We start from the raw sequence: 225,921 nt of genomic DNA, 5'->3' as shown, positions 1-225,921 counted from the left end.
TCCAGTAGGTGTGCTCAAGCAGGAGCACTGGAAGCTCCCTAGAAGGAGGGGGGGCGGGGCGCAACAGTGCCCAAACCAGGGCTCCATCCCTGCTCCGCCTTTTCCCCAAAGACCCTGCCTCCCGCTTGCTCCACTCCACCTCCTCCCCTCATCACTTGCCCTTAAAGTATGTTAAAAAGTGGGAAAGCATAGCCCTCCCACTTTTAATAATGATGAGGCAATGGTCCCCTAATCCCCCCTGTTCCAGCATCCCTGGCTCAGAGGCCATCTACCGGATCAGGCACCACTGAAAAATCTGACTGGAGAAGGTGGTGTTACCATCTACATTATAGCCTTTTGTCCACAGGTTAGAGCACTCATCTGGGACGTGGCAAAAGTGACTGAGAGGGAGAAAGGATTTGAACAGAGGTCGTCTACCTACCAGGAAAGTGTGCTAGCCACTAGGCTATGGGATAGTCTGATGTGGGGAATCCCATCTGTCTCTCTTGTTGAACCTGTTCAATTGTGGATCTATAACTAAAAAGTGGTTGGAACAGGGGCACTGGACCTGGGGTCTCTCAGGTGGGTGCTCCAACCACTGGACTGCAGAATCATCCCCATTCTCTCTCTCTGGCCCTCTGACTATTTAAGTATTTATCTACAGCAGAAGAGCCAGCAGTTTAGACATTTCCCCACCTAATGTGCTGGCTTTTGTGGATCGCATTCTTAGGTGCTTTTCTTCCCCCCATTTTTTGTACAGGGACCCTAGGATCACAGTCCTGTTCTTGTGATTTGTCTAGGTGTCCAGAAGTTAGGCGCTGTGATGCTCAGTGTTGCAATGCTTAATTCCCTTCATGGATCCCACCCAAACTTCCGATTTTGGTTAAAAGAGCACCAGTTTAACTCTTCCAAATGTGATGCTTAATTAAAAATCATCAGTGATACTATCAATGAGACACACTAACTAAATATCCTCAGTGAGATTGTTCCATGTTATCTACTGTGCCCTAATGATGGCATTATTCTGGCAGGACATATTTTTTTGTTGGAAAAATAATAATTGTTAGTATATAAAGGATATTGAATGACTGCATCTCTCCTTAATTAAAGAAAAGGCTTGCCCCTTGACAGTATTAACAAAACTATCTCTGAAATCAAACACTACAGAGCCACTAACATGCTGATTAAACTATTTATAGTTCTACTAAAACCCCCTTCAATCTTTGTTTCTAAAATCAGTGCTAAATATCTGAATGCATAAACACAGTGATGCTTAACTGTTTCGTTGCCCCGAGGATGTAATGTAAGCTCAGTTAATTTGCATCTGTGTGATACTATGAATGAGCGTTCTGTGAAGGTTAATGACACTGCATGGTCCCTCATGGCAGGACCAAATACTGTCTAGACCATCCCTGATAGACATTTATCTAACCTAGTCTTAAATATCTCCAGAGGTTTACGCACCTTTCAATTAATTTACTTGCCAGGAAGAATTTTAAACATATTATTCACTTGATCCAAATTTAAATTTAGATTTTTGTTCTCTGGTTATCTACATTAACATCATCTTTGGCTCTTTGAAACAATCATATCAAATCCAAGCCCTGTGAAAGAGTAAGAGACTGGAATGCTGTGTAGTGTAGAATTTAGGATCATACTAGACTCTGAGAAGAAAGTTAGGTAATAAAGGTAATAATTGGAGATATACCAATCTCCTAGAACTGGAAGGAACCTCGAAAGGTCATCGAGTCCAGCCCCCTGCCTTCACTAGCAGGACCAATTTTTGCCCCAGATCCCTAAGTGTTTCTCTACAAGAAACACTTACATCCCCTGTGTATCACATCAATATACCTTTGGGAAGTAATGTTCTAGCATGGAGAGTGGACAAGATGCAGCTTGGTCACAAACAGAATATTGTGCTATACACACTGACATTGGATACTGATGGGTTCAAAACGACCCATTGGGCCTTTTTGGTAAAATCACATTTAAATGTTCCATGTCACCGTTACCAGGCTAAACTGACCCTTCCTGGCCTCTTCAAGTACACTCTCATCTTGGGCCATCACCTCTCTCAGAGTGCAATTAAATTATGTGATTCTCTCTCTCTCTCTCAGTCCAGGTCCTGGGTTGCAGTCCCCTGTGTGTACCAACTGTGATTACCTGAGCAGGTCTAACCTGGGGTCAGTACGTGCAGTTCTGTTCCCTCTGTGAGCTGTGACAGTGGTACCCTGTCACCCAAAGACAGCGTTCTTAAAGCAAAGTATTATTTAAAACAAAAGCACATCAGATAAAAGAAGATCTTAAAACTTTCCTTCCCTGACAGAGAATTTACCTTCCTCCCCCATAGAATTATTATATATCAGTATTAGATTATCTGTGTGGTGGACATGGAGCTTCTATGTAATAATCTCATTTTATATGTTGATAGCAAACAATTTGAGCATCTCGTGTTAAATTAGCAAAATGGTAACAAGCAAGAGAAGGCTCTTGAGGGGATGGAGGTTTGAGTGAAGGCTGGTGTTTCTCACTGAGGTTCTGGATGTGCTGGGAGAACATTGTTCCACAGTCTGTGCTTTGGACTCACATCTGTAGTGAAGGCTAGTGGGGAAGTATGGGCCTTTCCTATTGGAAATTGTCCATATTTCCAGTAAAGGTGTGCTGAGCCTGGGAATGACTTACTCAAGTAATCACTTGGCACTGTCTGGCTAGCTCTCAACCAGCATCTAATTTTCCATTTTTTGGTTAATTAACACTAACTTCTCTCTTCATCACTACCGCTAATTATACCTGCCACACAGCAGGGTCTGTGGCTAATAGTAAGGATAATAAAGAGAAAGTAACACTCTGCAGCACAATTTAACGTACTTTTAAAGGAGCTCATGCCATATGGAGATGGTATGAAGTAAAACAACAACAAAACTGGAATACAGGAGATCTGGGTTCCGTGTCAGATTCTGCCACTGGCTTGCTGTGTGACCTTGGGCAAGTCACTTACCTTCCTGTACATCAGTTTCCCCATGTGTAAAATATGGAAAATAAAACTAACTCCCTGCAAAGCACTTTATAGTACCTTTCACTAAAAGAGCTCATAAGTGCAAAAAACTACATTTCAGGGACTCAGCCCAACATCCCAGATCCCAGTAGCCACCAAGCTTTGATGCAAGATAAGAATTTTGCAATTTGCACCCATTTGTAATATTTTTACAAGACCACCTACAGTACTAGGTATTAAATTTAGTGGATGATGGGAAAAGTATGTGAAAGATTATTTTTAAACTTTGGTGAGAAAAACAGTAGAAAATTGAAAATATTGCTAAAATATGTTAAAAATCTGATGTCTGATTACATGATATTTTTGATTAAACAAAGATTTATCAAGTTCTATAATATTAAGTTCCTCAATATCTGCTACTAGGCAAAAATATCTTTGACATTTACATCATACTAAGATCTGGGACCTTGTCTTTTTAATAAGTCCCTTAAACTTCTTTAAACTTAAGCCAAAACATCCCCCGACCCCGCCACCCCGATAAAAACAAAACAAGAAAGGAACAAGCTGCAGGTATAAAAAGAGAATGCAGGCAGAAGTCCAGCAACAAAGTGGGGGCTACCCAGTTTATTGTACCCAATGCAGCATGTATGATTACCTGCCCTATAGGCAGGTGGCGTATGTGTGCATTTGGTGCAAGGAGCTCCTGGCCCTCAGAGAACGTGTATGGGCTTTGGAGACCAGGGTGGCTTAGCTGGATGAGCTAAGGGAGACAGAGAAGTACATAGATGAGATTTTCTGGGACACAGTAGAATGGTCCCACCCCTTGTCTGACAGCCTCTGTGCTGTTGAGGAGAATTAAAGTCTCAGGGAAGGAAAACATCCAACTGGAGCAGAGGGAAACCATCCCATAGTTGAGACCCTCCTTCCAGATGATGTTGCGGTATCCTCTCACACTGAGGATACCTCTCTGGGTATCTCTTCCAGTTATTAGGAAGAGACAGGTATTAGGTGATTCAATCATTAGAAACATAGATAGGTGGAGAGTCCTGTGGCACCTTATAGACTAACAGATGTTTTGGAGCATGAGCTTTCATGGGTGAATACCCACTTCGTCGGATGCATGCATCCAACGAAGTGGGTATTCACCCACGAAAGCTCATGCTCCAAAACGTCTGTTAGTCTATAAGGTGCCACAGGACTCTTTGCTGCTTTTACAGATCCAGACTAACACGGCTACCCCTCTGATACATAGATAGGTGGGTTTGCGATGACCAGGAGAACTGCATGATGACTTGCCTGCTTGGTGCGAAGGTTGCAGATCTCTCGAGACATCTAGATAGACTTATGTGTAGTGCTGCGGAGGAACTGGGGGTCGTGGTATATGTAGGTACCAATGACATAGGGAAGATAGAAGAGAGGTCCTGGAGGCCAAATTTAGGCTGCTAGGTAAGAGATTGAAGTCCAGGACCTCCATGGTAGCATTGTCTGAAATGCTTCCAGTTCCATGTGCAGGGCCAGTTAGACAGGCAGAACTGCAGTCTCAATGCATGGATGAGACGATGGTGTAGGGAGGAGGGATTTAGATTTATTAGAAACTGGGGAAATTTTTGGGCAAGGGGGAGCCTATACAGAAAGGATGGGCTCCACCTAAACCAAAATGGAACCAGACTGCTGGCACTTAAAATTAAAAAGATCGTAGAGCAGTTTTTAAACTAAGGTCTGGGGGAAAGCTGACAGATGTCGAGGAGCACGTGGTTCCTTAGGGGAGGATCTGCTTATGGAGATTCTCTATATCCTAGTAAGGAGGAGAGAATGGAAGATAATAAAATACAGGTAGGATCTGATGAGAAACAGTCAAACGAAAAGAAGGCTCATTCAATTACATTGTGTAATGGGAGACTGCTAAAAAGTGACACATTTTTAAAGTGCTTATATACCAATGCTAGAAGTCTAAATAATAAGATAGGTGAATTAGAGTGCCTCGTATTAAATGAGGATATTGATATAATAGGCATCACAGAAACTTGGTGGACTGAGGATAATCAATGGGACGCAGTAATACCAGGGTACAAAATATATCGGAAGGACAGAACAGGTCGTGCTGGTGCGGGAGTAGCACTATATGTGAAAGAAAGCGTAGAATCAAATGAAGTAAAAATCTTAAATGAAGCAAATTGTGCAACAGAATCTCTATGAACAGTAATTCCATGCTCGAATAATAAGAATATAGCAGTAGGAATACATTACCGACCACCTGACCAGGATGGTGATAGTGACTGTGAAATGCTCAGGGAGATTATAGAGGCTATTAAAAAAAATCAGTAATAATGGGGAATTTCAACTATCCCCATATTGACTGGGTACATATCACCTCAGGACGGGATGCAGAGATAAAGTTTCTTGACACCTTAAATGACTGCTTCTTGGAGCAGCTAATCCTGGAACCCACAAGAGGAGAGGCAGTTCTTGATTTAGTCCTAAGTGGAGCACAGGATCAGGTCCAAGAGGTGAATATAGCTGGACCACTTGGTAATAGTGACTATAATATAATTAAATTTAACATCCCTGTGGTGGGGAAAACACCACAGCAGCCCAACACTGTAGCATTTAATTTCAGAAAGGGGAGCTACACAAAAATGAGGAGGTTAGTTAAACAGAAATTAAAAGGTACAGTACCAAAAGTAAAATCCCTGCAAGCTGCATGGAAACTTTTAAAAGACACCATAATAGAGGCTCAACTTAAATGTATACACAAATTAAAAAACATAGTAAGAGAACCAAAAAAGAGCCACCGTGGCTAAACAACCAAGTAAGAGAAGCAGTGAGAGGCAAAGAGGCATCCTTTAAAAGGTGGAAGTTAAATCCTAGTGAGGAAAATAGAAAAGAGCATAAACTCTGGCAAATGAAGTGTAAAAATACAGTTAGGAAGGCCAAAAAAGAATTTGAAGAACAGCTAGCCAAAGACTCAAAAAGTAATACCAACAACATCAGAAGCAGGAAGCCTACTAACAACCAGTGTGGCCATTGGACAATTGAGGCGGAGAAACTAAATGAATTCTTTGCGTAGGTCTTCACGGTTGAGGATGTGAGGGAGATTCCCAAACCTGAGCCATTCTTTCTAGATGACAAATCTGAGGAACTGTCCAAGATTGAGGTGTCATTAGAGGAGGTTTTGGAACAAACTGATAAACTAAACAGTAATAAGTCACCAGAACCAGATGGTATTCACCCAAGAGTTCTGAAGGAACTCAAATGTGAAATTGCAGGACTACTAAATCAGCTTCTGTATGAAATGACTGAAGGATAGCTAATGTGATGCCAATTTTTAAAAAGGGCTCCAGCAGTGACCCCAGCAATTCCAGGCCAGTAAGCCTGACTTCAGTACCGGGCAAACTGAAACTATAGTAAAGAACAAAATTGTCAGACACAGATGAACATAATTTGTTGGGGATGAGTCAACATGTTTTTGTAAAGTGAAATAATGCCTCACCAATCTACTAGAATTCTTTGAAGGGGTCAACAAGCATGTGGACAAGGGGATCCAGTGGATATAGTATATTTAGATTGTCAGAAAGCCTTTGACAAGGTACCCCACCAAAGGTTCTTAAGCAAAGTAAGTAGTCATGAGATAAGAAGGAAGATCCTCTCATGGATTGATAACATTAAAAGATAGGAAACAAAGGGTAGGAATAAATGGTCAGTTTTCAGAATGGAGAGAGAGAAATAGTGTTGTCCCCCAGGGGTCTGTACTGGCCCAGTCCTATTCAACATATTCATAAATGATCTGGAAAAAGGGGTAAACAGGTGGCAAAATTTGAAGATGATACCAAACTACTCAAGATCGCAGTCTGCCCGGGACTTAACTAAGAGCTACAAAAGGATCTCTCAAAACTGGGTGTCTGGGCAACAAAATGGCAGATGAAATTCAATGTTGATAAATGCAAAGTAATGCACATTGGAACACATAATACCAACTATACATATAAAATGATGGAGTCTAAATTAGCTGTTACCACTCAAGAACGAGATCATAGAATTATAGAATCATAGAATATCAGGGTTGGAAGGGACCTCAGGAGGTCATCTAGTCCAACCCCCTGCTCAAAGCAGGACCAATTCGCAACTAAATCATCCCAGCAAGGGCTTTGTCAAGCCTGACCTTAAAAACCTCTAAGGAAGGAGATTCCACAACCTCCCTTGCTCCCTAGGTAACCCATTCCAGTGCTTCATCACTCTCTGAGTGAAAAAGTTTTTCCTAATATCCAACCTATCCTCCTCCACTGCAACTTGAGACCATTACTCCTTGTTCTGTCATCAGGTACCACTGATCTTGGAGTCATTGTGGATAATTCTCTGAAAACATCCACTCAGTGTGTAGTGGCAGTCAAAAAAAGTGAACAGAATGTTGGGAATCATTAAGAAAGGGATAGATAATAAGACAGAACATATTACATTGCCTCTATATAAATCCATGGTACGTCCACATCTTGAATACTGCATGCAGATGTGGTTGCCCCATCTCAAAAAAAGATATATTGGAATTGGAAAAGGTTCAGAAAAGGGCAACAAAAATTATTAGGGGTATAGAACAGCTTCTGTATGAGGAGAGATTAATAAGACTGGGACTTTTCATCTTGGAAAAGAGATGACTAAGGGGGGATATGATTGAAGTGTAAAATCATGACTGGTGTGGAGAAAGTAAATAAGGAAGTGTTATTTACCCCTTCTCATAACATAAGAACTAGGGGTCACCAAATGAAATTAATAGGCAGCAGGTTTAAAACAAACAAAAGGAAGTATTTTTTCACACAATGCACAGTCAACCTGTGGAACTCCTTGCCAGAGGATGTTGTGAAGGCCTAGACTATAACAGGGTTCAAAAAAGAGCTAGATACATTCACGGAGGATAGGTCCATCAATGGCTATTAGCCAGGATGGGCAGGGATGGTGTCCGTAGCCTGTGTTTGCCAGAAGCTGGGAATGGGAGACAAGGAATGGATCACTTGATTACCTGTTCATTCCCTCTGAGGCATCTGGCACTGGCCACTGTCGGAAAACACGATACTGGGCTAGATGGACCTTTGATCTGACCCAGTATGGCCATTCTTATGTTCTTAGAACACTTTTAGTGCAATATGAATAATACATAATAAAATGCAGTATGTAAGCATTGTAGTAATATGTCACTGAGCTGCTATTTCAATAAAATACCTGTTATTCCTCCTTCACTGAAAAGGAAAAGCCATCTCTCTTTCTCCGAGTTAATAATGTCTATTATGCATCCAAATTCTAATGCTTTCACCATTTTAAATTATAATTCATCACTATAATAATTGCTGGATATTGCTTGGTTTAGCTCTTTGTTTTTATCTTTTCCTTCACAATTATCTTTCCAAAAGTTATTCTGATAGAGAGCTTTTCAACATGTTACATCTTTAAACCATGCTGAAGTTGCAGAACTGCATCTCACACACAGACCCTCAATTTTTCGTTGCTGGATAGTGAAGGATTTAATAACTTGTTGAGAAAAGAGCAACAAGTTGTACAGTAGAACCACAGAGTTATGAACACCTATGAACTGACCAGTCAACCACATACCTCATTTGGAACCGGAAGTACACAATTAGGCAGCAGCAGAGACAAAAAAAAAAAAAAGAAAAAGAAAAGAAAAAGGAAAAAGAAAGCAAGTACAGTACAGAACTATGTCAAATGTAAACTACTACAAAAAGGGAAAGCAGCATTTTTCTTCTGCAAAGTAAAGTTTCAAAGCTGCATTAAGTCAATGTTCAGTTGTAAACCTTTGAAAGAATGACCATAATGTTTTGTTCAGAGTTCAGAACATTTCAGAGTTACAAACAATCTCAATACCAGAAGTTTTCCTAATTCTGAGGTTCTACTGTAGTTAGACCTGAAAGAGGTGCCCTTTTCTGGCACAATGGAGTAACGTCACTGTTAGTTGTATATTTGTATTATATTGTGAGTCTAATCAGGCACAGGCTCCCTTGGTGCTGTACAAACACATAATATGCCCTGAAAGAATGACATCAAAGAGATTTATACTGAAAACATATATGCACGTGCATAACTTCACACTTTGAGATCTCCTGAAGAACAAACTTCAAGAGCTAGGTATTATTACTCATGTGAGCAATCCATGGACTTCAGTGGTACTACTGGTGCAATTAAAGTTAGGCACCTGTGGTTACCTGTTTCCAGGATCAGGACATAATTTAAGACAAGAAGCAAGAGATGAGCATGACAAACAATAGGAGGGAACAGAAGAACCACAGATCAAATTGTAACACTGACCAGACGTGCACAGGGTGATGGTCCCGAATCATTAAAAGTTGTTGCATGCACAGCCTGAGCCGGCCCTCTACCTAGCCATTATAGGCTGACCACCCCCCGCATTCTAGGAGAGGCCAGTAACACCTAACCTACGGGCCTCTGCAGCCACAGGCTTCTTCTGCCTGCCACTTCTGGACGCCAGGTGTACAAAGGCCGGTTATTAGGGAAGGACCCGTCCCTTTCCCTGGCTGCCCTTCTCCCCAAGCCAAGGCCTGACGCGCCCCCGGGCAGAGCGCGCTCAGAGCACAGAGGTTTTCACGCCTCCCTTCCCCCGCCGCATCCAGCACCGCGCAGACCGCCCACTGAGCCGCGCAAGCCCTGCCTGAGCCACTGCGCCGGCCAAACGCCGCGCTCAGCACAGTGCGCAGAGAAAAGCGCGCGCCGCCTCCCCTAGAGGAGCGGAGCTGCTGCCCGGGGACGCTCGCGGGTGGCGCCCAGACACGGTGGAGACAGGCGCCCTGGCAGTGCCTGGGACAGCTCATCCGTCCCCTCGGGGCCTCGGGGGGGGGGGTGCTCCTGCCTCCTTCCGAGGGGTCTTCCCGCTCCGGCCCCCCTGGCGCTGCCCACAGAGGCGGGGGAGCGCGGGATCGGCAGTTGCTGCTCTCCGCCGGCTGCAGCGCTGTGTGCCGCCGGGGGTGGGGGCTGCCAGGCGCGCTGGGGAGGAAGGCGGCGGCTGGCGGAGGCGCCGCTGAAGCCGGCTGCACTTGGCGGAGAGCGGGAGGGCACCAAGGCGGAGACCGAGCGAGGCACCGCGCCGCCAGGCTCCCCCAGACGCGGACCCGGCTGCTGCCCGGGCGGGCGCCGCGCGCAAACGGGGGCTGCCTGCCCTGGCTCCGGGCAGGGGGCGGGGCCGTGACTCCCCGAGGAGAAGAGAGCGGCCGCCGGCCGGCAAGGGAGACGGAGGGACCGTCGGAGCCGCATCCTCTGCCTTCTGCGGCTGCCACAGGAGCAGGCGGTCCCGTGTGACACGAGCTACCCTCCGGAGAGGACTGTCAGCACCGCCCCGGCCTGGCACCCCCCACTGCAGGGCTGACCCTCTAACGCGGGGGGAGGATTAGCCCCCCCCCCCCAGCAGATGGAGCTCCCGAGGGGCCCGGCCCAGGGATCAGCTCGGACCCGGGATGTTAACCCCTCGGGCTGGCGAGCTCTACCTTGACTCCGCGTGGTCCGTGCGAGGCGTCGCTCCGCGTTAGCGCCTCGGTTACTACCCAGCCGTGTTAGCCACCAGTTTGATTTGAGCTGACGAAGTTTCCAAACCCGGCGTTGACAGGGAGCGAAAGCCGATGGGGACTTTCCCTGGGCAGGGAGATACCCCAGGTCTCCAGCTTCAGTATTCGAGCTGAACCGAATTGATAATTGTAGGCTCCACTCCACTTTCTTCGGCGCAAGCCCCGTCCTGAGGGCCCCAGGCTCGGCTGGGCTCTTTCCCCACTGTTCACACTGTGACCTGCACTGTGCAAGGATTGAGGCTCTGGGGACCGTTTGGTGACTATGGAGGGGGCTGCTCTGATCTCTCCACTGCATTTTAACGTCGAGGGGGGACTCCTGCGCGGCTGCATGCTCGGGAAGTTCCCGCGGCCGCTCTGAAGGCGCAGACATGCCGGGAAAGGTCAGGGACAGGATGGCTCTGACTTGTGTGAGGGAAAGGAGGGAGGTCTCGCTTTGGGGGCACGGAGAGATGAGTTCGCACGTGTGCACCTGAGCGCTCCGGAGACAGCCGCGTCGCATGGAGTTCGGTCCCTCTCACCCCTCGTGGCAAGCTGGAGTTGCGTTGTTGGGGTCCCTTAGCTAAGTGGAGGCGTGTGGGGCGGAGGGAGGAAAGGATCCGAAACTTGACGAGAAGAGCAGAGCGGGCTGTGTCGGGCGCCCCGGAGCACGGGTTGTTTGCCCGAGGACGGAAAGTCACTTTCTGAGCCAGGAGACCCAAGTGGGCGTCTTGAGAAATGGCCCGGAGCGCCCGAGGATGAGCCCCAGCTCCCAGAGCCGTCGGAAGGGCGGGAAAGTGGCGATAAAGATTCACGAAGCGCTGCACGCCTCTGTCATCCAAGTGCCCTGGAGAGGCCGCCCGGATCCGCCGGCAGAGATGCGGGGTGGCCATGGATCGCGCTGCTCACGGCCCCTGGCAGCCCTGGCCCCGGGAGTATAACCCAGGACGCAGCTACGCTTGTGGGAGTTTGGGGGAGCTGCGGTCGGGTGCAAACGTCGTGCCGGGCTCCAGCAGCCCCCTCGGCCTGGTCCCCCGGGGCGGAGAATGGCGTGGCGCGGCTGCTGCTGCTCCAGCCTGGGTCACCTGAACGAGGATAACGCCCGCTTCCTGCTGCTGGCCGCGCTCATCATCCTGTACATGCTGTGCGGGGCCGCTGTGTTCTCGGCCATCGAGCTGCCCACCGAGAGGGAAGCCAAGGAGAAGTGGGAGGAGAGGTTCGTGAACTTCAGCCAGAGGCACAACCTGAGCCGGGCAGAGCTGCAAGACTTTCTCCGGGAGTACCAAGAGGCCAGTGTGGCCGGGATCCGGGTCGATGACATCAGACCCCGATGGGATTTTACCGGGGCCTTTTATTTTGTGGGGACTGTGGTTTCAACAATAGGTAAGTCTAAGGGGCAAGAATGTCCCTGGCGATCACAGTGAATCCCTACTAGTGTGACCCATGACAATGGAAGGGGAGAGAGATAACTAATGTAGGCATCAGGGGGTGATTCAATCTCCAGGAGCAGCAAATAGGATGATCTCATCTACCTCTATCTTATTCCCCTGAAAAGTCTGCTTTATCCCACTCCCACAAGATTACACAGCAAACCAGAGGAAAGGGGGACCCCAGTCATACAGAATGAAACCTTAATTACACAATTTCCTAGTTGAGGAGACATGAGAAAATATCCCCAAACATATTGAGTACAAGTCCCCTCTTCCTTTTTTAAATCCCCTTAAACACCCCAATTGCCTGTTGTGGTTGCTTAAAACACATTTCACTGTAGTAGAGAACAAATGATCACACCTTTCTCCTCATTCATTCAGGGACACTGTCAAGTGAAAAATCACATTTGTAAAACAAAAAGCAAATATCCCTATGTGTATTGACATCAGGCACCTCACATCTTTGAATGGGAAGCAGGCTTTACAATCTCATTGATTTTTCATCATTCATGCTGACTTCTTGGTTTTGGCATTTTACTCAACTGGGGCAGTGAAAGTAGTCAACTTAGTTTCATTTGAGGTCACCCAGTTCTGTAATGACAAACCTGTAGAGGAACATTTACATCTAAACCAAAAGCTTTGTCTTCACTGATGTTTCTTGATTTTTAGGTTTTGTAAATCTTGTTATAACAAAACCTAAATTGAGGTTTTGTTTGATTTTTTTAAGGCCGGGAGGGACCATTGTCACCATCTAGTCTTACCTCCTGTATAACATATCCCATATAACACACTTTACAGTATCCCATTAACTGTAGAATATAGTATGTGTAATTGGCTTTACAAATGTTGACTCTTAAATCATGCAAATCCTTTGCTTTCTGTAAGACGATCAACAAGTCAGTGTGTCCTGTACATCTTGTTTTGTCCCTAGACTTTTCAGGGTTGGAGAAGCAGAAGAAAAGCCTGTAGGGGGATATGACTACTGAACAGAAATCACAGGGGGGCTGATGGTGTTGGACTTAGAGGGACAGTAAGTTTACATATAACACATGAAGGCAAGCAACTGAATATTGACAAAATGTGCACGTGCTTATATACAAATGCTAGAAGTTTAAATACGAACATGGGTGAAGTAGAGTGTCTGGCATTAAATGAGGATATTTATATAACAGGCATTGCGGAAACTTGGTAGAATGAGGATAATCAATGCGACATGGTAACACCAGGTAGGATGACCAGATGTCCCAATTTCATAGGGACAATCCCAATATTTGGGTCTTTTTCTTATATATTACCCCACCCCCTCCCCCCTAGTCCTGATTTTTCACACTTACTCTCTAGTCACTCTAACACCAGGATACAATATATACAGGAATGACAGAGTAGGTTGTGCTGTAGGGGAGTGGCATTCTGTGTGAAAGAAAGCATAAAGTCAAATACAGTAAAAATCTTAAATGAATCAAACTATACCATAGAAGCTCTAGGGATAGAATAATGCTGGCATAATAAGAGTATAGCAGTAAGAATATACTATCGACCATCTGACCAGGGTGGTGACAGTGAAATGCGCAGGGAAATTAGAGAGGCTGCAAAAGCAGAAAACGCAATAATAATGGGAGATTTCAACTATCTCCATATTGACTGGGTACATATCACCTCAGGACGGGATGCAGAGATAAAGTTTCTTGTCACCATTAATGATTGCATCTTGGAGCAGCTAATCCTGGAACCCACAAGGGGAGAGGCAAGTCTTGATTTAGTCTGAAGTGAAGCACTGTATCTGGTCCAAGAGGTGAATATAGCTGAGCCACTCATTAACAGCAACCATAATGTAATTAAATTTAACATCCCTGTAGGGGGGAAAATGCCAAAGAAATTCACCACAGTAGCATTTAACTTAAAAAAGAGGACAACATAAAAATGTGGCAGCTAGTTAAACAGAAGTTAAAAGGAACAATTACAAGAGTGAAATGCCTGCATATGCCATGGAGACTATTTAAAAACACCATAATAGAGGGTCAATGTAAAGGTATACCGCCAAATGAAAAACAAAACAGTAAGCAGACCAAAATATGTCACCATGGCTAAACAACAGAGTAAAAGAGGCGGTTAGATGCAAAAAGGCATCCTTTAAAAAATTAGAAGTGAGATTCTAGTGAGAAAAGTAGAAAAGAGCATAAACTCTGGCAAATCAATTGTAAAAGTATGATAAGGCAGGTCAGGAAAGAATTTGAAGAACTACTACCTAAGAACACACAAATTAACAACAATTTTTTTTAACTACATCAGAAGCTGGAAGCCTGCCAATCAGTGAGTGGGGCCACTGGAGAATCAAGGTGCTAAAGGAGCACTCAAGGAAGACAAGTATCAGAGGGGTAGCCGTGTTAGTCTGGATCTGTAAAAGCAGCAAAGAGTCTGGATCTGTAAAAGCAGCAAAGAGGAAGACAAGGCCATTGTGGAGAAAGCTAAATTAATTTCTTGCACCAGGCTTCACTGCAGAGGATGTGGGGGAGATCCCCACACCCAAATCATTCCTTTTAGGTGACAAATCTGAGGAGCTGTCCCAGATTAAGGCAGCAATAGAGGAGGTTTTTGGAACAAATTGACAAATTAAACATGAATAAGTCACCAGGATCAGATGGTATTCACCCAAGCATTCTGAAGGAACTCAGATATGAAATTGCAGAACCACTAACTGTGGTATGTAACCTATCACTTAAATCAGCTTCTGTACTAGATTACTGGAGGATAGCTAATGTAATGCCTATTTTTAAAAAAAGCTCCAGAAGCAATCCTGGCAATTACAGACAAGTAAACCTAACTTCAGTACCAGGCAAACTGACTGAAACTAGTAAAGAATGGAATTATCAGACATAGATAAACACAATATATTGGGAAAGAATCAATATGGCTTTTGTAAAGGGAAATCATACCTCACCAGTCTCCAAGAATTCTTTGAGGAGTCAACAAGCATGTGGACAAGGGTGATCCAGTGGATATAATGTATTTGGACTTTCAGAAAGCCTTTGACAAGCACCCTCACCAAAGGCTGTTAAGCAAAGCGAGCAGTCATGGGATAAGAGGGAAGATCCACATATGGATCAGTAACTAATTAAAAGATAGGAAACAAATAGTAGGAATAAATGGTCAGCTTTCACAATGGAGAGAGGTAAATAGCGAGGTTCCCTCAAAGATCTGTATTGAGGTTTGTGCTGTTCAACATATTTATAAATCTTCTGGGGTGAACAGTGAGGTGGCAAAATTTGCAGACAGTACAAAATGACTCAAGATAGTTAAGTCCAAAGCTGACTGCAAAGAGTTTCAAAGGGATCTCACAAAAGTAGGAGAGTGGGCAACAAAATGGCAGATGAAATCATATTGATAAGTGCAAAGTAATGCACACTGGAAAACATCATCCCAACTATACACACAAAGTGATGGGAGTCTAAATTAGCTGTTACCACTCAAGAAAAAGATCTTAGAGTCATCTTGGATAGTTCTCTGAAAACAGCTGCTCAATGTGCAGAAGCAGTCAAAAAAGCGAACAGAATATTGGGAATCATTAAGAAAGGGATAGATAATAAAACAGAAGATATCATAATGCTGCTATATAAATTTATGGTACTGCCACACCTTGAATACTGCATGCAGTTCTGGTCACCCCATCTCAAAAAAGATATATTAGAATTGGAAAAGGTGCAGAGAAGGGCAAGAAAAATGATTAGGGGTATGGAACAGCTTCCATATGGGGAGAGATTAAAAAGAATGGGACTGTTCATCTTGGAAAAGAGACAACTAAGACAATATGATAGAGAGATGACTGAGGGGGGATATGATAGAGGTCTATAAAATCATGAATGATATGGGAAAGTGAATAGGGAGGTGTTATTTACTCCTTCACATAACACAAGATATAAGGGTCACCAGATGAAATTAATAGGCAGGAGGTTTAAAACAAACAAAAGGAAGTACTTCTTCACACACTGCACAGTCAACCTGTGGAACTCATTGCCATAGGATGTTGTGAAGGTCAAAAGTATAACTGGGTTCAAAACAGAATTAGATAAGTTCATGAAGGATAGGTCCATTAAGGACTATTATGCAAGATGGTCTGGGACCTAACCCCATGCTCTAGATGTCCCTAAAGCACCAACTGCCAGAAGCATCTGGCACTGACCACTTTCAGATACAGGTTACTGGACGTGATGGACCATTGGTCTGACCCAGTATGACCATTCTCATGTTTTCAAGTGCTGAAAAGAAGTCCCTAAGGGGTCTAGGGGTGCCAGGAAGAAGGCTTGATTGGGATTGCTTCAGACAGCCAAAAGCTCTAGAGAAATTGAGCTTGCTTTAGTGAGATAAGAAATGCAACAAATGAACACTGTCTTGTGTTCATTTAACTTGTGAAAAATGGGAACACAAAATTTTTCTAAAAGGGTCTCCAGATGAAATTGGTTTCACTTTGTTTTCAGCGTGATCCATTTATTGAGGAGTGATTAATTACATACAGGAATTCTTCATGGAACTCTTCTTTAATACTTTCCCCATATAAAGCAGCTTTGAGCTGCCCTGCTATGTGATGAATGCTTGAGACCTTCAAGGGGTTGTGCTAAGCCTTTTCTAAAGTTAGTTGAGTCTCTTAATTAACTCTTAAGATAAAGTATCAGAGGGGTAGCCGTGTTAGTCTGGTTCTGTAGAAGCAGCAAAGAATCCTGTGGCACCTTATAGACCAACAGACGTTTTGTAGCATGAGCTTTCGTGGGTGAATACCCACTTCTTCGGATGCAAGTAGGAAAAACTACTTGCATCCGAAGAAGTGGGTATTCACCCACGAAAGCTCATGCTGCAAAACGTCTGTTAGTCTATAAGGTGCCACAGGATTCTTTGCTGCTTCTTAAGATAAACTTTGGGTAAGATGGACATCATATTTATTTTTGTTCCCTGTTATTTTATAGCATGTAGATTTGGGTGTTTCATGTTCTTTGAACTTGAATCAATGGGATTTAAGAACATACTTAAAGTTAAACATATGCTTAAGTGCTTTGCGGAATTGGATCCTTATAGCAGAATACAATACTGTGATACCTGTTTGTAAAAGTTGTTATGGCGTTTGTTTTTCAGTTTTCTCAATCCTTCCATGTTACCATTCTTTGTATGGGAGAAACCTGGCAACTTGAAATGAACCCTTTCTTGCTGTCCATTCATCTTCCTTAGCAATGCTTGTCTCTGTTGTGGCTACCTTCTTCACTCCTTTTCCTAATAAGTTGGACTGCTTTCCAAATTCCCATAAAATTTGATCTCTTCAATAGAAACGTGGACCAGCTGTTTCTGCTTGCAAGCTGTTTTTCAGGAATAGACTTCTTTATGACCTATTCCTATTAACAGCACCTCCTCACGCAGTATTATGTACCCATGTAGGAAGCTATTGAGTTAGCAGGAAAACAGCCCTAATAAAATGTGGATTTATTTCTCGCGTGAACTTACAATTTGGTATATTGTTCTTACTCTTTTTTGAGCTGGTCCTACCAAACTTCCTTTGCTATAGTACTAGGGCAACATCAAGTAAATGAATTCCCCGCCCCTAAATGAAGCAAACCCAAACACTTCACTATATGACTTACGCATTGCTGAAATAATGCTACCCATGGAGTCAGCTGCCTCAAGGTACCGTGTCTGAAAAGATACACTGCCAGGTATTTTTGGCTTTGAGAGATAGGAGGAAAAGTCTCACAATACTTAGAAAAGTTTTAATAGGAAACAATGCAGAAAATCTTTTTAATGAAAACATTCAGCTACTGTGTCCATAACCTAGGAATGAGAACTAGAAAGTGAAACTGACCAACCTCCTTCCACTGCCCAAGCTGAATCAAGTGTAAAAATAAACAGGCCACAATGAGTGAAAAATAAATTAATTTATTATTTTTTCAGTTTAATCATTTAGAGCCAGATTCTGAAAAGTACTGAGCATCCTCAGTGACCACTGAAGTAAATGGAAGTTCAGCTTTCTCAGCAACTCATAGGATTTGGGCTCTTGTGATGCATTTAGCAACTATTAGGGCCCCATCCACTGCCATCTGAAACCAATAGAGAGACTCATATTGATTCAATGTGCACTAGATCAAGCCTTTATTTTTTAACCGTATGTTGTTTTTATCTAGACAGTGTCTCCTTATCTTATGTAAATATGCTCTCTCTCTCTCTGGCTAATGTTGCCTGACAGAGTCAAAGGGACATGTTTTCTTTATTTCTTTTAATTTAAAATGTGCCCATCAGAGCCAATGTCATGATCTTGATGAAGAGAAGGAAGCAACTTATCAAGCTAGCATAACAGACATAGAGCTAGCCTCCCATGTCTGTGTGCACTATGTATGATGGCAACAGGGGGAAGACTTGTGTAATTGTATTCAGAAAAGCCCAGGATCTTTTCCTGAGAAATTATTGAAATTCTGCATCATTCCTGTATGCAAGCAGCTGCAGTACACTGTGTTGTGGAGGATGTGAAACCCAAATAGAGGAGTGGAAAAGAGATTTGGCAACAACATACATGATCCAAAGCTCTTGTGAGTAATGTTTCCTTCTCTGGAGGGTGTGTTTCATAATCAAATGAGAGAGCCACTGGCAATCACATCAGCCTGTGGCACAGGAGGGAGTGCAAGGAGCCAAAGCACCTATAGAAGGCAGCCAGCAGGTGCCACTGACAAGGAAACATTATTGTTCACTAAGGGAGAAATCTGTATCAAGCAAAATAGAGATGGAAAATAGTCATATGGAACAATGCTGCAACAGGGTCTATCCAAGAAACAAGGAGGAAGTGCTGATTAATGCCAGAGAAAGGGCCCATTTCCCCTCTCACTCATGCCCAGGTAAAATCAACAGTAATTATTGAATGGAGTTACACCAGTGCAAAACCTTCATAAGCGAGGGGAGATTCATGCCCAGAAAGATAGCTGCCCTTTGCAGCAGAACTAAGCAGAGGGCTTGGGGGAGCTGTACCCAGAACAAGGGGTTGGTCTTGAAGGGATGTTCCCTGGGCAGAGTTAAGACTCACTGGCAGGGAGGCCTGGGTGAGTGGAACACTGCTGGGAGTTCTCTCATGGGAGACCTGACTTGGGGCCCCTGGAGAAGAGTTGCAGGAAAGAAGCGAATCTGGGAGCTCTCAGGTAAATGGCCTGGAGAGTGGAGCCCTGGAACAAGGTCAGAAGGAGTCGGGGAACAGACTGGAGGTGGACTCTTGAGAGGGTGAATGGGAAATGTTGTCCTGGGAGCGGGTATGGAAAACTGCTGGGAACCCGATCTACTTCAGGGTTTTCAGGAGATTGGTTTTATTACAAGGATTCTGTGGACATGTACAAGAATAAATTATGCCTTGAGGTGGGCTTTTGAATTGGACACTGTGAGAGACTAGGGCCCAGATCCATAAAGGGACTCAGTGTCACAATGCTGCATATCATGGTGCTTAATTTTTAGGTGCCTAGAAAATAACAGGAACATCACTGTGATCCACAAAGCTGAGTTAGGCATCTAGGCTCCCTACACAATAAATGGGGAGAGATAGTTGCCTTAGAATGTGATCCACAAAAGCCAGCATGCTAGGCAGGGAGCTGCCTACGCAGGCCAATGGGAGCTGCTGACACGAAGGGTGTGTGCTAAGTCTTGCCTCTCTCTCAGAGACAGGCACTAAGTCAGGGTGCAGATAGATGCCTAGCTCTGTTTAGTGATCCACGAACAGGAACCAGCCACCTGGAGTCAGGCAGCTTAGGAACGTAAGGGATTTCTTGGAGAATGAGTTAGGTGCTGACTTGCTTCACACAAAACAGCCAGAGGAGGTGGAGGTGGTGGTGGTGATGGTGCCCACCTTATAACTGTTAGCCCAATGGTTGAAGGGCTCGCCTGAGAGGTGGGAGACTCAGGTTCAAATTCTTTCTCCCTCTCTGGCAAAAAGGGGGTAATTGAACATGGATCCCCACATCCCAAGTGAGTGTTCTACCCACTGTGCTAAAAGGTATAAAATGGGTAGTACCACTGTCTCCTACCGTAGTGGCCAGTTTTTCAATCTGGTATGTGGCCTCTGAGCATGTCTATTGGATCAGGCCCCGCCCGTGAGATAGGGGCTTCATCAGAAGACAGGTGTCTAGACTCCCAGAGGGAAGCAGCAGTGTGCATGCTCAAAGGCAGAAGTTATAGGCATTTAGGGAATTTTTACCATGAAAATTTAGGCTCTCTGGGAGTTTAGGTTGACTACAGGATTGGGTGGGAATTTTGTGGATTACAGTGAAGCTTAAAACTGGGCCTTAGGCACCTAAACCCAGAACATAGGCATTGGAGTCTGAGATTTAGGTGCCTAAGTACCTTTGTGGACCCCACCTGATGTTCCTTTCATGGACAAAAGAAAGGGGAAACTGAGGCAAGTACACTTGTTGTACAGTGGCCTGCTGCAGGAGAGCGCTCTGAGGAGGGGCTGCCTTTGACAATCACCCACTGGACTCCAATTTACCATGAAGGCAAAGAACTCAACAGGACAATGGATTTACCTCACTGGAGCTGGTGGTTTCTCATTCATTGCTTTGTTTAGTTACTAGATATTTTTCTAATTTTAGGTCCCCTGTGTTCTTTCTCAGTCATTCATAGAATCATAGAATGTTAGGGTTGGAAGAGACCTCAGGAGGTCATCTAGTCCAGTCCTCTGCTCCAAGCAGGACCAACACCAACTAAATCATCCCAGCCAGGGCTTTGTCAAGCCGGGCCTTAAAAACCTCTAAAGATGGAGATTGCACCACCTTCGTAGGTAACCCATTCTAGTGCTTCACCACCCTCCTAGTGAAATAGTGTTTCCAAATATCCAACCTAGACCTCCCCCACTGCAACTTGAGACCATTGCTTCTTGTTCTGTCAAGAAAGATGCACCTCTACACAGCAGAGCAGGATACTGGTTAGAGCAGTACACTGGGAGTCTGACTCCTGGCATCTGTTCCCAGTTCTGTCACTGACTCTAAGTTTAGCCAAGTCACTTAATCCATCTCAGTCTCAGTTCATCCATCTATGTAGTATTTTCCTGTCCCATGGGATAGTAAGATCATTTAATGAGTGTAATATGCTTTGAGGTCCTCGTCTCCTATAAAAGTGCTTATTATTCTCATAGTGCAATCCCAGCTCCTTTGTGCAGCCCATAATGAGAAAGTGCCTTTTGTTGACATCCCATACTAGACAATAGAGGCCCAAAATAACATATCAAGGCTATCACCTTTGTCTTATAACGGATATTTTTCTGTAGGTTAAGTGTCAGATGTATAGCTTTAGCTTCAAGGAATTCTAGTGGAGGTGGATTCCTCGCAGTTTCTGTGATGTCTCCTAGTTTATGTTGGCCTGAACAGGAGGAGTGCTGAGGCTGTTCCCTGCCCACAGATCCCCTATGTGTCATTATGTGCCATTACCTTAGGGTATGTCTACACTACGGGATTATTCCAATTTTACAGAAACTGGTTTTTTAAAACAGATTGTATAAAGTCGAGTGCACGCGGCCGCACTAAGCACAGTAATTCGGCGGTGTGCATCCATGTACCGAGGCTAGCGTCGATTTCCGGAGCGTTGCACTGTGGGTAGCTATCCCATAGTTATCCCATAGTTCCCGCAGTCTCCCCCGCCCATTGGAATTCTGGGTTGAGATCCCAGTGCCTGATGGGGCAAAAAACATTGTCGCTGGTGCTTCTGGGTACAGCCTCACCCCTCCCTCCGTGAAAGCAGCAGCAGACAACTGTTTCGCGCCTTTTTTCCTGGGTGAACTGTGCAGACGCCATACTATGGCAAGCATGGACCCTGCTGAGCTCAAGACAGCAATCATGGACGTTGTAAACACCTCGCGCATTATCGTGCAGTCTATGCTGAACCGGGACCTGCAAAGCCAGGCGAGGAGGAGGCGGCTATCGCAGAGCAGCAACGAGAGTGATGAGGATATGGACACAGAATTCTCTCAAACCGCGGGCCCCGGCGCGTTGGAGATCCTGCTGGTAATGGGGCAGGTTCTAGCCATGAAACGCCGATTTTGGGCCCGGGAAACAAGCACAGACTGGTGGGACCACATAGCGTTGCAGGTGTGGGACGATTCCCAGTGGCTGCGAAACTTTCGCATGCGTAAGGGCACTTTCATGGAACTTTCTGACTTGCTTTCCCCTGCCCTGAAATGCCAGAATACCAAGATGAGAGCAGCCCTCACGGTTGAGATGCAAGTGGCAATAGCCCTCTGGAAGCTTGCAACGCCAGACAGCTACCGGTCAGTCGGGAATCAATTTGGAGTGGGAAAATCTACTGTGGGGGCTGCTGTGATGCAAGTAGCCAAAGCAATCACTGAGCTTCTGCTACGAAAGGTTGTGACTCTGGGAAATGTGCAGGCCATAGTGGATGGCTTTGCTGCAATGGGATTCCCTAACTGTGGTGAGGCGATAGGTGGAACCCATATCCCTATCTTGGCTCCGGAGCACCAGGGCACCCAGTACATAAACCACAAGGGGTACTTTTCAATGGTGCTGCAAGCACTGGTGGATCACAAGGGATGTTTCACTAACATCCATGTGGGATGGCCGGGAAGGGTTCATGACGCTCACATCTTCAGGAACACTACTCTGTTTAAACGGCTGCAGCAAGGGAATTACTTCCCAGACCAGAAAATAACAGTTGGGGATGTTGAAATGCCTGTAGTTATCCTGGGGGACCCAGCCTACCCCTTGATGCCATGGCTCATGAAGCCATACACAGGCAGCCTGGACAGTAGTCAGGAGCTGTTCAACTACAGGCTGAGCAAGTGCAGAATGGTGGTAGAATGTGCATTTGACCATTTAAAGGCGCGCTGGCGCACATTACTGACTCGATCAGACCTCAGCCAAACCAATGTCCCTATTGTTATTGCTGCTTGCTGTGTGCTCCACAATCTCTGTGAGAGTAAGGGGGAGACCTTTATGGCGGGGTGGGAGGCTGAGGCAAAACACCTGGCCGCTGATTACGTGCAGCCAGATATCAGGGTGATTAGAAGAGCACACCAGGAAGCGGTGCATTAGAGAAGCTTTGAAAACCAGTTTCATCACTGGCCAGGGTACAGTGTGACTGTTGTGTTTGTTTCTCCTTGATGAAACCCACCACCCCTTGATTGACTCATTCCCTGTAAGCCACCCCCCCTTCAAACACAGCTTGCTTTCTAAAGAAATGAAGTCACTCTCGTTTAAAAATCATGTATTCTTTATTAATTAATTATAAAAAGAGGGAGAGAACTGACAAGGTAGCCCAGGTGGAGTTTGGGACGAGGATAGGAGGGAAGGAAAAGGCCACTAAAAAAATTTCATAATAATGACAGCCTTTTGCTTGGGCTGTCCACTGGGGTGGAGTGGGCGGGTGCACGGAGCCTCCCCCCACGCGTTCTTACTTGTCTGGTGGGTGAGGAGGCTAAGGAACATGGTGAGGGAGGAGGGTGATTATATAGGGGCTGCAGCGGCACTCTAAGATCCTGCTGCCGTTCCTGAAGCTCCACCATACGCCGGAGCATCCCGCCACAACTGATCTTCCTGCCGCCACCTCTCATCTCGAGCATCTCTCCTCTCATCTCGAGCGTCTCTCCTCTCACGTTCATCTCTCCTGTCCTCACATTCGTCCCTGCTGTCCTCACGGTCACTGGCTTCTTTCCTGTACTTTGATACCATGTCCTTCCACTCATTCAGATGAGCTCTTTCATTGCGGGTCACTTCCATGATTTCCGAGAACATTTCGTCTCGCGTCTTTTTTTTCCGCTGCCTTCTCTGAGATAGCCTTCGGGACAGAGTAAGGAGGCTTGAAAAATTTGCAGCTGCATGAGGGAGGGAAAAAAGGGAGAGAAGTATTTAAAAAGATACATTTTACAGAACAATGGTTATACTCTTTCATGGTGAACAACACTATTCACCTTACATAGCACATGTGATTTCACTACAAGGTCGCATTTTGCATCTTAATATTGAGTGCCTGCGGCTCTGGTGTTAGAGATCTCACAGATGCAGGTCCGGGCAGCAGAATTCGGCTTGCATGCGGCCATGGTAAGCCATTGTCTTTCGTCTTCTGCAGCCTTCATATATCCAGCGCCCTCCTTTCCCAAATAGCAAGCAAAGCCCGTTGAGTGCTGCTTCTTTCCTGTTAACGTGCAGCAGCAGAAACCACCCCCCCATCCAATTCTCTGGGATGATCGCTTTACCCCTCCCCACACCGCGTGGCTGGTATCATGGAAGATCCCTGCTAGCCAAACGCGAAAAAGCTCAGCGCCAATCACCACCCCCCCTCTTCCCCCTGCTTGGCTACCTGCAAGGAAGGATTTCTTTTAAGCCACAGGCAAACAGCCCAGTAGGAATGGCAATCTCTGTCTCCTTAATTAAATTCCTGAATTTCAACCAGGTTACCATGAACTATATCACTCTCCTGAGGATAACACAGCGAGATAAAGAACGGATGTTGCTTGAATGCCAGCAAACACTGGGACCATACACAGCTAGGCTTTGTCACGCAATGATACCAGATTACTTGCTACATGCATGGCGTGGTCAAGTGTCCTACCATGGAGGACGGAATAAGGCTGCCCTGCCCAGAAACCTTCGGCAAAGGCTTTTGGAGTACCTCCAGGAGAGCTTCATGGAGATGTCCCTGGAGGATTTCCGCTCCATCCCCAGACATGTTAAAAGACTTTTCCAGTAACTGTACTGGCCGCAAATGCATCCCAAGTCCTCAGGGCAAATTAATCATTAAAAATGCTTGCTTTTAAACCATGTTTTATATTTACAAAGGTACACTCACCAGAGGTCCCTCCCATGGCTTCATTGTCTGGGATAGTGGCTTGGGAGGGTAATTCCGTCAGGGTGAGAAAAAGCTCCTGGCTGTTGAGGATAATGGAGTGCTGTGTGCTCTCTGCAAGCTCGTCCTCCTCTTCCTCCTCCTCATCTTCCCCGTCCGCAGAATCCTCGGGCATGGCTAAGATTACCCCCACCTCGGAATCCACGGACAGGGGTGGGGTAGTGGTGGCGGACCCCCCTAGAATTGCATGCAGCTCAGCATAGAAGCGGCATGTTTTCGGCCCTGCCCCGGACCTTCCGTTTGCTTCTTTGGTTTTCTGGTAGGCTTGTCTGAGCTCCTTAACTTTCACACGGCACTGTACTGAGTCCCTGGTGTGGCCTCTCTGCATCATGGCCTTGGAAATTTTTTCAAATGTTTTTTCATTTCGTCTTTTGGAACAGAGTTCTGTTAGCACGGAATCCTCTCCCCATACAGCGATCAGATCCAGTACCTCCCGTGCAGTCCATGCTGGAGCTCTTTTTCGATTCTCCGGAGACTGCATTGTTACCTGTGCTGATGAGCTCTGCGTGGTCACCTGTGCTGGTGAGCGCTCCACGCTGGCCAAACAGGAAATGAAATTCAAAAGTTCGCGGGGCTTTTCCTGTCTACCTGGCCAGTGCATCCGAGTTCAGATGGCTTTCCAGAGCGGTCACAATGGTGCACTGTGGGATACCGCCCGGAGGCCAATACCGTTGAATTGCGGCCACCCTAACCCTAATCCGACATGGCAATACCGATTTGAGCGCTAGGAGTACAGAAATCGGTTTTAAGAGCCCTTTATATCGATATAAAGGGCTTCGTTGTGTGGACGGGTGCAGGGTTAAATTGGTTTAACGCTGCTAAATTCGGTATAAACGCGTAGTGTAGACAAGGCCTTAGAATCAGAGAAAATGTAGGTCCAACCCCCTACTCTGAGGCAGGACCAAATAAACCTAGACCATCCAGCTGTTTGTCCAGACTGTTCTTAAAAACCTCAAGTGACAGGGATTCCATAACCTCAGCTGGATGCCTATTCCAGAGCTTAACTACCCTTATAGTTAGAAAGTATTTCCTAATATCTAACCTAAATTTCCCTTGCTGAAGATTAAGCCCATTATTTCTTGTCCTGCCTTCAGTGGACACAGAGAACAATTGATCACCACCCTCTTTGTAACAGCCCTTAACATATTTGAAAACTGTTATAAAGCCTCCCCTTAGTCTTCTTTTCTCAAGACTAAACACACCCAGTTTTTTAAACTTTTCCTCATAGTCGGGTTTTCTAAACCTTTTATGATTTTTGTTGCTCTCCTCTGGACTCTCTCCAATTTATCCACAGCTTTGCTAAAGTGTGGCATCCAGAATGGGACACAGTACCCCAGCTGAGGCATCACCAGTGCCAAGTAGAGTAGAACAGTTACCTCCTGTATCTTATATACAACACTCCTGTTAAAACACCCCAGAATGATATTAGCCTTTTTTTGCACCTGCATCACACTGTTGACTCATATTCAATTTGTGATCCAGTATGACCCTTGATCTTTTTCAGCAATACTACCACCTAGCCAGTTATTGCCGATTTTATAGTTATGCATTTGATTTTTCCTTCCTAAGTGTATACTTTGCACTTTTCTTTATTGAATTTCACCTTATTTCAGACCAATTCTCCATTTGTCAAGATTATTTTGAATTCTAATCCTGTCCTCCAAAGTACTAGCAACCCCTCAAAGTTTGCTGTCATCTGCAAATTTTATAAGCATACTGTCCACTCCATTATTCAAATAATTCATGAATATATTGAATAGTACCGGACCCGGGAATGACCCCTGTGGTATCCTACTAGATATTTCCTCCCAGTTTAACAGTGAACATTGAAAACTATTTCTTGAGTATGGTCTCTCAACCAGTTGTGCACCCACCTTGTAGTAATTTCATCTAGACAACATTTCTCTAGTTTGAAAATGTCAAATGTCAAAAGTCTTACTAAAATTGAGATATATCATATCTACTGCTTCCCACCTGTCCACTAAGCTAGTAACCCTGCTGAAGAAGGAAATTCAGTTGATTTGGCATGATTTGCTCTTGACTAATTCATGGTGGCTATTCCTTATAACCCTGGTATCCTCTGGGTGCTTACAAATTGATTGCTTAATAGTTTGTTCTAGTATCTTTCCAGGTTTCGAAGTTAGGGTGACTTGTCTTTAATTCCCCAGGCAGCCATTCCTTTTATTTGTTTTGAATCTCCCATACAATGCACTCTGTGATTTGTCTGACCTATTCCCTTGTTCAGGAAATTGAATGTACTGTGCATAGTACCTGTCCCTTGGCACACTTTTCAAATGATTAATTTTTGCAATGGCTGCAAATTACTGGAGGTGTTCAGAGATATCACTTTTTCTGCAGAAAATAGAAGAATCCTGACAAATAGAAATAGCAGAGAAGAGACATCAGAAACATGATAGGAGTAATTAACATTGCATGCATCAGACACTATAGTCAGTTGAGAAACAATGGGTATGTATATGTGAAAAGAGTGGAGTCTAAGAAATGTCTTTGGGTAAGTGAACAATATTGATTAAGGAGCTGAAATTTACAATGAAACATTCTGCCAGGAGAACCTTTCACGAACATAAGAACCAAGAAAGCCCAAAACTATTACACTAAGTAGAAGCCTACTTACTGATAGACAACATGATGGCCTTAATGTAGTTAGTAGAACAGTACAGCTTGTTCAAGAAATGCAGTAATTACATTTATAGAACCACTAAGAGGATGTTAATTAAGAAAACACCTTCTTCAGCAGATGTCTTAAAGACCCTCCCCCCGCCCATAAGAGAGAGTAATGGCAAGGCCTGCACAATGCCAATAAGAGAAAGTAGATGTTAAATAAAGAGGCTGGAATTAGAGGTAGGGAAAGTCAAGGAGGGTGGCATGATGTGCAAACAATTGGCAGAGTGAAAAAGAAGAAAACATCCTCTTTCTGCTTTCTTTCAAACACTGTTAGAATTAAAAATCACAAAGTACTTGCTGGTGTGTCAGTAAAGTACAGTGTCCTGCCTATGTCTTTTATTATGTTTTTTAAAAGTGAATTTAATGCTGCTGAACTAACAGCCCTGGAGATTTAAGTTCTGTATTTGCAGAGCACAGACAGTGGAATGGTTTCCTACCAGTGTGCCTTAGCCCTATTTCTAGGACTGAAGGTAATTCACTTTCCACAGCCATACTTGGCCTCTCTGCTGAGACTGCCAACAAATGTACCAATTGGGAAGTGGACATTTGTCTAGCAACTGGACTGACATCACCAGTTTATGTCCCAGAGGCCACCAAATAGCCATCAAAATGGTTACCTCTCAACCACTACCAGCCCGGACCAGAGTTGAAGCAAAGAAGGTCTGTAACCCAATACCAATCCCCTGAGCAACCCTCCACCCCTTTTCTCTCTCTTAGGCCATGTCTACCCTTACTGGTAGATTGACACTGCTGCGATCGATGCAGCGGTGTTGTTTTAGTGGGTCTGGTGAATACCCGCTAAATCGATCGCAGAGCGCTCTCTGGTCGACTCCAGTACTTCACTTCCCCAAGAAGAGTAAGGGAATTCAGTGGGAGAGGATCTCCCGTTGACCCAGCACAGTGTAGACACCATGGTAAGTTGACCTAAGCTACGTCTACTTCAGTTACGTTATTCACATAACTGAAGTAGCGTAACTTAGGTCGACTTGCCCCGGTAGTATAGACAGTCACTTTTATGAAGGGATCAGAAGCCACTTTAAAGTGCCATTTTCTGCATTTTTCCATGTACGATCTCCTCTTTTTGTCATCACTGCTGGTACTGCCATGGCCTTGGCTTGACTTTGTCCTACCTGTGCTTCATCCTCATACCTGCATGGGTCTACAGCAAAAGCAAAGTATACGCTGGCTGCATCCTTAGTGTGACATTTTGTTTCTGACAGCCCCAGGGCTATCACGTGCCTCCTTGCTTGGTGGCACCAATTTCAGCATGCCCCAGGCAGTAAGGATTATGTCTGTGAGGCAAATGGCAGACAGCTCCCAAACTTTGAGGGGCTTATTTGCTTGAGCTGCCTGTCAGAGAGTTCACTGCATTCTCTTGCTGAAATGCTTTTAGGTCACAGGGCATATCTACATAACTCAAAGCTGCACTGTGACAAATGTAGAGAGGAACAAATGATCTGTCATAAAACTGCAGTGGCAACAGGGCAGTGTTAGAAACAGAACAAGGCAAGAATGTTCAAGCGAAGCCACACACATAATATAATGTGAGTACGAAATGAGTTAACGCAGGAGGCTCTTTCCAGTTTCATCTATGATAAAGATCCCATGCAGCATGCGAATGGGGGGCATAGGCACAGGGAGGGGCCAAGGGAGTAAAAGTTACCCCAATGGGATGAGCCACCTGCCTTGTTTGCAAAAATAGGGTCGGGGGCACAAGGGCTTCCACGCGTAGGAGGAAGCGTTCAGACAAGAAAAATGAAGAAGCCTTGAGCTGGTTGTGATTTACAGTTAGGGAAAACAACAGCTGCACTCACACATCAGGAAATTGACATCTTCAGGGCAGACTAGCCCAGGATGCTGAATACATCTTGGCTTTTCTTTTAAAAGGCCTCTAATTTTGGGCTAGGGACAATTTTAAGTTGGGCCCAGACAGATAAAAATAAAGCCCATTCACTGTACAGGTGAAGAGACCATTAGGTAAATCTGCAGATCTGGTTTGGGGCTGCTGGTGAGATATGCACCGGCAAAGAAGCATGTCCACTGTGACCTGTGCTTGTAGCATTCTGGGCTGTGACCCAGCCAGTCTGTTCCTGACACCCTTCTCTATGAGACCGGGACCATCATCTTGGTGATATGTCCATCTAGCCACTATAAGCGTAGTATTGGCACTGTCTCACACTGAAGCACAGCATAATATGATTTCACAGTCACCACAGGCATATACTTTCTTCTGTCTCCACACATAGGTGTGAGAGGCCTCACCTGGCCAGACGTCAAATGTCATAGAACTGTAGGGTTAGAAGGGACTGCAAGGGTCATCTAGTCAACCCCCCTGCCAGGATGCAGGATGCGTTGTGCCTCTTATCAGCTGTCACAACATAGCTTCCCCAACTGAATGATACTTCCCACACTGGCCATATACAAACAAGCCATACTGCTATAATTAAAAGGGACATAATCACAATTTGCTTGGCAGGATTCAGCAGGAGAAATAATCAGGTATAAGTCAACCATAATATTGTACTAGGAAGCAAACAATAATCAATACTCTTCTTAGAAAAATAAAATCACAATGCAAAAGGTAAAAAAACCAGATATCTTACAACCTTTTCCTCCCCTCCCAAAAATGGTGTCTCCCTCAAATAAAAGAAAGCCAGAGTGGCTTCTGCTTATACAGAGTCAGATGCTATGTTGGTAATTCAATTTCTAGATAATCCACCTTCACGGTAAATTCATTCTTTTTTTACTCTTGACTCCCTTTTATTCTTCAATGTGTCATTGAGAGAGGTGGCTGTTTATTCTAGCCACAGTCTCACTTTTTTAATAATCAGAAATGCAATTTATGTCTTTCTGAATTTGTTTCATGCCGTTAAGTCATTGCAGTATCCATATTTATGTTATGATTATTTTCAGTCCCTGTTTTTTTCCAGACCTATCAATGAGTTTTCTTAAAGTTTATATAGGAAGATACTATAGGGATGTTAAAGGATTGTGTGAAAATTAATGTGGCACCTAATAGAATCATACAGTATCTTTTATTGTCTACATAGTGTACACAAAAATAAATGCATTATCATTACTCTGTAGTATCCTAACTCATATAATCTTAAAAAAAAAAAAAAGGTAGGGGGCACAAATATCCTTGCTCGCCCAGGGTGCTAAAATGTCTACTTACAACTCTGCTAAATGAGATAAGCTACAGGCAATAGAATCCTAGCCAACAGTTCTATCTGTGTAAGCCCAGATCTTCACAGGTATTTAAACTCCAAACTTCCAGTGAAATCAATGAGAGTTAGGTGCCAAAGTATCTTTGAGGACCTGGGCCCTATTGCCTAACAGCTAAGGAAAACAATTGTATCTCTCTCTTCCTCCTATTGATTGCTCTTATGAATAGGTATGTGAGCAGGTGAAGTTCCTGCATATATGCATAGTACAAACTTACCCCCTTCCTAGGGTTTGGTTTTATTGATAACTCAAAAAAACTCATAACCTCAGTCTAAGTTTTCTGCCCAAGCTTGGCTGCTTCTAGGGCAGGGGTGGGCAAACCACAATCCGCAGGCTGGATCTGGCCCATCAGGGCTTTGGATCCGGCCCGTGGGATTGCCAGCCCTGTGCTGCTCCCAGAAGTGGCCGGCACCACATCCCTGCAGCCCCTGGGGTGGGGGCAGAGGGCTCCATGCACTGCCCTTGCCTGCAGGCACTGCTCCCCACAGCTCCCATTGGCCAGGAATGGGGAACTGCAGCCAATGGGAGCTTCAGGGGAGGTACCCACAGGCAAGGGCAGTGCACGGAGCCCTCTGCCCCCCCCCTCCTAGGGGCCACAGGGACGTGGTGCTGGCTTCTTCTGGGAGCAGTGCGGGGCCAGGGCAGGCAGGGAGCCTGTCTTAGCCCTGCTGTGTGCTACTGCCACTCTGGAGCTGCTCCAGGTAAGCGGCGCCAGGCCGGAGCCCGCACCCCAACCCCTCCTGCACCCCACACCCCAACTCCCTGCTGCACCCCAATTCCCTGCCCTGAGCCCCCGCCACACCCTAATCCCCTGCCCTGAGCCCTCTCCTGCACCCCAACCCTCTACCCTGAGCCCCTGTCGCACCCCAATCTCCTACCCTGAGCCCACTCCTGCACCCTCCTGCACCCCAACCCCCTGCCCTGAGCCCCCTCCTGCACTCCGCAGCCCCTGCTGCACTCCAACCCCCTGCACCCTGCTGCACCCCAACCCCCTGCCCTGAGCCCCCACACACACTCTGCACCCCTCCCACACCCCAACCCCCTGCCCCAGCCCTACATGGCCCTGTATGTGATTTCCCCACCTAGATGTGGCCCTCAGGCCAAAATGTTTGCCCACCCCTGTTCTAGGGCTTTGTTGCAGGACTTCCGCTGTCCAGCCTCTGATTCCTCATATCCCAAAAAGACACTCCAAACCCTCTTACATCCTAATTGAATTTAATGAGATCTGTCAGCAGTCTGCATCCTTACAGGGGTTCTAGCATTTGAGGTAAGAGTGGCTCCATACAGGAAGTTGGCATTCCTATTCAGGGTCTCAGAAACTGCCATCCTGATACTTTTCAGCATAATTACAGGAGGCCAAATTGGGCCCTGAGGAGCTTTGGTACAAGGTGAGAGGTGCCTACACAGGATAGATAGATAAATTACTTCTGCAGTTTCAATTAGATACTATGTTCTTATTCACTTCCTGACCTAAACTGCTGTGTTGACTGTAGCTGTGCACTGTTATACACCTGCCAGGTTCCACCCCTGAGGTGTCTGAATTTAATTGGTTGGTGAAGTAATATCTATTTATGCCTGGTAGGGGCATGGTAAGCCTTAATATTTATCCTATACTTTGAGATCCTTGAATAGAAGGCACTTGTAAAAAGGTAAAATATATTACAGAACATCCTTGACTATCTGAACTTGAATTATCAGAAACTTCCTGTTCATTACACTGAAATTCCCTTGGTAATCCATTATTAACACTTATTTGATGTGCCCCATGATGCTGTGGATGGCAGAATCAGGCATTTGGCAGAATGTAATGGAATTTGGTGAGGACACTCTGGTTAAATCCCACATATTAAGAAAAGCCAGAAAGGGATCTGTAATGACCACACACAGTTTTATATTTTGTTTGAATCCAGAAAACAATTATGAAGCAGGGTTTATGGAGTGAGTGAAGGGGCACCTCTGAACAGCCTGTCCTAGCAAAAATCTCCAAATCTTCAGCGCTCCTGAGAAGAGGCATTTCTCATGGCACTTACGGAAAAAAAAATTCTTGCCTAGCTGAGTTTGGGTACAATGGAGTACCCTGTGTGTACTAGCCAGTGCTATCCACTGAAGGGATTATTACTGAAGGGAGTACAGCCCTGTATCTTCACAAATGCCCAGGACAGAGAGACAATTCTGGCTGCAGCACTAGTATTTGCAAGAATTGGAACTTCTGATCTGGTGAAAGGCCTCACTGGTACAGGGCCAGGTTCTGGGCAAACAGCTATTTTGGGGCCAGGCTCAGGGCTCCTCAGCCAGGGATTTATCAGGATCCTCCCAGTTCTTTCCTGGCTTGAGAAAATTTACATAGTTGGTCTTTTAATCTCTTATCACAGGGCATGCTAATTTATTGACTAGTCATCTACTGGGACAGGGCTTTACATCTCCATATATACACTGCAGGTAAATTGTCCCCTCCAGGTTGATTGTCTCACTCGCTAGGGTGGCTTGCATCACTGGCTACACACCAAGTCTACAAGCCCCAGTATCTCCTTCTCTTGTACCCATACCAGGACCATCAACTTGCAGAGAGTCCTCCTGTGGTTCCTTTTTTCTGCCACCCAACCCTGTGCATATTCACATTTCATCCATAGGCATCCTTCCATTCCTCATGTGCCCCTGTTACCCACAGGACTAGCAGGTTAACAATCTTTACCCCTTGGGCTCCTTCCTGGTGTGGAGCAGATTTCAATTATGAGTGGGACCTGTATCTGAGGTCAAAGGCTTCAGCTTGGTTGTTTGTGTCACTAGGCAGGTATCCAGGTGATACTTCATCCAAGCTCAACACTGTGTCTCACCACAGTCTTCCCCTCTCCATGTGGGTAGCTCAGGTTGCTGAGTAGAGTTTGTACACATTTTCTGTTGTGCCTGGGGTTTCACGTCTGCTAGTGGGCAATCGGCTCTGCTGGTGGTCTTAGGTGGCGATGGGCAGTGGCCATGCAGATCTCATCTCTAGCAAACAATGGTTGAGAGAAACTTCTCCATGCATCATGTCCAACAATGACTTGGGGCATTGCTGGAGCACCCACTCTTGGCCTCTTTCTTGAAAAATGGATACAAATTGCTCCATTAGGACCAACTCTGCAACTTGGGCCCCAAAGTGCTCCTCTGGGTGAAGCCACCACCTGGAATGCTCTTTTTATCATTGCACCACCACCCAAAGATGTGCCCCCTTGGGGTTCAGGTTGGCTCTAAAGTGCTGCCAATGTGTCTCTTTTCTAATATCCAGGTAATGTAAAATAGTAGCCTTCACCCAACTGTAGTCTCTATCCCAGTGTTTTCCAAACTGTGGGTTGTGACCCCATTTGCAGAAGGGGTCATGGCGATCCCTAATGTGTGGAGGATGTTATTTTGCTCTTCAAAATGGCATCTTCTATGCTGTCTGGGGTCCTAGCAGGAAATACTTCATTAAAATGGGGTCATGCTGGTAAAAAGTTTGGGACCCCCTGCTCTAGCCTGCCCTGGATCAAGGTTGTGGTAAGCCAAGTGTGCCTGTCCTATCAGTTGTGGAGCTAATACTATTGCACAATGCTCCGGAAGCCATTGAGAGGCCAGCGCTACACTCTCAAAGGGATGAGGAACGTCTCCAGATTGTTATAAGGGCCCATCTTAATTAACTTCACCAGCTCCAGTGGCAGAGCTCCCTGTTGTGGACTGGGCCCTGAGGGGCCTTCCTGTGCAGGGGCAGGTGGTTTTAACAGTAGCAAAAAGTCCCTCTGGAATTCTTGCTGCTAGAGCACAAGCTCCTTCAGCAGCTGCTGCTGCACTGCTTGGACCTGCTGCTGGGCCATCCGCTGCTTCAACATCTGCTGCTGGAATTAAAGTTGCTGGTTGGCCTCCACCATCCACCTGCACCAGCGCTCAGCAGCCATCTAAGCTGAAGCCCCCTCTCAAAGGTGCTGGTGCAGAGCCTGGTTTCTGTCTGGGCTTCCTGCCTGCATTCTCCACCAGCTGTAGTTGGCCAGCCCTTAGCCTGGGCTCAGCCGTAGTCTTGCTGAGTCTATTGCCCCTAAGTCCTCTGCAGAAGCCCAACTCCTGGACAATCTCAATGATCCAGGCAAGAATTCAGCTCATTCCCAGGATCTTTTCAGAATCCAATTACAATTCACTTGCCTGTAGTCGCTGGAGGTGCTCCCCAGGTCCTGTCACAGGTTGCCAGCAAGAAGCAGTCCTCTTGGACCTTGTGCTGGTATCAAACTCACAGTGTCAGTGTCGGTGTTTGGCCCTAGCCAAAGAGGAGGGTAGGGGGAAAGGCTAGCCATTGCCTTGGGCTAGGCTTACTGAGCTCACTAGCTATCCCTAGCAGCCTCTGTGCTCTTGGACAAACTTCCTCCCCTTCCTATCACTTGTTTCACCTTTTTAAGCTCCTGTTCTCCACATGAAGCATGTTCTGCAGCTGCATCTAATTGGTGCTGCCTGAGTGCAGCGACACTTGCTAGTCTTTCTACCTGGAGATGGGAGCATGTCATCCCAAGCAGAAAAGACAAAATTATGAGGATCCCTGGAAGGAAAGAGCAGAAGATTTGCCATGATCACTATCATATTTCATGTGGCATTTCACTTAGTTAGGACCTCCGGGCTGTACTGTGTGTTGGATTTGCCATTCGTATGAAGATGTTGATTTTCCTGCAGTAATACAATACATGTTGGAATGATTTACTCGCTATTATTTCCTACAGAAATTAGCCATATCATTAGCTAGACACAATAACACACATTAAAACATAAAATTACACAGAACTACTGGGTTGCATGAAGATTATTGTAGCTTCCTCTGACAGCAACTCATAGGCGCTGGCAGACACTAATGGAAGCAAGGTTCAACAACCCTCCAATGAAAAAAATGTGTTGCGATCCAACCCTTTTTCTTAAAGAGAAAAGTGTCGTCTGGTGAGTAGAGCAGTGGACCAGACATCAGAAAATCTGAGTTATCTTCCAAGCTCTACCACTGACTTGCTCTGTGTCCTTGGGCAGCTTACTTAGGCAACAATTTTCCAAAAATTGTGCGCCTTCATTTGTTGGTGCCCAAACTCAGACACAGAGGGTCTGGTTTTCAAAGATCTGTCCTGGTGAAATTTGGGCACGGGGTGTTTGAAGATGGGCACCCAGAAAGACACAACCAAAGTTAGAAGAAGGAAGGGATAGCTCAGTGGTTTGAGTATTAGCCTACTAAACCCACAGTTGTGAGTTCAATCCTTGAGGGGGCCATTTAGGGCAAAAATCAGTATTTGGTCCTGCTAGTGAAGGCAGGGGGCTGGACTTAATGACCTTTCAAGGTCCCTTCCAGTTCTAGGAGATTAGTATATCTCCAATTATTTCTTTCTTATTTCACTACTGGAAATTTTGACCTCAGCCTTTTTGTGCCATCTTTCCCCATCAGCAAAATGACGTTAATACTCACTTTGTGTAAGCACTTTGAAATCTGTGGATGAAAAGGGCTATACAAGTGTTATATATTCATTACCGTGCATCAGTGTAGGACAGACTTTGGACACTCATAGTGGTAGCATTTTGTTCTCCGTTAATTTTTATTTGTTGATTTAGCATGGAGATTGGTCCAAATTACCCTGGGAACTCCATGGCTTTTTTCTTCTGTTTTAAATACTGTACAGTATAGTACAAAGGCATTTTATTGTCAGGATGAAGCAGAATATGACACGTGGTTATACTATCTTGTTAAGTATACATCTCAAGTAAAATAGAATTGATCATGCACTGAGAAGCATGTAATTAGGGCAGTGAAAGGAGATATAGCAATAATATCTCAGATGCTGCTGGAGAGTGAAAACCAGGTAGAAAAAGAGTCATCAGAAAGCTACTATATATAATAAAAGGAAGTTTACCTTGAATAACATGCTTCTTTGAGGAGCTGAGCATTTTGCTGGAGGTTCCTAATTTGACAACTGTTTGGTTTTAAAGCTTTATGATAGTATTACATATACACCTCTACCCTGATATAACGCTGTCCTTGGGAGCAAAAAAATCTTATTGCGTTATAAGTGAAACCGCGTTATATTGAACTCACTTTGATCCGCCAGAGCACGCAGCCCCGCCCCCTGGTGCGCTGCTGTACCGCATTGTATCCAGGGCCGGCTCCAGGCACCAGCATTCCAAGCTGGTGCCTGGGGCGGCAATTTGCAAGGGGCGGCAGTCCCTGTTGTTTTGCCCCCAAGCAGCGCGCCGAATTGCTGCTGCGGGCGGGGGGCGGGTAGTCCGTGTGCCCTTAGGGCGGCAGGCGCGTTTCCGCGGTGGTGGCAATTCGGCGGCAGCTTCTATATTTAGCTGTCCGAGGCGGAAACGTGCCTGCTGCCCTAAGGGCACACGGACTGCCCCCGCTGTCCACGGCAGCAATTCGGTGCGCTGCTTGGGGTGGCGAAAACTGTAGAACTGGCCCTGGTTGTATCTAAATTCATGTTATATCGGGTCATGTTATATCAGGGTAGAGATGTACTAGTAAATCTCCTGGGTCGTGTTTTGTAAGTGAAGTTGTAAGAAATAACAGACTTCACTGAGAATGGGGTGACAGAAACTTTTTTTGTCACTCAGATACCATGGAGTCACTTGGATTACCACTATTATTTATTTGTATTACAGTAGTACCTAGAGGCCTCAAAAAAGATCAGAACTCCATTGTGGTAGGTTGATTTACAAACACATAGCAAGGGAGAGTCGCTTCCTCAAACAAGACAGAAAAAGCGTTGGAGAAAAGTATTATTATCCCCATTTTACAAATGAAGAACTTAGGCCTAGAGAGTAAGTCACAAATTTGTAAATTTATTTAGGTGTTGCTCCGCTCATTGTTGCAAGGGCTAAGGCTGGATTTGTAAAGGTATCTAGGCACCTAAAGATGCATATTTCAGAGTAGCAACCATGTTAGTCTGTATCTGCAAAAAGAACAGGAGTACTTGTGGCACCTTAGAGACTAACAAATACTAACAAATCAGAACTTCAGCTTTTGTGGGCACTTATCATCATATCTCAGGTTTTCTAGCACCCTCACCAGCTGAAACTGCTTTATAGCTTGGTTCTTAGTGGTTTGTGGCCAGGGGCAGCTCTAGACATTTCGCCTCCCCAAGCACGGCGTCATGCCGCGGCTCCGGTGGACCTCCCGCAGGCGTGCCTGCGGACGGTCCGCTGGTCCCGCAGCTTCGGTGGAGCCACGGGACCAGCAGACCCTCCGCAGACATGCCGCTGAAGGCACTCTGCCTGCCGCCCTCCTGGTGACCGGCAGAGTGCCCCCCGCGGCATGCTGCCCCAAGCACGCGCTTGGCGTGCTGGGGCCTGGAGCCGCCCCTGTTTGTGGTGGAACTTGTCTGTCTGTCCCACGGGAGTTGGCCAGAAGTATTTTGGGCAGTTTTAGCCCATCAACACATCCAGCCAAGCCATTTTGTGTCCACTCGCTCCCAGCGGCTAGAGCCATCAACATGGATCCTGACCTGGTGGAAAAACTTCTGCACCTCATGCTGTCAGTCCTATTTTAGGAATCAGGCAGAGCATCTGCGAGACGCTAGTGGACATTTTGGTAGCAGTTTTTGAACCGCACAGACACCTTTTGAAGGAGGATATTGACATGCCAAATGCGACCCAGCTGATGCTGCTCATGCCTGTTGCCTTAGCTGCAGTTTCCCGCTATGTAGACTGGCGCTTCCGGAGCAAGGCACGAAATGGTGGGATCTCATCATCATGTGGACCTGGGTTGACCAGCAGTGAGTCCAGAACTTTCACATTAGGAAGAAAACATTCCTGGAGATTTGTGACCAGCTTGCCTCTATCCTTCAGCACCAGGATACCCACATGAGGGCAGACATGCCAGTCCAGAAGTGGGTCACTATAGCCATCTGGGAACTGGCTACCCTGGACTGCTAGAGGTCTGTGGCTAACCAATTTGGAGTTGGAAAATCAACTGCAGGGGTTGTTGTGGCAGAGGGGTGAGGCAATCAGTACTGCGATGTATCTAAAGGTGGTAGACTTACAACTGTTCTTGAAATAATTGCAGGCTTTGAGAGAATGAGCTTTCCAGACTGTGCCAGGGCCATTGATGGGACACGTGCTTGTAGTTTGCTCTGAACAAGGAGCACATGAGTACCATAAACTGCAAATGGTACTACTCCATCATTATGCAGGCCTTGGTTGACCACAGGGGCAGATTCATGGACACTAACATAGAATGCGCTGGCAGGGTGCATGATGCCAGAGCATTCTAGAGATAAGGACTTTATCTTCATGGATAAGCAAGGACATTATTCCCCCCAAATGACATTGTTATAAAAAGAATCACTGTCCTCTCTGTTAGGGGACACCATCCTTGTAGTGAGGTGGAGTGGCCTCCCACAGAGCCAGAGGGGGAGGGACCACTCTGTGGGCAGAGCCAGGCAGTGCTCGCCCCTCCCACTGGAAGTCAGAGGACGGAACAGGAAGTATAAACGGCGGGTCCTGGAGCACAGTTGAGCTGCAGCCGCCGAAGGAGCCAGATGCCTCCTGCCCACTCCTGAACTGGAGACTTCAGCGGACCCCTGTGAAGCTAAGGACTGGCCAGAGGTGCTGGAGCCACCCGCTGATCAAGCCACGGCGGAGTTGCTGGGACTACCACAGGCCTTCTGTCCCAATGAACTAGAGGACCCCAGCGGATCCAGGTACACCCCGAGGGAAGGAGAGGAAGTGGCCCAGGGCAGCCTACCCTAGTCTGGCTGCATTGCTGCCAGAGACCCGGTCAACGTGTTGCAGCTGGAATCCGCACTGATCCAGTGGCAGACTAGTCTGCCACTGTTAGGGCCCTGGGCTGGGACACAGTGGAGTTGTGTGGGCCTGTGTCCATCAACCCCCTGCCACCTCACCCCTGGGGTGGCAGCCCCCCCTCTTTAGGCCTAGAAGCCTGTGTTCGCCGGCCGTCTGCTGGAGCTAGGAAGCCTGACCCTCTTGTTGCTTGGCCCTGAACGCAGGCCTGAGCCACTGACTCTTTGCTATCCCTGTCCTGACTAAGGGCTTGGGGCTAGTGACTGTTTGTTTGCTACTCAACCCTGAGTACAGGCCCAAGCCCCAGACTCCTCACTGCCCCACCCTGACTGTTTGCTCCTCTGCCCTGATTGCGGGCTAGAGACCCAAACTGACTACTCCTCTGCCCAGGCGGTCAGCCAGACCCACAGGCTGTGTGCTGACCAGCTAATTCCCTAACTGTGGGGGACACCCAACGACGTAGTGAGTTGGAGTGGCCTCCCCTGGACCCAGAGCGGGAGGGACCACTGCTAACCCACTACAGTCCTGCTGCCATAGCTTATGAAACTGAACCCTGATTTCAGAGGACCTGGCACAAGAAGGTTCAGCTGCCCGCTCAGTAGCTGTAGGATGGTGGTAGGATGTGCATTTGACAAATTGAAATCCCATTGGTGCTGCCATCAAAACCATTTGGATGTCAGTGTCGTCACTGTGGTCTGCATTACTGTGGCCTGCTGTGCTCAGCACAATGTCTGCAAGAACAAAGGGTATCCTTGTCACCAGGCATGGACTCAGGATGCTGCTGGATATCTGAACTGGTACACACAGCCAGATAGTGCACCTGTCATGACTGGTGCTGGATCCACACACAATGAAAATCATGGATGCTTTATGCACCCGTACAATGGGTTTGCACATGACCATGCATGAGAGGGAATGAAATGGTATTTGAGTTTGTGCTATGTAAGGACATGGGGCAACTGGGATTTTTTTTTAAATATGTTGGTGTTATGAATTTTGTAAACACTTTTATGAAACGGAGGACATGTTTTATGGATTTTATCAATACCGGCCATGTTCTGCAAGTCAGAGTTTATGGATTATTGTGATGACAGTCTGTTAATTTTTATTATGACATTTATTGAGAATGGGCATGCGATGACATTCCTTATAGTCGGTGCCACTTTTAATGTTACATATAATTAAACTTGATATTGTAGCCAGGTGTGCAAATTTAAACCCTTTATTTTACACAGGTATTTAAAGAAGCAGAAAAGCAGACCAGCTGTCATCAAAATGTACAACAGAATAGCCAAACTCAGGGCCAAAACTGAAAGGTGAATATTCCTAAATGCCCTGTCCAACTATTCCTGGGTATTGCCTGTCCCTCTGTTTTCCGTGGCCTTTCTGGTACGTTTTAGATGTACGGGCCGCAATTAGACTGGAGTGGATGAATGCACAGGGTACAATTGTTCATTCCAAGTGCTATTGTTCATTGCCTGTAACATGCTCCAGTCAGCCTCTGAATTGTCCAAAGGCTGCATAGTTTACAGGACTCAGCAGCATGGAGGGGTCTCAGGGCATGGGGCTGGAGCAGGAGCTGAAGGTGTCATGGGCGTCTGCATCTGGTAACCATGAGTGCAAGTAATTGCTCCAACAGCTCCTGCTGTGTTCTGTCTTTCTCCCTCAACCTATGGTCATGCTCCATCATTCTGTTTGCCAGTTTTCCTCACCCTGTGCAGCCTCTGTCTTTCTTTCCACCCTTTTTGCATCTTTATCCTTTTTGATACTCCATTTGGTTCCTCTGGAACTCTATCTCCTGATTCCTTTTATGTAGAATCTCTCCCATCAGCTCATCTTGGACTCTCTTTTCTTGCAGTCCTCTCCTTGGTCCCCCAGGCTCCTGGTGTCATGTGCTTGTCCTACGGAGGTGGAAGGGCCTTGAAAGGAAAAAGAAAGAGCACATTATTGTCTGGCCATGATATCAAAGGGACTGCTTTAAATCCTGGTCAAAAGATAATATTTATTAGTCAATGGGCTTCATTTTATTCACACAAAAAACACTGGCCGCTTTAGACATCCTTTGGAGCAGCACTGAAAGCCATCACACATCCTAGTAAGGAAGGACTGGTAAACACAGGCCCAGGGGATTGTGGGATAGAGTTGGCAGACTCTCCAGACCTGAGTCTGGTGATCTAGACTTGAGCTATATCCACGCTACAAAATGCTTGGGCTCTGACCTGTATTACAGTGGGACTAGAGCTCTGATCATCACCCTAGCAAGGTCTGTGGGCCTGAGTCCAGAGGGATTTCTGGCCTGAGACAGACTGATTTCTGTGTGGATGGAAGGTAGGCTTGGGTTTACACCTAAGTCAGAGCTTGGGCTTCGTGTGCTGTGTAGGCATAGCCATCTACAGGTAAGTCCCACTTTCCAAAGTTACTTGGGCAGTTATAATGGGATTTTCAAAAGCACCTAACTCCTAACCTTGGGGACTTTTGAAAATCCCACTATAAATGCTTATCATTTTTTAAAATGGGACTTAATTGTCCGTCAGAGATCCAGATTTTTAAAGGTATTTAGGTGCCCAAGTGACTTGCCCAGAGTCACAGAGGCATAGTTTGTGACACAGTCAGGAATCCAAAATCTCTTGAGTTCCAGCCCAGTGCCTTAACCACAAAACCATCCTTCCTGTCCTCACAATACTGGGTACAGTATAAGAACCTAAACAGAATGGAAAATGACAGCAAGACGTTTGTGAAACTTATCAGGTATGCAGATTAGCAAGAATCTGCTGTAGTCTTTTTAGGTTCCGCAGACTTTAACCTCACTTAGGTATTATGGGGACATATATAACATTTCCATAAATTTATATTACCGTGGTTATTGTAGGAACATTATGTTAGATTAGTAAAGAGCTGTGCTGCAATCTTAGATTAATTGTTTAAATCAATGGCATTCAACATACAGTGTTTGCAAAAATGCAACCTGAGAGCAAATGCAATTTACTAATGACCGAGTCACATTGCAATGCATTTGCCCACTGCACTATAAACAATGTTTAGAGGAAGGGACACTGTCAAGATTCCTAATAATTCCTGCTTTGCGAATGAAGAAAAATCCCCCAGATTCAAAAACATCTAACTTTTTTTAAATCTACCACTCCATGAGGAACTGAAATCCCTATACAATCTCCATTCATTTTGTAGAACAGACCAAAACACCATGTTGTGTACTCCCCCTATTAGGAAAAAACAGTTACCTAACAAGCAATGTACCTACATCAATTAGTAATGCAATAAAAAGGTCTTTGGGCAAGACAAGGGCACTCAGATATTGTGGTGATGAGGCCTATGCAATAGTTAAACAGACATGTTCTCCCATTTATAAGTGTCTGTGAGGTTCAGAAGAAAATTAAAGAGTTATTATTTTACTGAGGGTGGTCAATTGGTGGAAAGGGCTTCCAGATCAGTTGGTGGAGTCAGAATTATTGTATTTAAGTAAAACTTGGATGACTATATGGAATTTAATAAGTTATAGGGGAATTAGTCAGTTTTATGGCTGAATGTAGCTGACCATCCTTCCTAGGGGTTCTAGAAGGCATTTTTCTCTGATCATTCTTCTAGCCTGGTGGTGGGTTTGGCGGGAGAAAAAAGTGTTTTGTAGAAGTGGGTCTTTTCCCTCCTCTGGCTCAAAAAATGCACTTTTAAAAACGGTTTTTAAAAGGTTAAAGAAAAATGTTTAGGAACATTTTGAAAAAGTTAAAAAAATACCCTTTTAAATGGCATTGGGGAGAGGTGGCAGAGTTGTCACAGACCACCCCAGACAAGGTCTGCTCCTGGTTCTACATGAATTTATAGCTATGGATTAGACCCCATGGGTTTAAAACATTTACAGTTTGTTTCTGAACATGTTCAAAGGTTTTGTTGGCAATGATCTCCTTGTAAAGGGGCTATTGTCATCTACCTAAAGCTACCTCCAAGGAGTGGCCACAGAATTATGCTGTGGAAGTTAGCTCTCCAGAAGGTTAAAGCAAAGTGCTCGAGTCTGTAAACAGAGCATCCAAAACCTTAAACTCTACCACTCAGAAAGGACTCCTTTCAAAGGACAAAGCTTAGTATAGGAAGGAACTTATTTTAGATGCTTATAGTGAAGCTTGTGGAATGCACTGACTGCTGTGGGATAGGAGGTGCTGTCAGTTCAAGGATGTTTCTGGTACAGATTGGTTTACTCCAGAGCTACCCTAACCACTTGCTCAAAGCTGCCCTCCCCTGGCATAATTATACCTAGGGGGAGGGATAGCTCAGTGGTTCGAGGCATCAACCTACTAACCCCAGGGTTATGAATTCAATCCTTGAGGGGGGCTACTTAGGAATCTGGGGCAAAATCAGTACTTGGTCCTGCTAGTGAAGGCAGGGAGCTGGACTCGATAACCTTTTGGGGTCCCTTCCAGTTCTATGAGATAGGTATATCTCTCTATATATACCCTGTAATGAATCCGCCTTCCACCCAAAGAGATGTGCTGGTTCTCCAATACCATGGTGACAGGCTTGTTAAAAACACCAAGAGAAAGAGATGCAATTTGTCAAGAAGGAGTGAATCTGGTCCATTGGCTAAAGAGAGAGAGCAGATGCTTCTTCAGAGATGTGATGCCCTGGGACCGAGCAACACACTTCACAGGCTAATTGTGACTCATCTCTGAATCTTTGCTTAGTGCATTGTGACCTGAAAACTAGATACCAGGACTGTCCTTGTATTGTCTAATTCTAAGGCATCCATCAGTTGCCACCTGGGGCGGCTCTAGGATTTGCGCCGCCCCAAGCAGGGCGGCATGCCGCGGGGGGCGCTCTGGCGGTCGCTGGTCCCGCGGCTACGCTGGACCTCCCGCAGACGTGCCTGCGGAGGGTCCGCTGGTCCCGCGGCTCCGGTGGACCTCCCTCAGGCACGCCTGCGGATGCTCCACCGGAGCCGCGGGACCAGCGGACCCTCCGCAGGCATGCCTGCGGGAGGTCCGCCGGAGCCGCCTGCAGCCCTCCCGCAGGACGCCGCCCCAAGCGCACGCTTGGCGGGCTGGGGTCTGGAGCCGGCCCTGGTTGCCATGCCCCAGGCATGCTGCCATCTAAGCTGGAGGTTAATGCCACATAATGGAATATACAGTAATACGGCTGTTTTCTGGCTGGAGTTGGTAACATATACGGTACCAAGTTTCCCTATTTCCTGGAGGGAAAATCACTTTTCTAATTGAAAGCAAAAGCCTAATCCGTGCTGAGAATATTAGACGTGCCAGGAAGTGCGAAGAGTTGGACAGAGAAAAGAAAAGCAGTAATTTAATAAAATTGCTTTCTGGTTATAGGAGTAATTGTAATTTGTCCAGTGGATCAGTGTTATTGGCTTAGAGTGTCTTGGTACATGAAATAATAAGACTGTCCTGGAAAAAAAAAGACTATACAAGAGAGGCTATTCTGGCAAATTGCAAAATTATAATCAATTGTTATTTTGATGGGTCTTATACCTGGTCTCACTTATGTTTAAATTGGCAAAGAAGGATATTTGGGATAATTGCCAAATATCTTGTAACATAAAATCAAAGATTTGTGGGCATAGGAGTTGCCAAGTGTAGTGTGTTTTCTATTGCATAGGAGAAATGTGTTAGGATTTCAGTATAGCACTGATAGCCATCTGAGAGTTCACTGTTCTCACTATTGAAAATGTGAGCAATTGCAACTATATCATAAATTTAATTAACTACATTATAAATGTTGTTTTTGTTCAATGCCCTATTTATAGGGTATCTTAATTGAATTATACAAAACTGATATAGGCAAGAAACAAAATACTTATAATAAAGGCCATAGTAAGCAGATATGTAACGTTATTCTCCTGAATAATCCCATTGTGGGACTACTGACATGCTTAATGCTAACCATGTTTTAAGTGATTGCAGCATCAAGGGCTAATATTGTATTTTTATTTTAAAAAAATGTTTCTCAGTGACATGAAATCTTTTTCCTTCCAAACAAAATTCCTTGAGTGTTAACCGTAAAAAAATATCTAGACTTTCAATACATTAACAAATTTAGTTTCAATGGTTATATCTACACAGGCCAACATTTTCAAAAAGCTTAAAGTTAGGCTCCTAAACCCATATTTAGCCACCTAAGGCTGGGATTTTCAAGAGTACCTCAGTGACTTAGGAGTCTATGATACATTGCTCGAAGACTGGGTGGTCTAGCAGTTGGTGCACCTGACCTCCAGCCCCTGGTCTCTTGTTAGAGGGGTGGTAGAGGTGCCTGGTTCCTGACTCCAGGCCAGGAGTGTTTAGGCCTCCAACTGCATTTGGGCTTTTGCCCTTAAGGGCAGCATGGTAGGGGGACACAGGCCCTTCCTCTCCACTGGGTCCCTGCCCAGAGCCCTGTGGGAAGTAACATCTGCAGGGTCCTCCCTGTGGAGAGTCTAAGTCAGCCACTCTGGGCTACTTCCTACCTATGTGTTCCTTCAGTGTGGGACATGCCCCCTATAGTCCAAACAATCAACAGCTTAATAGGAAATGATACAGCTGCACATCACCCCGAAAAGCAGCTCACCACAGCCAACCCTATTGGAGAGCACATCATTTAAGCCAGTGGATAAACTGGCAGACATGGGAGCCTGACTGCAGATGATGCAGAAGTCTCAGTACCAAGGTGGAACAGATGGACGATGAGAAGAAGCACTGAAAGGAGCCAAGCTAAACCAAAACATTGAGAAAGAAGTCTCTTAACTTCAAAGATAGATATTTCAGCTCGTGCCTGCTTGTTTTGGAGAGGAAATGCTCTGCTACTACAGAGACCAATGGGAATGTACTGACATAGAAATACAGAAACAGGAGACAAAGAAACCCTCTCCTTGAGCAGAACAATAGAGGAAATAGAGAATGTCAAGCATACCTTGGAGCAGCAGGATACCAAGCTGGAAAGGGAGCTGGAAACTGAGGCCTGGTCTACACTCAGGGGCGGCTCTAGGTTTTGCACCGCCCCAAGCAGGACGGCACGCCGCGGTAGGCGCTCTGGCGGTCGCCGGTCCCGCGGCTCCGGTGGACCTCCCGCAGGCACGCCTGCGGATGCTCCACCGGAGCCGCGGGACCAGCGGACCCTCCGCAGGCATGCCTGCGGGAGGTCCACCGGAGCCACCTGCTGCCCTCCCGCAGGACACCGCCCCAAGCGCACGCTTGGCGCACTGGGGTCTGGAGCCGGCCCTGTCTACACTAAAAAGTTAGGTCGAAGGAAGCCACCTTAAGTCGACCTGTTAATGTATGTGTCTACACTACCGGGTCCTCTACGCTGACCTAAGTCATCTCTAATGTCAACTTCTTAATCCACCTCTGTGAGAGGCATAGTGCTTAATTCGATTTTCATGGATTGACTGTGAGGTAGTGCAGATGCAGTGTTGTATAGTTTGACTTAATTGGCCTTCAGGTGGTGACCGCTCTGGAGATCATTCTCAACTCTGCTGCACTGCAGCCAGGTACACAGGAAACAGACCCTCCCCTGCTAAAGTCCTGGGAATTTGTATTTTCCCATTTCCTGTTTGATACACATTGGGAGCGTGCCAGCTTGAGCACAGCTGATCACGGAGATTACACGCCCCAAACATGCTCCAGCCTGGTCTGCACAGGAGATGGTGGATCTCATTGCTATGTGGGGAGAAGAGTCTGTGCAGGCAGAGCTCTAATCCAGTAGAAAAATGCTGACATCTATGCAAAGATTGCTCGTGGAATGGGGGAGAAGGGCTATATGAGGGACACACAGCAGTGCCGTGTGAAAATAAAAGAACTTTGCCAAGTGTACCAGAAGGCAAGAGTGGTGAACAGTCATTCTGGTGTTGAACCTCACACATGCTGGTTCTACAATGAGCTGCATGTGCTTCTTGGGGGAGACCCTACCAACACCTCCACAAGCAATGTGGACATCTCACAGGTGTGTGAGTCTAGGGACAACAAGGAAGAGAGGCTAAAGTGGATCCATTCTCCCTGAAAGTCATAGAATATCAGGGTTGGAAGGGACCTCAGGAGGTCATCTAATCCAACTCCCTGCTCAAAGTAGGACCAATCCCCAGACATATTTTTGTCTGAGATCCCTAAATGGCCCCCTTAAGGATTGAACTCACAACCCTGGGTTTAGCAGGCCAATGCTCAAACCACTGAGCTATCCCTCCTCCCTGGTCATAGGACATCACAGTGGCTAACTGTGATGCCGGGGAAGGCACCTCTGGTGAGTATACAGTTACAATCAAAGTCCACTTAAACTTTAGCAAGCACACACATTTGGTGGTATTGCATGTTTACAGTGAAGAAAAAGCTAGGGGCTGCAGTTCTCTGCTCACAAGAGGCCGCTCCAGCTACACAGAGGGTGGCCCCCAGAAAAGACTGTTTAAGTGGACTGGGATAGCCCGGGAATCCTCCATGGATATCTCTAGGAAACTTTCATGGAGGTACTCTGCAATCCTTTGCAGAAGGTTTCTGGGCAGGGCAGTCTTATTTCTTCCACCTGGTAGGACACTTTCCCACGCAACTCCTGAATTAATTCTGCTGGCATCATTGCGGTACACAGCATAGCATCATAAGGACTGGATCTATACCCAGACACTTGCAGCATCGCCTTTCTTTCCGCCTGTTACCCTCAGGAGATTGATATCACATAGGGTTGCCTAGGGGAAACAGGAGAAGTTCTCATTAAAAGTGCCCTTACAAGATAAAAAAGTGCATGTAGACCCACCCCACCACCTTCCCATATTCCGGATCGACAAACCACGCAGCCGCTAATGTGCCTTTTCTGTGCTTGGTATGGATTGGCAGGAAATTTAAAGTGGCTGATAGGGGACTGGGGTCCCACATGAGAGATTCTGCAATTTGGGAGTGAAAACATTCCCCCCCACACACACACACCCTGTTCATAAACAGCTTCCCGTGGTGCTATGGGGAAGGGCCATTGTTCGACTAGCTACCTCTGCTCCTGACATGAGCCTGCCATAAACTTCATTAAAAGTGCGGTCTTGGGCAGGGGTGGGAGATTGGCTTTACAGGGATAGTGATACAAGCCAGGTGAAGGTTTGGGAAAGCACAATGCAGACAAGCAGCTCACATTACTGTTACTCATTATTGAAATGACTTTTCAAAGCCTCGCAGATACGCAATGCCCCTTGCTGTGCTCTTCTTATTGCCCTGGTGTCTGGCTGCTCAAAAATGGCTGCCACATGATCTGTCTTAACAGCCCACTCCTGTGGAAAATTTTCCCCCTTTTTTCACAGATATTATGGAGCATACAACAGGCAGCTATACCTATGGGGATGTTCTCTTCACTAAGGTCCAACTTTGTTAGTAAACTTCTCCAGCATCCTTTCAAATGACCGAAGGCACATTCAAACTTGCTCTGAACTTGCTGAGCCTATAGTTGAACCATTCCTTACTGCTGTCCAGATGGCTGGTGTATGATTTCATGAGCCATGGGACCAAGGGGTGGGCTGTGTCCCCCAGGATAACTATAGGCATCTCAACGTCATCAGTGTTAATTTTGTCGTCTGGAAAGAAAGTCCCAGATTGCAGCTTTTTGAACAGACCCGAGTTCCTAAAGATGCGCGCGTCATGAACCTTTCCCAACCATCCTACACTGATGTCAGTGAAACGCCCCCTGTGATCCACCAGCACTTGCAACACCATTGAAAAGTATCTGTTTCGGTTTATGTACTCTTTGGCAAGGTGGTCTGGTGCCAAGATGAGGATGTGCATGCCATCTATCGCCCCACCACAATTAGGAAACCCCATCATGGCAAAACCATCCACTATGTCCTGCACCTTCCCAGACTCACTACCCTTCATAGCAAAAGTTGATTAATGGCCTTGCACACTTGGAGCCCAGCAGCTCCAACAGTTGATTTACCTAATCCAAATGGACCCCCATTGACCAGTAACTGTCTGGCATTGCAAGCTTCCAAGTAACAATCACCACTCGCTTCTCCACTGTCAGAGCAGCTCTTATTTTTGTGTTGCTGAACTGCAGGGCGGGGGAAAGCTCTGCACAAAGTTCCTGGAAGGTGGCCTTCTGCATTTGAAAGTTCTGCAGCCACAGCTCATCATCCCATACCCACAAAACGATGCGGTCCCACCAGTCAGTGCTTGTTTCATGGGACCAGAAATGGTGCTCAATAGAGTGCAGCTGCTCTGTGACTGCCAGCAGCAATTCTGAATTGTTTTTTTTCAATGGCTTGCAGCAGGGCTGCTTGCAGGACATCGCTGTGTTCTGCGTGGCAGATCCTACTTTGGCTATGGTAATACTGCAGGAGAAGGTGCGAGGTGTTTGAGATGCTCACAGACTAGCCTGCCAGGCACTGAGTCACTGTGTGGACCCTGCTACTGTGCACCAAAAGCTCCACAGTGTGTTTTAGGATTAAATGTGTTACTGAAGTTATTAGTATTATAAATTTTACATAGAAATAATAATGTTTCCGTTTTTAAGGGTCTGATTTTGATCCCATTGAAGACAGTTGCAAAATTACCAGGATTTCTTCCTTATTGATTTCTTTGGAACCCAGGAAATAAGTGCAGAGTAGGGTTGCCAGTTTCTGGAGGTTTCACCACGTGACATAATCTTTAATTAAAGCTTAATCTTTAATTCCTGGACTCTCCCGGACAATCCTGGAGGGTTGGCAATCCTAGGGGAGTGGTAAGAGAACATCTCAATTATAGCTTGGATATGTTGTTCTTTATGCAGTGAGAGCAGGATTCTTGTTTTGCAAATGATCTTTTCATTCAAAGAAATATTCCTTTTGCAGTGTTTTCCCTGCCACTTTCTCAGAGATGAGAGTTATCTCCTGTTTAGTGAGCACTCGAGATAGTGAGTTAACAGGATCACTGTTTACTGCAGAAACTTTGGGTTAGTTCAGGGTCGGTTTAAAGGAATATTTTATAACATACTTCATATTGATCACTAAGTGTTTAGATGCAGTCATAGACAGGCAAATATAGAATACTATTTTCTGAATAAAAGCTCTTATTTACTCCTAAAAGGACATGTTAAGTCTTGAAAAATCTGTTAAACGGAAGTGCTACTAGAAATCTCCATGCTTAATTTGTAATTTTAATGGGACTGTTTGGAGCTAGATGGCGCACATTGTACATCGCCCACATGTAGAGCTGCCCAAGCCCAGAGGGAACATTGGTATGACTATGAATATCCAGAAAACAGATTTGTTGAAGAATTTTTACACAGTCGTTTTTCAGAATAGAGCAGCACTTTAAAATCATTGAACCCAAATGATGCGCTCACCCCTGGGAATCCACACAGACAAAATATCATTATGTATCAATCATTATTACTATTTTATTCATTTGTTATTTCTAAAGCTTTTTCTCAAGTGTTCTGGGCTCAGTTGTGAGGCATCTAACAAGACCGTGTAAGATGGCAGAAAACACCTGCTTACTCCCCTGCATAGGCTATCAGTGCAGGGCATGCATAGAAGGGAGAGCAAAACCCAGTTGCCAATCCGCCTCCCCAAAGCAGGGCGGTGTGGAATGGACAGGCAGAGGTGGGGTAGTAGGTAGCCAACACAGCTGGGCTAGCATGGATGGGAAAAATAAGCTGCACCAGGAAAGGGGCTGGCACAGTGTATATCCGCCATGGAGCAAGTAAGAAGCAGAGAGCACATTTTGATTGTGAATCACAATTCGGTTCTTGCTCAGCCCTAGGAGCAGCACAGCTATGCAGTTCCTTTCTCAGACTGAATTGCAAGTTATTAATTCCAGCTTCTTTGCTTGAGTAGCACTGAACATTATCCATGCTACCTTCTCTTTATCCCTCATTAAAAGAGGATCCAGATGTTACAGAGACACAGGTCTAATTGAAGAGCACATGCAATTTGATTACACTAGACATCACCTTTCAAACAGCAGAGTTGTGCTCCATAAACTCTGCCTTCACATTCTGTCTCTGACTGTAATGAGTCAAGAAGTGGTTCACTTCATATACATGGCAGTGATTACAGTGCACTGACGCTGCTTTTTGCAACATCTCGGTCCTTCATTAGCGACTTACAGCTAAAGACTTCTTTAATAACTGACAAAGCTGTATTTCCTGGAGAGAGAAAAGCTTTAATGTAATTAAAGGCTCTTTTCAGTGCTGCTGAACATCCATTTATTGCATACACAGTGTGCCTGTTTCACTTTTCAGGACATCAGTGTGAAGAGTATGATCCCTTACAGAGGAAATAGACTAGGATGCGGTTGACCTTTTCTGTTACTCTGAGCCAAGATTTAAAATATTGCCAGATAGGGCAGGTAGCAAACATCTTGTTGGTGCCCCAAACCCCCGGGCTGGAAGTAAAATAATCACACAAGCCCTTCCAATTCACCCAACTCCTCTACACTGCGTAGATCACCGTCACTGAGCTCAACAAACAGGCAAAGCTTCATGTACATGCATGGGCAGAATAGGGTTGACAGGCCGGTTGAAAAGGGATCCTTGTGGCTCTGGTCAGTATTGCTGACTGGCACGCTAAAGGTCCAGTCGGAAGCGTAGCGGGGCTAAGGCAGGCTCCCTGCCTGTCCTGGCTTCGCACGGATCCTGGAAGCAGCGAGCATGTCAGGCTCTTAGGCACAAGAGCGGCCATGGGGGCTGCATGTGCTGCCCCCACCCTGAGTTCCGGCTCCGCAGCTCCCATTGGCCATGGTGCCTGGCCAATGGGAGCTGCGGGGAAGGTGCCTGTGGTCGAGGGCAGAGAGTGGAGTCCCCTAGCCACCCCTGAACCCCTGCACCTAGGAGCCAGACATGCCGGCTGCTTCCAGGAGGTACCTGAGATAAGCGCTGCCCAGAGCCTGCACCCCAAACTGCATCTCATACCCCAAACCCCTACCTCACATTGGAACCCCCTTCTGCATTGTAACTTCATCCTGGAGCCTGCTGCCTCACCCCCTCCTGCACCCCAACCCCCTGCCTCAGCCCTGAGCCCCCTCCTGCACCCAAACTCCCTCCCGGAGCCTGCACCCCCTGCCGCATTCCCTGCCGGAGCCCGCACCTACTCCCACATCCCAACCCCCAGCCCTGAGCCCCCTTCCACACTCCAAACCCCTCGGCCCCAGGCTGGAGCCCCCTCCTGCACCTGAAACCCCTCATCCCCGGCCCCACCCCAAAGCCCACACCCTCTCCCGCACCCCAACCCCTGACCAGAGCTCCCTCCTTCACCCTGAACCCTAATTTGTGGCCCCACCCCAGAGCCCACACCCCAACCCCCTGGTGAAAGTGCATGAGGATTGGGGAGAGTGAGCAATGGAGGGAGGGGGGAATGGAATGAACCAGAGGCAAGGTGGGTCCTCAGAAAAAGCGTGGGGCAGGGCCTCAGGGGTAGGACCACGGCAGGGTGCAAGGCAAGGGTGTTCAGTTTTGTGCGATTATAAAGTTGGCAACCCTAGGGCAGAAGGAGGCCCTGTCATGTGACAATACTAATGAATCACAGAGGAAGTCACTTTCTTCTAACAAGTAACTTTATTAGAATAAGGAAAACAGTATTAGTCTATCACTGCTCTGTCTTTGCTTCACCGTGGAACTTCTGTCTAAAACTTTCTCCGGCCCCACTCCTGTCTGGCATGATTTTGCATAGTTAAAGAAACAGTACACATTTCTTCACAGACTCAATCTATAACTATCTAGATCCAGATCCCAACTTTTCCAAAGTTGGGGGTATTTGGATCTGGGATTTGTGTATTCTGGGGATATGTATACTAGAAACCAGTTTGATACACTGGGCTATGTTCGCTCCAGTGGCAGAATGTTCTTCAGGTTGGTCTCATTGGACTGGGGTGGTGGAGCCCATAGCCACACAGCCCCAAAAGTGTGGTGGGTCAGCAGGGGTGGAGTATTGGGGTGCTGTATTGCAGTTGTAAGCTATCATTTTCTGAGTAGGGGCATTCTTCTTGTTCTGCTTGTAGGCTAGGGGGCTCTCTGTAGTGAAGCATATATGGGAGCAGCAGTAGAATGTAATGAGCCTGTTGAAGTAGGGCGGGGTGAGTTATTCCTCTCTTCCTTCGAGAGCAGCCTGTTTTTCCTCTCTGTGTGTGTTTGGGTTCTTCTGTGTAATCATTCTGAGTTTTCAGAAATAAAGTAGTGTTACATTGCAACCTTCCAGCAAGAATATTTGTTTTTATCTGACTTCTCTGGGTGTATGCTCTGAACGTAACAGGTGGGACCATTGCACCAAGCATCAGGGATTCAGCATACCTTCAGGGTATCCTCTCTCAAAGGGACTGTTGTGCATTTCTAGCCAGAATTCAAAGCTGGCCTTCAATGGGACCCCTGGGTGTCATACTGCTGCCAGCAGTCCCCCAGGAGATAACTCTGTGGGCAGAACTATTCCTGCTGTGGGTGCCTGGGGTATAACTGGCCCCAACCTTGTTCTCACTGGGGTGAATCAAATGATCCATTCCTTATTTGCTGCTGCGACTGCTGCTGGCTAGAATCCTAAAATATGTTTTTTCCTCTCTTTATTTCTTCCTTTCAGCAGTGCGCTCTATGAGCAACACCTTAAATTGACAACTGATCATTTTTTCTGTGCCAGAGAAAATGTTGCACAAGAAGGAAGTAATAGGCAGTAGCCCAGATCCAGCATGAAAATGAACTAATCTGACATGTGCAAAGACTTCAGCTCAGCTTCTGATGTGTTTTTTCCTGTTAGACCTGTGAGATGCAGCAGGCTCACAGGTAGAATTGCCCATCTTACAGATTAAGGATGGAGCTTTAGCAAAGGCTGTCAACCTGTGAGGCATAAACCTCAGCAGCTGTCGAAATAATAAGGATGATGCTAGAAAGAAACACCAGGGTAATGGGAAAGGCAGTTTAGAGCTGTTGGAGATGGGTGGGTATCAGAACCTGACCACCACATTGGGGGAAAGAGAAAAGAGCAAGAAGTTTGGATCAGAATCTGAACTTCCCCAAAGTTTGCGAGGATTTGGATTTTCGGTTTTGTGTCAGTCTCATTACTAATCTTCGTCAATAATCCGAAATGAACTTGAAACCTACGACTTTGCAATGTTCAGCACTAATTGAGCAGGCTGTCCTCTGCCTACTATTGACATCTGAAATGTCAGCAGTAGGTAAAAATAGCTGCAGGGTAAAGAAATAATTATGGAAGAACATAAACTTACTGGAAGAATCAAAACTAATCCACAGCTTTTTCAGGTGAAGCAGGGGAAAGACGTGTTTGATTGTGCTGAACTATTAAAATAACATCAGCCCCAAGGTGGAGCAGATCATGTGCTAGTTTTTCTTTTGTCTTAAGTGGACTCTGATGTCCAACTACAGCACCTAAATTGCTTTGGTTGTTGTCTTATATATTAACTGGAAGGGTGTTCTTGAATTATATAACTTGGAAAACTGAATGTTTGCACATTAAGGGATTGATGCAACACCAGGTTTACGAGGTGTAAGATGCCTTCAGTAAAGCAGTATATAAAATCATCTATCTACTGTACAATCCTTGGCTATTGTAGGATTGTCCTATATATAGGAGTGTAAGATTTGTCTTACTGGCTCAGAGTATTGGTCTATCAAGCCCACTACCCCATCTTGGCACTTGCTAATGTCTGTTACATCAAAGGGAGACTAAAACCTTGAAGGCTTTTTCTGCAAAACTCTATTCATTTTGTTGACCCATCCTCCCATGCTCCTCCACCTATTTGTCTATTTTGTTGCCCTGTCTGTGGAAGGGCTCTCTTTGTTTGTCTGCACAGTAATTAAGGGGACCCTGATCTTTGATTGCAGTTTCTACCCACTATCATAGTAGTGATAATGCATAAGCCAGTTATACAATTGTGGATATTGAGAGGGCAAAGCTCTTCCTGACCCTGGTAGAAGATCACTTTTCTGACTAGAAGAATCAGGTTTGATCATTAGTATCTCAGCTTCCATAATTTACAAGGTGTCATTGATTATAAAATCATCCATCTCTTAGTGGTGGGCTTATGTCTGTGGAATATATGTGACGGCCCCAGGCCTTGCTCTGAGTTCTGCAGGGTAGAATTGTTTATCAAACAGATGTTCTACTCTAGCAATAACAGAAATAGAAACTAGAGATGGGCCCAAACCAAATCCCCTGATCTGAACAATCGTGAACTTTGGTAATATTCCAGATCAGAGCTTTGCAGCTCAGTCACATTTCTGATAGAAAATATTCCAAGCACTAAAACGGAGAATCAGTAAACTGTTTAAAGATCTTGTAACGAGGTGGCTTGCCCTGGGGCTGAACAGCCTGGGGCTAAAAGCCAGCCTCAATGACAAGATAAGCCTTGCCTGAGAGGAATCAGGTAATTCAAATATAAAAGGTGGTGGGGGTTAGGGGAACTGCCAGGAGCAGGAGGCCTGGCAGTAAGCTAGGGAAGCCCAGTAAACAGAAGGAGACTGGGTGGAGCTGGAATTGACTAAATAGTTTCTGTTTTGTGACAATGTACTCTGTTCAGGGGCGGCTCCAGGCCGCAGCATGCCAAGTGCGTGCTTGGGGAGGCAAGCCGCGGGGGGCACTCTGCCGGCGCCGCAAGGGCGGCAGGCAGGCTGCCTCTGGCGGTTTGCCTGCGGAGGGTCTGCTGGTCCCGCGGCTTCGGTGGGACCAGTAGACCCTCCGCAGGCAAACCGCCGGAGGCAGCCTGCCTGCCGTGCTTGGGGCGGCAAAATCCCTAGAACCGCCTCTGACTCTGTTGCCAGTCTGCTGAAGAGTGAATTAAAGAACTTGGGGCTGGAAACTGAGTGAGTTCTGGAAGGACCCCTGCTGAAGCGGGAATAGAGGTGGGTCGTGGCCATGGTACTACAGACCTGCTGAGGTCTTGGGGGAGTCCTGCTACTTAGAGACAACTTGTATGTGAGATATTTTCTCTATTTCTGTTTCCTTGTTTGTGTTTTTGGTTTTTTTGCTATAGATTTTCTGATTTTTAAATAATCACCAAATCCAATATATGGCAATAAAAAGAGAGAGAAACATCAGAGAGAAAAAATCAAGGCTTTTCTCTTGTCAAGCAACAATTATGGGATTTGAGACTCAGTTATTCTATCCTGTGAAATTAAGCTAGGGTAGTGAGGCAGTATTTCACTAGAATGCAGAGACAACAAATGTCTTCTTCAACAGAGGTTGTCAGAAGACTGCCATTACCACAGAGCCAAATTCAAGCTTGACATAAGTGGCTACCATGCCAAGGAGTATGACCTGCAGGCGAAGAGCTGAATTTGGCCCTCATAGCCCATTCTTGAGGACTGAGGCCAGGTCTACACTACAGACTTATATCGGTATAACTACATCACTCAGGACTGTGAAAAATCCACAGCCCAGAGCAACATAGTTATACCAACTTACCCTGTCTGTAGACAGCACTATGTTGATGGAAGAGCTTCTCCTGTTGACATAGCTGTAAAGATACGTTTGTAGAAGATTATAATTTAGAGACTCTCCTTCATGAAGAACAGTATTTTGAACATAGGAATTTGGAGATGTGCCCTGATGGCGTGGTTGGGAACACCACATGGCTGTGTGAAGCAGTTCACCAGAGATGCTCTCCAGTTTGTTTTATTAAAGTTTTATTCCTTTCTCATTCACTGGTTTGTTATTTAATGAACCCCAAGATCGTGACATGGTGTCAGAAATGCTGCATGAGAAGGAAACTTTAGTCGTTTTGAAGTTAACTCCTGTGTCTGCAACTGAAAGCAGAGACAAAGGGAGGCACCAGAGAAGCATGTGGAGCACCAGGCACTGAAGCTTTTGCATGTATTTGGTGAACACAATAGTAGCTTTACTAGCTTAAGAAGGGGGGAAAAGCCAAAAATTGATGTGTCACAGCTTCCAGTCAGTCTTCAATTTTCAGGCAATGTTGCAGAGAATTGGAAAAAATGTAGACAGTGATTTGAATTATATTTAGCAGCTATAGGGGCTGAAGAGAAAAATGATAAAGTGAAATCAGCAATCTCTTTGCATGCTGTTGGGGAGGAAGCATTGAATATTTATAACATCTTTAAGTTTGATGAAGTTGAAAGCATGAAGTCAAGTAAAATACTGACTCAATTTGAGGTACACTGCATGCCAAAAAGGAATGAGACCTTTGAGAGACAATTTTTTTATATGCATGCAAAAAACTGATGACACCATAGAGCAATATGTCACAGAATTAAGGAAACTCAGTAAAACCTGTGACTTTGGTGAGCTGACAGAGTCGCTGGTCAGAGATATAATCATTTGTGGCATTCAAGACAATGTGTTAAGAGTGAGACTGCTCCATGAAGGAGACTTAACTTTAGAAAAAGCTCTGCTGGGCAGCAGAAACTGTGAAAGCACAAGCCAAAAAAATGAATCTATCAGAAGGGGTTATCTATGTACTAAGTACAAAATAATATAGCCAGAATAGGTCAAATCAAAGAGTGGAATCACTCGCTATAAGAACCACTGCTATGGGGAACACTGGGTACAGGTGGTGATGTGGAAGATGTGGATCACAGCATGGCCCCAAACAGTGTGTTGCCTTTGGGAAACCCCATCATAAATGTGGGAAAAGTACACATCTACCCCGATATAACGCGACCCGATATAACGCGGGTTCGCATATAACACGGTAAAGCTCTGACACAGTGCTCTGAGCAGCGTGTTAAGGGTGCCGGACCAGGCCGGGGCCAAGGGGATTGATAAGGGGCAGATGGTCTCGGGGGGGGGTCAGGGGCTTCCTCCCCCAGGGTCTAGGGGGGCAGGAGCTGTGGGAGGGCACTTTTGGGGACCCTGCAGTCCCAGAGTGGCCCAGGGGATTAGCAGGGGGCCGGGAGCAGCCTGTTCTGCTTCCCTCGCCCCAGTCGTGTCACTCGGGGGAGGGGGTTTGGGGGAAGGAATCCCCCCACACTCACCAGCAGCAGCGGAAGCAGAGCAGCCCGGCCCCAGCCTGCTCCACTCCACCAGCTCCCAGCCGCAGTGCTCCGCTTCCCGCCGCAGGTGAGTATGGGGGGGCATCCTTTCCCCAACCTCCCTGCACTCACCAGCAGTGGGAAGCGGAGCAGCCCAGCCCCAGCCAGCTCCACTCCACCAGCTCCCAACCGTAGCGCTCCACTTCCCGCTATGCAGGTGAGTGCAGGACTTTTCCCCAGCCGCCCCACAGCGACATGGCTGGGGCCAGGGCAAGGAAAGTGGAGGGGCTGGGGGCCACGTCGCTCTGCTTCCCACTGCAGGTGAGTGCGGGGGGGCATCCTTTCTCCAACCTCCCCGCACTCACTGATGGCGGGAAGCGGAGTGCCGCAGCTGGGAGCTGACGGAGTGGAGCGGACTGGGACCGCGCTGCTCTGCTTCCCATCGCTGCCGGTGAGTTCCTGTCAGGGGGTGGTGGATAGGGGTCGGAGCAGTCAGGGGACAGGAGGATTGGATAAGGGGTGAGGTCCTGGGAGTGATTAGGGAGGGGGGTCTCTGGAGAGGGCGGTCAGGGAACAAGGAACGAGGAGGGGCAAAGCAAGTTTGATATAACTTTTGATATAACGCGGTTTCACCTATAACACGGTGAGATTTTTTGTCTACCGAGGACCATGTTATGTCGGGGTAGAGGTCTAATCATTTTGCAAAATGCTGCAGGTACCAAATGCAGAAAAGTCAAGTGTATTCAGTTAAAGATAATCTGGTTGAGGAGTTTTTCATAGACGTAGTGGGATTTAGCATGACAGATGAGAAGGACTGGATACTGCCTATGACTGTGAATGAAACAATTATTCCACTGAAACGACACAGGAGCTCAGGTTAATATGCTAAACAAAATTATGGGAAACTGAATATAAGATCAAAACTGGGACCACCAAAAATAAACATAAGTGGTTACTCTGGAACAAATGTACCAGTGAAGGAGAGGTGCTTTGCTAGCATCAACCATAAAAATACCATGTACGGGCTCCCTTTAATTGTAGTGCCAAAGGAGGTGACACCAATTTTACGCCTGGCTGCATGCCAGAAACTCAGTCTTATAAAATGGGTGCTCTCACTACAAGATCATATGGAACTTGGCTATAAGGCACTCTTTCAGGAATATGTTTCAACCAGTTTCAAGGGTTGGGTTGCTTGCAGGGTGAACATACAATCCGGATAAACAAGCAAGTCCCTCCAATTATCATCCATGTAGAAAGATGCCATTTGCACTCTGTGATAAACTAAAGGCTGAGCTTGCTAGAATGGAAGCAATGCAAGTAAAACAAAAAATTGAGGAGCCAACAGAATGGGTGAGCTCCCTTGTCATTGTGGAGAAAAGTAACAGCCAGCTATGCAAATGCTTAGATCCCAGAGATCTCAAAAAGGCTATAAAAAAGATAGAACATTTCAAACTACCAACCAGAGAAGAGATTATGGCTCAGTTTGCAAATGCTCAATATTTCAGTAAATGATGCATCCTCAGGTTTTTGGCAACTAAAATTAACTGAAGAAAGCTCAATGCTATGCACATTTATTACCCCATTTGGAAGATACAGATTCTTAAACTTACTCTTCAGCATAGCTTCAACACCAGAAGTGTATCACAAAACCAGACATATGATCTATGAACATATTAATGGTATCGGCACCTCAATGGACAACATCATCATCTGGGGCTCAACGAAAGAGAAGCATGACCATAGACTTCGGGAAGTCCTGGATACAACTAGAGCTGCAAACCTCAAACTAAATAGGGAGCAATATGTTTTAGGGGTTATAGAACTGATTTTTGTTGGCAACATTATTTCCAGTGAAGATGTAAAACCTGATAAGAAAAAAATTTCAGCCATTGAAATGATGTCAAGAAAGATGTCCAGTGGTTCTTGGGGATTGTTAATTATCTTAGAAAATTTATACCTAATCTATCTAACAAAGCAGTGGCTTTGAGAAAACTCCTAGAGAATAAAAATGAATGGTACTGGGGTGCAGAACAGGAGGAATCATGGGAAGGTTTAAAACAACAACTGATACAAGAACTAGTGTTGAAGTTCTATGCACCAGGAAGGCCTATTAAAATTTCAGCAGATGCTTCATAGTCTGGGTTAGGTGCAGTGATTTTACAGAAGGAAGAGGATTGTTGGCAGCCAGTGACATATGCATCCAAATCTCTGACTGAGGCAAAAACCAGATATGCACAGATCAAAAAGGAGCTTTTAGGAATATTGTTTGACTGTGAGACACTCAATTAGTATATCTGGGGACAGACGGTGGAAGTTGAAATGGACCACAAGCCCCTGATAGCATTATTTAGCAAACTCCTAAATGACTGTACCTTTAAGGATTCAAAGAATGATAAAGCTGCAAAAGTATGATATAAAGTATCAGGGTATAGCCATGTTAGTCTGTATCCACAAAAACAACAAGGAGTCCGGTGGCACCTTAAAGACTAAGGGATTTATTTGGGCATAAACTTTTGTGGGTAAAAAACCTCACTTCTTCAGATGCAGTGATATGATATGGTTGTGATCTATATGCCCAGAAAATTCATGTTCACTGTAGATGCACTTTCCAGAGCAGTGGCTCCCATGAAACCAGAGAAGACATTAGAGACAGATGCAAGCCTATGTTGATCTGATTGTAAAGTCAATTTCCATAGCTAACAGGAAACTTCAACAAATAAGAGAGGAAATGGAGAAAGATGAATCACTGGGAAACCTTAAGGAAGTGATACTTAAAGGGTGGCCAGAAGAAATAAGCAGTTGGTGTCCAAGTATAAGAGATTATTGGAACTGCAGGCATGAATTTACTGTGATAGATGGGGTGATTTTCATGGGCAGTAAGGTGGTAATTCCAGTGAACCTCTAAAAAGAAATGTTACAAAAGATTCATGAAGGTCATTTAGGAATTGAGAAGTACAAACAATGAACATGAGAGGTGCTGTATTGGCTGTGGATCAATCATGACATTGCTAATGTGGTAGGGAACTGCTTTTCATGCTTGAAATACAAGCCATGCCAAGAGGCAGAGCTACTGAAACCTCATCCAGTTCCACAAAGTCCTTATGAAAAGGTAGGCACTGATTTATTTACCTGGCAATCAAAGGATTATTTAACAGTCACAGATTATTATTCTCTGTATCTATAAATGTGCACGTTGCACAGTACTAATAATAAGTCAGTGATAGCTGGCATGAAGGGAATCTTCTCCAGAAATGTAATTCCAAATGAAGTCTTTAGGGTCGCAATTTTCCAGTGCAGATTTTAGGCAATTTGGGATTTTCTTCACAATACATCAAGTCCAAATTACCCCAAATCAAATGGACTTGTGGAAAGGTCTATACAGACAATAAAGAACCTTTATGAAAAAGACTTTTGACAGTGGGATGATTTTTGTATAAAGTGTTACTGGTTTACCAAAGTACACTCCTGAAGAATGGCTTTTCTCCAGCTCAGCTATTAATGGGAAGACGGATCAGATCTAATTTACCAATTACTGATTACTTGCAGAAGTCTCATAGTAGTGAAACATTCGGAAGATGAAATAAAATCATAAGTGGATGTAGAAATATTATTTTGACAAAAGGGCCTGTGATCTCCCATCTCTTAACCCAGGTGACAGAGTGTGCCTGAGGAATCACACCTCTAATATTGGGGCCAAAGAAGTACTATTAAAGAACAGCTGCATCCAAGGTCTTATGTAGTCCAGACAGACCGGGGGACACATTTCGACGTAATCAAAGGGATTTATGAGTTGCCAACAAATTGACAATTGAGGAGAACTATGGCATTTCCTGTCTGATTGATCCTTTATCATCAATACACAAAAGAGAAACTGTCAAAGAACAAGAGAACAACTCGGACTCTAATGAAAGGCTGATACTGAGAAGATCAGAGCAGGAAATTCACTGTCCTGAAAGACTCATACAGACTTGCTAACCTGCCTGGAGTAGGGGTATTTGAGGAAAGTGAGAGGTATCAGAGGCAGATTTACAATGAAACATACAGTGCCCTGGCACGGGGCCCTCCAACTAAAGGGGGCCCCAGGGCCAGGCACCCCAGCACTGTCCAGCACCCCCTGCGCGGGGGACCGCTGCAGGGGCAGAAGCTGTAAGGGAGAGCAGGGAGGAAGCCATTTAAGAGCCGTGCTGGAGGTGCAGCGTGTGGTGCGTTCTCCCAGCCGGTGACCCGGGCTCCTGCTGGCTCCCGGGACTCTTGCTGCAGGCTGATGCTGGTGGTATTACACAGACATCCCAGCTGGCGGGTAATATAATACACACACACCCCAGCCCCCTGCCCTGAGCCACTCACGGCAGGGGGCTGGGGTGGCCCTCCACACACCTGGCCCACCCCCCTGCCCTCACTCCTGCACCTCTGCACAACCCCAGCCCTGACTCCTGCACCCCTCACACCCAGCCTCTCCACACCCTCTGCCCTGACTTCTGCACCCCCCCATCCCCACCCCTGCCCTGAGCACCAAACGGGAGCTCCTGCACCCCCCCATCCCCACCTGCATCCCTCGCACCAAACAAAAGCTGCCCCAGGTAAGCGCTCCACATGCCAATCCTCTGCCCCAGCCCTGAGCCCTCTCCCACATCCTAACTCCTGGCCAGACCCCGCAACTCAACCCCCAGCCTGCTCCTGCACCCTAACTTCTTCCCAGACCCCACACCCCAACCCTGAGCCCCTCCCCACATCCCAACTCCTTGCCAGATGCTGCACCCCAATTTTTTTAATGTTTTTTTTAATAAAGCGCTCTTATCCAAAGCACTTTACAAGTAGTTAGCTAACCACGCAAACAATATTTGGAAAGATCATTAAGTGGTCTGCCTTGACCCTTAGCAATTTTCAAGTGGTCTGTGATAAAAAAAAGTTAGACTACAAAAACAATCACGGTATCTCACTTTATTTTCATTTATTTCCTGTTACTTATAATATAGGAGGAGGATGAAGAAAAAAATGAATGAAAAACAGGGATGGGGGAGATAAGAGAGCATGTTCTTTTTCTTGGCTGGGTCTTGAGAGGGGAGCCCCAAAAATGAAGCTGAGCACAGGGCCCCACTAACTCTAAATCTGCCACTGAGTGGTATGGATGTTGGTTGCAGTGGCATGTGCCTGTACTCCTAGCTACTTAGGAGACTGAGGCTGGCAGATCGCTCAGGGGTTCTTGGCTGCTGTGTGCTATGCCAATCAGGTGTCCAGTGTCACTGACAGCCTGGCCAGTCGGTGGCCATAATGGACACTATTATGAACATAGGAATTTGGAGATCTGCCTTGGAAGCGAGGGTTGGCTGGGAACACTGCATGGTTGTGTGCAGCAGTTAACCAGAGATGCTCTCCAGTTTGTTTTATTAAAGTTTTATTGCTTTTTCATTCACTAGTTTGTTATTTAATGAACCCCAAGATCGCTACAATAGCTACCATCTCTCAGGAAGGTGGATTAACTATGCTAGGAGAAGCTCTCCCGTTGGCATAGGAGCATCTTCAGTTAAGTGCTACAGAGACGTAGCTGTGCTGATGCAATGTTTTAAGCGCAGACCTGCCCTTAAATATTTTGGCCTAAGTGATTTTCCCATGGCAGAGCTGGGAAGTCTCCCTTTCTCAGTCCTGTGCTCAGCAGCAAAATTCTGAAATTACAAATTTTTTTCTTTACTTATCAAGCTGATGAAATCCATATGCAGTGGGAGTGTTTGGATCCATAGGGGATCATTTTACAGGCTGCTTCAATGCTGTATGGCCAAATTAATCTCATCTGATTTCTCTGACTCTTTTTGTTGTTAACTGTACTTTTGTTCTATAAAGGTTCTTATACCATGCTCATCACCATAGTATTTGAGTGCCTCACAGTAGTGCATTAGGCGACATGACTAACATTTGTCGGGTGAAGTTTCTCTCACCTTCTTCCCATGGTGTGTGCAGCGGAATGTTTTGTTTTGTTAGGATTACATATAATCCTACCAAAAAATTCCAATGCACATACTTTTCCCACTGGGAAAATATATATAATATGGGGCCCTGAAAAATACTTTTGTTTTGGTTGAGTGTGCTCTGGAGTGCAAAAGATGTGGGTCTGTCATTTCTACAGGAATTCCCACCTACTGCACAGCAAAACATCAGTAGTTCCACTGCATTTTGGACCTTCTGCGGCCCCACCACAGCTAGAATAATTTCTCCTTGAGCCATTAATAACAATAAATGTTCTAGCAAGTCATATTAATTAGCAACCCTCACTTTGCTAAAAAGGAATAGCCATTCTGATTAATGCACCAAATAGAGGTAGGGGAAGGTATAAAATAGTCTAGATGACCACATTGTGATAATATTTGAGAGGAAAGATAAGTGAATATGACAGATGATAACAATATACCTTGTTATATGTAAATTTAATTGGTTGTCATCAGTTCACTGATTAGTAAGTGATCAAAGAGCCTATAGATATAGAGAAGAAAAAGACCCAGTCATATAAAATGTAACTTTTCAATACTGAGAATAACAGCTATTCCAAAGGACTGGAGACTTCTGAACAGTGTTTTATTCAAAAGGAGCCATTGATTCTTCATTGGCAATTTGATCATTAGCACTTTCCCTTTCAGAGTAGAGCCATTTGGTAGTATCAAGGACAAAGAAAGTGACTAACTCTGCAGGATCTCACAAAACTGCGTAGGGTAAAAGAGCTGGACCTATGGGAGCAGATGCGGATATAAACATTGCAAAGTTAATTATAGGGTTGGTTGTATTTGGAAACACATGTATTGGCTTGCCTTTGTTTCATCTGATCATGTACTCCATTTTGGCCAAATATAGAGATAATAGAAGTAATAAAGTGGGATTGTTAATCAGAGATGTTTCTTCTTACAAAGGAGAAATGGGTTGCACAGAAATGGTCAATCCAGAGACTTTAAAACCTTTACAGAATCTTAATGTTGTATCACATTTTGTTTCAAAGCTTAGTAAAACATGTCACTTCTAATGGCGAGATGATAGTCAATTGCTGTTGCTAAACACACAATTCATACATTTTTTACTTTTTATAAAACTGCATTGAATGGATTCCAACTTTCCATGAGGATATAATTTTGTTTCTGCAAACTCATGTGTTTTTTGACCACCTAAGTGGGACTGAGGTTATTTTGCTGCCGGTAGGCCTGAGTTGTCCTAACTGAAAAGTGCTGCTCTACAGCAGGATTAAATCATAACTAGTTATCTCAAAGATCCAGCTTCTCCAGAATCCAGAGAGGTCTGTGCCATAATTAGCCTCTTCTAACGAGTCCTGCCTCTGTAAAGCTAAGGGGCTGATAGGATGGGGCTGGTGCCATTAGCAGCTTTCTTAGAAGATTCTTATTTTTTCTTAGGACAAGAGGGAAAGTTGGACCATCCATGGTCTCCATAGACCTGAACCTGTGGAGGACTTCAGATACAATACTCCTCCCTTTTGGTGTAAGTTACTGAAGTTATGTTAGTGTGAAAACAGTGTAAGTCAGAAGAGAACTGGGCAAAAATGTGTTGTGTAATTTTTTTTGTCACTGTTGACCTTACAAATACCCTTTCCACATGCAATGGGATGAGTGAACCTCTCACTGTATCTGGCAGTCGTGGGGTCAAAAGCCTATCCTGGAGCCATAGCTGGACTTATAATGGAAACAACCACCTGGAGTTTTGGCTGGCTTCAGGCCAGCAGCCAACCTCATTGGCAGCAAGAATTCTGTCAGAGAGAGGCTAATGGCCTGGATTGGCAGCATAATATCTGATTTCCCCCAATTGGTAGGGAGATACAAACCAGCCGCAGGGAATGAGCAAAGGTGAGTCAGGTGAATGAGAGGTAGCTTGACTTTCTCTCTTATGGACTGTGTCTGGAGGGAGCTTTGACTTTCTCTTTGGGCTAATCTTTGTAGCATAAGTGCCACTCTCCTGGTTGCATTACTTGGCTACTATGACAGGCCTGTCACAGCTTTGGCTGTGTTGTCATCCAGTAACCAGAATCACAAACTGTTCTAATAAATTCTATCACCACTCTACAGCACTGTCCTGCCAATGCCTTAGCCAGCATTCCTGTTCAGTTTAGGGCTTTAATCCATTTAAAGTCAATGTAGGCCTTGGCCCTCCACAGACTTATGCATATACTTAACTTTAGATGCTCTAAGTAGTCTCTTTGGCCCAGATCCTGGAAGCTAGGAGCCTAAATACATTTGAGGATCTGGACCTTTGAAGTCAATAGAATTACTTAGTGTGTATCAAATTAAGTACATGAGTAAGTCTTTGAGGATCAGGGACTTAAATTGCACTTCTGTCTGCAAATGTTTTAACTAGTACAGGTACAAATGACACCTAAAATTACTGTAGCTGAAAGATTAGAAGACAAAATACATTTCTCTATTCTGTCAGCTTCTATCCTCTATGCATTTGATAGGACTCTGTATAGCCAGTTTCTTCTGCCTATGTGGGCCTGTCAGGCAGCAAAAGGAGGCAAACATTTTTTAAAAAAAAGGCGGAAAGAAAATGTGCTTGTAAGAAAGTACAAAAATTGTCAGATGGAACCAGGAGGAGACTGGGGTTTTGTTGTTGTTGTTTTTAAAAAAGATTGACTAGACTCCAGGTGTCCCTTTACCTTTTGATAATATGGGGCATTGGTTCAATACAGACTCTAAAGGAAGACTGTTGAATCATCTACCTTCATCTTCTGCAGTACCCTGGGTTTTCACGTTGTGAGAATTAAAATGATCACAGCCTGAGCTGGTATGGCTGGAGCTGGAAAAGGCTACATAGGAAAATAAATTATTGCAAGGGGAATGTTGGTCAATACTCCAGAGCCATCGCCTATGTTTTTTTGAAAATCTTTACCTTCTTGCTTCATAGCATCCATATATGGGTAGGAGGGACCTTGGTTTCATGTCTCATTCTAAGGCCAGCAGGCAATGATGGCGTATTCTGTCGTTCTTTACAAATGAAAGCAGTGTTCATCTTTCTCTGTGGGACTAAGTCAAAATGAAAACAGAGATAAGGGCAGATTGCCTTCAATGAAAGAACAAGATTTGTTTGCTAAATGATTTCTTTGCAAAGAGCATAGGGGCCAATCTGTCTCATCGACCTGTGTTATGTAAGAAAGTGCTGGAGCCACTCTATTTCAGCAACAAGGTTTTATCAATATTTATTTCTGCAGTCAGTCAGACAAAGCAAAGAATAAAGCCTAGCACCCAAACTATTGCACAACATGGATAAATCCCACAGAGAAATGGATTCTCAGTGCTACACATATCGTACAGTACCCTGTCTTGTATGGAGGAGGCCAAATGCTTTCACTGACACTGGTGTAAATTTGGAGCAGCTATTCACTTCAGAGGGTGATTGATGATTGTATCACATAAAGGGAAGGATCATCATGTGGTTACATATCGGGACTAGGATTCAGGAGATCTGTTTGCCAATATGTAAAATCATATGGATATTTTGATTAGTAATGAAGGATTTAGTCAGATACTGCCTTGTATGCTCTGATGTATAAGAAGGTAAAGGAGAATGGTGCAAAAGGAGGAAAATCAAATATATTACAACCAAATACTACAAAATTGCCACAAAAGGTGGATTAAAGCGGATTGCACTTCAGATATAAGCTATAGTTGAACAGACAAGAGGCATGAGTATACTAGGAAAATTACTCGGGAGTTATAAAATAGGGCCAAATTGTGGAATGATTACACTCCATTAGAGTCACTGATACAAAATTTCAGATTTTACCAAAGTGTTAAATAAACTAAGACAGAAGAGTACCAAAGGCTACTGTTGGGAAGAGATGATATTGAGTTGGTAGAGGAAGATGCTATAAAGGCACAACAAAGAAAATTTTGTTAGAAATCAAGCAAAAAAAACATTCTCAGAAACTTGTGAGGTTTGCTCCCGACTTATGGGAAAACTGAAGAAAATAGACCTCTCTGTGATATTTATATGGCTCATCTAGTAGATCAGGACCTCACAGTTGTTAAATGTATTTGTCCTCTCAGCACACCTGTGAGGTATGAAAGTGCTATTTATTCTCCTGAGGTAGGGAGACTAAGCAACTTCCCCAAGGTCACAAAGGAAATCTGATAGAATAAGGAATCAAACCCAGCTCTCCTGAACCTTAAATTAGCACCCAAATCATTGGACCATCTTTCTCTTTGTGAATTTTTAGAGATAAGAGACTATAGATTAATTTTGAACATGGTGGTTATGAACCATAATAATAAACATGTTCAAAGAAGGGTAATCCATTTAGAAGAGTTGTGGTGGCCTGCTCCAGTGCAAATTCCTGATCAGAGATGATCTGTGGTTACAGAATAGCTTCACATTGTCAGTGTGTGTGTGTGTGTGTGTGCACGTGCCTCAGCCTAGTGAAGGAGACAATACAAATATAAAAGACTGAATTTTACCAGCTTGTAAGATCACTTTGAGAATGTAATTGAAAATGAATGGTTCATGAGGCCACATACAGCAGTGGTATACACTATGGTCCATACATTCTTTTTTTAAATGTAGGCCAGAAGTCATGTTCAAAAATTGGGCATACATATGTTTCACATTTGTGCATCTGGTACCTCACTTGCATATGTGATGGTGCTTTGGGCTTCTAGGCACAACTAAAATACAAATAATAATAATCTAATGTTTCTGTCCCTCCCAGTCCTCTGAAGAGTTCTGCAAAAAGAGGGAAATCAAAGCCTGCTACTTTTCATATAAAAAAACAGCAGGAGAAAAACTCTTAAATTTATGAGGCTGTGTTCATGCCGCACAAAGGAACATATTTAAAATTTTATTAGAAAATGTTTAAAAATAAACGATAGAGAGCGTTGAAATTTCAGTTAATAGTCATCGAGGATACCATACAGAGTATAGGGGGATGTTAGTATTTTGACATTGGATAGCGCATAACACATACAGTCTGCAGTATCCCCAATGGGGGGGTTTAAGGTGGATGAATCAAGGTACAGTCAGCAAGCAGTGAGGGTACATCACTCATACAGGAATTACAGGTAATTAATACACAGGGAACAAACATTTTACTTTGCAATTCACCTTTAAGTGACAGTTGGAAGGTTTGTACAGAACACAAGACAACTAGTAAGGAAAAGGACTGGAAACTCTACCATTGAGAATAGGAATATTTTGCTTGGTGCTTCATCATTTGTTCATTCATCATTTTTGCAATTTTGCAACAAAAAAACTTCAAAAACAGACTCCAAAGAGAAACTGCTGAACTTGAATTAATATGCAAACTAGATACTATCAACTGTGGCCTAAACAAAGACTGGGAATGGTTGGGTCATTACACCAATTGAATCTATTTCCCTATGTTAAATTCTCCTCACACCTTCTATGGGCCATCTTAATTATCACTTCAAAAAGTTTTTTTTCCTCCTGCTGACAATAGCTCATCTCAATTGATTAGACTCTGCCTGTTGGTATGCATACTTCCACCTTTTCATGTTCTCTGTATGTATAAATATCCCCTGTCTGTGTGTTCCATTCTATGCATCCGAAGAAGTGAGCTGCAGCTCACGAAAGCTCATGCTAAAATAAATTTGTTAATCTTTAAGGTGCCACAAGTACTCCTGTTCTTTTTGTCCTAGAGAGATAAGGCTCTGTAGCTTTTACCATGATGGAGCAAGGTGAGGTCAAACCTAGATGGTGGGCATGGGAGGGATTCTCGGCTCTTTGAGCTCAGATCAAGTGTAGACCTCACCTAGTTCCACCATGGTAAAAGCTACGGAGTCAGGATTTTACAGTGAGAACTAATGCACAGTAGTTATCTCTCTTTGTCACTAAGACATAGCCTAAGTGGGGATATCTACACTGCATTGTAACCCTGGGTTTACAGTTGCTGGACCCAATTTTCACAACAGTGCTCACACATCCATTCTTCCCAACAAAGAACTTCTGACTTGGCTCTGTGTCCATGCTGCAAAGTGACAGGGCTTGGAGCCAAGTTTCAGCAGGACTCAGACTTAGACCTGTTCTCCTGGGTGGGTTCTAGGACCCTTAGACCTGGAGTGCTTGCTAATCCAAGTCAGACAGTTGTGTGTGGATAGTAGGAAGGCTTGAGCTCAAGCCTAACTCTGAGCCTGGGTTTACAGAGCAGTGTAGACATACCCAAAGACTTCCCCAAAGTTACAGAGAAAACTTGTGGTAGAATAGGAAACTGAACCTGGGTCTCCAGAGACTTGGGCATGCATCCTAACCACTTGACCTACCTTCCTCTCTACAATGCCTTTTGTCCCACTTAGGAACATAAGAATGCCATACCAGATCACACCAATGGCAGCTCTAGTCCTCTTTGACAGCAGCCCCAACAGATGCTTCAGAGGAAGACGCAAGAAATGTTTTACTAGAATAATCTATCCATAAGGGTAGTATCTTCCTAACACACACCATTTGGCTTTTGCCATGAAGCATGGCAGTTTATATCCCTTTTACATGTTTATCCTGTCTAATGTAATTGCAGATATTCTTTATTTTTAAATATAAATATTAAATGGCAAAGACTTCGATAGTGCAGAGTTAAGGTTGCCTGGCAATATCTCATGCCTTTCCAGAACACTGTGTTCAGCAAAAGTCAAATTTCTGAAAACCAGGAAATAGGGGTTAAGGTAAATGCCCACACAACCTTAACTCTGCTCCCCAGACCTGACAATGGACCCTGGGAATTATCTGCATGTATTAATAAATTGGAGCAGCTTGGAAGAGTTGTGATATGAGGAGGTCTGAGTCCCCGCAGGTGTGTTAACCAAGGAACGAGGTGCATGTGTACCCTGAGGCTCCAGTCTGCATCATTTAAATATAGAGTTGTGTAGGTTGTGTCAGTAGCAGGGTACTGGGATCTTCTTGCCATAGTCATTGTCAATAGTGATGTGGGATATGAGAGCGGTCTGGATTTAACGATGGGTGGAGGAAGTATAGGTTTGGGTGATATCCTGTTTGAAGGGGTTGTAAAAGGGTATGAATTGATTATTGAATTTAACAAATGGGGTATTCTGTCAGGGAGCAGGTTCAGTGTCTGAGCATAGAGCAAGTGCAGTAGTAGGGCCTGTCCATTACAGTTTAAAGGCAGAGTGCATGTAGTTGTGTTTTGGGGCTATTAGGGCAGCTCTCAAGAGGGCAGAGTTAAGGTTGTATGGAAGTTTATCTAATTCAATATTTCCTGGTTTTAGATGTTTTGAATTTTTCTGAACTTGATGTTCTGGAAGGGCATGAGCTATCACCAGGCAACTTTAACTCTGTTAATAAAGGAATTTTTTTTGTCCAATAAATTTCCTAGTTTTTATTTTTTTTTAACAGAAAGAAATGTTTGTTGGGATGAGTTAGTGGTTATTTGGACAATTGTAGTTGTCACTTAGCCTTGCAGTTGATATTTTGCTGTGGCTAGGTAACAATCAGAAGGCCTACCTTTATATAGTAGAACTCAAAGACTTTACGTCATTATTCCTGCCCCCTACAGTAGTGAGGTATATTTCACTGTATTTCACTGTGTTTACACTGTATTATCTTCGTTTCCTCTACCCTAGATTCCAGGTCATGTGAAGGGCTAGGGAGAGGGCTTCAGATACCCCTAGGGGAGCAGGGACCCCCAGATCCCAGTGGGCAGGAAGAGGGGCTCAGACAGCTGCTCCCCCAGACCCTGGCACCCACACAGAAGGACAGAATTCATGGCTGACAGACCTCCTCCATCCCTAACCCCCCAATTTTCTCTGCAACTCCTCCCACTTATCTCCAGCTATCCCCTTTTCCCTTATTACCCCCTACATTTGCACCCCTAATCTCCCGTCCTCTCCTAGTGAGCATTCTCATGTAATTTATTTTCTTTTCAAAAATAGCTTCAGCACATTCTGAATATTCTGTTGTATTCAGATTGTTACCCTTTGATAGAGGCCGAGTGGAGCAATATGCCTCCTCCTTTTTTACTTCAGATTCTGCCCTCTGTTGGGAATTTGAACTAATGGTGCGGTGCTCTGATACAATGACTAGCATATGGTCTCTAAACCATCCTTGTCCTGTGAGGTAGAGTTTTCTAGATAGTTGACCTTTCTGCACTTGCAAACTATAATCCATTAATCCCAGGAAGTGTACTGCCTGCCTGGAACCCACATCTGAGACATTACAGAAAAGTTTCTGAGGCTCATCTGTCCCTCGGACCCCTACTCTATGTGGCTCATTCATGTGAGCACTAATAGTGCCAGGTATGACTCTGAATAGATTAGCAAAATCTATGACCCTGAGCATATTAGCAGCGCAAGGGTAAAGGAGTTGGGGGGTGCCAGTTGTGTTCTTATCCATTCTTCTAGTTGACAGTAAAGGCCCAGGCAGCCATACACGTATCCTGGAGATGAATGCATGGCTGTGCAGATGGTGTCTGTTTTGGGCTTCTTTGACCATTGGATCATGCTGTTCTGGGAAGGAGATCTGCTGGGATCCCCTTGACCAAGAAGGGGGAAATCATCTTTTGACACCTACTCACAAATTGAGTGAGGAGGGCTTTCAGGTAGTTTCAAAGAAGGAGGTGACAAAAGCCAAAAGGTAAGCATTAAAAAAGGCAATCTAAATAGAAGACTAGATGATGGTAAGAAAGACATGGAAAATTACATTAGGGTCATAGCAGTAACAAGAGGGAAATCAGTGGAGGAATATGCTCAACATCTTAGAAGTACATTTTTTTAAGTACATCAGAAGCAGGAAGCCTGCCAAACAGTCAGTAGGGTTACTGGACAATCAAAGTGCAAAAGGAGCACTTGAAGACACGGCCGTTGCTGAATTCTTCTCATAGGTCTTCACTGTAGAGGATATGGGGGAAATCTCCACATCTGAGCTATGCTTTTTAGGTGATAAATCTGAGGAACTGACCCAGATTGAAGTGTCGATAGAGAAGGTTTTGGAACACATTTATAAATTAAACAGTAGTAAGTCACCAGGACCAGATGGCATTCACCCAAGAGTTCCAAAGGAACTCAAATATGAAATTGCAGAATACTAACTTTGGTATATAATCTATCGCTTAAATCAGCCTCTGTACCAGATGAGTAGAGGGGAGCTAATGTACTTTTAAAACAAGCTCCAGAGGTGATTCTGGTGATCCAGTGAGCCTCACTTCAGTACCAGACAAATTGGTTGAAAGTATAATAAAGAATATAATTATGAGACACACAGATAAATATGATAGGTTGGGAAAGAGTCAACACAGCTTTTGTAAAGGAAAATCGTGCCTCACCAGTGCTATAGAATTCTTTGAGGGTATCAGTAAGCATGTGGACAAGGATGATCTAGTAGATACAGTGTATTTGGACTTTCAGAAAGCCTTTGACAAGGCTCCTCACCAAAGGCTCTTAAGCAAAGTAGGCAGTAATGGGATAAGAGGGACAGTCCTCTCATGGATCAGAAACTGGTTAAAAGATAAGAAACAAAGAGCAGGAATAAATGGTCAGTTTTCACAGTGGAGACAGGTAAATAGCACAGTTCCCCCAAGGATCTGTACGGGGACCTGTGCTGTTCAATATCACCTGGATCAATCGGTCTTCAGCTGTCGTTAAGACTGCGCCGATCACAACACATCCGCCATTCTTCTCGCATTCTTGCCTTTCTTCTTCACTTTCGTCTGAAACATTTAACAAGTCATCTTCCCATCTTCTTGGAGGCCGACCAGGTGGTCTTTTCTGTTCTCATGGGTACCACTCAGTAATGATTCCTGTTTAATATATTCAGAAATAATCTGGAAAAGTGAGTGAACAGTTAGGTGGCAAAATTTGCAGACAATACAAAATTACTCAAGATAGTTAAGTCCAAAGCTGACTGTGAAGAGTGACAAAGGGATCACACAAAACTGGGAGAGTAGCTGACAAAATGGCAGATGAAAGTCAATGTTAAGTGCAAAGTAATGCACATTGGAAAACATAATCCCTATAGATACAAATGGATGGGGTCTAAATTAGCTGTTACTACTTGTAGTGGGGTTGGCGGTCATTCCTCCCCCTCTGGCTCAGAGGGAAGTCACGCCACCTCACTGGGTCACTGTGGGGTCAACTTGGTCACAGCGGGGAGTTAGCAAATCGAGGGCTGCAGCCTAGGAGGCCCTGGTCCTTAAGCAGGGCAGAGCAGCAAACAGTCTAGGGAGCTCAGGCCCTCAGGCAGGGCAGAGCAACAAACCATCTTTCTCCTGGCTCAGGCAGATGGCAGACAAACAAACGGCCTCTTAGCCTAAGGTGGTTAGGCAGTCACCCCAGTGGTGGTAGGGGGATCCGGACACACTCCACTCCACTCCAGCCCAGGGCCCTGACAGTGATAGAGGGCTCCACCACTGCGTTAGCAGGGATTCCCACCAAAACACACTGACCCGAACACCCACGGCAAAACCGGACAAAAGTCTGGTTTCCCCAGGGCTACTTCCTACCACAATCCAGGGAGGCACTCCAGCATCCTGGGGTCTTGTCTCCTTAGGTTATTCAGCTGCTGCCAAGATCAGCAGTTCCTCTCCAGACAAGGTCCCCTCAGGGGGCAGGGTGTTACGCCGTTCAGTTGGAGGGCTGTAGCAGGCAAGTGGCATCTGTCTCCTTGGCTTCCCCCCAACCAAGCTGGAGGCCCTGCCTCTTACACTTCCCGTCCCATCTCTCAACTTCTGGTGTGAGGGCTGGGCCTGGCCTGGCTCCACCCACCCAGGCACTGAGAGTGGTCCCTCTCCCTCCAGCTTGGAGGGAGGCCACTCTGCCTCACTACACCACTTAAGAAAGAGATCTTAGAGTCATCCTGGATAGTTCTATGAAAACATCTGTTCAATGTGCAGAGACAGTCAAAAAAGCTAACAGAATGTTAGGAACCATTAGGAAAGGGATAGATAATAAAACAAAAGATATCATAATGCTGCTATATAAATTCATAGTACTGCCACACCTTGAATACTGCAAGCAGTTCTGGTCACCCCATCTCAAAAAAGATATATTAGAATTGGAAAAGGTGCAGAGAAAGGCAATGAAAATTATTAGGGGTATGGAACAGCTTCTATATGAGGAAAGATTAAAAAGACTTGGACTGTTCATTTTAGAAGGGAGGATATGATAGAGATAGTGTGCCAGGCATTGAACTCACTATGTCACATGAGGGTATGCTATCGATTTAGGGGCTCATCCTGGAAGTTGCTGATTACTCTGACTCCAAATCTGGCAAAGTATTACGCACATGTTTAACTGTAAGCATGTATGTAATCCCATTGGCATGGTAATATTTCCAGGATTATTTTCTATCCCATTCTTTACACATCTTAACATTTTGTTGGTTGAGCTCTGAGCAGAGATTTTCATTGAGTTCTCCACACTGACACTGAGTCTTTTAACACGTTATTATTATTTTTACTCTTCTTTTTTATTGGCAATAAAATGCTTTTTGTATGGGTCAATGAGTCAATCTCCCTGTTTATTATGGTTGTCTGTGTGTGGCTATAGAGTGCTGTGACCCTCTTGACATTCTCTCCCAAGGCTGGTATCAGGAAATCCCTGTTCATTAAAACTTGCAGTCCTATTAGTTTGCTTTGTGTCTTCTATTTGGTGTATTTTCTTATATCTTTCCACAGCCTGCTGACATATTTTGTTTCTTCTGGGGATTCTCTTTTGAACACATCACTACTTTCTAGGTAGAAAATCAGAGACCTTGATTATGAGCTCACTTACTGCGGTGTAAATTTGGAGGAGGGCCAATGTACATTGGAGTTACACCAGTGTAAAATCAGTGTGAGAGGAGAATCCTACCCAGACTCAGTATAGGAGTTGTCACGAAAGCCTCAAATTGCAGCTGGCCTGCAAGAACATAGGCTTATCAGCATTTATTTTACAGAGGAAAGCTGGAGGTGAGTGTGGAAGTGATCTGTATATTCAAAAGGGGGCTTTCTCCAAAATGGTTTATTTTACACTGTAACTATGGGAATAGCAATGTATGTACTTACAGTATGACATAATTCAGCTTTAAATGAAGTGAATGCTCTTCACACCTGCTGTAATAACTGTTAATTGAAAGTGGTAAAATTGCCACAATGTTCGTATGCTTTTGGATATTTTATACTTAGCATTAACTATGGTTCTTTCCTGGTTCAGTACAGTGAACCACAGAATCATAGCAATGACCTTGAGAGGTCATCTAGTCGAACCCACCGCAGAGGCAGGATCAAATAGACCTAGACCATTCCAAACAGCTGTTTTGTCTAATCAGTTCTTAAAGACCTCAAATGACAGGGATTCCTCAACCTCCCTTGGAAGCCCATTCCACTGCTTAACTATCCTTATATTTAGCAATGTTTTCCTAATATCTAACAAATCTCCCTGGCTGCAGATTGAGCCATTACTTCTATTTACTGGGTCTACTTTCTGTGGACATGGAGAAGAATTTATCACTATTCTCTTTATAACAGCCCTTAACATATTTGAAGATTGTTATCAGGTCCTCCTGCAGTTTTCTTTTCTCAGGACTAAACCTGTCCAGTTTTTTTAACCTTTCCTCATAGCTTAGGTTTTCTAAACCTTTTATCATTTTTGTTGATCTCTTCTGGATTATCCCCAATTTGTACACATCTTCCCTAAAGTGTGGCACCGTACACTGGACTCTATTCCAGCTGAGGCCTCACCAGTGCTGAGTAGAATGGGACAATTACCTCCCATGTTTTATATATAACACTCCATTTAATACACCCCAGAATATTAACCTTTTTCATGTCTGCATCACATTGTTGACTCCTATTCAATTTTTGATCCATTATAACTCCCCAGCTCTTTTTCAGGAATATTGCCGATTGGCCAGCTATTCCCCATTTTGTAGTTGTGCATTTGATTTTTTCCCCTTCCTACGTATAGGTTTTGCCCTTGTCTTTATTGAATTTCATCTTGTTTATTTTAGACCAATTTGTAGGCTGTTATGAATTCTGATTCTGTCCTCCAAAGCGCTAGCAACCCTTCCCGCAAATTTTATAAGCATACTCTCCACTCCATTATCCAAGTCATAACTGAAAATGTTAAATAGTACCAGATCTAGGATTGACCTGTGCAGTACCTCCACTAGTTACCATCACAGTTTCAAGGCAAATGCACCTGTATTCTCCATCCATGGTCCACCAAGGGCACCAACTACAAGGTTTTCAGCTCCCACAAGGCACCTCTCCTGGGTGGAGACCTGCATTTCACTTCCTTCTGACCAGGCATTTTAAAGCTGCACAGCTACCTGATTTACAATGTGATATCCCCAGCAAGCCAGACTGCCTAAAAAGGCCAGTGCCTACCCTTTGCTTTCTCTCCTAGGGCAATTATAAGTTACTACACAGTTCCTTCTAAGCAAGCACTGGGCTTAGCAATACTGGGGCTATTATAAAAGCAATACTGAGAAAATATATAAAAAACAATGAAAGGTCCTACATGCATGCTAAAAGCTTACCAGAGATCATTCCCAACTCCATCCTGGGGCTCTGGTAGGTTTTAGTCCTTCAAAACCCACAAGTGGGGTTTTCCTGTGGTTGCCACTTCATATCCAACTTAGATCCAGAACAAAGGCTGGGCAGATCAGCTGTTTCTTTATACAGTTCCAGCTATTGATGTTGGCCTTCTGCAACAGGTAGTCAGCAGACAAAGCTCCTCTTCATGGCTTAACGTCAAAAGGCTGGGTTTTCCCATAACGATAGTTGGCTAATTTGCATTCACCTCTTCCTAGGGATTCTCCAGGAAATCTACTTATTGTCCCAAAGTCCCCTGGGTATTGTACCTGTCTGGTACATTTCCAGTATAGTCTTTTGAACTCCCAGGTCTCACATCTGTCATATCCCTCTATAACAACACGACCTTTGGCAGGACACTACTAAGAGTACCAATTCAGGACAAATTGCTTAGAGCAGGGCAGTCATAGCCCAAGGCTGGGGTTCCTCCACTACTAAGGAACACCAAACCAGCCAAACAGAGAGGACTTCGGTTTTAACCCACTGCCTAACCAGAAGTCATAAAAGCAATACCCTCGGACACTCCAGTTTCCCAGTATCACCACCAGCAGTCACTCCTTATGGGGATGAATGGTTATGAAAACCAATACTCCAGTGAAAGAAAAAGGGTTCTCCCGATCCCAAAGGACCAAGCCCCAGACCCAGATCAATATACAAGTCAGATCTTACCCACAAATCACGCTGTTGCCAATCTAAAATCTAAAGGTTTATTCATAAAAAGAAAGAAATATAGATGAGAGTTAAAATTGGTTAAATGGAATTAATTACATACAGTAATGGCAAAGTTCTTGGTTCCAGCTTGTAGCAGTGATGGAATAAACTGCAGGCTCAAATCAAGTCTCTGGAGTATATTCACAGATTTGGATGGGTCATTCAGTCCATTGTTCAGAGCTTTAGTTTGTAGCAAAGTTCCTCCAGAGGTAAGAAGCAGGACTGAAGACAAAATGGAGGGGTTTCCAGGGCCTTTTACATCCTCTGCCATGTGGAAGGACACCCCTTTGTTCTTACTGTGGAAAATCACAGCAGCAAGATGAAGTTTGGAGTCACATGGGCAAGTCACATGTCCATGCATGACTCAGTTTTTTACAGGTAGAGCAGTCATTGCTCACATGCTACCTTGAACATTCCCAGGAAGGCTCCTCATATGTGGACTGGAGTCTCCCAAGGTCCATTGTAAGTTAAGTGTTTCTTGATTGGGCACTTAATCTGAAGAATTCTTTCTCAAGAAGCTGACCAAATGCTTTACTAATGCTACTTAGAATCAAACACATTGAGATACAAGTACATAGCCAATATTCATAACTTCAAATACAAAAATGATACACACATATAGGCAGCATAATCATAACCAGCATATTACAACCTTTTCATAGACACCTTACTTGACCTCCTTTGTACAAGATTTGGTGCAACTATAGGACCTTGGTTGCAACAATGATCTATACGGTCACAGTTCATGTCAGTAATGTCACACCCTCCCATAGAGATGTTCAGTACACTACTGGCCCACAATAATACATAACCTTAATACAATCAGGTCTTTCAAAGACATTGCCGGAAATTACCATAGCTGCCACAGAAACACCCTCCCAGATTGACAGCGAACCACTGATAATTACTCTTTGTGTTTGGTCATCAACCAGTTGTGCATCCACCTTATAGTAATTTCATCTAGACCACATTTACCTAGTTTGCTTATGAAAATGTCATGTGGGACTGTGTCAAAAGCCCTACTAAAATCAAGGTATATCATATCTACTGCTTCCCTCCCCCGTCCCCTTTTGCACTAGTCCAGTAACCTTTTCAAAGAAGGAAATTAGGTTGGTTTGGCATGATTTGTTCTTGACAAATCCATGCTGGCTGTTACTTATTACTCTATTTTTATCCTCTATGATGGGTGCTTACAAATTGATTGATTAACAGTTTGTCCCAGTATATTTCCAGGTATCAAATTTAGGCTAACTCATCTATAATTCTCCAGGTCCTTTTTGTTCTCCTTTTTAAAGATAGGTACTATATTTGCCCTTCTCCAGTCCTCTGGGACCTCACACATCCTCCATGATTTCTCAAAAATAATTACTAATGGTTCCAAGATTGCTTCATGCTAGTTCTTTAAGTATCCAAGGGTGAATTTCATCACGTCCTGCTTACTTGAATATATCTAACTTATCTAAATGTTCTTTAAGCTGTTCTTTCCCTATTCTGGCTTGTGTTCCTTCCTCCTTGTTGTTAATATTAATTGTGTTAATCATCTGCTTACAGTTAACCTTTATAGTGCAGACTGAAACAAATACTTTGTGCGTGGCCAGGGTATACAATAAAGTGTGGTAGACTAGCCTTGAACAATAGTTGCATTGCATGCACATAAGTTGGTATTAAAGGCAATATGTTTCTGAACCTCCTTCCACTGAAGACGAGTGCTATTCAAAGTTGCTTTAAGAGTTTGCTACGGTTAGACTGTTCAGACCATGATTTCATAGAATTATAGGACAGGAAGGGAACTCGAGAGGTCATCTTGTCCAGTCCCCTGCACTCAAGACAGGACTAAGTATAATCTAGACCATCCCTTACAGGTGTTTGTCTAACCTGTTCTTAAAAATCTCCAGCGATGAAGATTCCACAACCTCCCTATGCAATTTATTCCAGTGCTTAACCACCCATTAGAAAGGCTTTCCTAATGTCCTAAACCACCCTTGCTGCAATTTAAGCCCATTGCTTCTTGTCCTATCATCAGAGGCTAAGGAGAACAATTTTTCTCCCTCCTCCTTGTAACAATCTTTCATTTACTTGAAAACTGTTATCATGTCCCCTCTCAGTCTTCTCTTCTCTAGACTAAACAAACTTATTTTTTTTCAATCTTCCCTCATAGATCATATTTTCTAGACCTTTAATCATTTTTGTTGCTGTTCTCTGGACTTTCTCCAGTTTATCCTACATCTTTCCTGAAATGTTGTGCCCAGAACTGGACACAATACTCCAGCTGAGGCCTAATCAGTGCGGAGTAGAATAGACTAATTACTTTTTGTGTCTTGCTTACACTATTGCTAATACATCCCAGAATGATGTTTGCTTTTTTTTTTTGCAACAGTGTTACACTATTGACTCATATTGAGCTTGCGATCCACTATGACCCCCCAGATCCCTTTCTGCAGTACGCCTTCCTAGGCAGTCATTTCCCATATCTTTTGTTAGCCTGGAAGACAGGTGAATTTCCAAACTCCTTCCCTATTTAACTTTCAGAATCCCAAAGGCAGTTTGTGGCCAATGTTAGAGTGAAAGCCAACATTAGTATACAGATAGCAAGAGCCTGCCTATAAATATATATATGTAATTGTTTTGAAGCCTTTGTGAGGAACCCAGATGAACTTTGCATGAATCATGTTTTAAAAAACCAACAGGCCTCACTTCTGAGAAACTTCTCCCTTCTGCATGCATTTTCTGTCTGAAAAAAAATTACCTTCCCCTGCCCCAGCCACCTACAGTATAAACAGCCAATATTGTATCTTTACAGCAAATTCTTCTGAGAGAGATGTCAAGGAAAATGTGCTATTGACTGCAAGGATGGGTGGGTACTTGCATTGTACTACTTGTTTCCTGCTCAGTCCGCTATCCTATAACCAACCCTTTGAGTCAAAGGGCCATAGAGTTCTCTGGGGAGGAGGAGGCTTCCCAGTCCTTAGGAACCAGAGGAACCACAGAAAAGAAACCTCTCCTCCCTCCATGCAGCTTTGCTGACCCCTCTCTACCTTAGCAGCCTTGCTACAGTTAGCCTAGTTCCTCTCAAGCAGAATCCACCGAGGGAAACCTATGAATTAATGCTGCTGGAAGTGACATTAGCCCTCACGATAAAATCCTTTGTGGTGTCTTTGGGAGATGGTAATGAAGCACAGCCAGTTCCTTGTGGTAACCCTTCCTGCCTCATAAGCCCTACACTGAGTCCCAGAAGAGGTTGACGGTGTCATGGGGGTGGCATTTGCTTCTCCTTAAAGTAGAGCTGTTTGTGTGAAAGGTCCATTCTGCTGACAGAAGGAAAGGAGACAACCTGGGCCTAAGTATATCAAGCCTGAACCTCAGCTGATATAAATTGTCCATTTTTGGGCCTTGTGTTGGCAAACTGAAGGGAGTTCAGAGGAGAGCAACAAAAATGATCAAGGGTCTGAAAGAACTGACTGATGAAGAAAGATGAGGAGAGAAATAATATTAACTTGGTATGAGACAGCTAATTAACAGACTGCAAATATTTGGTAATGCAGGATAAACCTGGTAACAATCTACAAATATTTGAAGGATGTAAACACAGAGAAAGTAGAGGAATTATTTAGGATAATAATAGGTGTAAGTCTAAATGACTGAAATTAAGGAAGGGAAAATTTAGGATGAGTATCAGGAAAAGCTTCCTGAAACTGAGCTCACTAGCTCATGGGCTGTCAAACTGTGGTTTGTGATTTACTGGTGGTCCACTTAACACTTGCGGGTGTGTCCATTTCCCTTTTTTCAAGCAGCTAAATCACATTAAAGGCAGCTAAAAATATTCCCAGTCATTTCTTATTATTACTTTCCAAGTTAACAACTACTGCAGTTGCCACAGTGATAGAATCATAGGATTAAAAGGGACGGCAAGGATGTATTGTACTTGTGAATGGGAGATGAACTGGTCTGCACAATCATGAATGGGAGGAGAAGTGTCCATGAGTTGTGGTCTACATTATGAAAAAATGAGCGCCTCTAATTAGCCCCTTAGGAGTTCTTCATAAGAAGAGGTGTGAGTCCCATTACGTGGTATATGTCAACTTCCTACAATTCCAGGGGAATAGACTTGGAAAGAAGTCCTCTGAATAATAGGTCCTTTGAATCTAGATTCTGTGATGTGATGAATCTTTGATTCTAATGCAAATGTGATACTCAACATTTAGTTTTCAGAAGGCAAAAACTTTTCAGTGGTTCTATGTAAAATCAGAATACACACAGTTGAGGTATTGTGTAACATAACTAAATACTCCTCAAACAGGCAATTAAAAAACCTACTTCAGTTTTTTCCTCAATGTTAGTCATCACTACCAGATAATATTTATTTTGTTTATTACGTTCTGAGTCACTTGTACAAAGTTTTACATCTGTTGTTTACAGCACATTTATGTATCACTGAATTTGCTTTCCTTGGGCGTGCCTCACCACTGCATTATTTTGATTTTATATCTATGTCAATATGGTTATTGCAGTGGAGTTACACAGGCATAAAAATGGAGTAACATGTGGTAACTCAGGCCCTGCTAGGGCAGTAGGTCAGAGCCCAAGTTGCACTGTGATTCAAGTACGAGACCTGTGTCATTTTGCAGTGTGGACATTGGTCAAGCTGCAGACACAAGTCAGAAGGTGTCTATACGGCACTGTGCAGACAATAGCTCACCTGAGAGACCCGGGTCCAGCAATTGTAAGCCCAGGCTTACAATGCAATGTGGATGCTCAAATGTTGTTTGGAAACACCAAGCCCATAAACCTGGGGCCCACCAACCTGGGTTTACAATACAATGTAGACATACCCTAAGTTCTCTGTGCCTCAGTTTAACCATCTGCAAGAACTCTTGACTACCTCATATGAGTACCATGAGAGTTAAGTTATGGCTGTAAGGTCATGTAATATTTAAGATCTTGGAAGATGAAATGTAGAAATAAATACCAGTATTAAAGGTTTGTTGATCAGCCTTTGTTATACTCCCAGAGCAGGGTCAGTTTTAAAACTGGAGTTTTATTAAACGTAGTATCTAAAACAACACACACAGCTTGCACACTCTTGAATGCTGAGGAGTCCTTTCCGAATTGGAGTACATTGCACTAAACTCTCCTGTGGCAACCACACCCTGCTCCCCAGAACTGTGCCCTTTGACTTCTTCAGCAGAGCTCCCATCCTTAAAGGGACAGGGTGCGAGTAAATATAACCCTAGTAGTCCCATATAAGTGCTACATATTTCCATTAGCAACCTCAGTTTTAAAGGGCTTCACATCACTAGCTGAGAGTTGGTATGTAATGTTCCAGCATGGAAGAATTTTTTTAAAATGAAATTAGATAAAGATTATATTTTTCAACTATGGAAATAAAATTAAACGTCTCATGCTACTGATAATAGTTTATACTTCTTGGACAGATGAAGACCAACTCTGCTTTCTTCCTAAATCACCATCTATAATTTCTATTGCTGTAGCACACAGGTGCTGCACTAAGGGTAGGTTTACACTTACCGGCCGGGTCAACACGGTGAGTTCGACTTCTCGGAGTTCGAACTATCGCGTCTGATCTAGACGCGATAGTTCGAACTCCGGAAGCGCTGTGGTCGACTCCGGTACTCCACCATGGCAAACGGCGGTGGCGGAGTCGGCGGGGGAGCCGCGGAGTTCGACCCCGCCGCGTCTGGACAGGTGAGTAGTTCGAACTAGGGTACTTCAAATTCAGCTATGCTATTCACGTAGCTGAATGTGCGTACCCTAATTCAAACCCCCCTTTTTAGTGTAGACCAGGCCTAACATAACAAAAAGATGGTCCCTGCCCCTTTATCTTATAATTTAAATATATTCTGAGGTTCTTCTTGGCCATTAATCCAGGCTGACAAACATAACTCAAGCTTTTTCTTGTCAAAGGCAGCTCTTACATGAAAAGAGATGCCGAATGCTTTAATTTGACAGCAGGGCTTTTACATTCTTCGATGGTTTAGTTTTTTCATATTTTCCTTCCTTTTTAAAGAGACTTATTTCTAATAAACTCACTGACTAGGATAAAACAGAATATATACATTGATAGGTGGATGTACAATGGCATGGAGTATATTTTCAATTGTCAAATAACAATTAGTGCCTATATGTGTGAAATTCTGTCTATTGATCTAATTGACTGGTTGTTAATCTAGGACAATTTGACCCCAGCCAAGCAGCTGCCTATTATCTGAAAATTCTTGCCAAAAGCTATGTCTAAGAGCCCCTGTCATCCATCCAGCTTCAAAAACTGCAACTCAAAAATATACCACAGTCAGTGGGGCCCTACCAAATTCAAGGTCCATTTTGGTAAATTTCATCATCATAGGATTTTTAAAATTGTAAATTTCATGATTTCTGCTATTTAAATCTGAAATTTCACAGTGTTGTAATTGTAGGGTCCTGACCCAACAAGGAGTTGTGGTGGGGATTGCAAAGTTATTGTGGGGGGGTTGTGGTACTGCTACCCTTACTTCTGTGCTGCTGCTGATGGCCGCACTGTCTTGAGAGCTGGGCAGCTGAAGAGCAGTGGCTGCTGGCTGGGAGCCTAGCTCTGAAGGCAGAGCCGCCGCCAGCAGCAGCGCAGAAATAAGGATGGACTGGTATGGTATTGCCACCCTTACTTCTAGGCTGCTGCCTGCAGAGCAGGGCACTCAGCCAACAGCCACCACTCTCCAGCTGCCACCTGCGTAAAATAACCTTGCGACACCGCCCCCCCCGCCCCGCAACTCCCTTTTGGGTCAGGACCCCCAATTTGAGAAACGCTGGTCTCCCCCATGAAATCTGTATGGTAGCGGGTAAAAGCACACAAAAGACCAGATTTCACAGAGGGACAGATTTCATGGTCCGTGACGCGTTTTTCATGGCCATGAATTTGGTAGGCTCCTAACTATCAGCCATCAATACTATATTTCTTTTATTAAAAGCACATCTTATATGTACAACTTACTAGCTGCAGATGTACAGCTCTGTCTATATATATTCCCCCCGTAGTAACTTTCAAATTTTGCATGCAGTTTGACTGCCTGATCCCCATTACAGACAATGTTCTGGCTTTTGTGTATTGTATGGTTTTACTGCATGGAAGGATTACGAGATCAAGGGCCTGATTCAGGAAAGCATATGCTTAAGTCTTATTGACTTCAATGGGATTCAAGCATATGCTTAAAGTTAAACTAGTGTTTAAGCAGCTTTCCTGAATCAAGGCCTAAAAAAGATCTGACTCCACTGAAGTAAATGCCATTGGTATTAAATTTGTGTAATTGAAAGGAAAATAAGATCCCAATGGTAAAGCTCCCATTCATAGGCGCCGGTGGGTGCCTGTGCTCCCCTGCTCCTGGCCCTGCTCTGACTCCACCCTTTCCCGCACCCCTGTTCCCACCCCCATTCCAACCCCATCCCCAAAGTCCCCACCCTAACTCTGCCCCATTGGATCCCTTCCCCAAATCCCCGCCCTGGCCCTGCCTCTTCCCCCAGCATGCCGCATTCCCCCTTCTCCCCCCTCCCTGCCCTGCGAATCAGCTGTTTTACGGCGCAAGTGCTGGGAGGGAGCGGGGAAAAGCAGGATGCAGCAGCGCACTCGCGGAGGAGGTGAAGGTAAGCTGGAGCAGGGGGGTTGGGGTTAGGAGCTGCTAGTGGGTGCTGAGCACCCACCAATTTTTTTCCGGGGCTGCTCCAGCCCCGGAGCACCCCTGGAGTCGGCGCCTATGCTCCCATTGACTTCACTGGGGTCAGGATTTTACCCCATGTGTTTAGCATCTTCCTGTGCAGGTTCTGCTAGTGCAGGGGTGGACAAACGTTTTGGTCTGAGGGCCACATCTGGGTATGGAAATTATATGGTGGGCCATGAATGCTTATGAAATTGCGGGGTGGGAGGGGGTGAAGGCTCTGGCTGCGGGTGCGGGCTCTGGGGTGGAGCCAGAAATGAGGAGTTCAAGGTGCAGGAGGGGGCTTCAGACTGGGAAAGGGGGTTGGGGTGGGGGAATGAGGGCTCTGGCTGAGGGTGCAGGCTCTGGGGTGAGGCTGGGGAAGAGGGGTTGCGGGTGCAGAAGGGTGCTCTGGGCTGGGACCGAGGGATTTTGAGATCAGGAGAGGGATCAGGGATGGGGTAGGGGCCTGGGAGGGTGGCAGGGTTGCAGGGTCCAGGCAGCGCTTACCTCAAGCAGCTCCCGGAAGCAGTGGCATGCCCCCCCCTTCAGCTCCTACACGGAGGTTTGGCCAGGCAGCTCTGCATGTTGCCCCATCTGCAGGCGCCGCCCCTTCAGCTCCCATTGGCCATGGTTCCTGACCAATGGGAGCTGCGGGGGCCATGCTTGGGATGGGGTCAGCATGCGTAGGAGCCGGAGGGGGGACATGCCGCTGCTTCCGGAAGCCATGTGGAGCCACAGCATGTGCGGAGCGGGGCAAGCCCTGGACCCTGCTCCCTGGCAGGAGCTCAAGGACCAGATTAAAAGGTCTGAGGGGCCGGATGCGGCCCCCCGGCCGTAGTTTGCCCACTCCTGTACTAGTGTAACACCAACAGACCCCAGTCGTCAGCAGGCAGGATTAAACCTGGGACTTCTGGAGCTTAATGCATGAGCCTCTACTGCATGAGCTAAAAGCCACCTGGGCCTTAGCTAAGGCTATGGCAGACTCATTAATCTCTAAGCATTCTCAGTGCCACTACATGGAACAGAGCACCACACTCAGGAGATGTGGGGGTTACACTAGGACAGCTCTTTCCCTAGCTCATCACTTGAAGGTTTATGTTTATTGAGCCATTCCTGGTGACCTGTGTTGGTAGATAGCAAGCAATAATGAGGTCTATATGATCATCACTATTAAGTTTGTAGCCACCAATTGTTGTGACAACTTGACTCCAAACTTTCTCAATTTTTTAAAAATGGGCCTTCTGAGATTTATTAGTAAAACCTCCTCAGGGTTTCTGTCTCTTCGCAAGCCAGTGATGTGTTTCTTGTTTTTAAAAATATATATATTGACAACCGGGGAAAAACTGATTGGGAAAGGAAAACAAGTTATTCCCACAGCAGAGGAAATGTGAGAAATTCTAAAATTAGGTGGAAAAAGTGGCTCCCTGCTGTGTGGGGTGCTCTCATTGAAAGCACACATTATCATTCACTTTCTGATCATGGGGTCGGTACCATATTAATCTGCTTCAATTTCTGAATAGTTGTACCAGGGATTGTAGCATCTCAAAAGTCTGGCACAGAGCAAAAATTATAGCTGTTCCCAAGCCAGACAAACCACTGATTGACCCAAAGAGTTACTGATCACTTTCTAGTCTGTTACCCATAAACTGATCGAGAGACTAATCCTGATGCAGATAATGGGGTAGTCAATCCTCAGCTGCCTTGCATTCAGGCTGGATGTGGGAGGGGAAGATACATCCAAGTTCAGGTATTTTGTCTGATTCAACGCATAGAAAATGCATTTGAGGCAGTAGAGAAAGTTGCTGCAGTCCTTATTGACCTGACAGCAGCCTACGGCAGTGGCCACATCAGGCTGACTGCCAAGCTACTGCACATTATTCCTCATAGGCCGATAGTGTAGGTCATCTAGAAATGATTACTAACCGAAATTTTATTCTGTGAGTTGGGGAGAAAAATTAGTCTCCTTAAATGTCTCTGCAACAGCCTGCCACACATTTTGGCATTTGTTCAGTGTATACACATATGACCTCCTGAAATGCAGGCAGAAAAGTATGTGTAAATTGATATCTGAATTGCCGACACTGGAAATGATTTCCATAGGATTGAAGGGAATCGCAGCCAAGACCTTAATGCTGTGACCACATATTTGTAGCATTGGAGACTAATCCCTAGTGAAACCAAGACAGTAGCAACTACTTTCTAGCTAAACAATTGTCTTGTCAATCAACCCATATTGATTCATGTACAAAGATGATTACTACCATTGCAACTAGTTGTCACATACTTGGGAGTAAAACTTGACAATAGCAGGACATACCAGCCTCATCTGAAACACCTGAAAATGAAAATCTTTTCCCATACCACCTTGTTGCGAAAACTCTCCTGAGAGCAGGCCCTTCAGTCCTTGGTACATCTATATCAGCCCTGGTGTTTGCACCAGCTGAATATTACTCTATGGTTGGGGGGCGCAGTTGCCACACCCAGCATGGACAAGAAGTTGGCTAGTCATTCACTTATATTATTAGTAGCTGCTTGAATTATACACAAACCTCCAGTTTGTATAGCTCCACTCAGCTTTTGACAAGATGAAATTACTGTTAAGTCTGCTTGAAGAGCTGAGACAGATGAAACCAACTTATTACATCTCCAGTCGACTAATGCCCCATTTTCAGACAGGAAACAACATACAGCACCAATTTGAAGGTCTGCTCCTGTGGATCCCACTCGTATCGATCCAGGTCTGACACCATGGCTGATCTGTCAAGACTCCTTTGCCATGGCATCTCACATACTCATGGACAAGAGGGTTACTGGCCCGTTGCCATGCGTGGATGATCAGCACTGCCAGGAGCTGAAAATTACATTCTTGGAGTGGAAAGAATCTAACACACTAAGGCCTGGTCTACACTAGGCGTTTAAATCGGTTTTAGGAGCGTAAAACCGATTTAACGCCAAAACCGTCCACACTAGGAGGCACCTTATATCGATTTTAATGGCTCTTTAAACCGGTTTCTGTACTCCTCCCTAACGAGAGGAGTAACGCTAGTATCGGTATTAACATATCGGATTAGGGTTAGTGTGGACGCTGATCGACGGTATTGGCCTCCGGGAGCTATCCCACAGTGCACCAGTGACCGCTCTGGACCGCAATCTGAACTCGGATGCAGTGGTCAGGTAAACAGGAAAAGCCCCGCGAACTTTTGAATATTTCCTGTTTGCCCAGCGTGGAGCTCCGATCAGCACGGGTGGCGATGCAGTCCGAAATCAAAATAAAAAAAAGAGCTCCCGCATGGACCATGCGGATGTGATCGCTGTAAGGGCAGGCAAATCCGTTCTATCCGTTCTATCAGCGCTCCGTTACAGAAGATGAAATTCAGAATCCTTTTTTAAAAATCTCCAGACAGACGCCATAGCAGGGACTCAGCGCACTGCAGCGTGACAAGCGTAACGGAAAGCCAAAGAATCAAATGGATGCGCATGGACTGGAGGACTGAAGCTATCCCACAGTTCCTGCAGCCTCCTAAAATTATTTGCATTCTTGGCTGAGCTCCAAATGCTTCTAGGGTCAAACACAGTGTCCGCGGTGGGTCAGGGCATAGCTTGGCAATCTACTCACCCCCCCACCCACCCCCAGAAGCGAAAGGTAAAACAATCCTCTGACTCTTTTACATGTCACCCTATCTTTACTGAATGCTGCAGATAGACGCGATAGTGCAGCACTCAACACCAACATCCTTGCTCCCCCCCCCGCCATGGGCGGCTGATGGTACAAAAGGATGGAAATCCATCTTCATCATCAGCATAAGCTGATCATACAAAATGATGGAAATCCATCCTCATCATCAGCCTCAGCTGATGGTACAAAAGGACTGGTAACTGTCCTCGTCATCAGCCTATTGGCCCTAATTTTTTCTGGTGGATGGATGGTGCAATATGGCTGGTAACCATCCTCATCATAGCAACAGGGGGCTGAGCTCCATCAGCCCCCACCCTTCATGTGTAAAGAAAAGATTCAGTTGCCCCTGGACTAGCAGTGGGATGCTGGGCTTCTCTCCTACACACTGCTTAATGTCCTGTCTGGACTATCATAGCAGCTGGAGGCTGCCTTCCACTCATTTCTCACTAACAAGTCAGTGTGTCTTATTCCTGCATTCTTTATTAATTCATCACACAAGTGGGGGGACAATGCTACGGTAGCCAAGAAAGGCTGGGGGAAGAACGGAATCAACAGGTGGGGTTGTTACAGGAGCACCCCCTGTGAATAGCATACAGATAATAATTTCTGCGGGCTCTGACACAGAGCAGGTGGTTCTCTAGCACACTTGCCTATATTAGGCAGCACTGATTCTATTTTTAGATACCAAAAAGGAGGGATTGACTCAGGGAGTCATTCCCAATTTTTGCTTTTGCGCCCCTGGCTGATCGGCCAGGGGCACTTATGACAGCAGCCAATGGTACAAAACGATGGAAGGTGCAATATGGCTAGTAACCACTCTTGGCTTTTGCGCCCCTGGCTGATTGACCAGGGGCACTAGCAGCAAATGGTACAAAAGGACTGGTAGCCATGATCATCCTCAGTTCCAATTTATGGAAGGGTTTGGATGGTGCAATATGGCTAGTAACCATCTCTGCTGTCATGCAAAAGCAAAAGCATGCTTCTGTGTAGCGCTGCTGAATCGCCTCTGTGAGCGGCATCTAGTACACATACGGTGAGAGTCACAAACGGCAAAAAAAGCTCCATGATTGCCATGCTATGGCATCTGCCAGGGCAATCCAGGGGAAAAAGGCGCGAAATGCTTGTCTGCCGTTGCTTTCCCAGACGAAGGAGTGACTGACGACATTTACCCAGAACCACCCGCGACAATGATTTTTGCCCCATCAGGCACTGGGATCTCAACCCGGAAGTTCCAAGGGGCGGGGGAGGCTGCGGGAACTATGGGATAGCTAGGGAATAGCTACCCACAGTGCAACGCTCCAGAAATCGACGCTAGCCACGGACCATGGACGCACACCACCGATTTAATGTGCTTAGTATGGCCGCGCTCCACCCGATTTTATAAATTCTGTTTTACAAAACCGGTTTATGCAAATTCGGAATAATCCCGTAGTGTAGACGTACCCTAAGTAAATTCAGGAGTCCATCACTGCACTTACCTCCTTATCCACCTGATCGTAGATCCTGAACCATGCTTAACGGATACTTACTCATCCACATATGCTGCAACTGTGCACCGGACTGTCCTGGTTTCCTCTTCAGGCTGTGAGCATAGGATAGCGTTGCAGACAATAACTCATCTGGTGAAAGAGTGCTCAGTTCAACGTCAGGAGAGCGATTTACAATGGCTTGCCTCCCTTGATACAGAGGCTATCCTCTGGTTACAGAACATGGAAATGGAACTCTGATGTCCTCATATGAAAATGAAGAGTGTATTACCACACCTACTGTATATACTGCTGGAACTTAACTTTAAAATATTGATGTAAATGTAATGCTTGACAGTCCTGGAGACTGATGTCCTCTGTTCATTTATAAATCAGTTACACTCAGACAGTAGCAGTGCATGGTCCCCCAACATTGCCCATCTTTTGTGCCTCAAAACTGAGACATAGAGACACCATTTTCAGAGATGCAATTAGTTCAGTTTCCATTTTCTATTCACTTCTAGGCCTCTCCACTGAAACTGCCAGCAGGATGCTAGTTAGTGCCCATTGTGGGCATGGGTTTTTTTTGTTAACATGGCCACCCATCCAATGAGATTTGTTGTCTTGGGTGATTTTTAATTGCACGATTGCATGTGTTACCAAATAGCTATCATATTGCAACAGGCTTCACCTGGGGCCAGCACGCCTAATGTCTCCCAGTCTTGGGATGGCTCTTCTGGGCAGTCCAGAGGGCTCAGTGACCAAGGCACAGTTCATTGTGCTCTCCTCCTCCACCCCGCAAAATCCTCTTGGATCTCTCAGGCAGCCAGGGGAGGAGGGAATGTAGGGGAACCTGGGCCCTCCCTCTCCATAGCTCAAAGGGAGAGATGCTGGGAGTGGATTAGTCCCTACTGGCTGCTACTCCAGATCAGTCTCTCCTGGGCCACTTCTTACCTTCCCTGTTTTCTTTTCAGTTCAGGGTGTGGCCCCAGCCTTGCTTCTTACACAGCTGGGGAGAAGGGAAGTTTCCCAGCTCAGTCCCGGAGTCTAGTTGTTCCCACTTGTCAGGGAGAAAAGGGTCAGCCCCCAGTCTCCTAGCCAAGTCTTAGCCCTTATCCACAATACAAAGTTTTGTCAGCAAAAGTTATGCCACTTAAATTAAAGCACTTTAATTAAAACCGCTGTTGCATGTCCACACTAGCTCCTTGTGTCGGCAGAATGCATACACACTAGCAGCTCTTGCATCGACACAGAGAGCATTGCACTGTGGTAGCTATCCCATTGTGCAGCTGGCTGCAGGGTGCTTTGGGAAGGGTTTGCAATGCCTCACAGGGCAGGTACAGTGTCACATGATGCAGGTTTCTCAATCCCATCGTTCCAGGACCATCCTAGTAGATTGTCAGCCACTTTTTCAACTGAAGTGTGTCTGGGATGGGGGAGACAGCAGGCTGGCTGACCTATCCTGAGGCAAGAGGAGGGGGACCCCCCACATCAGCCCCCAGCTCTCCTTGGCACATCAGTCTCTCCCAAAGCAGCCCACTCTGCCTGCCTGCCTATGGTTTTACGATTCCCTCCAAGTTCTCCCACAGCCTTTTCAGCTGCCAGGAGCAGCATCTTGAGCAGCTCTGTGAGTAGGGTGAGCAGATGTCTCAATTTTATAGGGACAGTCCCGATTTTTGGGTCTTTTTCTTATATAGGCGCCTATTACCCCCCACCCCCTGTCCCAATTTTTCACACTTGCTGTCTGGACTCCCTATCTGTGAGCTCTCCATGCTGAGGCCTCCCACTCCCTGCAGTAGCAGTTTGCCTGCTGCTGTGTTCCTAGTACAGGGCAGAACAGGAGCATTCCACCTTAATGATTTTCTCTTTGTTCCCCAAATGGAGCAACACACTCAGCTGTCAGATACTTCCCCAGCTTTGAACGGGGAAGGGTGCATGCCTGCCTGCAGGGCAACAGAGATCAAAACAGTGAGCAGAGCAGTCATGGTAGGCATTGTGGGATACTGGTGGAAGCCAGTTATGTCAGCAAAGCAAACAGCAGTGTCTACACTGATACTTTGTCATTTTAACTTTGTCACAAAGAGCTTTATGCCTCTCATTGAGGTGGTTTTATTTTGTCAGCAAAATAGCAGAGTTTTGCCACCAAAAGTAGATTTGTAGTCTGTACAGCTCCCCTGTTTTGTCAGCAAAAGGCAGCTTTTGCTGACAAAACTTTGTAGTGTAGACAAGGCCTTACTCACTGTCCTGGTCTTCCCCCTGTAGATTGCTCTGCAGCAAGTATCTCCCTCTTCCCCCCATTCTCCCCCACCCCCCAACTGCCAGAGCTTCCTTTTAAGCTGGTTCTTCATAGAGAACATGCCTGGCAGCTGCTGAGGCGTGGGGCTTTCTTGGCCCAATACTTTTCCACCACTCCTTTAACCTTAGTGCGGGGTCTGTAGCCCCCCTCCCCCGGCACACACATAGCAATTTTTTATTGTTACTGACTGGGTAGTTAGCATAGCTAGTTACTGGCTTGAATCTGAGTCACTGATCTACAGGTGAAAGGCTCTACCTCCCATTACTAATTCTTCCAGCTCTCCCATAAATATAACTTTATTAATATATAAAAAAATCAGGATCTTGATCCTCAAGTGCAACCAAGCTCTGCTGAGTGCACCGCCTGATGGGAAAGGAAGGAGGCAAAGGACTACCCCTATTTTGTGGGAAATAGATCTTGTCAGACTAGATTCCTGGATAACACGTGTCTTGATACCACATGAATTTTGATTAAGAAACTAGAACATTGCAAAATCTTCATGGTCTATGTTAAACGGATTAAAGTTTGCTAACTGATAAATTTCAAAATGTAACTTGATTAAGTGGGAAATCATCATCAAGCTGGTGGTTTCTAGTGGGGTCCCTGCAGAGATAAGTTCTTAGCCTTATGCTATTTAATACTTTTGTCAATGACCTGAAAGAAAACAAAATCATTTCTGATAGAGCTTGCAGAGGACACAAAGATTGGAGGAGGGATAAGTAATGAAAAGGGCAGGCACTGTGTGATCTGGATCATGTGGTGAGCTGGGTGCAAGCAAACTGTGTTTTAGTATGGTCAAATGTAGTCATATGTTTAGGAACAAAGAATGTAGGCCAGACATTTTTCTGTGAAGCAGTGACTGGAAAAAAAAATGTGGTGGTCATGGTATAATGAGCTAAACATGACCTCCCAGTTTGAGGCTTTGGTTAAAAGCAATTCTTGGATGTATAAATAGGGGAACATCAAATAGAAGTAGGGAGCTTTTATTTTCTCTGTATTTGGCACTGGTGCCATCACTAGTGGAATAGTGTCCAGGTTTGGTGTCTGCAGGTCAGAAGGATGTTGAAAAATTAGAGACAGTTCAGAGAGGAAACATGAGAATAGGATTGGAAAACATACTCTGTAGTGAAAAACTGAAGGAACTCAATCTTTTTAGCTTATGAAAGAGACGGTTAAGAGGTGATTTGGTCATAGTCTATAGTGAAGGAGTCTCACGTTAATGTACGAGGATTCAGCAAATGCTATAGGTGAACACGTGTACATGAGATCAAAACAACATGAACTACAAACATGGTTACATGTAGGATAGTTCATGTGGGATTGTTCATGACCATTGCAGGCTGTTCTATCCTTGCCTTGCACTGTTCATGTTTTTTACATCGTGTATTAATGCTCATTGCTTCAAAGTGGTTAACAAGCGAGCAACATGACAAATCTGCCATCACTTTGCTATGTTATGGGCTGTTGCTTCCCAGTTGCTGGGGTCAATCTGACATGCTTTCAAGTTTGACTTCAGTCTGTCTTTATATAGTTTTTACTGTCCACCATGAGAACAAGTCCTGTGCTTTAGTTGATAATAAAATAGGGCCTTGAATCTTCTTGAGTTGGCCATACAAATGAGATGCCCAGACCAACACAGCTGAGCTTTTGTGAGCATGCTCTGAATGCCAAACATCCAACAACGATTAAGGATTTTGGTATTGGTAAGTCTTGTCCCACCTTTTGACCCTTCAAAGACACTGAAGAGAGAGCATATGAAACTGATCAAGTTTCCTAATGTGGTGGCGATTTGTTGTCCATGTCCCAGAGAGAAGCGTTGTAAGCATGACTGCCTGATAAATATTTAGCTTAGTGCTTATTTTGATGCACTATCATTCCATTGGTGGAATGATACCATTCCAAATGCAGATTTGTCCTTGACTATACGATGGGTAATCTTGGGGTATTCTGTAACACTCCCTAGGTAACAAAATTTCTCCATAGGCTTGAGCAGCTTTGATGATCTTCATAATTGGATAGACATGAACATCCCCTAACACAGGTTGCTACGCTCCTTCAGTCTTCTTTAAGTTGATTGTGAAACCAAAACAATTGACTGCATGAGCAAAGTGATCAGTTATAAATTGAATGTCAATCAAGTGAACATTCAGTTCACATTCAACAGTAAATAAATTTAAAAGCTCCTTAATGAGAAAATCTGCCATTTTGTGTGAACACAGAAGCATTGCAGATTGAACAACTTCCCATCAGTGTGGAACTGAATAAATACTCTGTCAATATCCTGGCATCCATCCATAAATATAGCTGAAAAAAAGGATTGAAGAGAGCATGGGAGCCAGCACGCAACCTTATTTAGTAGCATTGGTGACTGGAAAAAGGTCCAATATCTCACCATTTTCCACCACTCTGGACATCACCATGACAAATGTGGGGCATCCAAAGATCAACAAAAGTTTCTAGAGTCCCTCATAATTCACAGAGTCAAAATAACTAACTACATGAGGAAGAAAAATTTGATAAGAAGGCTCTTCAATCTAGCAGACTAAAAGATGACAAGATCTAATAGCTGAAGGTTGAAACTAGATAAATTAAGATTAGAAATAAGGCACACAGTTTTAATAGTAAGATTGACTAACTATTGGAATAATTTACCAAGGGTTGTGGTGGATTCTCCATTACTGGAATTTTTTAAATCAAGACTAAATTAGAGAATATCTTGTAGAAAAAGATCCAACTACAGCTATTGGACTTGAAGCAGAAATTAATTCAAGGAGGTCCTGTATGTGTTATGCAGGAGGTCAGGCTAAATTATTATAATGGTCCATTCTGGCTACAAACAAACAAACAAACAAAGGAATAAAACTAATCTTTGGATCGGTTATAGCACCTTCAGGGCCATTATGCAGCTAGAGATTGCCAGAGCACAGCAGCTCCCTGGCCATGCTCACGTCCTTACCAAACACTGCTTCAGCAGCTGCAGAGAAAGGTGCAGAGCCAGATGCAGAGCCAGCTGATCTGGATCTAGGCCACATGGAGATGCACCAAGCCAGGGGAATTGTGTGCTGTGGAGCTGGGCCAGTTTATGGTCCTTTTGTGTTGTCAGAGTGGGGGTCAGAATTTGGCCATCAGCATATATGTGAGGATTCTTCCGTTTAGAGTTTGATTTTTCAATACTGACTTGCAAAAAATATTTTAACTAACTGCCAATATAGGTTCCACTACTGTTCTATGATAGGGCAGTACTAGCTAAAAGCAAATACATAGAAACAGGTGAAGCTAAACAATTAGGTATATGGGCAGATCTACACTTAAAACACTGCAGAAGCAGCAGTGCTATAGCGCTTCTGTGCAGATGTTACCTGTGCTGATAGGATGGCTTCTCCCATCTGCATAGGTACCTCTTCTCCCTGAGAGGCAGTAGCTATGTCAACGGGAGAATTCTCCCATCAATTTATCGCTGTCTACAGTGAGGATAGGTCGGTGTAACTGCATTGCTCGGGATGTGGATTTTTCATACCCCATAATGATGTAGTTACACCAATGTAAGTTTCTATGTAGACCTGGCCTATGTTTCCTACAAGGTCTCATGTCCTTGTCTGCATATTCTCTTTAGGATGTATGCAGTGAGGTATCTCACAAAGTTCACAGCTTTTTCCTGCAATGGTTTATTTACCATGTTTTGAGTTCTTCAGGCAGGCAAATTTGATGTAATATAGGAAAAAAAGTATGACTCTTCTCTGCATTCTAGGTATGAAAGTGTATGAAAATATGCTGTATAGAAGATTTGTCCCGAGGGACACCGCAAATCCTAATAATGAAGCCAGCATAATGCTTCCTTCAGGGTCCTTTTAACTAAGATTCCATATGTTGATGAATAAATTGTGGCAGTCATAGTGATTAATGGAAACAGGTTTTTTTTTGTTTTGTTTTGTTTTTTTAAATGAGTATTCATCTGCAGTGTTTGTAACCAAAATCTTGCAGGATTGTATTGATACATGAGAACCTATCTACAAGTAAAAGCAAAACTGATGCCTGTTTTCACTGCAAGTTAGGAGAAATGCAGAAAATATACAAAAAGCACAAATAGTGAAAATATATAGGTTTGTTCATTTTTTGCCACAATTGTAATAATCTAATATTTTACTAGTAGCAATGATATAGAAATCTGGAAGTTTTAAAAACAGCTGACTTTTGAAATGACCATTTATTTTAAGCTAAATGGGTTACATTTGTCCCTGGTGTAACTGATGACGACTTCAGTGGAATTGCACCAGGGATGAATTTAGCCCATCATTAAAAAAAAAATCAGTCAAATTGCTTTACCATTAAAATAAAAAAGCCAGACTATTCTCTGGTAGTTAAGTGTATTGAAAGTAATTACTGATACTGAATAACTGTGTATCATTCAGGCTCCTATCCTGCAAAGACTTACACAGGCATTCAACTTTGACTTGACCTGAAGACAATTGGACTATTCCTAGTCCAAAACATTAAACACATGAAAATCTTTGCCGGATTAAGACCTTCTTATGTTAAATTTGTGTTAGTGACTTTATGTGAAGTATTCTTATATTGTTAAGCAACCTAAATGTAAAAGCTATAATCAGTTATTGTAATTATAGCAGCTGCTACTAAGTGTTCATTATAGTGAGGCTTACAAAATAGTTTCATTCATTTACCCTTCTGTTTTCAGTGCAATCATAATATTCTCAAGCATTCACCTTTTGAGCTTGCATCCAAGAGGAAGTTGTGCCTGTGTATCTGAGGATCCAATGCATTTTATCTGGATCACAAAGCCAATTATTATCTGAATGTGCAGTCAACCACCATTCTTTTTTTTCTTTTTAAAGGCGAAGTCAAATTTCTTATTCTCCTAGTACCCCTGCACGTTGTCACAGGGTTGCTGACCCCTAAGGGTATGTTTATACTATAGCTGGGAACGAGCCTTCCAGCGCAAAATGGACTTGCATTGGGGCTTGAGCTAGTATGCTAAAAATAGCAGGGTGGAGATTGCAGCCTGGTCTCTCAAGCCCACCTGATCTGCTGGGTCTGAGTTCAGCTGTCTAGTCCAGGTCTTTGCCAGAGCTGCAACACCCACACTGCCATTGTTAGCACTCTAACACGCGCCTGTCTACCGAGGCTGGGAGGCTCATTCCCAGTTGCAGTGTAGACCAGTGGTTTTCACCCTGTGGTCCGCAGCCCTGCAGATCAAGACACACATTTCACAGCCGGGGTTATAATTCCTCCTGTCCTGCCAGAAGGAGGTATCTTTTAGCAGGAGTTCAATACAACCACCCTGGGAGTCACCCTGCAGTGCAGAACAATCAGTGTCACAATTCTGAGGCATCAGGAATATACAATAATAAAAGTTTGCTTTGCACAAGGGGGCAAGTTCCAGTTTTCTGAATCTCATCTGTTTAAATTCTCAGTGGCCACGTTGTATTGCTGTAATTTTCTTGCATGGACTAAAATGTGACATGTTAGACATCCTTACCAGAAATTTTCTGTCTTAATTATTCCTTCCCTTCCTCCCTCCCAAGGACTATATCATAACCAGTGTGCCAAAACCAAATTCTTTCAAAATATAAAAAAGGCAGAGTCTTATTCATGTGCATGTTTTTAATTTCTTTTTATTATGTTCCATAGCATCTCTAGCATGCTAGTGAGGAGAAGTTTTAAAAACAAAAGTGTTAACTCTTAAGAAAGTAATAATACTAACCTGCTCCTACTTCTTATTCCCCAACTAAAGTCATAATCCTCTATGTGTGACATCATGGTTAATTGCTATGCACCTAGGTGGGATGCCATAGAGCAGGGATTGGCAACCTTTGGCATGCGGCCCATCAGGGAAATCCACTGGTGGGCCGGGGCGGTTTGTTTACCTGCAGCATCTGCAGGTTCAGCCGATCGCAGCTCCCACTGGCCATGGTTCGCAGCTCCAGGTCAATAAGGGCTGTGGGAAGCGGTGGCCAGCACATCCCTCGGCCCGTGCCACTTCCCACAGCCCCTATTGGCCTGAGATGGCAAACCGCAGCCAGTGGGAGCTGTGATTTGCCAAACCTGCGGACGCTGCAGGTAAACAAACTTGCCCGGGCTGCCAGCGGCTTTCCCTGACAGGCCCCGTGCCAAAGGTTGCCAATCCCTGCCCTAGAGAGAGAGGCTTATGACTTCACGTGACAGGAATAGATGAGCATTTAGGAAACTAGATTATTTTCAAACAAATGTGCTTCTGTTAAAAGAAAGTGAAGAAAGAGGAATGCCGAAAGAAATTGGATTTTGTCTGTAGGCAGAAATATGTCTAATGAGAACATGTCAGTTTTCCATGAGGTTTCAAGTTTTTTAGGTCCCTGTTTAAAGATGCAAGAGAATAAGTGGAGACTTGAAGATGTGGAAGTTGCTGATGTGACATTTGAATTTCTGAAAGTTGAGCTCAGGTAAAAAATGGAGATTCTAGTGGGACACATCCTGTGAGAAAGCTTCACTATATCCCCTAGGAATGTGGGGAAAGAATCAAATGGTGTACATTAAAAAGCTGCTTGGAAACCTCATGGTAAATTCTTGCATTTCTCAGTCAATGTCCTGTCTTAAAAAGAAGTGTCACAAAGCATGAATGTCAAAGCTGTGAATGAATAGAGACTGGCTGAATGAGAACCTAGTAGATTTTAGTTTAATGTGAATGAGTGTTCAAAAAAGTGAATTTGTTGTATTTGCAAGAAGACTGACTTGGTAAGACTGCTTTAATATATCTCAGATAGGTGGGTAGAATCCAATATGTACAATTCTATATTCTGGAGAATGAATCCACTGCTATCCATGTGCATCTGATTGTTGGAGACTCAAAGATGTGACCAATGTTTCATATTAGCCACACGTCTACCCTACAGGCATAGATGAGTTCAGATATCACTAGTGTAATGCTGCAGGCAGGATCAAACCGGGGACCTCTAGAGCTTAGTGCATAAGCCTCTACTGCATGAGCTAAAAGCCAACTGGCTCTTAGCTAAGGCTGTAGAGCAGACTCATTTTATCTTGTCTCTAAGTGGTCTCTGTGCCACTAGATGGGACAGAACACCACACGTAGGAGGTGTGTGGGATACATACGTCCCCTAGCTGTGGAAGTGCATCCCAAGCTTCAGAGACTTCCCAGTTGAAATCCCGGATGAGCCCCCACTTGTAACGCCGACAGACCCTGGTTGTCGGTGGGACGGATTAAACCTGGGACTTCTGGAGCTTAATGCATGAGCCTCTACAGCATGAGCTAAAAAACACCTGGCTGTTAGCTAAGGCTGTAGAACAAACTCATTAATCTCTGGTATCAGAGGGGTAGCCGTGTTAGTCTGGATCTGTAAAAAGCGACAAAGAGTCCTGTAGCGCCTTATAGACTAATAGACGTATTGGAGCATAAACTTTCGTGCATCTGACGAAGTGGGTATTCACCCACAAAAGCTTATGCTCCAATATATCTGTTAGGACAGGACTCTTTGTCGTTCATTAATCTCTCTCTCTCTCTAAGTGGTGCTACTAGATGGGACAGAACACCACACCCTGGAGGTGTGTGGGTTACACCAGTACTAGGCTTTTTGAACTTCATTTATAAGGAAGAACAACATCTAAGCTGAAAGATGTTTGCAGATAATCACGCTGATGCGTGTTAGACTGTGTATGAAGAGGGAGGGTTAGCAATATTTTTAACAGCAGCCCCCATGCAGACTTCATTTACAAAAATCTCCAATGAAGTCAGTTGGAAATTATGTGAATAAGGCCTGCATGTCTCATTTTAAAATGTTCCAAGTTTACTCCTCCTCTAGTGAGTTGATGGGTACCTGCCAATGGAGGAAGGAAACAGAGATTCTGAGGAGAACTAGAACAACAAACAACATAATTTTTTTAGTCAGAGGGGCAATGAGGCAGCAGCAGCCATGTGAGGTGCGTAAGAAGATAAAGTTAAGAAAAATAGTAATGTCCTGATTGACTATTTAGCCCTCTTTAAATCACTCATGCACCATCTCAGGGCAATGCACATGTAAGGGGACTGTTGGCCCCTGGCTGAAACTAAGTGTGTTTTTTTGGTTGGTCCTCTCCCAGTACCAAAAGAAAGGGGAAGGGCCAATGAGAAATCAAGACTGGCAGTCCCCAGGGCCAATGGAGAGAGGCCAATGCTCCAGGTCAGACAGATTGACAAGGCACACAGGCCAACCAGGCAGTCAGGAGTGCAGGGCCTGGTCCTCCATGTGATCTGGAGCTGCCTGGCCAGAGGGACTGAACTAAGGAGAGAGCAGCAGATAGAGCTAGAGAGAGCCAGAGAAGCAGCCCACAGAGTAGAGCTGTGCTGGAAACAGAGCCACTGCAGCCAGGGCCAGAGGAGCAGCCCAGGGAGCTGAGCTGGAGGCAGAGCAGCAGCAGCAAAGCTGAGTCAAGGTGGAGCTGTAGCTGGAGCAGTCTGGAGCTGAGTGCGGTGAGCAGCTGGGGAGAGGGGGACCCTGGGCAGAGGGCCCAGAGCAGGGAAACGCTACCAGCCAAGAAGTCTTTCAGGCTGAACTTGGAGCAGGATCATGACCCCGACAGGAGGGTCAACGCTGGGAAGAAGGGTCCTGCCACCTAGAGCCTGAAGGCATGTAGCCACCACCAGAGCAAATGTCCAACTCGTGGCATCCCTGCAGCACAGCCAGGGCCTGGGAAGGAGGCCTGGGGTGTGTGAGGAACAGACTGTGAACTTCCCTTACATTCCAGAGACAGCTGTTTGTGGTTTCCCCCATGCCCACAGAGTGGGATTACTTGTTTCCTTTAATCTTTCACATTTTTTCCTTGTTTTTAATTGGTTGCTGTTTAATAAATTGTATTTGCTTTGAACTATATGTAATGACCAGTGGGTCACGGCCACATCCAGTGCGGAGAGAGCACCCCGGAGTGGGGACACCCTAGTCCCTGTCCTAAGTTACTATGACAAGATTGGGGGTTGACTCCCACCAGACTGCCACACAGGTGAGTGGAAGGGGAGTCCTCGAGGTCAGGCAGGCCTTTGGGTAAAGGGAGTGGGAACGAGGACTCAGATCTTTTCGCTAGCCAATTCCACCAGGGTAGTATATCAGCCAGGAAAGTTCCTCACGATAGCAGGACCATTCCCCAACTTACACACAGCTGGCTCATGCTCTCTGCAAGAGAATAAAATCCCCACATCCACTGTGTTAGATAGGTGGGGGCAAAGATAGAGGAAGAGGAGTAAGAGGGGCTTGAGGAGAGAAAGCAAATTCTCTAAACTGTCCCCAGCAGAACAGAGAAAGCAAAAGGCATCAGAGTTTCACAGATGCATTCAGTGGAGTTCCAGAGCCTTGTGGGCACAGGAATGAGGAATGGTTCCCAGAACTGAGGAGAGGAGGTAAGCGTGCGTGGTTCCAGCTTGCATCTTAGAACTCTAAATACAAGAGTAGACTATTGCTGACAGACTGGTCCACATAGGGATGAACGTCGCTCAGTTTTGTATTTATTCTTTCAATGTTAAAGCACAAATGATTCTAATCAATAGAAGGTTATTTATTCTTTTCCATATTCGTAGCCTTTCTCTCAGAAGATAAAATGCTAATGTTAATCTGGTTTGTCCCATCATCTGTATAGGCCTGTCAGAGATTCTGCAATTGCCTTGGGAGACAAAAAACAAGTCTCTCTGGTCGTAAAAAATGAACCAAATTTAATTGTGCTCTGCTAGACTTGAAGGAGGCAATAGTCATTTCATCACCACAGGCAGCACTGCCTCAGATAAACTCAGGCACAGGAGGAAAGGCAGCAGCACAGGAACATGCTGAGCTGGCTTATCTGTTCCTTCACTCCACACCACCTTCCGCCTGAAGGGGTCATCTGCTCTCCATCCTCAGAGAAATAACCAACCCCATTTGCTTAGGCAATTGGGAAGTACAAGTGCCCCAATCTTCTGCCAGGGCTGAGTGGTGACTTCAAGGCCATGGTGTGCTGCCTGCAATTCACTCCAACAGCTGCTAGTCTGCCTGTACTGATGTTAGACCAGCTAGCAATTATACTAGCTTTGAGAGAGCTGCTCCTGCTGGGCTGTTGTTCTCCTTTCATCCCTCTGGCTTTCTCTGCCATTAGCATGCGTTCTCCTGTATATTGTTTCCCATAGCAACACTCAGTTGAGGGGAAATTTAGTGATGCCACTTCAGGTTTCTCTAGAGTGGAGCTCTGCCAGTATCTGCAGTAACTGCAGAAAGAGCTCTGCTTTCTCAAACTTTCCTGTGAGTAGGGACATAAAAGAAATGTCTCTTTGGAAAGCAACTGTTACCAAACATGGAAGACCATTTAGCAGGGGTATGAGACACAAACATGGAAGGCCAATCAGGCTGGGTATGAAAAGCAAAGCCAGTAGGGAGTGGTAGTTAGTAGCTACAGCTCTGGGTTCAAATCTTGTCCTGGGTGAAAAGTACAAAGCAGACCAACAGTATAAATCAGTGGTTCTCAACCAGGTGTATGTGTACCTCTGGGGCTACACAGAGGTCTTCTGGGGATGCATCTAGATATTTGCATAGTTTTACAAAAGGCTACAGAAAAAGCAGTAGCAAAATCAGTACAAACTAAAATTTCATACAATGACTTGTTTATACTGCTCTATATATTATACAATATATGTAAATACAACATTTATATTCCAATTGATTTATTTTATAGTTATATGATAAAAATGAGAAAGTAAGCAATTTTTCAGTAATAGTGTGCGGTGTCACTTTTGTATTTTTATGTTTGATTTTGTAAGCAAATACTTTTTAAGTGAGGTGAAACTTGGCAATACACGAGACAAATCAGACACCTGAAAGGGGTACAGTAGTCTGGAAAGGTTCAGAGCCACTGGTGTAAATGAGCTACCACAAGGGCTACAGCATTGAGAGAGTTCCTTAGCCTACCATGCATGCTGCATGACCCAAAAGCCCTTGATCTGAACAACCTCAAAACTTGGGGTAAGTTTGGATCCAGATCTAAATTTTCTGCCTCAGGCCATTTGTATTCAACATTAGCCTCCTACATCCTCTGTCTTCACTATTCATATTCCCCACCCACCCACTCACTCACTAATACCCAGTTAAGCTACATGGGACCATGTATGTACCCGTTAATCCTCTACATGACACTAGTCCTGTTTATTAACATAGCAAAACCTCCACAAGCATTTGGCTCAATTCAGCTCAATTCAGGGCCGCCCGGGGGGGCAAGAGGGGCAATTTGCCCCAGGCCCCGAGCCCCAAGGGGCCCCCACCAGAGTTTTTCGGGGGCCCTGGAGTGGGGTCCCTCACTCGCTCCGGGGGGCCCAGAAAACTCTTGCGGGGCCGGGCACAGGAGCTTCCGCTCCGGGGCGGAAGGACCCCCTGCTGGCGAATTACCGCCGAAGACAGAGCGGGTCCCGCCGCCAAAGTTCAGCTCGGTCTTTGGCGGTAATTCGGCGGCGGGGGGCCCTTCCATTCCGGGACCCGCCGCCGAAGTGCCCCGAAGACCCGCGGCGGGGGCCCCCCGCCACCGAATTACCGCCGAAGACCGAGCTGCACTTCGGCGGCGGTTCCCGCTTCGGCGGTAATTCGGCGGCGGGGGGCCCCCACCGCAGGTCTTCAGGGATCCTTCGGTGGCGGGTCCCGGAACGGAAGGGCCCCCCGCCGCTGAAGACCCCGGGCCCCCGGAATCCTCTGGGCGGCCCTGGCTCAATTAGATCTCTGATCACAAACTGCAACAGCAGACATGTTGAAGTCAGGAAGATGGTGCACTGTCAGAGCTGTGGATAGGAAGCTTTCATAGCTCCTATGTGCCTTATGCTTGGATCAGGCCAATGCCATTTCTCCCACTTTTACAATCATTAAACTCACTCTCATATTAAAACAAATTATTTTGCTGAGTATTATTTCTGTTATCTCCAAATGAAATCTCATGTCATGTCATGTCCAAATGAAAATCTAGAAGAGAAATAAATGTGGCAGCCCTACAGCAAAACCTGATAAAGTATGGAGAGCTGAGAAGGATCCATTTGTGATGCAAAGGTCATGCAATGGAGACAATTAATATGCCTTTAAATGCTAGATGGGAATCTTACTGGACATGTAGCGGGGACATAGAATTCTTCTTCGAGAGATGTCCCTGTGGGTGCTCCATCCAGGTGTTGCTGCGTCCCTGTGCCTTCGCTCGGAGATTTTGACAGCAGTACTCGTACCAGTCGTGCATGTGCAGAGCCTGCCCCCCCATGCTGAGTGTACCTTAATAGTACGTGTGCGCAACCAGTCTCCTAAGTTCCTTCTCTACCGTCCCCAGCCTGAGACGAAGCTCAGCAGACTCGTTAGAGACTTTTCTCTCCCTTTGTTCAAATACCTTCCTTGTTAGTTAGTATTTTACCAGTAGTACTTAGATATCACTTCTTCTATCTTTTTCTCTCTAAAAAAATTAACAAACAAAAAAACCCCACTTCTCATTCCTGTCAGTGGCAGCCGCTTCCGACATGCCTGGTTCCCCAGGCTTTAAGCGCTGCTCTACCTGCAATGATGCCATCCCTCTCTCAGATGGCCATTCAAACTGCATAAAATGTTTGGGGGACTCCCACATTCCCAAAAAATGTGCCCACTGCAGCAAGCTAAAATCCAGGGCATGTAAGGACAGGGAACTGAGATTAAAACTGCTCCTCCTCTAGAAGTCCTTAGGGTCAGCTTCAGACCCGGGTGCCGACTCCACTGCATGCTGCAGCCCCTCCCCCGTCTCGCCTCAAAGAAAGACAAGAAAACCTTAAAAAAATGGCACCCTCTCTCACCCGCAAAGGGTACTTTACGGGAGAAGACCTCTCTGGGCAGGTCTACAAACTCCCTCCTGGTGCTTCCCCAGCTGAGCACTTTTGATGTGCTGGGCTCCTCCGGTGCCACACGAAACTCACCTGTGGCTGCAGCGATAGCACGGAGCTCCGATGCTGAGGCTTCATGCTCCCAGTTGCCTGCCTCTCTCACAGTACCGTTCAGCACTGCGACAGAAGCGGTGCCAACATATGTTGACATGCCTGACACCCTGCAGGCTATTATTGCTCTCCCAGCACCATCACCCGCTGAGCTGTCCGGCACTGAAACAAGGCTCAAGACACCAGAGGAGAGGAACCTTTCTTCATACCAGATTCCTCTTGCACAGCCCTCACCTCACAGAGGGGCTCCGGCACTGCAATTTACGCAGTCACCTGCTGGTGTCCCCTATCCTGCAGTCACCCCTACTTAATACCTACTTCTCTCCAAATGCTCAGTGAGGGTCTGGACAGCCTTCCTCCAGTGATGAGGAATCTGGACTAGAGGGGGAATTTTCATCATTTCAAATCTCCTGTCCTCAGACCCCAATCAATAGAGGTCATAGAAAAATTACCTCAGGTCCTACTCTCAGGATTCTGCCCCGTGGTGTGTAAACCCCGGATGGCATCACCCATGCCCTTCCCATCACCGTGGCAATATTGGGCTCCATGGGCATCTTATCCTCGAGACCACACTCGCTATGCCACCACAGCCAGGCACAACACTTGCCCAGCACTGCCAGTTGACGAACCTGCCAGTGACATAAGGCACCAGGCAGCACTGTCACAACTGCAGGATCAATCACGACCTACCTCCAACCCAGTAGACCAGTTGTTACACCTGATGAAGCCTTACTTCCTCCTCCTCCGATATCTTAGGATGACTTCTCAAAATTTCAAGACCTTTTCAAAAGAGTTGCCAGTAAGTTAAGAATTAGCTTGGAGGAGGTTCCTGAGCAGTAGCATGAGTTAACAGACATCCTGCAGCCCTCTTCTTCTTCTTGGATTGCAGTACCGATCAACGCAGCCCTTTTGGAACCTACTACAGCCATCTGGCAGACTCCCGCTACGAGTCTACCTACCTGTAAGTGAGCAAACCAGAAGTACTTCATCCCTTCCAAGGGCTCTGAATTCCTTTTCACTCATCCAGCGCCAAACTCGCTGGCAGTAAACACAGCCAACCAAAAGACCAAACACTAGTTTCCCTGCTCCACCCCATCCAACAAGGACAGTAAGCGATTAGATCTGCTCAGACATAAAGTATATGCATCTTCCATGTTACAATTTCGCATTCCTAATTATACTGCCATTCTGGCAAAATATGACCACAAAAATTACAATAAATTCATGGACTTTATTGATGACATTCCAGAAGAAAAGAAACAACAATTTAGTTTCCGAGGGACAAATGATCTCACGTACCGCTCTTCAAGTGGCCCTTGATGTAGCCAGTACTGCAGCAAGATCCATTGCTACAGTAGTGGTGATGCACCAAGTTTCATGGCTCTCCTCCTCTTCCTTTCCTCGAGAGGTCCAGAGTACCATTGAAGATTTTACATTCAACGGTGACAAACTCTTTGTCTCCACGATGAACAAAGTACTTCATTCAATGAAAGATTCAAGGGCAACTCTCCAGTCCCTAGGAATTCAAACCTCTACAACCAGAAGATGACAATATAGATATCAACCTTACCAGCGTTCACACTACCCCGCATACACCCAGCAATTCCATAGATCACATGAGCAACAACGACAACAGCAATGCCAGAGACCCAGATACTAGCACCGCCGTCCCAATTCCTCGGCAGTATCTCAACCCCCTCCGACTAATAAGCAGATTTGAAAACTCGGTCGAGGGTATAGAAAACAACGTTTCCACTTCAGCACTTACACCGTATGCCCCTATATTTGGACACTGCCTACGGCCATTCTCCCATCAATGGCAGAACATTACCACTGACAAGTGGGTTACAGAGGTCATCACAATTGGCTATTCCATCCCTTTCCTATCCTTGCCTCCTCCCACCCACCCTCCCTGTCCTTCTTCAGGGACCCCTCTCACAAGCAACTGCTCCTCCAAGAAGTACAACATCTCCTTCAATTGGGAGAAGTGGAAGTCGTGCCCAAATAACACAAAGGGAAGGGTTTCTATTCCCATTATTTCTTAACTGAAAAGAAAACCGGGGGATGGTGACCAATCCTCGACCTCAGGCGGCTCAACAAATTTATCAAAAAGCAAAAGTTCAAAATGGTTACCCTCACCACCACCAGCGCTTGAGCAAGGAGATTGGTTTTCAGCCCTCAACCTACAGGACGCCTATTTTCATGTGACTATACATCCGGCCCACAGACATTGCCTTCGTTGTACCCTCGGCTCAACACACTTTTAATACAGGGTGCTACCCTTCGGCCTATCCACCGCCTATCCTAGCTGTAGTCACTGCCTACCTCAGGAAACAAGGGGTCATAATATTTCTTTACCTCAACGATTATGTCCTCAAAGCCTCAACGCTCAATGAAGCTTTTTGATTCACGCAGCTCACTGTCACTTGCTTCCTATCCCTCGGCCTACAAATAAACAAAAACAAATCCACATTATCTCCTACCCAGCACCTGGAGTTCATAGGAGCACACCTCAATTCCCGGACGGGAATAGCATCTCTCCTGCCCGACCGCTTCAACGCCATAAAACTCCTGGCCACGAAACTTCGCAACAGTCCTCAGCTCACTGCTCGAGACTGTCTACAACTATTAGGTCACATGGTAAAAAATGCACGGCTATACAGGAGGTGCTTCCAAGCTTGGTTGGCCATGGTTTACAGACTGAATGTACATGCTGTAAATAAGCCTCTATCCATACCTTTCAGAGTCAAAGACTCTCTCCTGTGGTGGACAGTTCCCTCCAACCTCTGCTCAGGAGTCCCCTTTCTCCAGGATGCTCCATCCCTCATAATGACTACTGATGCATCCCTCACAGGGTGGGGTGCACACATGTTGCAAGGGGATAACTCAGTGGTTTGAGCAATGGCCTGTTAAACCCAGGATTGTGAGTTCAATCCCTGAGGGGGCCATTTAGGGATCTGGGGCAAAATCAGTATTTGGTCCTGCTAGTGAAGGCAGGGGGCTGGGCTGGGCTTGTCTCAATGACCTTTTAGGGTCCCTTCCAGTTCTATGAGATAGATAGATAGATAGATAAGTCCCACCACACAGCCCAGGGGCAATGGTCCTCAACCAAAACCTCCCTACACATAAACATCCTAGAACTCTGAGCCATACGCAACGCATACCATCACGTCCTCCCATTGATCCAGAACCAACATGTATGGATAATGACAGACAACATCACCTGCATGTTCTATGTAAACAGTCAGGGAGGCATTGGCTTTGCACAGAAGCTATGAAGCTCTGGAATTGGTGCCTTGCGAACAACATCCAGATATCAGCTGCCTATCTTCCTGGAGCTATGAATACCACAGCAGCTGAATTAAGCAGACTCTTTCTCTGGGATCACAAATGGGAGATAAACAAGATGATCATTCACAACATATTCCACATTTGGGGCTACTCAACCATAGACCTTTTTGCAACTGCAAAAAACACGAAATGTCCTGAATTTTGCTCCAGATCAGGACTGGGTAAACATTCCCTAGGAGATGCATTCATGATCTCATGGGATCAGGACTTACTACATGCATTTCCCCTGATACCGGTTCTCCACAGAGTTCTGATAAAGATACGAACAGATCGTGCCACGGTAATTCTGATTGCCCCATCATGGCCCAGACATCTGTGGTTTCCGTTCCTCACCAGAATGTCAATTTGCCCACCAATTTCATTGCCCTCACTCCAAACCTCCTATTGCAGCAACCTGGCCAATTTCTTCACCCCAACCTATCCATGCTTCACCTCAAAGCTTGGTTCCTACATGGTTCTCTCAAAACAAACTAGCATGCTCTGAGCAAGTTCAAAAAGTGCTCCTACATAGCAGAACACAATCTACTCGCATCACCTATCTCCAAAAGTCGAAGCAATTCACACAATGGTGCTCAACTAAACAAATTCCTCCTACGTCTGCACCTCTTCCGTTCATACTTGACTACCTATTAGATCTTAAGCAATTTGGCCTTTCTTTCAACTCCATCAAAATCCACTTAGCTGCTATTACAACTTTTCATGATAAGATCAATGATACCTTTTTTTTTTTACTCGTCCAATCACCAAGCGTTTTCTCAAAGGGCTCCAATCCCTATACCCGGACATTAAACCTCCTCCACTCCGTGGGACCTTCACTTAGTATTAACCTGCTTAACTCAACAACCATTCAAGCCACTAGCCACTTGCTCTCTCTTACACCTCTCTATGAAAACAGCATTCTGAGTGGCAATCACCTCCGCCAGACAGGCAGGAGAAATAGCAGCTCTCATGGAAGACCCACCATATACACTATTTTTTAAGGACAAAGTTACCCTCTGACTACACCCCAAATTTCTTCCAAAGGTGCATTTGTCATTCCACATCCATGAGCCGATAAACCTACCACCTTCTTTCCTAAACCACATGCAAACTCTTTTGAATCCACAATGCATATGTTAGATGTATGCAGGGTTCTGTCCTTCCATTTGGATAGAACCAGGCCCTTTAGGAACTCTTCTAGACTCTTTGTCTCCATTGCAGAGTGCTCGAAAGGGACACCTATTTCTACCCAGAGACTTTCAAACTGGATCTCTGAGTGTATCCAACTGTGCTATCAGATAAAGAAAGTTACGTCTCCAGCCGGCATCAGAACTCACTCCACTAGATCTGTGGCTACCTCTGGGGCTTTTCTACGCAAAGTTCCTTTGGCTGACATCTGTAAAGCAGCCACTTGGACTACTGAACACTCATTTGTTAAGCATTATGCCCTTACTCAATACATGATTAGGCAGAGTTGTATTATCTACTGCATTCCTACCAGATCCAAAGTCCCTACCCCCTTGAGATATGCTGCTTTTAAGTTACCTGGAATGGAGCACCCACAGGGATGTCTCTCTCTCTCGAAGAGGACGTTACTCACCTGTGCAGTAACTGACATTCTTCGAGATGAGTATCCCTGTGGGTGCTCCACTGCCCACCCTCCTCCCCTCTACTTTGGAGTTAGGGTAGCCTCTGTTGTAGAGAAGGAACTGAGGAGACACAGGGACCACACAGCCCTTGCTTCAGAGCTGGCTCAACTGACGGACAGTGGTGTGTGGCCTGACTGCAGCCACCACCAAGCCTGGGCCACAGTGGAGGGGTGGGGGCACACGGCCTGGGAAGCCTCAAGGGGGGCACACAGCTGCAGCCTCCAGCGAAAGCCACGGGGCTGGGGTGCACGGAACCAGCTGCAGCTCCACCAAGCCCGGGACGCCACAGAGCTGGGGCACGCTGTCCACACCAGGCCCCGGACGCTGGAGGGTTGGGGTGCGTGGCCCCCACCTAGGGTGACCAGACAGCATATGTGAAAAATCAGGACAGGGGTGAGAGGTATTAGGAGCCTATATAAGAAAAAGACCCAAAAATTGAGACTGTCCCTATAAAATTGGGACATCTGGTCACCCCCCCCCACACACCAATCCGGGACTGGGGGGCTGGGGCGCACGGCCCCCATCAAGCCAGGGACACTGTGGGGCTGGGGAACACAGCCCCTGCTGCAGCCCCAGGATGCCACAGGGCTGGGACGCTCAGCTCCCCGCTAAGCCCAGGACACCGCAGGGCTGGGGCGCATGGTCCTGGCTGCAGCCCCTGGTGGAAGCCACGAGGCTGAGGCACGCATCCCCAGCTGCATCCCCCGCCACGCCTGGGATGCTGGAGGGCTCGGGCACATGGCCCCGGGTGCAGCCCCCAGCCCAGCTGCAGCCCCCAGAGGAAGCCGGAGGGCTGGGGCTGCAGGGTCCTGATTCCAGGCAGCCCTAGATGCAGGGCTGGCTCCAGGCACCAGCTTATCAAGCAGTTGCTTGGGGCGGCAACTCCGGAGTGGGGCGGCACTTTCAGATATTCGGCGGCAATTTGGCGGAGGGTCCCTCACTCCCGCTCGGCGCAAAGGACCTCCCGCTGAATTGCCGTAGATCGTGATCGTGATCATGATCGCGGCCTCGGCTTTTTTTTTTTTTTTTTTTTTTGGCTGCTTGGGGCAGCAAAACCCCTGGAGCCAGCCCTGCCTAGATGCAGTGCAGGAACACACAGCCCCGTCTCCTCCTGAACCCTTAGGCGATCTGGCAAAGTCACGGCATCTGTGACTGCCTTGATCTCCATGACGAAATCGTAGCCTGACCTATGATACCAAGGACTGGAACTGAACTGTTCAGGAAGAATTTACAGACCAGGGATTGTTTGCAGAAATCATTCCACATATAATGTGAATTTGAAAAATATCACTATCTACTCTGAGGCAATTTGCAGACAGGGAAAGAGGCAAAATTAACTCTTGGGTTTGCTCAGTGCCCTCAGTATGAGAGCCCCAGCAGAGCAATTAGACTCACTCACTATGACGTCTCTTGCTCCTGAAGTGGGGAAGGAATTTGCTACAGTACTTTCCCGGGTATAGCATACTCCACACCCATCATGTTGACCCAGCTCCGGTAGTCAGCCCAAGTTGGGGGGCAGCTCCCCTCCCCATCCCAACTGTCCCCTTCCTGCCCACCTGCTTGGACAGGAATTCCAAGAGTACAGCTCCTTCTCCCTGTTCCCTCATCCTCTCGCCCATACCTAAGATTGTGGAGCCCTAATGCAGCCACGCAGTGGGCTGTGCGGGAGATCTGATCTGAATATTCTATTAACTGTGAATCATTCATTCAGTAATTAGCACTGTTCTGACCCCCGTAGAAGCATTGTACCATACACGTCTGGCAGAGGGTAATTAATTACAATGATGGGGACTCCGGTCCTAGGATGTACCAGCTCCTGCCACCAAAACCTAGGGAATGAATAGAGCCCCTTATATTTAGGGCCAGGGCCTGAACTTGTTACTCATTCACTGGGCATTGTGCTTGCCTAAAGACTTTGTAATGATTTCAAGATTTGCTCCACAGTGAATATCTGTGTCTCATACCAATATTTTTTGAGCTGTATCCAGTGTCCAAGTGGTCTCAACAGCACAGTAACTGGTCTTTCAGCAAATGAATTCTCATCTCCTGTAAATAAAATTCTGTGCTTTCAAGGCAGTGTTGATTAGAAGGTCATGTGTCTTGCTCATTCATTTTGTAGGCAAAGCTGCCAAGCTATACAGTGTTGCTGTATGATCCTGGACAACGCTATGCAAACCTATGGAACCTGTGAGAGAGGTGAATAGTACATTAGAGAATACATGACCCCCAGGCTGCACCACTCCTTTGCTCTTCCTAGTTTGGTCCTGCTCCCACTGAAATCAATAGCAAAACTCCCACTAACTTTAATGGTTGCAGGATCAGGCCCTGAGATACCCAGGTGATGGGTGCTGCATAAAACACAAAGGACTCCATAACACTAACTGCATGAAGAATCCATCTTCTAGAGAGTAAGATGCTGGCAGAAAGGACATGTTGACTCATTTTGTTTTTATCGTTTAATATTTGTGTGCTTTGATTGCAGAGATCCATTCATTGTAATGCACAGCTCCACATCTCACATCGTTGCTGTGTGAAACCACATCCTCCATAGTGTATTGAAGAGGAAATTTAGTCAAGTCCTGCCTGGTGTTTCAATGTCCATCAATCACTAAACGAATAAAAAATGAAAAAGAAAGGCTCTTCAAAAACACATGGTATAATCCCAGCTGTGGCACCCAGAGGATGAAATCCGTCTCTGCGCAGAGTGCCAGCACAAGGCCTGTGACATATTTTGAGTGCTTACATGGGCATATAGGCCTTGTGCTGAGCCTTTGCACAGGGATGAATTTCACTAATTATAATAGTTTGCAGTGTTGTAGCCATGTTTGGCCCAGGATATTAGAGAGGCAAGGTAGGAACCAGGGAATGTGACTGGTGTGTTGCTGGCAGGATGCTAGGGTCAAGGATCCAAGGATGTGCAGCACACAAACACTCAGGGTATGTCTACACAGCAATAAAAACCTGCAGCTACCTGATGCCAGGTGACCTGGGTCATGGGGGTCGGGCTAAGGAGCTGTTTAATTGTGGTGTAGACATTTGGGCTTGGGCTGGAGCCCAGGCTCTAGGATCCTGGGAGGTGGAAGGGTCCCAGAACTCGGGCTGCAGCCCAAGTCCAAATGTCTACACTGCAATTAAACAGACCATTAGACCAAGCTCTGCATGCCTGAGTCAGCTGGCCTGGGCCAGCTGTGGGGGTCTATTTGCAGTGTAGACACAGCCTAAGGGTGTGACCTGCATGCTTATTGCTGGCTGTGAACATCCCAGGTAGAGAGTTACAGTAGCAAAGCTTTTAAGGCACATAAGGGTTACAGCACAGGTAGTGACACAACCTCTCACTGGTCTGGATTGCACCCCAGAATATGACATTATTATTATTTTATTAATTACATTTGTCAGCATTAGGCAATGATTATTGTCAGGGCGGCTCTAGCTTTTTTGCCGTCCCAAGCATGCCAGGCAGGATGCCTTCGGTGGCTTGCCTGTGGGAGCTCCGCCAGTCCCGTGGCTTCGGCGTACCCGCCGCCGAATTGCCGCTGAATCCGCCGGACCGGCGGACCTCCCACAGGCAAGCCACCGAAGGCTGCCTGACTGCTGCCCTTGCAGGGACTGTCAGGGTGCCCCCGCCCCCCGCGGCTTGGAGCACTGGTGCCTGGAGCTGCCGCTGATTATTGTTATTGTGACACCTAGAGTTAGTATTGGAGCCCCATTATGGGCCAGATTCTGATCTCACTCACATCACATTAATAGTTGCTTCTTTAAATTGCACTGGCAATTAGGCCTAGACTATTCCCGCTTCCAATGATTTTGTCAGTTGTACTGGTAGGAAAATCCATCTACACTAAAATCAACACCATGTAATTACTGCTTGAAAAACTGGATTCTTCTGCATGAATATATACAGGAATATTCACTCTGCCCATTGGAAATAAACTAATTAGCTACAAAATTCAAACATTTAACATGATTTTAGGAAAAATGACACCCCTCTGAAGCATAGTTAATTAGCTGAACTTTATTGGCTCCAATTCCCTCTGTTTTTCATCATTCTGAAAGGTGTTGGTACAAATGGCCATATTGTGAAATAAGGAGGACAATCTATTTTTTTTATTAGCATCAAGCAATGAAGCATTTTGGGGGGTTAAATTGTAAGTGCTCCGATAATGAAGTAATTGCAGATTTTAAAGGGAACATCTTCTAAGATGTCTGGATTCTCTTTCTTGTTCTGGTTAGTTAGCATGGAACAAATGTTTACGGTTGAATTTCCACAGGACTTCTTAAGTCTAAAGATGTAACAGGTTTTTAAACTTTATGGGTTTGCACATGAATGGCATAGTACTGGTCCATATTGCATCTTTCTATTTCATTCCCTTAACTTTCTTATTGCATTTATGTTTCTTTTAAATTCATATCTGAGAAATTTGTGCCTATCATATTCTTCCTTTATGTAGAACATAAGAACTATTCAGGGATGACTTTATCTACAGCATTGAAAACACAGATAAGAGTTCAATTGTATTCCTGTGCTTGTTTCTTTGTTGTTGTTTTTTAAATACACTCTTTGAGATAAGATGTAGTGAAGAGGGATTAGGCCTGGTTTACAAAGGAAGAGGAAATGCATTTTTAAAAAACTATTGAAGAGAATGTAAAAATCTCAAAATTACAAATTTTGCCTCTCCTGTTCTATGAGATTACTTGGTGGAGAAGTCATCAAGAGTTTGCTCAGGTTGGGGTTTTATTTAAAAGAATGAGGCAGAAATAAGGATGGTATTCTTGGGCCTGGTCTACACTACGAGTTTATATCGAATTTAGTAGCGTTAAATCGCATTAACCCTGCACCCGTCCACACAACGAAGCCCTTTATATCGATATAAAGGGCTCTTAATATCGATATCTGTACTCCTCCCCGACGAGGGGAGTAGTGCTGAAATCGGTATTGCCATTTCAGATTAGGGTTAGTGTGGCTGCAATTCGACGGTATTGTCCTCCGGGCGCTATCCTGCAGTGCACCATTGTGACCGCTCTGGACAGCAATCTGAACTCGGATGCACTGGCCAGGTAGACAGGAAAAGCCCCGCGAACTTTTGAATATCATTTCCTGTTTGCCCAGCATGGAGTGCCAATCAGCACAGGTGACCATGCAGTCCCAGAATCAAAAAAGAGCTCCAGCATGGACCGTACAGGAGATACCGAAGCTGATCTCTGTATGGGGAGATGAATCTGTTCTATCAGAACTCCGTTCCAATAGACAAAATGCCAAAGCATTTGCAAAAATCTCCGAGGCTATGATAGACAGAGGCCATAATAGGGACTCAACACAGTGCTGCGTGAAACTTAAGGAGCTGAGACAAGCGTAATGGAAAGCCAAAGAATCAAATGGACGCTCACGGAGGAAGGGAGAAGGGACTGAGGACTCTAGCTATCCCACAGTTCCCGCACTCTCCGAAAACCATTTGCATTCTTGGCTGAGCTCCCAAAGACTGAAGGGTCAAAAACATTGTCGCGGGTGGTTCAGGGTATATGTCGTCAGCCCTCCCCCGCCCCGGGAAAGAAAAGAGAAAAAAATCATTTCTCGCCTTTTTTTAATGTCACCGTATGTCTACTGGATGCTGCTGGCAGACGCGGCTCTGCAGCGCTACACAGCAGCATTCCCTTCCCTTCCCGATGGCAGATGGTACAATATGACTGGTATCTGTCATCATCATCCCGTGAGTGCTCCTGGTTGGCCTCGGTGAGGTCGGCCAGGGGCGCCTGGGCAAAAATGGGAATGACTCCCGGTCATTCCCTTCTTTAGGCTTTGTCTAATGGAGATTCAGTCCTGCCTGGAATATCATAGCAGCTGGAGGTTGCCTTCCCCCCCACTTTTATCTCTGCTTGCAGAGGCAATAAAGTCAGTGTTGTTTCTTATTCATGCATTCTTTATTACTTCATCACACAAATGGGGGGATAACTGCCACGGTAGCCCAGGAGGAGTGGGAGAAGAGGGAAGCAACGGGTGGGGTTGTTGCAGGGGCACCCCCTAAGAATGGCATGCAGCTCATCATTTCTGCGGGATGTCTGGGGCTCTGACCCAGAGCGGCTGTTTGCCTCTCTGGTTCTTTAGTAGACTTGCCTGATATTCTAGGCAGGACTGACTCTCCATTAGACAAAACTTAAAGAAGGGAATGACCTGGGGAGTCATTCCCATTTTTGTCCATGCGCCCCTGGCCGACCTCACCGAGGCCAGCCAGGAGCACCCATGACAGCAGCAGATGGTACAATATGACTGGTAACCGTCTCTGCTAACTTGAAAAGGCAAGGGGATGTTGCTGTGTAGCGCTGCAGTACCACGTCTGTCAGCAGCATCCAGTAGACAAACGGTGACAGTGAAAAACGGCTAAACGGGCTCCATGGGGTTGCCATGCTATGGTGTCTGCCAGGGCAATCCAGGGAAAAGGATGCGAAATGATTGTCTGCCATTGCTTTTACGGAGGGAAGATTGACTGATGACATTTACCCAGAATCACCCGTGACACTGTTTTTGCCCCATCATGCATTGTGATCTCAACCCAGAATTCCAATGGGTGGGGGAGACTGCGGGAACAGTGGGATAGCTATGGGATAGCTACCCACAGTGCAACGCTTCGGAAATCGACGCTAGCCTTGGTACACGGACGCACACGGCCGAATTAATGTGCTTAGTGTGGCTGCGTGCACTTGACTTTATACAATCTGTTTCCAAAAAACAGTTTCTGTAAAATCGGAATAATCCTGTAGTGTAGACATACCCTATGTTCCGTTTGGATTTAATACAGTGATGGAAAAACTCCTTTCATTGCTGTAGCAAGTGTCTACACTGCAGCTCTAAAGCAGCATAACTGCAGAACCACAGCTGTACTGCTGTAGTGCTTGTAGTGTAGACTTACCTCCAGTGTTGGTGTGTCTATACCAGCAAAACTGTCTATACCAGCAAAACTCCAGACTGCCCAAGCAAAATACATAATACTGTACTAGCAAAAACTCAGGGGCTTTAGCTGGCAGAGCTGTTGGTCACAAATCACACCCTGACTGACATAGCTATACCAACAAAAGTTCATTGTGTAGACCTGGTGTAAGAAGGGAAAAGGTTAATGTTGCAAATGTCAGTAAGTCCACTTACAACAGAAGGAAGAGACAAATCTTTGCTGAAAGATTTAGAGTTTAGGATGTCGAGATGTCCCTGACAACAGCAGAATGGGATGTGTACAACTGACAAAGCAAAAAATTGCCTATCACAATTCATTGTGCACACACTTTATTTGAATGGAGTGGGACCCTACTTCTGAACTCAGTCATTGTTTGGTGAGATCCCCACCCCCACCTCCAGAGTTTCCAATCCTCCTCCTTGACTACATGGTGGAAGAATCATTTACTGTAACAAACGTTTGACAAAATGTGTTTTAAAACAAAATTGGACTGCCTGGTGTGCAATGACATTTAATTCATTGATGGTCCTCCCTGCTGTCTCGTGCATAGGGCATCTTAGTGGACTGCTGCAGAGGAGGATGTTCAGAGTGCTCTGGGAAGCAGCTGGCATGCATAGCAGCACTCATTTTCCCTTTATTCTATTCCATCTGCAGATCTGCCTCGCTGAGTGGACTATGCAGTTTACACCCTGGGATCCAGCTGTGTCCCTGCAGGGCTGTATAGATCTGTATGTAAATTATAGGAATTTCTCCAGAGATACTGTGGCTGGGTCTAACTATAAATATGCTCCCAAGGAGTGACCTGGCTCCTTGGTGAACTGTGACTCTAACCTCAACAGGGCTCTGTTGCTGTTTCATTCTGTATAATGTCACATCTGTAATTTCATATCAATGGTTCAGACAAGCTTAGAGGGATTTTAACCCTCCATAAAGCTCCTGCAGGGTCAATTCCATTCATAAAAGGCAATATTCAAGTTGAAACTAATGCCAAGAGGTGGTAGCTAGGTTGACGGAAGTCTAAAGTAGTGTCTATATCAGGGCATAGGTCAGTGTAACAACATCTATCAGGGGTGTGTCTAGCTGCCTAGGAATGCTTTTCCAGTATAGCTGTACTAGCAACGCAGTTCTAGTGTAGCTCAGCTATACCAGAAAAAGAGTACAACAGAGCCCTGTTGAGGTCAGAGAATATCTTTTGCTGGTAAGATTTATAGCAGTTCCCCAAACAAAATAAACTATTCTGGCAAAAGGACATTTTTTGCTGGTATAAGTACTTCTCCTCCAGGGCTTTTGCTGATATAGCTATGTCAGGAGAGTGATGTTTTTAACACTCCAGACAGTCATGCCAGCAAAAATTAAGAGTAGACCAGTTTCCCAGGCATTCTTATTCCCTGATATTACAACACAGAATGTCCGCTCTACTCCTCTATAGAGGACTGGAGAGAGGAAAGTAGAGTAACAGTCCATTTAAATATACAAGACCATAGCTGCAACCACTGGGAGAGAAGAGGGAAATGTTTCCCCTGACGTTTTACTGCTGTGTTGATACCCCCTTGATGCAGTGTAAAGTCTTATGGATGTTTATTCCTGGTCCCCCACAACCAGGGCCAGCTCCAGGCACCAGCGCAGCAAGCAGGTGCTTGGGGTGGCCAACGGACAGGGGAGGCACATCCGGCTCTTTGGCGGCAATTCGGCGGCAGGTCCCTCAGTCCCTCTCGGAGGGAAGGACCTGCCACTGAGTTGCCACCGAAGAATGAAGCGGCGGCGGTAGAGCTGCCCCCGAAGTGCCGCCAATCGCGGCTTTTTTTTTTTTTGCGCCGCTTGGGGCGGCAAAAACACTAGAGCCGGCCCTGCCCACAACTCAGCTATTTTCATGTTGTTGTATCATTGGATAAGATATGGATTTACCCAACAAGCCATGACATTGTTTATCTGGCTGATCTGGTTATTTCTAACATGAGGATGATGTGAATGCTTTATAGGTTTCCTTCTGATTAAGTGATAAGCTGCAGCATGACAGTTTAGCCTGGCAGGTAGAAGATAGCATAGCAAAGCTGAATGTTTCACACAGTTAGAACACAAAAAGAGGCAATTTATGGCAATTATAATTATATGGAGCTTTGTAGCCACCTTTTAAAGCAGATCAGGAATAATGAATTATGATTGTAGTTTTAAAACTAAAAAGTTAGTCTTGATTTTGTGCCTTCCCTCCCTCAGTAACTCTAAAGCACTAGAGTCTGCCACCATTGTGACTGGCTCCTTAAGTGCTATTCATTAAAGGAGTAGAATGCTCAGTCACCTTCACAGCTTCATCTAGTCCAACCCCCTGCTCAAAGCAGGACCAACACCAACTAAATCATCCTAGCCAGGGCTTTGTCAAGCCGGGCCTTAAAAACCTCCCTGGCCACACAATAGCAGATCTTAAGGTGGCCATCCTACAGCAAAAAAACTTTAGGACCAGACTTCAAAGAGAAACTGCTGAGCTCCAGTTCATCTGCAAATTTGACACCATCAGCTCAGGACTAAACAAAGACTGTGAATGGCTTGCCAATTACAGAACCAGTTTCTCCTCCCTTGGTTTTCACACCTCAACTGCTAGAACAGGGCCTCATCCACCCTGATTGATCTAACCTCGTTATCTCTAGCTTGCTTCTTGCTTGCTTATATATACCTGCCCCAGGAAATTTCCACCACTTGCATCTGAAGAAGTGGGTATTCACCCACGAAAGCTCATGCTGCAAAACGTCTGTTAGTCTATAAGGTGCCACAGGATTCTTTGCTGCTTCTACAGAACCAGACTAACACGGCTACCCCTCTGATACTTGACACCATGCAAGGCACTGCATTTAGCCGTATGGAGTGGAAATCCATCAACCTCATGAAGAAACTTGCACAAATACAGACAGACATCATCTTCCTTTCCAAATGCAAACGGATGGACATCATACCTAATGGACTAAAGGTAAAAAATCCACTACTATCTACATACTACACAGACCACAGTGAGAGATTATGCCATACTCTATCGAAGAAACTGAGGAACCACCTGATCAGCATCCTATACAGCAAACAGGAAAACATCAAAAAAGAGCTCTCCAACCTGGAGACTCTCATCAATAACCAAACTTCCATACAAACGGACTTCACTAAAATAAGACAGGAGATCTACATTACTCACTTCACCTCTCTACAAAGGAAAAAGGACTGTAAGCTGTCTAAACTCCTACCTGCCACATGGGGCCACAACCGTGGTACCCCTAACCCACCCAGCAATATCGTCAATCTATCCAACCACACACTCAGCCCAGAAGAACAGTCTGTCCTATCTCGGGGACTCTCTTTCTGCCCTGCCACCCCCACCAATATGATACAGTTCTGCGGTGATCTGGAAGCCTACTTTCGCCGTCTCCGACTCAAAGAATTCTTTCAGGACAACACTGAACAGCGCACGGATACACAGTTACCCTCCCACCAACAGCACAAGAAGAAGAACTCCACATGGACTCCTCCTGAGGGTCGAAATGACAGTCTGGACCTATACATTGAATGCTTCCGCCGACGTGCACATGCAGAAATTGTGGAAAAACAACATCGCTTGCCTCACAACCTAAGTCGTGCAGAACGCAATGCCATCCACAGCCTCAGAAACCATCCTGACATTATAATCAAAGAGGCTGATAAAGGAGGTGCTGTTGTCATCATGAACGGGTCTGACTACCAAAAGGAGGCCGCCAGACAACTCTCCAATACTAAATTTTACAGGCTACTTCCCTCAGATCCCACTGAGGAATACACTAAGAAACTGCACCATCTACTCAGGACACTCCCTACACTAACACCAGAACTAATCAACATACCCTTAGAGCCCCGACCAGGGTTATTCTATCTACTACCCAAGATCCACAAACCCGGAAATCCTGGACGCCCCATCATCTCGGGCATTGGAACTCTCACTGAAGGACTGTCTGGATATGTAGACTCTCTACTCAGACCCTATGCTACCAGCACTCCCAGCTATCTCCGTGACACCACTGATTTCCTGAGGAAACTACAATGCATTGGTGACCTTCCAGAAAACACCATCCTGGCCACCATGGATGTAGAGGCTCTCTACACAAACATCCCACATACTGATGGAATACAAGCTGTCAGGAACAGTATCCCTGATGATGCCACAACACACCTGGTTGCTGAGCTCTGTGGCTTTATCCTCAAACACAACTATTTCAAATTTGCTGACAATATATATCTCCAGATCAGTGGTACCGCTATGGGCACCCGTATGGCCCCACAATATGCCAATATTTTTATGGCCGACCTGGAACAACGCTTCCTCAGCTCCCGTCCACTCACGCCCCTTCTCTACCTACGCTACATCGATGACATCTTCATCATCTGGACCCATGGGAAGGAGACTCTGGAAAAATTCCACCATGATTTCAACAGCTTCCACCCCTCCATCAACCTCAGCCTGGACCAATCTACACGGGAGGTCCACTTCCTAGACACCACGGTGCAAATAAGTGATGGTCACATCAACACCACCCTATACCGAAAACCTACCGACCGCTATGCCTACCTTCATGCCTCCAGCTTCCATCCCGGACACACCACAAGATCCATTGTCTACAGCCAAGCACTGAGGTACAACCGTATCTGCTCTTACCCTGCTGACAGAGACCAACACCTAGAAAATCTCCACCAAGCATTCTCAAGACTACAGTACCCACACGAGGAAATAAGGAAACAGATCAACAGAGCCAGACGTGTACCCAGAAGCCTCCTACTGGAAGACAAACCCAAGAAAGAAACCAACAGGACTCCACTGGCCATCACATACAGTCCCCAGCTAAAACCCCTCCAACGCATCATCAGGGATCTACAACCCATCCTGGAGAATGATCCCACACTTTCACAGGCCTTGGGTGGCAGACCAGTTCTCGCCCACAGACAACCTGCCAACCTGAAGCATATTCTCACCAGCAACTGCACACCGCACCATAGTAACTCTAGCTCAGGAACCAATCCATGCAACAAACCTCGATGCCAACTCTGCCCACATATCTACACCAGCAACACCATCACAGGACCAAACCAGATCAGCCACAACATCACCGGTTCATTCACCTGCACTTCCACCAATGTAATATATGCCATCATATGCCAGCAATGCCCCTCTGCTATGTACATCGGCCAAACTGGACAGTCTCTAAGGAAAAGGATAAATGGACACAAATCAGACATTAGGAATGGCAATATACAAAAACCTGTAGGAGAACACTTCAACCTCCCTGGCCACACAATAGCAGATCTTAAGGTGGCCATCCTACAGCAAAAAAACTTTAGGACCAGACTTCAAAGAGAAACTGCTGAGCTCCAGTTCATCTGCAAATTTGACACCATCAGCTCAGGACTAAACAAAGACTGTGAATGGCTTGCCAATTACAGAACCAGTTTCTCCTCCCTTGGTTTTCACACCTCAACTGCTAGAACAGGGCCTCATCCACCCTGATTGATCTAACCTCGTTATCTCTAGCTTGCTTCTTGCTTGCTTATATATACCTGCCCCAGGAAATTTCCACCACTTGCATCTGAAGAAGTGGGTATTCACCCACGAAAGCTCATGCTGCAAAACGTCTGTTAGTCTATAAGGTGCCACAGGATTCTTTGCTGCTTGTAAGGATGAAGATTCTACCACCTCCCTAGGTAACCCATTCCAGTGCTTCACCACCTTCTTAGTGAAATAGTGTTTCCTAATCTCCAACCTAGACCTCCCCCACTGCAACTTGAGACCATTGCTTCTTGTTCTGTCATCTGAGAACAGCCTAGCTCCATTCTCCCTTCAGGTAGCTGAAGGCTGCTATCAAATCCCCCCTCACTCTTCTCTTCTGCAGACTAAGTAAGCCCAGTTCCCTCAGCCTCTCCTCGTAAGTCATGTGCCCCAGCCCCCTAATCATTTTCATTGCCCTCTGCTGGACTCTCTCCAATTTGTGCACATCTCTTTCTGTGGGGGGACCAAAACTTGAGCCAATACTCCAAGGGTGGCCTCACCAGTGCCAAATAGAGGGAAATAATCACTTCCTTCGATCTGCTGGCAATGCTCCTACTAATACAGCCCAATATGCTATTGGCCTTCTTGGCAACCAGGGCACACTGCTGAGTCATATCCAACTTCTCATCCACTGTAATCCCCTGGTCCTTTTCTGCAGAACTGCTGCTTAGCAAGTCAGTCCCCACCCTGTAGCGGTACATGGGATTCTTCCTTTCTAAGTGCAGGACTCTGCACTTGTCCTTGTTGAACATCATCAGATTTCTTTTGGCCCAATCCTCCAATTTGTCTAAGTCACTCTGGACCCTATCCCTACCCTCCAGCATATCTACCTCTCCCCACAGCTTAGTGTCATCTGCGAACTTGCTCAGGGTGCAATTCATCCCATCATCCAGATCATTTATGAAGATGTTGAAGAAAACTGGCCCCAGGACCAACCCCGGGGCACTCCGCTTGATACCAGCTGCCAACTAGACATCGAGCTGTTGATCACTACCCATTGAGCCCGACAATTTAGCAGCTTTCTATCCACCTTATAGTCCATTCATACAATCCATACTTCTTTAACTTGCTGGCAAGAATACTGTGGGAGACTGTATCAAAAACTTTTCTAAAGTCAAGATATATCACATCCACCGCTTTCCCCATATCCACAGAGCCAGTTATTTCATCATAGAAGGCAATCAGGTTGGTCAGGCATGATTTGCCCTTGGTGAATCCATGTTGACTGTTCCTGATCACCTTCCTCTCCTCCAAGTGCTTCAAAATGAGTTCCTTGAGGACCTGCTCCATGATTTTGCCAGGGACTGACGTGAGGCTGACCAGTCTGTAGTTCCCTGGGTTCTCTTTCTTCCCTTTTTAAAATATGGGCACTATATTTGCCTTTTTCTAATAGTCCGGGACCTCCTCCAATTGCCATGAATTTTCAGAGATAATGGCCAGTGGCTCTGCAATCCCATCAGCCAACTCCCTCATCACCCTCAGATGCATTAGATCTGGACCCATGGACTTGTGCATGTCCAGCTTTTCTAAATAGTCCTTAACCTGTTCTTTCACCATTGAGGGCTGCTCACCTCCTCCCCATACTGTATTGCCCAGTGCAGCAGTCTGGGAGCTGACCTTGTTGTGAAGACCAAGGCAAAAAAAGCATTGAGTACTTCAGCTTTTTCCACATCATCTGTCACTAGGTTGCCTCCCCCATTCAGTAAGGGTACCACACTTTCCCTGACCTTCTTCTTGTTGTTAACATACCTGTAGAAACTCTTCTTGTTACCCTTCACATTCCATGCTAGCTGAACTCCAGTTGTGCCTTGGCCTTCCTGATTACACCCCTGCATGCTCAAGCAATATTTTTATACTTCTTCCTAGTCATCTGTCCAAATTTCCACTTCTTGTAAGCTTCCATTTTGAGTTTAAGCTCACCAAAATTTCACTATTAAGCCAAGCTGGTCGCCTGCCATATTTGCTATTCTTTCTGCACATAGGGCTGGTTTGTTCCTGTGCCCTCAATAAGGCTTCTTTAAAATATAGCCAGCTCTCCTGGACTCCTTTCCCCCTCATATTAGACTCCCAGGGGATCCTGCCCATCAGTTCCCTAAGCAAATCTATGTCTGCTTTTCTGAACTCCAGGGTCTGTATTTTGCTACTTTCCCTTCTTCCTTTTGTCAGGATCCTGAACTCAACCATCTCATGGTCACTGCTGCCTAGGTTGCCACCTACTTCTACTTTCCCTACCAATTCTTCCCTGTTCATGAGCAGCAGCTCAAGGGGAGCGCAGCCCCTAGTCGGTTCCTCCAGCACTTGTACCAGGAAGTTGTCCCAACACTCTCCAAAAACTTCCTGGATTGTCTGTGCATTGATGTATTGCTCTCCCAGCAGATGTCAGGGTGATTGAAGTCCCTCATTAGAACCAGGGCCTGTGATCTGGAAACTTCTGTTAGAAAAAACCCTCATTTACCTCATCCTTCTGGTCTATAGCACACGCCCACCACAACATCACCCTTGTTGCTCTCCTCTCTAAGCTTAATCCAAAGACTCTCAACAGGCTTTTCTCCAGTTTCATACTGGAGCTCTGAGCAATTATACCACTCTCTTACATACAATGTATCTCCTCCACCTTTCCTCCTGTATCTGTCCTTCTTGAACAATTTGTACCCATCCATGACAGTGCTCCAGTCATGTGAACTTCCCCACCAAGTTTGTTATTCCATAGTTCCATGACTATGCCAGGACTTCCAATTCTTCCAGCTCGTTTCCCAGGCTTCTTGCATTTGTGTACATGCACCTAAGATAACTAGCTGATTGCCCTACTTTCTCAGTATGAATCAGGAGGCTTCCCGTCATGTACCTTCCTCCTTGTGTTTTCTCCCGGTATCCCACTTCCCCACTTACCTCTGGGTTTAGGTCACCATCCCCTGGTGAACCTAGTTTAAAGCCCTCCTCACTAGGTTAGCAAGCCTGCCTGCGAAGATGCTCTTCCCACTCTTCGTTAGGTGGATCCCATCTCTCCCTAGCAATCCTTCTTCCTGGAACAACATTCCATGGGCGAAGAATCCAAAGCCCTCTCTACAACACCACCTGCGTAACCATGTATTCACCTCCACAATTCAACAGTCCCTAACTGGGCCTTTTCCTTCAACAGGGAGGATGCATGAGAACATGACTTGCACCGCAGACCTTTAGCCTTCTTCCTAGAGCCACATAGTCTGCAGTGATCTTCTCAAGGTCGTTCTTGGCAGTATCATTGGAGCCCACATGGAGAAGTAGGAAGGGGTAGCGGTCTGAGGTCTTGATCAGTCTCGGCAAACACTCCGTCACATCCTGGATTCTAGCTCCAGGCAAGCAGCACACTTCTCGAGTCTCCTGGTCTGGTCAGCAGATGGATGACTCCGTCCCCCTTAAGAGGGAGTCCCCGACCACCACCACCTGTCTCCTCCTCTTAGGAGTGGCGGTCATGGAACCCCCATGCCTAGGAAAATGATTCTCATGCCTTCCGGCTGATGGGGTCTCCTTCTGATCTCTTCCTTCAGAGGGCTCTTCCAAATCCTTCTCCGCAGTAGTACCTGTGCAGAGAGCGAGCCTGAAAATCTCTATTTGCATTGGGGGTACATAGGTTCTCCTCTTTCTTCTTCTGGAGGTCACATGCTGCCAATATTCTTCCCCGTTCCGCACTGCACTCTCTGATTCTTCAGTATGTTGTGCTTCCAAAACCAAACACTGACTTCTGTCCAGAAAATCTTCATTTTCTCTGATGCAACGCAGGGTTGATACTTGGTCCTCTAGTCCTTTAACCTTCTCTTCCATTATGCAGACCAGCTTGCACTTCATACAGACGAAGTCACTTCTGTCCTCTGGGAGAAAGACAAACATGGCACAGTCTGAACAGGTCACAACAGCTGATCGCTCACTATCCATGTCTTCTTTCTAAGAGGCTCCTCAGTTGTTGTATGTACTGCTCACAGGAGCCTGAAAGGCAAAAACACTCTATGCAAACTCCTCCCAAGCGAACTCCTAGGCAAACTCCCTCTGTTTGCCTGTTCTCTGTTTGCTGCTCACTCGGTTCACAACTGGCTGCCTTTTTATAAGATTCAAGGCCCACCTGGAACAAAGCACTCCCAATTCACACTTTTCAATCAAACACCCACACCGTCAAACAGTCACACTATTCAAATAAACAAGCACACGGTCAAACAAATGGTAACAGCAGACAGACACTCAAATATTCACCCCAACAGCTCACAACACAGCCCCCCTAATGCAGCACGCACCTTAGCTTCTCTCGGAGGGTTCCCAGGCAAACTTAGCTCAGGGAGGGAGCCCTTTGAGTGTGTTTATGAGATGTGCCTTTATTTATAAGGCCTATTCAGTCTAAGGGTTTTATTGTTTTCCTTATCCACTCTCACTGGCTTCAACAGGGCTATTCATGTGAGTAAGGATTACAGGATGAGTCCACCACTGCTTTATAAGACACAACCATTGTGACTGGTGTGCTGATTGCTAATGCAGGCCCAGATTGTGGCTCCCCCTGGGCAGGGAATGAGGGAGGGTGTAAACATCAAATCTGTCTCATCTCCTCTGAACAGGGGCCAGGCACAATCCCACTTCTTGTGGGAGCCAGCCTCCCCAAAGGGGGCCTGGAACAATGATGGAACAAGTTAGATGACACTCCCTATCCCCAACACTGTTAATTGCTCTTAGGAGTGTAATAGCAGTGTGTTCCCCTGCATGCTGGGTACCTCCAGGTGCCACATCCCTCCAGGTGCCTGACTACAAAGCCATCATTGCGCTCTAAAGAATTGGGTACAACAGGCAATGCATCCTGGGATAGTAATAGGATTCCATAGCAAAATAAGGCTGCCAGGCCAAGGGATTTTTAATCACATCAGAAATATAATAAGAAATTGAACTGATATGTAAAACAAAGGAAAACAATTAAACTCATTGGCTGAAAAGGCATTATAAGTATAAGCACAACATCACAGACAATCAACGAGCTCTGATTGTAGGTTAAATTGCAAAGCCATTTCAATATTAGCAGCATCATAGTGACTCATTGCTGTTGCTATAGTGTTAGCCCCTCTTTCTGTCCACTTCCTTTTTCTGGGAAAGGACTGGAGTATCTAATTATAACATTGATAGCAAACACACACATATTCAAAAAGGAAATGAAGCTCCTGGAGCAGTAACAAGAAAGAAACTTTGCACCATTATGAAAAAAACACTGCATTCAAGATATAAAATGGATTGAAAAATGTATCGTAATCTCTCCCCTGCGCCTCCACTCACATAAATTCACTGCCTCAAAAGTCACTAATGCAGAGTTGAAGTTGACCAGCCGTGCCTTGTACCCCTCCAGGATATTGAGTGGCTTATACTTTATCTTCTGAAAGCCAGGAAATAAAGAGTTAAGGTATAACAAAGTGGAAATCAGAAAATACAAAGTTAAAATACATACCAGCCCTGCCCTACAGCCTAACACTGCCCCCTGGAGCTGCCAAGAGCCACTGGGGATGTAGAATGTACATTACAACCAGGACTGCCCTATAATATCCAGACATGAGGGATGACCAAGGGCTAGTCTATACTAGAAGCACTACAGTGGCACAATTGTAGCATGTCTGCTGATGACACTGTATGCTGATGGCAGAGAGCACTTCCGTCAGCATAATAAAGCCACCTCCACAAGAGGCAGTAGCTTCTCCCGCCAACATAGCACAGTCCACACCGATGCTTAGGTCAGTGTAACTTACGTCATTTGGGGTGGTGGCTTAGGCCTTGGCTACACTGGTGCTTTACAGCGCTGCAACTTTCTCGCTCAGGGGTGTGAAAAAACACACCCAAGTGCAGCAAGTTACAGCGCTGCAAAGCGCCAGTGTAAACAGTGCCCCAGCGCTGGGAGCGCGGCTCCCAGCGCTGTAAGCTAATCCCCTTGGGGAGGTGGAGTACCTACAGCGCTGGGAGAGCTCTCTCCCAGTGCTGGCGCCGTGACCACACTCACACTTCAAAGCGCTGCCGCGGGAGCGCTCCCGCAGCAGCACTTTAGAGTTTCGAGTGTAGCCAAGCAATCTGTCATATCACTGAGCGACATAAGTTATACTGACATAACCTGTAGTGTAGACAAGCCCTAAGAAAGTGTATCCATTTTATGTGTTGTGTTGTGTTGCACACAACTGTATTCTTTCATTCATCTGCAAGCACTCCCACAGCCCTGCTCCCAATTTTATTGACTGGCACAGGGATTACTTGCAGCAGGTTGCCCCAACTCACACTGAAACAGGAGGAGAGTTTCATTTGCATCCAAAGGGACTGTGAACATCCCATTTCTATGCAGAATTATGTCGGCTGTGCATGCAGAGATACATGATAGTCTATTCTTGCTCTGGGGATTTGTAGCAGTCTGGTGCCATACATGACAATACAATACAGGGCAGAAGTAAGTGCAGGCAATGCTTCAGAGGGAATCTTTAGGACAAGGATCAAGGAATGGTAACATTTGGCAACTCTGGAGCAGTCTGTGCAGAGCAGATGAAATGCTCGAGTATAAGCCAGGCATAGCCAGCTGGTTTTCACTAAGTCTACCCTAAATGCAGTGTAGACACAGTCTGACATTTTCTCCTGGTGTCCCCATGTGCAGTACCCCCATAGTGTTCTGTATCAACTGGAAGGCTAATGTGCTGCGATGTCTATCAGGGCGGGATAGCTGAGAAAGGCACAAGAAGTCCTCCAGTAGGGCTGGAGGGGCATGGAGAGGAAGGAAGGTGGTAACTGATGGCGCATTGACCATGTAGAGGCAGCAAGGGGGAATGGAGGAGAGTCTTTTCTGGGGAATAATCTCATTATGCACATGGATTTTGGAGCATTTTGAAAATTAAAGAAAGCTCATAACCATGGGGAGGGCAGGGGTGTAATATGGGAACCCCCTTGTTCAGACAACCCCAAATTTACATAATAAATTCTACTCTAGGCCCTGTTGTGATTGTTCAAGACAGTCTCCCTAGGCAGGTGGATTTCAGAACACTTTGAATATTAAAATCAGCTCCTTATGGAGGGACTGTAAGAGGCTACCTCTGACCAAATGACCACAATTTGCATCACATACTATTCCCCTGGCCTTATGGTGGCACAGTAACAGTATGTTGGGATGGATGCATTAGAATTTCCATTTTCAGAAAGGTGAAAATGCCTATAAACATTCTGGGTTGTGTTACTTTTTCATTTTAAATATTTATTGAAATGTATGCACTACTTGATTTTTCTATAGCAGTTTGTAGAAAGGGGGACATCATCTGATGTTTGCTCTGTTTTTAAAAGGGCCATGTGACTAAAATTTGTATAGTGTCTGACTTTTTCTTTGGACCCCTTTTTCACAGAAACTACAACATGTTGAGGGGTGAAATTGATAGGTCTGTTTCCTTTGTGTAGATTGGATGAATTGTTATAGAAAATTGAAATTTGTTCTCTCTTTATTTTTCATGATAAATATAACTTACTGTTTTGACTGAGAAGAATATCTTGATACCACATTAGTCAATGTCAACCTTATGCCAGTCCATACAATAGGGTTTTCTATTAGGGAAGCATTTCCTGATGCTCATCAAACCTTGTGATCATGCTAAAATTGAGAGTCACAAGCTACTTGCTTTTCTTTGGTCACATTCAGTCCCATTGTTCAGGAAATGGGTGAAGCACATGCGACATGATGACATTATCCTAACACTGTGGTTTACTAGAATATTTCATCATTCCGCTCTTTAATTAATGCTGTTTTCCTTGACAATACTTCTAAAGTAAAATCTGAAATATCGGCTCTTAAACCAGAAGCTTAGCTCTCAGGCAAAACTTCCTGAAGGAGCCCATGCAGAATAGACTTTTGTAAGAGTTATGTGGTGCTCTAGTAAAACTCTCATTGACTTTAATAAGAGGTAAAACTCATTGCAGCTCCCTGAAAAATTAGCCCTAGTAGAGTGAAATCATAAATCAGGATGAATATCCAGCAAACCATATTCAATGTTTAACATTAGAGTGCAAAACGAAAAACATCTGTAATGCTCCCTCACTCTCCCGATCAGAGGGAGGCCACTCAGGCTAGTCCTGTGGGGTCAGGACCAGAGTCTGTAAGACAGGCAAAAGCCCCCAATAGGGCCTTTTGCGGTAAATAGTCAATACCAGGCTTTAGCCTGGATTGGGTAGCTCAGGTAGTCAGCCCTTAACTACAGTCTATCAGGGCTGGCTATGGCCTGGGTGGAGCTCAGGCAGCCAGTAAACAAAACAGTCTCCAGGTGAGCTGGGCCTGGGCTTGTGTAGGCTCAGGGTGCCAGCAAGCAAACAGTCATTCAGGGCTGGCTTTGGCCTGGGCGGAGCTCAGGCAGCCAGCAAACAAACAATCTTTTGGGGCTGGCTTTGGCCGGGGCGGAGCTCAGGCAGCCAACAAACAGTCTCCAAAGGTGAGTGGTAAGGGAGCTCCTGTCCTGGGCTAGAGCCTCCTTGCACTGTGTAGGGGGTCAGCCACCCAGGGTGGGGTGGCAGGGGGATGCAGGCCCACCTTATTCCACCACGTCCCAGCCCAGGGCCTGTGTCAGCGGGGATCCAGCCACAACACACTGACTGAGCCATGCTGGGCTCTGCAGTTGGCTGCTCCGTGGCTGCCCCTGGACTATTTCCTGCCTCCCCGGGGTTTGGTACCTGAGGTCTCCAGGCCTCTTCCAGCTCTTCGGGGTAAACTGCAGTGGGTACTCCAGGCCAGTCGTTTCATTTGGTTTCTTGAATGGACCTGGAATGCTTCATTTTGAGTCAGTTCAATCTTAAACTACGTTTTCCCAGAGTGGTATATTTGCCTCAGGAATTGTAGTTCAGGAGCTTAGAAGTATGGGCTGGATGAATGGACTATAAGGTGGATAGAAAGCTGGCTAGATCGTCGGGCTCAATGGGTAGTGATCAATGGCTCCATGTCCAGTTGGCATCCAATATCAAGCAGAGTGCCCCAAGGGTCGGTCCTGTTTGTTCAATATCTTCTTTAATGATCTGGAGGATGGCGTGGACTGCACCCTCTGCAAGGTTTGCAGATGACACTTGTTGTGTATTTGGTTATCATGGTTTTTGTTCCTGTGGCAACTGAGTTAGATTATTAGGGGATAGCCCAGCCAGCTTTGGCCGGTTAGGTGAGTTCCATGTCTGTAAATAAATGGTAGCTTTGTTAGCTGTCTGCTCTCTGGCCTCAAGTGATTTCTTCCTAAACTGGCTGCCCCCAAGGATACAACAAGTGGCAACAAGAATGGGATCCCAGTGCTGCCCCAGCAACAGAAGGAAGTAGAAGTCAAGATAAAGAACAAATAAACAAACAAAAACTGCTTGTTTGCACTGGCTGTGAAAGTGAAACTAAAAATCATGACTACTCTGGCCGGGCCACTGGAACCTTTTGATGAGAATATAGTGCAATGGCATGTGTATACTGAGCGTTTTGAGCTTTTTGTTATTGCAAATGACATTACAGAAGAGAAGAAGGTGCCAATATTCTTAAGTGTTGTAGGGGCTAAAACCTACTCCCTGCTACGCAGCTTACTACACCCTGTTAAGCCTGAGACTAAATCTTACAGTGACATTGTGGAAATCCTGGGGTCCCATTTTTCCCCAAAACCACTGGTAATTGCTGAAAGATATAGGTTCCACAAAAGAGACCAAAAAGAAGATGAAACAGTTGTACAATTTGTAGCAATTTTAAAAAAACTAGCAGAATACTGTGAATTTAAGGAGATGTTAAATGATGCCCTGCGTGACAGGTTAGTGTGTGGCCTGTACAGTGAAGCTATACGGAAGCGCCTACTGACAGAGGCTCAGCTTACCTTACAGAAGGCTGTTGATATTGCTGTCTCCATGGAACTGGCTACAAGGGAGGCACAATACATCGGTGCATCCCCTCGGGTGCAAAAAGTGTCACAAGAACCTACCCACAAACTGTGCAGAATCTGGAATGTTACCGCTGTGGTAAGCCGGGTCACCAGGCATCAGAATGCTGGTGTAAGGACCTGGTGTGTCGACACTGTGGCAAAAAGGGACACATTGAGTGTGCCTGTAAACAAAAGAAAAAGAGGCCTGTGGTCTGGCCGACAAAAAGAGAAACCCTGCATACCCTAGAGCAGACCCAGGATAATCAAGGTGACACCTCCTTGCAAGAGGAAGTGCCACTGCATGTTTTGTCTTTGGCAGTGGGCTCACATGAATACTGGGTAACCCCGTTGTTGGATGGCAAACCTATATGCATGGAACTGGACACCAGTGCAGCCGTCTTGCTGGGCTCCGAGACTGTGTATAAAGAAAAGCTACAGCATCTTTCGCTTAAGGCAACAAAAACTGTTCTGAAGACGTATACGGGAGAAGCTGTGCCCATGTTGGGCACTATTGATGTTAAGGTGGAGCTCAATGGACAGGCTGCTAAATTGCCACTGTTTGTGGTAAGAGGTAATTACCCAGCCTTAATGGGTAGGTCTTGGCTTTGGAAGATTCAGCTGAACTTGGCAGAAGTGCACCGGATGACTAAAGAAGAAATCTCCTTACTTAGAGGTTTTTAAGGTCAGGCTTGACAAAGCCCTGGCTGGCATGATTTAGTTGGGGACTGGTTCTGCTTTGAGCAGGGGGTTGGACTACATGACCTCCTGAGGTCTCTTCCAACCCTGATGTTCTAAGATTCTATGATTCTATGATTCTATGTCCCTGTTAGCCAGGCTCCCTAGTCAAACTACATCACCCATAATGCAGCCAGAGTCATGTGACTCCCATGATACATTATGCAGCTCCGTCAGAGGGAAATTCACTTTGTAGTATGGGAGCTGTAGTCTCTAGGGAGCCTGGCCCATATGAGAGAATGAGGGCCCAAAGAACAACTCCCATAAGACAATGTGCTGATAGGGATATTTATTTTAAGTTTTTGTTGACTAATTTGAAATTAATTTTTTGGTCAGTTCAAAACCCCAAAATATTCCAATTCAGGTCAAACCAACCTGAAATGAAATTTCATTTACATTTTCCTGACAGAAAATCAATTTTTTTCAGCAAAATTTAAAATTTCAATTTTGCAGAACCTGTGTTTTCCAGCAAAAAATCAATTCCACTGGAAAATTCCAGACCAGCTCTATCTAAAAGCTAGATAGCAAAGCATGATATCAGATGACTAAAAGGATAGGAAGCAGATGGGTAAGACAGAAAGCCAAGGTGAAGAATATCCTCTAGACCAGTGCTTCTCAAAGCTGGTCCGCAGCTTGTTCAGGGAAAGCCCCTGGCAGTCCGCGCCGGTTTGTTTACCTGCTGCGTCCGCAGGTTCGGCCGATCACGGCTCCTACTGGCTGCGGTCCGCCGCTCCAGGCCAATGGGGGCTGTGGGAAGGGCAGCCAGCACATCCCTCAGCCCGCACCACTTCCCGCTATTGGCCAAACCTGCGGACGCGGCAGGTAAACAAACTGGCCCGCCAGGGGCTTTCCCTGAACAAGCGGCGTCCCGACTTTGAGAAGCACTGCTCTAGACTGTTAAGAACAACAAGGGATCAGCTGTGTCAAAAGAAGAACAGATGGGAAATGGTCTACACTTCATGGAACAAGAACCATAGGTGAAATCTTGGTCCTACTGATGAATTCAATGGGGCAAGAATTTCACACCATATTTCACACCTGATTCTTCCTGTATCTAACTTCCAAGAGGGAGAGATGAGATGATGGCTTTGCACACTGAGCTCGTGCCCAGGACAGGGATACTTGATGGCACTGTAATAACTACATCCTGAAGTAGAGATTGTGAGGCTGTAACAAGGACTTGTTACATCCAAATGGAAGATTGGAAGTAGCGGTTCAATATACAGAACTATCTTCTTAAATCTGTGAAGAGAAAACAACAGGTCTGACTTAATGTTGATTTTCTTTTCCTTTTCATAACCAAACCCCTCCGTGGTTACCTGATTTTGATGTTATACAGTACTATTTACACTTGTGTTCTAATTACTAAAACTGGGTATTTGTGTATGGCTTTGTTTAATGACCTTTGCATTTAACTGGCCTCAGAAAGGTTTTGAAGAAGATGAATGGAAATACTTTCACTTCTGTTTGTACTAATTTTTCAGTTGTTTTAGATGCAGATTTAACAGCAGAGTAGTGTATTGATTTACACAGAGAAATCTATTTCTACACCAAATGGGCCAGAGACTTCATTCATGTAAAAGTAAATCTCTGTCACAAGAGAAAACAGACTCTACAGAAAGGTCACAAGCCTGTGGAAGACACAGATTTTCTCTATCAGCAGATTGATACTTCCTTCCACATATGGCAGATCCTTTTTCAAAAGATACCTACAATATTGTCAGATCACAGATGCTTACTCTGTGTGAACTCTCAGCTCATGAGAGTCATTTCTAAACCTTGCTCTTGCACAAACAGAAATTGAGTTAAAGTGAGAAAACTTGTTGATACTACAATCTTTCTTCACTCTCACTGGAAACCTTTGTGTCATGCATTTCTAGCAATATCAACAATACCTAGCCATATCCAGGCAACTGTGGATTGAGGGAATAGAATATTCTTCAATATCTTAAAAACATGTAATTCTCCCACCCCCAACCCAACTGATTTCCACTTGATTACACATAATTCTGTCTTCTGTAGCCTTTCTGGGTATTTTGTCCATCAATAAGTGGGTTTCAAGACATCTGTCACAAAGCAACTTTCAAAGTAAAATGTATTAATCATTCGGATTTCAACATCCTCCACTCATATCATAAATATCTTCATCCATTATTACATGCAATGCTTTTTTTATTCTGAAATTCTCTTCCTTTTATTTCTGCCTCACATAAATATATTCTTTTCATGTATTGCCCACTGTTTTTATTTCCTCATACAGTATCATTCTCTTCATTCCTTTCTCAGTCTGAGGCTTCGCTTCTTGCTCTTTCGCTACCACTCCAGCCTGCTGTTCTAGTTATTCATGTAGCTGTTTCCCTTCTCCTGTTGAATCACCCTTTTCAGTCTAAATTTGGACTGCTTGGTGTCTCTTTTCCACCTGAAATAGATCCCAGTCCTGTTCACTCAGGCTCCAACCAAAGTCCCCAATCTCAATCCAACGGAGATCCCTAATGTTCACTTTTGTGTCCATGCTATTAACTACTCCAAGGTGAGGAACAGGAGAATGGTAATTGTATCTAGTCATGTAACTTCTAGGACCACATTTTCAGAGGTGAAAGTAAGCCAGTACGGTCCTGTATGGCGTACCAGCAAGAGCTGGTATGCCGTGCCAGACTAGACCAGCTTATCTGGTGGTGATTTAAAGGGCTCAGGGCTCCAGACGCTCTGGGGAGCCCCAGGCCCTTTAAATCACCTCCGAAGCTCTGGTAGCTGGGCTAGGGTGGAGATTTAAAGGGCCCAGTGCTCCTGCCCCTGCGGGGAGCCCCAGGCCCTTTAAAGCGCCGCCCGAGCCCCACTGCCAGAGCTCCGGTGGCACTTTAAAGGGCCTGGGGCTCCCCACAGTGGCCGGAGCCTCTGGCCCTTTAAATTGCTGCCGGGGCCCCGGGGCTCCTGCAGCTGGGCTCGGGCGGGGATTTAAAGGGCCAAGGGCTCCCCACAGTGGCTGGAGCCCCGGGCCCTTTAAGTCACCACCAAAGCCCTGACACCACTACCCCTTCCCGCGATGATTTAAAGGGCCCGGAGCTCCACGGTGGCTGGAGCCCTGGGCCTTTTAATTCACTCCTGAGCCCCGGGGCTCCCAGCCACCTCTGCAGCTGGGAGCTCCGGGGTGATTTAAAGGCCCTGGGGCTCCCAGCCACAACCGGAGCCCCAGGGCCTTTAAATCTTGAAAGGCCACGCCTCTTCTGGTTGAGGTCATGCCCACGCTCAGGACTCCAGCATACCGGGAAGTCCTTTAAGTTACTTTCACCCCTGCACATTTTTCAAGCAAGTAGGCCGAAGTCTACTCACAAAATGAGAATGCATATTTGTGCGCCACATTGACCAATAACAACATTTTGATATACGTTTTCTGATATATGTACCTGAGTTGCACCTGCCAAAAAACATGTAGGTGCAATGTGTGAATGATTAGATGCTTAGAATGTGAATGTGATGTTTAGAATGGATAATTACTGGCAGGTCCAAATCTGTATTCACACCCCAAGAAGACAGCAAAAATAATGGGAAGGTCTATGTAGCATGGCCAGCTACTTAAAGGCTGAAGTGATTCTTCAAGGGAGTAAGACCTCAAACTCTTTTTGTATCAGATCCAGGGATTTGCATGTTCAAGGAAATAGGAATAATTGAAAGCCCTCTATTTTTATGGCTGTGCTCTCCATGGCTTAAGAAATCAACAACTAAAGGAGACACCACTATCTGGTTGTGAACATATTAGAAAACGTTTTCACTGCTGTTTCTAAATTTCCTTCATATTAAAGTATAAGCCTTTCAAACACATAGATTATTCCATTCTTCGGTGATATGCATGTGTATACTCCAGTCTTCAGCACTGATACATTATATGATCATGACTGCAGCAATGACTTTCTTCTCTAGTTCTAAAAAGTATGTTTTCTTGGTACAAATATAAAGGGCCAGATTGTGTCTGAGAGGAGGAGAAAATGCAAAGAGTCTTTCTGAAGTGGGACTGCTCCAGTATTGCCAGAGCTGGTCCCAAGCTTGAAGCATCCTTGCTGTATGAGGATGATCTATGATATCTAATGCCACAGAGAGGTCCGGAAGAATGAATATGGATCCCCTTCACTGGTCTATGGAAAGAAGGAAGTTAACCATGAGAGCAACAAGTGTTTCTATACCATGTCATGGCCTGAAGCCTGGCTGGGAGGGATCCAGTGTTAGGGCTGGTCAAAAAAATTCCATCAAAACTGTTTTTCAATATAAAATTAGGTTTTTGAAGAAACAATTTTTTTTTCACAAAAAGTGTGTGCTTTCCACAGAATTTTCATTTTTCATCAAAAAACTGCCCCAAAACTGACAAGTTTAACCTGAAAATCAACATATTTATGCTACAAACTGAAATATTTTGATTCAGAAATGCTGTCATAGTGCCTCATGGGAGTTGTATTTCGGGTGCCTCATGCTCCCATTCTGCTCTGTGTGCCAGGCTCCCTGGTAGGACTCTATCTCCTAAGATGTACTACCTTCCCTCGCCAAAAAGGGAGTGTGAGGTGCATCATGGGAGATGTAGTCCAACCAGGGAGCCCAGCCCATATAGGAGTCTTGGGAGCATGAGGCACTGCAGCAGTATTTCAGCTGGCAGCTGAAAATATATATATATATATATTTTTTGCCTAAAAGTAGAAATTTTCTGCTGCAGGAGGAAAAAAACATTTTCCAATCAGTTCTATCCAGGATACCTGAAGCTGACAGATGGTGACATAGGTTGCTGTTGCTAAGTTCTCAGTTAGCTTGCTTAGCAAAGGGAGGTTAGACACTAGATGGTCTTTTTGATTTTGTTCACAGGTACAATAGGTTCCCCACCTAGACACTTTGAAGTTTTAGGGAGAATGTATATGAAAGCAGATGACAGGCAGCAATGCTGTTTTGTTGCTGTTTGATTGGAAGAGGAAGTTTTGGTTTTAGAACTTTTTCTGGTCTAGCAAAGAGATTGATTTTTGGCAAAGAGCTGCTGTGTTAGCAGAGTATACAAGCATGGGTACTTTTACCTAGACATAAGTTCTATTGATTTGCTCTTTAGTCACTGAATGATCCACACTACCCCTGACGTCACACTAGAGAAAAAACAAGAGAGAAAAAGGAAGCAATTTCCCATCATAGAGTATTTGCAGCGACCAGCTAGGCTGTTTGCATGACAGTATCTTTAAATAGAATCATTCTCTGAAGTCCATAGAGTGACACCAGGGATCAGTGTGGCCCAAAATATTTCTTCATGAATGGATATACAAGCCATTTCGTATACTGATTTAGCAGTGCAGCTAGCAGCCTACAGTTTATTTTTTCCACAACAGCCAAAAGACAATATTGTTAGGTTTAGATTAATATCTGTATTCTACAGTGCTTTTAGGTTTTCCAATCTAGCACTACATGAAATTATCATTAGTATCGATTAACACATTTTGAGATTTATAAGTAGAAAGAAAAAAAAAGCATTTTCTTTCTCCAAAAAGTCAAAATTGAGCCCCGACTGGGAAAGAAAAAAGGACAAGGAATAGAGGCTGGGCTCACTGGCTTTCTGATTTAATGTCCTGTGTTTTCCATTATTTACAATTCATAATGGGTTTCCTGTCTTGACTGTTTGGGTGTCTTTGTAGAACCTTTACTGCTAGGCTTCCACCTATGGAAATGTGGATTCAGATAGGAATTTTAAATGACAATGGATATGAATTTTATGGGTTTGGGCTCAGGCTCTAGCCACAAAGTCAATGGCAAAATTCACATTGTTTTCAATGGGTATGGGATTAAGCTTCTAGCAGATGTTACGCTGCATCACTAACATTGACACAATTTAGAATAATCTGCCTTAACTACCTAGGGCCAGCCACAGGTTTTGCTGTACCCTATGGGAATTACCCTGGGCACCCTAACCCTAACCCTCTTCCTCTCCACTTGCGATTTGGTCTGCTGTGTATCTACAGATGACCCCCATCCCTTCCAGCCTGCTGTAGATGTAAAAACAGCAGGCTGGAAGGGATGTTCCCAGCTCCCCATCCTGTATTTGTCTCTCCCGGCACAAAAGCAATGCACTTCAAAATACTGAATACATTTCCCTTATATCCAGTTCTCTAGTTCCTTTATTTCATGCAGTTAATATCCTGCATTTACAGACCGAGGAGAACAAATGCAGATGTTTGTCTTATTCAATGTGCTATTTTTTTTGTTCTCTCAGCAAGACTGCTTTAACTTAATTGGACAGTTAATTAATCACTTGTTCAGCTTCTCTAGACCCTGTTCAAACTACAGCAAACATATTCAACATGTAAATTACCTCTAATATGCCCATCATATTTAAGACAAATTTATTCATTTTGATTCTTTATAAACATCCCATTTACAGCAATTTTGTCTTTTCAATAAATATTAACCCCAAGCAAAAATGGTATTTTCAGACTGGAAAGAAAAAAAATCCATGTGGGAATATTTGCAAAGTTGCAAAACATATCTGAGTTGGAAAGCAACACAGCAGAGGACAGGAAAACAGGGCCGCTCTGTAATGCTCCAGCACAGATCTGAACTGTGGAGCAGAGCCTGGGCAAGTGGGAAAGAAGGGAAAATCTGGTAATGCGTCAACGTAGGTCTGACCGTGAGGATTAATCCATTCATTGACTATTGAAGTAAATGGGAATTTTTTTATAGACTTCACTGGACTTTTTATAGACTTCAGGCCAATGAAGCAGAACAGAGTGGGAGAAGAGGTCAGCATAGAAATTCATAGGATTAGCTCTGAAACAGGGTTGTGGTAAAGTGAGCTCTGCAGCAGACAGCAGCTCAGATCCTCAGTTAAACAGCTCTTTCTTCAAATGTATTTGCTTCCATTTATTTCATTTCATTTCTAATTAGGGGGAAGTGCGCCCACTCTACTTTTGTGATCTCTGCTTACTTTTAGCACTGGAATAATGTGGGTCATAAGCATGTAGAACTTGGAGAGAATTCCCAGCTACTCTTTCAAAGCTAATAGAAGCCATAGTGATTTCCTGCTCGTTGTTTTGGCTTGCATGTGGCAAAACCCTTGATGCTGTAGCTAAGGGGTTATTTTTACTCAACTCTTCTGTTTTGTCTTCCAGGGTTCGGGATGACCACCCCAGCCACCGTTGGAGGAAAAATTTTTCTGATATTTTATGGCCTTATAGGATGTGCAGGGACCATTTTATTCTTTAACCTGTTCCTGGAGCGCTTGATCACGGTCATAGCCTACATCATGAAATCCTGCCATGAGAGACAGCTGAGGAGAAAAGGGGTCCTCCCTCATGACAGCCGGCGAGGCTCAGGGAACTCTGAGGTGGACAGCTTGGCAGGGTGGAAGCCATCCGTGTACTATGTCATGCTCATTTTATGTGTAGCATCCCTCATCATTTCCTGTTGTGCCTCTGCAATGTACACACCGATTGAAGGGTGGAGTTACTTTGACTCACTTTACTTTTGCTTCGTGGCCTTCAGCACTATTGGTTTTGGTGACCTGGTCAGTAGCCAAAATGCCCAGTATGAAAGCCAAGGCCTTTACCGATTTGGCAACTTTGTCTTCATACTCATGGGGGTTTGCTGTATCTATTCCTTATTTAATGTGATCTCAATTGTTATCAAACAGTCCATAAACTGGATATTAAAGAAGCTGGATTGCAGGTGCTGCCCCAGATGCCAAAGAAAATTCTTTAGGTCACGGAGGAATGTTGTGATGCCAGGGAATGTGCGGAGCCGGCGGAACATCTCTATTGAGACTGATGGCGTCAATGAGAGCGACACAGATGGACGCCGGCTGTCTGGCGAGATGATCTCCATGAAAGATTTCTTAGCCTCCAACAAAGTGTCACTGGCCATCATGCAGAAACAGCTGTCAGAAACTGCCAATGGCTACCCAAGGCAGTTGAACTCTAGTTCTAAACATAATGGATTCTCTGGCGGGGTAGGAGCCCTAGCGATTATGAATAACAGGCTGGCAGAGACAAGCGTGGATAGGTAAAAAAAATCAGAACGATGGGAAATGCATCAACAAGTATAGAAGTAACTAGGGAATGAATGTCATCAGAGAAGCAGAGCTAAATGAGCAGAACACCTTTTGTTAGGTCTCTCACTTTTGGGAGGGGGGCTGTCAGTTAATATCTGTTGTTCTTTGCACTACTCAGATCTCTATCTTCCTTTCTTCCCTTCCATTTGCTCCCTAAACAGGTCACTGAAGGATAAATTTCAAACTAAATATAATGTAGCCCCAACACCAATTTTTTATGGCCTGTTGTTCCTGTATTTATGTTAAGTTCAGTTTCAGGAATAAGGAATTGATGGCCTTGGGAAAAATCACCTTTCACAACACTGGACTGAAATTCTGTATTGAACTGATATTTAGTTCAAAGTTGGTATTGGGGTTTTTGTTTGTTTGTTTTTTGTACCATTCTTTTTAGACCTGGTTTCTGAATGTAGCCTATCTGAAACCAAAAAAGGAACCATTATAAGCCTTTCTCTGCACCATCTATACTCTTTCACTCCTGATTTAAGTGAGTGAAAATCAAATAATTTCTCTCTAAATCTAACTTCTCAAAACAGATTCCAGATTCTCAAAACAGCTATTTCGGTAAAGCCAAATCCTGCTGTCAGATACAGTGGTATAAATCTGGAGTAATTTCATCAGAGTCAGTAGAATTACTCTGCTGTTACACTGGTGTAACTAAGAGCAGAAGTTGATCCTGAGAATGTAATTTAGTCTTCCCCTTAGAAGAACATTGTCAAAAATGGTAGAGTCAAAATTAGACCTACTTTTGCTTTCTTTTGTGTATTTGCAAAGTACATTTAATACTTGCTAAGTTAACTTTTCCTCTCAAAATTGAATCAATGAAATTTTCTTTAGAAAAAATATTAAATATGGATAGACAGATCTCATGAGCAACCCTACAGTAACAAACAGGGACTGTTTCTAATACTGTGTGTACAGTGCCCCCGCCTGATTGCAGTCAATGAGCACTGACATAACATGAACATTTAATAAGAATATTTACACAATGAACAGGTTTCATTGCAGAAACAGATTGCAACTGCAACATTCCAAGGCATTATTACAAGTAACCATTAGCACAAGAAATGTAAGAAATGATGAAAAACACTTTTGACAGTGTCCTTTTTTAACATTTGTGTAAGTATCATACTCTTCCTGTTTTCTGGTCTTTGGTGATGATAATGATAGGGTTTTGATTAAGAAAATGGAAAATTTATAACTCACCATTTTGCTAAATGAAAGGATCTGAGTGCTCATTATGAACTGGCTGAAGACCTAAATAAGAACTGTATTAATGGTCAGAAAAACATGGAAACAGGAAATTAGATAAGTTATGGATATAGGGTGGCATTTTGCATTAGGTAACAGTAGAAATAAGGGATTAAATTTAAAGGATATTGCTAAGTAAAAATTCTAAGCCAAATTCTGCTTCCTTTACATCCATGCTATTAAAGTCAGTGAGGGTATGTGGAAGTAAATGAGCAGAATTTGGTGACATAGGGCCTGTTCTAGTGTCTATTGAAGTCAAGGGAATTCGATATAGGCTCATAGAGTTAAACAAAGTCTTACTTGCGGTACCGATAATACCATTTAGATTATTACAATTTAAAGACATTTTAAATATCTAATATACTTTTCACCATTTATGCAATTTCTTTTTTTCATTTCATTTATGTGGAACAATGTAGGTGGACTGGTCTGCTTCATTTGTGTTAGGAATCCCTTTCATATTCTGGTTCTTCTCCCTCGCCAATTGCTCTTGTGTCTGGATTCATAACACTGCTGGGGAATACTTACATACTTTAAATATAAACTGAATTTAAAAATATTATGATGACATCTCATATAGGGTTTTGTAATTCAACACTTTAAAAACAAAACCAACATGTTGGTCCTACGCTGTTGCACATCAGCACTGTCTATTTAACAATTACATTGTAAAGAATAGTAAGCTGTTTGTAGGATTCCACAGCTAAAGAATCCAAATCCAAGGCCAAATCCTGCTCATCTTCCTTACACAAGTAGTAGCTCTGTTTGAAGTTGGTGAGCATGATTCTGATCTCACTCCGTTTTTTACAGATGGCATCTCCATTGGTTACAATGGGATCACTCCGTATTTGCGCAAACGTAAGTGAGATCAGAATCAGGACCAGCGGTCCTACTTGTGTGAGTAAGGCAAGCAGGATTTGACTTCTAGGTTCTTAAAAACAGCAATGAGTTGCCATTGATGCATTTTAGAAGATAATACCCAGCTCCATTACATTGCCATGGTTATTTTCTGAATTTCCTCTTCTGATTATTATTGCATGTTAAGATACTTGGATGTAAAGAAAATAGTTCTATGTAGGCTGCCGCTTTCTGGATTCTTTCACTGATGCCTCTGTTCAGTGCCTCTCTTCATGGAATTCACCACCATGGAAGCAATTCTGATGTTGTAAATGATCAGAAATGGTTTAGGGCTAGTTCAGGCCTTCAGGTGCAGCCCTCAGAAGAGGTAAAGTAAGTGTGGCCCTTGAAAGGGTGCAGCTTGCTTCTCCCCTTATACCTGGCCAGCTATTCTTGCCAGTGAGTGGGGCAGGGAAAGCTCTTGCAACTCCCTATCTTCTCCATCCCCTCCCCACCCACTTGCTCATAGGTCAGACCATCTGGAGATCATGGGTCTTGCTTGACACAAGAGCCAGACCCCAGAGCCAGGTAGGTCTGACTCTGCTGAGCAAGATGGGGAAGCGGGGAGACTTTACTCCACTTATTCTCTTTCTCAACCGAGTAAAAACAAAGGCACAATGTGACTGTAAATATATAAGCAAACAATTTATTATTTATTGAATGCCATTATTCCATTCGCTGGTCAGTGTTATGTAAACCTAGAGAAAGGCCAGATCTCTGCCTCAAGGAGCTAACAATCTAAATGAAACACAGACAAGATAGTTTAGACGTAATGTGGTATCTAAATTAGAAAAGAAATAGCTTCTGTTTATAGACATACACGTCTTAGACAGCAGTGATGGGAAAGGAAACAGAAAAAGAATATGAGAGTTGTATGGTAGAGGAGACTGGTAAAGTATTACAATCTGTAGAGTTGAATGAGAGTATGGCAGTGATTATTTAGCTCATAGAATATGGTGTATCCAAGTGGCAGATCATTAAACTGGCCATTGGATTGTTTCCAATGTTCCCCAAGTATGTGACAATTGCTGTGTTTCTCTTTAGCTAAGGAATCTTATTCTGTGATACTTAGCCCCAGTTATTCATTCTCAAAAAGGAATCTTTACCGCCCTTAAAAAACAATGAGAAAATGTCATGGTCGTGAAAGCAAGGCATGCCCATACTGGGTCAGATAAATGGTCCATCTAGCCCACTATCCTGTCTTCCGACAGTGGCCAATGCCAGGTGCTCCAGAGGGAATAAACAGAACAGGCAATCATCGAGTGATCCATCCTCTGTCGTCCACTCCCAGTTTCTGGCAGTTAGAGGGTAGGGACACTCAGAGCATGATGTAGTATCTCTGACCATCTTGGCTATCAGTCATTGATGGACCTATCCTCCATGAAGCTATGTAATTCTTTTTCGAACAGGTTGACTGTGCATTGTGAGAAGAACTACTTCCTTTTGTTTGTTTTAAACCTGCTGCCTATTAATTTCATTGGGTGACCCCTGGTTCTTGTGTTACATGAAGGAGCAAAGAATACTTTTTCTCCACACCATTCATGATTTTATAGACTACTATCATATCCCCCCTTAGTCACCTCTTTGCCAAGCTGAAAAGTTTTTAATATTGTCTCATATGGAAGCTGTTCCATACCCCTGATCATTTTTGTTGTCTTGCTCTGTACCTTTTCCAGTTCTAATCTATCTTTTTTTGAGATGGGGCAACCAGAACTGCATTAAGTATTCAAAGTGTGGGCATGTCAAGTAATTTATGTAGTGGCATTATTATATTTTCTGTTTTATTATCTATCCATTTTCTAATGGTTCCTAACATTTTGTTAGCTTATTTGACTGTCGCTGCACATTGAGTGGATGTTTTCAGAGAACTATCCACAATGACTCCAAGATCTCTTTATTGAGTGGTAACAGCTAATTTAGATTCCATCATTTTGTATGTATAGCTGGGATTATGTTTTCCAATGTGCATTACGTTGCATTTATCAACATTGAATTTCATCTGCAATTTTGCTGCCCAGTCACCCAGTCTTACGAGATCCTTTTGTAACTCTTTGCAGTTTGCTTTGGACTTTACCATCTTGAGTAATTTTGTTTCATCTGCAAATTTTGCCATCTCACTGTTTACCCATTTTTCCAGATCATTTATGAATATGTTGAACAGCGCTGGTCCCAGTACAAATCCCTGGGGGATGCCACTATTTACCTCTCTCCAGTGTGAAAACTGACCATTTATTCCTACTGTTTGTTTCCTGTCTTTTAACCATTAACAATCCATGAGAGAACCTTCCCTCTTATCCCATGACTGCTCACATTGCTTAAGAGCCTTTAGTGAGGGACCTTGTCAAAGGCTTTTTGAAAATCTAAAAACACTATATCCCCCTTGTGTGCATGTTTGTTGACCCACTCAAGGAATTCTAGTAGATTGGTGAGGCATGATTTCCCTTTACAAAAACGATGTTGACTCTTCCTCAAGAAATTATGTTCATCTATGTGTCTGACAATTTTGTTCTTTACTATAATTTCAACCAGTTTTCCTGATACTGAAGTCTGGCTTACCAGCCTGTAATTTCCAGGTCACTTCTGGAGCCCTTTTTAAAAATTGGTGTCAAATTAGCTATCCTCCAGTCATTTGTTACAGAAGCTGTTAGTTGTCCTGCAATTTCACATTTGAGTTCCTTCAGAACTCAGATATTAGGAATGGCAATATACAAAAACCTGTAGGAGAACACTTCAATCTCCCAGGACACACAATAGCAGATCTTAAGGTGGCCATCCTGCAGCAAAAAAACTTCAGGACCAGACTTCAAAGAGAAACTGCTGAGCTTCTGTTCATCTGCAAATTTGACACCATCAGCTCAGGATTAAACAAAGACTGTGACTGGCTAGCCAACTACAAAAGCAGTTTCTCCTCCCTTGGTTTTCACAGCTCAACTGCTAGAAGAGGGCCTCATCCTCCCTGATTGAATTAACCTCGTTATCTCTAGCCTGCTTCTTGCTTGCATATATATACCTGCCCCTGGAAATTTCCACTACATGCATCTGACAAAGTGGGTATTCACCCATGAAAGCTCATGCTCTAATACATCTGTTAGTCTATAAGGCCCCACAGGACTCTTTGCTGCTTTTACAGATCCAGACTAACACGGCTACCCCTCTGATACTGGTTCAGAACTCTTGGGCTGCTTGCCACCCTGCAAGGGGAGTGGGAGCATTCCAGGGCTGTGTAGCTTCTTTTGATTTGCTTAGTTTGCTAAACTTGCTGCTGCTGCCTGTACTTTCAAATACCTTGATATAGTTAATCTCTCTTAGCTCAGGTCTCGCTACCTTCCTAGGTTGCTCTTCACAAACCCCCTTTCCCCCCCCCTCCGCCTCGCCTCACTTCGGCTCTCTCTTTTTGTTTTAAAAAGTTAAAAGTTATAGTTTTTATAAAAACCTCCAAAAAATAAAGCAATTGAAAACAGAACAAAACAAGAAACAAAAGAAAACAAGGTAAAAACTTTAAATCCAGTAAATTAATTATTTTAACCCTTCAGGAATGCAAGAGCCTAAAACTGGAAGAGATTTAACAATCTAATTTCCTTTTCATTATTATTCTGGTAGTTTAGTTTTTTGCAGTTCTCTCAGCTTGGGAAGTGAAAACAACACTAGCTAATATCTAGCCATTTTCACTCTTTTGGTTCTTGTGCTCTAGCATAGTGCTGCAGTGTTAGGCTTATACACATTGAATGCCAGACAAAAACTAGTTGTCACTAGAATTAGCCAAACAATCTTTGGGGTTTTGTAAAACTTAGTGGCCTGGATCCTCTGCTGACATAAGTAGGTATCAGTGGAGTTCTATTAGTTTACACCAGCTGAGGATCTCACCCAGTATTTGCAAAGGGTGGGATTTGGATTTTCAAAGGCATCTAACTCCTACTAAATCAATTAGCTGAGTAAATCTCATTGACTTTCAGTGGGAGTTGGACCTCTAATTCTCTTAGGCACTTTCAAAAATTCCAGCCAAAATTTAAATTTTAAGTCTAACTTGACCTGGCAGTGCCCCTGACTATTTGGACCAACACTTTCAAGTGTTGCAGTGCTGGAGTCATTTATTTAAAAGCCTTTTGTAGTGAAGGTTTCACCTGGACCAAAATAGCATGAGTTACTGTTTCATTCAGTTAATCTTGCCCTCCTCCAATTTTAATTGCATTTGAGATATCTAGAAATTGAATAGCAACCAGAAGGTGGGGCCCTGGCCATCAGGAGCAGGATGGTTTTATTTCTCATATTTAATTCGTTGGGAGAAGCAGATTACAGTATGGGGTGAGAGCTTTCAGGCAGGCTGATTACATTCCCTTTGAAAGCTCATTTCAAGGTGGAGGATATTGCATTTTTTGGTCTCACTCACCTTCAGTGCCTGTACAAAGGGAAATACAGTCTGCAAATATCACAGTCTTTGTTGAGATAGCAACATAGTGGTTAAAGTGACCTTAGTTCTCATCTCTTGTCAGCATAATTATAGTCCAGGGAAGTGCTGTGTTCCCCACAGATTCCCAGGCTTCTCCAAGGAGTGAAAATTTATTTATGCAGTTATATTTGAAGCTATGAAGCATCATTAACCTGAGGCTTTTCATTTGGGCAGCAAATACTGTTAAACTGTATCCGTATACTGCCTGTTTGAGGGATCCACTATGGTGCATTGCCTGCACTGCACAATTGGAATGTACCCCCCACTCTTTTTTCCAGCTCTTTCTTGGTAGCATTGCCTTTATGTTCAATTGCATTCTTTTGCCTCACCTACTTCATGCTTACCGCCTGAAAGATTACATTTCATTTGAAGAGCAAAGGTCCCATTCCTGTAAAGCCATTACTCACATGGGTAGACCCATTGTCTTAAGGGCCTGATCCTGTTCCTAGTGAAGCCGATGGCAAAATCACTATTTGCTTCAACAGGAAGAGGATCAGGTGTGGGAGAGTAAGAATTTGCAGCATCAAGCCCCAGGATGCTGTAGATCCACGTAATCAGAAGTTTCCCACTGCAGCAAAGCAGAGAGTAATGTCTGTATGCCCACTTGCAGTATATAGACCAAATAGAAGATAAAAGTCTTGTCATTTCAGACATTTTAAACTAATCAATATAAAGCATATATAGGGAATGGGATAGATAAGCCATTTTTGATTTGGGCTTTCTATCATTCTGTTATAATATTTTTAAAAAGTTCTGTTCAGCTGGAATTATTTGCAATAAATTTGCAGGATAAATATGCTTACAAGGATTTGAATGACATACCAGTGGTACTTGTTTAAAATAAAATCTTTTTGTTTCTTCCATGGTCTTCCTAGCTTTTTATAAAGAGAAAGTTTCATAAGAGCAGAATAGACAGCCTCACCTTTTATATCAGATATGTGCCATTATTTAGATTCACCATGGCTTTCTTAGTAAGTCTGCTTGTATGTTTGAGCAGAGGTTGTAAGAGAAACAGACTCAAGGTGGCCCAGTTTTCAAACTTTATCTTTGAAATGCCTTGATAAAAGTGCATCTCTCTTTCACAGTCTTTTAAGCAATCAGACAACACACAGGGTTTCTGTTTGTAGTCTGCACTGGAGATACTTAACATTTCTCTGTTACACTGAAATGAAAATTATGCACGTGGAGAAAATAAAACAAATGACATTCTTAGAAAAATGTTTATATTTTGTGCTGCTAAATTGCTCCCCTTTTTTCTAACATGAAGAATTCAGCAACGGGGTTCTCCTTCTGCTGGCTGATAGGGAAAGGTTTTCTGAATGGTCAATTCCAGTTAAAAATAAAGAACCGGAATACTTAAATTTGCACATTTAGGCCCAAATTCCAGGAATCAGTTCACTGCCTGAGTAGTGGAGCTGTTATTAGTGAGCTTTGAGGAGGGTGGGGCTATTGAGAATAGGGCTCATCTTCTCCCAGTCTATGTAGTGAACATGAAACCACTCTGGTCGTCATAGCAGCCCTGTGGCTGCCATCCCCAGGCTCCCTGCACCCACACTGCATGGGGAGGGGGGGCGCGGAACATCCAGAAGATCCACCTGTCCCTGCCCACCTCACCCCCAAACTGCTTGGTATGCAGCTATGCAGGAAGCTCCCTTAGAGCTGGGAATCCAGTGCTAGGGGGTGTGTGGCACCTATGCCACACTGAAATCCTGGCCATACTATGACACCACAGAGGAGAGAACAGGATTTTCCCTTTGTCCTTCACATTTGGACACCGGTGCAACTCTAAGATAGAGCTGTCTGTAGAAAATGAGAAGGCTTGTTTTCAGTCTAGTGCTTAGCAGACAGGTGTCCCTGTCCCTCATTAGCATCTTTGTTGGCAGTTTTATTAGAGAAGGCAAGGACTGAAAAGGTCAGTCAGCCTAAATTCCCTCTCTTGCCCCTACAGGTGTTCCCTCCAGAATGGGGTTTAGGCACTTTGGCAGGCAAGCTGCAGAACCCTGCACTGGGTCTGCATGTGTGTACTGAAGTTTTGGGTTCAGACTAGGCTGGGGACTAATTTTGCTCCCACTGAAACCAATGGGAGCTTTCTTGTTGGGCTCTTCCTCCAGCACCTTTCACAAGAACTAAATTCACTTTAAAATAATCCACAGAAGCAAAGAATTCTACTGGCCATTGTGGTTTGCCCTCACTGGCAGCTGTTCAGATGCTAAATAGACCTTGCTCACTCCCTGTTGATGAGCTTCGCCTGAGCATAAATACCCTGAGATCTAAGTCTAGGCTACAAAATAATAGGGCTTAGTTCTGGGAAAAACCCATCTTTTAAATTAAAGCTGGTCTTTTCGTAGCACCTGGGTCTTCTAAACTATTATCATCATGAGAAAAAAGGATTTTGTGGCCAATAATTTGGTAGGTTTCAACAACTTTGACAAATTAAGGCTTTTTCCTAGCCTCCTAGTGCTATGTCGAGTAGTTTATTATCCTTGAAAGAATGGAACAAAATGGCTTAGATAATGCAGGTATTGTTAACAGCAGCATAGGCCTGGCTGGTTTTAACAGTGGTCCACTTCTCCCAGTAAAGTATAGTTGTGGTCAAAAAAAGTGATTATATGAAAGGGGTGTCTCTGATGTAGATGGTATAGCTGTTACTGTAGCAGTTTTTCAGCCATTGTCTGTTTGAAATTGAATATTCTTTCCCACTTGTAATGACAGCAACAATATGGCATTCTTACTGTGCTTTTTTTCCCCTTCCCTTGGTAGGTCTGCTGGTATGTAGTGATTTTGTAACTACCTGTAATTGTCTTTGGATCAAGAATTTGTTCCACATTGACACTAAGATATTTGTCCTTCTACCAATATGTCACAGAACTGGTAATCCTTGTAAAGCAGGGTGAGGACTGTTGCAATAGTCTAACATTGTTAAATTAGGATCCCTTTAATCTGACAGGGTTTTATTATTATTCCAATCAACTTTTTTGCTATTTGCACTGGAATCTCCATTCCCTTATTTGGCTGTAGCAGGCTTGAGGTGGGGGTACTTAAACTTACCTATTCAAGAGAACAGCTGAAATAAATCACCATATTTGCAAAAGCTCTGGTTTAATTTTGACACCATGTAAATAAGGGTGTGATGTGACGGATGTCAGTATCCACTGACCAATGGCTATTGCTACAAGAATGAGCTAGATTCTGTTCTAGCTTGTGCATCAACAGACTAGTTAATGACAATAAGTTCCAATTGTAAAATCTTTATTACTGGTGATTAGAGCTGAGCAAATAATGGAATTTTCAGTTTGAGGGCCGAACCAAATAATCTGGGAGGGAAATCTGGTTTGATTTGAACCAAACCAATTTTCTTTTTCCGTCAAATACAAAAACTTGCAAAAATTTTGTTTCCAGTAGACTGAAATGTTTTGGTCGACTCAAAATGTTTTTTCCCCCAAGTTCTTCTTTTCAATTCAGCTCTTTCAGGTGTTTTTTTTTTAATCTTTTCATTGTTTGGGGAGTGAGGGGGGCTTGGTTGTTTTGTTTTTTAACTGGCCAAATTTTAAATTGAAATGCTGTTTCAAATCAAAATGTTGAAACAAAATGTTTTGAAATGGTCAAAATGAAACATTTAGACATTTTTAACCAAAACTATTAATCAAATTTTTCAATGTATTTTATGAATAGGGTCCCAAAAATGATTTTTTCATTAAAAAATGATGTATTGAAAAAATTTCTCCTGGCTCGCTGGTGCTGATGCATGTGCCAGAAAGGCTCAGCCAGACTTTCAACTCTCTGGAGTGAGTTTGCAGTTTGTGCTTGTAAATCCAGCAAATGTGAACTACATTCACTGAGACCCAACCATGGAACTCCATAATGCCATTTTATAGAGTCATTTTGTTTTTTAAATAACTGCACATTAAATGCTGGAAAGGAGGGTGAACTTAGTGGAAAAGTCAAATAGGAGATTTCTGTATCTGGAAGATACATGGATGTTTCTTCACACCAACGATTTCTGTTCTAAAGATAAAGCCCTAAAAACAAGTCATGTGAGAGCAGAGCAGAATGTCACTCTCCATCAACAATATGTTTATGTTCAATGTTTAATTTAACTTTGCCTGTTGAGTGTAATTTTAAGTGTAATTATCTCTCCCTACTCTTTAACCTGATTGGAAAGGGCACTGCAGTAGAGGACAGCTATGTCCCTTTGTGACTAAAAGCTTTTTCAATAAGCTCTTTGCCTGTAAGTGGTCTTGAGGCTTCAGACTGTTGATTTTTTTTTAACTGTGGATCTGTGTGGGGGATGAGAAAAGGTATAAGATGATCCAACGGCTAGAAGCTGAAGCTAGACAAATTCAGACTGAACATAAAAAATACGTTTTTAACAGTGAGAGTAATTAACCATTGGAACAATTTACTGAGAGTCATGGAGGATTTTCCATCACTGACAATTTTTAAATCAAGTTTGGATTTTTTTTAAAAGCTACACCCTAGGCATTATTTTGGGGACGTGCTATGGCCTGTGTTATACAGGAGGTCAGACGGTTCATGGGGAAAAGAAATGGGGATAAAAATGCCCTTTGATTCTCTGCTAAATACACATCCCAAGGAAAGTTCAACCAATACCTGTTAATGGTAAACTGCCTTGATTAGTCACAGCACCTGGGAGAGTTAAATATTTATTAAATGTATTAAATGCATTTTCATGATAGTATTTCAATGTACTGGAGGTGTCTGTCCCTCGGGCTCCGTGAATGTGAATACATTTGTACTGCTACATAGCAGCAGGATGTAAACAGCACCTAGTTTAAGGAGGCCCCAGTCCTAAATGGGGGGTCTACATACTACTATAATACAAATAGTTATTAATAATAGCTAATGCAAGGTAGATTAGGGCCCAGTGAGCCAAGGCTCACTCTTAGTTACACCTGTGGCATCACAGGGTATGTCTACACTACGGGATTATTCCGATTTTACAGAAACCGGTTTTTTAAAACAGATTGTATAAAGTCAAGTGCATGCGGCCACACTAAGCACATTAATTCGGCGGTGTGCGTCCATGTACCGAGGCTAGCGTCGATTTCCGGAGCGTTGCACTGTGGGTAGCTATCCCGTAGCTATCCCATAGTTCCCGCAGTCTCCCCCGCCCATTGGAATTCTGGGTTGAGATCCCAATGCATGATTGGGCAAAAACAGTGTCGCGGGTGATTCTGGGTAAATGTCGTAACTCAATCTTTCCTCCGTGAAAGCAACGGCAGACAATCATTTTGCGCCCTTTTTCACCTGGATTGCCCTGGCAGACGCCATAGCATGGCAACCATGGAGCCTGTTTTGCCTTTTGTCACTGTCACCGTATGTGTACTGGATGCTGCTGACAGAGGTGGTACTGCAGTGCTACACAGCAGCATTCATTTGCCTTTGCAAGGTAGCAGAGACGATTACCATCCCAGTGAACACTCCACTCACCCCCATTACAGTCAATGGGGTTGCACAGGGTGTAAATTAGGGCACAATTTAGCCCGGAGAATTGCAGTTCTCCATTTGAATGCAAGGCAAACCTGGAGGTTTCCAGGGCTGCATTTTCAAGTGCCTTCCCCAAATGTGCCAGCAAAAGTCCCCCTTGTATACGCAGAGCTGGTAATCCTGCTGGGCTGGTGAACTTTAAACCCTGAGCAGTTGGTGTCCAAAAAGCATTTGAATTTTTATTGTGGAAACCTAACATCAAAGCAAAGGACTGTCTCAAACACACCACGCTCCAACTGCAAGGTAAAATTTCCAAAGCACCTAAGTTGCTTAGGAGCCTAAGTCTCATTGAAAGTTAATGGCACTTAAGCTCTGAAGTGCCTCAGTCACTTTTGAAAATGAGACTTAGCCTCCTGAATTGCCTAGGTGCTTTTGAAAATGACATCCATAAACCTCATATCCCTTCCCCACAGATAGATAGGAATGCAGGCACTTCCCCAGGAATGCTTTCCTCTGTATTAACCTAGTCACCCCTGATCTCTCCAGTTGTGTAAGTCACGCTCTTGTTAGTTAGCAGGGAGTGACTAGCAGCTCCACACCAAAGGCGGCCATTTTGTACCTGGTAGTTGTAGGCAGCCCTTTCCCTTCAGGGGCGGCTCTAGACATTTCGCCGCCCCAAGCAGGGCAGCATGCCACGGGGGGCGCTCTGCCGGTCGCCGGTAGGGCGGCAGGCGTCTCCGGTGGACCTCCCGCAGGCATGCCTGCGGGCGGTCCACTGGAGCTGCGGGACCAGCGGACCCTCCACAGTCACGCATGCAGGAGGTCCACCGGAGCCGCCTGCCACCCTACCGGCGACCGGCAGAGCGCCCCCCGCGGCATGCCACCCCAAGCACGTGCTTGGCGTGCTGGGGCCTGGAGCCGCCCCTGTTCCCCTTGTAGCTGGCAAGTGTTTTCAACTCCTATTACATTTCCTCCTCTCTTAACCCTGTGGAGATAGATCATCAGCTAGGTATGCACATATGCTAGGTCACCAACTCTCAGATGGTTTTGTTTTGGGGAGGCAATTAGAGAATCTTGCCCTTGCAGTTGTGGAGAGGTAAGATCCATTATCCTTGTTCTGCTAATAAAGTAGCTCTAAAACGACCATAAAATAATTGAGTGTAGCTGATAGTGACCCTTGAGGACTGTTCTTTCCCATCCATACTGAAGGGGCTACAATGAATGCAGTTAAGATGGCAGTCTCTTCTGGATTGTTAATTATTCTGGGCTTCTAATTATAATTAAGAACTGAGGTCCCAATTCAGCAAAGTACTCAGGTACATGCTACACTTTAAGTGTGTGCTTCATTGCTTTGCTGAATTAGGGCCTCAGGACTCACTGTAGCTTCCACTGAAAATAAATGACAGTTTTACCATTAACTTCAGTAGGTGCACAAAACAAGCCCGCAGAGTTTGCATGCCATTTTGTAATTCATTGAAATACTCTGCAGTTTTCAATTAAGGCACCGATTCTCAAACTTTAGCAACCCAAGGACCCCTATTTTGATTTAAAAAATATTTGCAGACCCAAAGCCCCCTGCTCAGTCCCAGGCCCCACCTCAGCTCCATCCCTACCCCTCCTGAGGGAGGGAAGGGGAGGAGTTGATCAGTGGGCCTGCGGACCCCCTGGAATACTCTTGCAGCCCCCCAGGGGTCTGTGGACCCCAGTTTGAGAAATGCTGCTTTAAGGGGTAAGCATGCTTTGTGCCAAAGCATACTATATAAAAATACACTGGTAATGCTGGTTAAAGAGGAAGGGCACATTTCTGCAAGGTCCTCAGTGCCCATCCTGTGTGGAGCAGAGCATGCTAAACTCGCACGGAATGCAGTGAGAACTGTGGGCCGTCACCTCCTCCGAGGACTGGGACTATACCCTTATCTAGGCCACTGGTTCTACCTCATCTCATAACATCCCATACTAAAAAAGCCACTGCCATCTGCTGGGTGTTGGCAGCTTATGTGACATGAGCTGATGATGTCCGTACAGTGTCCAGTAAAATAGGTGCTCGTGTTACATAGCCACCAACATTACTGTCACTCTGTCGCCAGTCTCAGCAGAGAGGCCAAGTATTCAATAGGCATGGCACCCAATTCAGAGCGGCTGAATTTGCTCTGACTTTGGCCTGTGAGTTTAAATTCTTCTCTCTACAATAGAGATTATTCCTCCAAAAGAGGGCTGGCGCAGACTGGTGAGATAATGTGAAAGAGTGAACGTGCTGCCCAAGCAGGGCCTCTTCTGTGGATGGACAAACACAGCTCCTCCTTAGGTGTCAACCTGGCACTTCTTCACTAGCCCCAGACTCACTTGAGCAATTTATTATTTATTCATTTATTTATTAACAGCAGAAATCACCTCATTTCAAGGGCAAAGCCATCAAACTATTACAACCATATATTTTGGACCACATCCTAGTGAATGCTTCTTGGGAGTACATGGCTTTTGTGTGGGAGCCAGCCTGTTACCACACCACCTTAGGGGTGCCATGTACACCATTCTTGACCAGATACAGTGTAGGAAATGGGGCCATGATCCTCTGTACTACTTTTGGGATGACTAGCAACTTTAGGTGTGCTAATCCCCTGCCGCCTGTGCACTCACCGAGCACAAGGACTGCAGCTGTGGCTCACTTCATGACAGCCCTTGACAGAATGGAGAGGCTCATTTGCCCTTCCCGTTCCCCTTGCACATCTCTGCGACCTGCCACCATGTGGCTCTTGGAGGATTTTGAGGTTCTCCAGAAGCACTGGGTTATTAGGAAATATGGTAGCAGATATAATGCACCAGAGACAAGTGCAGTGTACTGCACATTAAAGAGAAAACATTAAACTACCCACAATAAATTCTGAATTATATGTAAACAGTCAAGAAACAGCTTTATGGTGGGTGTCATTGTGGGCAGTTGAATGAAGACAGCTGCTCAATATGCTACATAAGTCAAAAGAATGTTTAAGATGCTAGACTACATGAAGAAGACTCTGAGTGTTAATACAGAAATTATTGTTATTGCATTATATAGATCAGTGATACCACCACATTGTGGTTACTCAGTTATATTTTGGCACCACATCTCAAAAAGTACATTGCAGAAATCAAAAAGTACAGAGACAAAGAAGGACAATGAAAATTATATAGACTTCAGCACAAAGAGGTACATTCAAGGAGAGATTAAAAACAGTAGGACTATTTACAGATTCCACTCACTGAATCAGTGTGAGCTTTGTTTATATAAGAAGTGCAGGGCCTCAGGACCACAGTTTGGACAGGAGAATAGTGAAAAGGGATATCAGAGAAGTCTGTAAATTAATGGAGAAAATATTGTAGAAGACCCAATCGTGCAAATTCCCATAGGAGAAGAACAAGGAAGCACTCCTTGAAATTAAAAGGCAAAAACTGAAAACAAATAGAAGCAAATAGCATGTTCCTTACATAATGTGTAGGTAACCCAGAGAACTCTCTCCCACATATTATCCAGGCAAATAATTTAGTAAGATTAAAAAATATTAGACATTTACATAAATAATAGTTGTGTTAGATGGGATAAAATTTTAAGGGCTTTAAATTCTCATGCTTCAGGGCATGAGATGATAATCAGCTCGGGTCAGGAAGATATAACCACCTCCCCTCACGGCTATCTTATTGCACAATTAAGTGCATTTCCTCTGAAGCATCTGGCACTGGAGACCGGATACCAGACTAGATAGACCTCTATTGACATCCTGTAGACTATTTCCTGTGTTTCTAGACTGCACAATAAACAGCAAAAGGACCTTTTAAAGAAACAAATCCACTCAGATATATTTCTGGCAAAATCAATATATATTCAATATCAGAGTAAAATCTTTATGAAAATAGCAAAATAGTATAATTGTGTGTACAACAGATATATCATGCATCAAAAGAGTTTCTACTGTGCTCAAGGTTACTTAATAAGAATGCAGGCTTGTTCTAATTCTATATAAAATATTGGAATTGTCCTCTTATCTGGGGTGAATCTTATAAAATGTTTAAAATGGCTGTGGTTACGGGACTACATCCTCAGCTGGTGTAAATTGGCATAACTCTACGTACATAGATTTACACCAGATGAGAATCTGGCCTTTTAAGCATTAGCCACCAAGAACTAGTACATTAGGCCAACTCTTTCTTATAAGATTATTATATTGATTTTCTTTAAGATTTCTGGGGTTCCCATATTTCTCACTATACCAGCAATTAAGTATTAGAATAACAATGCTACATCTTCAGTACCGAGACCTCATTTAGCCTATGGGTCCAATATGGAAATAAATAAGTGTGTACAAATTAATACATGTCCCATCATGAATCTTTTGACTGGATTATTAGAAATTGAGTGCAGCTGTCAAATTCTACTCTTAATGGCTATTTACTTCTTGCAGTGATTGAGACCAGGCACAAAAGCTTAGTGTAGAACATTAAGTTAATGGTAAAGACAGGTGCATACAGTTTATAAAAATAGACATAGCCTTAGACTCAGATTTTATCAAATTCAAATCTTTTGGAATAATTTTGTACCATTGTTAATGACATTTTCTCAGTGAGGTGTCCTGATGATGTTGACTCATTGATCAGATACGAGAAGGATTTGTATAGTATGTTGATAAGCAATAAGATAACGTAAAACCTGTCTCTCTGAAAAAGCCTGGATCATAAAGCTTCAGAGTCTGTCTTCTGAATGTTAGAAGCCATTGAAAGTATTTGATAGCATGCAATCCATTTATTTTCTTGGCTAAACATGGTTTGTAAGTTATTTAAAAAGTTCATATACTGATGCTATTTTTCTATTCAATAAAAGACAGTGATGATATCATGTATATGATGATTTTTTCCCCTTTTATCACATAATCCAGCCCAAGATGACTATTTGCTTTTGTAACCCACACACCTCCTGGGTGTGGTGTTCTGTCCCATCTAGTAGCACTGAGACTACTTAGAGAGAGGGAGAGAGAGATTAATGAGCCTGCTCTACAACCTTAGCTAACAGCCATAGGGCTTTTAGCTCATGCAGTAGAGGCTATGCATTTAGCTTCTGAGGTCCCAGATTCAATCCTGTCTGCTGACAATGGGGGGTCTGTTGGTGTTACAAAAGATAGGACCTCTGGCACCAAATCCCAGGAGCATCTACTGTATGAGCTAAAAGCCACATGGCTGTTAGCTAAGGCTGTAGAGCAAACTCATTAATCTATCTCTCTCAAAGTGGTTTCGGTGCCACTAGAGGGGACAGAACACCACACCCAAGAGGTCTGTGGGTTCCACTTTGTTTTACTAATGCATACACAGCACAGAACACATTCCTTTACAGATAGGAGTCTGGAGTCTATAACAGGGCAGCCTTCCTCTTTCAGGGACAGTAGGGGCTTTGGGCCAGATAGTTCTGTTCCAAGGGATAGTCCCTTTAAGAACATATGTTTGGGACTGGTAGGATCTCCACACCTAGCTGGGAATGGGGCCAGCTGACTGAGTCACAAGACTGCCTTCTGGGAATATAAAGGCAGTTCCCCACTCAGTCAGTGGAGGACTGGAAATAGTGGTGTGGGTCGCCTTTGCTGTTGCCTCCTCATCATGTGGTAAAGTGAGTGTGATGGTGGGTCTAGCGATCTTGCAGCAGGGAGGATGTAGGCTCCTGAAGAATTCCCCTGCAGTGCCCACCCTCCAGCCCTGCCAGCCGGGGAAAGTTTTATATGTGGCACTGGAGTTAAGCTGTTTTGTTTTGAGAGGAACAAACCCACCCTGAAGGAAAAGGGACTGAAAGACTGCCACTGATATGTTGGCCAGTCAGTTACAGAGTGACCCGTGTTTCTTCATACCCCAACTGTACATCCATCAATATTCTCCTTAAATACATACCCTCACTTCCTTCTATCTTGGAAATGTTTGTTTAACTCTCAAATTACACCTATAATAGGCCAAATTTTTGTTCCATTTGAATTTTGCTGCCGAAGTCACTATAATCAGGATTTGGCTAGTTTATAGCTGGGACGGGCAGAAATGAGGCTAGGAGGAGCACCTAATTAATTACTGAGAATATTTGGGTTTGATGGGAAGCTGCAAGCCCTGTGCTGTAGGCAGCCAGTGAGAGTCCCTACAGTCAGGGCCGGCTCCAGACCCCAGCGCGCCAAGCAGGCGCGTGGGGCGGCATTGTCCTGGCAGGGCGGCATTTGGCTCCGGCGGATCTTCCGCAGTCATGCCTGCGGGAGGTCCACCGGAGCCCCGGGATGAGCGGACCTGCCGCAGGCATGACTGCGGAGGGTCCCCTCTTCCCGCGGCTCCGCTTGAGCTCCCGCAGGCATGACTGCGGCAGGTGCACGGGACTGTCCGCAGGCACTTCTGCCCCGGCCGCGGGACTGGGGAAGGGTGGTGTGAGCAGCGCGGCGCGCCGCCCTGCTTGGGGCGGCGGAATTTCTAGAGTCGCCCCTGCCTACAGTGGGGCCAAAAACACCTTACTACATAAAACTGGCAGAGCTGGCAACACTGTGTCCCACACACACTGTTGCTGAACAGAGGGGGTTCAAAAATCAAAAGACAGACCAAAAACCATAGTATAACCTTAAAAAAACACTTTTTTTTTTTTGGAGTCTGACGCACGGTTTTTGAGTGTTGGCAATACTGGGACAGTTGCAATTGCTGTGCACAAACGTGGTCTCTCTGGGCATGAAGGAGAATGGATGACAGAGCTCTCTGCAAGCTACTCAGCAGGAAAATAGGTGAAAGGGAGAAGAAGGTATGTGATTTATATTGGCCTAAAGTTTCCTCTGAGTTGTTGGGGATTTGAGAGGCTGACGAAGAGGCAAGTTATTCCTGGGTCAACACCTGTGACTGACCTGGTGACTTTTGAGGGGGTACTGGGTTTACAATGACGCCAGTGGTGCCGAGCCCACACTCAGAAGGGGCCCACATCGGTGCCCAGACCATGGCCCTGTCCCCTGCTCTGCCCTGAGGCCCTGCCCCTGCTCAGCCACTTCCCCTCCCCCACAAGGCCTCAACCCCTGCTCTGCCTCTTCCCCCGAGACCCCACCCCCACTCTGCCTCTTTCCCTGAGGCACCCCAGCCCGCCACTCACTCATCTCTGCCCCCTTCCCCCATCGCTCGCCTTTAAGTCAGGAAAAAAGTGACGGGGCCATGCCCTCCCCCTGTGCTGGCACCCCTGTTGCCAGGTGTCCGGCTTTCAACAAGAGTAACCGCAATCAGCCTCGCTGCCAGGAAGGCAGGAAGAGCAGCTGCAGCTCAGCTGGAGAGAGAGAGAACTGGCTCCCAAGGACCCAGCTCCTGAAGAAAGAGGTAGGTACTGGCTCTGCGCCACCCCAGAGGGAATCTGTCCCCAGCACCCCACAGTGCTCTTGCACCCAGTCCCTGCCTTGCTCTGGCCAGGGACCGACCCCACTCCACAACCCCACTGTGCTTGCCAACGGCCCCTGCCTCACTCCGGCCGGAGACTGACACCCCCCCTGCCCTGCTGCGCTTGCCTCCGGCCCCTGCCTCGCTCCAGCTATGGACCTTCACCGCCCCACTGTGTTTGCCCCCAGCCCTGCCTTGCTCTGGGGACTGACACCCCTCCACACACACCCCCTGCTGTGCTTGCCCCCAGCCCCTACCTCACTCCGGGGATTGACATGAGCAGCCCCCTGCTGGCCTAGCCCTGGGCTCCCACCCAGCTGTGCTCACTTCTGACTCACAGCCCCCTTCCAGCCCAGCCCAGCCCTGCCCCCCGCCCCCGAAATTAAGCAATAGTGAAGGCAAAAAACAAACAAACCCCAAAACAAAACAACCACCCTCTTCAGGGCAGTGAGAAGAGCATTAGACATGACTTTTCTCCTGTTGTTACTGGAAATTGTGCATTTTATTCTCTGTACAGATATTGAAATCTCAAGGATTTTGATTCTAATCATGCTCTGGTATAAATATATAGCTTTGTTTTATTATTTTACTGTTATGTAGAGTTTGTTGCCATGTCCAGAAGTCTTTGATTTTTGAATGCCAAAGAACTTAACCACTACTCTTCTTTATCAGATTAAGACGTTATTTTGTAACAAATGTAATTAAGATCCAGCTTTAGAAAGTGCCATGCACTGAGTGGTCAAAAATTGTGTGGGGTTAGGAAGGACCAAACTAGGCTGATTTATGGGGAAAAGTTTCATGCATGTTTATGCCTGCATTTCTTGGAAGTGGATCATTGGTCCACGTGATTAAGTTTTCTTGTTTGTCTGAAAGGAAATATATAGACGTGTCAAGCCAAATCATACAGTGATATAATTCACTTTGCTTAAATCCCGGAGGTGGGCAGGATCGAGCGATGGGAAAGGAGGAAGAGGGATAGGAGTGAGCAGCGGGGCCTCAGGGGAAGGGGAAGGGAGGGGGCAGGGAGAGGGTCTGGTATTCCTGCTGTAGTGTCCCATAGGCACCCACAAATGGTTAATCCATCCCTGTTTTGAGGTGAAAGCCAGTGGCACTGAGCACTACTACCCATAATCCTAGATAGGTGGCAGAGCCATGCTCACACACATAGGTGATGCTAGATCTTTCAAGCCTGTTGGTCTGGTCCAGTGCAGCAATGATTCACTCTCCAAAACACATGGCCAGGGTGCAGAGGGAGACAGAGGCTGCATGACTTTTACCTGAGTTCACTATCTATGATTCAATTCATATTGTATCCTTATAATAGTTTGATGCTACTGTACTTTGCAGCCCTAGCCCTAGTTTAGCTCTCTCAGTAAGAAGAGACCATCAAGGTTCACTTCTGAAATGAGAGTGTATCAATTAAATGTGGTCTAATTTAATTTGCTTGTTAGTGTCTCAGCTCCTCTTTAGGCTGAGAAACCAGCCTTTGGTGGTTGCTAGTGTGTGTCAAACCGAGCCTATTAGCTTGTTAACGCGGCTTGTCAAAATGCTCTCATGGTTTAAATGAGATGTTGAGGGAATGACAGCAAATAGCTAAATCAGATATTTGTACCTTCTAATGAAACGTATCAAATCTATGCACATAGCTCTCATGCACACCAATCAGGGAAAAGCTGATGCTGCCATTACTGCAAGTATGGAGGGTGAATTTTTAATTTAAGATTATTCTGACATTTTCATTTCTGTCTTATTCTTAGGAAGTTATTTTTGTGATTGCTTTTCCATTCCTGACTAATATGCCACTGATGTGACACACAGAGAATTTTTATTTTCCTGTCTATTTGAAATAAATTATCTACACTGTTTGCAAAGAATAAGCAGAGGGTTCTGTTTTTCAACCTCTTGATGGTTTGGGGTTTTTTTTGCAAGCTTACATTGCTAGCATAAGCAAGTAATAGTGAAGTAAAGTTTATTCCCTGAACACGTGTGTTTGTGTGGGATGAGTATTCTAATTGAGATCTTTCATTGGGAAACAAGCCAACAGACGATTTTGTCTGTTCAAGTGCAGTTCAGCTCTATAAAAAGGGCACTTTCTTACTCAACAGACCTGCCTGCTAAGTGTATTCAGTGTCATAGCTGATGACTTTAGTGACAAAAATACAGTTACTATCTTTTACTCCTGTTAGCCCTGCAGAGCCAACACAGCTATGGGAATGTGACCAGGATGTCTGTTTCACTGCATTGGGGTGGTGACGCCACACATTCCAAGCAACTTGCTCCAGAAGGTATTGTGCTTTAGGGATAAAATATGCTTCCTTGTGATCCCCATACATTGCTGTTATTTCAGGGGATACTGGCAAGCGCAGAGGCACTGCTGCATAATCAACACCCTTCTACACAGAGGCCATTCTCCATCATACTCACTGGTACAGCAAAAGATGTTAAAGGCGCCATTAGTAAATCATCACCTCCCTCAAGAGACCACTGCTTGCCCTAACAGTCTGCTTCACAGAGGTGTCACTGTATTTCCCCACAGCATGGATATGGGAAACAAATACACCTATACATGTCTTTAAAAATCCCAAGAATATGATTGGCCAAAGGTTTTGCCAGTTTGACAATTTAAAAAATTGTTCTTACCAATACTTAATGTAATATTGGGCCAGATCCTTTCCTCAGACACATTTGTGCAGTCCCACTGGAGTGACAGAGTGGACTTTGGAGTTTAGGAGTTTTGCTTGGGCATTAACTCTTAGTCAGTGAGAGGGGATGGATTTTCAAGAGCATGCTTCATACCTTTGAGGAATGATAGATCATCATTATTTCCCCTCTGGGCCTTTCCCCTACACCATCTCTGCACATTGTTTATCTTTTCTGCTGAGCCTTTTTACTTTTCTCAGCATACTTCTTTCCTGACTGACTCAGACTTTCATCATATGCTAGTGCCACTGTGACAATTCAAACCTACTTATTGCTGATGAAAAATAAATGGAAGTGGCTTCATTCATTCTCATGGCCATCATTTTGGTTCAGCATGTCAGAAACCCCATTCAGACAGAAGGCCTTGGGTATGTAGAATGATGGATATTTATGGATATTCATGGAAATTTGCCACTTAGCATGCATTTTCTTAATTCCGTGGCACTTCTACTTTTCTCCCCCATATGCAGCTGATGTAACCCTTACAAGTTAATTATCTGAGGTGCAGCAGCAAAATGAGTTTTCATACCTTCCTGTACCACAGTATGCTTCTTCAAGATTAAAATGTCTGATTGAAACTGAGATGATTGTAGGTTCTGTTCTTCCTGATTGTGGTACACAAGGGTTCTCCGAGACTTTTAAATGGAATTTGTAATGAGACACAGAAACAGTACTTAACTTGTGAAAAAATTACCGCATCTCTCTCTCTCTCTTTCACTTGCAATTAACTTGAATATATTTTGTTACTAGAGAAAGTAACACACAGTAGATCCGAGAGCTAATGCCAAGTGATATTGAATCATAACATCTTCATCCTTGGCCTATTTTTAGCTAGAACAAGACCTATCTATCTTCTGAGTTGTGGGATTCTTCAGATGAAGTTTTGTGTGCATTGCCTGCATTACAGGATCCAGTCCTACAAGGTGCTATGTGCCTCCTGAAAAGTGCTGAACACCTTCACTCCCATTCTCTTTTATTGAGAGAGGGGTGCTCAGCAAAGGATGGGGCCCTATACTTCATCCCAAGAACATCCAAAAGACACTGCTGCACATTGCCTCTGAATGCAGATTTGATATCTTGACATGGAGCCAGCAAATGACAGGTGTGCACTGCATGAGCAGTTGAGAGAAAATGATGAACATTCTAAGCGACATCAACATTTCCAGAGCCACTTGGGGCTGTGGTTTAAGCTTCATATCGTTCAAAAGTTCTAGGCATAAGTTTTAAAATTATACCGAGGCAAACAATTCTGCCTGGTGACTATGAAGAAACAGATCTGTAATTACTAATGTTGAGAGTAAAATCCAAAGTGGCTTGCTAAATCAAAACCCTCGGGGAAGAAGAGTTGTCCAAACTCACCCTGGTGCAACTCCATTGAAATAAGTGCAGTTATATGGCAACAGTAAGTAACATAATTATCTGTAGGGCTTCACTATGCCCTCCTCCCCTCCCCGAGTGGGCTCTCTGTGAAAAGCTTGGCTGTTGGACTGCATTTGCTAGTGCTGCCAGTTCATTTGCCTACTTTTTCCAAACACTCTAGAGATATTATTCACACTGTGAAGTGATGATCTGTAACACTGCCAAGGACAATGAGACCTAGAGTGGTAATCTCTGTAACACCCAGTCATATTCACTATAGCTGCCTAGCAGCTGCTTCCATTCATACAACCTAATTTACCTAGAATTCTGCAAGCCCTATTGAGGAGAATAGGTTTAACCTGCTTATTTGAGTCAATTCTTCCCGTGCTTCTGTACTGCTCCACCTTTACATTGCATTTCCCCACCACCACCATTTTATCTGTGAATAGTGAAGCTGAATGCAGGTTAAATTGAACAAGTGGAACTTTATTAAACCCTGTGGGCTACTCTCTCCATGTGGCTGAGTTGCTTCCAGCCTAATTCCACCAGTTCTCTTTTTCTCTGGTGTCTCTTCAATAACATTCCTCCAGGGAATGTGGTCCCTCTAAGTTCACTTCCAATGATCATGATACATCTTCCCTGTTTTACAAAGATTTTAATATAAACATTAGAAGCAAATAATAGATGCCTAGGCCCCCACCCCGTTTCCCTTCAGCGAGAGGCTGCTAGCACATAGCTGATTTGGAGTTTCATCTTTACCACAGACTTGGCTGGTTATACAATCTTGGAGGTAACTTGGTCTCCAACAGTCAACCACACCAGAAGTGATCTATCATGTTTCTCTGTCATCTGTTTTAAAGTCTAGCAAATGATCTCTCTGTGGAGTCTCTGTGAGGTTGACCTCTGGATGGTTCTCTGTCTCTCCATTCTGTGATGATCCCTGTAGTGCCTGCTTTCACTGATTGTTGGCCATCTCCTCTCAGTGGTGTCCACATCCTCTGGGCCATCCCTAGAGATTGGGGTGCCCTACACAGCCCCCCTGCAGGGGGGTCAGCCCCAGGCCGCCAGGGGGTCTGTGTCCTAGGCCTCTGCAGAGGGTGGGGGGTGTCCCAGGCCTCTGGGGTGGGAGCTGTATCCAAGGGCTTTGGGAGCCAGGAACAGCCAATGCAGGAAGGCAGCAGGGGTTGGGCCTGCCCCCACACTCACGGGGTGGTGGGAAATGGAATAACCCAGCCCAGCCTGCTCCGCTCTGCTCCCCCACTCCCAGGCTTGGGGGTAAGGGGGGAACCGCCCCCCAGCACTCACTGGCAGCACGGCTGGGAGCCGGCACAGCGGAGCAGGCTGGGGCCGGGTAGCTCCACTTCCCGCCGCTCGGTGAGTGCAGGGCGGGCCCGACCCCAAGCCCTGCTGCAGTCCCCCGGGACGCATAGCTATGGGGACAGGGTTAGGAGGGTGGGGGCAGGGCTGGAGTAGGGACAGGAAGAGGTGGGGTGGAGCAGGGGAGGGGGCCGAAGGGAAGGGGTGGGGAAGGGCGGAGGTAGCTTTCCTACGCTCTGCTGTGCGCAGCCCACGAGGGGCCGGCTCAGCGATCCGGGGGATCGGGCTGGATGCAGCACGCAGCTGCATAGGGCACCAAGAAATCTGGAGCAATTTGGTGCCCCAAATTTCCTGGTGCCCTATGCAGCTGCGTAGTTTGCGTATGGGTAGGGATGGCCCTGCACATTCTTCTGACTGCAACAGATCTCACCTCATTCATATTAGCAGCCAGGTTTGTGTGAAGATGGAATGTCTCCATTAACTGGGCTCCATTGCTGGACTAGGTTTGTGTCTGCAAAATCCAGGACTCTGAGTGGCTTCAGACTGACTTCCATGGCTCATGCTGCCAGCTACTGCATTGCAGAGAACTCGGAGCTCACATGCTTCCAACATGTTTCATTTGCAAAGAGTGAAACTGAATGCAGTTAAGTTGAAAAAGTGGAACTTTATCAAACCCTGTGCACTGCTCTGTCCTTTTGGCTGAGTTGCCTTCAGCCTAACTCTACCAGTTGTTTTCTTGGTGTCCCTTAAGTAACAGTCTCTCTGGGGTACATGGGGGTGGGGTGGGGGGCTGACTCCAATTCCACTAATCAAGATACAACCCCTGTAAATTTCCTGAGGTGGATAACTGAATGCTAGAAGGGAGAACCATGGCACTTCACTGCAGGGGGTCTGTTTAGGGCATCACAATCTCTAGGGATGGCCCAGAGGATGTGGACACCACTGAGAGGAGATGGCCAACAATCAGTGAAAGCAGGCACTTCAGGGATCATCACAGCAATTGATGCTGTTTATATGAAAATCTAGGAAATGAGCTTACATGAAGGTCCTTAGTAAATGCTGACAGCCCACGCTGTTAGCAGGGATAGCAGTGTAGACTCCTCAGGGAAGGCAGGGGGAGAACTTTGCCTACCAGTTCTGACACCGATACAGTATGATTTTTATCCACTGTTGCATATTAGCTCTGAGCAAATCTTAACATGTCAGTTTCGTCTACCCGCTTCCAAATATATCACCAGTCTCCACTGCTATGTAGTTCTCCTCCAGAACGTCAGAATCATTTACCTCTTAAGAACATGGTTGTGGACCAGTTTTACAGTAAAAATATTTTAAACTACTTACTCTCACTGTGTCTTCTGCTGCAGATAAAAAGGAGCAGGGTAGGTGTATCTCTAGCAAGCCCTCAGCTATTTTTGTCATTTAACAGTAAGTCCTGTAACCTAGAACTTCATGGTTGTCACTACGCAGCACATCATGATCACTTGGATCTTCAAAGTGACATCAGGAGTAGAAACTGGATGATCCTGCACTCCAAAAGCACTAGTCCCTACCGCTTGAGCTAAAGATAATTCTCAGTTTTAGGAGTAAGGCCCAAAGTTGACCATTTCTAATTCAAGCCAGTAGAGGGCAGTGATAAACATACATACTTTCACTTACATTGTTCATTACATGTTTTCATTTATACGTCTCATAAAACTTGAAATCATATTTGGCCATTAAATATCAAGTTCAATATACTTATTACACCCATAGGATTTCCACTGGATCAGAACTAGTACTAATGTTCCACTAACTCTTGTCTGAAAGCTCTACTTGCCTGGATACATGCCACTCACTATACAAAATGTACAGTTATTTGAAACTGTGCCCTATCTTACATGTGAATTTTGTTAACATGATTTTGATGGTAATAAAATTTCCACAATTTTAATGTTATACTGCAAGGCCACAGGATAATCTGAAGTTATACAATTTAGCAAGAATCAAAGAAAGCTTAGAACTAACTAAGAACTAACATTCTGCGAGTAGTTGCCCTGTGTAGCAAAGGTTGCAAATAAATTTCCCCATTGTCAATAAATCAACTTTTCAGATAAATCTCTTGAAAATGTTGGCCTTAACCTTTCTATGCTTCAGTTTTTCTTTCAATAAAATACTTATGAAAACTAACCCATGTTAGTGAAGATCATTGACATCGTTAGATAAAATGTGCTACATACTTAACTGCCAAAGCATTAACTATTACTCCTTCCATTCCAGAGTGCCTTGGTCTCAAATTTGGCACATATCTTGGAATCACCAAACTGCTCACTCTAATAAGAAAAGAGAAACTGGAGCAAAATCAGCTCTGCTGTAAGCACATGTAACTCTGACCATGGCCCTTTGTTAGCCTTCACATATATCCTACATAGAGGTCAGAGCTGGAGTTCAGACACTACTTTTCAGACTTGGAGAAATAAAGGTCATGTCTACAGTAGCAAATTTAACAGTGTTATAACAACATCAGTGGGGTTGTACCACCCCACATCCATTATGTCAATGTGCTGCACCAATGTACAGCAGGATTTACACCAGTGCAGTTTGCCCTGGGTCTACATTAGTGGCTGGTAGTTACAAGGCTACACATTTCTTTAATGTGGTCAGGGTTACAGTGTTATGTAGTGCCACATACTGTGGCAGCTTTGCCATTCCATGTCTGTGCTGAACACAAAACAACATGCAATTTGCTGCTATAGTTCTTAATAAAATGGATCTCGCAGACCTGCTGTAGAGCTTCCAGCACAGTAGGCTCACTTCGTGCTTATCATAGACTATCAAGATAACTTGCAATTTAAGTTCTTCATGTATAACAGCTGCACCTCTCCATGATAAGCCTCTGAAACCTCATCAGTCTCAAGTGGCTCTGCTGATTATTTTCTCATCAAAAAAAGAACTAGAGTCCAAGGAAAAGGAAAACTACAATGGTGCTTTGAGACTTTGGAGAGCAGCCTGGCTCTGGCAATTACAAAATTGGAACCTTAAAAAAAAAAAAGAGAGACTAATTCCATCTCTCATTAAACCACTGATTTGTATTCCCTGTTCCTCAGACAAACACTTCAGAAGGAAACTGTTAGTTTGAAGATAGATCATAAATTGTACAGTTTCCCTTTTCCTATTGTCAGGATACCAAATGAGCTGTCTATATAGTGTATCACCATATATTTGAAGAGCACCTATTAGCTGAAATTTTGTGTGACTCACTGTCCAGGCTAAGCTATAGCTCAACACCCCATACCTGAGGCAGGGAGTATGGGCTTACATTTTATTGAACAATAGCCTCCCTCAGTGATGTCACTTGGCAGCACTCTCTCCAACAAACTGTGGCAAAATAGCTACAATCCTGTCTGGTTCAATTAGGTTTTGTTCCAATGAATAGACGACATCCATTCTCCCTTCTCTTTCATTTGTTCGGCTCCTCCACCGGTTGTGGCAATATTTCATAATGGATTGGGAAAGGAGGATTCTCCAGTACTTGGATTTAATAAAGACTGCCTGGACTGACTATTATAAACGGGCAACATTTTTTCCAGCCCAAACAGGTGCAGATTTATACTGCAAAAGCACCATTAATGAACCTACATGATCTGGTAGTTCTGACCATCTCACTCCTTCTTTGAATCCCTCCACTGGCTCTCCCTTTTTCCACCGTTTTTTAAGATTCTTGCAGTCACCTTTATGGTCCATCAGAATGCTGCCTCCATAGGTAGGGATGCTGCTGCAACCCTTGGCTTGAAGTGGTTTCCATCATACACAGGGTTTACAGTTTGGTTCAATGGCTCTCAGTCACCCTCACTCTACAAATTGTTCCAGAACCCTTGTCTGCCTCCCTGTTTATCTGCTCTTGTATCTTATCATATCCCCCTCTGCTAGTGAGGCCAGTCTTGATTGTCCATTTGTCCACATCCCTCCTGATGAACGGAATGCTTTCCCTGAACTAGTCATAAAGCCACTACCCTGTCCTCCTCCTTGTCTCTCCTCAAAACCAACCCTTGGCATGATAACTATAGTCAATTGCTAATTGGTAAATGGAAGGTGGGTCATAGCAATTACTGATATAAGTTACTTTTTGTTTATATCTTACTGGGTTTTTTTAAAGTTGAATAACTTCAAACACTTTAATTTGCACATAGCTAATCCGTGTAACTACATGTTCCAACTGTTGTTACCTTCATACTCCCTCCCCAATGCCCTCTATTTATTGTGTCTTAGCTTAAATGTACTATAAGACCTCTGGGGCAAGAATAATTTATTAATATATATGTACAGTCACTAGCTAGAGGCCCAGATCCTGATTGGGCAGGCTCGGGACTAGATCATTATAAAATTATTATCTATATTGCTAAAGTGTGCACAATCTACCCACTTGAAAATTAGGAACATGGCTCCTCTGTCCAACTGAAAGAACATTAACAATGAGGGAAACTCATGTTCTTCACTAGGTCTTTATACAGACTCACAATACAACCTATGTCTGTTTCATTGTCTTAATCCTCCAACTCTAAAACGAAGTCCTTCTTGGTTTACTTTTGCATATCAGTCTGTTGATTTCAGTGGGCCTTCTTCCAGGGTATAAAGAGGAGAGTGGGGTTTAGTTCTGAGGTTGATTACTCAGGCTTTGCTGAGGTAATATTCCAGGGGAGTTTGGTCTGGGTAAAGACTGAGTAAAAACTGAATAAGAATTTCAGGTTTTATCCTAGTGTGAGTTGAAATTCCTTTTCAGGAGCTAGATTGATCAACTCTGGAGTCAAACTAATTCTCCATAATGCTTGTTGGCCAAACCATGGGAAATAAAGCAGAATGTGAGTAAAGTGCATGAAAATAGCTCAGGGCTGAGGAACAGAATCCTCATGTCTAAAAAGCCAGGGTGTCCCCACAGTTAAGCCACCACTACTAAAGGTCATGGAGATGAATAGAAGATGAAATCTGATGTTCCCTTACTTTCCCAACGCTGTCCATGAATACACCGTCCAGGTCTCAGTCAGCCTATCTTCCTCTCTCCAAAGGAGAGGGTGGAAGTTCCATTTCTTAGCCATTTAAACCTAGTCTGGGAAAACACTAGAAGATATTATAGAGAACAATCATGAACTGGGTGACCCAGCAGGTCTTTTCCACCACTGAATTCAAGACAGGGACATTGTGTGAGACAGTATCTAGACATTGCCTAACTTTGCACATTAGCACCGGCAAAACTCCATTCTGCATTCCACACCAAACCAAAAAAGCAACGCAATCAACCTTTGGGGCTGGTACTCTCTCCTGTTTTCTCTTAGAAAGTCAACATGTGACAGATCCAGCTCAAGCAACAGCATAAATAATGTGGCCCCCATTGGTTGTCCATTCCATCCTGTAAGCTCTATGGGTACTCTGAAGCACTGCTAAGGAATGAACTTCATACTGAATAAGAGTTAGCTCTTAAGTTTGTCAGACTTTGTAATCTCTCTACATTGTTCTTAGCCCAGTCATTGAAAGATGGGCTAAAGCAGATTTACCACCTGTTTTTCTAGTCAAGATAGTAGTGAGGTAATGCTTAGAGGACTGGAATCCAATTCTGGGTTCTATTCCCAGTTCTACCACTGTGAGGATGTCTACACAATATTTTGGTGTAAGCCTCCCAGCCTGGGTTGACAGACTCATGCTAGCTCTCTAAAAATAGCTGGATAGACAGCATTTTGAAATTGTGATGTGGGTTCTTAAGCCCACCCCCTTCTTTAGGCTTGAGAGCCTGAGCCCACAACTTCAAAGTGCTGTCTAGTCAGCATTTTTAGACCACTAGCACAAAGCCCACTAGTCTGAGTCTGTCATCCCCGGGCTGGGAAGCTCGCTTCAAAATGCTGTGTAGACATACCCTGAGTGGCTGTTAAACCTATTGGCATTTCAGTCTCCTGTTGGGGATAATACCTCACAACTTTGTTTAAGTAATATTTGTAAAGTGCCTTTGAGATCCTCATATCAATATAAAGAGTGATATAAAAATGCAAAAGTTTCATTGCCACCTGCCCTGACCACTGGTAACTTTTGCCCCAAATTCTATATTACTCAATTCTAACAAACTTCTCAAGACTGCAAGTCTCTCCTGGGTTTGTCAATAGCATTTTTAGTTAATATTATAATGTTTGTCCAAAGGAGAGTTAATTCCTCTGAACTGACATTAGAAATGTCAAATCTTGAAAATGAAGAAGTTATAGAAGGAGACAATGGAGAGTTAATCACTTTAGAAATACAATTTAGTTTCTCCCCAAAAAGTATCTGGGACTTTAATTATAATGCCATAGGAAAATGGACCATTCATCTGATCCAATATTGCAATTCCCATCTAGACTCATGTCTTAAAGTAGCCAGTACCAGATGTTTCAGAAGAAAGTGCAAAAATTCCATTAATGGACAATTATGAAATAACCAGCTGACAGGGGTAGTGTTTCTTAACCCCTCTCAGATAAAGCCTGGCTTATGTCCAGAAACAAGAGGATTTATACTGCTGATATATTTTTATCCTATCTAATGTAACTTTATGTGTCCATTCTTTTTTAACCCTGTGACGTTAAGCTCTTAGTCCTAAAGGTATATTATGGCAGTGAGTTCCACAGGTTGTTTCTGATTGCTGTAACATTTTAAACACCTGTGCAATGTGAATAAATTACTATGGTGCAAGGCAGTGGAGAATTAGGCCCATAACATCAGAAATGTGCTCAATTTTGTATTTGCTGATGTTCAAAGCTACCTGCTGATTAATACCTCTGCAATTTCTGTACACCTTTCCCATGTGCTCCAGTAACTCTAGGTCGGATGAATGGCCAATGTCTCCTGCAAGATCTGAACACAATGGTCAAAGTGGAGCATTCCAGTCACAGAGGCACAGATGAAACAGGCTACTCCTTTACTGTACAGACAATGCATCAGTGTACCGGTTAGTTCAAATCACCCTATAGAATTATCCGATTAGTTATGAACAATTGTCTAATTGCTGATTGAAAGAGCACTGCACTCAGTCTCTTCAGTCATGCAGATCTTCAATACCCCAGCTCTGGACCTTAGCTTGACTCTCCTGGCTAGTGTCCCCAAACAGACATGATACAACTGTTCAGTTTAACAGGTCTTCCCCTGAATAAGTGACCTTAGTTTCCATTCAGGCCATTCCATCAGGGACTGGGCTTTGGCCAGACCCCTTGCAGCACTAGCAGAGGGGCTATTGCATGGCATCTGTTGGGACAGTGGTTCTCAACCTGAGGTCTGAGGCCCCCTGGGGGGCCACGAGCAGGTTTCAGGGGGACCACCAACCAGGGCCAGCATAAGACTCGCTGGGGCCCAGGGCAGAAACCCAAAGCCTTGCCGCATGGGATTGAAGCCCAGGCCCTGAGCCCTGCCACCGGGGCTGAAGCTGAAGCCAAAGCCTGAGCAATGTAGCTTCATGGGGGCTCCTGTGGCATGAGGTCCCAGGCAATTGCCATGCTTGCTATGCCCTACCACCAGCCCTGGCTTTTATACACAGAAAACCAGTTATTGTGGCACAGGTGGGCCGCAGATTTTTTATAGCATGTTGCGGGGGGCCTCAGAAAGAAAAAGGTTGAGAACCCCTGTGTTGGGAGAATCTTCTGGAGGTCAATGCCATGTGCATCTTTACTGCTCTTCCCCCAACCTCTGACGCTCCTGTGGCATTATAACTCCAGTAGGAACTGTGCTTGCACAGGGTCCCCAGTTGCAGATGTCCCTGAATCTTTCTTTAGGGGGGAGGGGCTTCACAGCACAGATGGGGGAAAACTGGGTCAGTAATAGCATGCTGGCTGATTTCCCTACAGATGTGGAGCAGGGACAATGACATGGAGAGAGCCCGTCCCCTCCATTCTCTGAACACACTGAGAGGCTTCCACAAGGTCAGGAGGTAAAGGAGGATAATACAAAGGAGACACTTCCCACTTTCATGCTGCCTTCCTCAGGATCCATCGAGTTTGGTCTCCCTCCCCAACTGATGTGGAAGGGGTGATCTGTCTCTAAGAGTGAATGAGTGGCTAGTGTTTGATACATCTGATGGGTGCGGTATAGGAACCTAAACAGAACAGAAACTGGATTGGGAAGTGTCCATTTCCAGTACCACAACATTCAATTTAAACGGGTATTTGCTTATCTTTGCTGTGTCTTAGTAAATACCTGCCTTCTCTGCTCATTAACTCTGAAGGAGAAGGGAGGGCTAGACAATACTGTGGCAAAAAAGCCTGCCGTACAGCTGCTATTAGTGGAGCTGCACTGGTGGTGAATTTCAGCAAAGCAGCTTGCTAGGGTAGACAAGGCCATGGTGCGGGAGGTTTTGCAAACCTAGTTCAACAACTACAGTTAGGGTGACCAGATGTCCTGATAAAATCGGGACTGTCCCTATATTTAACCCTTTGTCCCACGTCCCGATCAGTGTACGATCGGGATGCCATTTGTTCCAATATTCGGGTAAGGAGGCAAGCGGGAGGGAGGCGCTGACCCCATGGGTGCTCCGGGGCTGGAGCACCCATGGGAAAAAATTGCAGCCAAGCTCCCCACTCCTCGCCTCCTTCTAACCCCTTCCCCTCAGCGCACCGCATCCCTGCTCCTCCCCCGCTCCAACTCCCTGCCTAACAGCTGTTTGGCGGCGCTTAGCACTTTCCAGGAGGGAGTGGGGAGGAGTGGGGATGTGGCATGCTCAGGGGAGGAGGTGGAGAAGAGTCAGGGCAGGAGCTGGGACTTGGGGGAAGGGGGTGGAATGGGGGACTGAGGGCGGTGCAGAGGTGGAGGTAGACGAGCACCCACCCGGCAGAGGGGAAGTCGGCTTCAGAGGGGTGAGTGGCAGGCGAGGGGGTGAAGAGGCAAGTGGTGAGTGGGTGAGAAGGCAAGCATGGGTGGGGAACTGAGGAGAGACGCAGCAAACCAGCGGCAGGCTGGGGGATGAGGAAGGGTGTGGTGAGGGGACCAAGCGGGGAGGGGGCAAGACCTGGGGAAGAGTGGGGGTGGAGCCTGGGAGGAGCGGGGGTGGACTGTGGACAGGGCTGATGGCACCCCAATGTGTCCCGATATTTTAGTGTGGTGATCTGATCACCCTAACTACAGTAGTTAAATGTTCAAACATTTCCCCCCTGAACTTTAAACTCATGCATTTTTCTCAAGAAAGGCTAAAGACAGCCCATGCTTTTCTAGCTAAAGGAAAGCCTTTCTTATAAAGAGCCCCCTACGAGGCTGCCACAAGGTAATGACCTATATTACTTGCCTTTACTTTTCATGCCTCTCTACCCCTCTAGTCTCTTCTTTCACATTAACAGTATTTTTCACTTTCTCTTCAATCTGCTCCATTTTTCAATTTATACTTCCATTGGATCATTGTCACAGATCTCTTATGTGGGACACAAACTTACTAAAGTTCAGATCTCCATATGGTACATGTATGACCCCTATCTCCGTAAGGTCTGAGCACCCCACCGTCTTTAATGTAGCTATCATCACAACACCCCTGTGAGGTAGGGAAGTGCTATTATCCCCATTTTACAGATATGGAACTGAGGCACAGAGACTAACAGACTTCTCTGTTATCACACAGGAAAGCTGTGGTGCAGCAGGAACTTGAATGCAGGTCTTCCAAATTCTAAGCCCTACCCACTGGACCATCCTCCTTCTCATCACATATGATATTCAAGTTGGTTCAAAATAAGGCACTGGAGTTTGCCCATCCCTACTTTCCAAAGCCATAGCAGAGAGCCACTTTCACATCTGATAAGCAAACTGCCAATAAAGTTAGGCAGAAGCCTGCATCTGTCATGCACAGATTTTGCAAAATTCTCACTCCCCAGAGCTATTTAAAGGCAAGTCCACAGATAAAATAAGACAAATCTTCCAAAAGGTTAACACAGATATTCAGAGAGAAAAGAGCAATGTGTTTTGTCTCAGCATTGCAGTCTCTATTACAAACAATAACTGTCTAACTTTGATGAAAAGTTTGGTCCAATAAAAGATATTACATCCTCTGCCATTTCTCTCTCATATCGTGGGATCAACATGGCTACAGCAACACTACAAATAACTTTTATGAACTCTGACTAACTTATTAATCACTCCATCATTATTTTCTTCTCTATACATTGGTCATTTCATTGCTCTGCCTGTAATAAGCTGAATTAACATCCTTTGTTTGAGGGATGATTTTATTACTTTAAAACAGTCCTTTAAGCATTGTCCCATCAAACTTCCACCTCAGCTCACTGAGAGGAGCTGATGGATTTAAAATGAATAATGTGATAAGTGTGAAAGCTGCCATCTTCAAAGATGGATGGAACCAGGGGCTCTATCTTCAGCAATCAGAGTTGTAAACATAGTGGTGTTATCTCACAAGGGGGCAGGAAGAGTTTGAATTTGATTTTGGTCTGTGGGTGTTTCACAGTCCATCTGCTTTGCAATCAAGTTTGTCCTTTCTATGGCAGCCATGAACATAATATGTGAGAGGTAGGGAGAAGGCTGGATTTCCAATTAGGCATGGTAGGCACATGCCTAGGGGCACCGGCATTCTAGGAGCACCTTACCTGCCTAAAACTGTGTGCAACACAAAGGTCAGCTGTAGACAGGGGGGCACTGAAGATGCTGTGTAAGGTGTAAATCCGGCCCTGGGTAGGGAAGCATTACCTTCCCCTTTTAAAAGTGGACGGCTGAGGTTCAGCAAGAGGTGAGTGAGTTGCCCACAGTTACATAGAATGACTGTGGCAGTCAGGAACAGAAGCCACAATTAATCCCAATCCAGGGCCTTTACCTAAAGACCATCCTTTCTTTAATGCACTGTTGTCCCTTTCGGACCTAAGCGGCTAGTCAAAGACCAGAGCCCTGGTGATGTTCCAATTGGATGTAGAAATTGATAGAGTCTGATGTCTTCTGATGCAATCTTGTTCATTTACAAGAAATGTAAAAAGTTCTGCTCTGAACACAGGAGGAACCAAGAACAAAAGGAGCCGTTTCTTAGTTTACAGCCCCAGGCCTCTTTAACCAACAGATCCAAAAACTATCTTTAGCTTTGTCCAGGGTCATACTATGCTCACTGGCTACTGCTTGGTTTTCTTGCTTGCCTCTGCCTCGCTCTTTTTGTATCTGGTCTTAGTTTCTATGTGTTCTGCCTTCATGTACACACACAAACAATACTCAGCACAACCCCTCAGCTCATTTAGTCCCGACTCCTGAGGGGGTTCACAATGCCCTTTTGTCTTGGGGGGCTTCTGATTAACTCTTCCTGACAGTCATGTATAGTGAAGGGTTCATTCTCCCTCAGTCTCAAAGAGATCTGTGATTCATGCAGTCGCCTGTAGTACCTCCCAGCATAACAGTACCATATGCTTCCCAACCAAAGCCATAAATCAGGTAGCACTGGAAACTTATCCTAGGGGCAAGGGATTGTGTGTGGGCTTCTAGTGACTGGCCCACAGAAATGTTGAAGGACTTACTACTATTAGGAGACCCTTCTTTAGCAGGGCTGGCCTTACCATGAGGCAAACTGAGGCAGCCGCCTCAGGTGCCAGACTGTAGGGGGCGCCACTAGGCCCCAGAGTGTAGAAAATTGTTTCTGCTGCTGGTGCATATGTATTCTCTCTGCTCTAGATGCACAGAGATTGTAGAGTGCTGAACTGGAGGAAGGAGGGCACAAGAGAAATAACAGGCAGGCAGGAGAAAAGGTGAGAGGGAATAACAGAAAACAGCAGGGGCTGCAGGGAGCGAGAGGAGGAGGAGGAGCCTCCTATGTACCTCTCTAGCATCCCCAGGAGCCTGGACTGATTAACACCAGCTTCTCAGGAAGCTTCCTATTTCCTACTGCTTCCCTGAACTCACTTGAGAAGAACAGGCAGTCAGCTGAAGTAGTAAGAGCCAGTTAGGCCCCTAAAATGCTGATATCTTCCCTCACTCAGGCCCTGCTACCAGCCTGCTTATTTGACCCCTTCAACTGAGTGTTGAGAGCCACTATAGCTGGCACAGAACAGCAGTCATGAGGGAAAGAGGAAAACGCCCCTCTGGGGCAGCATTCAGAAAAAGAAAGAAAGCAGGAAGGAGCTATCTAAGCAGGAAGGAGCTCTCCTGAGATACATAGACACAAATGTTTACCGTGAGCCTTCCGTCCCCAGTGAGGATGTGAGTGGTGAGGAGATGCCTGATCTTCCAGTTAGTCAGAGTGCAGGTGACCTGGCAGCTACTGCAACATCCATATCTCCATCTCAAATGGATGTAACCATGCACATTCCTGATGAAAAGTGTAGATCACCAAATTGGGAAGATAGATGAGGCCATAGTTACCATTATGGAGGATAATGCTGTGACAGGAATTGTTCGTGGGAGAACAGTGGCAGAGGGAAACTGAATCACCAGAAACATACATAACTTCAAATTTCTGTGTGGCTTAGTGTTGTGGCATGACATACTGTTTGAAATAAATGTTGTAAGCAAGAGACTGCATGGTGTTTACCATGATATATCTGGAGCAATGGAACAACTGGACAAAGCAAAGTCATACCTATAGTCTTACCAGTCAGATGAGGGATTTCAAAACATTCTGAAGAGTTCACAGAAGTTGGCAGAGGAACTTCGCACTGAAGCTATTTTCCCACCCATTCAAGAATATAAGTGTCACAGAAGAAGACGACATTTTGATTACGAGGCACAGGATAATCCCATAAGAGACCCCAAACAACAATTCAAAGTTGAATTTTTTAAGCAGGTGCTAGATTGTACAGTCAGCTGAAGAACATTTCATGCAGCTCAAGGAACACAGCAGTATATTTGGGATGTTGTATGATATTCCAAAACTCCTCACTATACCTGAAGAAGACCTACACCAGCAATGCAGGGTACTAGAGACAGTGTTGACACATGATGACATGCGCGATATTGATGCGAGTGATTTAGGTGATGAACTGAAAACCCTTTTAAAATACATTTTAGCAGGATCAACTCCAAAGGCTGTTCTGGAATATATGTGCACATATAAGATGACCACCATCTTTCCAAATGCTTTTGTTCCTCTGTGCATATTTCTAACACTTCCTGTAACTGTTGCCAGTGGAGAACGCAGCTTCTCCAAGCTGAAGTTAATAAAAACACATCTACACTCCACACTGACACAGGAGAAGCCGGTTGGCCTTGCAGCCATCTCAATACAGCATGAGCTGGCCCAGATTGTGGACCTTCTGAAAGCAGTTCAGATCTTTGCAACCAAGAAGGCAGGGAAAGCACCACTTTGATTATTCAAATAGATAAAAATGCCAGTGTTTACTATGCAGACAAGAAAAGTTACATTTGCTGTTCAGGTGTTTGAAAGTTAAGTGTTACTTAAAATTTTTGAACAAGGCATTTTAAGTTGTTAGTTCTCCTTTATTGGAGTAGGTAGCAGAGCAGTACCATGAGAGGAGTAGAACAGGAAGAAGGCAGAATTGAGACCTTTCAAAGTTTTGGCCCAAGCGAGGAGGCATGGGGGTGTCATTTGAGCTTCCTGCCTCAGGTGCCAAAATGTTGTGGGCCGGCCAATTGACAGAGGATTTGTTTTTAAGCTGAAGGACCAACATTCTAGTCCAAGCTGCCCGGGGGGTTAATCTGCTAATCACAATTGTTGTCTGCAACATGTGTAGTCACTACACAGGTTTGTGCTAAATGTTCGGTAACCTCTACAACCTGAGCTCAAGTTTCAGGTTTGCAACAAATCCTGAATCAGTTGGGCTTTACTGGCTTTGTCTTTTGTTCTGAAAAGTTCCCAGCAGCAATATCTTCAGATCAATGTGTATCCATTCCATGCTTTGAGTGAGTAACACAGTCCCTATAATAAAGGATTAATATGTGTACACACTGCCAAGCCCTACTCAGACATGATGAACTCAATGGGGTGACCACTGTGAGCAGGGCTGACCCTGCGTGGTATTCCCTGGGAACAGATTTTTGGTGACGTCATCTGTGTTTTCCTGTAAGCCCGATGAGCTATATGTGTGGTGTTTACCATTGTATGACTGCTTCAGGGTAACATGTGGGAAGAGGGAAGTTTTGGCATTTGTTCATTAAATGAATCCTATGTTTTCAATAGCTCAGAATCTTCTGTAGAGAGACATGATGGGTGAGGTAATATCATTTATTGCTGAGAGAGGCAAACTTTCAAGCTTACACAGAGCTCTTCTTCAGCTCGGTGTAAATTCTAAAGCTTGTCTCTCTCCCGCAGCAGAAGTTGGTTCAATAAAAGGGATTACCTCACCCAGCTTGTCTCTCTAATATCCTGGGGCCGATATGGCTACAACAACTGTATAATCTATTGTAGGCATAATGATGTAGGGAATTATGTTAGTGAGCACCATAATTGTCTGTAGGGTGTTAATCCGTACTTTTGCATTCTATTCATGAAAATCCACACTGCCATCTCATTCTGCAAATGTATAAACTGGTCACCTACCTTTTGAAAGAAGCTAGTGGAACATGGTAGCTTTGCTGTGCTCTGAAACTTGGTTCTGTACATGTAGTTTTGTCAGTCATTTACTAGTTACAAACAATAGGCCAAATTCTGCCTACGCACATGTGTGGGTGGTTCCCATTGATTTCACGAATCTGATATTTGTGATTCTTAATAAGGAGACGGTGCAAATTATGGCCACGGGTGTTAACAGCTATTTTAAGAGTTTAACATGAAATTTCCCTTTATACTGACACCATTGTTCCCTGGACCTTGATAAATACATTAACATCATTTATGAAAAAGAGGCAACGGCACCAAGCATCTTTCATTCTGCTTATACGACTTATAAGAGCTGTAGTACTCATTTGAAGAAGGACATTTATCTGTAGTGAAAACCACCTAACAACATTGTGTAGTGAATCAGTCAACTGGGTATAAAAACAACAAAAGAGCCAAAATGGACAATAGAAAACATGATGATGATGAATGGAAAAAATGAAAAAATTAAACAAGAATAATTCATTGCCAACTCAGTTTCATCATCAGTCTTGTGAAACTGTGTATTTTCTAAAAAAAGAACAGGAGTACTTGTGGCACCTTAAAGACTAACAAATTTATTGAAGCATGAGCTTTCGTGAGCTACAGCTCACTTCTTCGGATGCATAGAATGGAACACACAGACAGGAGATATTTATACATACAGAGAACATGAAATGGTGGAAGTATGCATACCAACAGGCAACCTGTGTATTTTCTGAAGGCCTCAGCTCCTGGGGACAAATGATTATATGAAGATCTGAGCTTTTATTTAAAAAACAAAAAAACACTCACGTTTCTAGTCACCGTGGTTTGGGAGAAAATGTGACTCAAGTGCAACCCAAATGTTCAGAAACCAGAATGTATTATTACCAGAACCCTAAAATTTATTATTTATTTAAATCTCATGATTTTGGGGAGGAGGCTGGCTCATGGTTTTTTTTTAACGCTTGGGCTTGGCAATATTGGTAACTGTTCATGTCATGATTTGTTGTGTTTTTAATTGAGTACAGTTCCCTTTTATTGAGGAAGAATATCATAGTTTGTCCCTTACTCCCCGATAGCTCCATTGGCTTCAGGAGGTGACTTGTGGAGTAAGGCGCTACTCACTGTAGTGGAATCAGAATCTTGCTCTAAGGGCCAGGTTTTTAAAGGTATTCAGGCATCTAGGTGCCCAATGGGATTTTCAAAAGCATCTATCTCCATCTTTAGGCACCTAAATACTTTTTAAAATATATCCCTACAAGACTGTGTAGATCCAAAAGCCAAATGTTCCCATGGAGAGAAGTAGCAGTGACCACAGAGTTTACTACTGCTCTAAGGAATCCCTGTTATACTGGATTAGGTTTGATCCTAAAAGTAAATAAATTACCAATTAGACATTGGGTTTAAGTGCAATCTTTCCATTAAATCATCTGACCTACCTCTTCCACCATACTTTCTGGTTCATAACGTTCATATTTAGTTCACTTTTTAATGTATTTTGATAAGCAGGAACATGCTTAGAAATTACATTTTAAAAGTTTGAATTAAATATACAGGAACCCTCTCCCCACCCCCCAAAAGGTCTAATCCGTGTCTGAAATTCTCTACCCCTTGAGATTCTGGGAGGATCCACTTTACTGGGATTCAAATAACAACATGAATTACTTGGACATTGGCAGTATAAACAGGATTGGATGCAAAATGAATATGACTCTTGCTTATAAGTGCAGGGTTAAACAGATCACTGAATTTGGGGTCAGACAGGAATTCCCTCTCAGAACACATTGGCCAAGACCGTAGAGTATTTTTGCTTTAATCTGAAGTACTGAGTGGGAATAAACTGTCAAGCGCAGGCAAGCATACCCCACACCGTCAGCCTCCTATGTGGTCAGGGGGCAGTGAACATGTGTGTACCTCATTGCTTTCCAAATGATTTTAAGTTTTCCTACTAAAAGGTTTACAATATCCCTCCTTGTAGAAGAAGGGTGAGAGGATAAGAGGAAGGATGTGCCATTGGTTAGGATGCTAGCTGGGGACCTAGGTTATATATGATTGCTCTCTATAAATATATCAGAGGAATAAATACCAGGGAGGGGGAGGAATTATTTAAGCTCAGTACCAATGTGGACACAAGAACAAATGGATATAAACTGGCCATCAGGAAGTTTAGACTTGAAATTAGACGAAGGTTTCTAACCATCAGAGGAGTGAAGTTCTGGAACAGCCTTCCAAGGGGAACAGTGGGGGCAAAAGACATATCTGGCTTCAAGACTAAGCTTGGTAAGTTTATGGAGGGGATGGTATGATGGGATAGCCTAATTTGGGCAATTAATTGATCTTTGACTATTAGCGGTAAATATGCCCTATAGCCTGTGATGGGATGTTACATAGGGTGGGATCTGAGTTACTACAGAGAATTAGGGACCGAATGGCTGGGCAGCAGTTCTGCAGAAAAGTACGTAGGGGTTACGGTGGACGAAAAGCTGAATATGAGTCAACAGTGTGCCCTTGTTGCCAAGAAGGCTAATGGCATTTTGGGTTGTATAAGTAGGGGCATTTCCAGCAGATCGAGGGATGTGATCATTCCCCTCTATTCAGCACTGGTGAGGCCTCATTTGGAGTACTGTGTCCAGTTTTGGGCCCCACACTACAAGAAGGATGTGGATAAATTGGAGAGAGTCCAGCGGAGGGCAACAAAAATTATTAGGGGGCTGGAGCACATGACTTATGAGGAGAGGCTGAGGGAACTGAGATTGTTTAGCCTGCAGAAGAGAAAAATGAGGGGGGATTTGATAGCTGCTTTCAACTACCTGAAAGGGGGTTCCAAAGAGGATGGATCTAGACTGTTCTCAGTGGTAGAAGATGACAGAACAAGGAGTAATGGTCTCAAGTTGCAGAGGGGGAGGTTTAGGTTGGACATTAGGAAAAACTTTTTCACTAGTAGGGTGGTGAAGAACTGGAATGGGTTACCTAGGGAGGTGGTGGAATCTCCTTCCTTAGAGGTTTTTAAGGTCAGGCTTGACAAAGCCCTGGCTGGGATGATTTAGTTGGGTTTGGTCCTGCTTTGAGCAGGGGGTTGGACTAGATGACCTCCTGAGGTCCCTTCCAACCGTGAGATTCTATGATTCTATGAATTCTTTCTTGGATGTCTGGCTGGTGAGTCTTGCCCATATGCTCAGGGTTTGGCTGATCGCTATATTTGGGGTCAGGAAGGAATTTTCCTCCAGAGCAGATTGGCAGAGGCCCTGGGGGATTTTCACCTTCCTCTGCAGCGTGGGGCATGGGTCACTTGCTGGAGGATTCTCTGCACCTTGAAGTCTTTAAACCTGTCCACACTGGCAAGTTTCTGTGCAGTAAAACAGCTTTCTGCGCTGTAACTCCCAAGCCAAGCTAACTACTGCCAAGCCACTTAGTGTGCAGAAACTGTGCAGTTGTAGCACTTGAAAAAAAACACCCCAACAAGAGGCGTAGAGCTTCACTGGGGCTACAGTGCTGCGGTGCCATTGTAGACACCGTGGTGATTACAGCACTGTGATTGGCCTCCAGGAGGTGTCCCGCAATGCCTGTTCTCACCTCTCTGGTCCTCGGTTTGAACTCTATTGCCCTGCCCTCAGGTGACCAACCATCAACCCCACACCATAAATTCCTTGGAAATTTGAAAGTTCCCTTTCTGTTTGCTCTGTGATGTGTGCAGTGGTCTCAGTGCAGATTTCCAGGTGGCCATGCCTGCTCCACGCACCAGGTGATTCCCCGCTTGGAGCAATGCTGAGCTGCTGGACCTCATCAGCATTTGGGGAGAGGAGGCTGTCCAGTCCCAGCTGCGCTCCAGCCATAGAAATTATGATACCTATGGACAGATTTCATGATGCATGACAGAAAGGGGCCATGACCAGGACACATTGCAGTGCAGGTCAAAGTGAAGGAGCTGTGGAACGCCTAACACAAGGCGCAGGAGGCAAACTGCTGCTCTAGTGCTGCACCCATGAGCTGCCGGTTCTACAAAGAGCTGGATGTGATACTCAGTGGTGACCCCACTTCCACTGCAAAGACCACTGTGGATACTTCAGTGGCTCACGTGCCAGTCGAGAGTGGACCAAGCCAGGAGAAGGAAATCTTGGACGAGGATGTGGAGGGGCAGGGGTATCCAGAGGCAGAGGATGACTCAGAGACCAGAGATGCTTGCAGCCAGGAGCTCTTCTCTACCCTGGAGGCTAGCCAGCCACAGCTGTCAGAGATTGGCGAAGCGCAAACAGAAGAGGAGGACCCTAGTAAGTGATCTGATTTTGGAAATTGCTGAAGCGAGATGTTGGGGGCAGGAGGGTTGCTGAAAGCAGGCTTGTCTCCCATCGCATGTCTAGTCTGAGCAGCGGAACAGGCTATTGATTGACTACCTCACTTCATGGGAATCTACCTCAGAGGTCTCCAGGAAACTCTCATGGAGATACTGGGCAATCCGCTGCCGCAGGTTCTTCGGCAGAGCTGCTTTGTTTCTTGTCGCATTAACAGTAACTTTCCCACGTCACTGAGCCATCACAGGTTGGGGGACCACTGCTGCACACAGGCGAGCCGCATAGGGGCCAGGACGGAAGCTGCAGGCTTGGAGAAGACCCTCCCTTGATTCCCTTCTCACCCTCAGCAGTGAGATATCTTCATAATGATCACATCCTGTGGGAAGTGTGGGGACTGGAATGATTATAAGGCCCCCTCCACAGTGTTGGCTCTCCCCAAGAGCCACATGCCCAGTGTACAGCAGGGTCCAGGAAGAGTGATTTACCCTGCCCCTATGGCTAATCACTATTTTGGGGGTCTTGTGGCTCATGTGTGCTTGCCTGGGGGTCAGCCAATTAGTAACAAGTGTGTGAGTACTGGCTGTGTTTTAAAGCACTGAATCAGTGTTGTCTGTGTTGCAAACAATACTGCTTCTGTAAAATGTTGCATTTAAACTTCACAGAGATGACCTTGGGAGCATAGCCTCCCTCTTTGTTATCAATGGCTGAATGGCTGCGCAGAATTAGAAAGCAGCCAAGAAGAACTAAGGAGGACTTTCTACGTGATGTAATGATGCACTCTGCTGCTGAGAAACAGAAATTGAAGGAGTGGTGGGACAGCGAGAGGAGGGACCGAAAGGAGAATGCGGCACGCCAGAATTAAGCCACAGAGCGGCTCTTAAAGGTTGTGGAGCACCAAGTAGACACACTTCAGTTGATACTAGCTCTTCAAACTGAGCAGCTTCGCGCCCGCCCTCTCCTGTAGATGCTGTTGCAAAACTCTTTCCCATGTGCCCCCCAGACACTGCCAACACACTCTTATCAACCTCCTGGCTCCAGTCTGTACTCGTGACATTCCACTCCTCCCCCCTCACAGTCCAGCACAGTGGTCTCCCACTACCCACTGCACTCAACACCCATCCCTCTGCAGTTTAGCCCTACTGAAGTACAGTACCCGCTGCATTGTACTCCAAAGGAGAAGGTTGGATGTGATCCCAGGACATACACAAATCTTTAACCATCCCGGGACCCCTCCTCCTCCTGGGACCTTCCTTCCCCCATTCCCCTCCCTGCTGATGTTTTTGTTTGTTTGTTTGATTCTCTTCTCCGGTTGTGTCTTTTAATAAAATAATTGTGTTGGTTTGAAAGCAAGCTTTATGCTATTAATTGAAAGCAAAAAGAGCACTGCAAAGCAACATACCATTATGTTAAACCCCCTTATTGCATCATGTGCACCAATCACCTCCCAGCATTACAAGCACTGCAATCCCAAGCATAGCAACAAATATTAGTGGCTTTCAGCTTCAAATTGCTGCCTCCAGGCATCCCTGATCCTTATGGCCCCATGCTGTGCCCCTCTGATAGCCCTGGTCTCCGGCTGTTCAAACTCAGCCTCCAGACGCTGAGCCTCTGTGGTCCAGTCCTGAGTGAAGCTTTCACTCTTCCCTTTACAAATATTATGGAGCATACAGAATGCGGCTATAAGCATATTGTCACCAGCCAGGTCCAGCCTCCCATAGAGGCAGTGCCAGCAGGCTTTTAAATGGCCAAAAGCACATTCAACAGTCATTCTGCATTTGGTCAGCCTGTTGTTGAACTGCTCCTTGCTGCTATCAAGTTGCCCCATGTATGGCTTCATAAGCCACGGCATTAAGGGGTAGGCAGGGTCTCCCACGATCACAATGGGCCTTTTTGACTTCCCCTACGGTGATCTTCTTGTCTGGGAAGAAAGTCCCTGCTTGCAGCTTCCTGAACACTCTGCTTAATTAGAAATGTAGATAGACAAGTAAATAAACTGTTCTTTTGACCTGTACTGCTCATTCTTTCTTCTGATTAGAATAATCACCCCTGAGAACTGATGGGCAAATTCTTTCTAGCTGTTGAATACAGAGGAAAGTGCAATCTAATGGATGTACAGGACTCATTCACTACACAATTCTGATTCATTTGCTGAGCACCATTCATCCTGTGCACTGAATAAGTCAGGAGTCTTTTGGAAAACATGGTATGCATTTAAAGAATGTCTTCCTCCCCTTGTGCATATGCATTATGAGAATTAAGGTTGCATGGCCCCTTAGTTTTGGCCTTTCCTAATTTTTTTAATGTGACTTTGCAACATTAGTGTTCTTTTAAGATAGGGCATCAGGAGTTTTGCTTTATATATATCTGAGTGTGAGAGATTCCTCTCCACAGCAGACGCTTACTAGAAACAAGGACACAATGCCTCTTCCCTGTCCTTCTAATTACTGCCTTTACTTTGAGATAAACAAAAACCCAAGAAGGGTAAGAGAAGGAGACACGATATGCCCAAAGCTCTTAATAGGTTGTCTAGTAATTGTCATACAGAAACTAGAGAGAGAATACAAAGGATTTACTTTCCAGGGAGAGCAGCAGAACCTTAGTCAGATAGAATTCTTTCTTATTTCTGGTTAATCTAGACTAGATAGGTGAGCTCAAGGCTAAATTAGAAAAAGCATTAAAGAAAATTTAAAATAAATGGGACTATCCACACCATGCATACACAGGCAGATGCATCTTGTAAATTGGGATAATGCTAAAGAATAAACAGCATCTTTCACTGGCACTAAACATTGTTCTGGAAACTTTGGATTCAAACCTTGACAAAGTTGGGGTTGTTTGGATGGCAGGCTCTGGGGAGGACCTGTCTCAAATTGGCTGCTGTTTAGATCAGCTAGAAAGTTAATGAAACACATCTGTTTGTATCTATTGTTAAAGATTCCTTGGCTTTTACTATCAGGGTAGGGGTTTGACTTATGTTCTTGGGCAAAGTCTCCCTTCCGCTGATTCATGCGGTGGGCTTTGTGGCCAGATGGTAACTACATTTCAGGGATGCTTTATTTATATAGCTTGTGAAGTGCTTTTGATATACCTCCAGAGGAGAGGGTGCAGGCCAAATTTAACACTGAGAACAATCATTCAAACTTCTCAGCCTTTGGGACAGAGATGGGCCTCAACCAAACCTCCCCAATCAAACTCAGCACCCTCTGGGGGACGCTTAATGGCTGAGCCAATGGTACCTATGAGCTGAGTCAATACTTTTGAAAGTTCACCTACAGATCTGATGACAGACCTTTCTTTAAGTTAGTGCCCATTTGATGTCTCCCCTGTCGAATCCTTATTTATTATGCTAGTGCCCAAAGTCCCCAGCAGAGATCAGAGCCCCATTGTACTAGGTATAGTACAAACACATAGTAAGAGACAGTCCCTGCCTCAAATAACTTACAAACTAAACAGACAAGATAAAGGGTGGGAGGGAAAACAGAAGAGGTCATGCAACAGTGAGTAGTAGAGGAATAGTGCTTGGGTCTTCTGCCTCATAGCCAGTGCCCTATCTGCCTCAAACCTTTTCTGAAAACTTTGAGTCAAGAGAGCATAATACTGAGACCAGAAAGATCTAGATGGGAAGAATTTTCGGAGAGCAGTGGGATAACCTGCACCTGACGGTTAGAATGATTCCCTTTGCAAATACTATCATCTTCCTAGGTGTGAGTAAACAGGAAGTGTTTTTACACTGGGAAACATTTTGATTTGAGATGAGAGGTTCTTTATTTAAGAATGGCAAAGGGGCAGGTGTTTAGAGCCTGACCTGGGTTTTTATTTTTAGTTGTTAGTTATCCAATAACATATGTTTTCACCTTGTTGGATTGAATGTCCTGCAGCTATATGATATAAATAAATACATTCCAAAGCTTCCTTAGTGATCACTCCTGTATAAGGGCTGGTTTGAATAAAGAACACCCCTGCTGTAGCACTACAGAAAATGGATTTTCACAGTTCTGCTACCATGTGCAGACTTCTATGATGCAAACGCCTGGGTATAGTTTTGATTGAATTGGGCCCTCACATGAGACACTTAGAAATGCTGTGAAAAAACTTCTTTTCAATTTTTCTCCCCCAAACTTCATCAGGATGGTAGGAAATCAACCTCCAATGTCCACAAAGTCAGAATTAGTTTCTGCTTTATTTCACCAGCCTGCCCAGATTTAATATTAACGAAGCTTCAAATGGTAGGATAAATATTAAAAAACAACCTGACTCTCAATTGGGTAAATTTAAATGTCATGATTTTGGATTATTTTTTTTAAGCCAATAGAAAAGGCCAGTGGGAATAGCTGGCATGGTTGAAAATTAAACCACCTATTTTAATACCTAAATATGCACTTAAGGTCCCAACTCTGCAAATATTTATGTAGCTGCTTACTCTTAAGAATGCAAGTAGTTCTGCTGACCTCAGGAGTCATGCATGTGCTTGAAATTGAGCACCTCTGTAACTGTTTGCAGGATTTGGGTCCTAAGAGTAAATCTTCAAAAATGCCTACGTCCCATTGCCTTTCAATGAGCCTTTGACACCTATGGCTCAGATTTTTAAAAGATCTTTAGGAGCCTAAAGATGGAAATAGGAGCACAGTGGGGATTTCAAAAGCACCTGGTACCTAACTCCAATGGGAATTAACTCAATGATACTCAGTTGCTCTTGAAAATTCCACTAGATACCAAATTTTTAAAATCTTGCCCTACATCCCTATTAGTTTTTGTTTTGCTGTTTTGTTTTATTTTTAAGGTACCTAATAACGTGGAAAATTTGATCCTAAATCACTTTTGACAATGGGACTTAAGCTTCTAAGTCACTTGGGTAAAGTTTTCAAAAGCACCTTAGTTTTGGAAAAATCTTGGTGACTGACTATATAAGACAATGTCAGTGACCTGCAAAACCTCTTCAAAATATCTAAAATAAGGTGTATGCAAATCACAGATCTCTCTCTCTCTCTCTCTGTTCTTGTATTGCATAATCCAGGGAAATGATTATCCTTCATAATTGTATTGTTGAAAAAGGAGGCTGTAGCAAATATAATAACAAATCAACCTAAGTATTATCGAGATAATTGTTAAAATAGACTACTTCTGTGTAACAGCTGTAGTGTACAAATCTCTTCTTATGCCTCTCTATACTTTGAGACATATTCCTTTATTTCAAGATGCAGCACACAACATTCTTGACTTTAGAATCTTGGTACTGTGGATATTGCAAATGAGACATATTGACATTTCTCTGTCTCTCACTCTGGCCTTGATCTGATTCTCACTGAAGTCAAAAGCTGTAACGGTTGGCTGTACGATATTTACTTTGCACTGGACCTTTAATATGCAAGGTGTTATTATTTATTCATTATTTGGCTGGTGATATTACTATTAATTTTACAAATATAAATCAATACAAAAAAGTCCTACAGCATTAGGGACCAGTTAGTTTACAAAACTTCTTCATTTCCCATCCTCATGGTTAAGATGTATGGGGGTGTTTTTGCTGTCCGTACTAGGAGCTGAATTTCACAGGACCAGCAGCAGGAAGCTGTCAGCATAGTGAATCTCTGGAACCAGTCTCTCTCTTTTTTGGCCTGTCAAAGTCTGTCTTTAAACTGACAATGAATGAGGTGCTCAGATGGCCCAGCACTGGATACCATGCAATACAAGCAACTGAAGAAACAAAATAAACTAAGTCAAAGAGTCTTAATAAAAATGAATCCGAATGTTTTAAATCAAATTTAACATCAACACATTTCCTGCAAATTGGGTCATTTGAAGTGTGACACATTCTGCGCTCCACAGAAACAGGAATTACTTTGTCCGGTGTCAGATATATCAACTTTCTGAAATAGCACAGGCTGGATTCATAAGAAAGCTAATAAGGCTATGCAGGTTTTGAAGCAATAAGGCAGTACAGCTTATTTCTGCCTGGAAATTAGTGCCAAGTCTTCTCATTTGAGCAAAGCCTGCCAAAAAACACAGGCTTTGTGTATGGCATTCCATGGTAATTTGAGGAAGAGGAACTCTCTCTCTCACTCACACACACACACACACACACACATCCAAACTGACTCATAATGGTCTGGGAGGAGGATTTTATCCCCAGCAAAAAAGCATCTGTACTTGCAAGAGGTACCAGAATTTAACTCTGAGTAAGGAGAATGGGATTTGCTCCTATGAGTTAACTCTGGGAAATCAAATGGTAGAAGGCAAACTTTGAGAAGGAAAACCATTCTTTTGAATGCAGTTAGCTTTAATCTGTATGAAAAATGGGTAAAATGTGGTTGGACTTGTGTTTAAATATAGAATAATTGCAAACATTTCCATTACAGTATAACATTACAGTACAATGGCTGTAGCATTGATCCAATGCACTGGGCCTACCTGGGCAACTATCTTTTGTGAAGTGTACAGTCCCAATAAAACTGTAAGTTCTTTACTCAGAAAAGTTCAGTTCTTTCTAATGAATACACAGCTGACATGCTTGTTGGATGCCTTTGTGATAGGCTTTTGAAGAACTCAGTTTTAAAGATCAGTATTAAGACATATCCTGTAACTGATTCAAAATCTCAGCATGACTGCCTAAATTAAACTTAACTATGAAAACAAGCGTCAGCCAACAAAATATCTCTAATAAACCCAATAGCCTTGTGAATTGACATCCTCTTCCCCGTGTCAAAATATGTTTGATGTTATCTTGTTGTCTCTCCTTGTGAGTTTGTCTCTGTTGCGTGAAAGTATAAAGGTTAATATGTAACAGGATTTATCATAAATAAAAGTAAAAAGTCCAAACTTCAAGTGGGCAGAGACTGGGCATCTATCTTTCATTAAAGTAAGAGCCATCTGTAGATTACAATAGCACAGAGTAAATGTTGCCAATTTCATTTCTGATTGTTATATCTGGATGCCAGTTGTAGAGCATGCTGCTTGTATTAGTATCTCAGTACTAGCATCTGAGGAGAGGGATATAGCTGCTAAATTGTTGGTAAGTCTGGAAAATGTCAATATTTTAATTGAAAAAGATGCAGAAGGGCTGCTTCCTTGAGGGTGAGGGGAAAAGTCCAATGGTCACATGAACTGGAACATGCAGGGCCCAATCCTCTGATCTAGCAGAACTTTGCACAATATCCAATGGGGAGGGGAGTAAGAGAATTATTCTTTGAGCCAAAGTTGATGTTACTTTAATTGTTAGCGGTATAGGGCCTATGAAACACAGTTGAGCAGTTCTGATTCACTCCAGTAGAGGTCAATGATCAAAACACACTAGCCAGTTCCTTGCAGTATCATGTTAGGTTTCCATCATATGCATCTTTTCTTTCGAGGAATATAACCTAAAGTAAAGCACGTGGGTCCAGATTTTCAAAAGTATTTAGGCCTTGTTCCACTCAGCATTATAACATTTACTTGACTTAAGAGTCTCACTCAGTTAGGTGTTGTACTGCTGAGTGGAGTAACACCTAAAGACCTTGAAAAATCCAGGCCTTTCATTGGTTAAACTTTGCAGTGTTTTTCTTTAGTTCACTGATGAATTGTTGATGTTTTCCATTGTCAGAACATTATTCAATCATGGAAATTCCTGCCATCTGTTCGCAGAATCAGCCAGTACAGTACATAATTATGTCAAATAAGTACTGAAATTATAACATTTAAATCTAACAGATATCAGAGTTTCAGAAACCACAGATCACATTTAATTTAAAGCATTCATGGCTTGTATGAAAAACAAGGGTAACATCATAATTTGATTCCTAATTTGTCACCACAGAATATGATCATGATAATTATAGTTCTGCTGATTGACAGTGGCCTTTACAACTCCCTTGAACTATGCTGACTCCTTGTGAGCCTACAGCTTGCAAAAGCGCTGTGAACAATGGAAGTAGCTTGTGCTTGAGATCTAAAAGCAGCTGAGTTTTCATCTAGCTGCTAAATGATGAACAAATAAGTAACAAATTGAACCTGTTGCATATTTTGGCTGCTTGGATTTCTCACATTTCTCTTTATGTATCAGCTGGATTCTGAACTAAATGAGGATGCTGCAGCATATTACTGTGTGAGTTTGGTTATGTTTCACAATTTCTAATAGCTATTGTAACTCTAGTTTATCAGTGGAAGCTGTTCAGTAGCTTTCCTTATTGAACAACCAGAAGAAGCCCATATGGAGTTTACTTGTGATTAGACCCATTACATAAATGTATCAGTCTTAGATTCTGATAGTAATTTGCTCCACTTCAGTTAATTCAGCATAAATAGCCTGGGAACCCGTTGATCTGTTTTAGATGTTGATCCTATTTAGAGATGGGCTTTAACCAGAACCTGATATTGACATCTTCCCCCACCCCCTCAAAGTTTGAAATATCTGGTCCTGCACCTGGAAACTCAGATCCAGTTTACAACCAAAAGAAGGTTGAGAGGAGATATGATTGCTCTCTTTAAATATATCAGAGGGATAAATACCAGGGAGGGAGAGGAATTATTTCAGCTCAGTACTAATGTGGACATGAGAACAAATGGATATAAATTGGCAGTCGGGAAGTTTAGGCTTGAAATTAGATGAAGGTTTCTAACCATCAGGGGAGTGAAATTCTGGAACAGCCTACCGAGGGAAACAGTGGGGGCAAAGGACCTCTCTGGCTTTAAGATTAAGCTTGATAAGTTTATGGAGGGAATGGTTTGATAGGATAACGCGATTTAGTCAATAGGTCAATAACATGCCGCCACTGGTAATTAGTACCGAGGGTCAATGTTGGGATATTGAAAGTCTTTTTCCCGAGTGTCTGGCTGGAGAGTCTTGCCCGCATGCTCGGGGTTCAGCTGATCGCCATATTGGGGTCAGGAAGGAATTTTCCTCCAGGGTAGATTGGGAGTGGCCCTGGAGGTTTTTCGCCTTCCTCCGCAGCATGGGGCAGGGGTCGCTTGCTGGAGGATTATCTGCTACTTGAAGTCTTTAAATCAGGATTTGGGGACTTCAACAGCTGAGTCAAGGGAGAGAATTATTTCAGGAGTGGGTGGGTCAGCTTCTGTAGCCTGCATTTTGCGGGAGGTCAGACTAGATGATCATAATGGTCCCTTCTGATCTTAAGTTCTATGATACTATGATTCTATGATACATAATGGCACTGAGTTGAAATGGCAACTAACACCCCCACATCCCTTCAGCTTTGAGAAGCTGTGGATTTGGATCCAAATCTAGATCTGAACTTCGTAGCTTGGGGCCCATCTCTAGTGCCTTTCCATAGACATCTAGTTTCATTCTACATCCATGGGGATTGCAGTGTGGTCCAGCCAGGAGGGTGTCATGGGACCTGGGTTTTATGCCTTGGAACTCAAAGAAATAAAAAGAAGGGTCAAACCAAGAATCATAAGGTTTGTCTACTTGCCACTTACTTTTAAAGTGATTGGTCCCTGTCTTCTGTGTAAAGATTCAATTTTTAAATAGGTCATTGCTCAGGTATAGCAACAGGCTGGCTGGATTTGAATTCAAAATTAGTCATACCATGTTTATGTGAAAAAGGAAAGGATTACTCCTTTATCTTGACAGAGTAGTTGCCTTGGTTCCAAATTCTGGCTTACATGTAGCTAAGAATCAGAGAGACTTCATGAAGTCATTGTTCATCTGCCAAGACCTATTAATATTTCACCTACTTGCAGTGCTCTATAAATGAACCCCAGTACGGGTCCCAGCAAAAAGAAAAAAAAGGAATTAAAAAAAAAGACAGAGCTAAATAGTTCATTTGGAAGAAACCATAATACCTTTACCTATGTTCCCTTTAGGTTGAAGGAAAGAAGAGTTACTGAGTGATCAGAGCAGGGTGATGGGAGTTGGAGACTTTGGGGTTCCATTTCCAGGTTTACCATTTACTCTCTGTGCGGTCTTAGGGTGCTCAATTCTCTGTCCCTAAATTTCCCCATCTGTAAAATAAGGATAATGATGCTTCCTTATTTAGGTTTGTGAGCACTCTGTGAGCCACAGATGAAAAGTGCTATATAGATGCAGATTATTATTCTTTATTCTTAAAGATGTAATAAGACCCTAGTGTGCCAGCCAGGTAATATGTTATGTTATGGAATTAGATGTATTATTTTCAATGACACTAACTGCCTTCTGACCAGATTTGACAGTGGTCTGAGGGCTTTGTCCTTCACCAATGAGGCTGCTGCAAATTGGCGTGGCAAGCTCCACAACCGAGAAGAAGAATGACACTATCCTGCCTGCATGAATAACCTCACTTACTGCCATAGATTTGCATCCACCTTGTTTTGCCTGTCCTCAGTTGAGATCGCTTTCACTGAGATCATCGTCCGTTTCGTTGCCATGTTCCTTCTCATTCCAATGAACTAGTGCAGTTTAAAAGTGCACGGAAAGCAATTATTTGTGGGCTCCCTTCTGTCTCTAAACAAAAAGCAGGAAGGAAATCAGCATTTTGTTTCTGTACAGAAAGGCAGCCAGGAAGATTAAATGCAATAAAACTATATTCATGAAGCATTAGAGTTATAAATTTAGGGCCAAATCCTGGAAAGTGATGAGCATTTGTTGGGGCCCCTGCAACTTGATTGAAATCACGGGGGGGGGGGTGTAGGTGCTCAGCGCTTCTCAGGATTTGGGCTTCAAATGAGGATGTGCTTAGGTCCCATTGACTCCAGTGGAGATAAAGCATGTACTTCAGTGCTATGCTGAATCACGGTCTTGGCCCCTATAGAACCGGCAATGGAAAAGCTTGGTTACAATGTCATCATAAATCACCCACCTGGCACATATGTAGTGTTGAATGCTTAGTGAGCTGGTCACAAGGGTATCATAACTCACCCATCTCTGCACATACTGTATATTGAAGTACAAACACAGTTGCTTTAATAATGCTGCGGGAACTGGAACTTTTCTTTTACTGACTTAATGTTACTTTGAGAAAGGGTGGGTTTTTTGCTTATAAAATAGCTATTCAACCAGTGGTGTAGCCAGCATGGGATATTCGGGTGGGCAGGCAATTATGGGGGGCTAGGAGGGCAGGAGGGATGGGGGGCCTGCCTTACCCCAACCCCTGCAGCCAGCCTTGTGGGGGGTGATGGATGGACCCCCTGGCCAGGGGCTCCCCGTGGCTCCGGGTGCACACCCAGCTCTGGCAGGAGACGCTGCTCTCCAGCACGCACCGCTCACAGCTCCCTTCCAGGTCCCACCGCCCCAATGCGAGGCCCCGCTTCTCCAGGCAGTGGGCCTACCTTTTTTGAAGATCTCCTCGACCGTGGCCAGCCATCCGCTCACTTGCCCTCTTCCCAGTGGCAGATTAGCCACTGGGCCAACCCGGGGTCCCAGAAAAATGGGTGCTCGTGCTCCCCCACCCCCTCCGGCCACTCCACACTCCTGCCAGGAAGCGGGGTCGTGATGCGGGGCCTTGCACCGCTCCACACACCCGCCTTGTGCCCCAGCTGGGGCATGGCATCAGGACATGGGGAGTTGCCCTGCTCTGCCCACCCGCCCGGCTCCAGCAGGAGTGCCAGGAGCTACAGCCCACCCAGGCCCACCCCTGTATACAACGTTCATACATGATTGGTTGGAGAGGCCTTGCAAACTACACTTACTGCCAGAAATGCACCTCTATAATAAAGAACTATTAGAAAAGAATCAAATTACTAAAGTAAGAGAATCTGGGGATGGGATCTCTATGGGAACAAACCCTGCTCATCTTCCTTGAAATCAGTGGAACTATTCGTATAAGTAAGGCAAGTGGGATTTGGCCCACCATCCATATCAGTGGGTGGAAATGAAGATTTTTCCCTTTTTCCCACTATTGTGCAATGTGTGGATTGGTTGCTGTCCTCCATTTAGGAGGTGGATACATTTCAGTGGTGAAATAGCTCGGATCCTTCTGGGTTAACAGTACATCCTTATTCAGCAAAGCACCAAAGCACCTGCTAATCCTAGTGACTTCAGTGGGACGTAACTACATGCTTAAATATTTTGTTGAAGTGGGGCCTATATGGTGCAATATAAATGCAATTTTTTTTTCCTGCCCATTGTTGAAATGAATGAGCCTGAAATGGTAGGTGTGCAAATCATGTGACCCAAAGCCAATCCCCATTAATCAGATATCATAAGAATTCAGTATTCTAAAACTAGGTTCATAGGTCCAGAAGGGACCACTGTGGTCATCTAGTCTGACCTCCTGTATAACACAAGTTAGAGAACATCCTCAAAAAATTTCCTGGACCATATATCTTAGAAAAACGTCCAATGTTGATTTAAAGATTTCCAGTAAGGGGAAATCTACCATGAGTCTTATTAAATTTTTTCAGTGACTAATTACCCTCACTTAAAAATGTATGCCTGTTTCTATTCAAATTAAACAGTTTGTGGCAGTAATAAACTGAGGAATAGAATAATTTATCCAATTAATTTCAAATTGTGGATCAAATTAATTAATGTAAAACAGTCCATGAGGAACAAAGATGAATTGTGAGACACTAAAATGAGATCCATAATTATAACTGGGAGAGAGAAATCTGACTGGCAATCACATCACTGTCTATTATTACGCCAACATTGCCTGATTCAGTCAATATGGTTGAAAAAAATTGAGAAAATCCATAATGAGCCATACTCTGAAGCTAGACTATAGCCTCATTATTTAATATGAGAGCAATCCCCTTCCGGGAGATCTGATCCACGGCCACTTTAGCTGGGAAGATACACTTAGCATGGGACATTTCTTTTCCTGTATCACCAAAACCACTGGCAGGTTACAGTAAAAGCAACAATAATTGCTAATTGGACTAATAATGGGACTTACATCATGTCCATAATTTGGATGAGACCTTAAATGCTGAGAACCTGACAGCTCTGCTTAAACATTGAAGAGCCCATGGTAGTTTTCATAAGCACAGGTGTGTTCCACTCTCCTTGGCCACACTGTGCCTGCATCCATGCAACTAAATCAAAGGGTGGGGGAGAAGAGATGTCTGTCTCCAGGCTAGTACATAGCCCCTGGAGACACAAGGCAAACCTGAGTTGCAGCATGTAGAACAACAGAAGGGCTTCATTTCTCCTCAAGAGATAATCAACACTAGACATTTTTTTCCCCCAGCGGTATGGGTAGGATCCATTATACCTGAATCTAAGAAAATGAGTCTTTACTATATAGCAGCATTATCTCAGGGCACACAGAGCATTAGTGGCTTAATGACTACAGTTATTGTTAACCTCATTGCCAAATGTGAAGCCAGGAAAAAATTCCCTTCTACCCCATAGTGACAGTGACGATCTGTTAGAACCAGGTGTGGGTGACCCACACCATAAATCTCCTGCCATTGCTGAGTGACTAGATACTACTAGACCTTTGGTCCTTCCTGTCCTCTCCTTGTATGTGTGTGCCAGGCAATCAAAATTCAAATTAGGGCCCTAAAATGCACTGATTAGTGTGTGTGCAAGGGGGAGTGGGAGGAAGAATCAAATTTCCCCCAATTGATTAGCTGGCTTTGTTTTTAAAACCTCAAATAAGAAGCTGTCTTACTGGGAAGGTTAATTTTACCATCAGCTCCAGACTTGATGTGCTCTGATATTTTATGCAACAGCAGCATGTGTCAGGAAGCAAGAAAACTGATAAAAGGGGAAAGAATCATTAAAGCAGATAAGGGGAGCACCGGTCTATTACTGCACAGGGCTGTGCTAATGGGGCAGCCAGTTATTGTTCCTTTGTTTAAGCTTTCCCTAGTGATTTATATGAATAACAATTCCCTGTTCAGTTTTACAATGCACAGAATAACCAACGGTTCTTTGATTAGCCTCTCAGTGATAGACTTGTTCTTCCCATGAGACCGCTGCAGTATAAAATATATGCCTCTCGCCTTTCCTCCCACCCCTGTAACACAATTCTGTTTCCGCATAAGCCACAGATTCAGCTCCATTAAATATAATAGCATCAGATTGCCATGAATGTTCTTTTTAGTTATCTTAGTATGTGCTATTGCTTCTGTGCAGGGAAGGCCTCCCTCTAAAAGCCTCCATTGTCTGCACTGTGCCAGTGGAGAGAACCATTAGTTGCCAATTGTATTGCAGCCACAGGTGTTTTTTACCCCTACTATCTCTTCTGTGTCCCACTCACCCTCACTGAAGTTATGCACCAATACATAGAATTTCCCCTGATACTTAAAAAAGAAATCCACAAACTTCATAAAACTCAGTGAAACAGGACTGGCTTTCAAGCACTACACAGAAGGAAGCACTTAGCACTTTGACATAATAGAGTGGAGGCAATTGTTGCTAAATAACCCAATTATAAGTGGGACCAATCACAGAGAATAGCACAGTGCCATTAGCACTCAGCCATCACTCCCTTTTTTATATAAATTTCAAACAATTACCATGACACCTTGATAAATAGCAGCTGTTACTTCAGAGAACTCAAAAATGAGTTCAGCATATTGGAAAAGGTTAGTGGTCTTTTAGGGCTTATTGGTGAGAGCATAGGACTGGAAGCCAGGCTTCCTGACTTCTCCTTCCAGCGATACCATTGTCACTGGACAGGTCTCCTGTTCATTTTGTTTCCCCCATCTGTAAAATATCACATACCTCACAAGCATGTTGTGAGGAATAATTAATGCTTGTAAAATGCTTTGGGATCCTAAGTGAAAGGTGCTCTGGCGGTGCAAAGTATTATTACAGTCTAGGGTTAGCAAATCATTAACTCCCGAACTATAAAAACCATTTCAATCCCAAGCACTCCTTCTGGCTGGTATTATGAGTGGTAAGCAACACACTATTGTCCACGGCAGAACATTTGCCTCTCTGTGATGTGATCATTGTCTCCTGTGTGTAAGTGCTAGCATTTAGGGAGGCTTTCAAAGGCACAAAGGGGAGTTGTGCTCTTCAGACAAAGAGTGTCCCATTCTTCCCCTTTAGTACAAACATGCTGACATGAAATAGAAGCATGAATTCATAATTTATGCTAGGAGAATGTGATTCTTTGTACCCCTCTAGTGGCTGGTCCAGATAAAAGGCTTCGGAGGCTGCTACTACTCCACAGAGAGGACTTAAATACCTTTACAGCTGTGGCTGAAGTGTCTAACTCCCATTGATTTCAGTGCTTTTGAGGATCTGGCCTCAAGCATCAGAGGCTCATGCTTCTAGCACCGCAGGTTTTGGGTTCACACCTCACTGTGAGTGCAAGTGGTTACAGAGTCACAAACAAAAATATAGGTCATTGTATTACAGTGGTTATATCAGTCTTCTTAGTGAGAAGAAAACAGCCTACCCATTGCTTGTTGATAGCAAGCCACTCTCCAGTTATAGACATGAGGTCATTATCTCAGTGCTCAAGATCATCGCTACAGGTCTTATGTGTGGAGAAGAAGGACAACCGAGGGCCTGGGAATGTGAACATCACCGTTATTGTGCTGCATCATTGTCCTTATTGAATTGTCCATCATATGGTCAGTTATATAAAGATGCACACTAATAGTGCACTTCAGAGTAAATGTATCTCCCGCTGTCTCACACACGCCTTTCAGCATAACTCTCGCTCAGTTAATCAGTGTTAGCTGCCTATGCAGTGTGTACCTCTGTGGTTTGCTGGCAGTATGGGAGACTCTGGGGTTCAATGCTTATCCTTCTATCGTTTTTGTCTTTCCAGAAATCAATTCCCTATTGACATGTTGTAAATTTTAAAAAGCAACATTCCAAGCCCACTCATCTGACTCAGAGGAGCAGGATTGTGGAGGGTTTTTTTGAGGGAGGGCAGCTTTTGGGTAGATTGTCCTTTGTAACAAAGAACAAACAGTGGAAGCACTGACATTTATTTGATTCCTTGGTTTCTTCCTGAAGAGCAGTATATACATTTCATATGCAGTAGATAAATCAATAGAAATAATGCAGTGGTAAGCATGATATGGGGCCTGTGTATGTCTCTGACATTTAGGTTGATTTTAATTTTTCATTTTTAAGAACCAATGCAGGTTCCATTCAATCTCCTGGGCAAATTCTGGAGCAAAGTGTAGCATGTGGCCACTTGGGATAAGGACACTAACAAAACAGGTCATATAAAGGAGTTGTTTAAAAGCATCTGCACGGTGATGCTGCACAGCCAGGGAGAGGGTCACACTCTGAGCCTCATTTCCTCTTCTCACTAAGACTCGCAAAGAGGATCCTGAGTTCCAGAGACAAACTCTTGGGGCATAAAGAACACTGTTCACCCATTTAATGGGAGGGGGTTTCTGAACATATCTCTGCAGATCCAGATGGCCACTTGTATTTACTCACACTTAACTCAGACAGATCCACACCAAAGCTGGTTGTATTTGAAAACTGCCTTCGGAATTTTGTGCCCCCCCAGAGATACTTGAAGAATCCACCTTTCTTAGATGCAAGAAAAAACAAGGGACAATGGATGCCAGTAGTAGCTCAGGGTGCAACTGGGACTGGATACTGGGCCAGATCCTCAGCTGGGGCGAATGGGCTTATTCACTGTATTTAATTATGCCAATTCTTACTGACATGCACAGATTTGAACTGATGGCCAGATTTAGTGTTGGTAAGAAATTTCCCTGCAAGATTGCAGGAGCGGGAGGATACCATCTGGAACTCAAAACTGGGTTAATTCATTAAGATCAGATGGATTGCAATGTGGTGGTACTGGCCTGTTAGGGCAACCTACAGCACAGCGCCCTGCTGTTTCTGATTTCAGCCCTGAAATATACATTCTGGACAGTGTAGTCACCTGGGAGGGAGGAGACTGTAGGCCTGATGGTGAGACATGCTGAAAAAAGGCAGGGCTGCAAGTAACCTTCCTTTCCTCAGTTTGAGGGTGGCTGGACAAGGCACAGTGGGGCTTCTAGCAGAGAGGGGGCAGAGAAGGAGCCTGTGAAAAGGCTAGGGAGGAGCCCAAAGGCAGGTAGGAAGGAGAGTAAGGAATCTGGGGGCATGCAGAGTCATTAGTTGGGAGAAGGAGGGTTGCTGAACCATATACAAACAGGGCTAATGGTTTTGAACTTCTTGGAGCAGTTGTTCATGTGGTTATTTTTCGGACTTTGTTAGCCTGGTAGAGATAAAGGTTGGGTTGGCCAAAGGACCAGATTCCCCAGGGAGCAAGGGAAACCAAGGTGCAGCTGCACCTAACACAAGAGATGTAAGCAACTTTGCTGGTAAACAATCCACGTCCTATAATGGCAGGTGGAGGTGGCTCTTCTCTATTTCTGTAACTTTTTGCATGGAACTAGGCCATTGAATATGCACCAGGTGCTGCTTGTTCCCCTGTGCTCCAGCCTTGGAAGTTCCCTTCGAGAGTTTGGAAGGTGTGCTGCAAAACAAAAAACTAAGCATGGTAGCTGTTATGCAGAGGTTGATTGGACTAAGCTATTTCTTTCCACAACATTGTTTTTACTTCACATTAAAGATGACTGGTCCAGAAAATAATGGGGAACCTCAAACTGTCGTCTTAGCCTAGGGTTATTTGTAGGCCTAAAATGGCCTCATTGCATGAGGTCATGTTTTGTCATGTCAGAAAATAAGCTAAAAATGTAGTGAGCACAGAATAACATGACCAAGAGTTTTCTAGTAGGAAACCCGAGTTAATTACAAGGATTTCCTTTATAAAAACCAGTCTCTGTAATATAGTGCATAAAAATAACTGATGTAAATCTGCTCATGAAAGATAGCAGCTTATCTAATCAGTGGAGGGAGGCAAGGCTCATGAAAGGACCTTCCTAAAGATGTAGCAATGGCCTCTCTCTCAGGCAGTGAGAAGAAGATCCCCAAGGGAATGGAGGCCAGTGCACTGGGAGAGAGAAAGCCAAGGTGTGGAGCTGGAGGGTGGGGTTAAATGAAAGCTGCTGCCCTGGAGATGGAAATTTTCCATTCATTTCCAGAACAGATACAGTCACAGTGCAAGTTCCCCCACAGTAGGGCCCAGCACTGTATCACCCTTCTAACCAGCCGGGTCCGCTGCTGTTGGTGTTAAATTAACTCAGTATCTCCCAGCGCATTCAGCCCTTTGCCTTTCTACTGAGGCTGCCGGCAAAGCTCTCAATGGTGCTAGTGCTTGCTAAACCTCACTAGTTCAGGTGTGCTGAAAGGGCGGCTGTGTGGTATGAAGCAAGGAGCAAATCAGTTGTACCGGACCTGGTACCCTTGTGAGCAAACCTCCAGCGGTCCGGGTGTCGGTTGCTGAGAATCCTCAGCTGAGTATCCCCAGCCAGGATAGAAACACAATCCCAGCAAATGTTCACATTTTTTGACAACAAGCACCAGATGAATCCCTGAAGTAATTAACACCTTAAGTGTACAGTACTAGGAAGGTGTTAGCCCAAAGGCTGGCTCCTCGTCAGCTACAAAAAAGAGATCCAGGGACTTGCAACAAAAAAGCAGCAAAAATTGGTAATGAGCCTGGAAATTTTAAAATCCAGGTGAAGAAGGTTTCAGGAAATGAGCTGGAATATGCTTTAAAGAACATTTTCTATAAAGATCAATGGTAACAATAACAATTCACTATCATAGGCCCTATTCAGCAAGAAATACTTGTCTGGTTCCATGTCCCTAATGCCTGCAGAAACCAATTCTTGGAGAACTGTGACAGATTTTAGCTGTCTGTGAGAAAATGTCTTTAAAAAATTCCCACTGGTACTATTGCACTTTCTGCTGAACTGGTGTTGGCTTTGATGAGAATCTAGGTAGACAAGGCTCTTCATACCCATGCCTGTTTTTAGGCTTGCTTTTAGCAGGTTTAATTATCATGGTGGCTAAAAACAGGTCTGGCTCTGACCATTTTGCCTACACTCAGGCTCCTCGCTAGTGTGAGCCATCAATGGCAGCAGTAGGAATTTTGTTTGTAATTACTCTGGCTGTGGACATGGGGCTTGAGAGGGACCCAGACAGATTCTCAGCTGAGTCGGGTTAATCAGGAGGTATCAGAAAATTCAGCTCATAAATAGATGATGTATTCTAAATACATATACAACTAAAACTATGCCTGGGTATGTATTTATTTGTGTTTAAATTCAACCATGATGCCTATACACTGCTTTAGGCACCCTGGTGATTACTATAGCAATCCACAAGGGAATAACCTCCCAGCAGTATCACAAAGACCATTTCTTCTTCCTCCCTTCCCCACAATACATACATAAATTAACCAGCTAGTAACTCAATGCAACAAAATATTCCTCACCACATAGGTGTTTATTATTGTATATATTTGTAGAAAGAATTTCTTGAAGGTCACATACTATGCGCCACATGGTGTGTGTATCCTTATTCTTATTTGTTTATCTCATGGTTGAGGATGGCAGTTGGAGACTCACCTCTAGCCTGAAGTGGCATAATGCAGGACAGTGGGAGGCCCTGGGGGGAGCAGAATAGGGTGAAAACAGGGCACCATGTGGGGCTGGCCCAAACCCTCCCCCCATCTCCCCACAGGGCTGGGCCGAGCCCTCCCCACACTACATAGCACTGGCCTGAGCCGCTCATCAGAGCCACCCCATCTCCCCCCTGCGTGGGGCTGGCCGAGCCACTCGCCTGAGCCCCTCTCCCCATGTGGAGGGCAGGCAAGGCTTGAGAGAGCAGCGACACACATACTAGATAGGGTGACTATATTTCTCAAAGGCTGGGGCTGGCGTTTCTGCTCGCCCAAGCCCTGCCTGCCCCTCACTGGAGCTCTGCCTCCCCCTCCTCCCCCGCATAGTGCTGGCATCACTGCTCAGCCCCCCACGTTCCTCCACACCACACTTTTTTGACAAGATCAAGTTGGCAAGAGCAAACTAATGAATGCCCACTTTTGCCTGGGATGGCAAGGAGAGAGCTTAAAAAAGGGACTGTCCTGGCCAAAATGGGACGTATGGTCACCCTAGAGCAGAGGGGAGCAGGGGTGGTAGTGGGGGGAGCTGGGAGCATGACAGGGTCAGGGGGAGGCCCTGGGAGAGAGCCGAGGGGAGCTGGGGTGGTAGTGGGGGGAGCTGGGAGGATGACGGCATGGGGAGGCCCTGGGAGAGAGCAGAGGGGAGCTGGGGTGGTAGTGGGGGGAGCTGGGAGGATGATGGGGGAAGGAGGCCCTGGGAGAGAGCAGAGGGGAGCTGGGATGGTAGTGGGGGGAGCTGGGAGGATGATGGGGGAAGGAGGCCCTGGGAGAGAGCAGAGGGGAGCTGGGGTGGTAGTGGGGGGAGCTGGGAGGCTGATGGGGGAAGGAGGCCCTGGGAGAGAGCAGAGGGGAGCTGGGATGGTAGTGGGGGGAGCTGGGAGGATGATGGGGGAGGCCCTGGGAGAGAGCCGAGGGGAGCTGGGATGGTAGTGGGGGGAGCTGGGAGGATGATGGGGAAGGAGGCCCTGGGAGAGAGCAGAGGGGAGCTGGGGTGGTAGTGGGGGGAGCTGGGAGGATGATGGGGGAAGGAGGCCCTGGGAGAGAGCAGAGGGGAGCTGGGATGGTAGTGGGGGGGGAGCTGGGAGGATGATGGGGGAAGGAGGCCCTGGGAGAGAGCAGAGGGGAGCTGGGATGGTAGTGGGGGGAGCTGAGAGGATGACGGGGGAAGGAGGCCCTGGGAGAGAGCAGAGGGGAGCTGGGGTGGTAGTGGGGGGAGCTGGGAGGATGATGGGGGAAGGAGGCCCTGGGAGAGAGCAGAGGGGAGCTGGGATGGTAGTGGGGGGAGCTGGGAGGATGATGGGGGAAGGAGGCCCTGGGAGAGCAGAGGGGAGCTGGGGTGGTAGTGGGGGGAGCTGGGAGGCTGATGGGGGAAGGAGGCCCTGGGAGAGAGCAGAGGGGAGCTGGGATGGTAGTGGGGGGAGCTGGGAGGATGATGGGGGAGGCCCTGGGAGAGAGCCGAGGGGAGCTGGGATGGTAGTGGGGGGAGCTGGGAGGATGATGGGGGAAGGAGGCCCTGGGAGAGAGCAGAGGGGAGCTGGGGTGGTAGTGGGGGGAGCTGGGAGGATGATGGGGGAAGGAGGCCCTGGGAGAGAGCAGAGGGGAGCTGGGGTCGTAGTGGGGGGGAGCTGGGAGGATGATGGGGGAAGGAGGCCCTGGGAGAGAGCAGAGGGGAGCTGGGATGGTAGTGGGAGGAGCTGAGAGGATGACGGGGGAAGGAGGCCCTGGGAGAGAGCAGAGGGGAGCTGGGATGGTAGTGGGGGGAGCTGGGAGGATGATGGGGGGAGGCCCTGGGAGAGAGTAGAGGGGAGCTGGGGAGAGCTGAGAGGAAAATGAGGGCAGCTGGGAAAGGCCCAGAGCAGCAGGGGGTGATTCCCCACAGAACCCATCCTTTGCCCAGCTCCCATTCCCTGTAGAAGGCGCTCCTGGGTGGGGGGCTCCACTGTCCAGGCAGCCCCACTATCTGGCTCCCAACGCTACCTGGCTCTGGCTCCAACACAAAACACGGACACATCTGGGAGCAATTGGCCCCCTTAGAGGCTCAGATAAAAGGCTGAAGATGGACTGGGCCATGGAAACTGAACCCCTTCTCGCCTTTGGAGGTGTATCCTTCCTAAGAGTTGACACAATGGGGGGATAATGTGGGTAAAACCTGCACTACAGCTTCTTGTCCTCTGGATAACTAGAGGACTTCAGTCTTCAGGGCTGTCAGGCACTAACGTGACTCTTGAAAGGTGGGGGGAGGGGACCTAAGACCCTTCTAATCATCTGGCGACATCTTTTGCCTAAGCCGGGATTGGCAACCTTCGGCACACGGCCCATCAGCGTAATCCGCTGGTGGGCCATGAGACATTTTGTTTACATTGACCGTCTGCAGGCACGGCCCTCCGCAGCTCCCAGTGGCCACGGTTCGCCGTTCCCAGCCAATGAGAACTGCAGGAAGTGGCAGCCAGCATGTCCCTGTGGCCCACGGCTTCCCGCAGCTCCCATTGGCTGGGAACGGTGAACTGCGACCACTGGGAACTGCGGGGGGCCGTGCCTGCGGACGGTCAACATAAACAAACTGTCTCACAGCCCGCCAGCGGATTACCCTGATGGACCACGTGCCAAAGGTTGCCGACCCCTGGCCTGAGCATACCCTCCATGCCAATGGCTCAGGGGGAGTGGAGGTATAGGAGCTGGTACAGCAGCCCAAGTCATTGGGTGAATCCTCCCAAGACTGGATCTGCAGGGGTTACATCTGCTTCGCACCATGGAACCAACACAAAGTGTTCTAAATAGACACGAGAACTGGAGCTCTTGGGCTTGTTTTTCCCACTTAACATGCATTTATTTTAAAAAGGAAACATTTGTGTTGGGTATTCGCCATCCCACACGTTCAACTAAGAGCTGAGAGTTCCCACAGCAGTTCTCATCCTCCAAGGAGTCTTTCAGCCCAAACCAGGGAAGACTGAGTATTCCTGATATGTCTAAGGGCTTTTTTTAAAGAGGCTGACCCTCCTGCCCCAGAATTCTTTTTTATTTGACAGGTGGGGTGGGGTAGGGGTGAACAACATCTTTCAAACCTCCTTTATACAAGCGAAAGATTCAGAAAAGTGCATGGTCCCATCTTTGTTTCCTTTGCAGGTTCCTGTTAAGCATCCCCTCCAAACTGGCAGGTTCTCCTTTGGTTTTGGCTGCAGCACTAGAATATCCCGCTCAGGCTTGGTGTTGATGGGGCTGCTGAAATTCCCTGCTTACAGTGAAGCAGAATGCTGTTTTAAATCCTCACTTCCCTGCTTCATTATTGCAGTGATTGCTGCCTCCTGCACAGTACAACCACTTCTTGATATTCTACCCTTGGTTTGCAAGCTTTCTGCTCCTCACCTGAAGTGGTTTGTGATCAGTGAATAATCCACCACTCTGAGCTATATAAGTTATACTGACCTAAGCGCCAGTGTAGACAGTGCTATATCGGCGGAAGAGCTTCTCCCACTGACATAGCTACTGCCTCTCCCATCGGCTTAAAGCGTCCCCACCACAACGCTACAGCAGCACAGTTGCATCAGTGCAGCTGTGCCGCTGTAAGTGCTGTAGTGTAGATGTAGCCTTAGTCTGTGATAACAAAAGAGAACTTTTATTAAAAGGGAAAAGGCACAAAACATTAGTTTGGGAAAACTCCATAATCGCCTTCAAAAGCCTGTGACCATAAGCAAACCAGACCCTAACGTGCCTTGGGCAATGTTCTTTGCCTCAGTTTCCCACCTTCAGCGTGAAAGTCTGACAAATGAATGTCCCTTTAACACATCACTCCCTCTCCCTCCGCTGCACCCAACTGATAGTTGGTTGTCCTTGGTCAGCAAAGACCCAGAGTTCAGAAGTTCATTCTTGGGGTTCACCCTGTGGGGGGGACTTCAAAGCAGCAACTGGCTCATAGTCACTGCTCTCTGCCACTGCTGTCTCTCTGTCAACACTCTCTGCAGCTACTGTCTCTCTACCTCTGCTGGCCACTGTCTCTCAGATGCCACTAGCTGCTACCTCTCTGCCGATGCTGCTTGCTGCTCCCACAACATCATGTTTTGAGGTTCTGCCACTTAATGCAGCTCTCAGTGATTTCACGTCTCCGCAGTGTCAGCAGATAACAGGGAACCTCACAGTCAGTGCAATCTCTGTTATCTTTTACTGCTGCCTCACAAGGTCTAAGGCTTAGCCCCTAGATCTGCTCAGCAGTGATGTCAGGTCTAGGAATCACCAACTGGAAAATGAGAATACTCAACTGAGTCTAATTAGCTCACCGGAAACTGGGTCAAATGATGTTTAAGACTCTTTAGGCAGCAGCCACCCCCTCCACCCACCCACCCATATCTTCACTGGGATTTGACATCCCCCCTGCTTAGGAAATGAGGTTCAGTTTAGGTTGAACACCCTCAATCAGAGCATGCTAAGCACAGTTCTGCTGCCCTTTACTCGTACAATAAGGATCAGATTTCATTAGTCCTGCTTTCAATTACAAAAGTGATTTGTAACCCAACACCAGCGAAAATTGATCATTTTGGCAAAGAAGCTCCATCTATTGCACACCTAGGCAGAGTAGGCATCTCTATGCAAACATGGTCTGCTCCTGAAGTCTTCCCCCAGCTCATCACTAGAAGTCAGGGGAGAGCTCATTCAGACCCTGCTTACACATATATGCACAAGTGGCTGGGGTTGCGTTTACTGAGAGAGGACTAGATTGTAATCTCCTCTCATAGAAAAATCCAGAGGAGGTGGTGGAAAAATCAAGGGGGATACTCTTGCAAATTATCAAGCAATCATTTGCTGAATGGGGAGGGGCTTGTGGCTCCACAAAACTACAGGCATTGAGTCCTCCCAGTTCTGTGGATCCACAGGACTGGCAAGGACTGGAATTGTTCTGCAATGAAAGCGGTTCCTTTGCACTGTTCAGGTGCTGTACTGCCATTGGCTAAGTCCCTGCTCAGCACCTAACCTCAACTTCCAGCTGCATTCATGTGCTGAAATCTGAGGCTGGAACAGAGTATACTCTGAGGAACAGCTAAGCCTCTACTCCATCCTCTCCTCTGCTGCATCCAAAACCCAGCAGAGCATGACTCTGCAGATCCATAGTGACAGGGTGTCCATGGAATCCAGATGATGGCATTGGAGCAGCTTCCTAATGTATGGTCAGAGTGAACTGTCTGGCTCTCTGAGACCCTTGAAGGCAAAGTACTGTATGCATAGGGTGACCATATTTCTGTAAACTGAAAACAGGACACGGGGCGGCTGGCCTGAGCCACCTGGCATTGCTGCACGCCTAAGCCCCACTGTGGGGGCTTACAGGCCAAGACTGCTTGTGCGGAACTGACATCCCGAGACTCACCACATGGGGCTGTCAGTCTGACAGCCCAAGCCCTCCTGCATGTGGCTGTCAGCCCAATCCGAGCTGTCAGTCTGAGCCTGGCTGGGGTTGGGCTGACAGACCAAACATTCCTCTATGCCCCATTGCCCACCTGAGGCAAGAGCAAATGGGACAAATGCCTGGTTTTGCCAAAAAGGTTGTGATATCCGGCAGGACCAGCTCCAGACCCTAGCGCGCCAAGCGCGTGCTTGGGGCGGCATGCTGCGGGGGGCGCTCTGCCTGTCGCTGGGAGGGCGGCAGGCGACTCCGGTGGACCTCCTGCAGGCGTGCCCGAGGAGGGTCCGCTGGTCCCACGGCTCCGGTGGACCTCCCACAGGCATGCCTGCGGATGCTCCACCGGAGCTGCAGGACCAGCGGACCCTCCGCAGGCACATCTGCAGGAGATCCACCGGAGCCGCGGGACCGGCGACCGCCAGAGCGCCCCCTGCAGCGTGCCGCCGTGCTTGGGGCGACGAAATGGCTAGAGCCGCCCCTGATATCCAGGACAGCTCTTAAAAAGGGGACTGTCCCAGCCAAAATGAGGCATATGGTCACTCTACCTATGTACTCAGCAGTAATACAGCCCGTACGCTGTTTCATCCACGATGGCTAGATTATTTCCTCGATAAATGTTCCTATCAACCTACACCACATACATCCGTAGAATAAATCGATGGGAAAGCATCAAAGAGTGCCCTCCACAGAGGAGAAAACAAATGAGATGGCAGCTTTATCAGAGGGGTAATGCTGAGAATCTGTACAGCCCTTTTATCTGACACGTGTAATAATGCTAATGTTGAATATGAAATCTGGTTCGTTTCCATGAATGGACTACTCAATTGCTAATCTTATTTGTATTAGAGATTGAAATATGGGTACTCTGATTATTTTTGGGCCTTTGATCTAATATTCTTAGTCATATCTGTAATTAGATGTCCAAACACTTCTTAACTGGCAGAGGGATCTATGAAATATGCATTTGCTTGTGTTAGACTAGACTGCTTTAGAGACTCCTGCTTCTAATTTGTCTTCTGTGATGTAAAACAACTCTAGCAGATGGTTCAATCCAGGCTTGAGGAGAAATTGACAAAAGATGTAGTTTGCAATACTGTCATTCACTGTGCAAACTCATTCCATTAATGGTGGTGTATCTACAAGTCCTGATAGCAAGAACAAATCAGACACTTCTGGTTACCATGGGATAATCATTGTGTTTGGTTAGTGAAATAGATTCAGTGCCCTTACAAGGCCATGTGTGAGATTAGCCTCTTTAACGTACATATATTTTAAATAAGGTGTTTTTAGCAGCTGTTGCTATTTGGGTATCCAGCACCAGGGAGGAGTCCCGGAGGATCCCTAGGCTCTGAATTTTTATGACAATGGGACAAACACCCCAAACACACTAAGAAATCTGTTATCTACAGCCAGGCATTCAGCTACCACAGAATATGCTCTGAGGGGGGTCTTGGGGCTCCGGCCACGGGGAGGGTGAGGGTGGAAGGGATGGAGCTGGGGGCTAGCCCCCCCCAAAGGGGGGCTCCACCCACTGCCCATGGGTATACCTCATCCAATGCACTAAATGCCTCAATAACAACTATGTGGATGAAACCAGACAATCACTATGCTCTCGAATGAACTACCACAGGAAAATGATAAAAGACAAAAATACCCTATCACCTGTGGGCGAACACTTTTCACAAAGTGATCACTCTATATCTGACCTATCAGTTCTCGTCCTCAAAGGAAACTTGCACAACACTTTCAAAAGACAAGCCTGGGAGCTTAAATTCACGACTTTGCTAGACACTAAAAATAATGGTCTTAATAAAGACATTGGATTAGTGGCTTATTACAGCAGTCTGTAAACGTGCTGGCTACCACTTCCCACAGCCCCCATTGGCCGGGAACAGTGAACCGTGGCCACTGGGAGCTGCAGGGGGCTGTGCCTGTGGATGGTCAACATAAACAAAATGTCTTGCGGCCCGCCCGCAGATTACCCTGATGGACCACCTGCTGAAGGTTGCCGACCCCTGCGCTAAACTATCTCTTTGACCTTGTATTTAGCTATAACACTCTGAGTACCTTTCCCAGACCTGAGGAAGAGCTCTGTATAGTTCAAAAGCTTGTCTCTCTCATCAACAGAAGTTGGTTTAATAAAAGATATTGCCTCACCCACCTTGTCTCTCTAATGAGACAAACACACCTTTTCTTTTAAGGGTCTTGGCTCGTTCTTCACCATGTTTACCTTTTCCCATCAGCATTTCCTCCATGGTGTCCAAATTTGGTTTCTTAGCTGCTGTTCATCCAAGTGCTTATCTCATTGGGTATAATTAAGATGTAGTTGCTGTGAAGTGGATGCAGAACTGAATGTTATCTTCATAGAATATTAAGACCACAGTGTCTTACAATCTCCATTGGTAGTTTGATGTAAATGTTGATTTATATGCGGGAGTGAATGTAGCCTTGTGAACTCCACAGGTGAAGGCTCTGTTGACAATGACTATCTGGATCAGCGAAGAAGGAGCTGAGCCATCTCTGAGCTCCATTGGTCACAGTTGCTGGATCTCTGAGATGATCAAGTAGTGCTATGACAGTATCACCAAGGAGCACTTTTACATAGTTTTCAAAGGTCTTTTTCCTCATGTATGCAAAATGTTCAGTCTTGGGCAGACATGCTGTGTTACTCTATTTTTGTTATATTGTTCTGTGTAGTCGGCAATGGTTCTTAGAAAAGGAGATGACAGAGCAGCAGGAGAGTTTTCTCTTTGCCATTTGTCTCTGATTAGAGTAATTCTTGAGGCAAAAAGAACAGGAGTACTTGTGGCACCTTAGAGACTAACAAATTTCAGCATGAGCTTTCGTGAGCTACAGCTCACTTCTTCGGATGCATAGAATGGAACACACAGGCAGGAGATATTTATACATACAGAGAAATTTGTTAGTCTCTAAGGTGCCACAAGTACTCCTGTTCTTTTTGCGGATACAGACTAACACAGCTGCTACTCTGAAACCTGTCTTGAGGCAGAGTTACTCTCTGGGAATTGGGCACTGATATCTGACTGATATTCCTAAAAAAAGGGATGCCCTGCATGCTGTTGGACCTACTCTGTTTTAAAGATGGTGTATGTGTGTAAAGAGAACAATTTATATCTATACTACACCCAATTCCCCTCCATTGGGAAGCTGACCTGCCAGGCCCTGTACATCTTCTACTGTTCAGTGAAGGGATGATTTCCAACAGAATACTGGTGTTGAAAGAAAGGGAAATTGTAATATCTTATGATCAACAGTTGCAGAGAGATCCAGAATAATGGGTATGGATGCTGCCTGTCATTCATAGCCCAGAGGAGAACATTCACCAGGGCTACTTCTATAACATAACATATCCCACTCTCAACACACAGTGGAAATGGTAAAATATTGGTGGAAGTCGGGAGCAGTTGGAGATGGCTCATTGCTATTTTCCAAATAACCTTGTTCAGAAATAAGATGGCGATAGTGTCCTTTAATTATCACAATGTTAACCTGAAGGTGTTTCCGATTTTAAAAGTAATAACTGTATCCTGGGCTGAAAGGCCAAAGGCCTTGGGCTTTATTCCGCTCATAGTATGGCTATTATCCAGATAATGGGAAACGCCCTCAGTCATTACTAGTACACTGAAATTGTTAATTAACTTCATGTTGCTGAAAGGTGACTTGTTTAAACCCTCTAGGTCCTTCTTGACCCTGTCCTCCATCCCATCCACCCACCTTCCCACTGTGCAAGTCACAAAGCTCTTCTTCCTGGAACAGCTGCAGAATATTTTTGTTTGGGATCGGGGCTGTATCTTTCAAAGTGAACAGATAACATAATTAGACCCAGAAGGATTAGACTTTTATTGGTGAGTGTTAGTAATTGTTAATTTCACCATACACACATAAACCAACAAAAAAAAAGCCATTGCTCATCCAAACGTATAGACAGACAAAATAAAATGCTGCTCAGAGCTCAGAATGATGTAATGATATTTACATTGTATATTTGGACATGTGATGCTGACAACTTGTGTTGTAATGGTTATAAATCTTAACTTTTAGAATCTCAATGTCTTCTGTCATTAAATGATTATTGTCTGATCCTCTCATAATTTTCCATAACTGTGAACATTTAAATTGATAGAAATAAAAAACGCTTAAAAATAAACAGAATCTGTCAAAATTATAATAATCAAATTCTTCCAAGTCTAAACATAACCACCTGTATTGCAATAATCCTGGAAACAAGACCTTGCTGACCTGTGTCGAGATGGCGGGAGGAGAAAAAGGAGTTAGATTTTTTTTCTTTGGTTAAATAATGTCCATTTTATTGGTTTGACAGCCCCATTTTCTTTTATTCTTACAAGTATTTCTGCTTCAGGTGAGAAGCTGAGGCAACATTTGGTACCAGGCACAGTCAAAGCAGAGGGATCATAGAAGCCAACCAGAGTAGGGAGATGCATGTATTCACAGGACATTTATTAAGAAATAACTGTACAGTGAGTATGAAAGATCTTCACTCAGACTGGCTAATTATCACTTTCTGCCACTGTACAGAGATTCATGTGCTTTACAGTTATCCAGAAATATGATGTTGCAAACCAGACACCCAAAGCCATCAGAATGCAACAAAATGCATCAAGGGTGGGAAAACTCTGCAGTGCATCATGAAATGTGCAGCATCCCTGCATTCTCCTGGGCTGAGACTTATGAGGAGAGGCTGAGGGAACTGGGCTTATTTAGTTTGCAGAAGAGAAGAGTGAGGGGGGACTGGATAGCACCCTTCAACTACCTGAAGGGGCGGTCCAAAGAGGATGGAGCTCAGTTGTTCTCAGTGGTGGCGGATGACAGAACAAGGAGGAATGGTCTCAAGTTGCAGTGGGGGAGGTCTAGGTTGGATATTAGGAAACACTATTTCACTAGGAGGGTGCTGAAGCACTGGAATGGGTTACCTAGGGAGGTGGTGGAATCTCCATCCTTAGAGGTTTTTACGGTGAGGCTTGACAAAGCCCTGGCTGGGATGATTAGTTGGGGTTGGTCCTGCTTTGAGCAAAGGGTTGGACTAGATGACCTCCTCAGGTCTCTTTCAAGCCTAATGCTCTATGATTTTATGATTCTATGAATTCCTACTTCAGTGTAACAATAATGTTCTATTTAATCTCAAATTAAATGTGTTGTTGGGAATTCTACTTTCAAATATTATACAAACTTTGCCATCACATCTCCAGTTTAAAAAAAAAAACATTGCTCAAAGACCACAATCTCAACAATTCTTCAGAATAAAGAAATGCCAGCAAAGGCTGTATTTTGCAGAACCAAGTATTGGAAATGAAAACCATCTATATGTCTATGAACATATCACATACTCCCCTAGAAGACAGAGATGAAAAATACCTATTAGATAGTCTACCCTACCCCACTGCCAAACCAGGACTGTTCCTTACAATATATGTTTCAGTACTTCGTTCATTGTAATTTTAAATGTCTCAGAACTGTGGGAGAATACGCCCGTCTCATATTTCACACTGTCTGGAATTTTTTTTCCAAATATCAAGGCTATGTTCGCTTTCTAACTTTCAACCCGTTATTCATAATTATACTCCCTTGTATCAAGCAAAATAATCATTCTCCCACCTTAGGGTTTATCCCTTTTAAATATTTGTAGACTGTTACCCTGTTCCTCCCCCTCCATATCACACATATACTCAATTAGACACCACTTAGCTAAGCTATTGCTACTCCTTCTCTTGATTCCATCCCATTATTGCTTGTTCTTCCAAGCTAAACACTTCCTTCCTCACTGCTGTTTACACTTTATCAAATCCCCTTAGTCATTGTTTAGTCTCCTACTCTGCCATGTATCTAGGACAGTACTAGGATGGCCTCTATTTTCTAATTGTCTCTCACTTATTTCTCTCTGCAGCTGTGCCCTTATTGGTTAGCGAGACATTATGCTTGGGTTGTATTGCTTGCTATATACATGTATAGCATCCGGACATAATGTCACTAATCAGTAAAAGCACAACAATATAATAAGCAAGGGATAACTAGAAAATATCGAACAACCTAGGGCTATACTAGATATATAGCTAAGTGAGAGACAGTGCAGAATGCAGAGATACATCTGTTCAAGGAGGGGAGGGCAAGACACACACAAAGAGATCTTCTGGCAAGCTCCACCCCGGAATTTGTCTGAAATGAGACTAGGAAGGGCATTTCTCTTCCAACAATTTGGTGAATTTTTAATGGTAACCATAAGATCAGAGAATTGCCCCTGGCCCACCCATAAACTATCAGACATATGTCAGATGTTATTAAATCCATTTCCCTGCCAGTGCAGGGTTTTTCCTTATAATATGTTTTGTCCAATCTAGTTGTAAAAGCCCTAAGTAATGGGTTTCCACCTCTTCCTTTAGAAGACTATTCCTCAGCCAAATAATTCTCACTGTCAGGATATGTTTTCTAATATCCTGCCTATATTTTCCTTCTTCAACTTCAGCTCAGAATTTATAGCTATAACCCCAAGTACCACCCACTGTAATACAAATATTTGTAGATTACTATTCAATCCTCCCCACTACACACACACATATAAACACACAAGCTATATGTATTGAACTCTGTTAATCTTTCCTCATAAATCATTTCCTCTAAACCCTCATTATTTTGTTGCTCTTCTCTGAGCTCCCACCAATCTGTTAGATGCTGTGTAGAATGTTACTATCTTTCTTTCAGATCCCTCTGTCTTTCTGATAAAATTCAAGCACTGATGTCATTGGCAGGCATTGCCCAGTGCTCTTCCCATGTGACACTGCAAGTGCGACCTGAAGTAACCCCTGCTAGTTCTAAGCTAGGTCCTTTCCACAGCATAGACTGAAAACTAGGCTGAACTGGTGATTACTTTTGCAAGGTCTTGACGGGAGGGGACTGTTAGGCTGAGTCATCAAATTCATTTTACTTTTGGCGCTAATGGCAGCCCTCCAGAAGTAGGAGATTTATCAAAAGCAACTTCATTAAGTCTGACATTCACAACCAAACCAACGGTTTGTGTTAAACATCTCATTTCAGCTGGAATTTTTCTAGTTTTGCAAATGCTTATGATTCCCCTTTAGGAATTTCCCATTCTGAAATAAAGAACCATTAACAGACCGGTGGCTTTTTTTTCTAGGTGGCAAAGCCTTCTCCATTTGAGAGTTGACAGGAAAGTATTGATATTACTCTAAAATAACATACCCAGCTTCACTTTGAATTTAGATGAAATGGAAGCTATCTGTCATAATTGCAGGCATAACACCCCTGTGATGTGATCATGCCCCATCTTGTGTGCTAAAGCTACTTGGGCTGGATCAGTGTTTGGATAGGAGACCACAAAGTTGGAGAAGTAAGTTTGAAGGAGAGAGTGATAAAAGACTATGGAGCCTTTCACTATTAGGCTGTTGGTTTAAATGTATCCCAGGTCAACAGTGGCTGAAAGATTTACCAAAAGATTTGCCGGTTCAGTGGTTTTTGCAAAATGAGTTCTGTGATCTCAAGCTGTTTCCCAATGAACAGGAGCCCAAATAACAGAAAAATACCATGGCAGCAGGCATTAAGTGGCATCCTTGTTGGCAGGCTGAGAGAGTCAAAATATTAAACAAATATGGGCATTGAGCTATTCTCTTAGCCACAAGGTAGGTCCCTCCAGGTTGGGTTTGAGCCACACTGATGGGGCACACTAGGGAAGCTAGCATTGCCACCAGCCATGTTTTAACTGTTCTGCAGGTAAAGAGGGGAGTTCATTCTGAAAGCTCAGCACAACACTTTCACAGCTAATAAACTCACACCCGTTTAAAAAAATAGTTTTGAATTTAAAATAACTAAAGCTACTTCAATTAAAAGAGATTTGCTATTGGACTATAGCAATTTTCAGACAACCCAGTGATGGCCTAACCTACTCAACTTTGAAAGCTTTCTCTAAATACCCTTGATCTGTGTGCACGCCTGCAGGGACATCAGGGGTCCCGTGCTTAGGGCACAATAATGGAACGTGCGCCAAGTGATTATTAGAATATATTTTCTAACATCCACATAGCAGATACTTCTCTCTGACAAAGTTTATTTACGAGGATCTTTTCAGGACAGATTGTTGTGTTCGACAGTCTATAAAACTAATGGGATTATGCCAGTTAAAATGTGTTCTGTCGTTCTTGGGACTTCATGCACTGTAACCCTGATTCTGAAATACCAGCCATGTGCCTGTTCACATGTACAAGTGTAATCCTTCTGCTAGGTGTTGTCAGCAGCAACAAGGGTGGGGTTCAAATAGCTAGGAGACTTTTTTAAACCTTACAAACACCTCCCACTCAAGTCCCAACCCAGAATTTCTGGGATCACTAAATACGTTCCTTAATAGGCAATACTTCCCCACTCACAAACACTGATTATGTGAATGAAACAAATGTAAATTATTGGAGCTGCTCAGTATATCAACCCACTGGAGCACCAGTAGCATGCCAGGTGTACCCTGACTCAGAGGCAAGAACTGTAGGTGCTTTAGCAGCTAGGCCTCATAAGTGCTAGCACTGGTGGGTCCCAGTGACCACTCAGACACATGGCTAAGGGAAATGGTATTTTATTAGGGCTGACAGGGAAGGGAAAGGTTTCATATACCCTGAGTACAGAGTCTGAAACAGTTACAGTTTAAAGTGAACAATAGCAGTAAATGTTTGGGTCCCTGGGGCAGTCCAATCGAGAGTCAGGCCTAGTGCTTGGAGTGCCATCTCCTGCCCAGTCTCTACTGGATATTTCAAGAAATAGGTATTTGCAGGTTTCCAGACCAGACCCGGTTAGTGTCTCATTGGGGCTGTTCTGCAGTGGCTCTCTGCCCAGCTACTGCTGCTTCCTCATAAGTCCCACTCAACCTGGTCCCAGCTGTAATGTCCAGCAGTCACAGGCTGTTCAACGTGCATCTCTGCATATGGTTCCCAGGGAAGTTTTTCTACCTCCAGCTTCCCTGCAGATCCAGGTTAGCCATGTGGCCTCTGTATCCAGCTTCTCTGCAGCTCTTGGATAGCCACATGGCCACCACTTCCCAGAGCCTGACCAGAGCCAGGACCTTTCCCCTTACCAGGCCAGGAGGGAAGAGGATGCACATGGGAAGGGAGCTGGTAGGAATTGTAGCTCCAGCGTAGCAGATCCATCACACAAAGAAAACGTTCTTAGGTAGAAAGGGAACACAACATCAGCTTAGGAAAACACAGCAACAATATATCTATGATACATAAAACATTTCCCCACACCAGCTTTGGCAGTAGTCTAATCAGTTCCCCACCCCCTGCTCTTGCCAGGGAATGGACTCAATGATCTATGTGTCATAGGTCTCTTCCATCTCTAACTTCTATGATCTTGTATTCTTCTGGCTCAATTCCTGTTATTATGTTAGGGGAAATGTACAAATCCTAATAAAGTGATCACTAAGTAATGTATTATAAACCTACTATTGATGTAATTTAATGCTTTTAGATGACATAAAGTCAACACCAATGGTCTCTAAAGATGAGTTGGCACACAATGGCCTGTTGCCAAATACACTGTAATGTCACATGTTGCCATCAAAAGGAACACTATACACAGCTGTCAATTTTGTGCTTTGCAAATAAAATTCAGGTTAAAAATTTTTTTGTGAGCTATGTGAAATATATGCACATACAATGAAAGAAAATGTGATATATAAGGCACCACATTATTGACACGTAAAATAGTAAAACTCTTAAAGTATCTGTATGTATTCCTCAACATACGGATGATTCTTAAGGCTAGAATAACTTGCTAAACCTAGCAAAATGATGTATTATAAAGCAAAGTGCTCAATGGATGCTGCTGTCATTTGAAAGTAAATATCAAAACTGCCATTTTTCCAGCAGGCCTTTGGATCCTACTTCCTTTTGTTTGCTTCATTCATTCCTTGAATGGGAACTGACTGTGCGTGTGCACTCTCTAAATAGCTGAAAAACTGCCATAGAAATTATTACAAGTGAGTAGATGATGGCTGATTTGACTAATTTAACAGATTCAATTTGCATTATTAACAGTAAACATAATTATACAGGTATGTCAACCATACCTCCAGATAGCACTGTAATTAGAGGCTGATTGAACAGGCCATACACCATGAAACCGAAGCCACAATTATTCAGTAGCAAATATGAACATGGCAAGATGCTTGTGCAGAATTAGATTATAATGTCACATGATATGACAGACAGGAGTAATTATATTATAGCCAACCATTTAATGCAAAACCCTGGTACTTCAGCGAGGGGGAATTAAAAGCAACACATCTTCAACCTAATTACTCAGGAAAGGTTGTCAAGCCAGCAACTCAAGGCGTATTGGAGAAGATGAGATTTTTCCATTTGCTGATTGAAGTCTGCTGCAGTGACTCCCGGACTTCTGTATATTTACTATGCTCCTTTCAGTCATCTCCCCTGGCTGCCCTATCAGCCTTCCCCTGTGTCTGCACTTCAGTCATTCTGTCCACTATGGTAGGGTCAGCCTCTCATTCCACTGACTTCACTGGTTCCATTGCATTCCAGGCCTTCCGCATCCCCATCTAGCTAGGCAGGAACAGACCCATGTACTCTTTTTCCTTTCTCAATCCCCTCCTTAAAGTCACCTTCTCTAATGAATCCTTCCCATGTATTTCTCCTTGCCAATGTCCTCTGCACACCATCCCATAACTAAAAGTGTGTGTTCCGTCTGTTTATTAATATGTAAGCTCTTGCCAACAGGGACCATCTCCTGGGTTTTGTAAAGCATGTGCACTCACAGCACTTGATAAATAATTAATTAAAAGAAGTCTGGCCTTTCATGAGGGAAAACATATAAACCAGTAGCGGCTAATAATTAAATGGAGGCCAGAGCACACAGACTTGGAAAACAGTGGTTACTGTAAGAATTGCATATCCGTGACCTGGGAAGAGCAGTAGACAATATCATTTTTACAGTGCATCTCTGTGTGTCTTTAGAATTGCTGCTCTCCTGGGGGAAAGGGAGAAGGCTCATTCAGTATTTTTGTCTTCTCTTGAGTTATTTGTATGTATTTTTGTCAGCTCGACTCAGCCCAACAAAGTAGCTCAAGAACTAACTTAAATTTATCTGCGTGTTACTTTAGGGAATGAAGCTGCTCAGTTTGTTAAAGCCAAGCCAGGGGCCCTCTGACTAATGAAGCACTGTGAGACAATCTCTGAGGAATGCTGAGCACTGGCAACTTTCTCACTGATATCAGGAGGAAATGCAGATGCTTTGGCACACCTCTGGATTTAGCTGCCTGCCATTAGTAACTGTTAAGACAAAAGGTGAGGAACCTGGTATTCCCCACTTAATTTACTAGTCTTGGCAGTTCATTAATCCTGTTCCTCCCCTCCACCCAGACTTAATGAGATGCCGCTGGAGTATATTAGCTCCCTGAGGGTCAGTCAGTCACCTGCAAGTGGTCTATGTATTAGCTATCATATAGTCACAAATCCCCTACATAATAGGGATCTCGTAGTTACTACAGCTCCAGAGCAACTTATGAAAAGATCGACTTGCATGTTTCCATATGCCTGCAGTGCAACAAAAGGTTACCATAGCAACATAGTTTTTTGCCCACTGCTGAGGTACTACAGAGTCCTCTCTTAAAGAAACACAACAGCTGATAAATCATGCAGAGCTTAGGACTCTGCCAACCAGTGCCTTTAAAAAAAGAGCCTTCTGTGGTAAAAAAAAAAGAGCCTTCTCCCCCTTAAATGGACTATGGATGTAACTATGATCTCCAGGGGCGGCTCTAGGCATTTTGCCGCCCCAAGCACGGCAGGCAGGCTGCCTTCGCCAGCTTGCCTGCGGGGTCCACTGGTCCCACGGGCAAGCCACCAAAGGCAGCCTGCCTGCCACCCTCACGGCGACCGGCAGAGCGCCCCCAGTGGCTTGCCGCCCCCAAGCACACGCTTGGTGTGCTGGTGCCTGGAGCCGCCCCTAATGATCTCACACTGGTTTTACTTTGGCACAACTCCACTTGAACCCTTAGGGCCTAATTCTGCCTAATACGTATATGGATTCAACGCCCACTGAAGTAATTGGGGTTGATTCTGATCTCTCTTACAGCTGTATAAATGAGATTTACTCTTCACTGAAATTTGGTTGGATAATCTGACCTATGTAATGTCCCTTACCTACGCATTGGGAGTATTGTAAGAATTAACTAGTGTATGGTGCTTTGAAATCGTCACATGAAAGCCCCTAAGAGGTGCAAAATATTATTACAATTAGTCTGTTGAATATAATTACTTGTTCCACAATATTCTAAGAAGGTCACATAAGATCAGGTGTTTGGGGTATGAGGCACATAATAATGAATCATATCTTACTTTCCTGTTGCATTTTTCATGTTGAAGGATCCTAAAGACTTTTATAAACCACGGCAAAAAAAATTTTTTTTTAAATCTTACACTTGTTTTGGCTGCTTTGGTTCCTAGGTGTCCAACTGTAGACACCCGTTGCACCATGGAGTCTGATTTTCAGTGATGCGCTGAGCACACACAACACCACTGGAGGTCAATGGCTTTTCAGAAGAGTGAACACCCACAGAAAGTATGATGCAGAAAGTGTCAAAAGTCAGGAACCCAAAAATTGAGCCAACCAAAACTAATGGATATTTTTGACAATTTGAGTCTACATAAATTTATAACAACACCCCACCACCGAAATGCAGGCAGCTCTTTAAGAGCATACTACAACAGTCCTGTGTGTACAGTAGGAAGTGAAAACACAGATCATTGCATCCAGCTGAAACTTTAGGTGGACAGAATGAAATTACCAATTTGGCAAGCACATGAGAGTGAACACACTTGTTCCTGCATTTCATTACTGCACTGCATTGAACACTGTGAAAGATACCTATTGAAGCTCAAGGAAGAAATACCCTGTTTCTATTTCTTTATGAATAATCTGAATCTTCCTCCTACTGGTCTGGTTGTTGATTTTATTTTATTCACTGATCCATATGTCTGAATGTGTATCTACAAGAACACATAAATGACACACATTGTTTTTTTCCAAATGATTTATTTGAGATTAACTGTGCCCTCTGCCATTTAGAAATTGTTTATTTTTCAGATGAGTCAGCCTAGCATCCAATAGACATTGTCCTTCAGCTTTGTTTCCAATAATATATTTACTTGTGCTTCGGGCTAAACTCCCAAAGAGAGGGAAATGCGGAATACTTTTTCTCAGTGGCTACATTATTTAAAGGGTTACCAGTGCAAGGTACTGTAGTCCAAGCAGACATCAAACCAGCATAGACTTCTAACTAAGGTGGAGGTAGGGCTGTTAAAGAGACTTAAAGCCTCTCAGTGAAGAGTGGATTTTGATTAGCGCGTATCTTCTGAACCTAAAAGAATGGAGTCCATTTAAGTCTGAGCTAATTTAGCTGGTCTTAGCACAAGTACTTGTCTGGATTATAGATGTGAAGATTCTTAAAAGGTGCTTCAAGGGTGACAATCAGGGGTGAGCTGGAGCCGGTTCGCACGGGTTCGCGCGACGCAGCCCGCCCGTCTGCATCACCTGCCCACAGCCAGCCCATGTCACTCCCTGCCTCCAGCTAGCCCTGCCCCATGCCCCTATCTGCAGCCAGTCCCACATCCACTGGTGCCCTGCAGTTCCCAGGGCAGTAACCCTGCACACGTGCTTTAATGAGGGGGGGGGGGGCAGGGAGCAGCTGGGACCCACACATGTGCACACCCTAGAGTGACCAGACAGCAAGTGTGAAAAATCGGGACGGGGGTGAGGGGTAATAGGAGCCTATATAAGAAAAAGACCCAAAAATTGAGACTGTCCCTGATCACCACCCACACATGTGAAACGGAGCTCATTTCTAGTTCAGCCCCATCTTTTTAAAAAAAAAACTTTAGGTAGGATTAAAATACATCTGTATTTTCCTGGACATGTCAGGCTTTTCGGTTCTTAATCACCTCCTGGGAAAATATGGACGTATGGTAACCCTATTGGTACAAAAAATACATGCTGTCGCACATCCCTTAAATCAGAACTTTTTATAGGGAACCCGTTGTTAAGATTTTGGCAGCTCATCACTGGTGACAATAGAACCAACGTTCACAGACAGGACACTCATCAAGGCCCATTTGTGCATGTGCAGCTGTGCCAGTTAGAGCCAGAAGGAAGGAAGAAAGGATAGTCTTGTGGTTATACACTGGACTAGAACTCAGGATCTGGGTTTATTCCTAGCTCTGACACTCTTCCTATATAACCTTGGGCAAGTCACGTGTAACCACTTTTTGAGACCACCATCATATTTAAGGTGAACCCTCCTCCATATATTTAAAATCATGGATCTTGGTGGAAATCTTGCAAACTTTGTCTGGCTTCCACTTCCTTACCTAGTCCCATAACCTCTTGTAGGTTCATTTTTAAAGAACACATTATTGTAAGAATTTTACTAGCTAAAATCAAGTGTACGTATAATTGAAAGCAAAAGTTATTTCTGCATAGGGAAGTCTGATTCAAACTACTTATTATTCACCTGTCTTGATGTATCTCCAGATTTTGTAAGGTTGCTGAGGAAAGGAAAATAGACTGAGAGGAATTCATCCCAAGTGTAAGCAAGTGCCACTGCATTAAAATCAGTTGTTGTACCAGGACAAAATTGGTCCCGTATCTGCATCCAAAGATAATATGGCAAAAGTTTGAATATGGAAATCATTTAAAACAAAATCTTGGCAAATTCAAAAAATGTTTGATGATACCTCAGAACTGAGTACGTATAAATAACTCTTGTAGACATGATGCAACAAGTGGCCAAGAAGAAA

The 225,921-nt window shown here is 44.8% G+C and overlaps 1 protein-coding gene and 1 long non-coding RNA gene across 2 annotated transcripts; both read left to right on the top strand.

Annotated features, from left to right (window-relative positions):
- The first annotated feature begins 11,573 nt into the window (after window positions 1-11,573).
- KCNK13 (potassium two pore domain channel subfamily K member 13) lies at window positions 11,574-142,725 on the top strand. Its single transcript, XM_045016941.1, has 2 exons — window positions 11,574-11,910; window positions 141,833-142,725. Exons 1-2 carry the CDS (start codon window positions 11,574-11,576, stop codon window positions 142,723-142,725), a joined length of 1,230 nt encoding a protein of 409 aa, XP_044872876.1.
- A 21,661-nt stretch (window positions 142,726-164,386) lies between these two features.
- On the top strand, window positions 164,387-175,500 carry LOC123368637. Its single transcript, XR_006578845.1, has 3 exons — window positions 164,387-164,487; window positions 174,384-174,518; window positions 175,408-175,500. It is a non-coding gene; the product is annotated as an uncharacterized LOC123368637 (long non-coding RNA).
- Window positions 175,501-225,921: the final 50,421 nt, after the last annotated feature.

Source organism: Mauremys mutica, chromosome 4, assembly GCF_020497125.1.
Source record: "Mauremys mutica isolate MM-2020 ecotype Southern chromosome 4, ASM2049712v1, whole genome shotgun sequence".
NCBI classification, from domain to species: Eukaryota; Metazoa; Chordata; order Testudines; family Geoemydidae; genus Mauremys; species Mauremys mutica.
This window is presented reverse-complemented; position numbering and strand designations above follow the sequence as displayed.

Coding starts and splice junctions, on each gene's coding strand:
- KCNK13 (XM_045016941.1), top strand. CDS start 11,574: ATGGCGTGGCGCGGCTGCTGCTGCTCCAGCCTGGGTCACCTGAACGAG. Junction 11,911..141,832: donor GACTGTGGTTTCAACAATAG/GTAAGTCTAAGG, acceptor TTTGTCTTCCAG/GGTTCGGGATGACCACCCCA.